Consider the following 201913-nt stretch of genomic DNA (forward strand, 5'->3'; position numbering starts at 1 on the left):
CACTGAGTAGGCAGGTCCATCTCCTTGATGACCTTCTTATCACAGCTTACAATGAACTTCACAGCTGTGTAGAAAATTACCCTTTCATTCCTGCCATTCTGCTGAAGAGTCAGTATATTTTGTGAAGAATATCACAGATACATTTTCAAGGACCTTACAGTAATTCAAAAATATACTGATCATAAAAATAAATAATTAAAGGAGACAGGGCCATGGAGTTGAAAGGAAATGGTGGGACACAGGAGGCATTTGAGGGCGGAATGCTGGATAGAAGTGATGTGAATATAGTATGTATACGATGCAAATATAGTATGGCAGTTTGCCTCACAAAAACAAATGTCTGAGTAAAGAATTTTCCTCCTTTAAAAATGTCACAAATAAAACTTTAGACAAAGTAAGGGGAAGGAAGGAGAAAACAGAGTGATGGGCAGAGGGAAAGAGAAAAAATGGGGTGAAGGGAGAGAGGCAGGGCAGAAGGGAGAGGAGACTTTGTGTCTGAGGAGGAGACAATCGATTTCCTTGTTTCAGTCCCTTGTGGAGAGCACTGCTTATGTTCTCTGGCTTGCAGAGCTCATCACAGCTGGGTCTGTGCGTCTCCCCCAGCTCAGCTTTCCACTGACTTGGGAAGATCTGAATTCTTGGTAGATAATCAGCCACACCCTTGTTCTGCCTCATCTTTCCAGCCATTCTTGTCCAGAGACGGTTAAGCACTGCTTTAGCTAGTACAGGAATTTGTGTTGTTGTCATGTTTCCAGAGGCAGTGAAGAGAGCAAACTGACTTTGTTATGCATCCTGTTAATATCAGTTAAGTTACAAAGGTATAGAAAAAATTTGTATAGGTGACCACAATGCTGGGCTTGCATGATACAGTTTCCCAGGGCATGTGTTTCACCCACTGTAGCAACAGTTCACACCCATACCCATCCGGACACTCCACCAAGAAACACTGTCTCCTCTTCGAACTGAGGAGACAGAAGATCTAGGACGAAGAGCAAAGACTCATCCTACAGGACTTCTAAACACACTAAAAGTAAAAAAGAATGTTAAACCAGACAACCTGGAGGCATTCTCCAGGTCTCTCCTAAGACCTTAAAATAGAGCAGTCCCTCCATCAGCAAAATACCAGCCATATCTCTGTAGTGAGTGTGCCGATCAGGAACTTTCTTATGCATATAAGGCCACTTTAGAAATTTTAAGACAAACAAATGTTATAGACATTATGCATAACATGCATGAAAATGGGGCATACAAGATTTTGAAAGCATCATTACTAATTTTTCACACAGAAAAATAATTCTGCTGAAACATTTCAATATATCTTGTCACCAATTTAAATAATGAGAGATGCTCCTGTGTGTGTTTGTGCTGCTGTTTTATGGACATGCCAAAGATTCCATAAGAAAAACTCATGTTTCTGAGTTGGTTTGAACAGAAGAATACACTTAAGAAAAGGATGGAGACTGAGTGACAGGAAGACACACGTGACTGTTTTCCCCCAGTTCTTCGTGATCACCCAGCAGCACAGCTGTTCTCAACAGTTACTTTCCCTGACTCTTCCAGCAGTCATTCTCCAATATGAAGCCAGAAGATGCACCAGAGGCGAGTCTTGTCCTGTTTCTAGTTTCCTGTCACCAAATGACATCACTTTCCCCCTTGAACATCTTAGTCTGGCCTCCCTCTGAACAGGGATATAAGGAGGCAGGCATAGCATTGTCCATGCTTATAACATGGATGATATAAAACACAATGTAAAAACTAGTATGATATATTAGGGAAAATAAAATGATAGAGTGTTAAGTGAGATGGTTTTCCTAAGGAGGAAAAGTCTTGAACAAAAATGACTTTTATGAAATGGTATAAGAGGAGAAGAATTTCAAGGGTACATGCACAGAAAGGGCACACTTCCATGAAGTTAAGACTAAAGAAATAAACGTATGTGACTTGGATTTGGAGGTTGACCTTGAAATGACCACTATAGATTTTAAAGATAAATGAAGGAATAACTGACTGAAGGTTAGATATCAAGATATTAATTGGCCATTAACAACATCATAACAAGGTTAACAAATACATTTTCCTGCAGAGGTATAGTGGTGTTTAATCCTCAGGTAGACATAGAAAAGCCCTGCTGATGAGGACTTAGAACAGAAACACAGAAAAGACTGACTCTAGATGTATTCATAGTAATGTTTATATTAATGGAATAAAATTGAAATTTCTTCTATCCCATGCACTGAACTTTTTCTCTTGTGGTTTCTTACAAAGACAAGACAGAAAAAGTTTTAATTTCTCTTTAGTAATGTCTTTTCTGACTTCCTAACAGGACTGTAAACTGGAAATCTTACAAGGAAACAAGTTTGCTAAAGGAATTTGTGAGAAAGGGAAACAGTCACAGATAAGAATCTCCTAAGATCTGCTCAAATACGGCTCAAAAACAGTTTTGTGGCAATTGCGTGAAGTCTAACATCCAGAGTGCAGAGTGGGTGGGTGAGCACAAGGGCAGACAGAGGTTTTCTTCAGTAAGTCTCTTACAGTTCCCTGTTTAGATTGAGTTAGGGTGGATTCTGGCAAAACCCCAACGTCAAAGTCCTCTAGGAAGATAAAGTTCACAAAATCACCATGCCCGACAATGGGAATCAAACACTTTTTCAAATTCAAGCCGTTTTTACTGTTTCAGAGAGAAACTCAAAAAAATGCACCAACAATTGTTATAGATGATCGAAAAGCACATTCTTGTGTGTTCCTGTCAAGCAAATATGTATTTAAGACTAATACATGTTATAAACATATACATAGGCTGATGTACACAAACTCCAGATGTGCTGTTTTCTAACTCCGTGGGTTGTGTCCTCTATAAGGGAAAAAGAAATATTAATCATTGCTTTTACTGCTGAGGGGATGGGAGCTGCTCTCATATTTCAGAAAGGGGCTGGAAAGTGAGGGAAGCCAACCTTTTTCCTATTTAAGGCCAAAGCAGAGGAATCTCAGCGGCTGAGTTTTATGACGGGCCCGGTGCTGAAGGGCAGGGAGCAACTGATGGTGCTACTTTGAGCTGCTTTTTCTTTTTTCCTCTTGCACAAAGAGTCTCATGTCTGATATTTAGACATGATGAGCTTTGTGCAAAGTGGGACCTGGCTTCTTCTCGCTCTGTTTCATCCCACTTTTATTTGGGCACAGCAGACCAATGTAGGTAAGTAGGTACAGATTTCAACAGGCTTTCTGGGTTAATTTTATCTTAACTTTTTACAAAGAGTCACATAGGGGAAAAATTAGCCTCCTAAGAATTTCCTGCCTGGCCTAGACTGTGGAATGCTTCTTTAACCATAATTTTGCTTTCTATATTTGTTTAAAGGATAGTGCATATGTGTATTTGAAAATTCTCTAGTTGTTTAAGATAAAAATGTTCTTAAATTAATCGATTTTCATGTTCACCTTTTTATAAAATGGCTTTAAAACATCCCCTCCTGTATTGTGAACATCTTGGAATGCTCCCAAGCCATCTGGGATTTATTGGTCTCCTGTAATAATTTCATGTTCTCCTTTGTACACTGTTCTCTTTGTAAGGATGGGATAGTTAGCCTTGTTTTTCCAATAAAATAATGCATTAGAAATGCATCTGTTATGAATAGCCCAGAAGAAGATACTGGAAGACCAACAGAATCCCTTTATGTATTTCTGTAAATGGTAACACTGGACTATCTACGGACATTCCTGAAAGGAGCCCAGCCCGATGAAAACATGTCATTGTTTCTGTTTTTATTGCATTCTAAGAATGTGCATAGTCGATTAATCCATACTTCCTCAGAGTTTTGCCCAAGGTTGTTTTATGTTCTACATGTTCTGCTTAACTGGATTTCCACTACTGGAGAGAAAGTGTTTTAAAAGGAATATTTTCGCTTTTCTACAAAAAAGATAAAGATACTAGTTTTGTTCAAAAAATTTTACTTAATATATTTTTGGTAAGCAAATATAATGATCTTTACTCTCTTGTGCCACACATTAAAACTAATTGCCTCATTATTTACTTAAATATGTTTACAAATGCATATGTTCCTCAGCATCATGAAAAGTTGGGGTGCACACTTTCCTCAAAGTGATGTGAATCTTAACTATGTTATCGTTTTTTTTTTTCACATTATCAAACGTGTTTGTATTTAAACCTTTAGTTTCGGCAAATGTTTCGTGAGTATTAGCTTTTCTACTGTTTGAAATATCAATATGTTTGCGATCTTCACAAATTACATATTCAAGAGTAGGTGCACAGGGCTGGGGATACCCGATGACATTTATGTATATTCAGTCCATGGCTACAGCAGAAAAGGAACACCCAGATTTCTAGTTCCTTGGTTTTCTCCTTCCTTAACCCGCTCCTCAGCCCCTGCCTTCTCCCTCCTTATCTCCCCACCCCTTTTGGCTCCTAAGGAACTCCCCTCCCAGTTTTCCTTCCTCACTCATCACCCCACCCCCACCCTAGGCTTGTCCAGCTCCCCTCCCCACTTCCTGATCCTTCTCCTCTCCTACCACACCCTCCTGAGCCCAGCGCGCCCCCTTCCTTCTGCCTTCATCTCTGTTTTCACTCTCTCCCCTTCCCACCTCATATCTTCTTTCCTTTGGATGCTCAATTCTCCTTTACCTTTCGGTCTTCGGTCTTCGCTTTGTGTCCCCATCCTGCTCTCCTGGAAGATGCAACAATCCCCATGCCTTCCCTAGAAAACCAAAAAAAAGGGTCCAAAGGAACGTTAACTCCCCAGCATCCCCAAAAAAGATCTTTGGATTTCTGGGAGATGAACCACAGAATTTTATTTTTTTTGAAAAGACTATGCACCTCTGGGACTTAAATTCAAAATATCGACACAGTATTTGTAGTACAGGCACAATGGGTATGTTTCTTCCCAATCCAACATCACCATCTTAACATCTTAGTAAGCTCACTCGCTTCTACACTTATGCTGTGATCATTAAAACTCAAAGAACAATGAAAGGGATTTAAGAGCATGTATTACACATTCCTTACAGGTTTTTAGTGGAAATCCTGCTGGATGGTTAACTTTGGGGAGGTTACAGTAGATGAGGGCTATTCAGCACACTAGGAACATTCACAGAACCCTAACGGGGTATCTCCTATGTTCTCTGGAAACATCAGAAGTAGTACAGAGCTGCAGGACACTAACTTGTAATCCACTCATGGGAGTTTTCAGGAGTATAACACATGTCTACAAAAGAAGTTTTGGGCTCTTTACAAATCTGTGCAAGTCTTACTTTATTCATGCATTTTATTCCAGCTATGGAAAAGTGTGGTCTGTTTTATATTTCCTGTGGTTTCTAAGTATGCCAGATTTTTAAGTGCTAAAACATGCCACCTAGTGGCTGACAGACAGGAACACCATTTACATAACCAGTGCCAACACGACTGCTGCACCACAGGATTGGCATTTTAGAATTAGGGGTGTGTGTGTGTGTGTGTGTGTGTGTGTGTGTGTGTGTGTGTGTGTGTGTGTGTGGTGTGTGGTGTGTACATGCGTGTAAATCTCATTCTCTCTATATACATATATATGTGCATATGTATGTGTCTGAATTTTAAAAATTAAACACTGCTTTCATAAGTTAAAGAAATGTTGATGATGAAATGTTGCCAGACATACTCACAAACAAACTGGTAATGATATTGTAAGACATTTTAAAAATTAGTGTTGAAGTTATAGACATTTTCCTGCTAGGTATGGTGGCACAGACCTGTAATCCCAGCTACTTGGGAGGTTTAGGGTAGAGGGAATACAGGCCCAAAGTCTGCCTAGGCTACAGACTGAGTTCAAGGTCAGCCTGGGAACCACAGTGAAAGTGTCTCCAAATAACAAATTTAAAGAAGGCTGGGAGTGCAGGTCATGGATTGAGAGCTTGTCCAGCACGTACATGGCCCTAGTTTCAATCTCCAGTATGGCCAGAGAAAAAGTATAGGTGTATCTAAATTCATAGTATGACTTTTTAAATATATTTTTCATACTCATCGACTGATATCATCCTAGATGAACACTAGCGTTTTGTTGACTATAGGTCCATAGATAGATGTTAATAATATTGCTTTGTTAGAGCAGGGACATAAACTATTGTAATTAAATGTCATCTAATGTTTAACCTTCAACATTTTGTTATGCTGATAATTTCACAAAAAATAACTGGGAGCCATTAACTGATTTGGGATTTCAAAACTGTAAATGGACTTGGAGAATGAAGTATGTTTCCCTTTATATTTAAAAGGCAAGTTATAACTAGTATTAGCATTTAAATTTTCACTGGTTTTTGTTGTCCCAATTATTAAACATACTGAACCAATGGAATAAAATATTTCATAAAATCATTAGAAATAACCATAGTTTTAACAAGTGAAAATACATTGTTAGAACATTGTAAATGATGTACATATCTCAATGTCAGTCATGTAACTGACAGTGTGCTAGTATAGGTTAGAAACAGGAAAGGACAGAGTTAATGCTAGAACAGAAATTTGAAGAAATGTTAAGTGATTTGAGAAAAAAAACCATAAACTTAAGTATCTGTATTTTCTTATTTTTGTAAATATTTGTCAATAAAAGAGAGATTCCAAATTCTATACTGTTCTAGAAAATATATTTATAAAAGTTTTTTTTAAAGGTAGTCCTTTTTTTTCTATTTAGTACTCAACTTTTGACAGATTAATCTGGTTTATTAAGCAAAAGGTTCAGAAGCTAATGACTTAACTAGAAATTATCATCCCTTCTGTGAAAATGTATACTGCCAGTAAATAAAGTACTACTGACACACATTTTGTTGTTTCTATTTGTGACCCCTTGCATTTCCTGGGTACCTCCACAGTGCTCAGCCTGAGGGGTGAAAGGCCTGGAAGTGACCCGACCCATATCCCTGTTAGATCTAGCATGGACTGCCTGAGCATTGCAGAATCGAGCCAATCTTCCAAAACCACGCTGGGAGAAAAGAGAGCAAAGGTCCAGTAATGAATGCAGACTCTTGTGTTGGTGTCTTGCCCATAGGTTTCATTTTAAAAGGATTTGTCCAGCACTGTAATAGACGTTACAAGAGAGCCAGCTCTTCGGAAAGGCCTGTTTCACAGCTACAGGGCCAGGCCAGGCCTGGGATGGTAACTCAGAAAAGACTGCCACCTACCGAAGCTCTGTAGTGTCCACCGAGGATGGTGCTCTGTGGTGCAGGGTGCCTATGCAGTTCTTTTACTTTGTGACATAAGTGATAACTCCACCTTGAAGCCATTAAAATGGACTGCTTGCCAGTGAGAGCTGAGAAGATGAAAGATAAGCTTGCCTTTGCTGGACCTGAGGGACTCTTGTAAGGCGTGAGGTCCACTGTAACTTTCTGGGGATGTCGGTGAATTGATTCTTATAAAATGTTTCATTCTGTTTCTTAGGGGGGAAAGCTTAGTGTTATTATTTTACAGCTTAGAAAAGAAGTCACATTGTATTTTTTTAACCCAGTATTTTTTAAAGAGGAAACTTTGCCTGTCAGGAAAGCAGTGGAAACTCTGAGTTAGCTCTCTGTACAGTCCTCATTTGTTAGCTACAGTTTGGAGAGTTACATTAACCACGAGCAGTTCTGTCTGTGCCTAACAAAAACACAGCCCTAGTGGATTCCTTTCAGATTATCTAATCAAAGCCTTGCTTTTTCCATGCCTGAAGTCAAGCACTGCCATTTAAAATGTAATCTCAATGAACAAAAGGGAAAGTTCAAACGGGAGGAATACTAAAACTGTCCCAAAGAAGTGAGGTTAGAACACAACTAATCCAAAAACTATTAACAGTTAAATTAGCTTTGAAACTTAGCATTGAGAGATGACTTTTCCAGTAACATATTTGTCAGACATTTTTCATCTGTTTGTTATTGTAGAGGCAGACAGACTACATTTCTCACGGAAACACTCTATGGTGGTGCATAGAACTTTTAAATCCCTAGTACCACTCAAAGGAGACTTGTGATCAAGTTAGAAGTTAATGAATTCGAATCATGCAGTAACTATATTTTCTGAATGTTAGTGCCTTAGTCACCGTAAACACACCTATGCACCCGAAGCAGAACCTTATGTGTGCCTGTCTTCATGCCTGGCTTTCGAATCATCCGTTCATCTTGCTGGTGGTCTGGATGCCATCAGGGTGGCCCTGGAAATACAAACCTTTTTCATAAGGTCAAGAGAAATAAACATTAGGACTCAACTCCAGATGGTATCTTTCCATTTTAAGATTAGAGAGAAAACATTTTGCAGACCACTGTTTTTCCTTAAAAAGTCTGCCTTCATACTCCTGAGGGCACAGAATTTGCAAACCATACAGGACAGGGAGTTGGTCGCCTTCATCCCATCCTATCCTTGAAGGCTGAAAGGAAATGTAATGAAGCAGTTAAGAGTATCAGCCTTCAGAAAAGCACCCTAGATTCAAATCTGCTTTTCTTAAACTACTTAATCTGGGGAATAACTTAGTTTGTCTCAGGTTCTTTGCTTGCAATGAAGGTTGATTCAGCTGATAGGTCCTTCACAAGCAGGAAGGAAGCCATAAAATCAATATAGTGATACACACTTGAATTTCCAGCAGTCAGCTACAATGATGCATACCTTTACCTGCATTCCCAGCAGTCAGGTGCAGTGATGCATACCTGTACCTGCATTCCCAGCAGTTGGCTACAGTGATGCATACCTGCACCTGCATTCCCAGAAATCAGCTGCAGTGACACACGCTTGGTCTGGAAACTCAGACCAAGGACTGTGATTTCAAAGCTGGCCTGGGTTACAGGTGGAGACCATGATTCAAAAGAAAACGAAAAGATGTCAGCTGCTGAAGAACAGTGTCGAGAGCATAGGTTTGGTCTAGCAACAGTTGTGCCAAACACCATCAACTGTCATTACACTTTGGAAGAAACTACTTATCCATGTAGTAAAATGGAAGACTACATGAAAAATCTACATTCTCAAAGTACAAAACTAATGTTGCTATAGAATAAGTTAAATATTTTAAATATTTTCATGATTTGACAGATTATATTATAAATATAAGTAATATATAAATATTACATAAATAAATTTAAATGCTGCAAAGGCTAGGCATTCTAGGAAATGTCCTCTGCTTTACTATGACTTCCGAGGTTTGATACTAAAGTCAGGGTCATGAGATGCGTATTGAAGGTGTTCTGCTTTCTTAGATTATATTGCTAACAGTAGGTGATCATGCATGAAATAAGAAGTCAGAAGAAACTGTGCAATGCTCCTTTTTAGAGCAAAGATGACTAAGAGAAAGACAGTGGGAAGTACTGTTTTCAGCTACAAGATCTACTTATAACTTTTCAGGGTCTGATTTTTCAAGAAATTCAACTTTGTTTCAAATGGATGTAAAATAAATTATGGCAACAAATTAGATCCATTATTTCTTATTTTTCAGGCATTCCAAATTTCTTCTTTTATGCAGAACAACGTAACTTTCTAAAGCAAAAGAACATGTGCTATATCACTTTAAATGCTATGATCAGATTAAAAGAAAGACATCATCCCAAAAGTTGGTATCACATTAAGAATAGAGTGGTGTTTCTAGAGGTGGGGACCAGGAGGAGAACCGCAGACTGTGCAGAATGGGTGCCAATGGGAACTAACACCAAGAAGGTCTGTTGTGTTACTGCACAGTAGGGCAACTATTTGCAATAAAAATGTAATGATACATTTTTATAGTTAGGTGTAAGTATTTTGAAAGCTTTTACCATAAATTACAAAGTTTTGAAGAAATAAACATGTTTAATCTGGATTAAAGATAATATATGTATAGATGTGTCAATCTATTACATGGAACCCCATTAAAGTGTAGAATTTTATTACTTTATATATTAATTAAAATAAAGGAAAATATTAAAAAATATGTACTAAAAACATTGACCATTATATTGAAGTCTCTGTACTTAAAAAACTAATATTTGTAGTCAAATTTGGAAATAAGAAGTCAAATAAGTTTTCTGTTATGTAACCCTAGTTTTAACATGTCAATTTACAATTTTAATGAGTCAGTGTCATGCTTGTCTACTTGGCAGTGTTCAGAACAAATAATAAACATTATATTTCTTCTGATGTGAGAATACCTTCAATGGGGTATACACATGGGAGAATGCATGAAGGGAAGAAAAGCTTTATGTTAGCTCCAAGGCAATTAAGAACATGTGAAGTCTTTTAAAATATGAGGTTCTTAAATATAGCTTTAACTGCTGTATTAATTTATGTTTAACTTAGCATGGGTATCCAAATAGCTCCTTTTAATAACCTGCATGCTGTATTAAATGTGGAAAGCTATTTATGATTCAAGGTAAGTTGCTGATAATTAGCACAATCTACCAGTGTTTTCGAAGGGTCGAGGTCAGGAAGTTTGACATCCACATGTTCAGTGAGACTATCCTAAGTTGGAGCTAACCAAATAAGAATTTCTTGTCAGTCTAATTGAGAGAAGTTGCAAAATGATTCATATTAAGAAAACAGCACCATCCTCACAACCCTGAATCATTTACACTAGGGTGAGCAGTTTGGTATTCAGCTTTTTCTGAATACCAAATTTCAGCATCTCTCCCGTCTTTACACATCTGCTGTAGACACAGGAGGATATGAGACCATTTTGCTAAATTAAACAGATTTTTTTTGACCATATAATCTTTGTTCTCTATTGAAAATTTCAGTGGAACTGTCATTTTGTTTTTTATTAGCTGTTACATTGGTAAATTGTTAAGACAAGAATGCGTCTTAACTTGACTCATACAAGAAGCTCAAGCTATTTCATAAGATGATTAAAGTTGTGTTGGCACACATATGTAGATGAAAAGTGGAAGCAGCTCTGTAGTCTGTAGAGACTGGATATTCTGAAATTTCTCTTAATGGTAAAGTTTCAGATGATTCAATATATCTAAATGTGAAGATAGGGAAATAGAAATTTATAGTCAGGGATATAAGAAGATAAAAGTTTCACTGTCTGAAAAATATGAAAGAACTCAAGAAGACATTGTTTATATTTAAAATTGTTTGCAGATGTTTAAAAACTTATTATTTATTCATTCATTATTGGCAAACTATCATAGTAATTTTCAAGCTGGATTTAACCATACTACACAGTTAACACTTCAAGAATTGAGACCAGGTTTGATTTGGCACGTTCAAAGTTGATTCACTGTGAATGGCTGCTGAAATTTCAATTTCTTACATATAATTAAGAGCCAACTCTAAAATTTTGGTTGAAGCTATTTTTTTGCCATAGTAAGCCACAAATACACATGGCCATGATTCATATTTTCCCTATTATTTCTACTTATCCATTGCCAATATTTGCTTTAATGTTTCACTTTATTTTAAACATTTGGAAAACTCTTTGTGTTCAGGTATGATATATATTACATTATGTCATATAATGTTGACCCACTAATGCCCAACAGACACAATCAGCTTCTTTAGTTTTCTCAGGACAATCTGGAAGGTTTTATGCTGCCAAGATTAGCTCAGTTTTCCCCTAAATTTCTCAACTAGGTTAATAGAATCCAGAAGGTTCCAGAGTTAGTAACAAAAATCATCCTTTTAGTTGCATGCTCCCATCTGCCATTAAAGCAAAGAATAACAATTGGGTAAAAATGCTTATTTTCAGTTGCATGATTAATACACAAGTGTTTGAATGTTTGTGTTATATCTACTGATGCTGAGTTTTTAGTACAAATGAAGTTAAAACAATTGATTTTATGGAAAATTGTGGTGTGAGATTTTATCTTAGTAAGTAGTACCTTGGTACATAGAAATTATATAGGGAAAATATTGTTTTTAATGAAAGGAAGAAATTATTTGTTTCAAACTTTCTTCATTTTGACTCTACTCTATAAATAGTCATGACTGCATAACCCGCCCCCACCTCAACTACATTTTGTCAAAACAAGAAAATACCATATATTCTCATTTATCTTCCTGCAGATGAATTGGGATGCAACCACCTTGGTCAGTCCTATGAGTCTAGGGATGTTTGGAAGCCAGAACCATGCCAAATATGTGTCTGTGACTCTGGATCTGTCCTCTGCGATGACATAATATGTGACGATGATCCACCTGACTGCCCCAACCCAGAGATTCCATTTGGAGAATGTTGTGCAATATGCCCACAGCCTTCAACGTCCGTGAGTCTATGGAATATATAAGCTCTCAAAGACTACATCTTAAAGATTCATATTTAAACACATGGATAGCATCTACAGCTAAGAGGCCTGGGAGGAATTGCAAGCCATGTCTGCTAAGCAGGCATGCCACCTTTACAAGTGAATGATGTCATTTCTAATCAAAAGCAGGGGATTGGGTGTAATCAGAATTAAGAAATAGTTAAGAATAGTGCCATAGTTTACATAAGCTAATCTCCATATTGTTTATACTTCATAGGCTCCTCCCCTTCCTGATGGTCATGGACCTCAAGGCCCCAAGGGAGATCCGGTGAGTAACATCTCGCCAAGGAGTTAATGCTAATGACATTTCTAGGAAAGGCTGGTTTTCCTTGTCACATTATTTTCATATTCACTAAACTTACATCATTCTGAATTTTCTTATGTCCTACATAGTTGAAAGTTATGTCAAAGTCAAATTGAAAATCTATAGCTGTGCATGTAAAGATTTAGTTTTCCCATACTTTGCAAGTCTTCATCCCTTTGTCAATTTGAAACACAAAATGTAGGTCAAGATACAAAGGAAAATATTAAACTTCAATTTTTTGTAAGACTTAGTTTGAAATACACTTACCCCCAAGGACAAACATCATTGTTTTGATAATTAATTCATATAACATGGATGTAAATTCCTAATAATGATTATAAATCACCCCATATTTTACTAGTTTTATTTATTTTTGCCTTATTTTGTTTAGGGTCCTCCCGGCATTCCTGGGAGAAATGGTGACCCTGGCATTCCAGGACAACCAGGTCTCCCTGGACCTCCTGGCTCTCCTGGAATCTGTGAATCATGTCCAACTGGTGGTCAGGTAAGAAATTAAAGAATTAAAACCTCCTGGACATAAGTGGCTTAATTTCTCTTTATTTGGTCTGTATTACATCGCACAACAGCAACTTTTGTCCTCTGGTTTTATATATCTAACAAACCCTTGTTTAGTGCTTTTATATGCTAAGAACTTTAAAAGCAACCCACTGTCACCATGCTAATATGATTGCTGCTATATATTTCTAAAATGTCCCAACTTCTTAACAAGTATATGATATGCTCACTGTGTTTGATAAATTAACTATCAGCTCCTAAAATAGTTAACATACAAAATTTGGAAAGTGCTGTAATTACAGATCATTCCCTAATTCCTCGCCTAATACCAATGACAATGCTTTTGGAGGCTTGGGCACTAGGCAGTTAATAGCTCCAAAAATGGCTTATCAACTTCAGATAAATAGAGTTGCCTGTGCTTCCATGACTGCTGAACAGAGAATTCAGCCTTCAATGCACACTTTTCTCCTTCTAAGTCAGGGCTACCAATCAGTCTACACATAAACAAATAATCAAGAATATAAACACTACAAAGTTCATTTGTATGGATTTAAGCGAGCTTAGAAAACTACCCAGACAAACACTTGTGATTTATGAAAGTGTTTTTCTAAAACAATTCAGCAGCAATGAGCATCCTGGAAATCAAAGAGAACCTATCTAGACCTAGAACTCAAAACAAGCTCTGAGACTTTCTGATATTTTTCTTTGTTTACAATGGCTCAATGCTTATTTGGGAGGGGTTCAGCTTTTATTATATGAAATCAGAAACCATGTATATGTGTAGATATTTAGTTGATTATATTTATAAAATTAAATTTTACTGGCCTCTTGGAAAATTAATTTTACTATCCCATGTTTAGTTGGAGATTAGAGACTTGGAGTGTATAACTTCAAAGTTCCTTTGTCCTCAAATGTTCAATTACTCTGTGTGTAATGCTACAACTATTGTGTAGCATTGGAGGTCGAATTGAAGGGGGAAGTTTTCATTAAACACAGTCAGTTCAATCTTTATACACTACACAAGCAAATATTTCTGTAGTGAAGAGAATATTTCAAGTCATAAAAAGACAATAAGCAGGATAAACATCACATCTGGTAATCAGAAATCTACCAGGGTACAGTACATGTTGCATGCACTTATTCTAAATGCTTTGGAAAAGAACTATGACCTTTGCATGAATATGATCTGATCTATGTACTTGATCTTTTTTGCTACAGAATTATTCTCCCCAGTATGACTCATATGATGTCAAGTCTGGAGTAGGAGGAGGAGGAATTGGTGGCTATCCTGGGCCAGCTGTATGTACAAATGTTTCTGAGCATTTTCAAGTATCACCCAATCTTTGTTTCTTAACTCTTGAGTGATATTCTTCTAGAAATACAACATTTTAATGGAATTGTACAAAATGGCTCATTGACTACCAAAGCTTGGAGAGAAAACAGCAATCTTGTCATGACTTTCTATATTAGCTTGTTTCCTTCTTGTGGCATTTTATGCCATACCAATATTGTTACTTCCTCATGCCCGCCTGCATAGGGGCTCTCCCACCATCATGCTTAGGTACATACTCACCTCATAGACTGTCTAATTGAATGTACTTTTGTTAAGGCTTGTTTCTACTTTAAATCTTCCCATTCAAGTTGCTCAGTATCTTCATGTTTTAGTTCATTGAATTTTTCAGTTGAATTTTTCATTCTAAATGAGAGTTAAAGTCATGAGTGTTCAATATCACATTCCATATTTTCTTCAAGTTTTAAATCAAGCATGAAGATTTTTAGAAATCATTGATCTTTTATGTTCATCTATCTTAAACAATGCCTATTCACCTTGACTGTGAAGGACTTTCCAAATGTAAATGGCCTGGAGTTTTAATAACAGAAAACAGCAAAAATCATTCAAAGCTGGATTTGGATGTATAATAATATGATGATAAATGTTGATGACTCTTGCTTTGGAATACCTCTCAGGAAGAGGAATAATATTGAAGTTCATAATTTACTGAAAGTAACAGAAGCATCAGTGTAAATAAATACAATATGCCAATACATTTGTGGCTTCTAAAGTTAAAAAAGTTTTATCAGTACATCCAAAAGATCTGCTAAAGAGTGTTGTAAGTGGTATAGATGAAATTGGAAAAATAGATGTTTACAATTTTCTAAGTTTTTGGTATTTTTTAATCTTTGAAAGTCACATGGAAAATCAATCATTTTTGTAAACATTGGTTATTACTACACTCATGTTATAAATCCTTCTTTAATAAGATACACAAAACCAAATAAAACTACCATTTATTGACATTCTAGAGAGATAAGCTAAAATTAACTTAAAAATCTGTTGTCAGAATTTAGAAATAGTATACTACTGGTTTTCTAGTTTAGTCTGCATTTCTGAATGATTATATCAATTTGCTTTAAGTTGTGAATGGCCCATATGTAATGTTTACACTTAAGTCTTCACATCAAAATGACTGTGACATATCAACATAGTCATGAGGTTTGGAGCTGACTGACATGTTTATTTAAGAAACTTGCATCACAAGATCTATAGTGTCAAGATACTTTCCACACAATGCTTAGAACAAAAAACAAGAAATTGTTTACAATCCAGAGAGGTATCCATGAAACATTATAAAGCTTATCAGGACATTTTCTACTGACTTTCTCCCCTCTGAATTCACTTTCTTAAGGGTTGAGGTTAATATTTTTAATACTGATTAATAATCTAGATTGACTCTCTAATTTCATCTGGAGTAAGGTTTTCATGCAAAAATCTTTATTGGAAATTTCATAGAACTAAGCATACCCAGGCTTGTTACCAGATAACAGGATTTAGTTGTATATGGTTTTTTTTTTTTTTTTTTGGTTTTTCGAGACAGGGTTTCTCTGTGTAGCTTTGCGCCTTTCCGAGTGCTGGGATTAAAGGCGTGCGCCACCACCGCCCGGCATAGTTGTATATGTTTTAAAACATGTTGGCATCATGTCTGAAAAGATGTCACTCTGTGTAATGCACTTCACGTTTATGTACTTTGTGCTTATTATTCAAATTTACATTATAGGGTCCCCCAGGCCCTCCAGGTCCCCCTGGTTCTTCTGGACATCCTGGCTCCCCTGTAAGTATAATTTCTAATAGCGTTTCCATCTTCATGAATATATGAATCAAGTTAATATAGATATAATTCAATATAGATATATATTCAATAATATGGATATAATTCATTCATTTTAACATGCACAATTCCAGCTAAATAAAGCAGTTACAACAATAAGCATTATTTTTAAATGTTACAACTTTATATTTAATTTACTTCCTAACAACTATTATCAATTAAAACCTTGATAAAGTTAAAATAAGTTTCTTTTGTACACAATATTCCTTTGAGTTAAGAATCATTCAATGCCAACTTCAACGAAACAAATCCAATGGAATATGTTAACTTTATTTGATACTGAAAAGATGTTTTAAATCTTTATAAACTGTAATGAGATTTCTGACTATATTCACTAACCATGACTTCTCACTATCCTCAAGATGTAAATTACTCATATGAAGTTGTTGTTACTGTATTTACATAAATACATTGCATAATATAATAATAATGTAATTATTACTTAATAATGGAAATATTATATAAGGTATAAAATATATTTACAATATTATTCTACTTTAGGGTTCTCCAGGATACCAAGGTCCCCCCGGTGAACCTGGTCAAGCTGGTCCTGCTGTAAGTAACCCTTAAGGATTACTGAACACATTGACAATTCACTTCCCACACAAAATCTATAATCCCTAAGTCATTCATGGCTTCATCTAGAGTGTAGATTGCATATGTGCTTGAACTTATGCATAATAACTTAGCGTTTTTGTGGTGTTTGAGGTGAATCCAAAGATCTTAGAGTTTCCTAACTGGTTAGCCATCAAAATCGTCTACTTCCCAGAGTTAACAAAAATCATCTGTGTTGTGTGTATTCTATCACTGTGCTTATAGTCTTACATGCATCTGCATATAGTGGAGATAAAGATCAGAGTCCTCCAGAGTCATATACCATACAAATATGCAGAAATTAAAATGAATATTATTTTAACACAATATTTCAAAATATTGAGAATGTATTTATATTTTTGTATTGTCAATGTCTCAAAACATAAAAGTGCATATATAAATAGACATTTTAATATAAGATATAGATGTATGATATTTAAAGATTTCACTAAATTTTAATCAACAGTAAAAATAAAATATAATGAAGGTGTATTATTAATTCGGTGTAATTTTCATGATGAGAAGGACAGAAGGATGTCTCAGAGATAGATTTCCTTCCAGAATGCACTTAACATACAATGACAAAATGTAACAGAAAATTCTGAACTTATCTGTTTTGATTTTCTCATTTCAGGGCCCTCCAGGACCTCCTGGTGCTATTGGTCCATCTGGTCCTGCTGGAAAGGATGTAAGTGTTCATAGGTTGGATAGGAATACAGCAAAACTCAACTTGAATGATAAACCATCTGTACCTCATGCCACTATAGAAAAATCTTAGTAAACCTTAAAAACCTTTATTCAAAAGAATTTTGAAACTAGGTGGTAGTGGCACACCTCTAATCCCAGAACTCAGGAGGCAGAGGCAGGCAGATCTCTGTGAGTTCCAGGCCAGTCAGGTCTATAATGGGTTTCAGAACAGCCAGGGCTGTTACACAGAGAAACTATGTCTTGAAATACATAAATTGTACCCTAACAAACATCTTCTGTTATATTAGTGGTTGTTAGGATTCTCGTAGCATTTTATACTGAATTTCCTGCCTTCTAAATTCCCCTTCTTAAGGGTGATGGCTAGCACTGATCAGCACTTCTTATTACTTCTAGGGTAATTTCATGGAGAGTCATGTTCTCTTGCTGAGATCTTCATTAGAAATCTTGTAACACTTATATCTCTCAATCACCATGAGACAAGACAGTTGTTTTCACTTTTCAGGTGTTAGCATTGTATCTACACACTAATCTCTGTGTTGTATTTGCAAAGTTAGACATTACAAATTCTAAGGTGATAGAACTCTCAGATATGTTTCACTTTCATTCCAGAAGTAACAAGATTTTTCCTTACATTCTGTAACACATAATCACTATATTAATATCATTACTTTATGAGCATAAATTTATAAATATTAAATATTCTCCTTTTTCCTCAATTAATTTCCACTGGTAAATTCTTTTCATTGACTTGTGAAAAATTTGAATATTTCAAGGATGAGAGACATCTGTACTAGTACTTCATAGGTTTATGTCAAGGTGGGAAGAGCCTCCCTCAGTCCTTCTATTGAGAAAACTGATGTCACTCAGAGCAGTTGGCTCTCACCTGTAATTCCAGCACTCTAGAGGTGGGCACAGGAGGATCAGGAGCACAGCATCAGCCAGGGCTGCCTTTGGAGATTGTGTCTCAAATGAATACCTAAGCAGGAGTAGTCTGATCTCACAACTATATGTTTAGTTGAACCAGATTGCTCCTGAGTTGTACCAGATTTACTCACACGTAAGCCTTCTTTATTTCTCTGCCTAGGGAGAGTCAGGGAGACCTGGACGACCTGGAGAACGTGGACTTCCTGGACCTCCAGTAAGTCTTCTCCATTTGATAAACTCTTTAGTCATAAGTATTTTCAGTTCAAAAATGCATAATCAAATTGAAATAAATGTTAAAGTAAAATGTATTTTATCACTGGATTTTGATTCTATTTGAATGTTAATTAGCATCTTTCCCATTCATTACTTTTAGGGTATCAAAGGCCCAAGTGGCATGCCTGGATTCCCTGGTATGAAAGGACACAGAGTAAGTGACCCTAAGCATAATCCTAACCCTAACACTATATTCATGGACTTAGTAGATATAATTCATAAATGGACAAAGTATCTTTATTTTTAACTAAACGTTAGATAAAATCAACCAAGTCAAAAATGTATTAATCTAATAAGAACAAGATCCATCAAACTAAGTTTTACTCTTCTATACTGAAGGCAACTTTCTAATCAGACTAAATTAAAATTTTTTTCTTCTATAAAAACTATGCCAATATTTAATGCATAAAATACTTTATATTATTTAAATGATCATTGCAGATAGTCATATTTAATAAAAGCCAATAATGAAAATTCAGTGTAAAACTTCCATCCTGAATTGTGAGCAAATTTTAATATTTTTTCTGTTTTTAAATATTTCTAGGGCTTTGATGGACGAAATGGAGAAAAGGGCGAGACGGGGGCTCCTGGACTGAAGGTGAGCTGCAGCACACTGTGTCCATGAGAAAACTCATTTAGTCGTGAGCTATGTTAAGATTCAGTTTATGGAACCTAGCTTTGTTCACCAACTTCTCTTTTCATATTAGTGATTGTTTAGGGTAGCCCTTAAAGCTCCAATGATAGCCAATAACAAAGAGTCTGCATAGAAATGTTTGTGCATCCCAGTGTGACTAATGAATCTGTATAGTTGTTGCATACTTAAAATTCAGAAACTTAAATTTCTGGTAATTAAAATTAAATGCTTACAGCAATTTAATATTACTAGGAATATATTTTCCTTAGTATTTTCTATGATACAGTATTTGTATTATCCAAGTGTTTGTTATACAAAATAGTAACATTTTGTCTTACCTTCTAGGGTGAAAATGGTCTTCCGGGAGACAACGGAGCTCCTGGCCCCATGGTAATTATGCTTCCTTTCACATGATTTTCAGTATTAGTTTAGCCATCCTGCTCCATTGCCTTTCTCTTTTCTATCTGTTCACACACATGTCAGGCCCACAGTAAGATCATACTCTCCATTTTGCCTGCAGGGTCCCAGAGGTGCTCCTGGTGAGCGAGGACGGCCAGGCCTTCCTGGAGCTGCAGTGAGTATTGCCACAGTGTACCCAGATGAAAGTGGAGGTTGTCATTGTGTAAAACTGTCTTTAAAATCAGCTCACTCAAGATTTGGATGCAATGATATTTACAGGAATGTCTTGTGTTCGATCTGTCTACTGATTATGTCAGCTGATGTGGGGTGTCAGTTTCATACATTCACTAAAGCCATGTATCTGCATTCAGTTCTAAAAACCCAGAATTCAGGCCTGCTCGATGACACCCGTGTGGTGTCTCAACAGCCTGACACTGACTCTAAAAGTGTGTGAGAGTAAGTGGATTTTAATATATTTGAGGACAATTCAGTTAGTTCATCTGATCTTGAATTGTAGTCAGACATTACTGGTTATTAACCTTTCATAAATAAGAAAGTAATTGAGACAAACTTCTCTTTTTAGGGTGCTCGAGGCAATGATGGTGCTCGGGGCAGTGATGGCCAACCAGTGAGTAGCTTTGCATTTAAACCTGCTTTGTTCCAAAGTACTTAGAGCTTATGGATTATATATTCATTATCATATTATTATATAACAAACCCATATTGCCTCTTGATGACTGTTTTTAACCTTAAAAATGGAAACAATTTGTAGTACTCGACAGTATCCATCAAGATATCATTCAAATTGATACTGATCCAATAAACTATGCCTCCATTCTAGCCATGACCATTATTCCCAGTAACTTGCTGACATGTATTTAACATGCACTTGTGTTTAATATCCAATACTGGATATGCCAATTAAGAGACATGCAAAATAGATGGTGATACTACCTCTATGTGGTAAATAAGATATAAAAGCTCAAGAGAAAGTATCCTGCACAGTCACAGGATGTATGGAAAAGTGGAGAGAAATACAGATGTTCTCACCTCAGATTTAACCCTCTTCAAATCTTGCACACTGTTCCTCTATAGAATACTCATGTGAATGGCAAACGCTCTTTCATTCATATGATGTCTTCTGTATTTTAGATTATTCACGTATCATTTCCTAGGAGGCTTCATTTGATTGTTATTCTAGGTGTTCAGTCTAACCAATTTTATTACATGCACATTGTACATTGTTTATAGGGTCCCCCTGGTCCTCCTGGAACTGCAGGATTCCCTGGATCCCCTGGTGCTAAGGTAAGCATGTAGTTCTTTAGAAGAATGTATAAATATCTTATAGACAAAAATGCTTTTGACTACTTCTCAAAGTTGACTTGTAAAATAATCAAATCTATATTTTCATCTACAGAGAACTTTAATGCCCTATTCTTAATTCTAATATATGTATATATAATCTTGACTCATGTATATACATACATATACACATATATAATCATTAATATTCTACCATTCTGGTATTTATTCTGATGACTTCTGCCTTTTCCCAGGTCCTTTCTGGGAAACAACTGGATCACGGGCAAGCCCATAGCTACATTTGTCCTGTCTTTATGATTGATGATCCTTTATTTTATTATAATATTTAACCACAGTACTATAGCTTTAGGGAAATGCAGAACTGAAGGGTAAACTAAGTTATTAGAAGTGGAAAGGAAAACTGACATGTTGGGATTTGACTCTTTAGGGTGAAGTTGGACCCGCAGGGTCCCCTGGCTCAAATGGATCTCCAGGACAAAGAGGGGAACCTGGACCACAAGGACATGCTGGTGCTCAAGGCCCTCCTGTAAGTAGCAGATAAGGCCTGAGAGGAGTCAAGCTGCTAGGCTTACTTCTTCGAAGCATGCTTCAACATTGCTAGCAATCAAACTGGATTCCTTGAAAGAGTGTAGTTTCACACTCTATCATAATTCAATCAGTACTGGAAACGGGAATTTGCGCATTCTAGAATTCATGAATTTTACATTAACATAGTACAAAGTAGAGAATGGATAGGTTAATTATCCGATGGTAAGCATGTTGCCTACACTAACCACCAACCAGAAAATAAACAAAGCAGAAAACCTCTCTTATTCGTGTATTATTTAATAATTTAAACCAAGTACACATTATCTCTGACAATTCATAATTGGTTTTCCTGCTTTTATACGTTGTGCTACTGCTAGAGAAATGACAGATTCTCTACAATGCATAAATAAATTCCCTAAAAAAAGAGCTCCAAATACATGCATGCTATTGGCATTCCTGCTAATCCGCCCTGTTCCCTTGTGCGACTAGGGCCCTCCTGGAAACAATGGCAGTCCCGGCGGCAAAGGTGAAATGGTAAGGTGCACCACTCTCCGCTCATCCCACACCGGTTTACGTCTTTAAGTCTGACGGTAGAAAAGAAGGTCCGTCCACCGCTAATGTTGGTGTTTGTGTTGTTCTTAGGGTCCTGCTGGCATTCCTGGAGCCCCTGGACTAATGGGAGCTAGGGGTCCCCCTGGACCAGCTGGCACTAACGGTATACCCGGCCAGCGAGGTCCTTCAGTAAGTTCTCCTCTCCTTCAATGCCTGGAAGTTCATACTTAACTCTCACAACAAAATATGGATAGTCCTTTTGCTCCTTCTCTGAGCTGAGTTTATATGGCTCTCCCTCTAGCTGTGTAACATCCGGCTGGTTATGATTTTGTTAGTCAAAACCTCTTTGCTTTTACATAGAGATTTTCTTCCATTTTAGGGTGAACCCGGCAAGAACGGTGCAAAGGGAGAGCCGGGAGCTCGTGGTGAACGGGTCAGTACTGAATCAACATGCTTGGCTACTTAGAAAACTACCGTGCAATGAGAAAATAATAGGTGAAAGTTTCTCTACTAAATTTCACCGCAAATCTTTACGTTTTTAGGGAGAAGCTGGTTCCCCAGGAATCCCAGGACCTAAGGGTGAAGACGGCAAAGATGGATCCCCTGGGGAACCTGGTGCAAATGGACTTCCAGGAGCTGCTGGAGAAAGGGTAGGCTTCCATAATTACCTGCTTCACCTTGTTGAGACAGGGTCTTATTTATAGATTAGGTTAGCTTGGACCTTATTCTGTAGCCCAAGCTAGTCTCAAACTCATGGCAATCCTCCTGCTTCAGCTTCCCCTAGTACTTGGATTAGAGGTATGAACCATCACACTGGTTTAAAAGATAACAAAATCTGTAATACTGAATTGCTTTTACACAGTGTTTCACTACAGGCTTACCTCAAATTTAGAGATTCTCCTAACTCTGCCTCACAAGTGTGGGGATTAAAGGTGTACACACACACCCTTCTGTAAATTGTTTTTCTTTGAGTACTCAATTTAAACTTAAAACCCTGAAGAGTTTCAGTTTGCTTATTTCTGTTTTGTTTGTGCATTTGGTTGATTAGTTTTCGGTGCTTTGGTCTTTTTCATGGTCTCAGAGTTTTGGTTTTGTCTTCTTTAGTTTTATTTTTTCAGTTCTGTGAAGTGACCCCATGACCTGTACTTGGTGGGCAATGCTCTACCACTAAATTAATACCTAACTCCTGTTTAAAGAACTTTATAACATAAGAATATCTGTATTGCTACCCATGAATTTTGAACAAGTTCTAATCTTTTAGACTGAAATATTTAACTGTCATTGTTTCCAGGGTGCTCCTGGCTTCCGAGGACCTGCAGGGCCAAATGGCAACCCAGGAGAAAAGGTAAACACTTCAGTTCTTAAATGTCATTAGTACGAATAGCTATTTCTTCTATACGTTATCCCATTAATGGAAAGATAAATATCTGGAGGAGATGTATCAGAATAACAAAACACAAATCATCTCCTCATGACTCTAGTCCCTGTCTCATTACTTGCTGGACTTTGTGATGAGTGAAGTCACTTCAACTGTCCTGAGTGAGAATCACTAATCCCAATGTTACCATAAGAACCAGAGAAAGCCCCTGGAAGTGCAGTAAAATCTCTAAAGTAACTTCTAACCATCAATGATTCTTAACTTTAAACACACATACACCATACACATCTAACTAAGTCCAACTAATAATGCTTGTTACAAGCATGGGATATTCCTCACAGTTCCCTCAACTTTTTTTTCCCAACATGACATTCCAGGATAAACCACATGATCTTAAAGAGCAGAACTCAGCAACAGGAACAACTCTCCTTGAGAAGTCAAAAAACTCCACTAGTCACTGATTAAGAGGGTCATCGTCTAATTCAATCAAAAACATCTAAGATTTGTTATCTTACAACTTAGGGTCCTGCTGGGGAGCGTGGTGGCCCAGGTCCTGCAGGGCCCCGAGGAACGCCTGGAGAGCCTGGACGAGATGGAGCCCCAGGAGGTCCAGGACTGAGGGTAAGGAGACATAATTGTTTGAATGACGCTGTAATGTGGTAAGAAGAGAGACGATGCAGATGATGACAGATCAAAACCAACTCCAACCAGACAGTGCCTTTCAGAAGGCTCATACTAAACAAGGAAAAAAAGAAAATTCAACATTTGACTAAGATGAATTCTTTAACAGAAAATAGGGAGTACATTTACAAGGCTACATCTAAGCATGAAAATCTCAAAATTGTTCAAGTTGAATATGCTGTACTTTTTCATTTTAAGTCACCTGACTTCTATCTTTTTCATTTAGGGTGTGCCCGGCAGCCCTGGAGGACCAGGCAATGATGGGAAACCAGGGCCTCCCGTATGTACAATTCTGATGTGCCTTTTAATTAGCCCAGAAAAGAAAAAGGGAATGCATCCTTTGGCTAGATTTGAATATGTGTATGTGTATTATACTTACATTATGTGTTCATCAAACTCTGACTAAGGCAATTGTTTTTCTTACTAGGGAAGTCAAGGAGAAAGTGGCCGCCCTGGTCCTCCTGGCCCATCTGGCCCCCGGGGTCAGCCTGGTGTCATGGGTTTCCCTGGCCCTAAAGGAAATGATGTAAGTGCTACCATTACTTTCTCCAATAAAAACTTGACAAATGGCCTTTCATTCTATATGAAAATGCAAAGATGCCCAAGACTTAGTGTCTTCCTCAAACTTGGAAGAATATGTGAAGTTGAGTAGCATGTCAGAGACAAACGTATAATTTACTGTTTGTGTGCATGTGTGCGTGCATGCATGTGTGTGTGTGTGTGTGTGTGTGTGTGTGTGTGTGTGTGTGTGTAACTTTGCATGTGTAGGAGGATCAAAAAATGGGGTTTAGACTTTGATTAGTTTTTTTTTTTTATGTAAACACTTGCCCTTTTCTTTAGGGTGCTCCTGGCAAGAATGGAGAACGGGGTGGCCCTGGAGGACCCGGTCTTCCAGTATGTGGCTTTCTTTTGTCTTTTTCTGGCTAGCTAAGCAATTTAGTCATCTCCAGTCTCATGTCCCATTTTCTGGCTTCATGTATTAATTCTGCTTCCCTAACTGTCATTGTTGTAGGGTCCTGCTGGAAAGAACGGTGAAACTGGACCTCAGGGTCCCCCAGGCCCTACTGTAAGTACTTATATAACTAAGGATAGAGGCAGAGTGGAAATAGAGCAGGGCAGGCCTTCAGAAATTATGCTATCACTGCACTGTGTTATAATATTTCACCAAACAGTAACTACACTTCCTTATTTTATTATTGAGTTAAATGCTGACATTAACTGTCTGTTGTACTTACCTTGGCTTGAGTATCTTCTATAGCCCAAGTTTTCCCTAATCTTCATATTATTAACTCTTAAAGTAAGCAATAGGCCTGTGGAGATGTGAACTGTAGACTAACCAGGAAAGGACGATTTTACAATAGAGTATATCATTGTGTTTCTCAATATAGGGCCCATCTGGTGACAAGGGAGAGTCCGGACCCCCTGGTCCACAAGGATTACAAGTAAGAGCTTTGAATGTTATTAGCTTTTCACAGACAATTCCATATTTTCATTTTGTACCTATTTTTGTGCCATATACTTCAAAATTTTTGTTACCATGCTACATGTTCACTGGAAACAAAATGTTAATAGTAGTTTCTTTTATGACTATTCTAGAACATACATGTAAAGCTATTAAAAAATGAACTGAGCTTCTGCAATTCTATATGCTTTCTATCACAGTAAAAAGTCAATGTAGCTAAATTCATCTTCCCTTATTCATCAATCCATCTGTACATACAGAAACAAAAATACAGGTACGAGCACAGGTTTGTAAGGCAAAATCACGCTCTATCTGCCATTAGTTTAAATAGGGCAAACATTCTATACCTTAAAAAAATATGAAAATTCTGTCATATACTACCTTGAAAAATATGTTTACTTGTGAGAAGCTTTCACAAAGCCATGTTTGAAGTGATCACACGATGTTACTGTTCATTTGCAGGGAATACCTGGTACCAGCGGTCCTCCAGGAGAAAATGGAAAGCCAGGTGAACCAGTAAGTTGCACTTTATTTTTTAAAAGTTAGCAACTGCATAAAAAAACAAAAGCATTTATCTATTATTAACTTCGTATGCCCTAGTAGCTGAGTTTTGATGGTGTAGATCAATTGAAAGAATGGCTTGCTTGCATGTGTGAAACCCTCCGTTAGATCGCTAGCAGAGTATCCACTAAGTACCTACCTGTCTGTCCATCTCCTTTGGTGAGGCATATAGGATTATCAGAAGTCCAAAGTCATCCTTGGCTACACAATGAGTCTGAGTTACTTGAGACCCTGTCTCAGAAGCAACAACAAAACAAAGATTAGCTACTTATAATGTCATTCATACAGTTTAAATTTTTCTATAAAACAACAGAGTTAATTAAAGTGCATAGTCATTTAAACAATTGTACAACATACAGACACAGCAGATATCGATGTTGCTTTTCCCTTGTGCAAAGGATACTGGCAAATGCTTACCATACAAATGCTGATCTTCTAGGGTCCAAAGGGTGAAGCTGGTGCACCTGGAGCTCCTGGTGGCAAGGTAATCTCTACGTTAACTTTTTAACTATGTTATGGAGCGACTGATTAGGGGAACACTTTTGTTTTCTTTCAGTACATTGAACCAAAAGGTTCTTTGCGTTGCACTTGCTCCATTGGCATACTCTGTTTCTCTAACATTAATAAGCTCCACAGCCTCAGCCACTCAAGAAGAAATGCTGCTAATACGTGGGTTTCCTACAGAGATTGTCCTGCTAGAGGAAATGTAAACTTTACCTCTATGAATAACAGTAATTACTTCAAAGACACTTTTACCTTAACCAGAACACATACACATTTCATTGTTTTACACTTGTTAAAGATTCCTGTTCTCAAACAACTAATCAAGGTTTTATACTCATAAAAATTTCAAAACTATTAAGAAGTATAAGTTAAAAAACCTAGTAGACAATCAAAATTACATAATTTACAGTGCTTTTCTTTTCTAATAATGTGTTTCTAATATGGATGTTACATTTTCACTGATAGGGTGACTCCGGTGCCCCTGGAGAACGTGGACCCCCCGGAAATGCAGGGACCCCTGGTCTTAGAGGAGGAGCTGGACCCCCTGGCCCCGAGGGAGGAAAGGTAAATGTATTTTCTGATTGCCCTGGACTTTAGAAGATAAACTTCTGTTGCTTTCTTGTCATCTGCCGTTCATCTTTTCATTGCAGGGCCCTGCTGGTCCCCCTGGTCCCCCTGGTACTTCTGGTTCTCCTGGTCTACAAGGGATGCCTGGAGAGAGAGGAGGTCCTGGGAGTCCTGGTCCAAAGGGTGAAAAGGTACTGATTGTTTTATCTTGATTAAAAAAAAAATCACCAAAAAACAAAAAACAAAAACCAGACTTAGTAGATTAAAGGAAAGCTACATTACTAGAAACTAATTTCAAAATTATTGCTATTTTATTTTAAGTGAAATTTGACATAGAGTCCTACAGCAATTATTAATCCAACTACTAATTATTAATGCCAGCAAATCCTGAGGGCTTCCCTTCTTGTTCGACTTTCACTGGGTGATGACACTGGCTTTTGTTTGGCAGGGTGAACCAGGGGGTGCAGGTGCTGATGGAGCTCCAGGAAAGGATGGGCCAAGGGTGAGTATTCATATTTCTGAGAAATGAGTCTTGATAATATGCAATGTGTGGTATACCCTACTTTAGCTTCCACTGTTTCAAAAAACTACTCTTATTAAATGAAACCATGTTACCACATTCTGGACATTAAAAAGACACTAAAAAGATCACTTGACTTTTTAAATTCTTACTTTGTATCTATCACTCCCTGATGGTTCGACAGTGCTGTAAGGATGAAGAGAATCCTTAATAATATAAACATCAAAAGCCAGGAATGATTATCATAATGAGTCAACAAAATCCAAAGTAATTAGTATTGTTAAGAAATAGTTTTTAAAAGATATTATAAGATCTTACATCACATTTTATTTATCTTCTCTAATAAAGGTAAAAAAAGAATGAATCAGTGAACTCGCTGAATTAAATTACCTTCTATGATGATACAGAATATTGAATTTACTAGGCTCTCTCATATTCACACATAGCAATGAAGGTATCATTTGAGCAACGAGAGAACAAAAACCTTTCCACTTTAGTAGATGTCTCTATACTCTGATTAATACAAGAAATGATGTTCATTTCTCTCAAACTAAAACCTATCTTACTGCAGGGTCCTACTGGTCCTATTGGCCCCCCTGGCCCAGCTGGTCAGCCTGGAGATAAGGTAATGACACTTTTGGAAACAAAATCAACATTTGCTCTAGTAGATACAGAACAATGACAGCATCATTTGACCTTTTCTCAGGGTGAAGGTGGTGCCCCTGGACTTCCGGGTATAGCTGGACCTCGAGGTGGACCGGTAAGTGTTAAAGGCATTTTCAACATACTCTTAACCCCACACAGGTCATTGTCTTGTTTTAGTACCTTTGCCCCTGGTACTCTGCTCCTCATGCTTGATTCTACCTTTAAAATACATGTGATGCAAGAAAATATTTAAAAATTTTAAAATCCACATGAGGTTATTTTAAGATAATTCATTTCCTGAATAACTCTGGGGAAAGTACATAAATTGAAAAATACTATACATTTCTAAATGATCATTTCTTAAACTTTGCAAGAAGCGTCTTCCAAATAAAAAGATCCTATGCCTTAAAAAAGGCTTGAAACTCAAAGCTACAGCCTGTGCTTTTGTTTAATCAATATATTAATTGATGTCTTAACCTTTTGCCATATTTTAAATACTTTATATTTAGAAGTTATATAATTAAATGTATTCGTATTTGAACACTTTGAAGACATATTCCTTGCAAGTTGCACCACAGTCTGGAGACAGAAGAAATCAACAGTTCTGGTGTTCCTTTCTAATTTTGATGAGAAGTAAAAAAAGACTTTTAGGTTAAACTTTGTTTGCTGAGTTAGCACATTTCCCATGACAGGAAGACGAGATGATACAGAAGACACTGCATGATCCGTGTGGGGAAGGTCTTCACTGTGAACTAACAATATCTTTCCCTTCAGGGTGAGAGAGGTGAACACGGGCCTCCAGGACCTGCTGGCTTCCCTGGTGCTCCTGTAAGTATGGATGTCCAAGCATGAATGTCACACTGCCCATTTTACCATCTTGCTGAAAACTAGCATATACAAGTTACTCTGGTTCTGGTCTTTCTTCAGCCTCTTTACCCTTTGAAGTTACTTTACCAGTTTTTAAGTTGATGTTTAATTAATTTTCAATGCTTAAGTTTTAGGCAGCTTAAACACCAATCCTCCTTAATGCTTTGACAAGGAGGCAATGCAGCATCATGATGCTCACTTTCAAATTTACAGCCCTTGGAAAGGCTTTCTCTCTAATGGCAAATTCATGTCTTCTTCTTCCTCTTCTTCCTCTACCTCTTCCTTCTTCTTGTTCTTGTTTCTTCCCCCTCCTCCTCCTCCTACTCCTTCTCCTCTTCCTCCTCCTCTTCTTCTCTCACAATATTTTGTCTGATTTTGCTTTGGCATGTCTTCAGAGAGCCTCCTATTCCTATTTGATGGTAACATCTTCCCAGCTTTAAACATATTTCTATGTTCTAAAGAAGTGCACTGTGAAGGAAGTCGGCTCACAGGCTGTGGCTGTTGCTATGTGCAGGGACAGAATGGCGAACCGGGTGCTAAAGGAGAAAGAGGTGCCCCTGGAGAGAAGGGTGAAGGAGGCGCTCCCGGACCTGCAGGGCCCGCTGGGGGTTCTGGACCCGCTGTAAGTCTTATTGCTAAACAATCCCATAAAACATTTTGGTTTATTAATAATTTAACATTCCATGTAAGATTTTGTGCTATGGGGGAATATAATCTCTATAGGAATATAGTCCTTAATTTGAATTTTGGATTCAGTAGTCTAGATATGATCAGATGTGAGCTGTTTTAATCTCTTCAGGGGAGCATTACTAGTCTCCTAATGCTTAATGCTTTTGTCATATTTTTATTTCAGTGCTCTACTTAATATGCCTTTCCTCCCTTTTGTGTGTAGGGTCCTCCTGGTCCTCAGGGTGTCAAGGGTGAACGTGGCAGTCCTGGTGGTCCTGTGAGTACTGATCCTCTTAACTATCACTCTGTGAATCCTTACTGAAAAGATTTGAGTCCAATCTACTTAAAGACCACCTAATAACACTAGAGCCACGGAGAGAAAGTGGAAGTCAGTCAGTCAGTGATAGCAGTGTGTGAATTTGAAGCAGAGGGGGCAAACCATACATAACCTTAAGATGGAATTCAGGTCCTGGCCCATTCCTTATCTTCACATTTGTGTGCACAGATTCATGGTTCAGTGTTGCACTAATGAGTGTGTTTGCATTTCACAGGGTGCTGCTGGCTTTCCTGGTGGGCGTGGTCTTCCTGGTCCTCCTGGCAACAATGTAAGTAAAGAACTTTCCAGTCTTTTTTTAATATATCTTGGAGAAAGACTAGAATGAGAAAGTGGTATTTTGATATGCATCTGCCAAATCCCATATAAAATTGAAAATAAGTAAATAAGAAAATAAGTAAAAGGCAAGGACAAAAACAAAAACTATTAATGTGCATATTTAAATTTCAATTATTTGCAGGGTAACCCAGGCCCTCCAGGGCCTAGCGGTGCTCCTGGCAAGGACGGCCCTCCAGGTCCTGCTGGTAACAGTGGTGCTCCTGGCAACCCTGGAGTAGCTGGACCAAAAGGCGATGCTGGCCAACCTGGAGAGAAGGGACCACCTGGTGCTCAGGGACCTCCTGTGAGTGTCTCTGTTGTTCTGTTGATTGACCATATATTTTGATAACAGATTTAATAAGGGAAATATAACTGTGTAGAATTGAGCTTAGTCTTCCTTATCTATTGCAACAGGGATCCCCAGGACCACTTGGAATTGCAGGACTTACTGGAGCGCGAGGTCTTGCTGGACCACAAGGCATGCCAGGTCCTAGGGGCAGCCCTGGGCCTCAAGGTATCAAGGTAAGTGTAGTGACCTTACACCAGATTCTTGTTTCCCTTCTGAGAGGCAGAGAGTTGTTCACTGTATCAGATATGAGATGGTCTGGTCAATATGAAAGAGCAGACTTTCTTGACAATTGTAGGTTTGCAAAAAGAAAACTCTTATTAAATCATTCCAAAATATATAGGCAAAGCAAGTCATAAACAAGCCTTGAATATACATACACAAACAAGCCAATATGACAGAAAAACAATCTTGCTTTTTCAAACACCACTGTTAGGAAACTTGTGAGCAGTCTTCAATTTATTCATTATAACTATGAAGGGAGAAACTGTTTCAGCTCATAAATACAGAAGGCTTTAATTGATGTCAATTACCCATCCCTTCAAGTCATTTTGCATTCTTGGTTTTCTTTCATTAACATTACCATAACATTACAGTGCTTAGTATCTGAAATGTGCATTCAGCAAATAAGCTAACACAATTCCATTCATATCAGATTTCATAATGTGACATTTTATGCATCATTTTCAAAATATGTCAGAAAAATAATAGCAGGAAATTTGATAGGAATTAGCATATCTAGCAAGATTCTAATAAATCCTGATTTTCATGGTCACCAAGATGATGGTGTCATTATTATTTCTATTGCTCTACTCATAAGTTTTTGTTCCTCACAATCAAATTTTTAAAAGAGCTTTTTGCCATTCTAAATCACTGTGCAGTTAGGAAAACCCAAAAAGCTTGCTCTCCCAATTTTTCCCCTATGAAGGACATGGTTTCAAGAAAGCTGAACATCAATAGAAATTCAATAAAACACGTTTCCCCCCTCCAAAATAAAGAAATCTTGTAACACCCTACTAGTTGGTGTCTTAAAGTGAAATGTCTTTTATTTCTTTTTACACAGGGTGAAAGTGGAAAACCGGGAACCAATGGCCATAATGGAGAACGAGGTCCTCCTGGACCCCAAGGTCTTCCTGGTCAACCTGGTACAGCTGGTGAACCTGGGAGGGATGTAAGTAACAATTCAGATAATATGTTCAACCCGCTAGCTAAAATTCAAGATTGTTTGATCTACTTTCTTTTTCAATTATATTTACTTGGTTGTATTTGTTTGTGTGTGTGCATATGTAGCTCCCCAGGACTGAACTCTAGTCATCAGATTTAGTCACAAGTCCCTCTAGCAGCTGAACCATCTCTGCAGTCTGAAATCCAAGTATTAGTTAAAGAACCCCTAATGTCTGTGAAAATATAGACGTAGATCCATGTAGCCGAGTTCTCTTTCCCTCTCTGATAATCATCCTACTGTAAGTAGACTAGCATAAAAGCCTATGACCAATAATATTTCCCAAAAAAAATTATTAATGAGGAAAATGCAGCTGCTTAACTGATTTAGGAAGCAGGTTAATAAAGAAAATTACAACATACAATTTCGTATAAAATGTTCTTTATTCATTGATAATTATACTTAATTTTTCAATTAATATTTATGTTAACAAAAAACATTTTAACAGGGTGTAGGTGATTTTTTGAGAGCTGTATTTACTGTGGAAATATTAAGTAAACTTTAGTTTTAGATTTCCATCATAATTATAGATCTGCATTTCTCAAAAATTATTTGTTAGCTGTACTGTAAATACAATTTTAAGGTTTTTTTCATTATTATTCTCCTCACATTATTTTGTGAAATTTTAAGAAAATAGACATCCTACATGTCTGCCAAAGAATTATAATTATAATTCTTCAAATATTCTTGTCACCAAATCAACCCTGGGAGACAGGGGCAGCAAGGGGATGGGACATGAGAGGGAAGGAAAATTTACTAAAATATTCTTTGTTCAAAAATGTCATAGTGGTATCTAATACTGTGAATACTAATTAGACATCATCTTTAAAAAGGGTAAAAGGCTTGCATAGTATTTGGGTAATTTCAAATCGTCTGTCTCCTCTTCCCTTTTTAACCAGGGAAACCCTGGATCAGACGGTCAGCCAGGACGAGATGGATCTCCCGGTGGCAAGGTATAACAAACCCATGTACAGTAGACATGCATAATTAAATCTGATGGCAGTCGTAGTTACGTGAGATCCGTGAATGTGTTCCAGGGTGATCGGGGTGAAAACGGTTCTCCTGGAGCCCCGGGCGCTCCTGGTCATCCAGGCCCACCTGGTCCTGTGGGTCCATCTGGGAAAAGTGGAGACAGAGGCGAAACCGTGAGTTCTGACGCGCTTCTTCTCTACATCTGTGCCCTCAGAAAGAGACTGGGGTCGGGATAGGAGGTTACTTTGCACATCCTGATCTGTCTGTGTGGATTTCTGTCAGTATGAATTGGGGTATCTGTCTCTTTGCTGCAGGAATGCAGTCAGAATTAACAGAACTCTTTTCCTGCTTCTTTTGTTTAGACTCCTTTGTAAAGAAGGAGGAAGGGAACAGATTTTGAAGGATAGAGCAATCTTAGCTTCCAATAATAGTATGTGTACTATTACCAAACCACAATGAAGCCAGGAAAACTATTTTCACTTTTGTAAAATTTCAGAACTGTTCATTGTATTTAATTTTTTAAATTAAATTAAATTTTTTAGTTAACTTTTTATACAATATATTTTAAACATGTTTCCCCTCCCTTATTCCTCTCAGATCATCCTGTCCTCCCTACACTCAACTTTTTAGATGGAGTTGAGTGAGTGACTGTGCTCAGTCCCCTATGCAGGTACTCACCTGTTTGTTTCCCTCCTAGGGGCCTGCTGGTCCTTCTGGTGCTCCAGGACCTGCTGGAGCTCGGGGTGCTCCTGTAAGTATTGAGAATTTGTGCTGTTGTGTTCTTAAACTCATTTTAGAGTGTAAAAAACATGCTGCTGCTTTTTGAAATGTCTAGAAAATGGTTAGGATGACAGATACACAACTATGGAGAAAATACAAACTTATATTTGATGATACAGAAAACAGTTCAGCTTCTAAACTACAAGTTCCATGTAGCTGATCATACAGACATCAGTTATGAGGATTGCAATTACCAATGCAAACTTTAAACTGAAATAATCTTTGTTATTTGTGAAGTATCTCTGGATGGGGATTTCTAGCTAATAGGATCCTATAGAATATGATACATTTATTATAACAATCTAGTAGGATGCTATATAATATAACAGATTTATTATTATAAAGCTAATAGAATTCTGTAAATTATAATAGGCTTATTATGAATTCAACTTCATTCTCTCAATATGTCTGTATGCTAATGACCCTAACTTGAAATATATTTCTATAGGGTCCCCAAGGTCCACGAGGTGACAAGGGTGAAACCGGTGAGCGTGGTTCCAATGGTATCAAAGGACATCGAGGATTCCCCGGCAATCCAGGTCCCCCAGGTTCTCCTGTAAGTGCGTCCACTTTCTCAAGCACTCCTTCACTGCATGACTGATGAGAGACACTCAGATGAGAACACTTCCCACCTCTGAACTTATGAACTAGAAGAGATGAGACACGGACTCAAGAGCTTATTGAAAATAATGGTTTGGCATGGGGAAAAAAATGAAGTGAAAGAGAGAAGTTTAGTTCATCATGACCATTGCATTCTGAACTGATCTTTAACAGTCCCTTCCCTAAGCCGTGGGATATCTTCACTGGATTTTATCTTTCCTTGCCTCCCAGGGTGCTGCCGGTCACCAGGGTGCAGTTGGTAGTCCTGGACCTGCAGGTCCCAGAGTAAGTGTCATAGAAGTACATCAGCAGGTGCACGTTTCGAAATGCTTACACTGCAGGAATATATTCTAGCATCATAACACCGTGTTCATTTCTTAAGGGACCAGTTGGACCACATGGGCCTCCTGGAAAAGATGGAACAAGTGGGCATCCGGGTCCCATTGGACCACCAGGACCTCGAGGCAACAGAGGTGAAAGAGGATCTGAGGTAAACGCTGCTCACATACACATGATTTAATTTGTTGTAGTCCATTGTTTCTCAAACACAGCCTTGCTTTTAAACTGAGGTAGTCAGTTGAGTACAGTGTAATCACTTACTGTAGAAAATGAGGGTTAATTCAACACAGTTTTGATTACATTAAGACTTTTTATGCCACAGCAACTTAGAGAAAAAAATTATAGTTTGATGAGTGATATGTTGATATAATGACATCTATTCAACTAACCAAATAAACTATGCTGTGTTGATCTCACACCAAAGAACTCACAGAAATAATTTTATTTTTGTAGAGATTTTACTATTAAACAACTTTTACAATTCCTGTCTTGCTGCTGATAAAGTCATGGCTAGTGCCTTCATACTCCACAGCTTTGGGGCAAATGTAGTAACAAACCATTGTTTTGACAACTATACATGTGACAAATGAAAAACCACTAAGTTGAAAGCGCAAAGATACAATGGTAATGGGGAATTTGATCCCAGAAGATAAAGTCCCTGTTTTATTCTTTCTCATGTCAGTATTTGAATTGTGCCTTCTGGGCTGTTTGCTTACATCTTCATACAGGAGAAACAATGAAGTTTGTGTTCAATCCCGTTTATTCTTTTTTTTTTTTTTTTTTTTTTTTTTTTTTTTTTGGTTTTTCGAGACAGGGTTTCTCTGTGCAGCTTTGCGCCTTTCCTGGGATTCACTTGGTAGCCCAGGCTGGCCTCGAACTCACAGAGATCCGCCTGGCTCTGCCTCCCGAGTGCTGGGATTAAAGGCGTGCGCCACCACCGCCCGGCGTCAGTCCTGTTTATTCTTACATAATAAAATAACGTATTTGTTGGTAATGAATTGCATTCGCTATAAATTGACAATCATGAGACTACAAAATCATCTACTTTTTTTTAATTCAAGTAATTGTGGGAACATATGTGGATCGCTTACAATCCATTTTCGTAGACAAATGGCACAGTCCTTCAGTGGAGATCCAAGAAAAACACTTCAATGTGCGTATTTTTACTCACCTAGGGCTCGCCAGGCCACCCTGGGCAGCCAGGCCCCCCTGGACCTCCTGGTGCACCTGGTCCTTGCTGTGGTGGAGGTGCTGCTGCCCTTGGAGGTGGAGGTGAAAAGTCTGGTGGGTTTTCACCATATTATGGTGATGAACCAATGGATTTCAAGATCAACACCGAGGAGATTATGTCTTCACTCAAATCTGTTAATGGACAAATAGAGAGTCTCATTAGTCCTGATGGTTCTCGTAAAAACCCTGCTCGGAACTGCAGAGACCTGAAATTCTGCCACCCAGAACTCAAGAGTGGTATGTTTGAGTCTTTATCACTTGTGGCTGTAGACTTACAGAGAAATCTGCCTCTATTAGAATTTGGCCAAGAAAAGTTTTCTGATAGAAAATATTTTAAAGCCATTATACTATTCAAACATTATTAATTAAGTTTAAAACACTTGATAGTAAAGGGGAAAAACAATATTTGAAGGTCTATTTGAACTATAACATAAATAACTGAAAAATATTTCAAATATAAAAAATTTTAAGGACAGTTTCACAAAAAATTTAATACAAATATTTCTAAATATCAAAACAAAAAATATTTAAATGATCAAATGGCATGTATCATTCTATTCCCATAGTTAGATATGCATAATTTTATTATTTTGATGATTGTATTATATATTTATTAGAATTCATTTTAATGAATTAATGATTAAATTTCAATTTTTTTCCTAAACCATTTCTGTCTTTTATCTACTATGGGATGTCTAATTTTATTTTTATTACTAAATATATTTATTATAATCAATATAAAATTTGTCTATTATTTTCAAATTTTGAAATATCTTTTAAATATCTTGACATAGACCACTGCTTTTGCGCAGAGTAACCTTTGGGCATTACTTAACAAAGGAAGTAAGTATCAGTTAAGTTAAACTATGGTGCTGTAAATCTGGACTAGAATGTTATCTTTAAAACAAAAATGAGATTTAGACAAGTACAACACACCAATCTATACATCAGTAAATGACAATACTATTTTAATTTTAGTACTTACATGGTTCTTACTAGCTTATATATAATATTACATATTACATACAAATGCATTAGCACTCAATGCTCTGAACCAAATAAACAAGCAAATCTTCTGGCCTAGGCTCCACTTCTTAATTTTATAACCAATTCCCGTTATCTGTTTTGGTGACTTTTCAGGAGAATATTGGGTTGATCCTAACCAAGGCTGCAAGATGGATGCTATCAAAGTGTTCTGTAACATGGAAACTGGGGAAACGTGTATAAATGCCAGTCCCATGACTATTCCACGGAAGAACTGGTGGACAGACTCTGCTGCTGAAAAGAAACATGTTTGGTTTGGAGAATCTATGAATGGTGGATTTCAGGTGAGAAAAGATATACCTTTTAAATCAGGGTATGTCTAAGTACCTGACATTTTATTTTTCCTTTTACTTCTTTATGGTTACTAAGTAGAATACCACAAAGACTTGTTTGTTTAGAAAAACTATTACTCCTCTAAAAGACTAAATTATACCAGGTCAGTTGAGTACAAACACCTTTCTTTATCCGCAGAGGCATTTACTTCTGCATACACTAAAATATAATTATATAATGTATATGAAGAACTCACAGTGCAATATCTTTGCTGATATTGCATGAATTCTTTGTCTGAGGCTGCAGTCATGACCTTTGATATATTCTTTTGTCTTGTTACAGTTCAGCTATGGCAATCCTGATCTTCCTGAAGATGTCCTTGATGTACAGCTGGCATACCTCAGACTCCTCTCCAGCCGGGCCTCCCAGAACATTACATACCACTGCAAGAACAGTATTGCCTACATGGATCAGGCCAGCGGCAATGTCAAGAAGTCTCTAAAGCTGATGGGCTCCAACGAAGGGGAATTCAAGGCTGAAGGAAACAGCAAATTCACTTACACAGTTCTGGAGGATGGCTGTGCTGTAAGTAACAATGTCTTTGAAAGCAGAATGACAAATATTGTCAGAATTTGTTGCTTAATCATCCAAACTATTTTGCCAAGAGGAAACAGAAACAATAAGGGAGACAGAAGCTGCCTAGTGGCATGAATTATTTAACATCTGCCTATTTGTTCTAGAAAATGTTAAGCATTACAAAAATTGAATATACCCTAACTTCTAGATGGAAAACAGTTGAAATGAAAATGATTGAAATTTAAACTCATAAAAATTCTAATAACTGGGATATTTACTGTATATTATATATAATATTTGTTATATAAGGTCTATCAGATGTTACTTTGCTTTTAAAAATGTAAAAATGCAAAGTCTGTCTTAAAATCTATTCTTTTTTCTCATAATTTATTAAAAGGAGAACTCACTTCTAACGCTAGCCACTCCCATTGTAGTAGTAGTGACTCACCCACTTCTTACTAAAGCAACTATAATATAGAAGCAACAACCAGAACCAGGCTTGAGAATGGGTTAGCCTATGGCAATCCTCCTTCTGGGTTAACTATTGAGTCTTACCAGGCTTTGACTAATACTTTTATTTATCAACCAAGAGATTTAAAGCTTCAAATACAGACGTTCCCATATGTCTAGAAGGTTCCATGTGCACTACAGAGCAGAAGACAGTTTTCCAACATGATCAGTTAAGTAGACTATCTATGTAACTATAATGCCATGACTCTTTTCTTACAAATTTTTTCTCTTTTGAATAGAAACACACCGGGGAATGGAGCAAAACAGTCTTTGAATACCGAACACGCAAAGCCCTGAGACTACCCATCATAGATATTGCACCCTATGACATCGGTGGTCCCGATCAGGAATTTGGTGTGGACATTGGCCCTGTTTGCTTTTTATAAGCCAAACTCTATCTGAAACCCCAGCAAAACAAAAACCGCATCCATGTGTTCTTCTTGTTATAATCTTGTCAATCAGTGCAAGTGACCTACTAAATTCCAGTTATTTATTTCCAAATTTTTGGAAAAAAGTATAATTTGACAAAAAAAGAATACAATTTTTTTTGCCCTTCCATCCACCCAGTACAGTTCAAATGCTTTTGTTTTATTTTTTTTCTACCAATTCCAACTTCAAAATGTCTCAATGGTGCTATAATAAATAAATGTCAACACTTTTATGATAACACTGTGTTACATTCTTTGGACTCTAGCCCACCTGCAGAGCAACGGTCACACTCACCAGCAAAAGAATATCTTTCTTTTCTAAACAGGCAAAGGTGAAATCAGAAATGACCTCCCTATTCTAACTACCTCAACTGGTCAGACAGATAAATTCTGAGTTCTAGAAGACTACACCATTATGTATAACTTGACAAAACCTATGAATTTCATCAGTTACATGTAGAATGTTGGTAAAATAGAAAATTAGACTGCAGTGTAGGAATCTGAAGGAGTGCTTTCAGCTCACACGTGTCTTCATCATAGATACCAATGCTTTTAAAGGTGCTTTTCTTCTGTTATTGCTGGTGAACTTGCAAATATTTGGGAGGGCTTTAAAGACACATGTTATGGTGCTAATGTATTTTCACTTTCAGAACTCTAGATCAAAATTAATGAACTTCATTCAAGCCATAAATGCATAATATCTGTCCCTGTCATCTACTAGAAAGATTAATTGGCATACTGCAGGAGCCTTTCTCCCTTTATCCTGTAAAAATCAACAACAAAAAACATGTTTGGGGTTGTTTTTGTCACAATAATACAGAGAATATTTTAAACATTTTCTTTTGTAAGCTTGTATGTGGTTGTGGATTTTTTTTCTCTCTTACAGTCACTCATAATAAAATATCATAATGAAACATTCCTGTTTTTGTCACTTCTCACAGATTTCACAATGGCATGTTTACATGCAAGAACTTCAGTAATTTTCTAGAAAATTTCTAACTGTATTTCAGTAACACAATCATTTAAAAATATAACATATATGTGCAGAATAAAGATATGTGTCCTAGTGAATTCTGTACATTTTAGATAATATTTAATAGAAACTTTAATGTTATTTATAACTGAGAACACTAGATTTGAGGGGACCAATCCCCAGAAAGAGTTCCAGAGAACACTGGGTTGTCCTCCAAGTGGGAATTACAAAAAAAGGATGCTAGCAAATTAACAGGAAGTGATCAGCTCCAGCACAATGCAAACACTAGGTCCCTTCACCTGCATGTGTAATATGAAGATGTTAAAGAGAAATAGAAAATTGATTACCAGGGGCTGTGAGTAGGGTAATATTGGGGCCATTTTATCAATAGATATAAAATAATAGATAACAGAAGTAAGTTCAAAGTATCTACTGGCGACTGCAATACTTGAAATAACTTTTAATTTTTTGTTGTCCAAGTCCTCAAATAAACCACTATTTTTTTTTAAGACAGGTCTTGCTAAGTTGCCTTCCTTGCTAAATCTCTTGAGATCAATATGTAGGTCAAGAATTCTGAAATGTGATGCTTCTGTCCTAGACTCCTGGGAGGCTAGAATTTTAAGCATGGCTATCATGTTCAAGTAATAATAGATTTCATCATGAGACTTCCACACATGCATTTAATATATTTTGTTCATTTCCATTTTCAATTTGAAATGTTTTCCTTAGTAATATATAGAGTGGGAAAACATTCAATTATAAAGCCAAATGTCCTGATTGATTCTGTTGTTAATTGTGGTAACTAAAACAGTAAGAACAACGCACAGAGGGACCAACTGAGCCATCAGCAAGGCGATGTGTAGAGCTAGGAGTATAATCCAGTGTAGTATTTGCCTAGCAGATGAACAATAAGGAAATCCATTATTTTAGACAATCAATATACCCTTATAAGAAATGTCTAATAAAATCCTTCTAATCAAATATTAACCTAGAAACAATCTGTGTTAACTGCCTCTTGTTTTGTCATTAGGATATGTATAGTTTGTATATTTATGATGTTATGATGCATTCTTTGCATATTACTTACATATAAATTATATATGCATAATAATTTTAGACAAGGAAAAAATGAGTGCAAACTAAAAATATTAATTAAGATTTATTAGAATTTTATTTTTAGTTAAGAGAAATACATGAAGTATAACATTCTACCTCCTGCATCTATAGCTCAATGTATCATGGAGCATTAATGCATTGTGTGCTACTTATACTTAGTATTCAGTTTAATGCGTAGAATAACAGTTATTAAGCATCTAAATCTAAACTAAGCATCTAAACATCCTGCAAGGAGCTTATAATTGGATGTAACTTATTTTATCTTGGAAAACTCAAAGACATTTGCTTTCCCAGAGACCCACCTTTCCAGAGACCCATCTCATTGAGTAGGGTGATCTGAATTTGATCAATCAGAGTACATGCCTGTAATTGTCTGTCTAAAATACCTGTGTTAGTTCCAAATTACTGCTGAAGCACATATACTGCATTTGGGCTTTTACATGTCTAGAGATCAAATCCTAAACTGGATTGACTGAGCTAACATGAGGGGTCAACCAAGTCTATGTTCCTCCTGAGAGACTCTGGGGCAAAGTATTATTGTCCTTTTCCAGGCTTCTGAGGATGACTGGGGTTCCTTTGTCCATGTGCTACTTTCATTTTTAAAGCCACAGTGCTTGCTTGAGTATTTCTCTCTCTCTTTTTTAAGTTTTATTTTATAATTTAATTTAATTTTACATATCAGCCACGGATTCCCTTGCTGTTCCCCCTCCCGTCCCCTCCTTCCCCCCAGCCCACACCCCATTCCCATCTCCTCCATGGCAAAGACTCCCCTGAGGATTGAGTTCAACTTGGTAGATTCAGTCCAGGCAGGTCCAGTTCCCTCCTCCCAGGCTGAGCCAAGTGTCCCTGTATAAGCCCCAGGTTCCAAACAGCCAGCACATGCACTGAGGACAGGTCCTGGTCCCACTGCCTGGATGCCTCCCAAACAGATCGAGCTAATCAACTGTCTCACTTATCCAGAGGGCCTGATCCAGTTGGGGGCTCCTCAGCTATTGGTTCAGTTCATGTGTTTCCATTCGTTTGGCTATTTGTCCCTGTGCTTTTTCCACCCTTGGTCTCAACAATTCTCACTCATACAAACCCTCCTCTCACATCACCGGACTCTGATGTTGCTTCTTTTATTCTTTCACATAAAAGCACCTTTCTGACAATGTAGGCCCAACTGGAAGATCCAGGACAATCTATTTTCAAAACATGGTAATATTTCTGATGTCCTTAAAAGACTAAATAACTACAAGGCCAGTCCTCCTCATACCCTATTCCCACTACAGCGTGGTTTATCTAGACTTATAACCAGAATCCGATCTCAGAATGTTTCAGGGAGTAAAAAATTAAAATGTCAGTCTCAGGAGAAGGCTGACAAACAAAAAGAATGAACAGACTTCATTAATTTATACTGCCTAAAATTTAGAAAATACATGTGTCAGTCCTGAGAAACATGACAAAGGATAGTACATTTTAGGAAAAAAAATGATCAATACATGAACATAGTAGGAAGTTGTAGGAATATTTATTAACATGGCTATTGAAGTACACTTAGATCTCAGATCTGCTGAAACCAAACAAATTTGAGACTTCAGAAACTTCCTCGCAGGCAAAAATTTCATTCCAAAACACTAGAAGACAGAAATGCAGGCATAAACTTACAGCGCTTGATGGAACCACTCATTTTCTAATGGGTGTCGCTTTCTGTATAGGGTATCTGTCTTTTTTCTGCAACAAAGTACCAGACAAAAGCATCTTAAGGAAAGGTTTGGTGGCCAAAGTTTTCTGGGATCCGCCCATCAGGGTAGAGATGTTATGAAAGCAGGCCTAAGAGGCATCTAGTCATACTATGTCCATGTCAAGAAGCAGGGAATTTTGAATACTTGGGCTCAGCTAGCTTTTCACTTTTTATTCAGTTCCAGAAACCCAGCCCATGGAATAGTGCTGCCCATTTCAGGACGGGTCTTCTCATCTCAATTTATATTATCTAGATAATAGTTCACAGGTATTCTCAGAGGGCATCATAATCTAGATAATCCCTTGAAGCCTACCAAGAGGCTTATCTCCTAGGCTATTGTAAATGCTCTCAATCTGGCAACCAATATTCATGCTTTGATGGTATTATAGAATATCTATTGTTATTGAGCCACATGAAGGTTTTGGCCATTGCTCTTGGGAGCAATGGGAGATGAGGAATACCATATTAGCAGATGTTATGATCTAGTTAGCACAGAGTACACTGCTGAGGCTGATTTTGTGAGATAATATTGCATGAGGAAAAGAGTTCAAGATTTAGTAGTCTATTACAATAATCTTAGCCATGGATGGTGGTGGCCTCTACCAATGTGGTCATGGTAGATGGGATGTAAGTAATTGTATTTTTAATGCATTCTGGGTACATGGCCAACAGGAATTTCTAACAAATTTGTATGTGGTCTAAGACAAAGAGGAAAGTAAAGCACAAACCAAGGCATATGACATGATTAACTAAAGAGTTGCATGACGACACACATCATTAATCCCAGTGCTCAGCAGGCTCAGGCAGGAAGATGCTATGGAGCTGGAGACAGCATGTTTTACATAGTCAGACCCAGTCTCAAAAATACAACACATTAATTAAAATAAGAGTTGCCAGAAATTGTCAAAGTACAAAATATCAAGGGGTTCAACATTCCTAACAGGGTATATTATGTTTTAGATACTTCATTGATCCAAGGAAGTAATTGAGATTATAAATCTATTGAGTATAGAAAAAAAGAGAAAAATACAGAAGCTAAGACCTATCCACATTTCAATGTTTACAAACTACCAAAATGAACAGAAAGCAGTCAAGGAAAGAGCAAAGGAATGGAGGTAATGTGGGGAAGTGTAGTAACATAGATGACAAAGTTTGCTGATTGCATTTTGGAACTAGGACATATCAAAAGTTGTAAAACTCATAGGCCCCTCCCAAAACCCGTACAACCACAAACAAACAATTGACTTCAGTGGAGCAACCAGCAAGTTGGGCACGGGGCTCTAGCCACGTAGCTTTTGTGAGTTTTTATGCCTGCTGTGGTGAGCCCTTTGGTGATGCAGTTGCCTTTGAGCCTCAACCATGTCACTGTAATTCTAATAACCTGTAAGTAATTCTAATACACCCACTGGTTCGCCAAGCTGGACTTGGATGAATTCTTTCTTTGGTCTATTGTAAGTACCCCATCTGAGATGAATAGATATTTGTTCTATTGTAATCAATGTCCAACCTGGTACCAATAGACCCAAAGACATGTTGGGGAAGAGCAGTTACATGGATGATATGGTGTGCAACTAAGGTTGATCTACCTGAGGGTAAAACATTCATGGAGACAATGACAATACAGCTATCTTTAAATGTGTGATGTGAGATTGAATGCTTTGTTGATGTAGTGGCAGTTGTGTGCTCCATATGATAGGTGACAACACTTGGAACCAAGGATGAGCCTTCTGGAAGTAGTGTCTTTAGGGGAACTCTAAGGGCAGCTGCTTTCCTCTATATGGTATGGGGTGGCATGTGTGAATGAAATCTGCCACACAAATATAAGAATACACCCCCAAATGACTCATGGACTAGTGAGTGCACTCCCTGAAATACACATATGAATATGACTGTTAGCAAACTGTGAAGGCTGCTGAATGGCCTTTGCTGTGGATAATAAAACAGAAAACCGAGGCTCTGCAGTCTGCCCAGAAAGAACTTGCCAAGTGAGGGAGAAATTGCAATGGGAAAAATACCTGTGGATGCTATCCTCTGCTTTCACATCTGATGTGGCAAAATAAATAAATAAATAAATAAATAAATAAATAAATAAATAAATAAATAAAAGGAAAGGAAAGGAAAGGAAAAGGCAATGGAGAGGTTGGCTTGTTGTTCCTCACAGTTTGTAGGAAAGAGAAGACCCATGAGATATGTGCTCCCTCAGATCCAAAAGTTTGAAACCCAGGGCAACAATCAGATGGTGGGAGGAAAGAAAGTAGACATTCTATAAGCTTCTGCTAAGGTCAGAACTTTAAATCAGAGGAAGTGGAAATCAGAGTTGAACATGCAGATAGAGTCCTAAATTGTGCCCCAGAATAGGAAACTGATAACCACACAAGAGTTAGCATTCAAAGTGCTCGAATTGAAAGACTTTTAAACAAGGAATAATAGAAGTCCTCACAGCCTGTCTCCTGGGGCTGTGGGTCATGGAGGGGGATGGGATTGGTCTGCCCACTCTTTAAAAGTGGAGAAACTGAGCAATATACTTATTCATTCTTACTTGAAATAAGGGCTGCATAACCCAAGACATTAGGGAAATTTGTCTCTGATGGACTGACTCACATAAGTCAGCAGAGAAACTCGTTTTTGTCATTTGAGATCCTCGTGAATATGAGGAACTAGAGGACAATAGAGGAAGGCACACATTACTGAGGGAACAGGGCATGCAGGATGCCATGCTTTTTACAGCCCAGTGAGCCAAATAATACTGTTCATTAGAGAACTACAAAAAGGTTGATTCAGCAAGGACCTCTGGGCTGGTATGTGTCTTTAAAGGCTTTGTTGGGCCCTGTAATAAGACGTGATCTTTATGAGGTAGAAGATGCTCCGTGCTTTAAATGATTTAGCCCATCATGTAAATTGGGTTAAAATAATAAAACACACAGAAGGACATGAAAAGAAGAAAACCGTACAATGCAGGCTGTCCATGTTACCAAGAAGCAAACTCTTCAAGATTTGTGTAGGCCCGAGTTCCTGGTATAAAAACTGACAGAAAGTTAAGTTCTGTGTCACCACGCTTCTGGAAAGATTTAAAGCTACAGCAATCGCTTTTTAGCAGTGGAGAAGAATGTCAAAGACAGAGCAGGACAAATACAAAATTTCAGCTTGACCTTGGCGTGGGCACTTATCTTCACAGAGGATGTGCTGTCCATTTCTCCTTCGCAAGGAGATAGAAAAGGACACCCCAGCACCTTTCCAACAGCCAAGTATGGCCAATGGAGGGGCATGGGGCAGGGAGTTAGCTCTAGTAGCAGCCATGGCAGGCAAGAGTATAGTCCAAGCCAGGCCAAGCAACGTAAGACTTCAAAAAAACCAATTATGGCAGCCAAAAGCAGTGCTCTTGAATAAGGAGACACAATGGCTTATGAAGAATGATCATGTATTTTGAAAAGACAGATGGAATAGTGTCCCCACATCCATCTTACTTCCATCATGGTTTGTTTGAGGAAAGAAATGGCACAACTAATGAGATCATTCTTGCTCTTTTGGCCCTTGCTTACTTTTTAAGTGTCTTCCTAGATATTTAATCACAAGGCCATTTGGGACATACTTGGGATATACACTAGTGGGAGGGACTTCAGGAATCATGTTCACTCCCTACAAACAGGTTTATTCACATATAGCTAATATTGGCTATCTGATAGATTTGGAAAAGCATCTGGAAGGACAATAAAAAACAGCAACTAAATAATTTTAACACTACGTGGATGCAAAAAGAAATGCCCCAAAGCCATGCAGTTACAGATTAATATTTGAAGCCCCATAGGTGGCTACTTCTCAAGGACATGACAGCTTACCTGAAACCTCATGTCACTTGTGTTAGTTTCATGCTGATAATAGATTCTAAGTCCTTGTTGGCAGAGATACCACACAATGGTTCCAGGGCATGGAGAAATTAAGCTAGGACTAGGTTGGAAGCTCCTTCCTTCTTGGTTGGTTTTTGTAGTTCTAGAAGGCATGGTACCCGCTGCTGATGGGAAATTGACAGTGCACACTACACTGTTGTATGAGTTACTTGTTTTATTTCTGTGACAAACTATTCTGACGAAAGCAACTTAAGGAAAAAATGTTCATTTTGGCTCAGAATTTGAAGTTGGGTTTTATCATGGCAGGGAAGAGGTGACATCGGGAATGGGGCTGACGGTTATACCTTCTGTTGTCAAGAAGTTGAGAATTGAATGCTCATGCTTAGCTAGCTTTTTCCCCATTATTCAGTCTAGCAACTTCTTGCCCCTGTACCTTTGAAATGGTAATACCCACATGTAAGGTGTGTTTTCCCACTCAATTAACCCAATCAATGAGTCCCTAACAGACCTACCCAGGGGTTTGTGTGGTGATATATTGTACACCCTGAAAAAACTTATCTGGGGATCAGAGGACAAAGCCAACCACTAAATTAGACATAGGGATCAGGTAGTGGTGGCAAACGCCTTTAATTCTATCACTCAGGAGGCAGAGATCCATCTGGATCTCTGTGAGTTCAAGGCCACACTGGGAATAGTGTCAGGCATGGTGGCACACACCTTTAATCCCAGCACTTGAGATCTTATGTCTTTGCTTGGGAAGGACACACACCTTTAATCCCAGGAAGTAATATGGTAGGACACAGAAAGGTGTATAAGGCATGAGGAAACAGGAACTTGCTCTCTTTAGACAGGATTTCATAGAGGTAAGCTAGTGGCCAAAGCAGTTCAACTGAGACCCTTGGGGGTGAGGACTCAGAGACTTTCAGTCTGAAGATTTGTGGAAACAGGATCAGCTGAGGAGTTGGTGACGTGAGGTTGGCTGTGGCTTGTTCTGCTTCTCTGATCTTTCAGCTTTCACCCCAATATCTGGCTCTAGGTTGTTGTTGTTTTTTAAATAACAATGTTTAGTAATTGGTGTTACAGGCTTGATTCTAAGTCCTACCAAGTGGAAAATCAAGTTTAACCATCAAAACTATCAAAATAACCAAGATGTCAGCAAGATGCAAGAGTGGCATGACTGTTAAGGACATAACCAAATGGTTTTCAATTGGATTTAAAGACTGCTCTACAAGAATGAAATTATATTTGATATGATAAGTTAGGACAAAAGCCTGTGGCTGGGAAGGTGATAGGCCCCAAAATGCAAGCAATTGCTATTGTTTTCTTAAATGAATGTCATGTGTCTTGCTTATAAATTGCTTTATGAATATTTATGATTATACTGATAGCTTACTACTGTTGGCAGGCTTTGTTGTGAAAGGAAACTTCTTTATGGAAGTTAATGTGGTGCTTCATAACTGGTCAAGCTACTGAGATTAAATAACTCTTACAAGTGTCTTAGTTACAGGTCTGTTACTGTGAAGAGACATCGTGACCAAGCTGACTATTATGCTTTGGGCTTGCTTAGAGTTTTAGAGGGTTAGTCCATGATCACTATGGTAAGAAGCAGACAGGTCTGGCATTGGAGCAGTAGCTGAGAGCTTTACATCCTGATCTGAAGGCATCAGGCAGACAGAGAGACTTGGTCTAGTATGGGCTTTAGAAATCCCAGTGATACACCTCCTCCAACAAGGCCACATCTCCTAATCCTTCCCAAACTATTTCACTAACTAGTGACTAAATATTTAAATATAAGCCTATGGGGGTCATACCCATTCAAACTACCACACTATGGCACAGTGGAAAAAAAATAAGAAAAACAACTAAAACATTCACCAAGCTATACTTGGCCAGAATAATGTCTTTGTCACTGTGCCTTATCTGGGATAAATAGACATTTACTTATAACACTTTAGTGTTGTGTGAACTTTTCCTGGAGAAATAAACAAATGTTTATTCATCCCAGATGGGGTGAATAGCAATAGACCAAAGAAATCCCCTAAGTCTAGCTTGGTGAAGTAATGAGTTTAATTAGGGCTGCTTACAGGAGTGTGAAAGAAGAGTTACTTCCAGGTCCAAGGTGGACTTCTGGGTGGCTGTGCCACAGAAAAAAAGAAAATCTCCCTGCAGTAGCCATTAATTATCTACATATCCTTGAGGATGACTTTGGCCTCATGAGCTTTCTCTCCTTGTAATCATGAACTAGACATTCTATAAATCATGAGTGGCCTTGTGAGACGCTTCACCTATCATTGAGAGTTAATGGACCCATTCTTAAGTAGTTCTCCTTCAGATGATTATAGCTGCTGAATATTCCAGAGTTCAGCAGCCATGTCATGACTAGAAGAAAGCATTCCATGATAAACAGGAAAAGCCATACAACAATAATCATTAAAGTACATTAGCAAACTATTTATAAAGAAAAGGTATTATCCAAGACCATATTGGTGAACATTACCCTCCCATATTACAGGCATAGTTTAAGGTTATTGTGACAATACTTGGTATGAAATTCTGTGTGCTGCTGATTTAGTTAAACATGACACAATTTTTATCCATGAAGAAAGTACTATTCTAACTTTAGTAATAATTGAGAAAATACAAAATCATTTGAAGTAATATTCTGAAACTAAAAACCATGTCGAGGGGCATTAATTTTGTCTGGTTTATACTAAAATCATATTTGTCTGGGTTCTATCTTAGAGGAATGTTCCTATTTTTATAAGTCAGTCAGAAACTTTGAAAAATATTTTCCCTACAAATATTATTCTCTAGCAAGGTAAAACTCACTAGGAAATCCCAGTAAAATATTAGAGCATTCTATATGAACATCCACACACAAAAGTTCTCTGCCATCTCCATGTTCTGCCATACCAAAGGTTTACAGAAATATTGTGAAGAATAATTTGTTGAGCCAATGTCATAAAACAAAAAGGCTTGTCATCCATGGCCATTAACCATGGCCATTATCATATGCTGTCATCCAAGGTCAGCACTGTTAAAACAAATTCTTCTCTGTTGATGTCTTTGCAATTCTCATCTCCATAAACCTTCTCCAAAAACATGTTTCTCTTTAAAACTCCTAAACGCTTTCACTGAGATGCACTGAACTATTTTGTTGCAGGTCTATATTTGACATCGTGCTTAGTAAGTAGCAAGAGTCACGCTGTATTTTGTGATCTATAAAATTTAGAAATAGTAACTATCATATTGTATGATATCAGCTTAGTGATTATGTGAAATGAGTGCTATCCTTGCTAAACTCTTAAAAGTGAGAAATTCTACCATTTAATAAGTGTGATAAAATAATATTCAAGCTCTGTTTTAGGATGAGTTCTCTGTAAACTATCTCTAAGATCACAAATTATTTACTTGGCATTTGTTAAGGAGTCATTTCAAGATGTGTTTGCAAGAATATGTAAAAGGCAAGATGGACAGAGAGAGAGGCTGACCCTCACGCAGTAAACACTGGCTTCAGAAGATCTTACAAGGTCTCCAATTTAGAAGACAGATTATTTTATCTCTTAATTAAATCACTATTCTGTGGATCAGAGCCAAGAAGATCTTGGGGATCTTCAACAAGTCAGCCTTGGCAACTGAGGAGACTCATCAGCAATGGCACATCTGTGAACTCTCTGTAGCTCTCTGCAAACAGTGGAGGGGGAACATAAGTGAAATACCAAATTGTCTACTATAAAGTCCTCCAGCATATTCAATCCTATACTTTACGGATCATTATAGAGGAAAATCGCATGCAATTATTTCTACGTGGAAATGTATTATCTAGGACAGATAGACAAAAATGGGCCCAAAATGTAAATAATCTAATTAATAAAACAATTAGATACAAATTTAGTTTTGGTACACATAAGGGATATCAAGAATCAATTAGAAAAAGAATTGGCCTGTGTGGTTGTAGTGTCAGGATGTTCTTTAAAAAGATAAAAATTTGTATATAAATGGAGACTGTAAGTGTCAGATAAAAGTCATTGCTGACTGAGAAACAGAACAAAAGTAGAAAGAGAACCAGGACTTTCAGCCTATGTTCATAAGACATTGAAAACTCCAGACTCACCCCTGAGTCATTAATAAACATAGAGGTCAGAGCAAAGCACTGAGCAAGACCCAGGGAGAATGTGAGACCATGGCATTTGGCAAAAGCATGGTGACATAAATATTCATGCCAGAAGACTCAGCATAAGTTGTATTAGAGAAACTTGGAGTACTAGAAAGGAGCAAGGAAGAAACAATCGTATTTACTTTGAACATTCATACAGTGAGTAGTAAATAAGGACAATTTTATATAATACTGTATTTTCAATTAGATAAAGAACTAAAGAACTGGGTCCAGTGCTGTTATGCGTCATTGGCAATTTAAATATTCTCATTTCAAGATGGATATAGTTTTTACAAGAATAGTAAGAGATAAAGCTAGAACTGTCGTGTAGAGCAGAGAGCTTGGAATAACAACAGGAGGCATTTTCTTACCTATTCTACAACGTAGGGCCACATGAAGTTTATTTCATTTTGTTTTGTTTTATGTTGCTAAAGCTGGAACCCAGAGCCTGGTCCACAAACAAAAGCAACTGCTCTGCCACTGAGCTACTTCTACAGACTCGGGGTAAACATTTTTACCTATGGAGAAATGTTGCCAGAAAAAGTACAAACTAAAGGACACCAGAGGAGCCATTGTCCCTGAACAGGCAGTGAAAGACAGCCTTAGTCTCTATCCTGTCGTTCGTAACCTAAGTGGCTAGGTTATAAAGACAACAGATTCATTTTGGATAATGGTTTTCACTCTAGGAAGAAGGTACACAGCTGGTGACTACCTCCTTGCTAGCAGCATCATGAGTTGGAAGTTTACAACGTAAGAATCATTGAACAAGTACACTTTCAACATAATCACTAACACAATAATGCATTAATCATGTAACAGATTAAACCATTCATGAGAACAGAAGCCTGGTACTTTATTAATGGTACTATCTGGACCCTGGTCCTTTGCAAAAAAAAAAAAAAAGAAAGAAAAGTTTTACGAAAAACTAAGTTTTTGAGGTTTTATTCATAGCAATCAATTTAAACACAAATTTTAAAAATATTTTTATAGAACTATTATTTCTTATTCTTATGAAAAAAATGTAAAGAACAAAGAACAAATTTTCTATTTCAATTTATTTTTACATGTCCACATGATAAATTAGTAAAATGGTATTTAGTTTACATTAAGCAATGAGTTCCAGACTTTATAAACAGTATGTCTTAATGAATAATTAAAACACACACACACACACACACACACACACACACACACACACACACACACACACATTTCTGTGGAAACAACCAGTCATGCAGAGAAAACAGGGTTTTACATCATCCCTCCCCATTCTCTGACTTTTACATTCTCCTTTTCTGTGATATTTTCAGGCAAAGTAAGGCCTGATAGAGATGTCCTCTTTATGGCTGATTTTCAGCAATTACTTATTGTTAACTACTTAAATAGTTTTAAGTCTTTTAAGTTACTTGGTCCCACTGCAAACAGACAAAAATTGACATCAGCAATAATCTGTGGGTATAAACATAATCATTTACAGTGATTCTCAACCTGTGGATCACGACCCTCACAGCCTTGCAGGGGTCACACATCAGATATCTTGCACGTCAGATATTTACATTACAATTCGTAACAGTAACACAATTAAAGTTATGAAGTAACAATAGAATAATTTTATTGCCAAGGGTCACCATAACATGAGGAGCTGCATAAAGGGGTCGAAGCATTCGGAAAAGTTGAGAACCACTGCTCTAGAAGGTCATTTGACCTGGCCTCGTTGCTTAATATCTCGTAATGAAGATTCAAAATTTGTTTCAAAGGTAACAAATCACATTAAAAACAGCAATACTTATGGTGAAAAAAGAAACACCATTCTACAATTTATAGAAAAAGATGAGACAAACATAGCAAGAGGTACAGCACCTCTTCAGAGAAGAGTTACAGAGTGTAGAGAAATGTGCTGTAAAATAAGGCAAAGGAGGGAATGGGGCAGCTGAAGGAAGCCTTCAAGAGTCCTGTGAGAGAGATCTCCTTTCAGAAAACACTAAGTACAAAGTCACTCAACTCTGGCCTTGCTCACAGCCTCCTATGTGGAAGCTCACACCAGAGGGATTCATTTGGGAGGGTGGCTGAACATGATAAAATGTGTGACTGGTTGGAGAATTCTAGGTCAGGGGTGGCTGAATCGATGTGGAAACTCTCCTTGAACAGATGGCCGATGAAGTCATCTGACTCCCAAACAATGACCTCAGAGAACAGAACATCCCACGATGGGCAAAGGTACGTATTGGAAGGAGGGTGTGGACAAAGGGCCATTCAAACTTGGATTCCAGAGTTTGAAACCAAGAAGATTTAATTTTGAGAGATGGCAAGGGCTAGAGGGAGACAGAAGGAAATTAAACAGAAGGCAGAAACCACTGCTGTAATGATTAAAAAAAAAAAGAATGAATCTGGTTTTCAAAACTCCCCTTGAGTTTTCCCCCACTGGAGCCAGCAGAAGCACACTTCGGAGGCAGGAAGGCCACTGTTGTCCGTCAGAGCCTGTGGTGCTCAGCATCACACAAGGAAACCTGTATGAGGACTCACAATGCTTTGAACCTCAGTATGCTCATGAGCCTTACAGCTCCAATTCTAAATAAAGATGTTTTCAATTCATGTTTCATTTTTCTCATTAAATGAACAGTTGTAGTCATTCTCTGTCTCCAGCTGCCTTTTATTATAAGATGTACCTCATAATAGCCTTGGCTGCTGGGGAAACTACTCACATTACCACCACAGTCCTGCCTCCCTCCACTTCCTCCATTTCAGTCTCCATTTTGTATTTCGCACATCTGCTGTCCAATTATTTACAAATACAGATGGCATTTAACCCAACATGTTTATATGTATGTAGTTCCAATATGTTATCCCTTAGCTTGTGACAAATCATATTCACTGATAAAAATTAGGTACATTTTTCACTTTTTAAAAATTATAAATTAGATTACCTAAGGTTTTTTTATTATGGCAGAAAATTATAAATAAAAATCATATAGAATTTTGCGAAATAAGCACAATTTTATCTCTGTGGCTCCTTGAGAGTCTCACAATGTTTTTACCTCATAATTTTCAACCAGAATTTTCAACTTCCACCATATTCCCTTACACTGATTTTCATGAATTAAATCAAGAAATTTTGGAAATGAGAGGGGAAAAAAAGATGTGTCATCACAGAGTCAGAGGTGGAGTAAAATTTTCTTCCTTTAAAGTTTCTCTTTCCTTTAAAAATCTTTCTTCCTCCCTCTCCCTCCCTTTTCCTTCTCATTTTTTCCCACTACTCCAAATCCCCGAAGAGCAACTTTCCCAGAGACTTGTTCTTGGCCAACTGTTCAACTCTTAAAGTCTTTGTGCGTGATTCAGTGCACCAACAGCTGTAGCAGGAATCTTAACAGTTCTTATTAATAAAATCAAACCTGAGGCCAGTTATTGGGGTGTACACTGGAAGATCAGAGAGACAGAACAAGCCACAGCTTCCTCACCTGGCCAACTTCTCAGCTAATCTTGTTTCCTCAGACTGGAAGCCTCTGTGTCCTCATATCCGAATGGCTGTCAACTGAACTGTGCTGCTCAAAACCTAAAAGCGTAACCAGCCAAATGCTTCTAGTTTCTGGTCCTCACGCCTTATACACCTTTCTGCTTTCTGCCATTACTTCTTGGGATTAAAGACGTGTGTCACCATGCCAGGCTGTTTCCAATGTGGCCTTGAACTCACAGGAATTTCTACCTCTGGAGTGCTAGGATTAAAGGCGTGTGTGCCACCATTTTCTAGCCTTTGTATCTAGTGGTTGTTCTGTCTCTGACCCCAGATAAGTTTATCAGGGTGCACAATATTTTGGGGAACACAATACCACCACAAACAGCTACTTGATGAGTCTTGTCTATCTTCTTTTTTTTTAAACCTATTTTTCTTAAAATAGATTTTTTAAACATATTTTATTAAAGATAGATTCTTTCACCAGGAAGTGGTGGTGCATGTCTTTAATCCTAGTATTTGGGAGGCAGAGGTAGGTGGATCTTTCAGTTCGAGGCCAGCGTGGTCTACAGAATGAGATCCAGAACAGCCAGGGCTACACAGAGAAACCCTGTCTCAAAAACAAAACAACAGAACAAAACAAATACTCTTTTTACCTCACAAGGAAATGAAAGCCCCCTGTTTCCAGTCATCTCTCTCAGCACCTTCTCCTCCACTTCCCCTGATTCCTTCCTTACCTGCCACCAGTTTGCCTACGAAGTTTATTGTATTTCCCCTTCCTAGGGAGATCCAAGGGTCCCCCCTTGAGCCCTCCTTGTTACCTAGCCTCTCTGGCTCTGTGAATTATAGCATGGTTACCCTTTACTTTATAGCTAATATCCACCTAGTCCAAGGGAAACTCTCAGGAATCTACAAGGATGACCCCAGCTAAGATTCCTAACAATAGTGGATACATAGCTTGAACTGGCTTTCTCTTGTGACCAGGCAAGACTTCAAGTGGAGGGAATGGGACACCAACACAGCCACATAACCTTTGGCCTACAGCCTATCCTGCCCATGGGATGTGCCAGGATTGGTGCCTAGGCCAATTGACATCAGAGAGGCTTCATCCATCAACTGATGGAATCAGACAGAGAGATCCACAGCCAAACATTAAGCAAAGCTCTGGGAATCTTGTGAAAGAGGGGGAAGAAGGATTGTAGGAGTCAGAGGTGTCAAGGACACCACACACACACACACACACACACACACACACACACACACACACACACACACACAACAAAAGAAAAAGAAAAAAGAAAAGAAAAAAACAAAACAAAAACACAGAATCAACTAACCTGGGCTCACAGGGGCTTATAGAGACTGAACCAACAACCAGGCAGCCTGCATAGGACTGACCTAAGCCCATCTGCATATATGTTACAGTTGTGTAGCTTGGTCTTCTTGTTGGACTCCTAAGAGTGGGAGCAGGGGCTGCCCCTGACTCTTTTGCTGGTTTTTGGAACCCTACTCTTCATGCTGAGTTGTCTGTTCAGCCTTAATATGTAGGGAGGTGCTTAGTCTTACTACAACTTGATATGGTATATTTTGTTGCGATCCATGAAAAGCCCACCCTTTTTTTTTAAATAAAAATGGAGAAGTGGATGGGGAGGCAGAGGGGAGGTAGAAGAAAGGCTCAGGGAGGAGAGGAGGGAGGGGAAACTGAAGTTGGGATGGAAAAAAAGAAAGAAGGAAAAAAGAAAGATAAAAAGCTTAAACAAAACAAAAAGATTCTTTTCTCACAAAATATACCCTGATTACAATTTTCCCTCCCCCTGCTCCTTCTACCCACCCACCCCCACTTCCATCTGGATCTACTTTCTTCCTATCTCTCATTAAAAAGACAGGCTTCAAAGAAAACAAAAACTAACACATCAGAACTGGACAAAACCAACCAAAGGAAAAGAGGCCAAGAGAGGGCACAAGAATCAGGAATCTAAAAAAACAAACAAAAACAAAACAAAACAACAACCAAAAAAAAAAAAAACACCCCACTAAACTGGTAGACCTAATACACAAGCAGAGGAGCTGGTGCAGACGTGTGCAGGCCCTGTGCGTGCTGCTGCAGACTCTGTGAGTTCATATGAGTTTTGCTCATGTTGATTTAGGGGATCTTGTTTTCTTAGTGTCCTCCATCCTCTCTGGTTCTTCCACTCTTTTGGCATCCTCTTCCTCAGAGTTCCCTGAGCCCTGGGGGGAGGGATTTGACGGAGCCATCCCATTTGGGGCTAAGTGTTCTGAGGTCTCTCACTCTGTGCATAGTGTCTGGCTGTGACTCTCTAAACAGTCCTGATATAGCTCCAGCTGGCCTGAGGACAGCACCCCACAGCCTCATCAGCTCTCTCTCCCGTTGTCTTTCTCAATCAAAGCTGTCACAATTCCACCAGCTACCTAAATGAGAAACTAAAGAATAATCATAAAGACCTGCTTCCTCACCTCCTCACTTTCAGTAGATTCTTTGATTCTGTTTCTTAAACATCTCCCAGATGCAGCTCTTTTGCCAGCTGAAATGGTATTGACTTTTCATTTCCTGCTTCAGTCTCATTAAAAGTTCTTCCCAAGAATTTTTGCCAAAGTGACTTTTCTCACATGTAAATCTCTGCATACACTTTACTTTCCTAAAACTAGTCAGTATCTTTTGCAGTGAAAGTTCCATTGATATGTTTTGGTTGTTCAACTTTGGTTGGTGGAGATTGCTGTGCATGTAAAATTTTCAACGTGCTTGGCACATTCACAAAGGCCAACCACAGGCATCCTTCTCACTCATGCTGGAAGGCCTCTAGAGGGTGTGGTTGGTCTCTCAACTGAGAACCAGTTCCCTAAAACACTTTCAGAATAATTTTCAATGTCTTCAGCTTTACATACACATCCATTTATGATACATTTTCCATCTCTGTCTTTCCCATCAACCCTTTGCTTTCCATCTACTGAATACCAACCTAGTAGGGGTTCCCCAAACAAAGCAGACTTTGAAGAACTTTACCTCTGTCCGTGTTGTTGCTGTGCTGGCCTACTTTTTTCATTACTCATCACTGTCTTTGTGAGTAGTTTTTTATTAAGAAAAAGCAACTTCTGAGTTGTTCTTGCCTGTGCTCCTCTTCAAACCCCAATCTGTTGGCCATAATTCCCCTTCAGTAACCTGCGCCACATGTTTATTCAATATAGTGATATGTTTTATAGTTTTGTCGAATAAATGATAGAAATGGTGTAGAAAGCTTAGAGTCACTTTCTGTAGCATCAGATGGCAACTCATTTTATACTCCAAAGCAAAAGTACCAATATGTGGCAGAAAATTCAGATGAAAACACGTGGTTCCAACTGTTTCTTGGGCTACAATGTGTACATCAGTCTATCATCGTGGCTCCATGTTTTTGTGACTTTTAAGTTACACTGTATTTTATGTATGTATTTATATGCTGTTTTTCAAATCATGAATCAAATTACTTGAAATCAAATAAAATGAATATTCTCAGAGGTCACCCCAATTTATTCCATTCCTTGACCTATCCATAGCTCACTTTGATCATGAATCTTCTCATACTTGTGTGAACTCTAAATAAAATCACTTGAAAAGATAATTTTATACCGTATGCAATCCAATGAACCAAAGAGACAAAGTATGAGAATTTTACTTCATCTGGTATCAAGTACATTGACACTGTGAGACACAAATTGTGAAAACTGATAGAATTTAGTTTTTATTTCCATTGTTTTTATTTCCTATGAGGTCATCTGTCTCCCACAGGTTCAGTAGCTCAGTAAATCACCTACAAAGTATTTCACGCATCTTAAATACCTACTTTGTCTTTTCAAATAAACTTTATTCAGTCTTTTGTGTCATATTTATTCCAGTTTGAATGTACTTTAAGGATATGTACTGAGTGTCTCATGATGCACATAAAGATGTCTTATGGAATGTATTCCTTCAGTCTTTATTTGGTGTAGATTTCTTTTCATTCCCATGTCAAAAGTATTAAACTACTCAATAATTCTTATGTCAATAAACTTAGAGATTTTAAAAATTGTAATATTCTGTCCATTTTGAAACTGTTTTGTTACAATATTTAAAAAAGAAATGTGCTCTCAAATGATGAATGAAAAATGATAAACTCAAGCTAGTTTTGATAATATGTTAAATTCTAGCCATAGATTAATTCTAACTATCCTTTTTCCCATGACAAGTAACTTTTCTTTTTTTTTTTTTAATATTTGATTACTGTGTCATCCAGGTTACATGCAGGGCCTGCTTTCCCAAGTGCCAAAGTTGGTGAGAGGCAGGACCAACTCTGTAAAGCCCTATCCTCTGCTTTTGATGGCAGCAGGAGCCACAGACCTCACCACAGACAGACTGCAGCAGGGCTGAGGACCCAGCCCTAGCCCCAGATGGCAACATCAAGGCCCCAGATGGCAGCACAGGCCACCTAGATCTGTATGGCCCAGCAGAGGCTCAGTCTTTGAGCACTGAGATGGCCCTAGGTGGCAGCCCAGACCTCTGACATCCGGGTGGCCCTTGGTGACAACACAGACTACAGAAATCCACACAGATCCCAGCTGCGGTTGGACTATGCACCTAGACATGGACCTTGGCAGCAGCCCGGGCTAGATGTCACCTTGGCCTCTGCTGGCAGCACAGGTCACTCAGGCAGGCATGGACCCAGCGGCAGCATAGCCCTCGAACACCCACCTGGCCCAAGGTGGTGGCTCAGACATGAGTCATCCACGTGGCCTTTAATGGCAACAGGAACCTCGGACAACTAAGACCCTGGTTGTGGCAGAGCCACGGACCCAAACATGGCCCTCAGACATGGTCTGGAAGACACCACGGCCCCAGGTGGAAGCTCAGGTCTGTGTGGCTCAACACTCAAAGACCAATATAGCCTCATGTGTCAGCCTAGACTGTGGCCTTGGCACAGCCCTCAGTGGTAACAGGAGCCACGGATGTCATTTCAGAGCCTGGCCACAGCAGGGCCGTGGAACCAGACATGTCCCCCAGACGTGGACCTGGATGTCACCATGGTCTGGGTGGCAGCACAGGCCTCCTGAATCAGCATGGCCCCACGGTCCCAGGTGGCAATGCAGGCCTCTTAGGTTGGCGTGGATCCTGTGGGGGCACATCCCTCAGACACTGACTTGCTCACAAATGGTGGCTCAGACTCTGGGCATCCGTAGGGCCGTCAGTGGTAACAGGAGCCGCAAACATCAACAGCCACAGCTGCATCAGGACCACAGAAAAAGACTTGGCCCTTGGCAACAGCCCAGGTCCAGACATCACCATGACCCTAGATGGCAAGCAAGCCATTTACTGCAAGCATGTTCCTCACCACCCTCACTAATTCAGATCTGCCTCTCTCCCCAGCACATGAATCATTCTGCCCCTCTCTCTCCCGTTTCTCTACCCTGTATTCACTCATCATAATGGTGGTTGACTGCCTGGCTCATGGTTGAATCTGCTCCCACAAGGCCAAGGAGCCTTGGGGAAACTGTGTCCATCATCTGAGCACTGCTGACCGACCCCTTTTGTCCCTGGCCACCCCCTGCCACCCGTGGCAAGCGGGGAAGTTGGCCCTGCCCCACACCAGCTGCAGTACAGCATAGAGTGGTCACTGCACACCTCACGAGAGGTGCACACAAAAGCTGCCACTGTTGGTAGGGTCACAGGTGAGCAAGTCCTGTGAATGCAAGGAGAGTGGCACCTGCCCCCTCCCTCGTTTGCCAAGTGGTGTCATGGGTGAGGGAACTCTGCCCTCCCTTGCCAGCTGAGGCAGGTGGGAGAGCCGGCCTCAGGGACATGAGAATGGAAGAGCTGGTTCTATCCCTCACCAACTGTAGAAATAGGGAGAGCGGGTTCTGTACCTTGCTGGGCAAAACAGTAGCGCTGGTCCTGGCAGTGCGAGTGTGGGCAAGCTGACCCGAGGGCAGGAGCACTGGCTCTGCTGCTCCTTGCTTCCTGCTGCATTGGGTGAGCTAGCAGAGGCAGTGCTAGAGACCTCGCCCTGGTGGTAATGATGAGGGAAAGCTGGTGGGCTGACCAACCCAGCTACCTACCACTCAAGCCAAGAACCAGGGCAATGAGTTAGCCCACACCAATATCCATCTCATCTATGAACTGCTGATGTATGTGAAGGAGCTGGATCTGCAGATCCAAACCTACAGGATCTCCATGCCACATCCTCCAACAACAGGATATCCAAGAGTCCCAGTGAGGCCCATTATGGATACAGTAGCAGAAGCCAGAGGCTTCAAACCAGATTAACAATTCAACGATCCAGTGCAATGAACACTTACAGTAAAAATGTATGGACTAAGATGTATACTGTGTGACTCACTATATCATGCCACAGCCTCCACAGAGAGATTTTTTCTTCTTCTTGTTTGTTTTTGTTTTGTTTTGTTTTTGTGGCTATACTTTTAAATTTTGTTTTGTTTGGGGGGTAGGTCGCAAGGGCAGAGGGCAGAGGTGAGGGGACAGGAGATGAGGAGGATTGGGATGCATGATGTGAAATCCACAAACAATAGAATGTTCAAAAAAATGTAGAGCCAGTTTCTAGCCTTAATTCATTATTTTCTTTCATATTTTTCACACAAAGAGCTTGAGCCTGACTTTGTCATATTTCATATTTGAAAAAGTCCATGATGACTGAATTTAGCTATTAACTTAAAAAAATTACATTTTTCAAATATTAATTTCCCAATGGGAGAATAAGTTGTTACTATTACTAGTTTTATTTCATGTAGCTCACTCTAATCTTTCTGTTTTGCTCTATTAATTTCTAAAAGTTAATTGCATGACACTATTGCCATGAACAAAATTAATTTCTTCCACTGTGCATTCTGTATGCTAGGACTAATATAAACAGTATTGATGATATATGCATAAACTAGTACATGAATCAAGTATGAATATACCCTGAGTACACTTTGCAATTATATCGTATTACATTTTTATCATTCATTCAACAAATATGCAGTAATCTGGGAAAATGCTAAGAAAATTTATGTTTCTCTATAAATATGTTTCCTTGCCTTTGTACACAACAAATCTGTAGAAAATAGTACCAATAACTATACTCATAAAAATGAAATAAAACACCATAGTTTTTCATAAATGAAAAGTAGAATGTTAAGAAAATTTACAAGATGTAAACATTTAACCTGAATGTGGTAAGGGGGAGGAGAAGTTTGCTAGGAAAAGATAATAGACAGGCCTCTGAAACATGGGGGATGTCAACTGGGAATGACTCAAGCTCCAAAGAGAATGGTTGGGATTACATTTTAAGATGTTGACACTCAGATGATAACTAAATGCATAGGTATGGATAAAAATCAGATGAGGGTAATGAGTATGAACATTAAGATAATATTGTCCCCTAGGGAACAGATACACTGAAGCAGCTGGGAAAATAACTCACTGGCAAAGACAGAGGTGTGGTGATACTGTGTTTCCCAATATATTGTGCACCCTAATAAACTTACCTGGGGTCAGAGAACAGAACAGCCACGAGATATCGAGGCCAGAAAATGGTGGCACACATACCTTTAATCCTAGCATTCCAGAGGCAGAGATGCATCCGGATCTCTGTGAGTTCAGAACCACACTGGAAACAGCTAGGCATGGTGACGCACACCTTTAATCCCAGGAAGTGATGGTAGGAAGCAAAGAGGTACATAACGAGTGAGGACCAGGAACTAGAGGCTGGCTAAGCTTTTAGGCTTTTAGCAGCAGTTCAGCTGAGATCCATTTGGATGAGTACTCAGAGGCTTTCAGTTTGAGGAAACAGGATCAGCTGAGGAATTGGCAAGGTGAGGTTAGCTGTGGCTTGTGTTCTGTTTCTCTGATCTTTCAGTGTTCACCCCAATACCTTGCTCCAGGTTTGTTTTTATAAATAAGACCTTCTAACAATTTGTGCTACACAGAGGAAAAGTTCTTTTGGAATGGAGTAGTTGTTTTGATTTTAAAAAGAAAGTCAGCTGACTGCCCTGCCCCATGTTCTGCAGATTGTCTGTGGCTCAGGGCATGCATTGCCACTGTTAGTTTTTTCTCCAAAATCAATTTTTAATGGTTTTTCATAATGTCTTCTGAAATCTTTATAATTTCAAAGTAAAATGGGTTCCCTTGGCAGGATAGCATTTCATAAGTGTGATAGTTTCAATCATCGCTTTGTCCAGATTTTTTTCTTTTGTATTTTCTTATGGAACCTGAGCTCGGTAGTGTTTTCTCAACTTGACATAAGCTAGAATCACTTGGGAAGAAAGAATCTCAGTTGAGACAGTGCCTCCATGGGATAGGACTGTAGGCAACTCTATAGGACATTTTCTTCTTCTTCTTTTTTTTTTTTTTTTTTTTTTTTGTTTTTGGTTTTTGGTTTTTCGAGGCAGGGTTTCTCTGTGTAGCTTTGTGCCTTTCCTGGAACTCGCTTTGGAGACCAGGCTGGCCTCAAACTCACAGAGATCCACCTGGCTCTGCCTCTTGAGTGCTGGGATTAAAGATGTGTGCCACCACCACCCGGCGGACATTTTCTTATTAGTGATTGATGTGGGAGGGCTCAGCCTTTGGTGAGTGGTACCACCTCTGGGGAAAAAATGTTCTAGCTAGTATAAGAAAGCAGGTTGAGCAAGCCATGAGGAGCAAGACAATAAGAAGCCCTACTCCATGGACTCTGCATCAGCTCCAGCCTCCCAGTTCCTGCCCAGCTTGAGTTCTTGCTCTAACTTCCTTTGAAGATGGACTATAATGAGCAAGTGTAAGCGAGATAAATCCCTTCCTCCCCAAGTTGCTTTTGGTCATGGTATTATATCACAGTAATAAAAACCCTAACTGAAACAGACCCTAAATCCATAATACCATTTTTGGGAAAGGATGATGTTTATAATTTATAAAATTGAATCTTTTTAAAATTGGGAACAAATCATGGTAAACACGGCGGGGATTTATCAAACTGTGCAGTGAGTTTAGGATTTTTTTCCACATCACTCATTTGCTATCTTTGCTTCATTTTCTTCATTTAAGCTAATTTGAGTAACTTTTTAATTGTATTTTTAATAAATAAGCAATAAAGAAATGCCACTACCCCCCCCCCAGATGTAGATTATTTTGCTCTTGGTCATCTATCATCTGAGAAACCTCTAGGTCATGAAGGTAAAGAAATCTACTTGCTCTGAAGAGACCTGTGTACCTAGAACACAGAGCGAGATTTGAAGCTTTGTTGTAGTGTGGATGAACTGTCCTTGTAGCATCCCTGACATTCAGGTAAGAACTGGTATTTCTGTGGGTGGAAACTATCAGTATTTCTATTTAATGGAAATCAGCATGAGTTTCTGGATTACTTATATGAACCTGTACAACTTATACAGGTTGGAATAAAAAAGAACCCAAGAAAACTTACAAATATCCTTAGTTATATAGCCAAATTAAAGATACAGAGCTCAGATAATAATCAAATTAGAAAAATGAAGTTGTGAAACAGACACTGGAAATAAAACACTGATAATGCTCAGGCTAAATTCATACTTGATACACATTGAGGCATGTTTTATTATCAGTTTATTCAACCATGGAATTTTCATTTCCTTTACTCCTTATCAATCACTAGCTGGAGTTTTCTAAGGCATAGACTGTCTTCACTGATGTCTTCATGCCTTTGAGGGCAGTTCACAGATAGATTTTTATTTGTAAGCCAGTGCAGACATAGTGGAAGGTGCTCATTGCATCTTCTATGAAATGATAAACAACAACTACCAAAAGACCTTAGTTTTCACTGTTGGAAGCCAGAAGGATCTAATATGTTCAAAGGAATTCAACAAACAGAATGACTGACAGAAGCGAGCATTTAATTCCTTGCTTTGCAGAGATACATGACAAAAGTGTGTGCATGGCTTGTCCTTTGGAAGGCCCAAACTATTTATTTTTAAGTAAGAAATAACAATGGAGCAAAAAAATCACAATTAAGAAAAAAATAATCTTGAGGCACAAGGGGACCTGTGTGTCCTGGACTAAGACATATGCAAGCAATACAAAGTATTCTAAATACAGTATGAGAAGAACAGTCAACAGGCCCTGGAACGATGTTCTGTCTCTCAGAAATGGGATATTTAACAGTTCTGTGTTCACAAATGGCATTGATGAAATAATCTTTATTTTTAAAGGATTTTATAGAAATAATTTTAGCACCATCATTAAAAGAAAAAATAATACTATTTCAGCCCTGCCTATCTCCAGTCTCGGATTAACAACAGAAGCGCAGCACCTTTGAATATCTAAAGTATAAACAAGAACAGGAAGTCTATCCCAGCTTCTAGAGATGAGGTAGCTCATGCTAAGAAATGTTGGGTCATATTTTCTTACGAATGTTCTAATTCTAATCCTCACATTTGATTTGAGTGATCATCACAACTCTGGGTTTCTAGATCTTTCCCTTATGACAGGTTTCAGAAAAATGAGATTGTACCTGTAGGGAGTCTCAACTTTGGTTACTGAGTGTGTTTAGAAAATTATGTGGGTATTTGGGTTTTTTGTTATTGTTGCTGCATTCAATATCTTCTTACATAAAAAAACCACAAATATAACTTCTATCTCATTGAAAGATTACAACATGGGAGACCTCAATTTGGGGGATGTGGGGATGCAGGGTGGCTTGTGAAAGAGGGCTGGGGCTGGGAGGAGGGAGGAGGGGGATCTGTGGATGGTATGTGGAGTGAGTAGAAAATTTCTTAATAAAGAAAAATGAAAAAAATTGAATGAGAAAAAATCTAAATGAATCAGTCTTTACAAAATAAATTGGAAAGTTGAAGCCATTTTATGGGTTTTTTTTCCTCCTGAAATTCAATGAATTCTATGAAGTTCTATGTGTTGGTTAAAGATTTCATTTAAGAACGTGGAAAGGTGACATATTATATTCTCTTTAAAGGATTTCTATAATTGTAGTACAATATCAAGACATGCATGAGAGCTTCAGCCACAAAGTAAAATATTTTGCATTCATTTTTCATGGATAATCTGGGACTAAGAGGACACAGAAGGGCACTGCTCTCTACTTTCCAGACTGCAGCCAAGCAAAATGAACATGTGCTGAGGTTTGACTCACCCCGCTCTGTAAGCTACCTGCTAGGAAGAAGAGTTTCCTCATAAATACTAAGCAATTTATTTACTCATTACAGTGAAATAGATTGATGAAAACGTATTTATTTTTTAATCAGTTTACTATTTGGTAAAGGTGGTCGTTGTCATTGGTCATCTGAAATCTAAACTGCCATATTGAAAAATATTTTAAGTCAATTAAACTTGAGGATTGTAAGTAAAATAAATATTCTGAAGGATCAGGAGGCCAGGCACTTCAGACTGTATGTACAAAGCTGATACAGGACCAGCCATTGCTTCAAGAGTCTCAGGATCAACCTCAAACAGGCAAAGTTCTTGTGAACGGTGGTGGTCATTGGTAGCAGTGTGCATTGCCGAGGTGGTGGTCATCGATGGCAGTGCTCATTGTCGATGCTTCTGGGCTTCTGTTACATGAAACAAACTGGTCCAATTTCGATGCCAAATTCCTGGTCTGTGCTGCCAATATCCACAGGAGCAAGATCTATGATGGGCAAGCGGGCCACATTCTGTGTTCTGTATTCAAAGATAGTCTTGCCTACATTTCCATTTCGCTTCTGGAATTCAATAGGGAAATGGGTGAATAGTATACACACTTTTTCTAAGAATTTTGCAGAGCAGCACCCTCCCAAGGCAGCTTTTTTGTATTATAAAAGCAGTGGTCTATACAGCTCAGGGAAGTGTGGCACCAATGTGCATGGCAGAAAAGAGACATGCAAATCAGCGTTTCTCTATTGTAGACTCATAGAAGTTTATGATTGAAAGTGAGATTCGGTAACTTTACTTGCTGAGAAAAGAAAGGAAGCTACAGAAGAGTGTAGTTCAAAAGGCACTTACAGAACAGGTATCTTGAAGAACAGTATATCTGAATCTAATGTTTCCCTCTCCTTTGATTTCTAAGTCATTTGATCCTTTGAGCACCACAGCTTTCTTGAGGTTTTTGGCTTGGTCATCCATGTACCCCACAGTGTTCCTACAGACGTAAGTAATGTTCTGGGAGGCTTCTTTGGATAAAAGGCGCAGGAAGGTCATCTGAGTAATAGCTGTATTAGGTGACTGGTAATCTCCATATGTGAACTAGAGAAACAGAGGAGTCTATGTAACATGACATACCTAGGGATTGATAATGCCACCTGAAGAGATGGCAGATTGATGACAGGTGGATGATGGAGGACTGACTATAGATCAATCAAATGTGAAAAATATTACTTAGTTTTTATATAATAAGATATTATACCTATACAAAGGAAAATATTTTCAAATATCTATCCATAGTCACAAGTACCTGTGTCCTTATGACCTCAAAGAAGAGGTGAACAAAAAATTATTTTAATTTCCCTGAGAAAAATTAAATATTTTTAAATCTGCTTTAATTTTATATATATTCTATACATTATACTTAATAAATACAATTCAGTTTTTCACTAATTAGAAAAAATAGGAATTAAGTGTAAGTATAAATCTACTTTACTGAACAGTTACATACATATCAGAAATATTATTTTGTATAACACAAGTGCCCAAAACTCATTTCCAATGAGCTCTTTCTCTTCATCTGCAGCTTTGAGTTCTGCTTTCAAGGGCAGCATTGTGGTTTCTGACAGATTATTTTGGTTCAACTACATTTCAGTTGTTTGTATTTAAATTTTCATTTTCACTAAATGAAAGTAGAGTCTAGCTTATCATATACTGAATTATAACACTTTCATAAAATGTTAATTGGGGCAAAGTTGGAATCAGAGGAAGTAAGCTGGGATGAAATGCTGACTTTGTAACATGAAACACCAAGATCTGATAAACTCTGAAAAATTATAACGTAATTCACCTAATTAGAAAAAATGAGTAAACTTTAAGTAACACCTCACAGATTTCAAGGGATTTCCTTATTTTAAGAATATACCTAACATGTATCATCATTTATCTTTCTAAACACTACACTAACCACTAACATTCACAGAGACAGTGAGATCAGTCTTACCACCTTTACGTTAAAGTAGCTATAAGGTTTTAAAAGGTGTGGTAATTTTATAAGTTCCAATTATGACCCAGGTCTCCTGGAGCTGAGACAAGACCAACCCCTCCCACTGTACTCCATAGTCAGTGACGTGTATTAAAGGAACTAATATTAATGATTATTTATTTCATTCTACTAAAAAGAAAAAAATAAAATTACAAATTTATATTAACTAATCTTGATAAAACTTTTTAAAAAATATTTTGCATTTCTAGTGAGAACTTATCATTTAAAAGTAAGCATAGTAAACTTAAACCCAGTCAAAAAATAATAGCACAGTTTTAATAAATGTGGAAGCATAATAAATAATAAAAAGTAAGAACTATAATTCAGAGTGCACATTAAATCACCTGAGACCCTCTGTTCATGTCGAGACCGTACCACACAGGCTTACTGTCGGGAGACTTGCTGGCCCACCAGGTTTTCAGTGGAACGCTGGCGGGGTTTGCTGAAATACATGTCTCTCCTGTTTCCATATTACAGTAGACTTTGATTGCATCTTCCGCTGACCCCTGGTTAGGGTCAATCCAATATTCACCTATTTATCAAGATAGAAATATTTGCTAAATGAAGATTATCTCAAATATGATTGAATCTCTAAAATAATCAATAGAGGTTTGATCCTTTATTCAAAATGGAATTGTTACAGGAATGGGGAGAAGACTCAGCAGGTAAGGTATAATGTTTGCTGTAAAAGAAGACTCAGCAGGTATAATGTTTGCTGTAAAAGCGTGAGGACTTGAGGTGGGACCCCCCAAATCTGTACAAACTAGGTAATATGGTGGCCCACTTGCAGTCCCAGCGTGTGCGAAGATAGAACCAGGAGTCCCAAGGTAAGTCGGCCAGCTAGACTATCTAAAACAATGAGCTATGCACTCAGCTAAACAGTGAGACTTCACAAGTAAGATGCATAGTCATTGAGGAAGATATCTAATGTCAACTTTCTCCACGTATTCATATGCACTCACACACATGTGAGCACACAAATACACATGCATGCAACCACTCAGATACACACATAGGGAAGAATGTAACTGTGAAGCATGGGGAGCCTTCCACAGTTCAAAAGCACTTTTCCAAATTGCGTATTTGAGACTCAAAACATCCAAGTGATTCTAAAACAAAATATACCAAGACAGTGCTTGATGTTTGATATATAGTCACATAAATAGACAAACAAATATATTTACTCATATGTATTTAGTTAGGTAGGTCCATACATATGTGTATGCTATTATATGCAAATTATAGAAATTAAATTTTGAATAAAATGAAAAGGGAGATATCAATTATACAGTTAATAAGAAAAGTGCATTTTTTTTAGAGAGAACATTTTTAATTGTCCCTGTTGGTGTCATTTCAAAATTAACTGAAGCTCTGGTATTTTATAGCTCATTCTTACGGCGTTAGATACCACTTTTCTGGGTCTAATTAGATTATTTAAAATTATTGGAGAAGGCAAACTTGGAACGCTGCCATACTACTAAGGTAGAAACACTACTTCATTCCAAACTGCCTTAAAAGCTCACTCTACATGATCCTGCCAGGAAGGACTGCAAAAGAGTGATTGGCAGGACATTAAATTATAACAAATAGATTCCATATGCAAATAATTTAGGGAAACATATTTTACTGGGCTCTCAATGGTTCACCTAATTACAATTCTGAATGATCATGTAGGTAAAAAAAGAAAAGCATCTTTAATCATGCATGAACAAGTATTTTCTGAATGTACATATGTATATGTTGGGACCACTTCCTCAAAATTAGGTTTTTGATAGGATATGATCTCTATTGTATATGTTTCCTGTTAGGGTCCTGGAGAAGTACCACAAAAGACCATCATCTATGTATGCAATCAACAAGAGTGTTTGTTACCAGCATGTTGGGGCTGTTCATCCCACATAAAGGCAAAATAGTGATGACCCCCAGAGAAACCCCCAGGCTTCTTTTAAGCATAGCTAAGGAGAGTTCCTAGGATAGTGAGGTCATTTCAGATATGATTGGTTTAAGCAAGTGGCACTCATATTAGTATGTTCTAATTGGCTAGGGCTAGTCAGAGGCTGGCTAAGGCTACAGTTTTCCCAATTTGGGGCAGGCCTGGACAGGTTCCACATGTCCTTATTTGATTATTACCTTGAGCTTATTGACAGTGGAGGCTGATTGCCCTAGTATGTGCTGTTTGTGGGGGCTGGCTCAGGCCTGGTACTGCACATACCAGGCCTCCTCATCCTTGGCATCAGAGGTTTTGGAAATTGATTGTCCTTTGTTCATGGCTCTTCCTCAGAACCTGCCTGCTCAGTACCAAGAAGCAGGGACCGAGTTCTAGTTCTTAACTGAGTTATTAGGGCAGGCTGTCAAGATATTTGCCTAGCCTTCTCATTACCTATCTTCTTTACTCTACAGTTTTTCATGTAATTGTCTCTACCACAAAACTATAAGCTCTGTGGCATGTTGAAAGTTTTCTTTGTGTCTATCATTAATTACAAAGTTAAAAAATATTTTGGGCTGCAGTTGAGAATAACTCAACCCAAACAACATGCTTCGCTCGCACAGACTCCTGTCTACTCACCACTCTGCTTGGTGGAATGGCAAAGTTTTAAGTCATCACAAGTCCGGGCTGGGTGCTTCTTGGAACCATCAGGGCTACGCATGGTTTCAATCTGGCTGCTGAGAGACTTCAGGGTAGCATGGACCCCAGGATCAGTTTTGTTTGTGTCATCAGGAGCTGCCTGGTCTTCAGTAAACTCTGGAAGTGGATCTGGCATGTTTTCATCATAGTGGCCCATGATATCACCAAGAGCAGCAGTAAGATGGCCCGGGGGACCTGGAGGACCAGGGGGCCCAGGTTCACCAGGAGGACCCTAATACAGAGAAATTGGGGAGACATTTAAAAGTGTTTTGACAGTTACAACTTGGCACACCAGATCGTCATTACTGAAGAAGTATGACTCATGCTTTTTAAACAGGCAGGGCTGGCCTGTCCAGCAATAGCATTGCCAGAATAGGGAGTGATGTAGAGCTGTTTTTCAGGCAAATATCTACAAGTCAGGCTCTGAGATAAATAAAGCTTAAAGTCAAACTCTTCACTTTGATGTCTTCTTTGAAGATACCATGTATCTCATGTGAAGAACATTCAGAGTTACATTCTTTTCAAACAATTTTGGACAAGATACAACTGGAATTCTTCAAAAGCAGCTATGTGCAGAAGGCAAAAGGGCTGCCAGGGAGAGATCTGGTTCTCTAAGTCTGCATGTAAATACCAGGGAAACAACCACAAGACCCCAATGTGGAACTTCTTAGCTCCTCCAAATCAAAAAGAAAGACAGAAAGTCTTTTTGTATGTACGTGAATTATGGTGAATGTAAAAATTCTTGGTACTGAACAAAGTTGAAGAAAAGTTCCCATTAACCTTTTCATAGCCTTAAGGACATATCCTGATCTTTTGTTTTCAGGAAGAACTTAAGGAATGTGAAGACTCAAATAAGCCCCAAAAAGTTGCAAAGTTTATGAGTTGAGTACTTTCCATTAATTCCTCTGCATTTTCAGAGGAAGAACTGAGTCCTGAAAGAGCCCCATAACTAGAGAGGTGGAGTCCACATCTCCGGTAGAGAGCACGGCCCTCGGTATCACAGCCTGATGTGCCAGTACTAGCTCTGCCATTCACCAGGCAAAGCGTCTTAACCTCTATGCCAATGTTTTCTGATTCTTAAAAGACTGATGATAGGGATAAAGTCAGATGATAGATAGATGGATAGGCAGGTGACTGATTTTCTGGGATGTCACCATGACTCCATACATCCTATTACACTAATCTGAGAAGAAGAGCCTTATCTCACCAAGACCACTGAGCCATGAAAAAGTAAATCAAGAGCCACACAAGTCAAAGATAAATTGTATAGCTGTCTTCTTTTCATGGAGAAAGAAGTAGGGAACTTTCTTGACTATGACAAAAATAAACCTACATACCTACGTAAAAAATAATAAGTATTTGAATCAATGGCACTGTCACTGGGGGAATAAAGACTAAAACGGTAAGGTCCAATAAATAAGATGAAAGAAACACCAGATCGAAGCTTAAATGCACACAGCACACATGTGTAGATAAATGATGCATGTCTGAGGACAGAGAAACTATTGCCTAACTAATATGCTTTATTAATTGATATTACCTTATACTAAATACCCTTAGATTTGTAATTAGAAACTTCCAATTGAAATCTTGAATGTCATTTTCAGTAAAGAAAATTTTCAAACTTATATACTCATCTTGTTCCAAGCTCTTGGTACCTTGACTTCCCTACCATAATGGACTGTACCATGAACTACAATGCTGTGGGATGGTCTGTATGTCATGTGTTGCTGAGCCGCCACAATGACAAACAGCATGTGAAGATGCCGGTAAGCCACGAGCCATGTGTCAAGGTAAAGATTTATAGAAATGGATTAATTTAATCTGTAAGAAAAGTTAGCAAGAAGCCTGCCACGGCCATACAGTTTGTAAGCAATATAAGTCTCTGTGTTTACTTGGTTGGGTCTCAGAGGCTGTGGGACTGGCGGGTGACAGAGATTTGTCCTGACTGTGGGCCAGGCAGGAAAACTTTAGCTACAAATGGCGCCCAACGTGGGGCAAGAGTTTCCACCTAAAAACTGAGAAAAAAGATTCTAAAACGGAGCTAAAAAGAGTTCCTAACTGTCTCTCTCAAATGAGCGGCAGCTGCTGGTTTGAGCTACTGGTGGGTTCCTTGCATGCGCGATCGACCTGCTGTATGGCAGGAATGAGGCCTCTGCAAGTGGCACATTAAGCTATGTGGTGGATTTAGCCTTTACTAGTACAAAACAAAAAAAGAGGTTTCTAGGCTACACGCTGCTTGGATAAAAGCATAGACCCACAATAGCTCCCAGACATACCACCGCCATGGGATTGGGCATCTTCATATGCTGTTTATCATCGTGGTGGCTGGCAGTGTCTCTCACTCAGCCTTCCACTGGGAAGCTGAGGTGAGCGGAGCCAGCAGCCACAGCTGCTGCAGTTTAAAGCAATAGATTGACAATAAAACAGATTCAGATGTAATAGTTTACAATGTGTGTAAAATATACATAGGCTTAAAAGAGACAAAAAAGGTGATATATACAGTTATATAAACAAATACATAGTTTTAAAAAATAAAGTCTTTAAAGAGGCAGTAAAATTAATATAAAAAATAAGCCACGTGAAGATGAATATTACACAGAGAATCTGGATTGTGTTGTCTTTGGGATTTTTAACTGCAGAAAAACATTTGATCGTAAAAGACGTTGAGTTACCAATATGTATATTTTAAAGATACTTTGACTTCAAAATTTGGATGTAAGGATGTGTTGCTTTGGAAAGGAGTCTCTGCTTTTGTTCCCACAGAAAGCCAAAGGCTATGGATTTGTTCCAGATTAAGATACATCAGGTTTGACCAGCCAAGACCCCCTGAAAGGTCTCCAATGACACCATGGCCCAGATAATCCAACATCCAGAATGATTTGAAGGCAACTGGCTCAGACAATACAGCCTCATGGACTATTCCATAATCTTAAAATTTTCTTTGTGTCCCCATAAGATACAGCGCCCCGCTCCAGCAGGAAGTAGTAAGAGAAGCACCACCCAAATTCCCAAATTATATGTAATTTTACTTTGTTAAGGTCAAAACCTTCCTTTTTGAAAAAAAAAAAAAAAAAAAGAAAAGAAAAGAAAAGGGGAAGTGCTGTGGGATGGTCTGTATGTCAAGTATGTTGCTGATTGGTCAATAAATAAATCACTGATTGGCCAGTGGCTAGGCTAGGCAGGAAGTATAGGCGGGACAAGGAGGAGAATAAAGCTAGGAAGTGGAAGGCTGAGTGAGAGACACTGCCAGCCACCACGATGATAAACAGCATATGAAGATGCCGGTAAGCCACGAGCCACATGGCAAGGTATAGATTTATAGAAATGGATTAATTTAAGCTGTAAGAAAAGTTAGCAAGAAGCCTGCCACGGCCATACAGTTTGTAACCAATATAAGTCTCTGTGTTTACTTGGCCGGGTCTGAGAGGCTGTGGGACTGGCAGGTGAGAGAGATTTGTCCTGACTGTGGGCCAGGCAGGAAAACTTTAGCTACACTATGAGGTAAAAAGAAACCCTTTCGGCCGGGCGGTGGTGGCGCACGCCTTTAATCCCAGCACTCGGGAGGCAGAGCCAGGCGGATCTCTGTGAGTTCGAGGCCAGCCTGGGCTACCAAGTGAGTCCCAGGACAGGCGCAAAGCTACACAGAGAAACCCTGTCTCGAAAAACCAAAAAAAAAAAAAAAAAAAAAAACCCTTTCATAATTTGATTTTTTTCCAGAGTATTTAACAGCAACAGGAAAGCAAACTAAGACAAATGTAATTTCAAACAATACATTAGCTGCACAACTTCTATAAGAATGCAATCATAGCTTGATATTTGATCTCAATGAAATATCAATTCAAGGACTTTGTATCTTGAGCTCTTATTTTGTATGCTCTAAATACTGTGTATTAAAAGACTTTAAATAATTACTTAAGTAGATAACCTTCTATTGTGACTTCTAGGTTTATTGTAGGAGTCTCAAGACTTGTTGGCAAGGTTGCTCAGATGCTATTGGGTAGACTCCTCCATCTTGGCATCAGCATCTCCCATGCAAACACTTGTGAGCTTACCTCTGGTCCTGCTTCTCCCACACTTCCCCTCACACCAGGAGGCCCAATGGGTCCAAGTGGTCCAGGGTTGCCTTCTTTGCCTGAAGGACCTACTGGTCCTGGAGGACCCTGTCAGAACACAAAAACTGCATTTTAGAAGAAAGACTTTGCAATGTTTCTCTAATAATAAAATTACTACAGAGATTGAATAATTATCATGATTGCTCAGATTCCAGTCTTAATAACTAATAAGTGGCCTTTCAACATTTTGTTACATTTACAATTTCACTGAGCGGGAACTGTCCATCATTAATTCTGGTTAAAGGACCAACATAAGTTAAAGATACTAATAGGCTGTGGTGGTTTGAAAGAAAATGGCCCCCAAGGGAAGTAATACCATTAAGAGGTATGGTCTTGTTGGAGGAAGTGTGTCACTGTGGAGGCAGGCTTTGAGGTCTCAAGATATTACTCATTGTCTCAGACCATGTCCTATGGCCTGAATGTTGGACTCTCAGCTACTTCTCCAGCACCATGTCTGCCTACATGCTGCCATGTCCCACCATGATGATAATGGACTGAACCTCTGAAGTGTAAGAGAGCCACCAAAATTAAATGTTTTCCTTTATAAGTGTAGCCATGGTCCTGGTGTCTCTTCACAGCAATGGAAATCCTAACTAAAACACATGCTAATCACTAACTTTCATTGGTAGCAACTGTTTCATTAAATTGTTAATAAACTTGGTTGGAATTTCAATTACTTTAGAAGGAAATGATGTAAGTTGAGTGTTTGCTGTAGTTGAACCTCAGTACTTATATCACAGAACCTTATCACATCTTAGCACTCTTCTTAATATTGGTCTCAATTTATATAAATTTATGTTGTACTTAAATATAGTGTTTTTGTTTTGCTAATTCATCTTTCTAATTTTTTCTGTTTTCCTAAGAATTTGTGTGAATTGTCTTATGACACCAATGACTTATAAGAAGTAGATTTATATGAGTTTAGAATTTCTAAAAGTCTCCCGTATTGATTCTTTTATGATTTGTTTCAAAATTATCTTTGTATAAATGTCTTCTAGAGCTTTATCACAATTAAAGAACAAAATATGTCTATCTCCAAAATCTCTTCCACTTCATGAGTAGGTCCAGTCATGTCTAAGAATTCATGTTTAATGGAAATTTAACCCCCAATAAAAAACTGAATAGAAGAACATATAAAAATCTGGTAAGAGATTTTTACCATGGACTCACAGTACAACACATAATATGCCATATTTCAGGGTATTTCTATTTTAAATCATTTGCTAAGTTTGTCCCATACATTTAATGTCAGCCTCAATGAACATGAGCAATCAATATTAAATAGCAGGAATATTGTCCTCAAGAAACAATATTATGTCTCTAAAGGCTGTATTATCCACACCTGAAACTTAGGAGTTTCTGTTACTTACTCTTGGGCCAAAAGGACCAGGAATCCCAGCACTTCCTTGTTCTCCATTTGGACCCTACACAGGAAGAATATTCAAAGTGCTGCTAAGACATTTAAATCTTGCATTGGGCTGCATTTTACCTTTAAAAGTATGCTGTTACTAACTTTAGCACTAGAAACGAAGGCATTGACTTCCTTAACACCCAACTGGTGCTAGAGACAACTGTATAGGTAAAGGGGTAGGTAGCTTTTGCTCCATTTCTTCCCCATCATATTATAGCTTATGTGTGAGTATTTATATCAGGTAATTATATAATTATCCATCAAGATAATTTTAAATTAAAATGGTATACAAAAGCATCCATCTATTTCATGGAGGGGTGGGTGGTCCTGTGAATACACCAGTATATTCTCACATGCAGGGAAGGACCTTTACACAAGTAACTTACAGGAGGGCCAGGCAGACCCTGAAGGCCAGTGAAGCCTCTGTGGCCTTTCTGACCTCGGTCACCTCTGTCTCCATTGTCACCCTTGTCACCTCGAGGTCCTTGAGGTCCCTGTAAACAGTCAGTCATTAATATTACTTCTTAAGACTATAATTTCTTGTGATCTTACTCTTTATGATTATATTTACTATAATTTTTAAAAGTTCTTTGAAATTATAACTTAATAACTTTTACTTTCCATGCTTCAGCGTACCTCGACATGCCTCATCATAGCTTTTGCCATAAGTTCTATAAACAGTCCCTAAACTAGCATCCCACCGGCAACTCATCCTTGAGACACACTCTTGCTGTTCAGGACAGCTTGCTTCCTGTCTCTCTAGCCTTCATCTATGACCTATGGCAAACTTCTTTTTTAAAAACTCACCATCCATGTTGTCCATGAAACCTACATGGACCTGGAAGCCACGAGTTGGGGAAGCTTTGTCAGTCTTTGATTTCTCAGGACCTCATCTCCCCTGGCCCCCCTGAGCTGCTGTACATCTGATGCAAGAGAGTTTCTGTTACTCTCAAGGGCCCTCGATCTTCTCCTTATCATTTAAAATTCAATTCCCTTGTGCTTTTTAGTGCAGCTCTAAAATGCACTGCCATCTGCATAGTTTCTTTGTAATAAAATCTTTCAAAAAATCTATCTTCTACCTTTCTGAAATATTCCTTATTACTGTTACCTATCCCAGCACATATCATTACTGCTACCCATCCCATTACACATCATTACTGCTACCAGTATCATCTCACAGAGTTTCTGGCTTCTCTGGGTCAGTAATTATCCAGCAGCCTTTCTTTTCCATGCTATTTAAGAATCTTAAATTATATTTCTTCTTTGGGCATATATTTTATATAAGAAAACATTTATTTGTTCATAAAAGATAGAGCTTACAGGTAAACCACGCTTTCCAGCTCGGCCAGGTGGTCCTACAGGGCCTCGAGAACCCTAGAAAAAATTTCATAAAATTTATTATCTTAAAATATAAATGTAAATATGAATATAAATACAATAGTAATATGTTAACATAAGCATAAATGTAGATATAAATATAATGTGCACAATTTTAAGTAATTAAATGAAGTCCAGCCAATGTCTCTACATCAAGTAAAAAGGCACTAACTCTAGTAACAGATTATAGTGAATATTTTTATTAGCTTTACCAAATTAGGTTCAACTTAGTTGACTATTAAATGACATTATTTACTTAATTTTACTTATATGTGTTACAGTTCATATAAATCACAACCTGTTTAGATTACTAAAGTAACCCTGATAGAAGGATTATACCCATATTCAGAAAGCAACTCATTTTTAAACTAAGCATATATTTCATTCATAATTGTCTATTATTAATTAGACTTCTTAGCTAACAACATATACAGGATAGGATGCATATACACATCATTACAGGATAGCATATCAGTGTCATATAAATGTCAGTGTGAAATTGACTCTCTTACAGGATCTCCTCTTTGTCCCGCATCTCCTGGTGCACCAACAGGCCCAGGAGTCCCAGGGGCACCCTGAGAGCCTGGCAGACCTGCAGGCCCAGGATCTCCACGGTCACCCTGACAACAACAGACAGAATATTGTTCTTTAAACATTTATTCTATAACAGCAACAATATTCTACATTGCTCACATTATATACAATATGAAAATATACCATTTCAAACATGTTGGTTTATTATTTTACTTAAATATTTTACTATTATTCACTAGTCAATAAATTAAATTCAGGGAAATAGGATTGTTTCTCCTCAGCTTCAGATCTTACCTACCTTCGACTCTTGTTCCCTACACTCAGATTGTTAGAGTACAGGAGTGTTCACCACCAGAAGTTAACATTTACTAGTCTAATTTCCTAGACTAGCAGTCTTCAAAGGACTGTCCACATTTGTAAAACACAATGTAATTCCAGAGTGGGAAAACATTAAGGAGACCACTTCCTATATTTTCAGCTCCACAGAGTCTCTCAGAAAACTGGTTCTGAGAGTTCTTTGCTTCCTAGCTTTCCCACCTCATGGAAGAAGGGCAAATAGCATGCTAGCTGCAGTCCTGGATGGTACAATGCCCTTGAAAGCAACTGCTTCTGGGGGGGGGGGGGGCGGTAAACAAAGATGTCTTCAGATTGGAAGAATTGGGAGAGAAAGAGTCCGCCCTCCTTTCACTCAGATGACCCATCTGACAAGGCTCCAAACAGTATCTCACTATGTTGGTACAGGTGAAATCGATGTGACATGAGCTTGCATAATTAATGTGGACATAATTAATGACTCAAAAATGGAGTCAAACTTTATCTCCTGACAGAAATTAATTCTTACTTGACTTATTAATTTGGCAGCTAGAACAAACATTTGCTTCTAAGTTAAATAACACATATACAATAGACTTAAGAGAAAAATTTGAAAAGCAAGTTATTTAAAGCATACATACAACTGGAATTTACAGGGAATTGCCTGTGTTGAACGCATTTAACTTTGTGATTAAAAATGAAACAGCAATTTAAAGTGCATGTAAGAGTTCAAGAAGCTGCAATAATATTTCAGGGAGTACACATCAAGATCTTTGAATGCTTTCTGCATTACATGTGTACACCAGCAAAGGCAAAGACTCCAGATGTTAGAAAAATTTCTGTGGCTATGATAGATAAGGAGAGTCTTAGCCCATGAACCCCGAAGCTTCTCCATCCCCTTGTTAATAATATGATAGCATTCTTGAGTCCTTACTCTGCAGAAGAATTTTAAGTCTGGTATTAGCATATAAACACTTGCACTAAGCATATTTAAGGTATTTGGAAATAGGTTCAGAAAACTCAGTGTCATGTAGTTGACTTGTCGGTGGTGGCCAGATCTGTTTCCTAACAGCTGTGCAACCACCAAAAGGGACTCAGCTGCTGACATACATGGGAAAATCGTCAGCTCAACACAGGCCTCATTTAAAAATATACAGCATACCTATCATTTAGAAAGCATCATTGCTTATATCCTTGTAAGTTATTCTCTTTAGGGAATGAGTAGAAAAATGTAGGTGTCATTCAGCTATGTGAGTGATATGGAAATTCAGAAGATCCATTTACATCTTCATCCAAATATGAAAGCAATTTGGTTCCTTGCTCTTGAAAATATGTGTTATGCTTTGTCATGCATTCAAATATTATTTCATTTAAAAGGTTATCCAAGGTTATAACCTTACTAAAAAGTTTGCCATCAGAAAAGTCAGAGCTGCACTGGGGCTATGGGGAGGAATAATAATAATAATAATAATAATTATTATTATTATTGTTGTTGTTATTATTATTATACTAGAATTACGATTTTAGGTTTATGTGGCTCTAGTATTCTAATCAGCAGCATTGCACTTACCCGTTCTCCAACTGCACCATCCCGTCCTGGGGTACCATCATTACCAGCTGGTCCCTAAAAAGAACAGTGTTTGAGACATTGGCTCATGAGGAGATTTTTAAACTCTCATCCCAGTTCACAGGAAATGGGCCATGTTTTACTCTCCTTTGAACTATAAAATAGCACTCAACAGGAGCCTCAGCAGGAGAAAGATGGCTACCCATTTCTTTTTATTTCCAATTGTTTGTAAAGTTACCATATTCTTATTTACTCTAATTACTCATTTCTAGTTCTCAGTTTTAAAAAGAAAGTCTTCAGACACATTGAAATAGATCACATCTACAGTGCTACTCTCTTACATTTTGCCTGAATTCTCACTTTGTTTTTCCAAATAATATTTTTAAGGTTTTGAAATAAGATGACTGCATTTATATTACATAATATTCCATTTTAAAGTGTATATTATCATTTCCCTATTTTACTTTGATTTTTCTCAGAACTATGTTTTTATTTTTGATAAAATTAGCTGTGAAATCCACGACTAATTCTTTCAGGAGCACGTGATCCTTTGGTAATTCACTCATTAAGCTGCTAAGCAGAGGGTATTCCAGCCTTTAGCTTCTCAAATTGCCTGTCAATGCTGTATTTCCTCTCAAAAGAGACTAAAGGGACACAACAACCATAATGTTACTTCACAGTGATAAAGAAAAATGTCCTTTACTTCCTCTCCCTTCTTCATGAGCTGTAAGAGTTCATTAATCCTATCACCGCAAAGCTTGGCAATTTTGATAAATATCCCATCACAGAATGAAATCATAACAGGGGAAAGATGAATGGCTGTGTCCTTCCACCTTCAAAACCATTTCCCACAGACTAAATCAACCAAAATGCTCACTGCAGCTTTTACAAAAGTCAGTACAAGGGCACTGATTTGGTTTCTCTCTCACTTAGCTAAGTCTCTAGAAAGGCTAAGTACATCAAACAGCATGACAAAAATCTTTCTTAAGCTCATATGTGCAATCTATCTCTAAACATCTACATCAGCTTCATAATGGAAGAATTATCCCCACCACACTTAGCTAAAATAGAAGGTATTTTCCTTAGGGTTGCAGCACTCACTTCTGGCCCAGGTTCTCCTACAGGACCATTGGAGCCTGGGGGTCCTACAGGTCCAGGAGGACCTTTATCTCCTGTAGCACCAGTTGGTCCTACTTTCCCTGGTGTGCCCTGAAATTAAAGCACAAGTATGTCAACCCCTGCAGAAAGAATTAAGAATACCAGTTTTCATAAGGCTTCATTTATTCAGTAGTATGTCAGTCTCTTCTCCTATAGAAACAATTGTCCAGTATCCTACAGCACCCATGTTTGCTTAAGGACACGCCCACTTCTTATCACATTACTCCTGACATACCAAAGAGATGAAAAGTGCCCTGTACCACCTCCTTAGGTTTGCATTTTGTGTTTGAAACATATGTAGTCAATTATGACTGCCCTTCTGGAATCTGTGTCACTACAAAGATGTACACACCCTTATCACTCCTGTTTTTCTGCTCGTTTGTTTTAAATGTGTTCCAGTACTTTACACTCATCACTGAAGAATTTTAGTTTCCAGTTCTTGGCTCATTTTCTGATATCACCAAGATAAACTTTAACTCCTAATGTGTTGGCTTCATATTTTTACCCAAAGGTCTTCTAGTTTATCATAGCAGAAGTCCAACCTCTGTCCACATTCCATAAAAACACCATTTTCCCCTCAAACACTGTAAACACTCACTGGTAAAATCAGTCACTTCAGAGTTTTTACAGCATCAAACTTTCCTCCATATTCCAAAGAATATGAGATCCTCAAGCACCCATGGGAAACAGGAGATTATAGTTCATCCACAATCACTTCTAACATGACCTCAGCTCACCTAGTCATTCTCTTTGTTGATTAACTGTGAAGTATGGCTGTTTTGTTAAGGTTGTTTCTTTTAAAAGATACTAGCAAACCACCAGAAGTAATCCCCCTTTGCTAGCATCATTTTTATCTTTGAAGAAATATTTGAGTCACCAAAGATCCAAACACTTGTTATCTACTTCTGTAGCTCCAAGGTTAAACAAATGTTTGTCAAGGTGGTTAAGCATTTAACATTTAAGATCAAAGGTTTTTAAAAGCTAGGAATTTATGTCAGCTTCAGGCTGTTTGAACCAACTCATCTAGCAAAACAAACCAATTCTTTCTGCAAAAGTTATATAACATATCAGATGAATATTGACCAACACAGCTACTCACCGCTGGGCCAGGAAGGCCGGGCATGCCTCGTTCCCCACGTTGTCCAGGCATTCCTACGATCCCTCTTTGCCCAGTGGTACCAGCCGGACCAGGAGGACCATCTGGACCCTAATGGTGATAGCAGACTATAATTACTACTCTACAGGATGAGTCCATATCTGGGTAATTTATATCATTGACTATAGCTTTATAGACTTTGAGGAAGTATGAGAAAAACACTCTTTTCAGTAGCCTCCAACATTATTCAACACTTGGGAAGGAACTTGATAGCTAATGAAAATAAAAGGAGAGAGCTATTCAAAAAATTATGTTTCCTCCTTTTAAAAGGACAAAAAGAAAATTTAGAAGCATTACATTTCTAAAAATAGTAAAATTTAGTAGTATGTAAATATTAAATATGATAATATTTGTTTTATTTTCTTCACATAGGAGACAGTCAATAATGAATGCTATTTGGTTTAGTTTAAGAAAACCAGTCCTTTACCATTTTGTAAACTTTTATATATACACTTTTATAGCAGAGGATTAGAAATTGAAAATGTATATAACTTAGTAGATAAAAGCATTTAGGAATGTTTCCAGATAGATTTTATGGCAGTGATTATTACAGTGATTATAAATATTTCAACTAGAGTTGCAGGGAAACAGATACCAAACTTACAGTTTGTCCATCTTCTCCCGGGTCCCCTTTGTCCCCTGGGCCGCCAGGTGGCCCAGCTGGTCCTCTATCACCCACTCGCCCATGAGAGCCAGGGTCCCCACGAAGACCAGGAGGTCCCTCCTTCCCAGGCTCCCCTATGGGCCCTGCAGGTCCTGGAGCTCCCTGACATCACACAAAGAGAAGCAATGAGGAGGGCAAAGTGGAAACTAAGCAAGAAGAACTGACCCAGAGGCCTCTGCCTCGGACACCGAGGGCACAGTCCTACTGATTGCTGGTTATCTTCTTAGATCATTGGTCACTTTGGATACATAAGAAAAGCAAAAGAAAATAAGGCATACCACCGGGGAAAGCCAAAATTTCATTTTTAGATGATTATTTAATCCCTCATTATTACGAGTTATGAAATTAATTTTAATTTTCAAACTTATTTAAGGCGCTGTTCCAACTATAGTTTATGTTTTATTTTACTTGGGCCGATCTGAACTGGTCATATGACAGATTTACTAAAGAAACTCTCAGGGGCTGGTGCAACGGGAAGCTATGAAGAGCCTCCGTGGTTCTGGCGTATGACATGGGTTGGATGCCCGGCACCCGCGTGGTGACCACAGCTGCCTCTAACTCTAGTCCTGGAGGATTCAACACCCTCTCTGGCCTCGACCAGCTCCTGCATGCACATGGAACATAAACTCACGCAGGCACACACACACACGTATACTAAATTTTTAAGAAGAAAGTTTCAGAGATTCTACAGATTCTTTCTGAGATTTATTATTAGCACATAACAAAAAAGTACTTAGTACTCAAACAAAATCACGCTCAAACATTAGGTTAGAAAGAACGTGCAAAAAGGCTGGGCGGTGGTGGCGCATGCCTTTAATCCCAGCACTCACGAGGCAGAGCCAGACGGATCTTTGTGAGTTCGAGGCCAGCCTGGTCTACAGAGCAAGATCCAGGATAGGTGCAAAGCTACACAGAGAAACCCTGTCTCGTAAAACCAAAAAAAAAAAAAAAAAAAAAAAAAAGTCCAAATAATCTCTTCCAAGTTTGTTGATTGGTAACTTTGGATTTGTTTTGGTGAAATGTCAATATAATGCAAAAAGACTTAACGAAGAGGAAACCAAATCAGTATGAGATTAAATAAAAATAGTAATTAAAATGCCAATGTGTTGTGGTGCACATACAAGTATATGAATTAAATTTGCGACCAATGATTTAAATCAAAGTTGACTTACAGCAGGGCCTGGAGGCCCAACTCTGCCCGCAGAACCAGGAAATCCTGTGGCACCCTGAGGACAAAATACCACACAATCAGTCCAGATAAGAAGTTATCTCTTTATTTTCCTGAAGCCTACATTCCACACAGAAGACTCCAGGCCTGTTGATTTCCTTATTTAGGACCATGTAGCTTTTTACTCTTCTCATTCCTCAAATGTCTTAGAGAATCTGGATTAACTGATAGAGTTAAACAGTTTTTCTGTTTTGACTTTTATTTATTTTAAAGATATAAAAGTAGAGCTAAAACCACACAGGCTCTTTTGTGTAATCAACTACATATTTTGATACTTAATACTTCTGCTCCACATGAAGCAACTGGGTTTTCACTATTAACAAAACTGATTTTCACCTAGATCTGCAGCTTAAGCTAAGCACCCTTTGCTCTATAATACAGCTGATACATAGGATAACATGTTATTACATCCTAAGATGACAGTTAACATTTATATAACCAGGACACATTCAATATTTGCAACTGGCTGTGCACAATTCCCAGAATAACAAAGAGACTCACAGGTGGACCCTGGGTTCCCCGACCGCCTTTCAGTCCAGGAACACCATGAGGACCCTAAGTGGAAAAAACAGAAGACCACAACAGTAAGCCACATGCAGGCACTGTACATTGTAAATATCGGGCCCTGGTATCAAATTTTCCATTTCAGTTTTTAACTCACATGAGGGCCAGGTGATCCTGCTAGCCCTTGGGGTCCAGGAGAACCAGCATCTCCCTTCTGCCCAGGTTCTCCAGGCTCACCCTTGACTCCAGGCTGTCCGTCAGGACCCTAAATGCAATTTTTCAAATCAGTAATTATTTTTAAGATTTATAAATAAATTATTTCATAGTTGATTATTAACATGCAATTTAGTCTTATAGAATGTTTCTGTATAATTAGTCTAAGTCTGGTATAAAAAAAAACCTCAATAACTTCTTTAAAACTTTCTAGAAAAAAATCTCACACTATTTTCATCATAGAAAATAATTACATAAACCAAAATATTATAAGCACCAACTTTTGTTCCACCTATGAAAAATATGTTGAATAACACTTAAAATATTTTAAAATTTAAAGATTTTAATATCCTTCAAAACATATGAAAATAACACATAAACTCATTTCTCTACTAAGAAGAGTATTTGTTTGTAAGTTAGAAACATTTACAAATTTTACCTGGGGTCCAGCAAAACCAACAGCTCCAGTTGGACCATTTTCACCACGAGAACCCTAAAAGGAGACAAACAGTACTGTAGCTTTCACAAATAATATACATTTTATGTAGCTAACTGAATATAGAGAAGTCAACTACATTGCTTGAGGAAGATCCTTAAGTGAAATAATAAATTGGAGGTCATTGAACAAAATTCTCAAGATCAAAGAAATTTCTTAATTACTTAGAAAAAAACTATTTGCCTAGATTTAATACATTGTGCAACTGATAATTTTTTAAGTTTAATGAAAATAAAATTTGAAAAACAGGGAGATATAAATAACATAACACAATAAGCACAAAAGTTACATTAAAGATTATACAGTGATTAATGATGATAGGAGATAGATGATAGATAGATAGATAGATGATAAATAGATAAATAGGTAGATAGATGATAGATAGATATAGATAGATAGATGATAGATATAGATAGATAGATGATAAATAGATAGATGATAAATAGATAGATGATAGATAGATGATAAATAAATAGGTAGATAGATGATAGATAGATAGATAGATAGATAGATAGATAGATAGATAGATAGATAGAGATAGACAGATAGATGATAGATAGACAGATGATAGGTAGATAGATGATAGATAAATAGGTAGATAGATAGATAGATAGATAGATAGATAGATAGATAGATAGATAGATGACAGGTCAACAAGAGGAAAATTCTTTTAGGGTAAAACCTCACACTAAAGAACATCAAAAGATTTTCACTTACAGGATTGCCACGAGATCCAGGAGGGCCAACTAAACCTCGAGGACCAGATTCACCCTAGAAAGTAGATTTTAGATAGCTAAGTATCCTAGGCACCATGTATAGGTAGACAAAACTCTGAGATAATCTATCTCAACCACAGTGGTAAGAAACAGCAACACTTTAGGTAGGCCTTCTTATTTTGGAGTGCACAGTGACATCTTTCAACTTACCTTTTCTCCAGTAGGGCCTGCAGGACCTGGTGGTCCCAAGGGACCTGGAAGACCCTGGAAATTAATAGAACATAGGTACACTGAGGGAAAATATGTACAGAAATTTCCATGTTTAAGTAAATAAGCAAACAAGCCAGCTATTATTTTTGTAGCATGAACTACAAGTCATACAAGTCATTATCGACCATAGATGACATCACCTCTACATTCTCAAGACTTTCGCCATGTTGTCCATATACTAGCAACTAGATTTTCTTTATAAAATGTTTTTACTTCTTTCATGTAAGTCTGTTCAGTATATGAAACTGTCTTAAAATTAGATCTAAATTAGAAGCTTTCTTTGACAATGTTTATTTGATTTTTATAACCTGTTACATTTTGCTAGTATCTATTTTGAAATTTAGGTATAGATTGAAAATTGGCTTTTCTTTTATAATATTTTCTTAAATGTTAATGTCATAACAAAATATAATTCTTTTATGAAAAATGCAATTATACTACTAAATATGTCTTCAGTGTCTAAGATGAAAGAGTCATTCACAATTAAGGTTCATTGCTGTTGACGTAGTTCTCTACATGGGGAGTGTAGGACAGCCACCACCTGGGGCAGGACCTGGAGCTTCAGGACACATAATCACAATATTTAAATGGCTGGATTGTTGGGGTGCTCTGTTAATTTTCTGTTTCTTCTTCATAGGTACCTCAATAATTTTTGTTGTTAAAGTTATATATGCATTGTTGAAAGAATGTAAGGAATCAAATTTACTTATTAATTGTATATTCTTGAGAAAAAAAATATTCTGTTTTCTTCAGATCTATAAGAGAAAAACATATTCTTCTCATAATTTTCCTAGAACACCTCCTGAAACCTGAGTAAAAACAAGCTCATTGCTTATATGCATAGAAAATAAAAGTGCCCTGTTCATATAGGGGAGGATGTTATTAACACAGAGCAAACATGTTATTGTTTTCTTACAGCAAATGCCTCTCCCCTAAAACAATACATTGCATTTACTACAAATAACACAATCATTCTATTTGCCCTGATCGTTCACACATAGTTTTATAAGCATGGTAGATATAGAGATAGCTTTGTGTGTTCTAGCTCATTCTTTCAGATAGAACTTTCTTTCTTTCTTTCTTTCTTTCTTTCTTTCTTTCTTTCTTTCTTTCTTTCTTCCTTTCCTCCCTCCCTCCTTCTATCTCTTCCTTCCCTCTTCATCCCTCTCCCTCCCTCCCTTTTCCCCCTTTCTTTCTTCTATTATTGAATTGCTGTAATGCAGGATAAATAAGTACCCACTGTCAGTCTACATCACATCTCAAATGACATCATTATTGCAGTCTTGATTATAAGTCAGCATGAGTAACTTTACTGTTAAAATGTAAAGCAAGTTTGTAGGATAATGAACAATAAGTTGGTCTGTAGCCCACGCGAGAAGACAGCCTTCCCTTACCCTTGCTCCATCATTTCCAGCTGTTCCTTCAGCACCTTTTTCTCCTATACCACCCTGGGAAAACACAAACAATAAAATATCAGCTGTGCATTTAATTGTGCTTCCTATACTCCAGATGACGTTCCATGAGGGCAAGCATCTATTTGTCTCCTTCACAGTTCTACCCCCTACAGGCTACAATAGTACCTGACTTTGCATCTTCTCAATAAATGATTAGAAGGAAAAATGGCTTATAACTCAGGCTGAGAAAAATAAAAGTCTGCTCAAGAAATCACTATCATAGAAAGTCTAGAGACATGCAATGGAAAAATTAATTAATAAGAAACAGAACTTACTCTGTCACCCTTGGGGCCAGGTGTTCCTGCAATTCCTCTTTCTCCGGGCATACCTTGAAGACCTGGTGGCCCTGTGTCCCCAACTGTCCCAGTTGGACCTGGATTGCCCTAAAGTGAATAAATGATGAGATAATATTAGTATATTATTATTAAAACCTGTAAAGTTGCTGCTTTAGTCAGTTTAAATAATCAAATGTCAGCAATTAGGGAAGAATTTGTATTAATGCTCAGATTTGCACTTAGGAAATTTGTGTCTTAGTGGGGTTTCTTGAAAACAACATAGATTTACATTCTGAGTTTTGGCTTTTCTTTTTTGTTCACTTCAACCCCACTATCATATTATTCTTTTTTCTAACTTACCTCTTTGTTAATATACTTTTAATTTTTATTTGACATTAGTATATAAATTATTGGTTTCATTTTGGAATTTTGGACATAATTTGTTTCGATGATCCTACTCATGCCTTCCCAACCCTCTTAGCATCTCTTGTACTATACGACTTCTGGTGGCTTCTTTTCTACTTTCATGTCACATATGTGACATGCTGCCCTTCCCAAAGTCGACAGCACTTTCCCCCTCTCATGGCCCTCACCCTAGTTTCATGACCCACACCCATCCTGTCTTTATAGATAACTAAACACTAATTCCAATAAAAAGAAAAAAATAAATGTTCTTTCAAATAAAATTAATTGAATTGACCTTGCTTTCCCCTTTGTTGACCATGACAGACACATTAATAAAGAAAGAAGATACTGTATTTAGGGAAAAGGGGCATTTCTCTATTTCCTTGGAAAACTTGTGAGATTAAGCTTGTTCCCAGATAATTGCACAATCAAATCGAGATTGACTTCACTCCGTCATCCTGGACCTTGATGATGTTAAAGGCCTCTCAGTCATATGACCATGTGAAATTCCACTTCGGTTCCACACATGAAAGTGGGCTACACTGCTGTCTACCGACCTAAGACAGCGCATGAATGTGCACAGGCACATTCTCTGCACTATATTCAAAGCTGTATCTTTTCAAACAGGTAGTAACTGTAATCACGGAGCCAAGATGAAGAGCACGGCACATGGTTTGACACACCCACTAATAAACTGTGATGCTCCATTTCTTGTCTCTTTCACTCACAGATGCTACCAACAAGCGACTTTCTATTTCTCATCTCTGCTAATTCATAAAGGTTACCAACAAAACACAAGGGCATCGGGGACACGTGCATGTACGACAGAGCATCCTGAGCCTGGGCTCCTCATTCCTACCACAGAAAGTTCACTCTCTAGGTGCCAGAAAAAAAGCCCAAAATGCAGCCACTAAAGATTTGTTGAGGAAATAATTCAATCAAGTTATCCTAGAAAATCAAGAGAAAATGCATTCCAGAGGAAGCTGGTAAGTTCCAAAGCTTTTGGAAAGCCCAAGTCAGAACAGCACTCACCTTTGGACCGTCAGGGCCATGTCCTCCAGCCATGCCTTTCTCCCCAGGCAGCCCGGTTATTCCTGGCTCTCCTCTTTCTCCAGGGTTCCCTCTTTCTCCCTAGTATAACACCAGAATGTCAAATAACCTCAATATTAATCTAAAATGAGTTTTAAAAGTTCTTACAAAATGTATTCGACTGGAGAATTTTTTTTTCTTTGTCTTTTACTTTTTTTCTTTATTTTCAGTTTCTCAAGCCAGGGTTTCTCTATGTACCCACCAGGGCTGTCCTGGAACTCATTCTGTAGACCAGGCTGGCCTCGAACTCACAGAGATCCACCTGCCTCCTGAGAGCTAGAATTAAAGGCGTGTGCCACCACCACCCGGCTGGAGAAACTTTTTAATGGAGCCCCTATAATGGCTCAGGTTTTCTAATTTAGTTCCAAGAAATGAACAGAACTAAAGATACTCTTACGTTTACAGGACAGGTATCCCATAAATTTTTCAGACAATAGAATAATTTAATACTTAAAATAAAACACCCTTTAAGATAAAAGACTTCATTTTGCTCTGTAGCCAACAGAAAACAAAATGCCTTCCCAACCCACACAACAGAAAATACCTACCCGAGGTCCTAAAGGGCCAACTGCTCCAGGCTCTCCAGGAACACCCTAGACAATTTGAAAAAGTAGAAGAAAAACATGCATCTAGTTCTTGTATTATTGGAATTATTTCCAGATCAAACATCACATTTTCTGCAGTGTGCCATTAAAGTAAATATTAAAGAATGAAAAATATGTATACTTTTACAATTGAGGGAATATCATATTTTTCTGAAAAGATTTACCTTAACACAAATGTCTGAGCTTTTTGGCAATGAGAATGTGCAGAATATTCTCTCACAAAGATGGCATATTAGATTTCTCAGAGATAACAGAGCATAGTTATAGTGTCTTTTTAAAACAGAGTATTAGAAAGTGTTTAATAGTAAGAAAGAAACATACAAAAGCACATAAGAGCTGGTCATTTCAACTAACTCAATTTCAATTACATTGAATCTAATATATATATAAACTCCACTAAGAATTGTGGGATCAAAATAGCAGTAATGCTATTTCTTCTTCCTTTAATAAGCTTGGGGAACCCCATGGAAGAGGGGGAGGAAGGATTATAGGAGCCAGAGAGGTTGAGGACACCAGGAGAACACAACCCATATAATCAGCTAAACAGTGCTCATAGGAGCTCACGGAGACTGAAGTGGCAATCATGGAGCCTGTGTGGGTCTGTGCTAAGCCCTTGTGGTTGTCTAGCTTGGGGATTTTGTGGGACTCTTAACAGTGGGACCAGGAGTGTCTCTGACTCTTTTGTCTGCTCTTGGGACCCTTTTCCTCCTACTGGGTTGCCTCATTCAGTCGTGATATGAGGGTCCAGTCTTATTGTAACTTGTCCTGCCTTGTTCAGTTGATATCCCGGGAGGCCTGCTCTTTTCTGAAGGGAAAGAGAGGAGGAGTGGATGGGAAGAGGGGAGGTGGTGAGGAGGAACTGGGGGGAGTGGAGAGGGGAAAAACTGGGGTCTAGGTGTATTGTATGAGAGAAGAATTATTTTTTTAAAAAAGACAACTTTATCAAGTCCTTCTCCAGATTTCTGTTTGGAAATTTATTGTTCTCACTATGGTATCATAGTCCTGAAACCCAAGTCTGGCTGCAGCACTTCCTACTTAAAAGCCTTTTGCCAGATTCCCTCTACTCTAAGAATGAACAAATGAAGCTCAATTTAGGACTCCCTTCAATCTAGTCCCTGGTCCACACCTCCAGCCTCATCTCCACTACTTCATGCTGTGCTTCACACTTCTGACACTGCATTTTTACGGTACCTTAAATTGTTCAGCAAGCATTTGAACTTGTTATTCCAACTTCCTGAAATATTTTTCCAACTTTTATCCTTCAGATTTTATGTACATTATTACTTTTGGAAAGTCTTACTATATCATGAAGTCTACACATATAGTGCCTCTCCTGCTGTATGTAGCATTTGGGTCATGCTATTATTATGCTGTTTTCCTATATTCTCTTTCTTCCATTATTTGGAAATATAGAGCAACACAGTCACCAACCAACTGTCCAGCTGAGAAGGTTGAGTGCTGAATAGAGCCAAGCACATAGAGTGTTCAGCAGATGTTTATTGAACAGTAATGGTAATAAACAAATTAATCCATCAAAGATAAAAGAGCAAATCTGTGCCATTAAGGTGTTTATATCAATTCCCGACAGTGAGTCTTCTAGTTATATTGTATGCATAAGACACACAGAAGTGTGTGAGTTGGATTGAAAGTGGAGGAGTTGTGTGACTTTGGGGAAATCACATGACATCTGAGTTCCTTCATCTGTAAATGGTCGTAATTGAATTGTTGAACAGAAAAAAATCCTAGAGCTTCACCAATCAAAGATAATATTATCATTATAATATACTTTTGATGCTATTATTTAAAAACTTACTTGATCACCTGACTTTCCACCTTCCCCAGGAGGTCCTGGAGGCCCAGGAAGCCCCTAAAACAAAAGTGATAATTAAAACTACTGATTCACTGAAAGTTTATCAGCTACAAAAACCAAATAGATTACATTTTATACTTCATTCAACTTCCATGCAAAAGACATTTCATGGACATATTAAGCAAAAGTTATGAAAAATATTGTCCAAATGCAATAGGAAGCCACCTATTAGAAGGCATGGGGATTGTCAATTTATAAGGCTGGATTCTTATTTATCCGTACCACTTAAAAATTATGATAAGAGGCCGGGCGGTGGTGGCACACGCCTTTAATCCCAGCACTCGGGAGGCAGAGCCAGGCGGATCTCTGTGAGTTCGAGGCCAGCCTGGTCTCCAAAGCGAGTTCCAGGAAAGGCGCAAAGCTACACAGAGAAACCCTGTCTCGAAAAACCAAAAAAAAAAAAAAATTATGATAAGAGCCGGGTGGCGGTGGCTCAAGCCTTTAATCCCAGTACTTGGGAGGCAGAGCCAAGCAGATCTTTGTGAGTTCGAGGCCTGCCTGGTCTACAGAGCGAGATCCAGGACAGGCACCAAAACTACACAGAGAAACTGTCTCAAAAAACCAAAAACCAAAAACAAAACAAAAAAAAAAAAAACAACAAATAAAAATTAAGATAAGAATATAATACAAGGCTCTTCATGTTTCTTTTGTCTCTAGCATGTTTGAACCTGCTAGAATATTATTGGAAGAAGGTCTGATGTTTCCACAAACTGAATTTTTCATGCCCTTAAATAATGTATACTATACAGAAGCATTCTGTGAACAAGTCTTAGTGAGTATACCAATAAAACCAGATAAGCTCAAGTTTCATGAGCCTGTTGAGATGTTGGGAACATCCTATTATCATTAATTTCTTACCAGCTATGTGTTTAATCATTTTTTTTTCAGAGGAAGGTCATTCCCCATTTTTGAACAACAATGTTTGGCTACACACAACTATCTTAAAAGATGTCTGCTTTGAAAATTAAAGGACTTTGCCTCATTTAAATGTTCTATCTATCATGTGCATGCATACATGTATACATATGTATTCATATATATATATATATATATATATATATATATATATATATATATATATATGCCTCTATATTTTAGCCTGGTCTGGAACTTAATAGGTAGCACAGGTTGGCTGTGTACTCAAAGCAATCACTCTAACTCAGTCTCCCAGCTGGTAGGAATGCAGATGTGAGCTTTCACAATTGGCTACTTTCTGTGTTAAAAAATATATATTTCTATAAACAATTCATAGAATAAATGAAAGCCTAAATTAGTGCATACCTGAAAACCAGTAGGGCCTGGAGGTCCCTGCTCTCCTCTGTCCCCAGCAAGGCCCTAAGTAAAAGAGAAAAAAACCCACATGAATCCCACCAGACATTTATGTCTGTTTCTCGTTTACATGAGCCAGTGTTATTGATCTCTTTGTATTTCTTTCAACCATCTGATCTACATATTAGCCAGATAATACACTAGTAGTAAGAATCATCAAATTCCATTATTTGAAGTCCTTGAAAGTGAGAAAATTTCATTTAAAAAGCCAGTGAAGAAATTATAGCATGGTTTTTGTTTTGGTTTTGGTTTGGTTTTAATTCAAACATAAAAGGCCTAGAGCCAACCATAGATGGAATATAGGAAACCCATTATTTCCTACATCTACTTTAAAGGGCTGTATTTCTATTGAAGTTTATGTCTATCCATTGTAATTTCAAATAGGATGATTAAAGAAAGCAATGCCATCATTTCAGAGGCTACTTAAGCTGACTCCACGAAAACAAAATATGTCAAAACATCTTTGATAAACAATTAAAAAGTCTCAAGATAAAAACATAGCATGGAAAAATGAACATTTCCTTTTACCTTTTCAAAACCAGCCAACTTAAATAATTTTTATAAGATACATTATCAGAATGTAAGTATAATTCTGCATTTATACATCTTAAATGAATACATTATAAATATCTTCAAAAACTATTCTTGTCAACCGATATATTCTTCAAGTATGGTGTACAGAGGGTAACCACCTCTGTCACTAGATGCCATTTTACAGTTTAAAATGAGATCAGTCTTTTCACCCAAGAAGGAGAGAGCAATACACCAATAAAATGAAAAGAGAACAGAAAGGAATAAAATGAAAAGACATAACCAGTCCCTTATTTCCTCATTCTCTTCCCTGAAACTCATTCATGAGCAATCTTGGAGAAACACTGAGAAATACAATGTACAATGCCATCGAAGAAAGTCACATACCGGAGGCCCCACGGGGCCTGAAGGACCAACTTCTCCGTCTTTGCCAGGAGCCCCCTAGGGTCACATGGACATGACATTTTAGGTGAGGCCATCAGAATTTGGATGGTTTTATATCTTCTTTGTTCAATATCAGAAAATGGATGCCTACCCTTTGCCCAGGAACACCAGCATTCCCTGCTTCTCCTGGTTTTCCAAGGTCTCCCTAAAAAAATACATGGACACTATTCTAAATTCATGCAGTTCAAGAAATATACCTTGATCTCCAACCACAGATTCCAATGATCTGTTAAACATTGTTCACTGTACTCACACTGCTACCTTTGGGGCCTGGAAGGCCCATGCTTCCAGGCTGCCCTCTGATGCCGACCGAGCCTGGAGGACCTGACCGGCCATCTTCCCCAGGAGCGCCCTGCAGGGTTGACAGCAGGCAGGTAAGTTGAGTTCTAAGCACAGCCGTGTAGCCCATTGTCACCTGAGTTGGTTAACCTTAAAAGTCATCTTAACTAAGCATTGATTTTCTTATGCTTACGAATAAGAAAGAGTGAATGAGAAAAGCTGAATAGTTGTTTTTGTTTGGTTGGTTGGTTGGTTTGGTTTGGTTTGATTTGGTTTGTAAGCCCCTGAGGTACTTTGAGCATTTAGAGCAGAAATTCTAATCTTGCTCCATTCATAAGCCTCATTGTCACCATCTCCTGGCCCTCTCATGTTAAGGGCAGGTCTTCTCTTCTTTCATTTATTCTGTTTTGTGGTCTTGAATATTTAAAATTCCCATTTCACACTAAAGCAAAGACTCAGGATACATAAGCGGACAGCATATTTATTTCTAAAACATGTGAAAGTGGAATGCCATCAGAGAACGAGAATAATGTTAAACAAATTTTAACAATATTAAAATACATTATGTCAACTTCTTCACTGAGTAAATTTCAATTATCTAATTGAGAAAATTCAACTCACATTTTGCTCCATTTGAAAATTCATAGATACTAAGAAATTGTTGCTAGGGGCACTTAAAAAATGTAATCATGAACATCATTCACAGGATAAATAAATATAACTTACACATCTAGTGGGAAATGTTAAAAGCGATGGAATTGTTTAAACTACTTACCAAAGGCCCAAGTTTTCCTTCGGGACCTTGAACCCCAGGGTTTCCTGTGAGACCCTGACAATGAAAATCAACTGTTAATTTGTTGCTGAACAGCAGTGGATGTAAAGACTTTAAGTAGAGAAACAATACTTTATTGTAAACAACTAAACAGAGGGGCAATTTCACAGTTCAAGTAAAATTTTAAATGACATTTTGTTAAATTGAAACAACAACTTTCTTTACCAAAGTTCAAACAGGTTATTTTTTAGCATAAAAATGAGAAGTTGTAAAAATTTAAAAATAGATACCCTTCCCACAAAGAGCAGTGGAGCTGTTTGTATACATTCCTTTAAAAGGCTCTTTTAGAAATTACTGTACTTTATGTACACGTCAAAAATAGCACACCAGTGTTTCTAAAACAATGCATATATTCAAAACATTTAAAATGATGCTCTATGTTGTAAAACAAGCTAAATATAAAAATAGGAAATGAAACACCAATGAATTCAGAAGTGCTTGGATGCTGACAACATATAACTACACAGCTCTTACCCGAGCACCTGGCAGCCCAGGTTCACCGGGACGTCCTGGGTCTCCTTGGCCTCCTTTAGGCCCCGAAGAGCCTACAGGACCACGCTCTCCCTGAGCACCCTATTCCAAAGAAGACAGGACAGAATTGAAACAAAGTAAGAAGATGTTAAGTTCTTATCTTCCAAATACACATTAATATGCGGCCATTTTGTCAAAGATTTGACAAAGATGTATTTGAAAACAATGTCATTGAATGTTTAGTTCTAACTTGTATCCTCTGTGAAAATGGTCTTTTTCACCATTAAATAAAGAAAAATGAAATCACAGCCTCACTTCAACAAGGAATGTTGGAGCTTAAATTTCATCTAAAGGTTACATCATCCATACTAAGGTTCTACAACCTTTTGTTCTCAGAAGTGACCTTGGAAAGTCTGGAAGCCAGGCCTCATATTATTCAAACAACCATCTATTTCCCAGGACCTCCTAATGCTAAAAAGAAAAAGAAATAGGACAGGTTTGGGGTTTCGCCCAATACCTGCTTCTCTGTCCCGTATGGGTATGGACTCCTGTGGGCCAGGGACACATCCCCATCCTGAAAATGTCAGCCTTGCTGTGATCTTACCTTTGGTCCAGGTAAACCATCAGATCCTGGAAAACCACGATTGCCAGGAGCACCCTACAATGAACCAAAATGCAGTTCTGAGATGCTGTCGTTCAATAGGCTTTGTTTTCAGTATTACAAAGTTTTCAGAGCTCTGATCAAGCTAACACAGCAAAAGAGATATATATATATATATATATATATATATATATATATATATATATAAAAGATATTTATATATATAAAGAAAATAATCTTACTAGAAAAAAATTAATTGAAAATTTGATGACTATGAGTATTGAACCAAATCTTCAAGAAGAAATCTTGAAGAAATAATTAACTGTAAAATAAACACAGAAAAAAAACTAATGTGTAGACTCAAGAAGCAAAATCACTGTCTATAGTGATCAAAATGCCAGCATTAGCATGTTTCATATTATTTTGTAGAGGAAGAAGACCTTAGATTTCACTAAAACTGTTTGCAAATGTAAGATGATTATAGTTCCTTCAGGTCTGTTTTCTTATACCCCACTGACACCCACCTTTTCTACTCTTAAAACCACTAAGTCCTTTCTTGCCTCCTCTGCTAGGAATGGGAATGCTCTGTCTCCCATGCTCCATCGCAGGCTTCTCTTCCAGCCTCAGTCAAACTGCTACCTTCTCAAACAACCCTATCTCCCACTCACCTAACCTAGCACCTATCACTGTTATACACCCAAAGTTACTCTCCACTATCACCAATTATTCAATACGGTATAGGGCACATATTAAAATGTGCTTTATTTAACTGTTGACTTATTGTTTACCACCCAGTAAAGTAAACCTGTTCACCACAACCCACATGAGGATTAGAACCCCAGGCTGCTTGGTGGCTGATGTATCCTGAGCACTTAAAGCCCCAAGTGGCTTACACTAATCAGTCAGCCAACATTTGATGAGCAGATGAGTGAAGTTTAAATAGGCACTTGTCTCTTTTTACACAGAGATAAACATAGTACACTCTGCAGGGCGTCTACACTGTCTCCTAATTTATGTTTCCTTCCTATTCACAAATTTACTCATGCAACCTCCTAAAACACACACATAAGAAAAGAGAGAAAATGAATTTTATTCAAATGTACCCTTTCTCCCATTGGGCCTGGAGGACCAACTGTGCCTGGGTCACCTCGAGGACCTCTTTTGCCTTCTTCACCAGGTGGGCCTATGGGACCCTGGACACCATGTGGCCCCTATTAAAACAGAAGCAGGGGTCCAGGAATAGTCAGTCGTTAAGTTAAAGTTAGGAAACTTATCTAATTAAGTCAGTAAAAATTTTAAATATATTAAATGATTATTTTGTGCCATTACTATGTTACATACATGAAAAATTTAAGTAATACACCTCTAGACAATATTTATGCTTTTCATCATTAAAATAATGAAGGCTTACTGGTTCTCCCTTTGGGCCAGCTTCTCCTTTGAAACCTGGAACTCCTGGATCACCCTAAAATAAAATATCAGCAGTTGAAAGAACTGGGAAATTTAGCTAACCTCCTGCTCTAATTGAGAACAGTGAATGGGCTGCTGAGTCTATGTTGAATTAGTACTAAAATGAAATACAGTATTTTTTGTGGGTGTGTGCACATTCATGTGGAGTAGGAGTACATGTATGGGGTGAATCGGCACTTTGCTCCTGTCTCCATCTCCTAAGCCCAAGGATTACAAGTATAAACCCCCACGCCCAACATATATATATATACATACACACATGCATGCACACACACACACACACACACACACACACACACACACACACACACACACACACATATACACACACACGTACATATCAACAATGAATGGAAAAAGAGGTCATGAATTTGAAAAAGAGCAAGGAGGGGGTCTATGAGAGAGTTTGAAGGGAGGAAAAAGAAAGGGGAAATAATGTAATTACACTAAAATCTGAGAATATTTTAAAAATAATGTGAGACATTACTGGTTGTCCTCGGATCCCCTGAGGTCCAGTGCTGCCCTGAGGGCCAGGAGATCCAGGAGGCCCCGACAAGCCAGGAGGACCAGAGGTTCCAGCAGAACCCTGCCAGCAACAAGAGTGACATGATGAACATAGACCTCGTACTAATCTAGAGCCAAGGACCACATCCCTTTCAAAACCACCGGACATAAATGCTGTTACTTACTGTGGGGCCTTTAGCACCAGGAGTACCGTCAGTTCCCACTGCACCCTAAAAAGCACATGAAACATTTTTTGGAAATATTAGGCTATATCTGACCCATGTCACATAGTATTCAGGTTATCTAAGAAAAGGCAGGAAATTTTCAAACAAAAAAAATATCCACAATTATATCAAAACAGCACTTTTCATGAACAACTTTTTCTATAAGACAGACAAAGAAGGATGTATTGACAGGTAAAGTGTTCTTTTTCTGAGTGTTAATTCAGAATTGGTTATATTAAATAAGTTACGTCTTCTGACTCTATAGTAAATAAGCATCTTTCTGGGCTAACCCTTAGATGTGAGACACTTACAGGAAGACCGTGAGAGCCCACTGGGCCAGGCGGCCCTGTTTCACCTCTCTGCCCCTGAGGACCTTCAGGGCCTCGGGCCCCAGTAGGACCTGCTTCTCCCTAAAGGGATGGAAAAGAAAACATTAACTCAAGTAAAATACTAGTATTGTGGCCTGGAGGTAATTACATATTTGGAGTTTTTCACTTTAAATCCACGTGTCTGAAGCTAAGGGCTTGTTTATGTTCAGTATAAACCTGGATACTTGAAGTCCAACCTAGAACCACACAGTTAAAGCTTGATTGAAACACAGAAGGCAACAGAAGATTTCTGAATGTCTCCACCATCCAGTGCTATTTTATAGCTAAAATTTGTTACAGAGCCCAGTAGCTCTTTGAATGGATTGAACTCACTGTAAAATTACACGTGAAATTTCACACTATACTTTAGAGGCAAGAAAATCATTTCCTTTCTATAGAAGCAATACAGCAAATCATGTTTCAGAGTAAAGAAAAAGCTTTGACTTACTAAACATTCACTTATTGACCTTCAAAGAAATGTTTATTCAATAAGATAGAAAGCACCTGACTGTGAAGTGGCTAATAAACTTGATGACTTCTAGCAACGTAAAAGCAAAAGCCAATGCATTATCAAAATAAATAACACTTTCTCTTCTAGGAACTAGAAGATATTAAAATAACAGCATTAATAACAGAGCAAAGGGCCATGGCAACCTATACTTCAGTCCAAGATGACAGTCAAAATAGCAAGTCCAAATCCAGCATATTAGGGTAACTTTTGGTTCATATAAACAAATTCAGTATGAGTTTCTTCTAAGCAATTTTTGAGATACACTGTTACCACAAACATTTCCTATGTTTCTCTGAAATTCAAGGTTGGTCCTATATTTTTATCCCTCATATTCCTTATAGGAACTAAGAAAACTAAAATTGTAAGCCTTAGGAGGCTAATTTATAATAATAAAACATATTAAATTCCTTTCGCCCTTTACTGAAATGCAAATGACTGGATGTGAAAGTTGATCCATATACAGTCAAACTATGGTATAGTCTTAGAGAAATAGCTAAAACCAAGGACCCAGAGATTTTATGGTGAGGAGGCAGAGACAGTGAAATAAATTCTGAGATATAACTAACTTAGTACATGTTTAAGTTTTATTAAGGAAGATTCAATAGCCAAAAATGAGTCCTACCAACACAGAGGGGTACAGGGCAGTATGCCAAAATAACCAATTGTGCACATCGCGAGAGAAGTTGAACTAATGTCCAATTGCCGGTGCAAGGAGAAGACACTCCTTTCTGCAAGTTCACAGACCATGGCTCAGTGAGTATCATTTCATTATTTTCCTAGCCAGCACTCAGCTCAAGGGCGGGAAGTCTCCATGGAAGCGTGAAGGAATTTTATGTTTTAAGAAGAGCATACAGGGAGGTTGGGTCAAGAGTCAATAGTATCAAAATTTGGACTTCAGGGCTGGGGTTGTAACACAGTGGTGAATACCTGCTTAAATAGGATCAGAAAAAAGGGAAGGAGGGGGTCAAGAAGGAGGAAAGAGGGGAGGAAGGAGAATGAATGGCCAGTATTATGTAAGAGAAACAGGAAGAGAAAGGGAGGGTGAGGAGACAGAAGAGGGGAAGGAAGAGGAAGAAGAGGGATGTGGGCTTTTGAGAGATCAGAATCCTAAAGGAACAGATTCTCAGGAAAGCAGGGACCAGTTACTGACATGACTTAAGACTTCAACTTAAAGCTCAGCCTAGAGAATAATTTGACTAAATGTGTGGTAGTATTGTGTTCCCCAAAATATTGTGCACCCTAATAAACTTACCTGGGGTCAAAGACAGAACAGCCACTAGATACAAAGGCTAGGAAATGTGGCACTCACACCTTTAATCCTAGCATTCCAGAGGTAGAAATCCCTCTGGATCTCTGTGAGTTCAAGGCCACATTGGAAACAGCCAGGCATGGTGACACATGCCTTTAATCCCAGGAAGTGAGCCTTTAATCCCAGGGAGTGATGGCAAAACCAGAAAGATATATAAGGCGTGAAGACCAGAAACTAGAAGCATTTGGCTGGTTAAGCATTTGGCTGGTTAAGCTTTCAGGCTTCTAGTAGCAGTTCAGCTGAGATTCATTCTGGATGAGGACTCAGAGGCTTCCAGTCTGAGGAAACAGGACCAGCTGAGGAACTGGTGAGGTGAGATGGCTGTGGCCTGTTGTGTCTCTCTGATCTTCCAGCATTTATCACAATAATTGGCCTCAGGTTTGTTTTTATTAATAAGAACTTTTAAGATTCCTGCTACATAAATGATTCTCATATTTCAAATAATACTTAAATGGCAGCTTCTTTCCATTTCTAAATACACATTCTGTCTGACTACAGCTTAAGAATCATGAACCTGCACTATATTGGCTGGACCAGCCCCCATATTAAGGATTTACACAAATCATCACACTTAAACCTGGACAGAATTCCATTGGAAAAGGAGGCACAGAGCAGCTCCTGATGGGCCAGCTGTGGATGCAGTTGTTTTTGAAAGCTGAATGCTATAAGGAAATTTGTTTTCAAGACCAAGAAAGTTACTGCTCCTGGGGCAAAGGGAAATCAAATCCGTGCCTCCCAACTTAGAATCAGTGCTGTGAGTTTATTTGTGAATTAGCGAATATACTCTTTTTGTTGTCCTATGATAATCTTTGACTCTCTCCACAGAACAGAGAGAAAGAACAATCTGTGACACAACACAATGCCACAGAACGTTTTAATCCATTCCCACGTGGAAAGCCAAGTGTTCTCCCTACTCACTTCTTTAAGGGCTTGGGTGGAGAGGAACTGAGGAATGGCCAGCATGTTGTGACAGAACAGCTTTTGGTTTTTTTTTTTTTTTCAAGATCTGATTTATTTTAACTTCCTATTGTTTAAAACAGTCCGGTATTAGTTGCTTCCCACACTCTATCCAAGAACAGAGTGTCCACTCGCTCCAAGATGTTCTTTCTTACCTTACAGCCAATTCAAAACTTTGTCTATAGAGTCCAATTGTGTGGCTCTAAGTACATTTTCTTTAATGGCACATCATATAACAGGTTTCATTTTTCCATTTTCTTTTTTAATTCCCTCACATAAGGACCATGAACATACTACTCTAGGCTCTTTCTCTTGTGAAATGTAAGTGGAAAAAATAATAGTCAATAAATGATTCCTAATGATATTCTGCTATACTCATATGTTGCCTAGCACAGTTGTTATCAGGCAGGCTTCACTCAGCAACAGATGGAAACAGATGCAGAGACTAACAGCCAAACCTTAGGTGGACCTCAGGGAATCCTGGGAAATGGGGGTGGGGGAGAAGGATTATGGGAGCCACAGAGTCCAAGGACACCACAAGAAAATCCACGATATCAACTCACCTGGCCTCCTATGGACTCACAGAACCTGAGCTGACAACCAAAGAGCTTGCTTGGGGCCTTTAGCACATATGTTACAGTTGTGTAGCTTGGTCTTCTTGTAATACAGTGGAAGCAGGGTCTGTCTCTGACTCTGTTACCTGCTTTTGGGACCCTTTCCTCCTACTGGGTTGCCTCTTTCAAACTCAATAGGAGAGGATGTGCCTAGTCTTGTTGCAACTTGATATGCCATGGCTGACTGATAATGGGGGGCCTGCCCTTTTCTGAAGAGAAAAGAGGAGGAGGAGTGGATGGTGGGGGGAGTTTGTGGGGAGGGACTGGGAGGAGAGGAGGGAGGGAGGGAAGGAGGGGAAACTGTGATTGAGATGGAAAAAATCAATTAATTAATTAAAAAAGAATAACCCCCACACTCTTCATCTACTGAAATGCCCTTCACTCCTCAAGTGCTGTTACTATTTACCTTCATTCCAGGATTTCCTGGAAAACCAGAAGAGCCAGGTATCCCAAGGGGACCCTATGAAAAAGAAACCAGTAAAGCAATCACATATTTTTAGTCAGTATACAATGATGTCATTTTTCTATTCTTTGGAGCGGGAATCTGTATTTTTAATAGATAGGAACAATCTGTACATCATAAAAAACAATGTGATTATATTACAAGTATCATCCAACATTGGTCTAAAGTAGTGCTCAAAGATGTATACAATGACATCAACCATAAGAATTGAATTTCCAGAGCTGAAGAGATGGCGCAGCAGCAAAGATCACTTGCTGCTTTTGCAGAAAACCTGGGTTAAGTTCCCAGCACCCACATGCAGCTCACAACTATCTAGATACCAGACTTGAATATGGTATATACACACACACTAGGCAAAATACTCCTACACATAAAATAAAATTAATAAATCTCATTCAGAAGTACACATTTCCTAATTGTACCACATAAAATTGATTAAGTCATAATTGAAACACCCGTCTCTTGAGAGGTGTGCCTTTGTTCGTCTGTGTTGAGTAACAAGGTCAGTTATTGAACAGCTATGTTTTGTAGCAAAATCTCATATTTCATTCTGTACAAATGAAACCCCAGAATCATCTGGGTATGTCACTAGCGCATGTTGTTTAACACTTCAGCACATAGCTGAAGTGATCACTGTAAACCAGTTTAAAGGCTATGACTTTGGGATACAATGCTAAACTACCACACTTCTTTGAAGAGCATGTTTTGATTCTTGGAGTTTTGAATTAATAAAATCCTTTCAAAGTATATTCCTTTTGTCCTATATTTCACTTCATTTTTTGAGTGACAAGGGGAAGAAAAATCCACAGGGTCAAGAATTTTGATTAATATATTTCTATTTCATCTGATACTACCCTATTATGTATATTTTATGAATAACCATCTTGATTGTAAATGGAACATTCCACCTTTTGAAAAATACGGTACCACCACTAAAGAACTAAAGAACCGCCAGGCGGTGGTGGTGCACGCCTTTAATTCCAGCACCCGGGAGCCAGAGGCAGGAGGATCTCTGTGAGTTCGAGGCCAGCCTGGTCTCCAAAGCGAGTTCCAGGAAAGGCGCAAAGCTACACAGAGAAACCCTGTCTCGAAAAAACAAACAAAAAAAAGAACTAAAGAACCACTAAAAATTATGCAATTTGATAAAGATAACCATATATGAATCAATTTCTTTATAGCTCAGGAAAAAAATAGATTGCTCATCTATTAGAAAGAATTGGTTTTACTTTGCTTATAGAAGTATAATTTAAGAGATCTTGAAATAATAAATGTAGAGATTTGTATTGACTGCAATCCCCTTTTTTCCATAGGTACATTAATATCCTTTATACCTTTGGGTATCTCAACAGCTAACAAGTAAAATTGAAGATATACACATGGGAGAACCACAAGTAAGGCAAAATTGAGTGACATGTCATGTTTATCAAATTAAAGAACTATGACTTCATCCTGATGAACATAGATTCAAAAATTCTAATAAAATACTTTCAAACAGAATACACACACACACACACACACACACACACACACACACACACACACACACACACACACACACCAGTTCCAGATAAATGTCATCATGTGCTAAACTCCTTAAACCAGAAAACCAATGTGTAATTGTACTTTCTTAGCTCACTAATATGTAATGGAACTTCACTGCCAATATAAGAGATTATGTTTACAATTTTACAGTCCCTTTCTGGAATTAAGCTAATGGTGCTTTCACATTCGGTCTTGACCACCTTCATCCATCTACAGCATCAACAACTGATGCTCTTTCTGGTAATATATACCTACACTTAATGCCACAGAATCGTTTCTCAATACCTGTGATAGGAAAAAGATCAAGCATTCCTTAACATAATAAATGTAACTGTGAACTATTTATTAGCTGCAAGCCAATTCACCTCTTTCCTTAATATTTCCCTGAGTTCATCATATTTTTTTTCATTTACTCATTCTATAGATAGAACTATACACCTGCCATTTTATGTACCAATAACTCAAGATCTTATTTGATAATTATTCATTTTTAATTCTTTATTTACATCCTTCATGTATTGGAGGCTTAAGTAATCCTTCTCTATGCTCTATATTTCAAATTCACTCTACATTACATCATTGACAATAATATTCCACACCTATTTTAATTACTATACACAGTTTTCAAAAATAAGACCTATGCTTTTCAGGTTTTTATTCCAAGTGTCTAGAACACTTGTGTAATTGTATATACAAAAGTAAATAAAATAATATATGCATAAATACATAAATGTGAAAATATACAAATTAATAATGGATTATTTGATTAGTTAATATTAAAATAACACAACACACCATTGGTCCAGGTTTTCCAGGCATACCATGGGCACCTCGTTGTCCCTAATTTAAAAAGAGAGAGAGAGAATTAAAAGAGGGAATTGCATCTTCCACAGTGTTTCCTCATAATTCATTTGCTTCCCAAACAATTTCCCCTGAAAAATATTGAAAAAAATATTAAGGCTGACTGACAACAAGGGCCTAATGGCAATAAAAACTGAACTAATGGCAATAAAAGCATGAGTTTATTCAAGACAGAATATAGATAGATAGATACATAGATAGATAGATAGATAGATAGATAGATAGATAGATAGATAGATGCAATAAACATATTTATCCTGTACTAGTAAAAAACAAATAAACAATTAAAAGTCAAAATTAAAGAAAGAAAATGGATCCAAATGTTGGCTTTACTTAACTACATCACCTTGTGTCATGTAAACTCAGATCCAATGATAGTTTGGGCATCTTGTCTTTCTTACTGACCAGATTAACTCTGAGGACAAGTGCTTTTGCAAAATAAATAAACAAAATAAGAACACAGGAGGCACAAACAAAAATTAAGTTCAAATTAATTCTTTCAGGTTCAGAGAGATCCCTGTCAAGATGGAATATCACAGAAGGGTCCACTGAGTCATCTGGAATAACACCTGTTGAGGGCTGCAGTCAGACTCTCCCTAGAGACGCCAATGGCTCTTCCCATTGCTGCCCTTTCTTTGGTCATGTCTACACAGGCTGATGATTCCCTGGGTATTTACTGAGGTCTTTGTTGTAATTGCAACACTATCCAGCTTCTTCTCTCAGAGTCTGCTTCCTTATTCATATTTCATAGGTATATTTTCTAATGTACTCCCTCATCAATTTCCCATATACAAGTCACAGTTTTCAAGCTATTGTCTAGGAAAACTGACCTAAGGCCCAAAGCCCACTGTTGTCAAATGTGCTACAAGACGATAGATGCAGGAGTAGACATTTAAAGCTGGAATCCTCACTGGACAGTCAGCATTGGGTGGAGGGGATCATGCTTGGCTTGCTGTACAGAGGTAAGTGTTGGCTCCAACGTGAACTGAGACAGCATACAGAGTAGAGAAATGGTCTGAGCATGCAATAGCTGTCTCAGGAATTTAGAAAGGCTTACTGGAGAATAGACTAAAAGGATGATGGTGACTGAACCTGGGGGAGGTGTGTTCTATGAATTCTCTCCACAGCTTTCAGAATGTCGGAGCACGCTGTCTAGTATTTCAAACTTGAAGTTTGTTTCAGAATAAAAATAGCCGGGCAGTGGTGGCGCACGCCTTTAATCCCAGCACTCGGGAGGCAGAGCCAGGTGGATCTCTGTGAGTTCGAGGCCAGCCTGGTCTCCAAAGCGAGTTCCAGGAAAGGCGCAAAGCTACACAGAGAAACCCTGTCTCGAAAAACCAAAAAAAAAAAAAAATAATAGTAATAATAATAATAATCCAACCATAAAGTTATATGTCCTGCTATTACTCTCAGTTAAAAATCATATCTACTAAGACCAAACTGAAAAGAGTTGAATATAGTTCTCAATAAATACATGATCCAGGTATACTTACAGGGGCACCCTGTGGCCCAAGTCTTCCTCTCTCTCCCGGCATTCCTCTTGGTCCCTACAAGTGACAAAGAAAAAAGTCTCCTGAGACATCTAACGTGAGTTCTAGGCTGGTTTGATTTCACTGCGTCATCCGATTTAGACATAATATAAATAAAAATAAAGAGATCTGTAAAATAAAATAATATAATGGATATAAAAAGCAGTGTTGAAAGGAGCGAATTAGGATGTGAAAATCTGTTCATCTATGGAGATGCATACCTGATACAAATAGATTCCACATAACATGAATTCAAAAGCTAAATAGACAAGGGTAATTTTTTATTACTGTGCTAAAAGAAAAGCAGTGGAATCCTGGAAGGGCCAACTTCCAAATGGAGAGCAGGATTCTCTTTGCTTGCTTTTCTATCAGCTACTTTTCAGAATTATTTACTAGCTGATATGTGGATTTCTATTTGAACTTTTTTTTTAATTTATTTTAATTTATTTTGCAATACAATTCAGTTCTACATATCAGCCACGGCTTCCCTTGTTCTCCCCCCTCCCGTCCCCCTCACCTTCCCCCCAACCCCCCCCCCCCTCATTCCCATCTCCTCCAGGGCAAAGCCTTCCCCACAGACTGAGGTCAACCTGGTAGACTCAGTCCAGGTAGGTCTAGTCCCCTCCTCCCAGGCCGAGCCAAACAATCCTGCATAGGCCCCAGGTTTCAAACAGCCAACTCATGCAATGAGCACAAGATCTGGTCCCACTGCCTGGATGCCTCCCAAACAGATCAAGCCAATCAACTGTCTCACCCATTCGGAGGGCCTGATCCAGTGGGGACCCCTCAGCCATTGGTTCATAGTTCATGTGTTTCCATTCATTTGGCTATTTGTCCCTGTGCTTTATCCAACCTTGGTCTCAACAATTCTCGCTCATATAAATCCTCCTCATTCTCGCTAATTGGACTCCCAGAGATCCACCCAGGGCCTAGTCATGGATCTCTGTATCCAGATCCCTCAGTAGTTGGATGAGGTTTCTAGCACAACAATTAGGGTGTTTGGCCATCCCATCACCAGAGTAGGTCAGTTCGGGCTGTCTCTCGACCATTGCCAGCAGTCTGTTGTGTGGGTATCTTATTGTAATATGAAAAACAAAGAAATAAAGAATGTGAGGCTTACCAGAGGGCCCATGGCACCCATTGGACCAGTGGGGCCAGCTTCACCCTAAAGCAAAGGGGAGAGCACATCACAGTGTGAGAAATCCAAACATGATTACCAAAACGTGGTTCCACAGGGGCGTGACGTCAAAGGCACAGTTTCAGAAAGGACGTTTGCAAAGTGCACTTTCAAAGGAAGATCTCACAGTTTGTTTTAACTAGGTCTTCTTAAAATTAAGTGAAAGTGTAGTTACCATAAAAATAAAGTCTGAAGCTGGAAATTTAAACAAGATTGATATAAACTGTCACCTCTAGTCAGTGGGCACTTGTATGTCCAATACATTCCAAATAAAATCCACAATGCTAAAAGTAACCAGGCTACTTTCTTAGGAAATTTCCATGTATATGTCTCATGGTATTTTCCTCTTAAGAAGTCCTTGATGTTTCTCTGCTACTTTCTCTACTTACAAAAATAAATCACTTTGGGAAGAAAAAATGGGTAGAAGTTCTTGGAAAAGAGCAGATTAACCAGGAAGCTGAGTCAGGGTTAGGGCTGTCCACGGCAGCTGCAGTGAGTCAGAGTCAGTGCTGTCCACAGCAGCTGTAGTGTGTCAGGGTTAGTGCTGTCCACAGCAGCTGCAGTGAGTCAGGGTCAGTGCTGTCCACAGCAGCTGTAGTGCGTCAGGGTTAGTGCTGTCCACAGCAGCTGCAGTGAGTCAGGGTTAGTGCTGTCCATGGCAGCTGCAGTGAGTCAGGGTTAGTGCTGTCCATGACAGCTGCACTGCTCCAGCGAGTCAGGGTCAGTGATGTCCTCGGCAGCTGCAGTGAGTCAGGGTCAGTGCTGTCCACAGCAGCTGCACTGGTGCAGTGAATCAGGGTTAGTGCTGTCCATGGCGGCTGCACTGCTGCAGTGAGTCAGGGTTAGTGCTGTCCACGGCAGCTGCACTGCCACAGTGAGTCAGGGTCAGTGCTGTCTACAGCAGCTGCACTGGTGCAGTGCGTCAGGGACCAAATACCTTGGCACCAGTTGCTCCAACTTCACCTTTGGGGCCTTCCAGACCTTTGTGTCCCTGCAAAGAGCAATGTGAATTTATGAATATTTCTAGCTCTCTTCCGTCTTCAAAAGGACGAAAACACATTTACACACAGGGCCATGTGGAGACAAGCATTACAGGTGAAATAGTCGCTCACTGTTCTTCTAAAATTTCAATACTTTCTTGAAATGTATTAGAAGAAAAAAATAAGATTTCACAAATAATGTTCTCAGCTTAAAGCATTGATAATAAAATATGACTTCTTAGAAAGACAATCTACACCACAAAAACATGTAGTGACCCTAGACAGGTTACAAGGTTTACATAGGTTTGTTTTTTTTTTAATGTATTCTTGGGTGGGGGTTGTCCTGGAACCTTTCCCCAACAGACATCAAAAACGAATGTTATTTGGTAACTCTTACAGCAACACACATTCTACTTATAATTTCAACTGCTCAAAAAGTGACTACCCAGTATACTACAACTGATATTGGCCTTTCTTTTTGATACATAATTTTGATGGAAGGTAGAACGGTGATACCTATATTCCAATACAGACACATATATAACATATGGCTGATGATAGATTACATTTGTGAGCACTGTATTTAATAGTTACTTATTCATTATCTCCGGTTTAAAAAACTTCCATTGTCTTCCAAGTTGGACCCTTTTTTGACCTCATGTACTCCATTTAACCACATCACTCATTGATGATTGTCTCTTTTTCTAAGTGTGTCCATTTATCAGTTGAGGTTGTACATCAGACATTCTTCTTGCTCACCATGGCATCATTTCATGTAACACAGTATTTCTTCATAGACTCGAAGGGAAATTTATGATAGCATTAGGGTTTCAGTAGTGCAGATGAATATTGCAATGATAAGTATAAGGACACTTGGCACAGGGAATTGCAAAGGTTTTGATTGAATTATCCCCAGGCCCCACTCAGTAAAACAGAGAATAAGACAACTTACTCTGTGACCTTTCAGGCCTGGGAGACCGGGAGCACCAGGGAAGCCTCGAGCACCCTGTCAGAGAGGTATGTAGGCACATTGTGGTCATTAATAAAAACAGAAAATGACTTCATATGCCTTTGCCCCAAGGAAACTGACACATCTTTTTCACCAACATATTAAAGTAAAGAACAGGATACTTTTTCTATAAAAATGTTACTAGGGTAATCAAACTAAAAAAAAAAAAAAACCCAAGCACATTGTTAGAAATGGAAGCGCAACACACAGAGGTGTGGATTAAAGAGTCAGCTGCTCATGTGGTGATGCTTCACTGTCTACTGACAAGGGACGAGAAAAAGGAAGGATGAAATATTCATGGATCAATATGTGCAGTGTGTAGATTGACTAGGTCTGCAGAGGGAAGAAACTTCAGGAGAGGACCCTGGTGTTTCCCCGTTTCCCCCTTATTATTTTGACTACATGAATTTAGTTTTTCACTGAATTCCCATTACCACTGTCACTGGAAGGTTCTATGCCCGGATAGCATGAATGGGTGCCATTAAACAACTGTCAAATTTCAACTGCAGTCATTTATCATCCAGTCCCTAGCACTTAGCCTTATGCTTGGTTAGTGAGCAATCAATAAATAATCATTAGCTTGACAACAGACTGAATTAGAGTTTCAATGCCTCAAATCCCCGTGGCTTTCACCAGCCCTTTCCAGAGGAACTTCCTTTGTCCCAGCACTTACATAAATGACAGAGTCCTTTCGCTCCACACACCATAGTCTATTCACTATTTACTAAACGAATGGATAATAACTCAATAAAAAATCAGTTGATGAGATTAGAGCAGTGTTTTCTGTGACTTCTTGCAGGGCAAGTACCTTAGTGTTTTGAGAATATCACAGTAAAGATACACTAATCATCTGTGAAAAGATGAAGTGCCACTAATTCTTCTGTGGACACAACCATGCTAAGAAAAATCTTTCATATCAAGAAGTCCCTTAAAGGTTTTTTACTGGCACCCTCCCTTTCACTGAGATACATCTCCCATCATGCTGAACAAGCAACTTAGTGCACACCCATCCAAGCCTATGGGGGAATAACTGAGCTGCTTTTTCAAATAATTAGTTGACTTCAGCTTTTATGATTGTGGGGGAAATTCCCGTGTGATTACATATTCTAGTATAACAAGGAAATGAACTGGATGGACTAAGGCTCATAAAGAATTCTCCCTTTGCTGACCCAGAGCTGTCACCACAGCACAAATGTACGCTGCGGCAGTGAGCTTGCGGAGTACATCTGCGCTGTGCTGGCAAGATCCCTCTCCTCCCCACGGAGATACACGCTGTGAGTACATGCAGCGAGTGCGGAAGACCACAGGAGTCTCCAGCCTGAGCGGGTTGAAAGGACGTCTGTCCGCATAGCTAAACCTCATGTCTTTGTCTGCACCTCTACCCCAGGCTGATAGGGGAGCAAAGGAAGGAAGAGGAAGAGGGGGGTTTGGTTTCATAATTTAAACTAAGCAATCCTTAGAGCCCTATAAATCCCAGTTAAAGATCAACATTCCTCTGTTTGAAAAAAAAAATCCCAGCCATGAACCTCATCAATTTTCAGAAAGTAGACAGAGTCATACAGTATTGGGTGGTTGCAATAAGGGTAGACACATTAGGAAATTACAGGAACTAAACGAAGGGGCTGGATTAAGCGAGGGGCTGTTGGGTGAGAGAAATACACCGGCAAGTTTGAGGAGGATTTTTGCTTACTTGGTTTCTAATTTTCTCCATTCTGTTCTAGCACACCCTAAAAGAAACTAAACAAAGCAACATGCAGATTTGGAGGCCATTCAAGGTCCCAGATCTTAAATTCCGGTGGAGCGGGTTGACACATATGTGTTCCTTGAATTAGTTAAGGAGGAATGAAACAGCTGTGTTAGGCAGCCTGGCAATGAATGCATCTTGTCCTGAGATTTTAGGGCCCAGGATACTAATAAAGGATTTCAGGCAACTTCAGGACTTGGGGAGCAGCCAAAGGAGCAGCCTGTCCACAGTTTAGTTCTCAGCTGATTAAAAACACACATAAGGCAACAAACTCAAGCTGTTATTTCAGACAGATGGGCTGCTATACAATAAAAATATTTAGAGATCAACAGAACTCAGGTGTTATGAATTGTAAATGGGTCCCTTTGGTGACTTCTTAATTGTGGAAATGTTGAGTTTTGGGAGTATCCATGAGTATTATAGTTATGATACAATTGTTTGGCTTCAGGGTTTCCATCTGGTGCCAATACAATTCTGGGAACTAGAATTCACTGTAATGCTGGCAAAAATGTCCCTCCACATCTTGCATTTTGACAGAAGGGGACATCGCTTGGGTGTCTGCATTTACCTAGTGTCTAATGCATGTGTGTACAATGAGCTGCAAGTTTCACGTTCTTTATTCAGTCACAGTCATTAAACCAATAATCATTAACTTACCGGTGACCCTGAAAACCCCACTTCGCCAGTATTGCCATTTCTTCCAGGTTCACCCTTTACAGAAAATAAGAGGGTGAGAAGCATGGAGAGATTAAATATTCTTCTCTGAGATTTCATAACAAATCGCAGATGAAAAGCTTGTAGCAAGTTTTTGTGTTATACTGCAAACAGTGTAAAAACAGAACCCAGGTTCTATTTCTGGTAACATTTAATCCTACAGTTCAATTTATGGTGCTTCCATGAAGTTATCAGTGAGAATAAATGGATGCAAAGTAACCTGTTCTGATCTAGTCATTTTCAGAACATCAGAATTTATATGCAGAGGACTGGGGTACAGCTCAAAGTACAGACCCTATCTATCATGTACAATGCCCCAAGTTTGATCCCTAGCACAGCAAAAACTAAAATAAAATAAACATATGTTCTGTGTTCAAATTGAGTCGTCTTCCCAGCCTTCTAAAAGACAAAAGACAAACTTATTTGTTTTCAAAGATAAATATTAATAAAAGTCCTGAAGAATTCAGTAGAGATAATATCTAGTAATTTAACACTCTCATAATAAAGAGATCTTTCAGATTTTGAAAAACTTTAACGTGTGTTCTCCAGTTTAGAGTGGATTTAATAAGGGCTGAAGAGATGAGGAAATGAAATGGGAATCAGGTCAGAATGCTTTCCCGACCACTGTAGCTCCTTGGTAGCCTCTTCCACACTCCAAAGCAACATGCATTAGAAACTTACATCTTCTCCAGGCTTCCCAGGAGGTCCCTCTGGTCCACGGGCACCAATTGGACCCTAAGAAAAAAGCAAAGAATATTCATCTTCTCCTTCCAATGCTATTCAAATACTATTGAGACAATGAAAAAAGTATCAAATAGCATTACTAATGTTTTGATTTTTATCCGTGTGTCTCAGATCCTCTGCTTAACAATAGAAACATTGAAGTGCACAAATCTATGTATCCATACTTTCCACAACACTCAGACTCTAGGTTAAAATATTGTGACTTAGAAACATAGAATTTAAGTATAATCCACAGTACAGAGCCTCCAGGATTATCATTTCTTGTTATTGTGGCCTAGGAAAACAAATTCTCATAACACTTCATAGAGGTAGAGCCCTGTGAAATGGGCTGACATGCTCACTCCACACTCACCATTGGTCCAGGCTCACCAGGCTCACCGGGAGGTCCTGCTGGCCCCACGCCACCCTAAAATTGAAAACAAATGATAAATAAACCAAAGGAAAGAAGAATAGCAAGTTCCGTGTTTTTAGCAATGTGTAGTATGGGGGTTGCTCTCGGTCACTGTCCAGATACAGAATTTCAGGTAAATTACTGAGTCTGAATATAATGGAGTTTCACAATCTAAAAAAATTAGATTAATATTAGGACTCAGTTTATTTATTATTTAGATAAATGAGTCTCTTAAAATTAAATAGCGCTAGCACAGAATGGGTGCTCAGTCAATAGTAATCATCATCATCATCATCTTCCTCACCATTATCAACTACCTCTGTGTTCAGCAACATAAAGAAATAAAATCCATACAGGTGATCATGACAATGTGATTACCTTGACTGAGCTAAAGATTTTTTTCTTTTGAATTATTCTTAGCTAATGCCCATTAGGTCGTTACAAAGAGTAAAATAGTTCTGAATCATAGTTTTACTAGCATTTGATAGGTGTAGAGAGAAAGTATATAGTATTAGGATCTTCTAAAAGATTCCACAAAATAATCACCTGGGCCTTAACTTATAATAATACTAACTGGAAATGACCTTTTTTTAAATCTGACTGTAAAGCCTGAGAGTTGGCAATAATCAATTATGGAAATCATCACGACATAAGATGATGTTCCATTAGTTTAGAACCAAAGATGTGTGAATCCTAGTGCTAGAGGTCAGTCATATAAAGAAATCAGATGATGAAAATTGAGGGCCCTTAAGAAACTATGAGGACTAGGGAGACAGCTCGGTGGATTAAGCATTTGCTGTGCAGGCATGGGGAGGATGGGAGTGTGGGCCTCCAGCACACATGTAAAGGCTGGGTAGATAGATAGTCAGATCTAGGTAGACAGAGCCCGGGACAGGCCATCTCTGAAGCAAGCCAGCCAGATGACTGGACAAACTGGTGAGCTATCAGTTCAGCAAGAGACCTGCCTGCAAGAGAGAGACTCTGCCTCAAGAAATAAAGTAGAGAAAGATCAAAGAAAATAAACAACTTCAGTCTCTGGTGTACACACACACACACACACACACACACACACACACACACACACACATGCACGTTTATCAAGAATCTTTGAAAAAAAGCTGCATATGTTTCTAAGTGGGTGAGGATTATTTGGTAGCTGTCATTCTAAGTGATAACTATGCAGTTTAATGGTCTGCCCAAAATAGTTATGAAACATGAACCTTACTTGTGCTCTTTCTTTATATTACAGTCTATAATTTATTTATACAAACACTTACTTGCTGTCCTTGTAAGCCTTGAGGTCCCCTTGGGCCAACAGGACCCTTAAAAACAAGTGGGAAAAAAGTTACTTTATATTCCAGTCATGTTATAATTATTTTTATTTATTTTTAGATTTATTTATTTTATTTTATGTGTATGAGTGTTTTGCTCATGTGTGTGTCTGTGTGCCACATGTGTGCCTGGTGCTCTTGGAGGTCATAAGAGGGTATTGTATCCTCTGAAACTGGAGTTATGATAGCTGTGAGCCACTGTGAGGGTACTGAGAATCAAACTCCGGTTCTCTGCAAGAACAGGTGCTCTTAACAGCTGAGTAATCTCTTCAGCCCCTCAACTCATACTTTTAAAATGTTGAATGTGTTTTAGAACCTGTAAAGTGATGGTTGACTAGAGGGCCAGGCTGACATGACCTGGCTTTGCTCTTCTGGGAGGCGGATGGACTCAGAGAGATTAAATTTGAATGACATATGGGATGATTTCATTGTGTATCCTCTGTGCTGTAAAGAGAGATAAATATGCCTGTGCACACCCAACGTCTTTAGGACAAGGGTCCTCACATGTGCAAATGGGTGGCTCTGACAGAGCAGAACATCTGCAGAGGGCGAGTCTTGGCAGGCATGCAGTACTTACAGATAGCCTGTTTGGTGCTTTGGCTCTAGGGAGAGCTAGCTTAAATACCAAGCTAAGTTAACAGTTTACGAAACCAACAATATTAGCCAGATCATTTTCAATGTCATTATCTGGGAACTGAGTTTTCTGGAACATTTCTTTCTTCCATAACACGTATTAAAAGTATGAGCACAGGTTTCCCTCATCCGAACATGAAACGATTCCCCTGAAGAAAAGAGGTGTAGTGGGAAGCAAAAACTTAGGGAATTTTAATTCCATATGAGGACAACAGAAATTAATGTCAAATCTTATAAAGTAAAATCAGTTTTACTAAAATAAAGTTCAATCAAATAAAAGCTGCTAATTAATTTTAGTTCAACCTATATTCTATCTACTAAGGAGAAAAAGCACCTTTGAAAATGTGGAAGTTGAAAGATGGCCACTTGGGAGGAGAAAGACAGTGAGTAGGAAGAGGCAAGCGTAGGAAATTCAAGAATGAACGTGATCAAATTGTGGACATGTATAAAGACAACATAATGAAACCCATCACATGTACAATTAATATAAGATAATTAATTTTAAGTTAAAGAACTTTAAAAATAAAATTTCGATAAGATACTGGTATAGATATATGTGTATTTTAAATTTGAATATATAAAATATCAGGTATCTCAGAAAGCTATCACAAAACAAGCACTGAACAGTGCCACTATAACTTAGAAGACATACAAACATATTTGAGGAAAGCTACAGCTGGCCTTCAAGGTGGGGAGAGGCATGGGTATCTATGAGGTGTGACTTTACTGTCTGAAAGTCCATTAACATGGGACAATTTTGAATTATTATGATCAAAGGCTTGGGAGAAGTGGTGTGAAGAGTGTTAATTCTTTCCACGGGTCTGGAATCCTTCAAATAGCCACGTTAAGAATTCTCCCAAGATGGAAAATTTAAGAGGCCAAAGATTAAAGAGGACCAGCCAGGGAAGCAGAGTTGTTGGAATAAAGAGTCAAAGCATGTAAGGTCAGTAGGAACTCATAAAAATGGAAATGGTCGAGTATCTGTTTGAAAATTCTGCCAAGTTAATGTTTCTAATTGGCACAATAAAACATAATAAATACACTTTTATTATAAAGAAACAGTCTTTGTTTGATGGTGGTAGTTATGTCTTCTACTTCTTCAAGTACAAAATGAAATATGCAGACAGATGTTTACTGATGTTCACAAAGGATTGCCATGGTTATGACTGGAATATCCCTGAGTTTTTAACTTGCACACAGTAGGACTTGCTAAGTAAGTTCAATGTATTGATAGGCATGTTTTAAAATATTTTAATTTTCTTTATATTTATAAAGTATGTGTGTATGTATGTGTGAATATTTGCGTGTGTATGTGTTTGTAAGTGTGTCTCTGTGTGTTTATGTTTGTGTGTGCATGTGCGTATGAATGTGTGTATGTGTTCGTGTATGTATGTGTCTATGAGTGTGTGTATGTGTTTCTGTGTGTGTATGTATGTGTTTATGTTTGTGTGTGCATATATGTGCATGTGTGTGCATGTGTGTGTGTGTGTGTCAGTGCGTGTATGTGTGTCAGTGTGTGCGTGTTTCTGTGTATGCATATTTTCCGTGTGTGTTAGTATGTATATCTGTGTGTGAGTGTGTTTCTCTCTCTCACTCTAGGTGTGTGTGTACGTGTCATGGTGTGCACATGTGGGAGTCGTGAGAGTCTAGTCTCTCCTCCCGTATGTTTCTTGGGGGAAAAGAGCAGGCTCGGCAGCAGCTGCCTTCACCAGCTGAGTCACCTCGTTGGCTTACGATTTTATCTCACTAGCTCACTCAAGCTTCGCTGTTGATGCATCTTTTGTTCAATACTTCATCAGCAAACTTCACGCTTACCACAGAGCCAGGCATGAGTCCTACTTGACTCCCCAGTCCAGATTTTTCATCCAACCCAGCCATCTGAGCTGAAAAGGGCTGTAAGGTAAAGTGTTGATATTATTTCACTGTAAAAGATGTGCACCGACACACTTTTAATAGTGAGCAATGTGCACACCCTACCATTCTCCTGCAAAACCCTTCTAAGAGCCATTTTAAACACTGACTTTAAAACATGGGGAAAAATTCAAGTTGCTTTTCAATGTGTGTGTGTGAGAGAGAGACTGGCTACTCTTCCCCCAGGGTGTTTTGTAAGTATTCTGTTCCAGAAAAACTGCTGCAACCAGGCAAAAGCACGGATCAGCCCGATGGGTTCTCGGTTGCCTGCTGAGGATTTGATGTCTTCATCTGGCGGCCTCCCATCCCTGGAACATGCTAGTAACAGAACAAAGCTTAAAGGATGTATTTTAAATATTTACCCTAAAGATGCCAGATTCCATTTTAGACTGTTTTAAGAAAATAGTGTTTTTTATTCACTCATGGAAAATAACCTAAAAATTGCTTTTATGTAAGTTGACAAAATTGTTATAATCCTTCCAATAAATCTCTGATTACTCCAAAAATTGGAAACAGTCTTACTTATTCTCTGTGACCTTTAAAATACTCTGACAATTAAAGTGACTGAAATTGCTCATCTATTTTCTAGTAGCTTCATTAATTTCCAGATTTTAGTGGGAAAATATGTGTGTTGTCCAAAATATAAAGACAATTCCTTCTGCAATCAGTTGGTAAGCAAATATATGAACAGTTGAAAAATAGTCATCTCCAGACTCTACAAAGTCACTTTTACTATGCAATATACTCCTGAGTGCCATGGGCAGCCACCAAGAGTTCAACAGGGCAGGCAGAAAGAAGCATTTTATTTGATTAAAGTAGGAAACTAAAATTTAAGAAATATTTTAATGCTGTTATGGTTTGATCTAGCTCCCCCAACACACCCTAAAGGCTTGTGCTAAAATCTTGGTCCCCAGTGCAATGTTCACAGGTGGAGTGTTGGGGAGGAACTGGACCATGGAACTTCCCAATTAATGAATTCATGCACTGATGCAGTCGTTAGTCAATAGCACTGTTGGGAGGTGGTAGAAACATTCAGAAGTGAGGTCTAGTTGGATAAAATTAGTCAAGTAACTGACGGCGTGCTAGGGGGAGCGGTGCCTTGTCCCAAACCCCTTCCTTTATTTGTTTTCTTCCTGGCTGTGGAGAACGGGGAAGAAGATAGAACGTTTGCTCTATCAATGTTTGGCCATGATGCTCTGCCCAGCACAGGCCCAGAAACAATGGAGCCAGCATCCCTGGATGGAAACTTCTCACACTGTAAACTAAAGAAAATCCTCTCTCCTTTAGACTGCTTCTCACCAGTATCTGACATGGTGACAAAAATGTCTACCCAAAGAGCCTTACAACTTCCTGCTCTTTCCATTATCACAGATATAACATCCTCTCTCGGGAGAACACAGGTTTGGTTTTGTCACTGTTTGGGGAGCCTGGAGAAAGGCAGGACAGACATGTATGTTCTCCAGTTCATTGTGTGAACAGTGCAGTGGTCTCTTGGCATCACCAGAAAAAAAGCAAAAGTTTGGGGGTCTAGAACTATCGCAGGGAAAAAACAAATACTTTGATGCAAGCCTTTAGAAAATGATGCTTTTAATTTTCCAACAATTCACTGTAGATTTACAAGCTTCACTGTTGTTTATAGTAGGCCTGCATTCATTCCAAAAGTTTGGGGTGAAGCATCAACCTTTGAACTGAAACAGTCTTAACACCATAAGATTGAATTAATGATTTGTGTGTAACCTAACTGTTAGACTGACCAGAACACACAACTCACCCTGCTCATGCCATCAGGTCCTGGGTGAGAGGGATGTCCAGGAGGCCCTGGGGCACCTGGCTGACCAGGAACACCTGGCTCTCCATCAATTCCCTGAGGACCACGAGGACCCTAGGAAAGAAAACCAGTGGGCATTAGAACCACTTTCAAACATGTACTTAGTAGAAAACTAAGTGCACAGCACTTAGCAGATGGAAATCATGGCAATTACAGCAGACGCTCTAAACACTGTCAATTCCAGCGTTGGTCAGGGTTTCTGTTATAGAGACACAGTCTTGGTAACAATTTCACTTGATGTGTTAAATCTCAGAATAATTAGAAAATCATGTCACCTCAGCAGCATTCTAGAATGAGTTTTACTTGATGAGATTTTCTTAAGTATATTTAATAAGCAGTTTCTAAATGTACCTGTCTGTCTTATATTACAGTTAACTACGAATGTGCCTATTTTTTTTTACCCTGTCTTCTCCTAAAATATAAAGGCTCTTGGTAGAGTTTGTGGGTCTATTTCATCTCCCAAACTGCATGAGGCTTGCAGAATTTCTGGTGCAGAGCTGAAATTTAATACTGTGGATAACATTTGCACATTTTACTCTTCTTTAAGTCTGGCACATTTTCTTTTCCTTCCCACCCAAGTGGTCAACCAGACGGATGAGAAATCAGAGGCAAGGCACTGTGATCCAGCCAAGTCTAATTCTCAGAGACGTGAACAAAGACCCTCATTGCCAAGCCCCACCCTCTTCCTAACCCACATTCTGAGGGAAGCTTGGGGAACAGCCACGTCCTCAGGTCTGGAAAAGCTCCATCTTCCAGCTTCATCATTCCCATCAGGCGTGTGTGTGTGTGTGTGTGTGTGTGTGTGTGTGTGTGTGTGTGTGTATCTAAAATTCTTAAGCTCTGATAGAAAAAAAAGAGGAACAAAGAAGTGAAGTCACAAGATAATTTCATCTTTATCACTAAACATGGGGATTGTGTAAAGCAGTAAATTGACATTTAATAGTAAAAGGGCTTCTAATTCTTCGCCAGGAAAGTAGCCCTACCTGGCCCACAATCAGCATTTCAAAAATGAACCAACAATGCAGGCCAGAAGGCTAGACAAGCTGAAGAAGCTGATTAATCATAATTTGCTATACTCAAACATCCATATCTTTCCGTAGTGAACCAAATAACATTTATGTCTTTGAATTGAGGTAGAAAAATTAGCCTCAAAAATCAAAACATAATTTCTTGAAAAACATTCTTATATTTTAAAAATAAACCCCCTTCTTGCCCCTAGACCACTGGCAATTCACTACACTCTCTCTAATGCATAATCCGGCTTATTCTGCTGTTGTCTCAGGCTCCTGGGCTGATATGAAGGCAGCCTACATTTTTATTGACTTCAGATCTCTTTTGTATACTTCTGTAATTATCTCTAAATATCCCTGGTGTTAGTCTAACACAATGTGAGATTTAAGTTAATAAACATTTGTGAAAATTTTCTAAAACAGTGTGAACATAAGCAATTTAGTGAGAATAAGAAAAATATAATGTAGAAAATTTACTGTTTAAAGACTAAAAATGAACTATAATTGGTAATCCATTAAAATACATTTTCTATTTCAATTAAACTTAATCACATAAATCGTGTGTTAAGTTTCTACGTGTATCTAATGTTCTATGTATCACTCTTTTCTCCCATCCCCCAGAATACTCTGCAGATGGCCACTAGGTGGCGAACTTTAAACGTCCACATGAAGAAAATAGCTGCACAATCCTCAAGAACTTATCTGCTGTGGGTTAGCAGTTTGATGCACAAACACAGGCACACGTAAGCATGCACACAGGTACATTATGTATTGTTGCAGTTGTAATAACTGGTGCATGTTTCACTGTACATGATGATCCTTATAAATGTCATGTGCCATTTGTATTCAACATGCCGCTGAATGTCTGTCTCCAGATCAGAGACCAGTTTGTCACTGTGAAGGGACCTGGATAACAATACACTCTAAACTGAAGACCTTTGTGAAGTGACCTGGATAACACACTAAACCGAGGACTTTTGATTAAAGAGTCATGGTGATCACTGACTTGATGGGTTTCTTTGTATCAGTACTTCTCAATCCAGCACAATTTTGCCTGGATTTGGCAGCATCGAGACATTTTCATTTGTGACAATTAGATGGGAGATGAAGGTTTCATGGCATCTGGTAGGTAGGGCCGACAACAATCCCACAATGTAAGTCCAAAACTTCAATAGTGTTGAATTTGAGAAACCACACTACATTATGGTCTTCTGTATTGTTTGATAGTAATGGAAACTGGAGATGGGAACTGGTACCTATGATTTTAACACCACTCCTTATTGTGACAGTAAAGACCTTCATCCAGAGAACATCTCAGATGAGTATTGTGTCCTGAATCAAAACCTTCTACCTATGGGTATTCAGTGGCAAGTTTGTAGCTAGAAACTGGTGATGATAATTACGCCAGGACAACCAGCAAAAGTTACAAACCAAAGGGAGAAATAGACTAAAGAGTATGGATTGTCAGTCTGTCCCCCCATGTCCCACCACAGCTAGTATTAACAGAGAAATGTCTTTCACACTAAGAAGCCTGTCAGGGTTGCCCTATGCTCACATCAATAACTGCTCTCCATTCTTTTTATACCAAACACACAGACTCCCGTCTGATCAACATTCTTTACCGTGGGGCTAAGATAGGAAACAAGCACCTACCAAATTAAAAAGGAAAAAAAGAAAAAAGGGTTGAGAATTTTAGATTCGTTGATTCCTAACCAATAATTCTGAAACTGTGATCATGATTTCCATAGCAACTGTCATGTAAACATTGGATAGTGTCATCAAATATATTCAAGGACACCTTTTCTGTGTAACCATCCAGGCTCCACCTCATTTAACTCACCTTCTGCCTGTCATTTTTATTCTGTGGTGACACCAGGAGAGCTAAAAGCATTTAAACTACTAAGGCCACTCAACAGAACAACAATGAAGTATACACAAGAGAATGAGAACATGTCATTTCTTCCCCTAATATGGCCTCAATTTGCTGGGACACTGCCATTCACCTACAGGCCTACAAATTCCACCCACACTCACAGCTCTATTCTAGAAGCATTGACATCACATTCTCTGCTTGGTTTGATATGTAGATGATTTTTAAGAAAACTAGCAAAAAGAGTTCATAGCAGTGTGACCTAAAATAGATTCTGCTCTTACTTAAATATTCAAAGTTGTGCATCATCACCTCGCTTATCTATTTCTTCCACTTACATATTGACAAACATATATTGAGATACCCAAAATTCCATTAAAAGTTAAGTTTTAGTAGCTACAATTAGACATAAAAATTAAACAACACAATTCTTTTCTAACCGAAATATGGATAATGATAGCCACAGAAACTTAGTCCAGTTCTTCAATATATGAAACATCTTAGATTTTTAGGGTGAGATGTAAGAAAGAATATAATTAAGAAGAGAATAACATAGATTGTATGCAAACAGATGATGAGAGAGGCTACACAGTGCATGTATGCCATCATGCTTTAGCTCAAGGATACACGGGTTTTAGTCTTAACTCATCCACTTTAATGAGTGTTAATTTTTTTCAATTCTAAAATCTCTGTAGCATCTACACCATGGAAAGGAAAGAATTCTTCTCAGGAAATAAATTTTATTCAACAATAATTTCTTTTTCCTCTCTCTCCAGTTGGATATTTCCACAGCAACCATAAATCACAGAGTTCAGGTGTTTTACCTTAACCGAACATTCTTGGCATTGTTTACTCATGAGTGACAACTTCTGAACTCAACATGATGTGTTAATCATGTGTCTCTCATCAGCTTGGTTGTGATTTGACCTTATAAACTGTAATTGATTACAGCTGTGCTATCTCTCTAGTAAGTAATGGGTAATCACTTTCATGCAATAATTTTCCCTAAATTTGGAGAGCTGTAAGTTCATTTCATGACCAGAAGTCTTTGTGGCATTTTATGGAAGTGACAGAGTAACAGTGTCTCTGGCACCCTCACTGCACTCAAAGAATAAGTGCAAGTCAAACCATTTGACAAACATTTTGGGGGGGGGCGGGGATAGCCGTCAACTTACAGGTCTTCCTTTGGGGCCTCGGTCCCCTCTCGGTCCTTGTGATCCTGGAGGGCCCTAAAATACAAATTATGATTATGGATATAAACATTCATGAATTTTTAAAGGATTTAATTGGTAAAAGAACATTGAAACAGAAACATCACATCCAATTTAGTGCAGTTGGAGACTGGACAATAAAGCCTGTGTGTATGAATGCTCTATAAACAAAAGGGCTGAGTGTTTCAGGAGTGAGGTTCAAAGACCTGCAAACAGTTAGGCACCACATAAAGGTACTGTGGAACGAAACATATCAGCATAGCTACTAATTGCAAATTAAGCATCATTTTCACAGATTTGTCCTAATGTAAATCTCTGGCAATTAAGTTCTAGGTACAAAAACTTAAGAGTTCACGTCTGGAGTCACACATAAAAGTGCAAACCCTAAATTATCAATTATCTGGTAGAATATGGGAGTTCAGATTGGTACAGAATGCTCCAGACCACTCATCACTGGCCTACCTGCTGCTGTCAGCCTACTGTTGCTTCATATACATTCAAACAGTGACTTAACTATTACTTCTACTGCATATATATGTGCACATACATAAAGTCTGCTTATAATTTCTCAAATTATAATTGCCACAGTTTCTGCCTTGCTAAAAAATACTTTATTTAAAAATTGTTATTCGTTTCAACCAACAACACTGTTTCTGTTGTTTTATTTAATTTTTTATTAAGATGTTTTCCAGACTGGCCCTGAAACTCCTTTGGCTCAAGGATCCTCTCCCTTAGCCTCCTGAAAAGCAGGAAGTATGTGTCTTGTTGCCAAGCCCTGCTCAACATCACTGTGTAAAAGCAGAAGCTTCCAAAGTAAAATGAGTCTGTTAGGTCTATGTTAGTATTTTATTTCAAGAGATCTGATGTATTTTGATATTTAAATGGTATGTATGTGAGTGTGTGTGTGTGTGTGTGTGTGTATAATATATATATATATATATATATATATATATATATATATATATATATATATATATAATGCTATTGATAGTCCAAACCTGAGATAAATAGCCTTTATGTAAAGCCAGGAATCCGTCATGCTGGTATATGATTTCTCAAATTCTACTGCAATATATTATTTAAGTAAATAAATACATCTCTCTTAATCAGTAAGTATACAAGTATGCTCTCATTTCAAGAACAAGGTCAGTCTAAAATTAGCAATGTAAACATAGATTGTTTTTCCTTTCACTAACAGCAAGACTAATGCAGAAGAAAAAATATAGTTTTTCAGCTTCAGGATGAACTGACCCTGTGTGCCATGTACTGCTTCAAAATACAATGTCTAAATCTGAAGACAGTTTAAAGTAACACATTTTGGGATGTCGAGCATCCTTTTGTGCGTTGCTGTTTTCTCGTGTTAGTCTGGTCAACAAAAATGTTCAGCATTCATGACAAATACTGGAGAAAAGTACTTACTGCAGGTCCTGGACGACCGCGTATGCCCGTTACCTAAACACCAAACAAGAAAATGTGTAAAGACAAAGTTTGCAGAGACTTGGAAAATTCAACAGTCTAATGAATAAAAACAAAATTACAGTGGAATCTTTTCAAGGGTGTTACCAACTAGCTGCACTTCCTCTGCCTTGAGTTAAAATATCACCTATTTTGAACTCTAATATAGGAAAATAGTGTTGGCATGGAAAGTGATACACCCACATTGAAGACGGGCACCGCACTAAATCTTCGCTCTCACGGCAGCTGTGTGGCCTTGAACTAATTACTATTCTCTCTATACTGTTTCTTTCTTTCTTTTTTTTTTTTTTTTTTTTTTGGTTTTTCGAGACAGGGTTTCTCTGTGTAGCTTTGCGCCTTTCCTGGATCTCGCGCTGTAGACCAGGCTGGCCTCGAACTCACAGAGATCCGCCTGCCTCTGCCTCCCGAGTGCTGGGATTAAAGGCGTGCGCCACCACCGCCCGGCTCTATACTGTTTCTTTAAGTGGAAATTTATGTGCAGACTCAAATGCAAATGTTGTCTATGAAATAATCTTACTCATAGAATTATGTGGATTGATAAATGTTTGTCAAATACTTAGAATCTAAGATATGTTAAACATGAAAAGGGGAAACTATAGGAAGTGTTTACTTTTCAGGCAAACTGAAAAAACAGGGTTTAAAGATAAAGCAAAAATGTATATACTACCAAATAATTAACATGAGACTTTTTCTCTTAATAGACTGGTAAAAACTGATGTAAAACCTATGGTCTGAAATGATAGCAACTCCATAATATCTATAGTGTATCTTCTGGTCACTGACAAGGATAAAGATGTCCTGAGAATTCTGAATTAATGTGGAATATCGAGCAGGATCAAGAAATGACACACTTCCAAAAGTGTGGAACATCACTTTATATACATGCAATAATTTAATATTATAAAAACTTGAGTTTTTTGGATTGTCAGTCATGTGACTATAAAATTTAATGTTATAAAACATTAGATAGTGTATCAAATACTGTATTTGTCTTGTGTATATTATATTAAAATTTTTCTTTATAAAATAACTTTGTTTTTAAAGGAAACAATAATATACAACTACTACAGTTATGCTTGAAAATAATACATATATTGTTTTATATATAAATATATAACATATAATATAGAACACACATATATACTTACAACAGGCACTAATCCTGGTTCTCCTTTTTGTCCCTAGGAAGATTTTTTTAAAAGAAGAAACCAATTAGTAGAATGCAAATTATTTTGAGCAATATCATGTCATACTAGGCTACGGAAACACTGGGAATGTCTATAAAACGCTAACAATGAGAACAAAAAGTTTACATTCCATAATCAAAGCGTTTAGTCAGACATTATTTGTGAACACAACTTCTACTTAGCTGAAGAAGGTAAAATAAATCTAGCATATAAAATAAGAAAAGCTTCATTTCACTTTGTCTTTCACAGATCAAAAGCAAAGGGTTGGTTGACTAGAATAAGAAAGAGTCAGGAGAAAAGACATAAAGATGAGGTGTCATGGAGACACCTCCCCAAAGATTAAAATCACAGAAGAAACCCAGAGAGGTGTGTGTGTGAGTTTCCCACACGTACTAAGTGGCAAGATTGTCATTATCAACAGAAACCATCATTGCCACCTGCTCTTCTTTCATAGAATTCATGGAGAATATCAGAAGTGACAAGCGCTTGTCTCATCAGAAGAGAAGACAACTGTTCCAGTTGTGCACTTCTCAGTCTCCGAAGGAAAAGCTGGAAAAAGTCAACTGCACAGGAAGAGATTGCCAAGTCAATCTATGTGTGACATGAGAGGCATTGTGTTTGAGCACAGAGCCATAGATTTTTGAAGTGCATATACTGATTTTATGACCTCAGTATGTAGGGTAAATAATGTTGGATGGCCGAATATATGTGTACTTCCTCATATATTAATTAGTGTTATCTGCTTCAGTGTTTGTCTTCCAGTGATTTTGGTTTCCTTGATACCATCATTGTGTCTGCCTATTTTGTTTCCTGGATGATCTCCATGAGCCAATTATTATCAATTAACACAATATAAAATGCCCTCTTCTGTTAAGCAACCGAGGAGAGTAAGTGTGACTTCAACTCACATCCTTCTTGCAAGGATTGCAGGAGGAGTGTGTCTGAGTTTAATTTCTTCTCTCACATATAATATTATTTCATCTAATTATAAAATCAAATATGTGGCTATTGGGGAATTTTGGAAGCAGAGGAAATACACAGAAGAAATTATCTCACTCAGTACCTTGTAGATATCCAGGGATATCGTTCTGACATGTTCCCATCATTTTTATGCCCTCTCACTTATCTGTCAAAGCTACACTGGTACATCCCTAAACTGTCATATTAAAAAAAAAAAACCACTACAGTGAACATCCTTGAGTATCAATGCTTGGGTGGCATCATGATTGATATGTAAGTGATGCTCCTAGAAAGTATGTGGGTTAAAAGTCATACTGTTTTTGTTTTTTGTTTTATTGTTCTTTTTTTGATCTAGGTCACCAAATTGTATACTCCAAAGGGGCAATCTAATTATATCTTTCCAACATTACCTCACACATGAAAAACTGATGAAATATTAAAACTTTTATAATTTTAATTATCATAATCACAGACTCAGCAGCAGGATATACAACCCAGTGATCACATCAATTGATCTGAGTCTGGAGCAGGCAATGATTCACAGTAGGGAAGTGGCCTTAGAGCAAAGGCAGTTGTTAGGGTAACAGTTACGACTACTGATGTCCTCATATGCATGAAGCTCTTCTCTAGGAAAATATTTTAAGGTCCTGAAGGTGAAGGAGGGGGAAAAGGGCAAGTAGTGTGCTTTAGAAAAAAATTAATTTATTTTGGATCAATTAATTCTCCTTCAATGGAAAGACCAACTCATTAAAGAGAACTCCCTTCACTTTCTTTCCTTTTCTTATCTTCCCTCCTTCCTCTTCCTCAATCTATCCCTGCCAGCAGATTAACATCGTGTTTCTAATACATATAAAATATTTACTAAGTGCAATGATTAATAAAAGGTTGGAAACAGTAGAACATGTTCCAAAATCTCTAATACAGTTCATAACTTTCTGACAGAAATGGACATATAAAAAAATTAGCTCAGTGGTTGAATGCTTGTTTAGTATATGGAAAGCCCTGGCTCTCCCACACTGAAGAAGTAAAAGACAAATGAACTGTAGAGCCAGCAGGTTAGTGGCCTCTGTAACTAAGTAGTCAAGGTACTGTGTTCATTTGGTCTCAGTAGATTTCAGGCTACTTTATACCCACACCAAGCTTCCAGACATTTCAGAGCACAGTTCTGTGTGAATAGCATCAGAAAAAAACTGCTTGTGAAAAAGAAACTATACAAATACTCACCTTTCTTCCTCTACCTACAAAAAGAAAAAAAATAAATATATCATTTTATGGAGAAACAACTATGAAAAACAGGCAACACATATGCTTTCAATAGTATATTTCTTATAGATACAGATTTTAACATAGACAGGTTATCTGCCCACTAATATGGTACAGCTCAAAAACTGTCTTGAATCAATTCCAACAAAGAAAATAGTACATATATTTGGAATATTCTCATGTGGTCATAATTTTCCTCATAGCATTCAGAGATTCTAGTGTTAACAAAACCAAAAAAACTAATCATTTTTATCATAAATTATTTTTAATGAATGTTCCTTGTTGGTTTTAATATTGTAAATGAGTCAAGTTGTTTAGTTAAATGCAAAGTGTATTAAATGCCCAACTCTGCAATGAAAATCTGCATCCTGCATCCTGTCCCTGTCCCTTGACTCCCAGTCTCTGTCAAGTCTTGTACCATCAGAAGCCTCTACTCTTGGTTTCTCATATATTATTATAATCTTCATAAATAAGCAAATGATACCAGGCACCTAGTTTTTCCTTATTCTCCTTTTCTTGTCTGCATATAGCTGTAGATATTTAAATCATACAAATGTTTGCATAAAAGTTGTTTTCCTGTTTCATTTTCAAATCAGGATCTCTTTGCAGGAATCCAGCACAGTCCATTTAACAACATTACTTTCCTCACAATAAATTATTTGGTTTGTTTCTGGTTGTGTTTTTTTTTTTTTTTTTCTGAAGACAGCTTATTGTCCTACCACAATATTTTGAAGAATGGATGTGAGAGCTATAGGTATAATTTGGGGGTTTTGGTGGACTATCCAGAAACCATATTAGTTATTATAAATAATGCTATAATGAATAATGATTTTATATATATGACCAGCTGTAAGCATATTTGTAACATAAATTTTCTTAAATTCTTTAAGCCAATGAATAGAAATTTATATTTTGACATACTATCAATATACCGTCTCCTGAGGTTACAACCACTTTATACTCCTACAGTCAGTGAGCAAAGCTCTCAGAACACTAGCTGGTGACACAACGCACCAACAAACACTGCAACATTGTTTGCTAGGTGAAACAACGTGTCTGAAGTCCCAGTTTTGATTTTGAGGGAATTTGACAGTGTCATACTCAATTTCCTTTAAAACTTACGTTGTTTCCTCTCCTCTCTTTTATTATAGCTATTTTATTATTTGTAGCTGAAATTTCTTTATACATAAAATATAGTCATCATTTGTAACTTGAATTGCAAATTTGCTTAATTTCTTGCACGCCAATGTGCTGTGGGATGTCTTTCTGTATGCTGTAACTGTGTTACTCTGAATGGTTGATAAATAAAACACTGATTGGCCAGTAGCCAGGCAGGAAGCACAGGCAGGATAAACAGACAAGGAGAATTCTAGGAAGTGGAAGGCTGTGTCAGTAGATACCAGCCTGCCGTCCAGGGAGCAGCATGTAACAGCACACAGGTAAAGCTGCGGAACAAGTGGCAACATATAGATTAACAGAAATGGGCTGAGTTTAAATATAAGAGCTAGTCAGTGGTAGGCCTGAGCTAATGGCTGAGCAGTTTTAATTAATATAAGCTTCTGAGTGATTATTTTATAAGCATCTGTGGGGTCTGTGGGGCTAGGCAGGACCAGAGAAAACTTTAGCTACACCAGTGTTTTTTTTTTTTATTTTGTTTTCTTTGTTTGCATGCTGGCAATTAACCTAAGGCCTCACTCATGGTGTCTGAATACTCTACCAACGGACTGAACCAAAGCCTGAGAAAAAGCCTTCTATATTTCATGACTACAAAAGAATTCTGCATCTTTGACATGAGTAGAATTCCCTTTTATCTCATTTTTGTCCACTATTTGGGGTTTGCCCTGTGTGGCTATTATGAATCTAAGGTTTGTCTAAGATTCAGCCGTTCTAAAGGTCTTATGATATTTAATATTCATGACTGACTATGATAGGACATTCAATTTTTTAAGCTTTTGCTTATCTATGATAATTTTATCAGCTATTTCTTGTGTGTTTTGTCTTAATTATAGATATTTGTTATTGCTACAAATGGGATATGTTTTATCTCATTATTTATATTATAATACAACTTTTTACACAGCAAATATGTATATTTCTGCTGGTTAATTTTATACTACACTGCCTTGCAGTAACTTTTTACTCAGTTTGTTTAGGTTTTATAAATGCACACTTTTGTTTTTGTGGAAACTACAATGTTTATTGCCGTAAAGGAACATGTCTGGAGTGGCTACCTACTGTATGCTACCAGTCATACAAAATGCATAGAGGGCAAAATTATAATTTTCAAATTTCTGTTCAATTTTCTCAACTAACTTAATGTTTTCCCAGGCACTGTCAGGGCTACAGAGTTTTCTTGAATTACATCATGGTTTGTTCTGTTCTATTGTGTTAGTCGCTTCTTTGGAGACTTTTCAATAATATGACTGTGGTGATATTGTATTCCCCAATATATCGTGCACCCTAATAAACTTATCTGGGGTCAGAGAACAGAACAGCCACTAGAGATAGAGGCCAGAAAATGGTGGCACACACACCTTTAATCCTATCACTTAGGAGGCAGAGATCCATCCGATCTCTGTGAGTTTAAATCCACACTGGAAACAGCCAGGCATAGTGACTCACACCTTTAATACCGGCAAGTGACAGCAGAAAGCAAAAAGAAATATAAGGCGTGAGGGCCAGGAACTAGAGCTGGTTAAGCTTTTAGGCTTTTGAGCAGCAGTTCAGCTGAGATTCATTCGTGATAAGGACTCAAAGACTTCTAGTTTAAGGAAACAGGATCAGCTGAGGAAATAGCAAGGGGAGGAAGATGTGGCTTGTTCTGCTTCTCTGATCTTCCAGCATTCACCCCAATATCTGACTCTGGGTTTGTTTTTATTAATAAGACCTTCTAAGAATTTGTGCTGCATATGGCTCTCTTCTACATACATTCTGCTTTTTACTGTGTTCAATTCTTCTTGATGAATGTACTGTTTTCTCTTCCCACGGTGACATCTATACCTCTTCTGTCATTTGTGCACTTTTACCTCGTTGATCAGCTTCCTAGTTCATCTTTCAGTTTTACGTTTCCTGTTTCTTCCACGTCACTGCACATGGATCCTGCTGACTGCTTTTTTTTTCTTAGACACAATTATGACTTTACTAAGTTCTGACCTGGAGGTACATCTTAGCACTTAGTAAGGCTTATATAAAGTACCCAGCACTCTGAAAGTTCAGGGCTATCCTTGGCTAAATCACTTAAAGGCAGCTTGGTACACAGTAGAACTTGTCTCAAAGGAAAAAAAAAGCTGTATAATTGGTTAGAATATTGTTGGCTCATTTTGGTATGGGTTAATTTTGTTTGGATTTGATACCTGGTTCTTGGTTTCTGCTAGCCTAGTGTGTAGCTTAGGCTAACTTTGAACTCTTATTCTTTCTACCTCATTTTCCAAGTCCCGAATTAAAGGCATGTACCACTATATTCAGCCTCAGAAATTTAATGTGAACTATGGCCACACATACGCCAGAGTGTTCTTTGTCTCATAAATTTAACTGAAATCAGTTATCCTTCTCTCATGCTTCATTTGTATAAATTTGTTACTATTCAGTTTTCACTACTTCACTTGGAATGAGTTGCACTCTCCTGTACTGATTATTGGCAGGAAGTTATAGATTTTGCTTTCTGACATTGTTGACATATTCCCACTTGCTATTTGTTTATCCCCAAGGGTTAGTTGTGCTGATTCCTGGGCATCTGTGGGATTACGTCTGCTTCCAGGAGCTTTTGTGTCTTTATCATTCTATGACACATGTTTATCATACTGCACAAATTTGAGTTTAAGTATTTATTTTAGGTGCATTGTTTCTGCTAAATAATACCCAAGATGAAAAGATATAAGTTGCTGTATAATATTTCCATGTATATGTACTGCTGAATACTTCATTTTTTTTTGTTATTTTCAATGAAATTTGTCAAAAGAAAAAGAAAACTTTGATAATGTCTTGACAATGACTAGTACGAGGACTAAAGCAAACAAATTAAAAGTTTAATGTTGGTCTTATATAACTCATTAAAATATGCAAATGATAACACATGCCTATCTCTGATTAAAATCAAATATATATCAATTAAACACAAATACTTTTTCTATAAAAATATTTTAAAAACCCAGTAACTTGTATCATTCTTTTCTCCAAGAACTTGGCTCCATTTCCTTCTATTATACGGTTCACATTAAGCACACCCTGGATTTTTAAGGTAATGTAAGAGAAACTGCTAGAGCAGTAATTATATTATAAATAATTATCATATTCTGTAGGGTGAAGCTTATACCAGAGGCAATAATTACGTTTGCTTCATTTTCTCTTGGACATTAGGCAATGAAACAGAAAGCCAACAAAATATCTTTTATAAACACAATGACAGCAGCCATCTATAATGCACAACATTCTCTAATTTGACATAACCATTCAAAACAAGATCCTCTAATAGTTAAGAAAACAAGAAATCTTTGTCTACTTCTATGCTAATTGACCTCAGAGGGGGAAACTAGGTTCCCTACTTGCTCCAGGAGGCTCATCACACTTTTAAAAGAAATATGTTTAGTTTTCTGGTTTCAAAGTCATTAACTCCTGGGGTCACAGAGTTAGTTGCTATGATTATTCACTTGGATTGTTCAACTCTGAGGACAATAATCACTGGAAAATAAAGGTGGGCCATCGGCTCTATTCTAAACAGACTTGAGCATTCTTACCAAAATTAGTATCTCCACCTCCAGATGTTTGTGGGCATACTTGACAGCATTCCCCAGAGGGTGTTATAGGATTGGCACAGTTGAGCACATCTGGGCACTTTATCTTGTCACAAAGAATGGCACCATTGTCGCAGACACAGATCTCACATGGAGAAGGTTTCCAAATGTCTCTATTTAAATACATCTGGCCATTTTGAGTACATGCTATTTCTTCACCATATTCATCTGAAATAAAAAGAAAAGATGTTAATAATCTGAAATTTTATAATCTATGGAATGTTTGAGATAATAAGGTATTATTTTGGTTTTAAAAAATTCAAAGATGTACCCTCCTAGGCTTAAGACCTAGATCAATCTGCAAAGTCCCTATTGTGCAAGCAAAGGGGAGCTGAATTTAGGTCCCTAGCACCCATGTACAAGGCTGGGCAAGTGAAGTCACATGTGCCTGTAACTCTAGTGCTGGCAGGTGGATTCCCAGAGCTACCTAACCACTCAATCTAGACAAGTTCAATGAAAGATTCTTTCTCAACACAGATAGAAAGCAAGTGTGGAAGATACCCAATATCAGTCTTTGGCTTTAACACACACACACACACACACACACACACACACACACACACACACACATACGTACCAATGCCTGAACACACAGAGAGAGGGAGTAGAAGGAAGAAGAAGGGGAGGAGAAAAGAGAAGGGGTTAATCTCTCTAGGAGACAAAAGACCAATGAACTTATTCACATAAAACAGCGAGTAGTTCATCATGAAATGATGAATGAAATACACATTCCCCTAATAGATGGAAAAGAAAAAATGAACCAAAGTAAGTATGCTTTTTAGCCAAAGAATGTTTCTAACAAGATTTTATTTTTGAAAGTATAAGTGATTGAATGTAATAAAGTTTGGTAAAGAGGGACAGAAAGAAGCCATTTGAAAAGAGAGCAAAAAGGATTTCCAAAGGGAATGAGTAACTTCAGTACATGTAAACCCCACATGATTTTCAACTCATTAGAGATTTTATACAAGTAAATCTCAAGCAAGAAGTTCAAGTGTACTCATGTACTGAGAGAAACTTCCAAATAATAGCATATGGGCTTCTGAGAATTGTTTTAAACATGAATTGAAAATGAAATAACCATTTCCTATCTCTTGGATTAGGTTTCCATTAACCATACCAAACTGAGGGTATTCATTTTTAAACTGTAATAGAAACACAAAACTCACAAAGATAATGAGAGGATTATCTTTACAATGAAATTAATTAAGGAAAGTTATAGCAAAAGCAATATAATATGTTTTGTGTAACTTTACTAGTTACCTTTCTATATTTAGATAGAAGTTATTTTTAATATTGGGAAATATGTATGCATGTATACATACGAAGCAACAACCATTGCCAAAGGGAGGAGTTCTGGTGCTAGGAGCTGAGAAGCGCCTGGGTGTTTAGAACTGCAATAATTCACTTGTGCTTTATTATGTGTAGGTTGGTCTCTTACAAAAATTGAAACCAATCACATAATACAAGTACTTTTTCGTTGTTGCTTCATATGTTTTTTTTTGTTGTTGCTACTTTCTGTTCTGCACAAATGATCCTGCTGCCCGGTTCAGAATTCCGTCAGTTATCCTATATCCTCATGGCTATCACAGCCTACAGCTACCAAGAGTTTTGCTTCAGGGTTCCACCCCACATGGCCTTCTTCAACAAGGAGACAATGGGTTCCCTTGTTTAGACCCACCTACTCCCCTCTGGAACTTCCTGCAACAACAACACAGAGGAAAATAGGCATCTCAACCCTACTAGATTTAGTCCTCACCTGACATTTTAAATACCTCCACTGAAAGAAGAAAGGCAATTGAACAGAGGAGTGAGGGAGCACTCAACCAGCAAACTTCTTCAGATGCTGAAGTCTCAGGAAAGAAACAGAATGGTACCCAGTTCTCAGAAACAGACAGGTCATCTGTCAAGTGCTCAGAACAAGACTGCTGGGGGACACTGATATCACAACCTTACCCTCTAGACTCAGTTTTTCTTGCAGAGGAGGAGGCAATAAGATTGTGAGGGCCTGTCCAGGCCACCCAGCACTACATAGTGAGGCTCTGTATCAATATTTCAAAATACAGAGGAAGGGAGGGAAGGAGGGAGGTAGGGAGGGAAGGAGGGAGGGAGGGAGAAACAGAGAGAAAAGAAGGAAGGAAGGATTGTAAGATACAGAAACAGTGGCTGTCTACAGTCAAACAGTATGTCCCAGACATATCATAGTTCAACACATGAGCTCACATCAGCTGGAACTGACTGCACAAAATCAAACCAATCAAAATCCCACCCTTAGTTGAGGATTGTTGGCAATTTATGGCTTCTAGGGGACAGAGAGTCAAGTTATTTTCAAAGATGCCCTATGAATGGCTATCCACACACATGTACATTCAGGCAACACTACATGAACTCTAAGTTTAAAGTAAAAGAGCAAACAATATTGGGGAAACTAAGTGGTGAGGGGATAACAGAGTAATTAGAGAGGATAAAATTGAGGGGTACTTATTAAATTTTATTATGTACATGTATGAAATTCTCAATAAAATGTGTTATAGCTGCATTAAAAAATGAGTTTTAAGAATTCTACTCCCAAAGTAAACATTCCAAAACATGATCTATATAAACATGGACTCACGTTCATAATCAATTGAATAATTACAATAAGTAGATAAATTTAAAATAAATTCCAAGTGGCTAGATGGCTCAGTAGGTAAAGCCTCCTGTAGTAAAGCCTGAGCTTAACCCCAAGGGAACCCACACAGTATAAACAGAGCAACCCAAAGATTTCCTCTGTCTTCCATGCTCTACTTCTGTGTTCCCCATTTCCTGCATGCAAACATGTGGGCAGGCACACAGAATAAATGAATAAAAGTAATTTTTAAAGTAAAAAGAACTTTGTTCACTAAGTTTTAGTTGAGGAAGCAGCATCTATTCACTGGTTTTAAAGTCCTTGCTTGAAAATGAAATACTCTATAAAGTCCAATAGCTATTTCTCTCACAATTTGGGTGGTCAAGGTTGGGGGTTGGTAATGTTCAAACACATTAATGGGGGTGAGGTGGTAGTGGCTGATTGTTCAAATATTGAAAGTATATATATCACTTGGAATATTATATATTAATATGGATTGTTATATATAATGTTCTATACAACATTGTGAAGTTATATTTATTGATATAATAAAAACAAATTTATATAAATTATTATACAATGCATTAATATCAATTAAATATGGAATTGTTATACTATATAATTCCATTTTGTAACACTTAATGTACTATAAACTACTAATTTAAATTTGCATATGTATAATGAAATATTCTTAGATACAGTATATTATTAGATGTATTAGATGTGGTAATATATACAATATAACTGAAATGAACTAAAAGCTGGGAAGTCAAAATATACAAGATTGCATGCAAATTTTCAATTAGATATTACTAGAATGTGTAAAATCTCTTCAGCAGGTGGCTTAATCATATTGCTGCAGCTACTTCTGGAAAGGAGGTTTTGAGAATTCTTTCCCCAGTTCACTAGTCCATTTACATTGTTCAGAGTACTTTTGTCTTTGTCAATAAAGCTACTTCTACTCAATCCCTAACTTAAAAGGCATTTCTTGTTTTACATCTTCTGGTGACTGCTGGGATTTTCAAACAATCTGTACTGTTTTCTCTGAAAGTCAAATAAACTTGTTCCTGAACCTGATATGAGAGTGAGAGGGGAGGGAGGGGGAGAGAGAGAGAGAGAGAGAGAGAGAGAGAGAGAGAGAGAGAGAGAGAGAGATTGGAAGAAAAGACTCACCCTTTCGGTTCTGTGTTAACACAAATAATAGCAATTTTTTTCCTGGAAGTTTAAGACAATGTGATCTCAACCCAAGGGGCAGAGAAGGGGGGGTCACTGTGTTGCTTTCTTTAAATGGCAATGCCGAAAGCTGGTTTTATACTTTGATTCATAACTGATCTCTTTCTCCTGAGAATTTATAATTAAATTTAAGATGATATGTACATGTAGTTGGAATGCTTTTAAATGGCAAGGAGATAAAAAACCACATTCACTACTGAGGCATGCCTTCTCTTCGCCCACACAAGAATCTGTTCCCATTACAGAGGGCTCAGTGAAGTCTCGCTGTGCATGTCTGAATGAAAGATGTGTGCAAAGCAAGAGGGTTAGAAAACAGAGTTCACACACTCCTCTGTGCTTCTACATGGCGGATGTGCATAATATGTCTACTATCCTTTATGTTTCTATGGCCATTTACTTAAATGAAAAGCAGAACAGGAAACAAAATGGTGGTCAGTTTGTTGAAAAGAATTACAAAGATGTTGTCATGAAATAATTATTGTATGAATACAAACAAAAAAGTAAGAATTTTCAAATGACATCTTGAGAAATCTAATAGTGCCCTCAAGACTCTGCTACTCAACTCAGAAACATAATCCAGGCTCACATCTATAGTCTAGATTTGAGTCCTAGAAAACACACACACACACACACACACACACACACACACACACACACACACACTCACATCCTGCAAATCTGTGACTTTTTGCTACTTACACTTTTTGCTACTTATAGTTTATTAATGTCTCTAAAATTTAAAAGAGTTTGAAATCTGGCCGTATTTTTATTCTTTTCTAATTTCCATGATGTAGTTTCCCAGATTTTAACTTCCATGCTACAGGATTGCTTTCTCCTTACTAAATACCTCAGCAGACTGTCTCCATTGTGAAGTCACCCGCAAAGCTCTGGCATGGCTGTCTAGATGGAGAGATGTATTTTGTTTGATCATATTTTACTTGAAATCAAATCAATTGTCCTATGTTTGTAAAAAAGCTTTCATAGATCTGTTTTCTTTCAAATCTTATGTGCTTTCCAATTTAATTGTCTAAATTCAATTCTTAATCACTAGATGGCAGAACAATCTTATAACAATAAACAATTAGAAACTTAAGATTTTAAAGCTTCCGTTTGCCAGCTATGGGCTAACATGCCCCACATTTCCATTCCTTCATACATAGTATGTGTGAAAAAGATACCACACAGAAAATCTCAAGTTCAGAGCCAACTAGGGCTAAGTCATGATACTTTACCTCAAAAGTAAAGAGGTGGGGAGGAGGGGACAGACTGGAGAGATATTAGGAGGGGTTATGAACACTTGCTATGCTTGCAGAGGACTTGAATTCGGTTCCCAGCACCCAAAGTTCATAATGCCCTGTGACTCCAGCTCCAGGGAATTCAATAACCTCTTCTGGCCTCCATGAGTATCCCCACACACATGGCGCACACACACACACACACACACACACACACACACACACACACACAGTATACACACATGCACACACACACATACACACACACACGCACATGCACGCACACACAAATACATAGATAGATAAATAGATAAAATAAATCTTGAGAAATGAAAGGATACATATTGAAACCCTTATGAGCCAGAGAAACATGATTCCTAAATCATATAACTAAAGTTCTTCTTTATAGATCCTGAAGAAAATAAATTTAAGTCCATATGCATACTACTATTATATCTTAAAACTAAAATTGCAAATAACCTAAGGGCCTTTAACTGTGGTTAATTGAAGGTCTTCCCTGTAGAAACTATGCAGTGTATTTTTACCACAACAATTTCTCCTCTCTTGTTCAGACAAATGTTTGTTCTGGTCAATTTCTTCTCCTGAGCTGTAAAATCCTTGGGTCCCCAAATGCTACCCAGCCCATGAATGTTTGCCTGATGTCTTTTAAGAAGGCTTTTTATAAATTTATCTGTCTCATAGTGTGGATGAGGGTCAAAGAAAAATATCTAGCCTGTGAACAAATACATTGAAAAATAGAACTTTCATCTCTTTCCTCTCACTTAAATTCCCAGAGGACATATACTTTGGACCCTTATTTTGAATGAAAGGAAATGGGTAACATGGTGGTTCTTGACAGAGTGTCTCTGGTGTCAAGACCTCTGTGAGGCCAGATAGGAAGAAGAAAGTGTTGGTTCTAACAGCTTGTATTTCAGAACAATTGCCTTCCTGACCAAGCTCATCTCATTCCATGCTAGGGTCATGAACATCTGAGATACCATTATTTAAAGCTTCTGTGAGTGTCATACTCACTTCACTGTCCTCTTGTGGTACAAAGAAAGCAACAGCAAATGGTACCACCCATCTTTTCAGACCTGTCCACAGACACTGTCTCTCAAGGTATGGCCAATCTCAGATCTCTAGACCTGTCCACAGACACTGTCACTCAAGGCATGGCCAACCTTAGCTTGGCCTGGCTTCCAGAGACTCTTCTAAGCAAGTCTCTATTTCCCTGGAGTGTCTATTACCACAGGAAAAGACAAGGAGAGGAACATTCATTTTTCCCTTTAGCCTCTGCTCAGTAAGTACCAGCAGTACCATTGTTTCTCATGCTTTAAAAGTCAGAAGCATCTGAAGCCACCAGAGACCACTGAAGGGGACTGTGATTTGACAATGTGTTTTCACCTCAGCTTCAAGGTTGTGGCATGTAGGCAGGCAGGTAAGTATGAAAGGGTTGTGGGGACTTTCACCTTCTGCTGTTAAATCTACTAAGTTTTATTGTAATAAGATACCAAATGTAAATACATTTTTAGGATATTCATCCAAATTATCATTTTCTGTGCTCTCTGCCATTGGTCTAAGTGAACAGGAGTAGGCATTTGTTGTGTTTGAATATGAAGTGCCAAGTCTTGGTCCCCAGCTTGTTCTATTCGGAGATGGTTGGATCGTGAATGTATAAACTTCATCAACGGATTAAAGCATTGAGTTCACAGCTGAAAGGGTTATTAGTATATGGGGCCCAGCTGGAAGAAATGGGTCACTAGGAGTTGCCATTGAATGATATATCCTGTCCCTGGACACTTTCTGTCGGTTTTGCTCTCCTCCAATTTGCCAAGGTGAGCCACTTATCTCTACCTACCCTGAAACTGTCTCACCACATATAGGCCATGAAGCAGAAACACCCAGTGAGCACTGACTGAAACTTTGGAAATTTTAACAAAACATTCCCTTACGTTGTTTGTCAGAGCTTCTGTCACAGGGACAAAAGAATGGTCTACCACAGCATCCAAAGGCTACCGAGCTGAGCTAAATTCCTGTTCTACTAAGAATGATTTTATTTTATAATCTAAAGCAACATGAAATATTGTTATTAAAATCTGAGAAATTACAAAGAAGATGACCTCAACACAATTTCAGGGCAGCCTACAAATGAACAGGCTTGGTAAATGATGACAGAGGTAATATCCTGAGTACTGCCATTAAAGGATTTTTAATCATACACAAAAGCTTTTCAGTTAACTAGCAAAACTGATGGTTTTACTTGACTTAAAATGGAAAAAATGAAAAGCAAAGACAAGACTCTCTTATTAGGTATTACTTAGGTTTCTTTCCATGTGCCATTTGGAAATGCAAATAATTGTGGCCAAGTTATGAAACTAAAATTACACATACTTATGTGCAACACTCATCTATAATTCTGTCTGCAAGAATGACTTTTCAGGCTGTTATGGGTTTGTTGTTACTGTTGTTAGTTACCTCACATACAGAGATGCAACACATAGCTCAAGCCCCTGAATATTTGCAAAAGCACTACTGAGAATGTGGTGAACCTATCCACCTATCCTCATACAGTACTGAGGAGGTACTAATACTTCATACAAGTAAACATTATAGGTAGGTAGGTAGGTAGATAGATAGATAGATAGATAGATGATAGATAGACAGATAGATAGATAGATAGATAGATACATAGATACATAGATAGATAGATAGATAGATAGATAGATAGATACATAGATAGATAGATACATAGATACATAGATAGATAGATAGATAGATAGATAGATAGATAGATAGATAGATAGATAGATAGATGAGATAGATGATAAACATGGACATATTGTGATAGATAGATAGATAGATAGATAGATAGATAGATAGATAGATAGATAAAGAGAGATCTAAGTAGTAATTTTTATGTAATTAAATATCTATCCTTAGTAAGTAAACATATATACATACATGTATACATACATACATACATACATACATACATACATATCCTGCAGCTGCCTAGCCTTTGGGCTAAGATTGAGTGCAAAATATTCACCTTCCTGATTTCCCTCTTTGCCTGCAGGTCCCTCTCAAAAGTTACTTCCTGCATAAAGCCCACCCTGACTACTGCATGAAAAGTCTCAAAGTATCACACACATATAAAACCAGGATACTCTAACCCACTGACTCTTGTGACTTTCTCCTTTAATTATTCTGTTTTGTTTTATTTTGATGTATTTTTGAGGCACTATGTATCCCAGGCCAGCCTAGACCTGGGGTAGTCTTAAACCCTTGATCCTTCTGAATTATTGTGCTGGGATTGTAGATCACCATGACTACATCCAGCTTTGCTCTCCCCTTATGCCTGCTTCCCTGTTTTTCTTTAGATGACAGCTCTCACTTCTGTATGCATTGTTGGTCTCTTTATGATACAATTACAACTTATAACATATTTGGCTTTCCTCCTTAACATATGCTGATATTCTAAAACAGTGCCAGGATTTTATTAAGTGTTCAATCAATATTTGTTGAGTTAATTTGGTGAATATTGTTTACTTATGATTCTTTAGTTTGTAGAATCATTCAGTAATACCCATTCATACATAAAAATAATCTTCCTTCCGAAAGCCAATTGTAGTACCATTGCTGTGGATATGTTCTGTATGCTGTGAATGTATTGCTCTGATTGGTTGATAAATAAAATGCTGATTGACCAGTAGCCAGGCAGGAAGTATAGGCAGGAGAAGCAGAGAGGAGAATGCTGGGTAGAAGAAGGATGAGTCAGCAGTAACTGCCAGTCGCCAGCCAGTCACAGAGGAAGTGAGATGTAAAAGTACCAGTAAGCCACAAACCACATGGCTACTTATAAATTAATAGAAATGGGTTAATTTAAGATATAAGAACTGGATAGCAAGAAGCCTGTCACAGGCATAGAGTTTATAAGTAATATAAGTCTCTGTGTGTTTACTTGCATCCAAGCAGCTGGCCACAGGGCCACAGAAATTGAACAGAACCAGGAAAACATTAGCTACATACCATCAATGAGATTTAGAACATACTGGATGAAAACATGACTTATTTTAATCCTGGACCATTACCTGATTTTCAAAGAAATATCATTTTATTTGTTTATTTCTTTCTTTTTCTTTTTTCTTTTTTTGGTTTTTTTCTCTGTGTAGTTTTAGTGCCTGTCCTATTTGTTTATTTCAAGTGTGGTTCATACTTACAAGAACATCAAATAATTGAGATTGTGATGATACTACATTTTAACATTTTCATTTCAGATATCTTAATCTAAAATGGACATTTCATACATTTTAATTTTTTTACTTATGGAACTTATTTCAAAGATAATGTGTTATTTTAAGATAATATTAGCTACAAGAGACTCAGGTGGGTATAAAATTAGATATTTTGTCTAAGACAGTTTTTCAAAATCACTTCAAGTCTTTATCTTTTAACTGTCTTTACACTGTATTTAGCCTTCTCTCTCATTCTTCCCAATACGAAAGAATAATTAGTGTCTGTAGACAAAAACCACTATTTCGGAGGCTACGGATTAGCCTGGTTGGAAGAGTACTTGCCTCATATGCTCAAAGTCTGGGTTCCAGCATTAGCACCACATAATTAAACTGGTGGTATACATTTATAATCCAAACAATGTGGGAGCAGAAAGATTAGGGTTCAAGGTCAACCTCAGGTCTTAAGGGGTCTTTGATTTGATTCTTTTCGTTAGAAAGAGTTTGATAATACTTGGGAGAAAGTTTCTAAAGCAAAGTTCCTCAAGCATTGCCTCTTTTTCCTCTCTTCCATCTGAACTGGGCTCCAGAGGATGGGACAAGAGGCAAGGAGCACTGCACCTTCCATCCAAAGGGACATTTCTAGTTTTATCAAATACATGGACTATACAGAAAAGTAAACTAATACCAAATTTTGTTCTGCTCTGCATAGGTTTCATTTACATTGTTTTGTAACTAATACAATCAGGTGATTTCACTGAAGAACAAAAGCAAACATCAATTTTACCTTGTGTCTCCCTTCTGAGTCACTGCCAGAGCAGACAGTGGATTCTAAGGCTGGAATCATTACTGGAGAGCCTAAGTCCATTTCTTAGTCTTTACCCCCAGTTTATATTTTATAACATGCATCCACGATTATATAAGAGTCAACTTACCATAGGTTTAAGGTCAAGACTAGCTGTGATTGAATCTCAGAACCAGCTGAACATCAAAGCAATATCTGGAAATTTATATAATTAACTTTCTATTTTCTCAGAAAGGCTACTCACTGGACACTTTTATACTTCAGGAGAACAAAAGACAAGAAAAGCAAAGGGAGGAAGAAGGAGGAAGATGGGGAAGGAGGGCCAATGTCCAACAAGCAAAGCCAGCATCTCCCTTGTACCTCTACTATGAGGGGGATTTCCATGTCCCTTTAGTACACAATAAAGGTGGGTTCAAGACATTCCCTTGTACTATGGTTAGATGGGAAATGTATTTGCAAACCCACATCACTCTGAGGAACATTTACTATCTTCTTAACAAGTAAACAAACACAAATCAAAAGTCTTGCACAGAGGGAAGTCAAATAATTTTAAAGCTCTTAAGTATTAATGCTATTACTTTTAGTTATCTTCAATTATTAACTTAATCATTATTGCAAATTTATTGAAACACCATGTGCTGGGGATGTCTTTCTACCTGCTGTGAATGTGTTGCTCTGATTGATTGATAAATAAAATGCTGATTGGCCAGTAGTCAGACAGGAAGTATAGTATAGGCGGGATAAACAGAGAGGAGAATTCTGGGAACAAGAAGGCTGAGTAAGGAGTCGCCAGCCAGACATAGAGGAAGCAAGATGTAAAAGTACCGGTAAGCCACAAGCCATGAGGCAACTTACAGATTTATAGAAATGGGTTAATCTAAGATATAAGAACAGATAGCAAGAAGCCTGTCATGGCAATACAGTTTATAAGTAATATAAGTCTCTGTGTGTTTACTCGGGTCTGAGTGGCTGCAGGCCTGAGTGGGACTGGAGAAAACTCCAACAACAACCATGACTTTGAAGAAAATATAAAGGAAGAGTACACTGCTAGAATTATCTTCAAATTTCCATAGAAAGATTTAAGATTTTAATTTTTTTCAGTAATTAGTTGTTAACCAACTAGCTAAAGAATGCTTATTTTGTATTAACAAACCATTTAACCAGTGTGGAGATCATAGAACATATAAATATTTGTTAAAATGTGGAATATAAAATTAAGTTTGTTCGAGGCCAGCCTGGGCTACCAAGTGAGTTCCAGGAAAGGAGCAAAGCTACACAGAGAAACCCTGTCTCGAAAAAACAAAAACAAAAACAAAAACAAAAAATTAAGTTTGTACTAGAACATTAAGTCCTTTTCTAGTTAGTGACTTATCACTAAATTAATAAAGTAAAAGTATGCCTCAATTTCTCTACTCATTAACATAAAAAAGACAAAATATGAGCACTGAATTTAGAGGGGAAATATTTCAACAGTATTATAAATAAATTTTCCTTGAAATGTGAGTTGATCCCAATGAATTAGTCAATCTGAAAAAGAAATAGAAATTCACTTATTTACTTAATATTCACTTATCCATCAAATTTTATTGAACATTATCTACTACAAGAACACATTAGAGGCCTTTGAAAGAGAAATTTAGGGGACAGTTTCCTGCTTACAAATAATCAAAATATACGAAAGTTACAGAAAGTTATGATGTATATTTGTGCACATTTGCACACATGTCCCTTATATACATTCTGAATTTTACATGTACATTGATTGTCTTAGTTACTCTTCTATTACCGTGACAAAACACCATGACCAAGGCAACTTATAAAAGAAAGACAGACTCAGAGGGTTAGGGTCTGTGACCATCATGGAGGGAGCATGGTAGCAGGCAGGCAGTGATGGCACTGGGCAGTAGCTGAGAGCATACTATCTGATTCACAAGCACAAGGCAGAGAGAGAATTTCCTGGGAATGCATGGGTTTTTGAAACCTCACAGACTCCTCCCCAACCCACGTGACAGATTTACCTACTCCAACAAGACCATGCTTCCTAGTCCCCCCCAAACAGCTCTATCAACTGGAGACCAAATATTTGAAGATAAGAGCTTCTGGGGGCTCTTCTCATTCAGAGCACCACACAGAAGTCATAAACTCAATTCTATTTCCCATTCTATGTGCTCTTCGGGACTTTTTAAATAGTATCTCAGAACCGTCCTCTGAGTTTGATTAATTCTGTTTATTTTCCTTAATTACAATGAAATCTGAGACTTTCCTAGAATGTAAAACAACAGCAACTTTCAATCATTTTGAAATGAGTTGAGGATACCTTTATAAGAACAGACATCAAATAAGCTAGGAGTGAAAGGAATATGGAGTTTCACTTGGCATTAAGTTATCTTAAAGAAAATGCCATATTCAGCCATCTTACTTGGTAATGGAACAGAATTCAAGCCTTAGACTTAAGAAATGAGGTACATGGCAGGAAGCAAGTGGAAATCCAATACTGTACATCAAACATGGAGCCTTTGGGTGTAGCAGCCAGAATGAGTAAGTCAAGATTCTCTGTGTGGGTTCAATCTTTCTTAAATGTTTTAGTTGTTTATTACTTTTTATAATAAAAATGTTTTCAAATTATGAAATAGACAATTTATCCATGAAAGAAACAACATAACAGTATAATGCATGCCTCTTGATAATGCTATTTGTTCAACAAAAATCTATCATCTATTATTATGCCAAGCACTAGAAATAAAAGCTAAGGTAGTGAATATATTCTTTCCTGCCTTTATAGACTGAAGCAGGAGCCAATGTGGCAACAGGACATCATTCTTTAAACATAGAACGTGGGCAAAACTGGATGCTGGAACACTCCGTAAGTACTGTCCACCTAGGCTGGAGGGCAGAAACATCAAAAACTTCAATGATTCTAATTCTGTAATGCTTTATTTCCTTTCTTTACTGAGCTGAAAGTCATTCTTTTTTTAAGGAAGAAAACCAAAATCCAAAGTGGTTCCTTCCAAAAACCCTTTTCTAAGATGTATAATAGTGTTACTCCTGGCTCATGCTGACAATTGGCAACAGATTCCTTTTGCCTGCCAGCTGTCCAGCATACATCTGAAGAAACATAGAACTTCCTCAAACCCACTGCTCCTACTTGGATTCCTTTACCATCTTTCCCCTTTTCCCTTGCCTAAGGGGGAAACAATGGCACTCTTGTTTCTAAATCTGTTGGTCAGTATACAGTAGGTGCCTTGGGAGAAGGCTGTGGCTCAGCAGCCTGTGTTATGCCCCAGAAGCCGGGACATAGGTGCACAGTAAAACAGGGAGGGGATATTTGTTGCCAATGACTAACTCTGGCAACACTAGGATATGCTACAAATGTATTTTTCCAAGTCCAATTCCATAGCCATTTTTCAAATTTAGATTCAGAATTCTGGATTATATCCTCATGACATTTTCAATTTCAAAAAATGAAAAGGTGTATTATGCAATGGCTAGTTTCAAAAATTTTTCCCTCACAGGTGCTAATTTAGAATTTAGTAAACACTGAGCATTAAGATAGTTACCAAAAACTCATACTAGGATTTCACTTTTAGTTTATACTCAGAAAATCTACTTATAGCCAATTTTATAGATAATTTGTGTCTATTTATTGTATGCTTGATTGCATCCATGCTAGAGATACAAGAGTTATACATACTACTCCAGAAAAGCTTTTAGGTGAAAAGGGGGAGCATTCATAAAATCATATTTTAAAAGAAATATTTTTGCTAAGGACTTTTTAAATGAAGTATATTCTAGCTGGTTACTTTTTAAATGATTTCAAGTAGTCATAATGGCATTATACATAACTAGACTTTCACCTCCTCTAAGACTTAAACCTTATTATATTATGGAACGGGGGGCAGAAAATATGAAAGATGGAAAAATAGGGTGAAGGTCTGCAAAATACCATTCTTTGGACTCAATGTGACCATTTCAACCATTAATTCACAACAGCTGTAGTTATCTGCACTGGACCCATACTGAACAACACGGCCATCAATCAAGGAAACAGGGAGGGGTAGGGGGACTCAGTAGGCCCCTGCTCTTTGTTGCTGAACTAGTGGCCCATAATATTCCGGGAGAGGAGGAATCAATGTCTTTAGGTGTGTACCCACTGCTGAGTCCACCAGGCTCCAACGAATAGCTCCAAAAGCAAGTTCATACATACAGTCCTGGTTTATCTCAGTGGGTCACAAAACAAAACAAATATATCTAAATGTGAGAACGATTTAAGTAAGAGAAGAGACCATGAACAAGGCTGGTGGAGGATGAAAGCAGTCAGCATGCATGGCAAAAATGTTCAAAATTGTCTAAGAGCAAATTTAATAAATTTTTGAAAGTAAGGAAAAACAGATTCTTAAGCAGGCCTTGAAAAGTTCAAGGAATTCCATGTGGTGCAGTGAAAAAGACTTCTGGAAGGTGAGAGAGATTCCCATGAATAATCATTGAGAAGAGGAAAAGTATCATATGGGTAGGACCAGAAGGGGGGAATATCGATTACATAGAAGAAGTACTGGGAGTTTTTGGTAAAAAGTGAGTAACTTTCTAAGGCATAATCAAAAGCTAGTGAGTTGTATAGCTGATGTTTGGATACCTAAGCCCTCATCATTCTTATGCTTCGTTAGACAACCAGACTTCTGCACTAGAGAGAAGACAATTTTGCACAAATAAAATTTTGAAATTCAAAATCTAAAGTGGAAATTGATTAACAGGATGCAACAAAATAGATCCTAGAGCTTGCATAAAGGAAAGAAGCCCAAGAGTGCGAATTAGCTTGAAAGAAAAAACGGAAAGTAAGTTAACTTTAGACATCTTGAAATGAGAGGTTAAAGTGATCAGTATTTAAAACTGAGATTGTTACTATAGGGAAGAATGTGAGCTCCGTGATTTCTATTCAGTTCCTGGCCCTTAATAACCAGTATTTCATCTCCAGGTGCATGGTCTATGCAGCCACCAAATGTTCCTGTCTTAATATCCGGTGAAAATTCCCACAACTTTCCTGAGATCCTGTAGGATATTTATGGGAAAACCAAGTCCATGTCATGAATAAGTCTTGAGATATTTGCATGAATATCATTAGCAAATGGCTGCATACCAGATATTATTTCCCTTTTTAGATTAGTTTATAGGGCACAGGAAATGAATTTTCCCCAGAATATTCTGGTTTTATTGCATAAAAGTGACTCTCTTTCATAGCAAACAATAACATTGTGATCTCTGTTTTCTTTAAACTAACCAGATAATATTTGCTTGTTTGTTTTCAAATTTGGGGGGAATATCCAACTTGAAAAGTATAATTTAAAGCCATCAACTACCTACATTTTAAAATACATGATATACAGCTCTTTACTTTCTTTCTCTCTTTTTTTTTAAAAGTCTTAAAACTTAACTAGTTTTAAGAACTAGTCTTTTATTTTATTTTATTTTATTCTTTATTAAGAAATTTTCTACTCACTCCACATACTATCCACAGATCCTACCTCCTCCCTCCTCCCACCCAAGAACTAGTCTTAATGATTGTGTAGCCTGGTGTTCCTGTGGGACTCCCAATAATGGGAGTTAGGGTGTCTGTGACTCTTTTGCCTGAGGTTGGGACCCTTTTCCTCCTACTGGGTTACCACGTCCAGCCTTGATATTAGGGTTTGTGTCCATTCTTATTGTATCTTATTAGGCCATGTTCAATGGATGTCCCTAGGAGACCTGGTTTTTTTTGGAGAGGAGGGAACATAGGAGAAGCTGATCTGGGGGAAAGTAGTTTATATATATATATACATACAAAATGAAATTTTTAAAAAGAAAAACATTCCCAGCTCTGTTTCTGGTTTTTGTTTTTGTGGATTTATAAAGGAATTTGAAAACAAGCATCCTCTAGCAACACAGCACAAGTTCAACTGTCTTCTTTGTGCTTGTTAAGTTGGGTGAAATGAATTAGTTGGTTTTGGGGATTTGAAAGAAAATGAAATAAAGGAAAAATATGATTGTAGATTTTTTTATAATACTAAAAGCATGTCCTCCATAAAATTCAAATGTGATCATTTGAATATTTGCATAATAGAAGATAATTGGGTAAATTTGGATGTTCTTGTGGCATCAATGAAATATCGATGACTAAGAGGTCATTGTCAATTATGAGATTTTTATGATCTCAAACATACTTGGTATGACTGGACTGCATGATCAAATGAGATAAGATGTGCCTGATGCAAAGAGAAACAGAAGGCCTATCTCCAACAGTCTCTATCTCTGACACTGTAGGGTTCAGCTGCAGGAAAGAAAGGTGTCTGTAGGTTCTGGATTGGTAAACAGAAGAGTTGATTGAAAGGCATTATTAAACCCATCTGTATGTACCTAGGCTTCTCTGCGAGTTAGGAACTCCCAGAAATCATTCTCTGTATCCATATCAAACCGCAAGTATACCAATACCCATGTGCTCAACATTGTTCTACCTCAGAGTACCAGTACCCATGTGCTCAACATTATCCTGCCTCACATCATTCAGTAAGATAAGCTTGTTTGTACCTGTGAGCTCTGGGTTTTGTGATCCTTGAACAGTATAACAAGTAAAAAGTTTAGTCAGAACTTAGAGGAATATAAAAAGTGTAGTGAATATACTCTTTAAGCCATGACCTTATGCTAGCCTATATATGATTAACTGTAAACTCCAGTATTTAAAGTTTCCAAAAAAGCAATAGTCAGAAAATTAAAGACTAGTTCTTTTATAGGAACTAACTGTTAAATTTGTTGGATGTTAATTTAACATCATTGGACTTAAGATCTAACTAGAAATGTTAGTAAACATACTTTTGTTTTGTTTTGTTTTTTACTCTTTGTGGGTCTGCCACCCGCTCCCAAATAAATACAGGGAGACTTATTCCTACTTGTGAATTCCCAGCCTTAGCTTGGCTTATTTCTATCCAGCTTTTCTTAACTTAAATTATCCCATCTACCTTTGGCCTCTGGGCTTTTATCATTCTCTATTCATATTCCTTTCTTTCCTTCTTACTCAGTGGCTGGTTGCATGGCTGTGTGGCTGGTCCCCGCCATCTTCTCTCCTTCTCCTTTTCTCACTCCTCATTCTTCTCTCTCTCTATTCTGCCTGTCAGACTCTCCTATTTCTCTCTCCTACCTAGCTGTTGGCCGTTCAGCTCTTTATTAGACCAATCAGGTGTTTTAGGCAGGCAAAGTAATACAACTTTACAGAGTTAAACAAATATAACATAAAAGAATGCAACACATCTTTGCATCATTAAACAAATATTTCACAGCCTAAATTAATGGGGTACATTTTAAAGTAGATATTTCACAAGTTAAAAAAAGTAAAGGTGATGGTAAGATAGGAAAATGAATGTTATCTTAGTGTGAGAATACATGGATTTTCACAATGGTAAAATTGTGGGTAATGGGAAGTTTTCATATCAAATTTGTGTTCCTATTAAAATACTGTTAATAGATTAGAATACTACCAACAGTGCTGAGGGTGCCTGAACGGTACCCTAGTAATCAGATTGGTGAATACCCTAACTGTCATCATAGAGCCTTCACCCAGTAATTGATGGAAACAGATGCAGAGATCCATAACCATACACTAGGCTGAACACTGAGAGTCCAGTCAAAGAGAGGGAAGAGGGAATTATATGAGCAAGGGGGGGATCAAGATCATGATGGGGAAATCTACAGAGACAACTGAACCAAGTTCAAAAGAACTCACGAACCTTAGAGTGACAGCTGCGGAACCTGCATGGAACCAGACAAGACCCTCTTCATGCAGGAGACAGTTGTGTACCTGGGGTCTGTTTGAGGGGCTAGTGTGATCAAGATCTATCCCTGGTGCATGAGCCGGCTTTCTGGATCCCATTACCTATGGTTGGACACCTAGCTCACCCCTGATAAAGTGGGGAGGTGCTTGATCCTGCCTCAACTTTAGCTGTACCCCCATGGGAGAACTTATCCTGTTGGAGGAGGGGGAGGAAGGCAGGGGGGAGTAGGAGGAGGGATGAGAGAGGGATCTATGGTTGGTATATAAAATGAATTTTAAAAAATTTAATTAAATAAAATAAAATACCATTAATAACTTATCTCATTAAAACTCATTCATCCTGGACCTGGAAGATGGCTCAGTGGGTAAAATGTAGCTGCACAAGCGTTAACCTGAGTTCAGATCCTCAGCATTCATGTAAAAGCTGGAGCAGAACACATCTATTACACTAGTGCTGAGGGGTTGGATGTGGATCCCTGGAGCTCACTGGCCATTCAAGTCCAGGTTCAGTAAAAGACCTTGCTATGGGGAGAGAAAGTCTAACTTGGAGGTCGTCTGCAAGTCCCTCTCCTGGAAGCTCAGGGAATCCCAGGAACAAGAAGAGGAAAGATTGTAGGAGTCAGAGGGGATGGAGGACAGCAAGAAAACATGACCCACACTGAATCAACTAAGCCGGGCGCATATGGGCTCACAGAGACTGAAGCAGCAAGCATCGGGCCTGCAGGGGTCTGCACCAGGTCCTCTGAATAGGTTAGGGCTTTTAGCGTGGTGTTTTGTGGGACTCCTAACAGCGAGTGTTTATATATATATATATTCCACATCTAACAAAATATTTCCAACACAGTGTTGTTGCATAGGGATATTAGAAAGGCCTTGACAGAATGAGGAACAAATTAGGCCACCAAAAAATTACATATAGGAATCCTGCAAGGAATGCTGAGGCAATGTATACAGAGAATAAATGGCTTTTATTACCCAGCAAATGTTAAGGACCTACTATTACATTTTTTTCAATTAGGCTCTAAAAAATGTATCATTATAATTCCAAACAGCAAAAGTCTAATGAATGAGGCATCCAAATAGGCAATTAAAATATGTAAAGATAAAAATTTTGACATAACTGTCGTGGGATTGTCGGGGAGTGTACTCCAGCTTGTTAATGGCACTTTGTGGGGGGATCAGGTTCATCTTTTAGGCAGAAGTGCTGCACCAGCGGAGAACTGAGGAAAAAAAGAGTTTATCCAGAAATAAAACATAATTCATTATGGTTACAAGTAAAGCAGGGAAAGAGAAAGGACAAAAAAGAAGAGAGACTGAGGTTGGGTGTCGTAGAGCACACCTTTCATCCTAGTACTCAAAAGGCTGAGGCAGGCAGATATCTGTGAGGTCACGGCCAGCCTGAGATACATAGTGAGTTCCGGTATAGCCAGGACTATGTAGAGAGGCCCTGTCTCAAGAAAGAGAGTGAAGGGACTCTAGCCAGCCTGAGCATGGCAAACATGGCTCCGGCAGGCCTTGCTCTTCTCCTCCATTCTCTCTGACTTGCTAAAATTATTAGATTACATTCCTAACGCTAGCCACCTAGGTCTATTCCCTTTTTTGGACACTTCCTCCTCCTGAGGCTGACTAACAAAATCCAGCTATCAATGGATTGAAGTCAGCTTTAAAAACCCCCTTTGTCTCACCAAATTAACATGCTCAATTAAAATTAAACACCTCATTCTAGCAGGAAGTTTCCCCTTTTATAAACTGCCATTTTCCCATGTGCCGTGTCTGCCGCCTCTCTATCCAGAGGCAGTCCTTTGTGCCTCCCTCCAGGACAAATCCCCCTGTCCCCATTCCCTTGATCCTTTCCTGATGGGTGATGTCTTTCTGTAGGCTGTGAATATGTGTTGCTCTGATTGGTTGATAAATAAAGCCATTTGGCCTATGGCAAGGCAGCTTAGAGGCAGGCAGGAAATCCAAAGAAAGAGACAGGAAGAAGGCGGGGAGAGATACCCTCTGCCACTGAAGGAGAAGCAACCTCCAACAGACCGGTAAAGCCACGGAACACATGGCAAAACATAGATGAATAGAAATGAGTTATTTTAAGATATAAGAGCTAGCTAGCAAGAGGCTTGCCATAGACCATACAGTTTATAATTAATATAAGCCTCTGTGTGTTTACTTGGGGGATGTGAGTGGGAGAGATCGGGACCCAGGAAGACTTTCCCCTTCTCCCTAGTATCCCTGTCTTTGTCTCTCATTCACTGACCTCTGTGCCTCTGGGGCAAATAAATCTTTGTGCTAAGAACTTGGTCCTGGGGTGTGCTGAGCTGATACCGGATGCTGCAGAGAGAGAGGAGGGAAGCTGAGGAGTGGTGAGAAAGACACTGGAAGGGAGGCTGGTGTGGAGTGCTGGGAACACAGATTTCTATTGTGCTTTATTGGCTGCATCTTCAAAGAGAGCAGGACACTTTCAACCCAGAGCAAGAGAATGGAGAATGGAGAGGGCACATTTACAACCCCAACTGATAAGATTTCAGTTACATTTTGGCTGTTAAACTGGTCATTAGGAAACATTAATGAGGAGGAAGATACTGAATAATTAGGGAAACCTAAGTTTTTCATGTTCCTTTACTTTTTCACTCTGGCTCTGAAAAATTATATGTTTTTCAGCCTTTGGTAAATGAATTTTTTGGTCCTCAGTTTACTCTTAATCTTTAACTTTGGCCCAGTACACCATCTCTTAAAATTGTTCTACAAACTGAACCATTATAAAAATGGTTTAGAAAAATCCATTCATGTTCATCAAACACAAACAGTTACTCTCCCAGACCCTTCTTCACTCACTCAACTATTTTTGTGTAAGTGTAAGCAGAGTCCCTCCACTGTTCTCTTTAAGAGTGGCCTATCAGAATGTACACTAGGCAGAGAAAAGGTCACATTGTAGTGTGCAGGCAGAATCCATTCACACAGGACTGTGTTAACAATGTTCTGGAGGAATCCTGCCCTTCCACAGAACATGCTGGGATCATTTCAGTGCCAAACAATATCACAAACCTGAAACATTCATATTTCAAGAGCTTAAGTGACAAGGGTAGGGAATAGGAAGACCCTAATTTCTCCGGGGCAAGAAGAATGGTTCTGAGTTAGTATGTGATATGGAACAAAGCCACTGTAGCAATTAATTGAGTCTGTTAACATCACAATGCCTGAGCAACTTGCCAGGAGCAACACACCTGTGTTTAACAGCATCACAGATGGAAACTTCTGAAGCTAATTACAAGGCTTCTTGACAAGAGGCTCTTAAGTGATGAGTCTTCTGAGATTTTTGCCAACATAACCTATATTTTGCCAGTTATAATTTTAAAAAGTAAAAGCTTCTGCTTGTGGCATGGGAGGCAGGTCCCAGTGTTATCTTTCAAAGCCATTTAAAGCTTCAGGTTGTTTTTAAGACCATATATTTATATTCTTCAACTTCCTTAATTCAGACATTTTGCTGAAAATCAGTTCCATAAAAATTATATGTATTTTGTGATTTTAAATACAGTGTATTTCTCAAATTGAAGGTTTTTAATTTCATTTTAAATTTAGCCTTGATTTTAACTTGGTGCTTCTAAAACTCAGCTCTAATCAGAAACACAAGTCTTTTTTTTCTTTTGTTTTTTGTTGTTGTTTTTTTAAATACTAATTCCTACCTCCTACTCTTACTGATTCTATTTTTTGCTTTGAGTCTGGAAAGTTCTGTTTATTAGATGCTTCTCTCATAGTTTGGGTGCAGATGTGAGAATGGTTACCATTGTCCTCACAACAAAGCACTTCCAATGATGTCCTTTCCATCAAATGGAGGAATAAGATGACTGCCATGCCCAAGTATGACTATTCTCATTGAGGGCTTTTCCTGCCTGATCTTTGTGACAATAGAGATAAACTCAAACTGGTGTTTTTCATAAGAAAGCCTGCTGCTGACAGCTACCACCAACTTGAACGCTCTCTTAATACTCATCTAAAGTGAAAAAAACCTTTAAAGTAAAGAAGTCCTTTAATCACTAGGACCATTCAGTAAGTCAGCCAATAGCATCTCAGCAAAGGTCTGGTTTATATCAGATCAGTGAGCTTCTGGTGTGAATGTAGGTTGCAAAGGTCTCCCAGAATGCTCATGTGCTTCTATGGTCCCCTAGTGTGTTTTTTCATGGGATAGAAATGACAAAGCAAAAAAATAAATCTCAAGGAAAACATTTCACATGGAGAACTTAACAAGGAAAAACACTGCCTTACAGAAAACAGATGGCTGGAGTTGCCAACCCTGAAAGGCTGTCAGCTGGGCCTGCCGGCATTGTCTACACATTTATAAATGAGCAAGGGGGAAGGTGGGGAGAAAAACCCTTCACCAGGGGAGGCCAAGTCTGCATCTCAAATTCAAAATTCATGTTTTGAATGTGAAATATGCAAGATGATTAAGGAATGTTTGTTGTTGCTGTTGTTCCTTTTGAAAGATTCTGACACAACACTTAAAACATATGGGAATGTAGAAAGGAAAAGTAGTGTAGATAAAATATTTTCAGCCAGATGTGGTGGTGCATGCCTGTGATCCTATGAGGCTGAAGCAAGAAGGTCTTGAGTTTGAGTTTCGCCTGGGCTACAGGAGAGACACCCTGTCTCAAGTAGCAGTAGTAGTGACAGTAATATTGATAATATTTACAGTTTTATGTCACATTTCATTTTTCCTTGATTGTCTAAAACTTTATGGTACAAATAAAAGCCTTGGATGATCAGTGATACTTCCAAAGTCATCTTTATTGTTTGATTTCACAAAGGAAATCATTTTCAGATTTTTATTCCACTAGGGTTGCTGGATTTTCAAACTTAGGAAATTATTTTCCAATTTGAAATTAAAGAATATATTAGCTGTTGTTCATTGGTTCAAACCTTATTCTAATATCTATGAAAGGGACTAAGGGTGTGACTCAGTTGGTTGAGTGTCTGCCTAGTATGCATGGAGCACTGGGTTTGATGGATACCCCATAAAGCTGGCATGGTGATACTTGCCTGTAATACCAGTACTTGGGAGGTAGAAACTTAAGGATTAGAAGTTCGAGGTCATTCTTTGATACAACATAATTTTGAGGCCAACCTAAGCTACATAAGATCCCCGCTCTGTAGCTAGAGTTTTCCTGCCTTGCCCACAGTCAGGACAAATCTCTGTCACCCTCCAGTCCCACAGCCGCTCAGACCCAACCAAGTAAACACAGAGACTTATATTGCTTACAAACTGTATGGCCGTACCAGGCTTCTTGCTAACTGTTCTTATAGCTTAAATTAATCCATTTCCATAAATCTATACCTTGCCACATGGCTCGTGGCTTACTGGCGTCTTCACATGCTGCTTGTGATGGCGGTGGCTGGCAGTGACTCCTTCTGCCTTCCTGTTCTTTCCTCCTCTCTGTTAGTCCCGCCTATACTTCCTGCCTAGCCACTAGCCAATCAGTGTTTTATTTATTGACCAATCAGAGCAACACATTTGCCATACAGAACATCCCACAGCACCCCTCTAAATAAGTAAATAAATAAATAAAAGGTCTGGGGAAAGAACTTACAATATTTTTTAATTTATCAAAGAAGCATTATAATATCAGGAGAAATCGCATCTTCAAGTAAATCATTCGCATATAGGACATGACTGAGAGCTAAATGCCTCATACATGCAATAGGACAAAGAGACTCAGTGGAGGGAAAAACACATGATTCTGTGTGTGTGAAATTGGGCTTCATCTAAACATGCTGATCATATCTACTTTTGTCTAAAAAGGTAAAACTCTAGCAACTCTAGCAAATCTAATGAAATGTGCATTAAGGAATTGTTGACCTTTAGCAATACTCCAAGTGTGTTTTAATAAGATTAAAACCCTTCCAAGAGGTGTTCCTCTGAACTAAATTTGCCTCTTAGACTTGAGAAAACTGGAGGAAAAAGGGTGAGATTCTATGTGTAAATCAATAAATAATACTGGAATATTTCATACAATTTTATGTATGAGAAATAAATGTTGAACTTTGAGTTAATTCAGGTACTGATAAATATTGTAATATTGATATTCCATCACCCACTTGGATTTATTTTTGATTATCATATACTAACATCTATTTTTGAAAACAATTACTGCTGACATGTACAGACACATGATTAAGCAACCTCATGGACACCAAGAAGCAAGAGTAGCCATATTTTGCATCTATTTTTATGATACGTCATCATGGCCTAGATTCTAGAGACATAAGTAGAAGTTTCCTACCACATCACCATTCCTGAATAACAGTGTCATTTTGGAACAGACAACTTCATAAAATCAAAGAAAGAAATGACCCTATGAAAACACTCTGGGAAGATTACAAACTTAATTGTACACTTTAAAAAATTTGTTAATCAGAGAAAATGAATTTTGTACACTTTTAGAGATGAAAAACACATTATTATCCATGGCTTTCAATATTAAGTAAAAGCTATCTTAGTTTTCTAACAGTATAATTGCATTTAATTTTAACCACATACCATTAACATTCTTTGAAAAGAATGACAGGATTAAAAAACAATAAGTGAAAGTAAAATAATGAAAGATATAGGAATAAAAATGCATTTTATATAATGCTAACTCTGGCTAATTCACTGTCAAAACAATAAATTAATATCGACTGTCAAGGAGTGTCAGAGATAATAACTCCAGAAATAACCAAGCAATTACTCAGAAATTAAGAAGTCTGGAATGGAATGTGTTTGGACACTGTGGTAGAGATTGCTTTGATAGGAAATAGACAAAATGCCAGAGGGCACTGGCTGCCTCCAAACAACAGAATATAAGCTAATAATGCAGGACTGGATTTCATTGTTAATGATGTGATATCTTAAATGCCTTTACTTCAGGGAGCAGAAAAATGGAAAGTAACAAGACTGAATCCCCAGAGACGCCAAAAAAATAAATAAATAAAGTTTATTGGAAAAGTGGTTAAGAATGCACATAGCAAATCTGCAAGGTAGCCTACTGGGAGCTAAGAAGGGTCAGTCCTACGAACAGAGGTGGGTAAAGAAGGGCAGCAAGTGGAAAGACATGTCACCCATCACCTAAGTGTCAGTGTCAGAAACAGAAGTTCTGAAATTATATTTCATATAAGAAAACACACTGCCTTGCTCTGCCCTGAAGAGTTTATGCCCTACTTCTCTGATTTTTTATTTTTGGAGGGGGGCAGCTGGGGTGAAGATTGGGTGTTCTGAACCAGGGACTGGGGAAATGCACATGAACTCTGCTCCTGCATCTCAGTGTATTGAAGATACAGCCAGATAGACTCCCCTCAACCTTTCCAAAATATCAAGAAAAATATATTGAAATCACATGCTGACAATCACAGTTAGCTTCTCTGTTGACCTGACAAGACAATAACACAAAGCAACTTGAGGAGGGAAGGGTTTATTTTATCTTAAGCTTCCCAGTGACAGTCCGTCATCCAGGGACTCCAAGGCAGTAACTCAAGGCCGGAACCTGGAGACACGAACTGATCCAAAGATCACAGGGAAAGCTATTTATTAGCTTGCTTTCTTACATGACCCTGGGTCCTCAGCCACCAGGGTGGCACCACCCACAGTGGCCCATGCCCTCCCATAGCTACAATAATCAAGAAAATAACAAACAAACGTGCTGACAGACCAGTCTGGTGTAGGCTGTTCCTCGGTGGAGATTCCCTCTTCCCAACTCACTGGAGTTTATGTGAAATGGACAAAAACTAACCAGCACACTGAGCAGGTTTGTCTGAATCCACAAAGGTGGATATTTGGTATTCTCTACTTCCATTTATTAAGTTATCAGTGCCTGTTGCACACCTAGCAGCACATTCTCTCCACTCAGGCAGGTTTGCAGAAGCAATAATAATCTATAACTTCATCCCGAAATGTTTGCTATGGTAGAAGAGCGGTAAACAAAACCTTTGGGCAGCTTCCTGGACTCTACTGTAGTATATAATTTTCAACAATTCTTGATAAAGTAAATTTACATTCAATGAAATGTATGAATGAAGTTTTAAATCATACACAAAACACCTCTCTGGAATCCGAATATTACAAAACACCAGCCACCGGCAAATTCCAGAAAAATGAAGTGAATTATATTATAAAAATACTTCGAACTACATCCCGTAATGTTGGATAAAAGAATGGAGATGGAGAGTCAGGGAGAGCCTGCCTGAATCTTTACAAAGGGAACATCTTCTAATCCTAAATGTATCTTTGTACCTCTATCTCCTGCATAAAGCTACAGATTCATTCATTTGAAGAAGCATTAGTTGCAAAGCTTCAAAGGTATTTTTTTCCACTGAAGACTGTATCTATATTACAGTATCTATATTCCAATATTAGCTGGAAAAGACAGATGAGAAAGAGAATAGATAGAATATAAAGGTTTTGTATTGCTTAAAGTAAATCTTCAAGTTATAGGAATTTTCCTGACTTTTCTATTTCCATTTTCTGTTTCAACTTACAATTATGGGTACATTCAAATAAGGTAAGAAAGAGGGTTGATTTCAAATACACAAATTTTAATTCAGTCTAGTCAACTGAATAGAACCCACCATAGATGACCGTGTACTAGCTTCTCAACTCCTTAGAAAACTTCTTACCAAGTCTGGACATCTGCGCAGTTTGTAATTTATGATTGAAATGGTTTATGGAAAATTATGGCCGTACATGCAGTTGGGTGTTTGTAATAGTGCCCCAAGCACTTTGAATGTTCCCTGAAATGGCCAGTGCCTCCCCCACTAAGAGAAAAACTACTTCCACTCACAAAAGAGGCAGTGCAATGACTTCTGATGAGCCCTGCTCCTTGGTGTCATGAGTGTTGCTTACAAACAGTGATGTAAAAAGCAAAGTGGGTTTTTTTATGAGCAATGCACAGACTAATCTTAGTTTTCTAATTCTTTGTTCTTAGATTGTAAACACTAAGATCACATCCCAAAACTTGTGAAATCTTCAGGTTAATGGCAAATAACTAGCAACTGAACACTCAGTATTGGTCTCTTTAATAATTTCATAAATGACATTAAAATAAAAACATTTTAATTTAAATGTATGTTTAAATTGGCAGTGGTTATAATTGTAAGAGTAAAACAGAAAATTAGAAGTCAACATTTAATTGAGAACTTAAAATATGCTAAGCATAGTTGTGTTCTACATTTTAGATACAATTAGCCCTCAAACACAGTTTCCAGAGAGTTCATTAAAATCCACTGGCAGCATTATTGTTTTGTATGAACAATGGGTCTAGTTAAAAGGTACATGTATATTTATATATAATTTTGTATCTGTGTATTATGTGTATAGACATTGTCTTTTCTATCAATACCTATACATTGGCAGCTATAGATTTTGTTCTTTTTATAAATATTATATGTACATAATACCTTAAATGCAAAATGGTGAAATTTTATGTTTGTGTATTCATACATGCAGAGAGATGCATGTAAGCATTCTGAAATACGATCCTACCTAGCAAATTATGTGCCAATGTGGAGGACAGGAAAGAAGAAAGTCAAGTTTCCATACTTGACGTACATTTTAATGTTATTTAACTACAAATGAATTTTTTTGCCTTATGCTACATTTATTTTAATACCTTTAACTAAATTTATTTAAACTTAACTAAATTTGTTTATTTAACTAAATAAATTTAACTAAATTCATCCTCATTTGCATAACTACAATCCTTTTACCTGCAAGTGGATTTTTTTTACTTTATGCTACATTTATTTTAATACATTGAATTTAACTAAATTCATCCTCATTCACACAACTACAATCCTTTTTTTCATAGTATTGTAAACCCACTGTCTTGTAACATAAGTTTAATTTAGTTTAGTCAGTAACACTTAGAAAGCTGCCAGCTTGCTTCACTCCCAGATTCTCACAATCTGGATTTTATTTGCATTTTGACTATTGATGGCTCAGTTTTTTTATTGTCACATAATATTTGCTAGAACAGAAGTCAGATGTCAAATAAAATACTTTATATCATTAGGATAACAGAAATATTTTTTATAATTAATACCTTTTTCTTAATTCATGTCCTTTCTCAATAAAGCTAAATGGGTCCATCTTGGAATTGGTTGCTTTGTTTTCTTTTGCAGTATTGGGGACTGAAACTAGGGCCATATGCATTCACCATGAGCACTCTGTCACTTTCTATCCTTGGGCCTTAAGACTAATCAAACTGACTCTACAAGCAAAACCATAAGCCTGAGTCTTCAGATGTAGTTAAAGTGTGTGAATTATACAACTGGCCTTTTACAGGATACATTATAGTTCAAGATATAAAAAAAAAAATTGTCAAAAAAAATAAAATTTTATCTTAATATAAGAAATATCTTCTGGCATTTTAATATATAGGTCATATAATAAAAGCATATTTATCAGGCCACCTCAAAATCTAAATTTAAAAGATTTATTGTTTTAAATTCTGTGTAAGTATGTAATTTTGTGTTTTTAATTCTGTATACAGGTATATCTACACTGATTGCAGGTGCCTTTGGAGGCCAGAGTTGTTGGATTCTCTGGAGCTTGAGTTACGTATGGTTGTGAACTATGTGACATGGGTCTGGGAACTGAAATCAGGTCCTTTGCAAGAACAGGACACGCTCAGCCTTTTCTCCAGCCCTCCAAATCCAACTTTTATATTGATTCATATTACTTAAGTCATTTTGAAGGAATGGCTAGGAAGGTAGACTTATGATTACCATTTGACAATCAGGATTTGGGCAGAAGTCAAAATTTACTGAGGTACTTTTATTTTGCACTGGAATTTTATGTAGTATTTCAATAGAGTTCACACCTTTCTACTTAAATAGGCATATTATTCACTTAAACAAATGAAATTATTTGTCTCATTTTCCAAATTTGTTAGCCATGGGTTCAAGAAACAATTTCCTTTCTTTTATATTGGAATAGAAGCAATAGTTCATGTGCATTTGGGGCCTGAGTTGGCTCCCAGGGCACAGGAGATGGTGAGTTGGGTGGGGGGATAGGTAGATCATCTGGAAAAGAGGTGCTTGTGTGGTTCTCACTAAGGCTGGTCCTGCCAATCAGTGCAAGACACTTGTCAAACACAGAACACAGGTGCAGGGTTTCTCAGGCCTGATAAAGTTCAGAACATCTAAAGGGAGCATCACATTTGACCTCCCAGTGTATTTTACTCAGTGATGCAATTAAAATTGTTTACAAAGTTTTCCATGAGTGGAACAAAATGCATGGGCAGATATATCCAGCCCAAGACTCTGGGTAGAAACATTTGGCGTATGGTATATTCTCAAAATATTCTTTCTAACCTCTGCCTAGTTTTAGTATCCATTAACAGCTTGGTTTGCTTCCTTTAGTGGTTTCATAGGAAATGCAAAAGTCTAGGTCATTTTACTGTGTCTACTTGCAAAATTTTAATAACTGCATAGTTCATTGAAATAATTATGTGTCTATTAATATATAGATACACACACATCTCTTTGTTTTGGCAGCTAAGTGGTTACAGAAGCAAGCAAGCACACCTAGATCACAGATCATGGTTTTTAATATCATACCTCAACAGAAGTTGTAGGGCCACTTTGAAGAAATGAAGATCTTAGGACTAGGCCAAGGCATACATAAAATGGATCATATTGAAATGTCAAAGAAGAAGTGAAAATTCGAAAAGGGGTACATATAGTGGGGTTATATCAGAATTTGAAAGGAGCATGTATGATGGTGTTGTGTCAGAATTTGAAAGGAGGTATATATGATGGGATTGTATCAGAATTTGAAAGGGGTATACATGATGGTGTCATGTCAGAATTTAAAAAGGTAGCAAGTATGATGGGGTTTAGTCACAGGGACACAGAAGCCAACAGTTCTAGAAGTATAAATCAGTATCTGAGAATACATACTGACAAACAAACAACTCACAAAGAATTTCAAATAATTTGTATGATACTCCAACTTCAAGGAGATAGAGAGTAACTCCACTCTTTTAAGTATGCGCTGTTCACATTGAGTCCTTTCTGAGAGCACAGTATGAAGAGAAGTCGTAAGTTAAAATAGCCAGTGACCACTGCACAAGTCAGGTGTTCAAGTTTAACATCATGGCTGTAAATCACACTGACAGTCAAGTATTACACTTTACCTGTGAAAGTTTCCTCTCAAATACTCATACACCAGTCAGTCCATGAAAAAAGAAAATCACATCCCAAATGAGAGACATTCTACAAAATACCTCATTAGATCTCCTCAGCTTTTCCAAGTCATGAAAATTAAGAAAGATTGGTAAACTGTCATAGCCAAAGGGCACCTAAGGAAATGTGCTCACCAGATGCAATGTGGTGTTGACTGGGATACTGAGACAGGAAAGGGTCATGAGGTAAAAGCCAAAGAAATGTAAATAAAGCTTGTTTCTTAACAATGAAGTATCAATATTAGTTCATTATGTCTCAATATGATGTCCAGGAGAGGGAAAATTGGGCCTGGAGTACCCTTGGAAACTTTTATACTGTGAACCAAGCCAAATATATGTGCAAAAATAATTCAGCCTGAAGACTTCATGTTAAGACATCAGATTTGGTGTATTTTCAAGAAGTGTATTTTTTAAATGACCAGCTATTAGGGCATAATTAAAGTATGATTGGGTAGCACTCAAAACTACCCAGGTATATAAAAACACAGAAATAAAGATACATTTCTAAGTTAAAAAATTATTACCAAAATAATATCACTTTGACATATAATTACACCATAAAAATCCATGTAGAATAGAAAAAAATATGTACTCTGGGGCTTTAAGGCATAAAAAAATCATCCAGAGGCCCCAAGGCTGAACTGAGCCCTGTGATTCCCACTTTAGCACCCTCCCCTGGAGAGTGTGTTCCCTTGTGTCCTTTATTCTTAGATTAGGGAAGTGTTCTACATATTAATACGCTGTAAGGCCCAAGCCACATTTGACACAACTATGATTAAGTTTATTGAACAGAAATCTGGACTTAGCAGTGTCACCATGGTTCCATGCAGCTAGTGATAAGGATGCTGAAACTTAGTAGGTGTGTCTTCAGGTGTGCACACAGCATAGAAGAGAAGGATGAGGTTTAAATTAGTCAAGGAGCATCATGATATAGACAGGGAGTTAAAACTCATTCCTTTAGATTTTTATCGTGACGCTCTCCCCTCTTTTTTTTTTTTTTTTTAAAAATGTGTCATCTGGCTTTGTGAAGGTTTGATGTGTAAGAGAAGAACCAGGTTCCATCATTGGAAGACACAGTCATAATTTTCATTGTAATTAGAATTACTCTCAGGGAAGCCTGGAAGAAGTCATATGTCTTAGGCCCTGTTCTTCTAATGAGAAAAGTCCCTTTAACAATTCTTATGTCAAAGGCAATGAGAGAAGTTGTGTGAAAAACCATTTTCAGCTACTAAGCACTCCACAAGCATGCCTTGCTAGTTGGCCCACACTTGTGTTCTATTTTAGGGTGGATATTGAACTTGGGAGGATGACACAGGAGACTTTTCAGTTGGAGACCAGCCTAGGTTAGTTACACTGTAAGATCCCATCTCAAAAACAAACCAATCTACTTAAAATGCACCAAAAAGTATACCTTGCTTTTAAAGTATTTTAGTGATAGTCATTATTATTTTATTTAAAATAAATTACAAAGTAGCTCTATGCACTCCCTTTAGGAGATATTTACTGTGAGCTCAGGAAAGCGGAGACTATAACAGACATAGTGGGAGATGGGTAACATGAACTATGATTCCAAATTGCTTGGCGTAGAGTCACAGTTGGAAGTGTATGAGCATCACCTGAGAAAAAGCAGCAACGGTGTTCTCAGACACTCTCGGTCTGTAGTAATAATAATGATAGGGCCACATATTCATACATGCACTTTCCACATCTTATCTGATACATACTTTATATCAAACTGAAGCAGAAATTAGTTTCCTACTTTATAGATAAAGCAAATAGAGCTCTTGAGACAAAATAATTTTACAAAGTTAATGGAGAGCCCATTCTCAAAGCTTTCTCTGTATGACACTAGGAGTCCATGCTTCTGAGACCTTAGCCGGGCTGTGTGAGTCATACGAAGTAGAGGACCAATTTGACTGGGATGAGTTATTAGTATTTCTGGTTCTTTCAGTCACTAAAATATATAGTCACATGGATCATATGGTAAAAGAAGGGATAAAATCATAGGTTAGCTATACTTGTTTAAAACAATTTTGAACAAAAATGTCTTTAAAATTGCGAAGTCCTTTCTGTTGAAAATCTACTCTTTACACTAGACATATCTAAACATGTGTAATTCTCCAACAAAATACCAGTCTTCTTATTTTTATAGTAAATGCCTAACCTTTATGATAAACACACACTGTGCAGATAAGTTTTCCCATGTTTCACACATTTTACCATAACTACAATTTTATGTGCATTCCTATATATTAGGTGCCATTATTTTTATGTATTTTTTATTAAAGATATACTTTTTCATTTGCTTTTTAATACAGGGCTTTTCTGCATACCCTTGGCTTTCCTGGCACTCACTCTGTAGACCAGACTGGCCTTGAACTCAAAAATCCACCTGCCTCTGCCTCCTGAGTGCTGGGATTAAAGGCATGTGCCACTACACCTGGCTCATTAAGATCTACTTTAAATTGACTTCCATATAATAGAGAATGTGAAAATTCAAATTTGACCATTTATGTAGTTTTCTCTATTATATGTTCAAACATAATGTGGATGCATAAAATAATACCTGTTCTTTAAAATTATCTCTTGGGCCACTGCTGACTAAAGTCACACTTCAGGAAATACACAAATGATTCACAGGATTTCAGAATGTGGCTAAGTCAGAAGATAGATCATGACATAAAAATATAGTTGGTAAATTGATTAAACCAAATTATTCTATTAAAATAACATTAGAAGCCTATATAAAGACAATATTGCTAATGCCATCATAATAGTCCTTGCTTTATTTATAAGAATGTACTGTATGTAGGTCTAATACCTCATTCTGCTCATTAGGATTTTAACAAATAGTAACCTTAAAATAATAAATATTACTATTAAATATTCATGAAAATGTAATACTTATCATTGTTTATTCCATCCCCTTAATTTCCCAAGCACTCTTACATAGATGACAAGTTTACAGAGTCAACCATAAGTTGTGTGATTTCACCTTAATTGTTTCTCTATTTTTTCAGTATTTAATGCCACAACAAACAAATATATTCTTACTATAACTATCCTGCAATCTATTCTCAATGTAGCCATTAAAATCATCCTCTTAAATGGCATGTCAGCCATGTCATCTTCTTCAAGACTCAGTAATGGCACCCAAACACGTTCTGTCCTCTTAACAAATTCCTTCTCACCTTGAGAATTGCATCATTTCCTTCCCTCTTGATATCCACACCTTACAGGCGTATCTGCTGTTCTCTTACCATTGCTGCTCCCCATTCTCTGGACTATTCATTCTCATTATGATTATTTTCTTGTGCCAGTTCAAAACCTATATTCACATCAGCAAGAACTACTTACATCTTTCTCCTGAAATGACACATAAAATTCCCAGATGCCTGGTCTCTAGCTTCATACCACCACACAGAGTAAGGAATATTAGCTGCCTCCTAACCCACTGAGCCCTTCACCTACCTCATCTGTCACAGTGGAGGACTGAGGAGAATTTTGGGGAAGTTTGTAAACTCACACAGGCTCCCAGTGGCCACTGGGAGCTGGCATTTGATCCAGAGTTTCTTTTCCATCTTGTACTATGAGCCCTAGCTTGAAGCTGTGCCTACTGTGGGATGCATTTTTGGTTTGGTTGTTGCTTGTGTGTTTTTTCACAGTGTTCCTCTCTGCCCAGTTTTCTAGGATAAAAGAAAGTGACACTACGTCCTAAGTTTCTGACTGCATTTTTTTTATAAACTTAATCTTTCATTTACTCTATTAGAATTAGGCTTCTTCAAAGGCATTGATTTAGTATCAGTTCAACAGCTGGGAACTGAATGCCCTGTGTCCCTTGTATTTGGACTGCAAAACAAAATAAAAAGAATCCTGTTATCAGTCAAATTACAGTCTGATTAAACAGGCATTTAAGCAAATATAAATCAATTTGGGGTAATAAAAGAGATCCATGGAGTCAGACTAATGAAGAGAGACTTCGCAGAAGAGCAGCACTTAAACCTGATTTGGAAAAGGAGTGAGATATAACTAGGCTTCAGGAAAGAATGACAGCATCACAGCAGCAACAAATGTCCTGCAGATGGTATTCATAGGTGTGATGTGTGCATTCTTGAAATAAACAGAGCTCATGGATGAAATTCCTGAACAACTTGAGGCAAGTATGAAGATTAATTTGCTAAGCATTACTAGGTTAGAATTTTGCTTCCAATCTGTTTTTCAGACCTTGAAGAAAGAGAAAAAACAATGCTTGTGTGGATCATCTGCAGAGCAGATGGTGGTAGGACTGGGCGTGGATACTCAGAGGCATTCCTCCCAAGCAGAACCCCTGCTGCTGTGGCACAAGCTTGGGCCTCTGAAAACAGAGAGCATGAGCTTCCTTGAGAGTTCTCCTAGCAATTCAAAAACCAAAACACAGATAAAAGAAAGAAATTATTCACTCCTACTAAGAACCTTGATTTCAGTAAACGAATGGGTGGAAAATTGATTACTTTTACCTAGTTAGGAGAGCAAATGCTATATTTTCCTCAAAGGAGAGAGGAGAGAAATAAATGAGGCTTTTTTTGTTCTAAATTTTAAAGTTACAGAACTGGACTTGTTAATGGTGATATAGGTTAGCCTCATAAGGAAAAGCAGTGACTGCAATATAGTCTTTGAAATCATACTCAGAGTAAAGTCAAACAAAGGTATGTGTGCACACATAATATGCATGTACATTGCTAGAGTTTGTACTTTGTATTGTACTTTGGAGTTTTCAAATAATCTGACAATAAAATTCACTATATATCACACTAAATACAGAGTTACACACATGCACATATATATATATATATATATATATATATATATATATATATATATATACTCTCATCAGAAAGTTTGTTTTAATCCTGGTGAATTTGGAAATACAATAGTACTTACAATTCTAACAAATAACATGAGACACCAGATCACTAACAAGTCTGTGTAGTAGGTTTCTGTAGCCTGAAGCACACTATGGGCACTAAGCAGCATGACTAATGCAGATGAAGCATTTTCTATTTGCTTCTGAGTAGGAACAGATGCCTCATATCCTTTAGAGAGGAAATTACGTTCTACAGAAGAGGACCTCAGTCCTGCCAAATTAATAAGATAAGAGATTTCAATAACTCCTGGGGTGCATTAGCACACAATTCTCTGTTATTACAATGAGCCATTCTGAATTTGAACATGTGCTTCCTTGAGTTTGGAACATCATGCAAAGCTGAATTTTCCTACTCCACAACAAGAATCACCTTCAAAGATTGCAAGCTACTTCCTCAGTCCCTACATGTATGAAAAAGTGGACATGTTGAGTGCTTCCATGTCTATATATAAGGAAAAGTGGACATGATGAGTGCATCCATGTCTATATAGAAGAAAAGGTGGACATGGACATGATGAGTGCATCCATGTCCATATATAAGGAAAAGTGGACATGATGAGTGTATCCATGTCCATATATAAGGAAAAGTGGACATGATGAGTGCATCCATGTCCATATATAAGGAAAAGTGGACATGATGAGTGCATCCATATTTATAGATAAGGGAAAGTGGACATGATGAGTGTATCCATGTCCATATATAAGGAAAAGTGGACATGATGAGTGCATCCATGTCCATATATAAGGAAAAGTGGACATGATGAGTGCATCCATATTTATAGATAAGGGAAAGTGGACATGATGAGTGTATCCATGTTTATAGATAAGGAAAAGTGGACATGATGAGTGTATCCATGTTTATAGATAAGGAAAAGTGGACATGATGAATGCATCCATGTCCATATATAAGGAAAAGTGGACATGATGAGTGTATCCATGTTTATAGATAAGGAAAAGTGGACATGATAAGTGCTTCCATATCACAAAGCAGTAGAAACAATTTAGCAATTATTATTAAGTAGTGAGCAGAAGTTTCTCCAGTAGGATCTCTATTATGCAAATATAATATTTTAAAGAAAAGCAAGCACTTGCACAGCTCCTTAGATCATAAAGGAAAACTAATATATGAAGGATGAGGAAGTGAGACTATGAAAGTGACTGAGATGAGAAAATGTCCCTTTTTACATGAGAGAGGGAAGTACAAGACAGAAATTGAGATCCTAGTCCTTAATAACATGGCATTTCCATAGGACCTTAATACCTAGTTAACTTAATAAATTCACAAAGATATTGAATAAGTGGAGTTCATCATATAGAAGAATAAAACTGTGAGTCTCATATTTGGACACACTCTGATTGAAACAGTAGAGTTAAGGCAAAGGACAATAAATTTGGACCATGTTACATGTACTTCAACTATAGAATAGCCTACGTAGAGGGTTTTGATCTCAGTGAGAACATTTAGATAATATTTGAGTAGATGATCAATAAAGAAACTATAAAAATACTTTACAAAAAGCTATCAGGATACATAAAGACTTAAGAGAATACATAATTTACAAAGATCTGTAGTGTAAAAAATTTCACAACTAGTTTGAAAGGTAAACTGATTAAGGATAACATGATGAAAGTCTTGATTATTGTCTAAAAACATTAAAGTTACACTGTACCTACAGCTGGCTTTTAAATTAAAATTATCCAAATAGTATATAAAAATTAGGAAAGTAAACGTAATTGTGGATTTTTATGGTTCATCCTCTTATCAGCAGAAGGAATACATATTGAAATGCAAGAAGACTCCAAATGTCTGTTTTCTTAAATTTTATTCTCAGCATCTAGACAGAGCATCTAGGACAGAGATTGGCACAGGCCATATCATAGTGGGTGTGTTTCTATTTCCTGCTCACAATCAGGCCCAGTGTTTGGTGAAAAAAGAATGCCATAAAAATAATTTAATTTTAGGAAAAAAATGAAAACTCTACATTATTTTTAAACAAGTAAAAAGGAATACTTTATTAGATGAGCCACAGAAGTTCTGGAGTCTATTTAAGTAACAATCAGAAGCCCAAGATGGTTATTTTGTCATGAATCATAAAAACAAGAGAGATGCAAAAAAAAGAAAGAAAGAAAACTAATTTCAGATCAAACTTTTGCATTAAAAGCTGACTATGAAGAGAAATAGCATGAAATGGAAAGCTTGCAAATGAACGGGGGAAAAAAGCTTCCAAAGTGTCAGAGAAATTAGGCAGACCAGAAAACTATTTGCGAAACTATGTTACAAGGCTTTTCAAAGCCACCAAGAAGATCCTTTAAAATGTCAAATAGAAGAAAGGAATCCAACCAGAGAATCCAAAGGAATCCTAAAAATAAAATGATGTGTTTGAAGAATATTCAATGGATCATTGGTTTTCAGTCCATTTTGATTTATTTATTTGATAATTTCAATACTTAAAAGTACAGTTTCAGTGGACATTTCAGAAATACTAAATAAATTTTCAAAACCATCATTTACTCATCATAAAATTTGACACAGAGAAATACTTGAGAAACTATATTTTATACACAAAATTATGAGAGAACATAAGGGTTAGATATTGAACAATGAGCCAATCATGTGACCTCTCAGAAAAAAATTAAGCAAATTTTTTTTAAAAGTGAATTATCAACATTATCCCCATTTGTAAACAGATTCCTTTGAATGTTTTGGTAGTCTAAATTTTAATGACACCCATGTGATCTGGTGGAATCTACTTCATTGATGTGATACATACATCATATGTGCTTACTATAACAGATCCCACAGAGGGAATCAGGGACTTGGAAATGAAAATAATGCTTAATTAATCTGTTAGAATTGTCAAGATAAGTAGGCATTTAACATGAGAACTAATAGATGTAGTTTATTTGTGTTTTCAAAGAGTATATAACAAGGATCAGACCAAGACTGCTTAAATATTGACTCCTCACTGGATTCAGAAGATGCTTTGTCAGAAAATCTCCCAAAAAGTGTTTCTTCAGATAGAGAGAAGGCCAAATCTGGAGCTTTACAAGATTTTGAATGCTATAACTACTCTAGCTAGAAGAGTAACCCAGATTATCACAGATAATATCAGAGTGATAATTTTTGAGTTTTATATTGAAATCTATCTACCTATCTTCTTTTGGAGCCTGGGCTGCCCCAGTCAAATTTTTGGATAAGAAGATTAAGAAGAAAATGACAAAGAGGAAGAAAAGGTAGAAGAAGCACAGAGCAAAGGAGAGCAAATTTCTCTCTTCCCTGGTGCTGTGTGCACATCTATGGGTAAGTCAGCACTTCAGCATTTGGACCCAAATCTTCACAGATACTACTGGATAATCCTAAAACTCCTCTGGAGAATAAAATAAAAAATTACAAGTGACTATCCGTAAAGATGATCCTTGATAGGCATATGAGGGATTAATGAACTTCCTTATGGACAATTCATTTGCATTCATAGAGAAGATACTTTTATTCTATTGGGAGAAACCGTCACACACAAAACAAGCTCATTGTGATGGGAAAAACCCAGAGAAATAATCTCAGAATTTTGTAAAATAATTCTTGAAGATAGTCAATCATGGTGCTAGTTTTAATAGTGACATTTTTGAAAACTATACATACACACACATATATATGTGTGTATATATATATTATGCATATGCATATATAGTAATGTCTAGGACTTAGAGAAATGCAGCATTCAGATTAGGTTTCTACATTTAAATAAATATGCATAGAAATAGATAAGAGTTCCCCAAAAGACAAACACAAATGCTGGGTGAGTCTATACATAAAATAGTCTCAACTTTGAGCCTGGGAAGTTAAAGAAGTCAACAAGAATGTGGTCTAATAAGCCATGAAACTTATGTCATGAGACTTGAAACATGAAAATAAAAGTTTAAAAAGAAAACATATAAAGTTGGTAAAGAAAAAACATGAAATCCCTAATGATGTCTAATATGGTGTCAAAAATTTAAAACTTTGCATCAATCAAAAAGATTTAGTTAGGAATTATAAGGTGTAAATAGGTTAAGAAGTATGTTTAAAAGCCTTTGTCTTGGGCTGTCTACTACTGTGGTAGAACACCATGACCAAAAGCAACTTGGGGAGGAAAGGGTTGATTTCATCTTACACTTGCAGTTAATAGTCAGTCCCTGGAAGGAGTCAGGGCAGGAACTCAAGCAGGGCAGGAAGTGGGTTAGAAGCCATAGGAGAGTGCTGCTTACTGACTTGCTCCTCAACTTGTTCATCCTTCTTATACACCCCAAGACCATCAGCATAGGGCTGGCATCACCTACAGTGGGCTGGCCTCTCCTGAATTAACCGTTAATCAAGAAAATGCCCCACATACTTGCCTACAGGACAGTCTTGTTTCTCAGTTCTTATCTCTTCTTTACTTATTTGTCTAAGCTTTTGTCAAGCTGACAAAATTCAACCAGGGTATCTTCTAATGCCCATATATTCCATAATCAAAGTTTTTTTTTCCTGAAACCTCATTTTTCTACAAAGATGTTTCATCTCAAAAACATGATCCATTATAGAGATCATTAATTTGCATAGACTTTACCCTTAGCCAAAAGTAAAAATTCCTAAACTATAAGAGCAGTGGTGGAGTTCATGTTAACTCTGATACCATCTCCAATAACAATGCTAATAAAAATTTTGGAAAATGCAATATAATTTCTCCAGGCAAAGCCATGTCAACTTTCTTCTTATCAAAAAAAGAAAACAGGCTGTTTGGATCTGACTTGGGTCAGGAAGAAGCTACTCTCAGCATTAACCATAGAAGCCACTTGTTGCAGTAAACAGAGGTAAATGCCAAGACCTATGGCTGTACAGATGCTAAAAATAAAGGATGGTTGAGAGAATAGCCCTAAACAAGACGTTTATACCGCCTCTCTAAGGCTCAGAGAACATTGTGGAAGAGGAGATGGAAAGACTGTAACAGATGGGGGATGTGAAGAAAGTCTGAGCAATACCACTTTCTAAACAAGACATAGCCATGGCAACCAGAGACTTAAAGCTGTCTATACTGCACTTGGGCCACAGAAGTCAGTTCCTCCTAACAGTCACCTATATAGAGAGAAAGGACTTATGAGGCCTTATCACATATTGCTGCTCTATTGTTGGATAATGGATTCTGGAAGAGAGGGAATCATAGTACCCAGTTGTCTACCCAGCGGTGAGCCAGCCAGGCTATAATGGTTAGTTCCAAACTCAGGATTCATGGGGACAGCCCTAATTAAACTCTGTGAGACTTTAAACAAAACCAAAGTCAGTAAACAGTGGAAAGACATTAAGGGGGAGGAAGCAGCACTGTTTGGGGTAGGAAGGAAATAGGAGAGGGCGCAGGGGAGAGGGACTAGAATATATATCATACATGTACAAAATTGGAAAAGAGCAAAAGTTACAAAAGGGAAAGAGAGAAAACCGGTGAGGATTCAGCGAAGGCTTTTCCCTTCACTAACCTTGTGTGTGGCTCCAGAAACTAGCTGGGAAGATGACTGACTGTAAACCTCAAACGAACTCATTTTAGAGGTAAAATGAATGCAATAATACTTGCTGATTAATAATCTTGGAACATTAATATTTGAAAGATAACTAAAACTCTCCACAATCAAGAAGAAAATATTAGTTAATATATTTAGTGTGAGGTATAAATTCCATCAAATTCTAAACATGAGTAATTCTTAAAGAAGCACACAATGCAATTTTATTCATAGACATCTTATAGACACCAAGAAAAAGCAATAACTTTAACCCCTCAAATCACATTTTATAAGGGCTACTTGTCCAGTTAAATTGCAATTAGAAGCTATTAATGCAACAAAAGATGGCTTCTCTTTTCATTGGGTTGAATCTAAACTCTCTATTTCTGTTTCATTTTTTAAATTGTTTGCTAGTTTTATATAAATTTTTATATAATTTTTTTTGAGACAAGGTTTCTATGTGTAGCCCTGGCTGTCTTATAACTCACTCTGTAGACCAGGCTGGCCTCAAACTCACAGAGACCCTCCGGCCTCCACCTCCTGAGTGCTGGGATTAAAGGCATGAGATGAGCCACCACCACCCAGCTTGCTTGGTAGTTTTAAATCAGCTTGGAATCCCAGCATTAGAAATTTTTATCAAGACAAAACAAGAAAAATCAGTGAGTAAATAAATAAATAAATAAATGTCCATGGTTAGTGATATTGGCATTTTTCTTACTTAATAGACAGATTTAAAAAGAAAAACAAGATGAAGAATTTTTTACATTTAATTATTTTTATTATGTGTGTGTATGTGCATGTGTGTGTGTGTGTGAGTGTGTGTGCATGTCCACAAGTGCACAGATGTGGAGGTCAGAAGACAGTTTGTGGATGTTGGTTCCATGTAAATTCCAGGAATGGCATTTAGTTTTCTAAACTCCAATAACTTACTACACCATGTGGTAGTAGGAAGCATAGGTAGGTCAATGTTTTCAATGATATATTCATTGATTAACATACAGATCACCTGCTGTGGGGATCCATATTTATACTCTCTAATGTGCCATGTGACATTCTACCATGTAGGTCCCAGGAATGCAATTCAGCTGTCAGGTTTGCCAGCAAACACCTTTACCCAATAAGCCAACTCACTAGCCAGACTTTTCAAGAGGGAGACTACACCATAACATTTACTAAAAGAGAACCTTTATTTCCAGCTCTTAGAAGGGCCTTAAACGCATATTTTCAAAAATGATATAGGTGCTGTATGGCATGTAATTTCAAGCTTAGTGCAGTGCAAGGGCTGTAAAGTTTTATGTGTAGCCTCGGTTGTTATGGTTTGCTTTAATTTATGTAATTATGTAGGAGGTCAATATGGAAAATTAGCCATCACACATAACTGGTAAACATTCCTGAACAATGTATCCTTTAGGAATCAAACTAAGAGACTCACAGTCTACAAGGTCAAATGAAAGCGGTCAACAGTCGGGCCACTAAACGGCTGTGATTGTTTCCTTCCCGACATTACAACTGCATTTCGGAGATGGTTTAACAGGCAATAAATTATATCAGAATACGCTCTGGTAACCTTAAAATCCCAGTGTCTCTGTAGGCAGTGATTATTTTTTAACTTACAAGATAACTTCAATGTGGTTTTGATCTCTTCACTCCTGCTTTTAAAATTGGTCGTTAAAAAATGATTTTCTGCGTGTAATAAATGCTCCCCTATTCTTCTCAGTCTTTTGTCCTACAGTGAGCTTAGGGACCTTTGCATTAGTCACTGGGTCGCTATTCAAATACACAGAACTTCAGAAGAGAACAAGAAGCTATTTAGTCTAATTTCTTAGGAATTCCTTAGAAAGTATCCATGGTAATAGACCCATTGACTGGTTACTCTCAAAAATGAATATGTTACCTCTGAGGGATCCTGTTCCATTTTGTTAGGTCAAAGTATTAAAAAAAATATCTTTTGTAGAGAATGCCACATGTCACATTAGAGAGTGTAAATATGGAACCCACAGCACATGATATGTATATTGCTCATTAAATGTGTCACTGAAAGCATTGACCTACTCATGCTTTCTAAACCACGTGGTTCTAGGAAGTTATTGGAGTTTGGAGAAATAAGTGTCATTTATTTCCTATTTTATTCATCTCTACTCTACAGCAAAAACTTTTCCAAACATTTTGAGATATATTAATAACCCTTCCCACTTTATTCTTATTTTCTGTGATTTGAACACAGTAACCTTTCCCTTTTCTGTTACAATGGATATCCATATTTTCTCCTTTATATACTTCCAAAATGCATCTTCTTTTAACTAAAATAACCTTTGTCAAAGAGTGTTAAGGTAGGTTACAAATGGCTTGGTACTTTATATTAAATAATTGCATAATGCCAAGGGAAGTTATCTTCATTGTGAAGACATAATCTAGACTACAGATTTCACACAAAAAAAAATCTCACAGTGAAACTGTCAGCTACTGGCTTTCTGTTGTGTTCACAACTGGAGACACGAAGTGCTTCAGGAGAAATGAAAATGAAGATCTCCTGCAGACTGGATGGATACCTGGCATGTACCTATCATTTCTTTTAAGGTCCTATTTCAGTTAGTCACCATCCAAAATGAATTATCAAATTGTGCTTGCAAAATCTAAGCAACAGCGCCAGGAGCTGTACCTAAGTAATCCAGTTCTTACATAGCATGTGCATGGCTCTGGTTCCATCCTCAAACTGCCAGAAAATAAAATGCATAAAACCCACACATGTTATTCCATAACTCTTTTCTTTATATCTTAACTACAAAGAACACTAGGGTGGCCTCTAAATTTTAGTCTCCATAATTATTTAAAATTCAACATTAACTGAAATTCTTCCACTAATTATATGTTTCATAGTTCTAAATAGCTTTGGTAAACTCTCTTTGGAGTAATGATATGAAAGCCATTTTGATTTTAAAAGCCCCTTTGCTTTCGACAAAGAAATTTCATAAGCATAGAGATTATCTCAAATTGAATGTCTGGGTCTAAGAGTCTGCTAGTTACATCACTAGGAAAACGTTGCACTATTTTTCTTACTCAAGAGCTTTAAAATAAAAAGCATCAGTCCCTATTCCTGAATCAGTAAGAAGAATCAAATAATCAGGATATGAGCAGAATTTCCACATTCTCAGTGCATAACTAAGAAGGGTTGATACCCTCTGCTTTACCTACCACAAGCATACACAATACCACTCCTGGCATACTACAAACTAATCCCAAGACAGTATTACCATTATTATTTGCAGTTTGTGACCTATATCCTGAGATTTACGTGTAAGGTTGAAATACAGGATCATTTAGCTAGTGCTTGATGGAGCTAGCATTTAATCTGGGGTTTCTAACACCAAGCACAATATAAGTAAGGTCACTGGTCTGTGATTTCTAGACGACAGATCAAGATTCCAAAATCTTCTGGCTTAGTCTTCTGTTGTTTCTTCAGGTACATGAGCAGGTCAAGTAGTATGGACAGCCAAGACGATAAATATCACACAAAAGTCAAGGCACAACGAAACTTTCCTCATCATGAACACTGGAAAAGCTTCTGGGGAAACGCAATTACAGCACACTCACTGCTCCAGTCCTGGACTGAATTAGCTCCCTATAGAGATCCCTGCCTTGTATCCTGGTCCTACTGCTCCACCCCTTGTGAAAATAGCTGGGACAGGAATTGGGATTTTATGTTCCAACTTCTGCAGAGGCTGACTCTTTGGAAGGGCCTGGCCTTTTCTGGACCAGTACCAGGGTTACCACAGAGATTGCCAAAAAGTCTTTATTTTATGGAAAGTTGAAGTGGAGAGCATTGTAGAGGGGAAAGGCGCAATCAAAACAATTTAGAAAGAAAGGGAAAAGGTTCACAAAAATGTAGAGTTAGATGAACACTCATTTACCTAGAGCAGGATGGCACAGGCTGACTACTTCAGGACAACAATTTCTGGTCTCCGTTTGGAAGTCCACATGTACATTTAAAAATGTCAGGGGGAAAGAAGCACTATAGTCAATACAGGTATCTAATCAAAGATAGATTTTTATTTTAGCATTTCTCACCTTTTAGAAATTAATCCCAAAACAAAACCCAAGAGAGTACTTAGTTGCCCATGAGACTCATAAAATCTCATGGAAAGTCAATCTGACTAAAAATAAAACAGCCAACCCTGTCAACATTACCTTCCATTTTAATAGGTAGAGAGATGTGCTACAATTCTATATTCTTCTTGATAGAATGAAGGAAGAGAGAAACTGGAGAAATTCTGCTCTTCTGGGGGCTTGCCACTTGCACAGTACCAAAGTTGTCTCTCTGGTCATTTCGCATCCTGTTCAACTCTGGCAATAACACATATGGCAGTAGTGGAGGCCGCAGACATAGGAGTCAGCAACTGCCTTGGAAAATGGACAGTGTGCCATTAAACTGTGGGTTCTTCTTCCAGTGAGTCTGGAACTGGAGACTCGGTCTTGAAAGTGTATTGTTCCTGCTATGCTTTCATTTTTATCATATTTTGCAGCTAATGACAATAACTTTCACCTATTCATATCAGCGAGCATAAGAAATTGCATCTGGATGCAGGTTTCTTCCTTAAGGAAGATTGAAGATTCTGTGTGAGAGTCCACGTGAACTTTTTTGTTTCTTTAATTTTCTTTTTCAAAACATGACTTGATTATACTAAAACATTCACTTATAAAATGTTATTATTAATTTTATAGAAAGTGCCAAAGTGTGCAGTCAGTGAACAGCAACTTTCCATAGCCAGGAAATATTGGAAAGCTGTTACCCAAAGGTACTGTGGAATCTCAGGGGTCTGTATGGGAACTACCTTTTAAGGCAAATGCATCTTACTGGTGAAAGTGATGGAGGATGATTTCCAGATGTTCAAATGCTTGTTTTGGCAACTGCTACAGAAAATCGAAATATGTTGCCAGAACAACCGAAAGGGATGTGAAGTACTGATCTAAGAGGGACCGGACACACACAAAGCAAGACGTGCAGAATCCAGAGAGGATATTCAGGGGGTGTATCTGAGTGAAGAGAGCAGTAATTAGAGCTGCAGGGGTTGCATGGAGTGAAAGAAGGCGGGCCTCCATACTGGTGTGCACCCAAGCTCATTACATTACTGCTGCGTGCTCCACTTTCCTATACTATCTTATTAACTTCCCCACAACCATCAACGTTACCGTAGTAACCAGAGAAAACATGCCTGGCTAATACCTTGTCAGATGTTATGTGGTTAATCAAATGTACTTGGTAGCAGAACCACAAAGCAGATTGTCTTTAAACCCTGCATCCATTATTTGCTACCAAAGTAGACTTGACTAAGTTACTCGCCCCGTACGGTTATAACCAATGGCCTCTGAAACCATCAAAAAGAGCGATAATTTTACAAGAGAATAATTAATTATACTTGACTGTAAGTCCCATGCACATCCACTTTTGTGTATGTATTTACCAGGCAAAAACTCAGTATTAAAATAGACTATCAGTAAATGTTTGGTAAATGAATGAACGAGCAGTTGTCACTACCTAGTAGTAAAATAACAATCGTGTTACTAGAGCACTCTGATGAGCTTAAGATGTGCTGTGTCATGTGTCTTTTTTAACTATTTTGTAATTCTGCATTTTGTTCCTATACCTGGAATGTCTTACTAGTCTGTCTCATGTCTGATTCCCCCCCTTATCTGGATCTACCCTATATAAAATTGTGCCACATTCAGAATGACACTGGCCAAGACCATTTCTGTCCTGATGGGAAGTTCCAATGTCTATACTAATACAGGAGCCACTAGTTACACTATAATTGAAATTGTAATTAATTTAAATTAAATTTAAATAGCAGCATGTTGTTAGTTGATATTTGACATCACGATTCTAGACACCTACCCAGTTTTTAATCCATTTGGGAGCATTTGTTACATTGAAGTGTTTTTTAAAATAATATACATAGCTATTTTATTCATTTATTATCTATATCTCTGTACTTATTTCTGGTGGTTGCAATAATAACCTACCACAGACAGCAAGTTAAACAAGAACACTTAGTCTGAGGAGTCAGAAATCCCAAAAAGGTGTCACTTGCTCTTCAAGGAGTTGGCATTACTTTGGGAAGGATGAGTAAAACACTCATTTTCTAGCTTCTAGAAGCTTCAAATATATCTCTGACTGATGATTCCTCCCCATTGTCAAGGCCTACAAATCAGGCAATTCCACCTCACACTGCCATCCTATATCTCACTTTCATTTTGGTATTATTATATTCATTTCCTATCACTGCTGTAACCATTTTCTACTCACTGAAAGGCACAAAAAGCCTATACATATATTACTTATAGTTCTGACATTAGAAATCTAAAATGGGTTTCATCAGGCTAACATCAAGGTGTAGACAGGCTTGCCCCTCTGGAGACCTTTTCTAGTTCCTTAGAAGAAGCCCGAACTCCTCTTGTTCTTGTCAGTCAGAGGAACAGCACCTTCAAATCTCCCTCTGGCTCTGATGTCTTCCTCCCAGGCTGCATCTCTTCTACCTCTTTCCTTCATATGCACCCTTGTGCTCCCAGGAGGCCTAGCCAGTTAATCCAGGCTCATCTGGAAGTCCATTGTTGGCAGCCATGGTTTCAATAAATGTTACTTTCCTTTTCTACACGAGGTAGTGTATACACAGGTTACAGAGATTAAAGGGTGGAAATGACTCATCCACACCCACTCTAGTGTACAACTCAGATTCTGTGTGCTCATGGCTTCCTCATTACTGTATCCTAAGAGACATGGTTGTATCTGCCACGTACACACAATAAGTGAATATTTACTGAATAAATTAATTTTCAAATTCCTTTTTAACATGTCATGGTTGTACATGCCTGTAATCAAAATACTCAGGAATTGGAGGCAAGAAGACCATGGCCTAAAAAACAGCCTAGCAGCTGGAGCAATGGCTCAGCAATAAAAAATACTTGCTTGGTTTGGTTCCCAACACCCAAATGGTGGCTCACAACTGCCTATAACTCCAGTTCCACAGACTTAGATCCCCTCTTCTGACCTCTGAGAGCACCAGTCTCACATATGGTAAATATGCAAATATTCAGGCAAAGCACTTCTACATATAAAATAAAAATAAGTAAATCTTGGGGGAGTGAGAAGAAGCCAGCCTGGACTAGGGAAACATCTGGTTTCAATAAACTTAAACATATTTATTTATTTATTTATTTATTTATTTAGGTTTTTCAAGACAGGGTTTCTCTGTGTGGCTGTACTGGAACTTGGTTTGTAGACCAGGTTAGCCTCCAACTCATGTAGATTCTCTTGCCTCTTCCTCTGAGTGCTGGGGTTAAAGGCAAGCACCACCCCTGCCTGGCCAAATTTAAACATGTTTAAAGAGCCAAAATAATTTCTCTCCCTCTCTTCCTCCCCTCTCTCCCTCCCTCCCTCCCTCCTTCCCTCGCTTCTCCCTTGCCTGTATATAGGTGTGTTGTATATGTGCATATTCCCCTGCACAGACACAGGACTGTGTCCAGGTATGTGTGCATATGTAGCATAGAGGCCTGAAGATGACATCAAGTCTCTTCCTCAATCACACTCCACTTATTTATTGAGTCAGGGTCTCATACTGAGCCTGGAGATCATCCAATTCAAGCTAGACATGCTAGCCAGCTTGCCTCAGGGAACCAGCTCTGCCTCCAGAGTGCTGGAATTACAGACCTACCTTTTCACTTTGTCTGATGAGCCATCTCCCTAACTCTAAAATTTATTTTTAAAGAAACCATTTCTGGCTATGTATTTTGAGAATTAAAGAATTTAAAATATAAAAGAATACAAAACAATAATTCATATTACGCTTTCAGGAACTTATTAAATTATAATTTCTATATTATCCTTTTATAGAACCTTTTCAAACCTTCAAAACATTAAAAATTGGTTTTCTGATATATATCCATGGTCTTACCCTCATAAAGTCATTTTAAAAATGTCTAGTTACCCTTCCTTGTTAAAGAGGCTGCAGCAATGAAATGTAAACTTATATAAGCAGAATAATATCTCAAGTGGTATTTTTACATAAAAGATTAGTTCCTTTGAGTACCTAACATAAATATCAGTGTCCCTCAGATGTATTTTTATGAATATTTATCTACTATGAATTCCTTTAAACTCACAATGTAAAATCACATTATCTCTTAAAACATCCAAGTCAGCTAACAGAACATTCAGTGTTAATTCTCACTGGGGAATACAATTAGCATACAATCTAATAAATCACCTAAAATTTTACAATGAAGTAGTGGAATTACATTTGAAGATTAGTTGCCATAGGAACTGAAAAATGGAAAGAAAATGAAAAATTCAGTCTAAGCAAATAGTAATATGATTACAGTTCTGTGTATTTTATCCATCATGATGGATGACATGCTTGCTATGTTGAAGGAAGTAGCCAAACATTCTTCATAGTCTAAAAAAATCATAAACTATTTTGTACACGTACATTTTTCCTAAATAATGTTTCTGGCACAAATGGTACTCCAAATACAATCCATACTAAAATTATTTGATTATTAAATTACTTTCCTTTTTCCTCTTTGCTGTTGTTCCTATGGTGATTGTTAGGACCAGTTGATTTTTGAGATGGTGTTTTATTATGTACCCCAGTTGACCTCGGTCTAAAAACTGGAAAGTCCCAGCGATTTTTCCCATCTCCTTGCTCTTCAGAGCTGGGGTTTCAGGCATGTACAGGATAGATGGCTTTCACATGGCTGCTGGCATCTGAACTCTTGTCCTCAGGACTACACACAAATGCTCTTAGCCACTGAGTCATCTTTAGCCCTAAAAGGTTTTGTTATTGGTGCATGTTTTAATACACTTGGAAAAAAAAGTTTCCAAAAGGAGAATTTAGAGATGGGCTTTATGATTCTAGAATGTGGAAAGCTGCAATGAAAAAAGAATTTTGAGGTTGAAGGAGAGCAGCAAGCCTTGAGTTCACAGAGAGACTCTGTCTCAAAGAAATAGAAGTTAATAGAAGACATCTATAACCCTCCTCTCTGTCTCTGTCTCTGTCTCTGTCTCTGTCTCTGTCTCTGTCTCTGTCTCTCTCTCTCTCTCTCTCTCACACACACACACACACACACACACACACACACACACACACACACACAAATAAGCCTTAAAAATATATGTGGATGGGCTGGTTAAGAGCACAGTCTGCTTCCAATGGACCCATGTTCAATTCCCAGCACCCACTTGGCAGCTCACAACTACTTATAATTCCAGTTCCAGGGGATCTGATTTGATGCCCTCACACAGACATACATGTAGGCAGAACACCAATGTACACACACACACACACACTCACACACACACACACACACACACACACACACACACACATATATATATATATATATATATATATATATATATATAGAGAGAGAGAGAGAGAGAGAGAGAGAGAGAGAGAGAGAGAGAGAGTTTAACTGTAAGCAAAAGCAAAAAACCAAACACTTATACAGATGAGTCTCAAACATTTACTAAAGGACTTTCTGAGAACATTTAAATAAAATATATAAAAGGCGCAAGAATATATATATATAATAATGTGTCTTCAATAATAATCACACAACATGGCCCTGCTATCTGCTTGAGGAGGTGATAGCTGGATAGCTTTGCAACCTGAATGAGCAGAATCTACCAAATGGAATTCCCATCTAGATTATTGTCTACCTCAAAATGTCTGTCATACGTACCAGTAAAAGAGAGACTGGAATGTAATGTGTTTTGGATGAAAAAGTAAAAATGTGAGCTAATTTTTCAGTGGAAATAAATATTTTGTGGTAGTCTTATTTGAACTAAATCTTTGCCAAAGGTTTGTTCAAAATGCCCTATTCCCTCTGGTATGTGTTGGCTTAAAGACAACATTTTTAGCATCAATAAAATCATTAGGATTATAAACTATTTAAAATATGACATATTCGGCCGGGCGGTGGTGGCGCACGCCTTTAATCCCAGCACTCGGGAGGCAGAGCCAGGTGGATCTCTGTGAGTTCGAGGCCAGCCTGGGCTACCAAGCGAGTCCCAGGAAAGGCGCAAAGCTACACAGAGAAAGCCTGTCTCGAAAAACAGAAAAAAAAAATGACATATTCATACATTATAATTTCTTTTTTGCTTAAATAGAAAAATATAGAAGGGCATTTAATTTTTAAACATTCCTATTCTATGTCTTTACCTCTCTTTCTCTTCATGGACAAGTTCATGTCTTACACACTATAGCATTTCTATAATCTAGCATAATAACCAAAACATAGTAGATACCCAATGAATATTTACTGAATTTTAATTGCAAGTATTGTAGATAATTGCTCAATAATGATTAGATGCAATCCTGAGACTCATCACAGTAATTCCCGTAGATAAGAGAAATGACTGGCACCACAGTAATGAATTATTTGTGGAAAATTATGTTACATTATATTTATGATAGAAACTATCATCATCACATATAGATTAAACATTTCCAAGCCAAGAATTTCATGAACTCTTAATTAAATCATAGTCCTTTGCTTTACATAATATCTTAATATCACTATAAACATTTCTTAGTATAAAATTATACTAATACAATGGAAAACCTAAAAGATCACATTCATCATTTCACTAACATCCAAGAGGCCCTTATGTTGAAAAAGTAGTGTGCAAATAAAAGAAATTACCTGAGTTAGATTTCAGTTAATTATAACAATGTAAATGGTTATTACACAAAGTTAGTTCAGAAGTCAACATATATGAATATATCCAAATTTCTAGAAATTTTAATTTGTCCCTTAACCTTGTGGATATGCTATGGAAGGCCATCAGAAAACTTCACATAACCAGATTTTAAGGATACAATGACATATTCCTTAAAAAAGCAAATTATATTCACGTGCTTTTGGATGGCCAAGTACGTGTCTCACTTACTGCAGAGTCCATGTAGCTGGTAGCAGTGTGTTCTTTCTGTAGTCTCTAATTTAGCATGGATGCATTTGGGGTTGAGTGTCAGTTTTATAAAAGTGTACCATGCACTTTGACTATATTCACTGGCTGTCATCCTTTCCTGCTTCACTCTCTTCTCCCACAACCCTTTCCTCTTCTCCAATAGTCCTCCTAATAACTGCATACCATTCATTTATACATATATATATATATATATTTTTTTTTTCCAGGTTATATGAGAAAAAAACATGATATTTGCTTTCTAGAGAGGCACTTAACATGGTTGATTTCCAGTTCCAGCTAAGTTCTTACAAATGACATAATTTTATATTTTATGGCTGAAACATGATGAGACATGAATAAGGAAAAGACAATAATTAATAAGACTCCATTATACATACATATTACATTTTCTTTATGCATTCAGCTTTTGTTAGACAACAAGACTGATTTTATGATTTGTCTACCAGACTTAAATCTTAACATTTCGTGCACATGAACTAGAAATACAATGTAGAGATGTTTTTAATAGAGAGGATTTGTGTGTCTGTCAGTAAGTCATTCAGTCATATTTCCTGCTTAGACTGTCTCAAAGTGAAATTCCAGCAGGACTCAGGAACATAAATGTTCACATATTTTATTCACGGTTTGTGAAGAAAGGAAATGGGAGAGAGAAACACAGAAATCAAAGAAGGGCAGATAGCATGATCTAAAGTGTTCTGGGCTCATGAAATACCAATACAGTGAATCACAGCTCCATATTCAGACTGAACATTTTCATACCTTCCAATTAACATTATTATAAAGAAAAATAATAAATTAAGAAATAACACAATTCTATGCCCAACTCTTCAGACAAGGTCCCACAGGCAGTTAAAATAATGCTTCCTTTCATCTTTCAAACCCTCCATTTTCTATCCTCCTCTTCTCTTTTTACCTTCACCTTTTCTTGTTAGTTCTATATGATTACTGCTATGACATTATGGATGAACTATCAGCTTAATAGGTACATTATGTTGTTGGGGAAAATTAGCACCTATAACTCATAGCTACATCCTCCAAGAAATATCTAGAAACCTGGATCAAAACTTTAAACCCTAATTTAAAAGGACACAAATATGTCACCCACAGAAAATATGCATTATGGTCCCAATGACCAAACTGTGTGCATGATATACTCATAAGTATTATAACACTAGTCTGACCTAGGTGAAGAAAATTTACATAAATATTCTGTTATTGTAGGCTTTCAGAGTTTAACAATACTATACCACATGCTTTGAAGAGAGCCCTGAGGCCCAGAAAATTTGAGTCACTTCCACAAAATCACTTGAACCCATAGCAGAGCTGCAATTAGAATGAAGAATTCCTGTGTCCTGGTACAGTTTGCAGTTAGAAGCTTTTCATTACAATTATTTCAACAATTCATTCATGGAAGAAAGTTACAGCCTGTTTAGTTGAAGCTCTCATCCTGTTAACTGCATGTTTCTCTCTGTACAGAGTCCTAAAATACACCAGAAGGCAGACAGGCCTGAGAGATGATGGAGCCTTCATGTAAACACTCAGCTGATTGCTGGGGATTTTTGTCTGCTTTTTTGCTCCAAGTCACTTTCAACCCACTGAAAAAGAGATACCAAGCTACAAATAGGACCTCAGAGCTAACTAGTTTTGAGACAAGCTTCCTGATGAGACATGCATAAGGAAGAATAATGATAACGGCAGATCCCACCTTCTAACTGGAAGCTACAATTTGCTCACAGAAAAATTGAAGTCTGGTTATAAAGTAGGAAAATGTATCATGGAACCTTACATTTTATTCTCTTTCAGTTCAGTTATCTCACTCAACTGGTTAGAATTGCTTGCATCTCTCAGAGGTCCCTTCTTTGCATAGACTTAATGCTTTCTAAATCCTCTCTCCTGAGTCCCATACACTGCTGACTGCACAGGAGCATAAGAGTTTGCTCAAGTGTGACTTGAATCTTGCTGTTGAGATTTTTCAGAATGAAAAGACAACTCAAAACTTTCAATCACCTACAGCAGAAAAAGGAAGGCAGTGTAGGCAGAGGGGTAAAGAAGAAGGGCTTGGAAAACACCCATTGAGAAGTCATTGCAAGGATTTGTTTATTGGGAATCAAATCCCAATTCCATCAACCAGTTCACCTGAGGCATGTCTGATATGGCAACTTTGGGTCTATATCCTGAAGAACTTTAAATCTTCAGTTCCTGTCATAATAGAATTGAGGTGATTGCAATGTTCTGATGGGGAATCTGTTGACAAGGATGGAGCATCTATGACAAACTGAAGTTCACCTTCCAGATATGAGCCCTAGAGTCTAGCCAAGATGATGAGGCAAATGTCAGCACATTTCAACGGCCAGAGAATATTGGGGAAAATGTTTCAAGTACAAATGGCCGTAGATGGAGCTCACATTACAGGAAAAACTTACTCAATCTGTACACTAAGCAATAATGAGGAGACCATGTGGAGCATAGTAGTTCCCTGCAGAGTAGCATATCAGTAAATACTACGGCAGGCAATTCTGATGGGAGGTTGAGCTATGAGGGAGAGTCTCAGATTTGAAGTAAAATGTAAGAAGGTTAAGAAGATGGCACCCAAAGTTGGGTGTGGCGGCACATGCCTTTAATCCCAGCACATGGGAAACAGAGATAAGCATATCTCTGTGAGTTTCAGGCCAGCCTGGTCTACGTAGTGAGTTCCAGGACAACCAGGGCTATGTAGAGAGAGTCTGTCTCCAAAACAAAACAAAACGAACAAACAAACAAAAAGGAGGTGGCACCCACACAAACTTAAGACCCTGGAAAGGCCAAATGTAAATATGGGATCAAAATTCTGAACATTTTTCCTTTAGAGGAAATTAAAAATATGTTTCCCATTTTAGAAAAATGAAACTAAATTATCATGTATATTAAAATTGATTTTTTTCTTTATTAAGAACTAGACCTGCTCTTCCTTCTAGCACAGTGGTTCTCAAACTGTGAATCAGGACCTCTTTGAGGTTTGAAGGACCCTTTCACAGGGGTCTCCTAAGACCATCAGAAAACACAGATATTTACATTACGATTCATAAGAGTAGCAAAATTAAAGTTACAAAATATCCAAGAAAATAATCTTGGGGGTCATCACAGCATAAGGAACTGTATTAAAGGATTACAGCACTAGGAAAGTTGAGAACCACAGTTATAGCATATTCCACTGAAGGAACAGATGTCAGGAACATGAGGCAGTCGAGATGCGCTGCGTATTTACCGAGTGTATGAGGCACACTTTACATGTCAATTGTATGGAAATATCATACATTGTACTAATTTAATTTCATTTTGTCATCCTCCATTTATCTGAATACAAATATCCACAGTGGAACCTGGAGTGTCTTCTTTGATTCATCTTAGATGAAGTCTACTGCAACTTGCCCTGAATCTATATAAAAGAGTTGAAATGCCTCTAATCTTTTCTCCTTTTAGCAAACTTAACAGGTTCTGAGAATAATGAAAGCACCTGAGCTATAAGATCGTAAAAGACAGAGACTGGAGAGGATTGGGGCAAAACTGTCCTCTGGACATACAGTACTGTTGTAGTCATGAACTCACAGCAGCTGTGGTTCCTGCACAAGATCAAGCCAGTCAACATTCCAGCTTGGACGAAGGAGGGACTTATGAATCCCAACCCTACCAGAGGAGCTAATGGCAGCGATGGCTGCTATGGAAGGAAAGATCGGTTTTCTTTAGAGTTATGGTCCCCTGCTGTGCTGACATGCTCCAGTGGAGGGCTATACATTCATGCATATATGTAGGAAACTCTCATTGGACTCACTGGGCTATATTTTTTTCAATAAGAAGAAAAGAGTATGAAGCTGAAAGGGGAATATGGGGTGGGGAATTGAAGGAAAGAGTAAGAAGGATGTGACAGAAATGTACACATGTATAGATTGTGAAAGAATAAAATATTATATTAAAAAGAAATAAGAAAAGATTAAAGCAACCAAGAAATTTTTCTAAAAACATCCAAAAAGACATCCTACTGTGATACTGTGCTGGTTGGCCTTTGTCAACTTGAACAAACTAAGACACATCTGGATAGAGGGAATCCAGTTGAGAAAATGCCCCCATCAGACTGCCTGTGGGCAAGTGTGGAGCACATTTTATTGAAATGACACAACACAGCCCACTATGTGTGTGGTGATCCTGGGTTGTATAAGGAAGCAAGCTGAGCAAGACAACAGGAAAGGCAGTGAGCAGTGTTTGTCCGTGCCTTGGTTTCCATCAATGATGCGTTGTGACTGTAAGTCACACAGACCCTGTCCTCGTAGGTTGCTTTGGATGGTAGTGTTTTATCACAGCAGTGGACACTCGACTAAGACAGCACCTTCACGCTTGGCTATAAGTTCCTTGGTAGAATTTTCCATTGTTCCTTTTTCATTGACCTCAGATAATTTTTTCTTTTCTTTTTCTGGTTTTGTTCTGTTTTGCTGTTTTTGTTTTTTGTTTTACAGTACAAATTCTTGCAAAAGAAGATTATTACATCGGGTTATTTTCATTTGCCTTGAAATAGTCATTTCTCTTTTGGAAAAAAAATGAAGTTTGAAAGAAAATATAGGTGTTCTGATCAAATGTCAGAGAGATTTTGTTTCTCAAGCCAAGACCAGAAATCATTTTATTTTCTCATGATAGTCAGATGTCCACCATCCATCTTATTATAGTAAATTTCAATTAAACCTTTTAGTACTTACATGAGAAACATTATTCTCAGAATTAAACTGTAACTTGTCACTTATTCAAGATAAAGCCCTGGAAAATTGAGAACAAAGAGACTTTAAAAATACTTTGAGCCGGGCGGTGGTGGCGCACGCCTTTAATCCCAGCACTCGGGAGGCAGAGCCAGGCGGATCTCTGTGAGTTCGAGGCCAGCCTGGGCTACCAAGTGAGTTCCAGGAAAAGGCGCAAAGCTACACAGAGAAACCCTGTCTCGAAAAACCAAAAAAAAAAAAAAAAAAAAAAAAAAATACTTTGAAATTAGCCAGGCAGTGGTGGCGCACGCCTTTAATCCCAGCACTCGGGAGGCAGAGCCAGGCGGATCTCTGTGAGTTTGAGGCCAGCCTGGACTACCGAGTGAGTTCCAGGAAAAGGCGCAAAGCTACACAGAGAAACCCTGTCTCGAAAAACCAAAAAAAAAAAAAAAAAATACTTTGAAATTAATATAAATGGACCTGGTAGATTCTTTTACTGAAGGAGCAAATAAACATATAACAGGTAATGAAAGTAAGAAAAATACCTCTAAAAGTGAAGTGTATTTGCTATAAGACCACCCCCATATCTTCAGAATTACATAATAAGAAAACTTAAAGCTGATGGGCAGAGAACAACCATGTTGGATATCACAGATTAAATAAAAGAATTTCACTGTAACAAATTATTGAGTAAAATTCTATCCAAATCTCTCTTGAATTAATCCCATAATGTTGTTGATTGCTGTTGTGGTTTCCTTTACATTTGTAGAACTGAGAAACAAGAAAAGTCCTGCAGTCAGCAGGTTGCTTAGTGCTCCAACCGTGTTTACTCTCTGAAGTCAACCACAATACTCTCCTGGAGTGGAGGAAGTGAAGGACATTCGCAGCCACTGGAGAATAAAGAGACCCACTGCAGAGTCTGGGAAAGATGCTCAACTTGCTACTATATCCAGGGAGTCCTGGAGCTGCCTTGTACCTCCCTGTGCCATGAAGCAACTCCTCTTACTGCAAATGTAAACCCAGAGCAAGGCAGGGTAGAAAGTTGGCTTCCCATTTTCAATAGAGACTTTTAAGACTCACACATTTTCAGAATCAGTGCTGAAGCAGACTGAGTTGGTAGAGACACAGAGCAGCACTGGGATATGGGTGGAGCATGCTTGGCTTGCATGCCTCTGAGACAATCCAGGAGAAGGAGAGTGAACACCAGGAGGGCATGCAGCCTCCTGGCACAAGCTCACTGGGCAGCCTCTTTGTTTCCTTGCTTTTGTCTGGGCACTAAAGAGATGACCATTAAAGGTGGGAACCACAAGTAAATTTTAAATCTGAGCCCATCTATCTGAACACAAACACATACACACATAGATAGTAGGCTTAAGAGAGTCTTTTGACATATATAAGCACTAATGATATGATTTTAGATATGCAGTAGATAAAACTTGTACTTTGAGTTTTAATACTAGATTTTTATCCCTTTGAGTACAACAACCATTCCATAACAAATATCTTTGTTCTTAAAAGCACTGCAAGCATTTGTTATTTTTTGCTGTTGTTACTATAAATATAATAACAATAACTATCATCTTATGAGCTACTACTAGTAGGAAACAAGCTATAATCAGATGACATATATACTTGATAGTCATCCTATTAACTATTTGAAGTAAATTATATTATTATAATTTTATGTATAAAGATTGAGGAATGTTAAGAAAATTTCCAAGACTTTGCAAATATAATTTGAAAATCATGAATCTGAATTCAGTTCATTCACAACTGAATGAATAGTAATAATATTTTTCAAATTTTGACAAAAACTTTAAACTACTACATACACATGAAATAAATATCATGTACCTATTGGTTCTATAGAAAGGTATCAATCATGATACAGCAAGTTCCCCAAGGAGATGAAGAACAGGCAAAAGACATTCTCAGAAAGGCTGAGTGCAAAACAATTCAAAGATTTGCTAAAAGAAAAAAACATGAAATTAATTCATTGTATGGTCTCTGTTTATCAAAAGACGGTGACTTAGCATCAATATGCCTACCCACTTAGAGAACATGTAGAGAAATAAAAGGTGTTAATCATGGCAGACTAATCAACTAAAACACTGGAATGACCTGGGAAAGGATGCCACATGATATTAAGCATAAATAAAATAATTATAGCTGTTTGCATAGAGGAAATGAGATCAGGAGCCTTGAGAGTCAGTGGGATAATTCTGACATTCTTTAGTTAAAGAAAAAAGACACAGAGCATTAATAATCCGTGGAATATATTAAGCATGGTACAGTGGGCGAGTCAGAATAAATTGCCAAGTTGGAATATTCTGAGGTAAACATTAAGGTTTAAAAAATAAAATTTCATCTTACAAGAACAGGTGGAATAGACACAAGGGAAGAAATTCTCCACATACGGCTCATGCAGGGAGTTGAGTTCTGTGAGATAAAAAAGGAGTAACACTGGGTTCAACTAAGAGAAAATTAAAACTCAGTGCATTCTGAAGAGTAGAGGTTTGGGAAAAGAAGGAATGTGTGGGTGTGCATGTGTGTACATGGGTATGAGTATACGTGTGTGTGCGCACACGTGTGTGTGTGTGTGTGTGTGTGTGTGTGTGTGTGTGTGTGTGTGTGGTCACAGGCACGTTCGAGGACAAGCACACTGGGGGTGAAAACTACAAGAAACTTTATTGTGAGGTAAAGAATGACAGGTCACATTAAGAACGCATGGAAGCTAACAAACACACCATTGCTATCTCTTCAAACTATGAGTTCCCATGGAAGAATTAGAAAGTAAAAACAGGCTTACATCTAGTTTTGGATTGTACCAGCAAAAAGGGGGTGTATTTATGTACTGATAGGAAATGGCCACAAGAGAGACAAGAAGATGAATTTGGCTGTCATTGCGGTAACCCAGGGATGGATGACAAGGGCTTGAACTGAGAAATTTGTAATAAAAGTGAGTAAGAGCTGTATATGAGAAACATTCAGTAAATAAAATGGCAAAATTAGTGACTGGTTGGAAATTTACTGACTGAATGATCCAATGATGTTACCATTAACTGACATAAGTACTATGTAAGAAAACAGCCCATTCTTGGAGGGTAGATAGTCAACTGAGTTTTACATACATAAACTCGAAATGGTTCTTGGTGTCTAGACATGTACTCCCGAGTTCATGTGAAAGATGGGGATTGGTGGGCGAGTTATGAGTTAGCATTAGTCACCAAGCAAAACTCTTGAAATGGTGAAAACTTCCTGGATGACCTAAAAAGGCAATATCCTAACAGAACCAATAAAGAAGGAAAAAAACACTAGGTAGCAGAAAAGGGGGAAGCCTAAGAGTGAACAAGAAAAAAAAGGGAGGTGAGGGAAAACCTTCAGAGACTTGCATTTCTGAAAGCCTAGAGTGGTCAATGGTATTAATGCAGAAGAAAGGCCTATAAATTGAGGAGAGAGAGGTCATCGGATTAGTATGTGTGCTATTCCTAACTGCCCCAGCTACTCCTAACTGCCCCAGCTATTCCTTACTGCCCCAGCTGTTCCTGGCTGCCCCAGCTATTCCATACTGTGTCAGCTATTCCTAATTGCACTAGCTATTCCTAACTGCCCCAGCTACTCCTAACTGGCCCAGCGACTCCTAACTGCTCCAGCTATTCCTAACTGGCCCAGCTACTCCTAACTGCTCCAGCTATTCCTAACTGCTCCAGCTATTCCTAACTGCCCCAGCTACTCCTAACTGCTCCAACTATTCCTAACTGCCCCAGCTACTCCTAACTGCACCAGCTGCTCCTAACTGCACCAGCCATTCCTTACTGCACCAGCTACTCTAACTGCACCAGCCATTCCTTACTGCACCAGCTATTCTTACTGCACCAGATATTCCTAACTGCACTATCTTACATGAACCAGAGGGTCCAAAGTCAGAGTCCAGTGGGAAAAGTGAGGCACAAGAAGGATTCGAGACAGAGACAGAAAACCCAACTACTGTTCCTTGAAAGCAGCTGGGCTCAGAAAGAAGACACGAATTCTAAGAGATGGTTGAACTTGCTCAGAGGCTAGGAAGAAAGAGCCAATAGCAAGGAGCAGTTAAAGAGGTCATGATTGATACTAGTTTCTCAGGAAGATGGAAAACAAGCACAATACAGAACAAATCCATAGAATACTTCAAAAAAAAGTCTAAGATTTGTTTGAATTAAAAAAATTATGAAGCTGGAGCTTATATCTGTCATGACTTGGATAAATATTCATATTCTGTGCCTCAGTTAAAGCTCCAGAATCCAATTGCAAGGCTGCGTCTTATTTCCTGACATTTTCAGTGAAGGACTTGGAAGGTTGCAAAGCCACAGCAATGCCCAGAGCACAGTTTTTACACACAGCAGAGGGATCCAAGCTGACTCCTTGAGAAGTGACCAAGGGCATGCTTGTTCTCATCTAAAAACTGAAGCCACAGTTCTGATTGAAGACATAAAAAGACATAAGAAATAAAACTATGATACTATCTTCTTTCTAGATCTAAGCTGTGAAAAAGTAAACATTTCAATTTGAACATTACACCAAAATGTTGAAGGGATAAAGTTGCATGAATGTATTTGTATTAATTTATTAATGTTGTTGACATGAATGATTTCTCCCTTAAAGGTGAGGAGTAGTTAGGAAAATATTGCTTCACCAGATTTCTCCTTATTGAATAAATTCAGTAGAAGATGGATTCACATTAATTTCATTTGAAGTACAGCTTATTTGTAAAGATTAAGGTAAGATAAAAATGCCCCATACAGTTGCATCTTAAAGACAAAACTTTCTGTTTTAATGACTGTTCCCCATGTACATGGGACATGGAAAGCACAGCTCCCAGTCTTATACGAAAGTGACATAGAAGGATATTTAAAGGTAAGGAAATTGTCTGTATCCTTCTGATTATTCTAATTTTAGTGTGAATTTTTTAGTTGTAAAATGATCAGGTACTATGGAGATAGCAAGTTGATAAAGTGTTTGCTATGGAAACATGAGAACCTGGCTTAGGATAAACAGTGCCCACATAAAAAGTTGGGTTGGATTCCTAGCACAGGGGAGGCAGAGACAGGAGGCTTGCTGGCTATCCATTCTAGACAATCAGTGAATGAACCTTCCTCAAAACAAAACAGGGGATGAGAGGGCTGGCTGTCTTGTCACTCTTTCAGAGGACCCAGGTTTGGTTCTTAGCAGCCATGTGACAGCTCACAACCACTTATAACTCCACTTCCAAATCTGATACCCTGGCTTCTGAGGGCACCACACATACACATATATGCAGGCAAAATACTCAGAAGCATAAAATAAAAATAAATGGATAATCTTTGAAAAATAAAAAGTAAAATTGAAGGCCAAGAACTCATCTGGTAAATCCTGCCTCCCTTAATTTTATCTCCAGAACCTACATAAAAATGGAAGAAGAGAACCGATCCCACAAAGTACACACACACATACACACTCGCACACACAGTAACAGTAAATTTTAAAAGTAAGATTGAGAAGGAAAAGAAGACACCTAATGGCAATTTAAGGCCTCCACATACATGTGTACCCACACCCAAGTACACACACATGAACATGTACACACCCATGGAAAAAAGGTCAAAGAACTTGAATTTTCAGTAAATTGATAATATCTCATGTCATATCCTGGTCTCCAAAAATAAATCAATGAGAAAAATACATACAAGAATGTCAATTACTACTAAGATAAATTTGGGGTTTTTTGTTTTTGTTTTTGTTTTGTTTTGTTTTTTTTTTTGGTTTTTCGAGACAGGGTTTCTCTGTGTAGCTTTGTGCCTCTCCTGGAACTCACTTGGTAGCCCAGGCTGGCCTTGAACTCACAGAGATCCACCTGGCTCTGCCTCCCGAGTACTGGGATTAAAGACGTGCGCCACCACCGCCCAGCGTTAAATTTGGTTTTTAATAACCATATACAACCTACTCAAATTTACATGATAGATTAATTACTAGCAATTCTAACCTTTTCCTCTTACCGTTACTGTATCTCTCATATGAAAACATACACTTCTCAATGTTGTGATCTCAGACTCCAAAAACATTAGGTTAAAATGTCCCCAATCCAACTCTAGCATATGCACCATGAGACCAAAGACACGTGATTTATCCTCGACATGGAACAAACTGTATGGTTAAAATGATTTCATACTGCCATGTCAGGTTAGCCCAATTCCAGTCTCCTCACCACACCTTCTCAAGACAAAACCTCTTTCTGTTTTAGTCTCCCATCTTGCACTGAATGCATGTTTTGGATGGTCACAATAATCTATTCCATGCTTGAGGCAATAGTGTTAAGTATGTAAAATACAGGAACAGGAGGGATGGGAGATGAACTCACATTTGCCAGGAAATATATTGAAATTATACATGTCCTCTGTATAGCAGAATTATTCACCTAACACCATGTGGAGGTTAGGTTTTGAATTATTTTTCCTCGAATGATGCTACATTTATAATGGTTTGCCAACAAACTCCAGTCAGCCTTACAAAGTAAAATGGATAACTGGGAAATCAAAGTCCCAGAGTTTACACTTTAGGGCACAGAGGCCATATACCACATCACTATCAGAAGAAGGCTGGTCAAAGACTTAATATAGTGCTTCACCAGTGTGAACAAAGGTCATCCATGGAGGTCTGATTCTCAGACCATATCCAACCTTACTAGACATATTTAAGAAGGATAAGACCTGAAAGCTGTGTCAGGAACCAGATCTGCAGGTGACCTCTTATGCAATACTAAATCATGGGGGAAGCACACACCACACTGGTCAATATAATAGATTCCCTAACCTCCCATGTAGAGAGAGAGAAGCATTCAGAGTGACACTTCATTGTGGTTTAGAGAATAATTATATATTTATCACACACACACACACACACACACACACACACACACACACACACACACACTCACACACACACATTTCTGCTGTGTTCTTGGCTTTTCACTCTGCTCAGAAATGATCAGTACCCAGAGTGCACCACTCAAGTATTTTGTCCACTGAAACAATTCTTTCTAGTGTCCTCAGTAGCAGAGCATTGTAGCATCATGGTCCACCTGACAACCAACATATTCCTACCCATTCTTGCATATTTGTGTGACCATATGCCTAAATTCCAGCCAACCATGAATAAGTTTAAATGTTTTGAAGACATAAAGGATTCCATTTAAGCAATGCAGAGTCACGGCTTTCTCATTCTCTATCCAGATGCCTAGGAAACTACATGCAATTGTTGGATCTCTAGCAGTCACCAAGGACTATAAAATCAAAGACTATATACTAGGGATAAAAGAACAGAGAGAGAAAAAGATTGAGTCCCCACCTGTTTTTTAAGGTACCACCTCTTCACTCTACTTGAGAGCTTCTTTTGCATAAGAAAAAAGCATCTGTTATATTTTTCTTGATTGAAACTGTGTTCTAACACATGAAGCACTCTAAAATAAATAGTAGTGAGTGTAGACCAATGTATGAATGTGAATATCTTAAGTGATATAGTCATTTTCCATTCCTTTGTACCTCCTTTGAAATGACATCATCCAAGCACTGCTTCCTGTTTGTATTCTTACAAGATAAATCTCAGATATAACATCATAAAAAATTCAAGAGACCCTCAATATTGAAAAAAAAAAAAAAAACAACCCTGTGTGCACTTTTTCTCTTGCTAGTTTAAAGCTAGCTCGGGATCAAGTTTCAGTGTAGGGTTGTAGCATGAGTATTGACAATTTGTAATCCATGAGCCAGATTTGGCCTTTAGACATATTTAAGTTGGCTTATGCAATGCTTTCTGAAAAAAAATGTTAATTTGGAATGCTTAAAGTGGGCATGCATGTGTCTTCAGTTCTCCACAAGTCCCATCATCCCCTGCTAATACACAAAACTATTGTATCACTGTTTATGCTGCATGCTAGCTTCTGGACACACTAAAGTTCACAGTATGTACTTCCTTCTGAACCTTCTTTCTTCATCACTCATGCAGTGTTGAATAAAATGATTCATACCGAAGATTATTCTCTAAGGTTAAGTATGCCTAGTGCTAATAACAAAAATGTGCATAGTTCCCTAGATGTTACATTTTGATTTGGAAATAAAATTTTACTGTAAATGGCCTAGTATTTTTCTTTTACAAAAAACAAATGTGGAACATTCCAAAGCCTCCCTACACCATACACACCAGAAGGAAGGGTAGGGGAGATCTCGAAAAGCTGATTTTATCATCTTGGCTCTGATTTTGGCTACATTATACTTTCAACTAAAGTTAGCCTAACTCCAAAACTCTTCATTTTTTAGTTTCTAACAAACTTTTAAAATCTAAGTCAATCTTTAAACTTTAGTAAGAGGTTCTATTTTGACCAGAAATGTCTAAAACTTTATTTACTCTATCTTAGTATCCATATGTGTTCCTGTCAGGCTGACACTGTGCTCACATTTCATATTCCACAGTCAAAAAGAAAATAGCTATACCTTAAACTAACAAAAGAAAAGGCTAAGCTAATAAGTATATACTTACAAATAATGCCAGCTTTCTATAACACATACTCAAAAGAACACAAAGGAAATACCACCATCCATGCTACTTATAGCAACAATTTGAAATTTGTATGTTCTTGACATGCAAGCCTTGGACTTTTCTTTAATATTAAAGCATTCTCCACATTTACTCTTCCTGAAATACAAAAATTAAATGGAACTACTAGAATCTGACAGGGGAAATGAAGTATAACAAGTATCCACACAGTATCAGTGTGTACCCATGTATGCATGGAAAGGGAGTCGAGTGTAAGTTAAGTGGCTCCAAATACACCAGATTACTTAGTTACAAACACTATCCTTACTTAGACATACGCTTTTCTGAAATTAATTCTTATCACGTCTATTTGAACTACTATCAACAATGTCTGTGAGAGAACTTACTTTTTTTGTAAAAACCTGTAGTTTGGGACTTGAGTTTCTTTGCTATTTAATGACACTAGGGTACAAGAGATTGGTTCGGAGGCAGAACTGTTTTTGAAATACCCTCATATTCTTAATTTATGTAAATGAATATTAGAGAAAGGTAACCCCCCTTTTTTTTTCAGTAACACCTACAGAATAAATGGGATGGCTTAGAAGGTTTTTAGCATCTGGCCTACCCTACGAGACTCTCAAACATCTTACATCTTTCATTTGTGCATGCAGTTCATTACTTCCACACTTTACAAAAGTTAAGCACATAATTTTAATATAAGTTGGGAATGAAGTCTGCAGGACATTTTAAAGTTGGCCCACTGGTGGGGGAGGGGAGTGAGCAGATTCCTGATCATCTTTTTACTTTTTACTGTTATCCTGACGCCTGTTCGTTCTCCTCTTGCCTAACTTCTCTGTCCTTGCATTTACAAGCAACACATACTTTTCATGAACATAGAAACCGACTTAAAAAGTTTCAAGGTTTTAGAAAAGGGCCCCCTCTATGGGACTATGACAGACTTGAAATTCATCTCCAGAGTCTTCCTTTCCCTCCTTATAGTTTTCTAGAACATATAGTTGCTAAGCACAGTTTCCAAACATTTTTAGAGGGAAAGATACAGGGAGGCAGGAGACAAATGTATAGGGAAGGGTTGGTACACACATGAGGAAGACAAGACGGTAACAGACATACTAACGTGTGTGCTCCGTTAAAGGCTGAGTTCAGTGCTAGCAATGGCTCGGATCTATGCTGGCCTATTGCAGATGAGAACATGTCTGAATCGGGCATTTCAACCCTCGAAAGTTAAGGATTTAAGAATCAATGGAGCCAGTTGTTTTTGGTTGTTGTCTTGTGTTGTTTTTTATAATATTCCATAGTAGCCGTGCCATTTTGCTTAACAACGTGACCCAAGCAAGATATACCTTAAAAGGAAGGAAAGGGAAAAAGGAATGAGCAGAGGGAGGGAGGAAAGAAAGAAGGAAGCAAGGATCTAAGGGAAATGTCCTTATCGATACTCCATGCCAAATTAGTTATATATAAGGCGTGCTGATCTCCTGCCTTCAGCCGTTCCCCACCCCAGCCCCCACCCTCACCCCGGGGAACCACACTGTCCTGATAACCAAGTCAGTGGGATGGGAAATGCCTCAGTTAAGAAATCTGGCTTCCATCAGTCTCTGTCACGGAGAAATAAACTTGACTCTCTCAGTAAGCAAACACAGTTTTAAGATCACAGATGAAAACGTTGGGAAGGGAGGATGAGGCTGTGAGGAGAAAGGAATGAAGAGCAAAGACAAAGGAAATTCCAAGCTATCAGAGTTGCCGCAGAGGTTTTTTTCTAAACAAAGACTTTCATGAAGCTGCTGAAGTTCGAACAGGAAAGACTCCACCCTGCCCAGCTTCTGCAGCGGCTTTCCCTGCTCAGAAAGCGCCAGCCCACACAACTGACTCCAACTAAAAGTGCCTTCCGGGGCTCCGTTTTAAGCACTCTTCTTTTCTTTAACATCCCACTCTTAGATTCAGGCAAAAAGACTGATCTGATCCTGGCTCTTCCTGGACGTCAGAGCCTCCTCTGCCAGCACAGGCACAGGAGCTCCAGAGTCAAGCCCCTTTCCAGGTGCAAATCCCACAGCCCCCTTCTCAAACTTCAAACCAGAATCTCCTCTTCACGCTCTTCCTGAAGTTTAACATTCCATCTAGTTCCCAAACCAAGTCATAAACACCATAAGCAAAGCAAAAGGCAAACTCACCAATCTCTTCTTCCTGGGCTTTTATTGAGACACAGTGCCCTAATAAAATAGTGAGAATGAGCAGAGGTCTTGCTACCACCCAGTTTGCCATCACGTCTAAATATGAGACATGGGTCCTCCTGGGAACGAAGAGTAGATACTGAGGTCACTGCAGCACCCTGAATTCCGCTGGGGGCTCTTTTTCAGCACCAGCCCCCAGGCCGCCTCAGTCTGTTTCAGCACCAGCTCCGGCACAGTCTGCGAAAACTTTTTTCAAGCGATGCAGCTTTAAATAGGAAGAATGCTGCCTCCACTTCGTTTCCTGCCCCTTTCAGCTTGTTCAGGCTCATAACCATCCAGTGTCTGCCAAGCAACCGTCTGATTGATGGTAAACAACCAAATCAGAGCGCGCGCTTCTGAGATTGGAGTTTTCACTACTTCTTGTAGATTTTAAGCGCAGATGGAGCAAAACAGAGACAAACTTTTATTTCTTTCTGTTGAGTGTGTGTGTGGTTTTTCTTTTCTTTCTTCTTCTTTTTTTTTTTTTTTTTAAAGAAAGCCTATTAGAAGGAGTCTGATCCTCCCCTCCCTACCCATCCCCCAGACACACACCCACTGACTTTTCCAGAGACACAAAAAAAGCTTTAGGGAGGATGTACAGCCTGTTAGTGGAATTTTTCTTTTCTTTTGCGTTTAGGTAATTCACATTATCTTTGCCACCTTAATCCTTTAAAAGGTCCTATTTTTAACCTTTTCTTTTGACTGCAGAGGAAGAATTCTTGTCTTCGCCTTTCTCATGCCTTGAGAAGATTCTTGAGGAAGAGAGACAGGATAGAACAATTGCAAAATGAACTTGAGATATTTTGAATTAACTTATTTCCCCACTTCCTAAGAAGCAATATGTGACGTTTTCCTCGTCACAGAGCATTTTATTATGTTAAAAAATAAAAGTCTACCGAAGGTTGTGTAGGCTGAGGAAAACACATTGCTTTTGGCTCCTGAAAGAGTGGGTTCCAGCATCAGATCTGCCACTCACCAATTTTGTAAATTTACACATAGTCCTTATCTCTGTGCACTCCAATTTTCTTGTTGAAAAAAAGGGCTTTTCCCTGACCAGTGTACAGGGTCTGGTGACACTAAAATGAGTAATGTGCTATTAACTACATTCCAAATTGCAAAGAGCTACATAAAAGTGGATGGTGCTGTTATAAACCCTAAACCAGCTTTCCAGGGAACATGGTAGTCCCAGCTGCACATTCCTGTTAAGATCAAAAGTCATTAACTTTGTGCCCCACTCAGGCTGCACAAGATCTAAATGCCTTCAGTGCATTTGAAATATTTGGTACTATGAGTCCTCAATGATCATGACTATGCCACACACAATGTGAGTGACTCAACTGTTAATAATTATTCGACACTGATCAGGTACCTTGCACCACATTGAACACTGAAGGGAGGATGGCTTTGGTAGTTTGAATGTAACTGTCCTCATAAGCTCATAGTGAGTGTCGTTATTAGGAGGTGTGACCTTGTTGGAGTGGGTACGGCCTTGTTAGAGGAAGTGTGTCATTGTGGATGTGGCCTTTGAGGTCTCATATATGCTCAAGCCAGGGCCAAGTGTTTCAGTTCACTTCCTGCTGCCTGCAGATCAAAGATGTGGAATTCTTAGCTCCGTCTGCAGTCCCATGTCTGCCTGCACACCACCATGTCCCACCATGATGATAATGGACTAAACCTCTGAACTTTGAGCCACCCCATTAAATGTTTTCTTTATAAGAGTGACCATGGTCATGGTGTCTCTTCATAGCAATAGAGTCCCTAACTAGGACAATGGCACACTAGAAACTAAGGCCACATCTATCATCTTTAAGAAACATATGTAAGTGATGAAAAATAGGTCTACATGAAACGAAAAACATAAACCAAATATATAACTATGTGTGAAATGATTTAACCCAAAATAAATTAAAAGATAGTCTATAATTAGAATAGGGATATAGGTTTGATTTACTATTTAATTTCCTTAATAAGAGAAATCCAAGAGGCTTCAGTTTGAGGGGTGCAGGTAGACACTGGAGAAGATCCAAGAACAGCTTTCGAGCCCTGTGCAGTGACTTCCCTCACCAACATAGCTGTTCCCATGGCTGTCTTTCTCCCACTTAATGAATGGGCTAAATGAAGAGCAAAAATCAACCTTCTTCTAATTCTTTGAACAATATCTGAGAAAAACCATGATGTCAATACTCTTGTTAATCCCTCATCAAGGAAAGTTCCTTTTGCAACAGATGGAGATCACTTCAGAAAACTACAACCAATTAAAATGCAGAGTTGTGTAGCTAAGTCCCAACGGAAACATCTACAAAGCAGCTCCTGAACCTAAGGCTCAGAGAACTAGGAAGCAGAAACAGAAAGAGTCAAAGAATCAAGAAGTTTGCTGGGGGACAGTGTCTCCTACTAACAATGTCAGAAGCTATACCCATAAAGTCTCACCACCATGACT

At 37.9% G+C, this 201913-nt stretch overlaps 2 protein-coding genes across 2 annotated transcripts; one reads left to right on the forward strand and one right to left on the reverse strand.

Moving 5' to 3' along the window:
• Nucleotides 1-2983: 2983 nt before the first annotated feature.
• Nucleotides 2984-39194, forward strand: Col3a1 (collagen type III alpha 1 chain). Its single transcript, XM_052749368.1, has 51 exons — nucleotides 2984-3190; nucleotides 11969-12168; nucleotides 12425-12475; nucleotides 12903-13016; nucleotides 14246-14326; nucleotides 16084-16137; nucleotides 16696-16749; nucleotides 17423-17476; nucleotides 18581-18634; nucleotides 18794-18847; nucleotides 19238-19291; nucleotides 19673-19717; nucleotides 19848-19901; nucleotides 20310-20354; nucleotides 20978-21031; nucleotides 21477-21575; nucleotides 22067-22111; nucleotides 22220-22318; nucleotides 22509-22562; nucleotides 22672-22779; nucleotides 23421-23474; nucleotides 24030-24128; nucleotides 24415-24468; nucleotides 24616-24714; nucleotides 25029-25082; nucleotides 25201-25254; nucleotides 25577-25630; nucleotides 26113-26166; nucleotides 26651-26695; nucleotides 27181-27279; nucleotides 27366-27473; nucleotides 27731-27784; nucleotides 28374-28427; nucleotides 28509-28562; nucleotides 29222-29275; nucleotides 29829-29936; nucleotides 30207-30260; nucleotides 30535-30588; nucleotides 30778-30939; nucleotides 31050-31157; nucleotides 32045-32152; nucleotides 33103-33156; nucleotides 33241-33348; nucleotides 33873-33926; nucleotides 34404-34511; nucleotides 34787-34840; nucleotides 34938-35045; nucleotides 36070-36361; nucleotides 37265-37452; nucleotides 37784-38026; nucleotides 38767-39194. Exons 1-51 carry the CDS (start codon nucleotides 3106-3108, stop codon nucleotides 38911-38913), a joined length of 4398 nt encoding a protein of 1465 aa, XP_052605328.1. The 5' UTR covers nucleotides 2984-3105; the 3' UTR covers nucleotides 38914-39194.
• Nucleotides 39195-64062: 24868 nt separating this feature from the next.
• Nucleotides 64063-199579, reverse strand: Col5a2 (collagen type V alpha 2 chain; the record flags this gene model as incomplete). Its single annotated transcript, XM_052750593.1, has 54 exons — nucleotides 64063-65904; nucleotides 66185-66424; nucleotides 67712-67899; nucleotides 69934-70225; nucleotides 74049-74156; nucleotides 75479-75532; nucleotides 75906-76013; nucleotides 76840-76893; nucleotides 77409-77516; nucleotides 79313-79366; nucleotides 80411-80518; nucleotides 81567-81674; nucleotides 82228-82389; nucleotides 83460-83513; nucleotides 84017-84070; nucleotides 84177-84284; nucleotides 84672-84725; nucleotides 85446-85499; nucleotides 85655-85708; nucleotides 87109-87162; nucleotides 87444-87551; nucleotides 88881-88979; nucleotides 89486-89530; nucleotides 91356-91409; nucleotides 92694-92747; nucleotides 93660-93713; nucleotides 93808-93861; nucleotides 93970-94068; nucleotides 94771-94824; nucleotides 95302-95400; nucleotides 95903-95956; nucleotides 97003-97110; nucleotides 97311-97364; nucleotides 97857-97955; nucleotides 98059-98103; nucleotides 98409-98507; nucleotides 102263-102316; nucleotides 104657-104701; nucleotides 106216-106269; nucleotides 107372-107416; nucleotides 108366-108419; nucleotides 109361-109414; nucleotides 111819-111872; nucleotides 112557-112610; nucleotides 112972-113025; nucleotides 114288-114332; nucleotides 116790-116867; nucleotides 118657-118767; nucleotides 122769-122822; nucleotides 124224-124256; nucleotides 125429-125461; nucleotides 127652-127665; nucleotides 132424-132648; nucleotides 199435-199579. Coding segments are annotated over 54 exons (4548 nt in total), but the record flags the coding sequence as incomplete, so codon positions are not given.
• Nucleotides 199580-201913: the final 2334 nt, after the last annotated feature.

This window comes from Peromyscus californicus, unplaced genomic scaffold (genome assembly GCF_007827085.1).
Source record: "Peromyscus californicus insignis strain IS unplaced genomic scaffold, ASM782708v3 Scaffold_21__1_contigs__length_65335640, whole genome shotgun sequence".
In the NCBI taxonomy this organism is placed as follows: Eukaryota; Metazoa; Chordata; class Mammalia; order Rodentia; family Cricetidae; genus Peromyscus; species Peromyscus californicus.

What these genes read in the sequence shown, in the direction of transcription:
- Col3a1 (XM_052749368.1), top strand. Translation starts at nt 3,106, where the DNA reads ATGATGAGCTTTGTGCAAAGTGGGACCTGGCTTCTTCTCGCTCTGTTT. An exon ending in GGGGCAGTGATGGCCAACCA is followed by an intron (nt 20,355 to 20,977) that starts GTGAGTAGCTTT and finishes CATTGTTTATAG; the next exon opens with GGTCCCCCTGGTCCTCCTGG. An exon ending in CTATGAATGGTGGATTTCAG is followed by an intron (nt 37,453 to 37,783) that starts GTGAGAAAAGAT and finishes GTCTTGTTACAG; the next exon opens with TTCAGCTATGGCAATCCTGA.